The following is a 244,058-nucleotide window of genomic DNA, read 5'->3' on the forward strand; positions in this document are numbered from 1 at the left end:
TGAATTATTATCGCTTACTTTTTTTTGTTACTGTCTAAACTAAGTGGGGCAGCTACGGCTAAAGCTATCGGCGCCATCTCGGCGTTGAGACACGTTTAGCAGTGTTAGCTGTTAGTGTGTTAACTCGGAGACTGGGGTCAGTGGAGCCTGTAGGAACCTTTTACACAGAGAGTAGACCCACCAGCTTTCCACAGTCTACTTACTTATCACATCTTGTTAGACAGCAGGGTCATTAGTGCTTTAAATAGTACATAGTTGAATGTTTCATTGCTGTTTGCAGTTGATTGTTCTCTGATAACGCATAACAAGGTTGATGTTAAATAGCGAGTTTATTGAAATGGTTTTGTCTATTTCAGCAGCATTATAGATATCATACTTTCTCTGGTGTCTTCGGCAAAGCTAAAACAAGAATACATTTACATCCTTGGTTCTTTCAGCATTAATTGGAAAACTTTGAGATTTGCTGTGTGTCTCCCAAGCCATTCTTTTTTTATCCCACCTGTCAGGTATAGATGGCAATACTTTAAACAAAGTTAAATTTGTTATACCTGAAGAGAACCAATCCTGACCTAGAATGGGTGAATGAATAATTAGTTGGTAGCCAATGCCTAAGCAACTCACATAGGCCCTGGCAGACTCAATAAGTCCATCTAGGAACAGCTGCAGGAAACACCTCTTCAGTTTAGATTTAAAACATGTGCATGCTCTTTCAGGTTGATGAGGATTATGGTGTGGACTGGACAGGACAACATAATCGCCGCCCATCAAATGAGATCACCATTCCTGAGATTCAGCTCCCAGATGCACTGAATGAACAAGACCCTGCTGTGCTACCAATACTTCAGAATCACTTGTAGAAAGACATTATTACATTTAATCAGTTTCTATGTCAGGAGGATTTTTTTTTTTTTTTAAATTTCTACAGCTTTGTAGCTAATACTGACTCAAAACAGCATAACCAATTTCATTTTCAACAAAACAGTGAGTGGCTATAAAACAGGATTTGTTTTATACAGCTGTCACTTTAATGATATTCATTTCTTGGTTGGATATACAGTACATGTCAACTCTGAGCAGATTTAATACAATGAACACAGTACAGTAGTGTAACATCTTAATTCAAATAATTTTTTCTAGAAATTTTTTTTGTATCAGTAGCGAGTATAAACAAAACATATTGTGTAATTTATAATGTACAGTGAACAACTGATTTTGATATCTGAACTCTTCATCAGTTTATATTAAAAAAGCCATAAATGCACACCTGTAGTGTGTATTTTTCACTGTCAAGTGTATTAAAAAGAACTAGAACTCACTAGATTGTCCGTTTCTTTGAACACTGAGTACAGTAATGTGATGCAAGAAAGAAGAAATGGTCTAATTTTACCATGTGGTTATGGAATCAATCGTAAACCAGACCAAAACCTGAGTCAGTAGAGTTGAGACACACCTGAATGTCCATTAGAAATGACTCATAGGTACAGTAGTGTGCAGGAAGACGTAGTACTTCAAAACCGGTGGAAGACTTTGGAAGATTGCTGTTGACCACTTCCACAGTCATTTCTCGGCAAGACTTCCCATCCTGTCCAAAACTTGATGAGGGCTTTTTGTTGTGCACAAGATGCTGCAACAGAAGATTGTTTTAAACTATAATGACATCCTATATTCATTATTTTGAATCTTTTATAGAGAAATACCATAAAAGATGACCACTTACATACAGGGCACCAGACATTTTTGCCCCACTCAAATTGCTGTTGTAGCTTTTATAGATATTTTTATGTTAACAAAGCTAAAAGTAGTCTACATACAATTCTAGTGCAACTGATAATGCCACCACTTATGTATTGCATGGAGCAAATAACAAAACAAAATTATACTATAGTGTAAAACTGGGCGATAGAACGATAACGATATGTATTGCGAAATAACTTTTTCTCAATAGAAAAATTAAACTATTGTGATAGACCTCACCGCTCTTGTCCTTTTATAAAAAATATATATATATATCGTGATATGAAAAAATCTCATATCGCCCAGCTCTACTACTATTCAGATGTTAAAAGATGTGACCTGACCTTACCTCACAACAGGGAGCAGTCTCTGATTCCCTTGGTAAGAAAAGAGGAATGATGTCTGATCTTTCTGTCAGAAGCGGCCATACCATGGTTTCCTTAAGCCCTTTCCTCAGCTGCTTGACTTGACGACTTGTTTGTGTTATGACCTACAACGGTGAGACCAAACCAAAACTGAAGTTGGAGTCTGTAAAGTGACACACACTTTAAATGTTAAATATTTAAAGAACATCCACTGTACTAGTAAAAGCGTTTTCAAATTATACCCACTTACAAAATCACTACGTTGAACTAAAATTGCTTTCTTTTCTTTCACATAGATTACTTGTCTTCCATATTAGCACAGAAGATAAGCCACTTTAAAACAGTCATGAATAACTATTACCTACAACAATGTAAATAGTAATACAGACATTAACCCAGAAGACAATTATTTTCTCTTACCTAATTTATAGAATTCTTTGCTATGATAAAAAACAGTATTAAAAAAAAATCTGTGACTAAACTGTTTAAAAAGCTCATATTTGGCAGACAGACAGACTAACCAAGCAATAATAACATATCGTTACTTACCCTGAACAGCGTTTCGTGGAGTGGAGCTAGCTGTGATAGCGTTAGCATTTGCTAACGTTAACCCTGTGCGGTTGTGATGAGAACTTGGACCAGGGACCACTTCATCTCCAGTACACTGCTGCAATACTCAGACTGAGGTGAAGACGTTCAATCTAAGCGGTTAGCAAGTTCTCTGAGTAACTCAGAAACGGACTTGTTTCCTGCAGCCATGCCCTTCACAAGAATTGATACACCTGTAACGTTATTCGCGCCCAGTGTTTTGCATTTGTCGGTGCCTTAAGTTTATTTTGAGCTGCATACTGCCGCTAGCTGCATAGGAGACGCATTGCACCATTGCTGCTTGCTGACTGCTTACTTAACATGTAAAGCTTATGACACTTTCTGTGCGGCAGAGTCTCCATCGCGTGGCCATTGAATGAACTACGAAATCTGGTTAACGGGCGGCATCATTTTTTAATTTTACATAAACCCCCTGCATTGCTGTTGAACTGTGAAAACAAAGATCATCCATCTGCAGTATTTGTCATCTGTCCCTCATTCATGGAGAACAAATGTGATTAGAGTTCAGGGAGTTTTTATATATAAATGGGTGACAGGAGGGTTGTGTTCTAATGTTTCTGGCATGGCAGAGGTTCACTTGTCTCTAGAAAGAACGATCACCGTCTGGTGATTCAAATCAAAGTGATGATTTGAATCATCACTTTGATTATTTAATTACGCATTTCAATCCTGATGGGTGTGGTCTCATCCACAATCACAATGCCCCAAACCCTGGAGTATTACAGATCTTCTAACAGTCTGAGTAAATCACAAAAATTAGATAATTACATGCAATGACTTTCACAGTCACGAGAGATTTTGGACCGACATGTTTTTAAGAGTTCTCCAATGCACTCATCAAAACACCAAATGCTGGAATATGTTTTGGGAGAATGGTGTTCATACCTCCAGCAGAGTTTCAGAAACAAGCTGGCCTAACATGTTGCTAAAATACTTTTTTGTTTACTTTAATTTATCATGCTTTTGTGATGTGATGTTTGTGTAAAGTTGGTCAGAAGGTCAGAAGGTTGCTTTGTAAGTGCGCATGCGCCATTAGCGTGCTGCCTGCTGTAACCCTAATTTCCTTCGGGATTAATAAAGTATTCTGATTCTGATGATTTTGCAGAATTAATAATAATAATAATAACAATAAAACATTCTTCACTGTGCACACACGGCAATCAAAATTGTACTTGATAAAAATACCTAAGCAGTGTCTCTAAACATAATGATTTTACTTTAACATGCCGTAGTACAGTTCCATGCTGTCCATTATATACTCAGTGCCACATCATTAGTTATATCCTGTTATGACAGGGTAGGACCCCTGTTCTCCTTCAGATCTGCTTTTATTATTTGTGGTGCACATTTAACGAGGTCCTAGAAACTTTTCTCAAAGATTTTGGTTCATATTGACATGATAGCATTACAGAGTTGATGCCATCTGACATCAACAAGACATTTTTTTATCAGGTGAAGTGATGCTTACTGGATATTTTCTCCTTTTCGGCACATTCTCTGTAAACCCTATAGATGGTTGTGTGGGAAAATCCCAGCAGATCATCAGTTTCCTACTTACTCAGACCAGCTCATCTAGCACCAACAACCACACCGTGTTCAAATCTGCTTTCTCCCCTATTCTGATGCTCAGTTTGAACTTCAGCAGGTCATCTGGACTCTATATGTTTAAATGCACTGATTTGCTGCCATGTGATTGGCTGATTAGACATCTGTGCTGTAAACTTAAACAGGTGTGCCGAAAAAAACCCCATGGTTTATGCATACTGTAACATTGTGGCTCCGAATTGAATAGAAACTTCAAGCTGGAGGTCGTTTTTTTTTTTTTTTTTAAATTGCTGAATAGTTTAATGTGTAACACTAGATCATATTTTCTGAGTTTTTTTGAGAAGTTGTATGTACCTCAATATTACACTTACAGTAATGTTTAGCCTTGACAAGGTTTCCCATTAAAGATGTATGGCTATTTCAAGACAGAAGACAAACATCTCTCTGATTACGTTCTTTGTTTTGTTTTGTTTTTCTTTTCAAGCATCAAAACCAGTGACTCAGAAAGTCTGGATGACAGAGCAATAATGGTTTTTATTTGGATGCAGGAGTTTTCAACATCCAGTCAGTGGCATGATGTACGTTACATCACAGGTTTCAACCCACCAGACACTCACCAACAAACAGCATCACCAGACAAACAATTAAAGAGAAAGTAAACAGCGTGACAGCAACTCACACTCCGGTCCTCCGATGGGGCCATATTCTGTTCTCATACTGGGATTTTCTTCTTGATTAATAGCTTGCTGTCTTCTCTTGTCACCAGACTATCAGTGTAACCCATTTAAGCACACATTCCAGAAAAGAAAATGGCACTGTAACATCACATGTAGGGACTGATGAGAGTGCACCAAGTGCCTTTATAACCTCTCATGTAGAGGGTCCATATGAGTCCATCTGGCAGCGATGTTTTTTTGAAAGGGAAGGAGCAAAATGGCAAGAATTAAAGGCTCAACCACAGCACAGGCAGTTCACAGGGAAACCCCCAAAAAGTAAAGGAGATGATTCTACCGAGCTCTGCCAGTAAATTACGTATACAGTAGTTCTTATAGCTCCTGATCTTCAGGTCTCACCCAAGCACAGACGAGCAGTTCAATGATTTTATACACAATATAACACTTATGTTGGCCTGACTACTGAGTAGCAAGAGAAAATAAAGATTAAAAGAAGGCAACATCAGTTTATAATAAACATGACAACTAACCACATATCACAGTTAAAAAAGTAAAAAAGTAAAAGTTCAATAAAAATTGATGTTGTGCACAAAAGGCACTCAAATCTTCTGCTCCACTTATATTCTATAAATAAAAACAAAACAAAAAATAATAATCTACCTAAATGTAATTTATTTCCCCCCTTTTAAATTGAATTGTGTGCTTTCTTCATATTTTAATAACAGAAGCGTTTTGTAACATTAACTTCATATACTGTAGATCAACTGGTGCAAAACTAATAACCAGGTTAATAAGATGTTAAAACTAGAAGGATTCATTAAACCATTGCGATGATTCTGGATCATAATGCCCATCGAGAGCAATAGCCTCCGCTTGCTTATGCAATACCAGCAGGAACCAGCAGAGGGGGTGACAGCACTGTGTACGTTTAAATGCTATATCAACTTTATTCTGGCTGTACTAGCTCTCTGTTCTTACTAATCCTTCCACCCTGTACTTTTGTATATAGGTAAATAATTTGATAGTCGAAAAGCAAACAATACACCAACAACAAGCGAGTATTTTCATTTTACATCAGGTGTCTGCATTTGACAGGGAAACTGTGATTTCAATGCGAATAATTTTTGTTAGATTCGATGCATTTTTGTTATTTTGCTTTTGTTCAATCAGGCGTTGTTAGTTCTTGTTCACTTCTGATCTAGCAACAGTTATGAGTATCTTAATTCATCACTCTCAACCCACGTAAATACTAAGGGCAGTTACTTAGTCCAATTTTTAATTAAGTTGTGCGTTTCACCAAGCCAAGGCACCACATACCGTCGAGTCCCACATTACAGCGCAAGACATGCAGAACAGAGCAGGCTCTTTGGGATGCGGATTACAGGGTCTTTAGATTACAGCTGTCAGGATGACAAGAGGTACAGTAGATATAAATACTTAAATGTTCTTCTTTAGAGTTCTTCCAACTAAGAGTACGAGTCTACAATCTGAGTGTATCGGTAACCATAGACAATCTATCATGTAAAAGGCAGAAAGAAGGAGGCCGTTCTGATGACTGCACGTTAACACATCTAGTTCTCCAGCTTTTCTGGGTGAGCACAGCATTTTCAGTGTGAAAGAGGAACCATCAGAAGTTTCACTGTTTCTTTCATAATACTAAAAATCACCCAAATATGACTTGAACCTGAAAACCTTTTGCGAACTGAGAAGAGACTGAAAGATATGTCAATAACATACTTTGTGTTGTTTCCAGCAGCAATTAGTGGTCTATAGTTCACATGAGTACCATTTGAACAGTACTATGGTGAATGATGATCTGAACTCTTTGTTTTCTTTTCTTTTTTTTCAGTCAAAATGTTTGAACTTTACCGGAAATGATAAAAAGGTGGTTCAGAATCCTTACAAGTGCCATTCATATCAACCCTTTACGACATTTCATATTAACCTGTACACAAATAACACTTACAAATTACTAGCTATATATTATGTACAAGTTTACCACAGGATTCCTACATTAGTTGGTGCATTATTCTTCTGCATTCCATACACAGCAACTAGAAAAACAAAATAAAATATGGAAACAGCCGTGTTACGTCTGTCCGCTGTTCAACCATGCGTGATGGTAGAGGCTGACTTATTTTACTCTAGTACTGATTAATAATTTCTAAGACTTCACAGATCATCTTCATGCCAAGATGCTCCATCTTTTGCAGCGAAACCCACACGAAAAGTCAATGTATGGTGGCAAGGCATTATTTTTTTTTAATATGTGGGCATCTGAATCCTGATTTTAGTTTTTCATTCTTGTGGATCAGAGTTTAAAGTCATATGGATTTCTTAGAATTAGCAAGCTTGTTCACAGATCATTTCATTGCAAGTCTCCTTTCAGTGATGCAACTTTCCCTTATTTTCCCCAATCTGTGCATGCAGGAATAAATTTCACTGTTATGTTGCTGAAGATCCAATGTATTATAATACAAACAGAAAGGATGTTTATTTCAAGTAACTTTGTATTTACAGCCATAAGGCCTTTGCCCAAAATGGACAAACGGACATATTTTTACGCCTGAACAACTGCCGACGTGAGGCGTTTTCACATAAGAGGAGGGACTGAAAGATTGGCTGGACTGGATATGTGATGGGCAGAAAACCAAATTTCACACAAGTATTGCTTTACTTGCATTCATTGCATCTCTGAAACAAGAACATGGCCACAGACTTTTGTTAAAACTGAGGTATAACTGAAATACACGTATTCCTATACACATTTAGTCTAGTTAAATCAAGTTTCAAAGAGAGCTGAGCTTTATCACACCTCTACAGCTTCTGCCACTGCTTTATTACCATGGTAACATACTTTAGAAGCTTTAGTGGCATCCTTTATATACGAATTAAGTCAAGCAAAAAACAGACAGGAGTATATCCGTATCTGGTTTGCACACATCAACATCTGTTTCCATAAGCTTTTCTCCCACTTGGAAAGCTTCACAGGCCTCTTGCCTACAAGCTTCCACCTTTGCTACATGGTACCAGACTTATCTCCGCCATCACCGGAAATATTCACATTGGAACCCGCAGATGCATTGTTACTCGGAAACATCTTCTCAGTGGGAGTCACAGCTGGACTGCCGACCCCTGAAGAGCTGGAGCTGCTTGAGCGGTGCTGCGTTGGAGGAGGTCGGACTGGTCTCATGGGCGGGGGGCGTAACTGTGCTCCAGCCAGCCGGGCAGAGAGAGCCGGTTTAAAGGTGGTCATCATCTCAGATGTTGAGCTGCTACTGCGCCGCATGGCAGCATCTGGATCACGGATCATAATGGTGTGCAGTGGACTCCCGGGCTCTGAGCTAACCGGATTCTTCATTGGCTCCAGTGTGTCCAAGACAACATCGGGAGCCTGTTTAACGGTGTTTTGGCGCTCCAGCTCCCGCAGCTCATGAAGTGCCGTATTCATAGTCTTCTCTATGTCCTGAAGAAACGAAAAAAGCAGAGAAATCAGAAATAAAAGCCAGGACTCCACTGCGTTACCTAAAAAAGTTTTGTTTAACACGGTTTACAAAAAGCTTAGTTATCATGTCGAATATATTTATATTTCCATAAAATGGCTTAAACATACCACTGTTATTGTCCTGTTTATATTCATACTGGGTAGAAAAAAAACTCAAGATGGTGGCGCGTGCATCATGCGAGGCCCAGCATCTCTTCGGATTTTGCAAATTAGCTGTGTTGTATATACGTAGCACATCTGTATATTTGTTCACAGTACATCTGTATATCTGCCCCTCTGTATAGCAATACAGATCATCTGTATATTGGTACATGTATATACATCAGCACATCTGTACATTTGCCCATAGACCCTAATACTAATCCTAACTTTATTAGTTATTCCAAACCCTTTGAAAAACTGACCCTTCCTGAATTCTAAAGCAAGCTTATTTATGCACTGGTTAGCAAATGAAGAGAACCTGGATCAAGGCCAGCAGTGTGCTCTAGCTTCGGTTTCAGAGATACAGGTCTACCTGAGTGCAACAATATCAAACATGGATGTTGGCTACAGTGATGTCATCCATTGTGAAGTATCAGTACCTATCAGGAAGTATCAAGCTTTTCCGCCGTCGCCATCTTGCTAGCAAAAACTAGATATGATGAGGATTAGTGGGTCTGACTGTGAAACCGCATGCTAGTTGGCTAACAACTTGTGATTAACAACTCCTTAGCTTGTGGTTTCATACCACAAATAATCCTCCATTTGGAAAGATGGCATAATGAAGATTTTTTTCCCAACATGAGCCAAAGTGAGTGACTGAACTCGTAAATTCAGAAGAAAAGTGTTCACATAGGTTAGGACAGAAAGCCTTTTTCTTGTAGACTTCTATAATAGCAAACGTCTTTTTGCAATCTAAGCTATCGCCATCTGGTGGCTGTCAGACAGACACAGGTTTAATGCACTTTGGCATTGGCTTCATTTTTTCTAACCAGGTAGTTACGTCCATGTTTTATACTCTATACAGTCACATCTCCTGCTCTCAGACAAGCTTCCCTGTCAACTGTTCTCACTTGTACCCTATTAATGTTTGAGACAAGAGACATACTCTGTGAATTAAAATTTAAAACTGTTTATTTTAGTCTTACCTCTGCCAGAGCCTCAGTGTCTAGTGATTTGTGGTCCCCCAGGCTGCTGTGGCGAGTGGTCCCTGGCACTGGCCTTAGTGGGTGGCCCTCAGGATAGCCCTTCCTATCTGGATAGTTTATGCTTCCTGCACTGCCAAAGGTACCAAGGCGCCTTTTTTCTGGGCTCTCCATGCGGCCTTTGCTGATGGATACCTTGTGAGGGCTGCTAGGACAGGCTGCAGCCCGTGGTGGAGTGTCAGGCACTCTTGTTGGGCTCTGGGTGTCTGTTCGGCGACGTGGGATTGCTGCTCCATCAGATCGCAACCTGACCCTGCAGACATGGATCAGATCATATCAACTGTCAAGAAAATGTCTCAACATTACAAACACTTGAAAAATGAAAGGTGTTTATTTTTAAATGTACCTCCCCATGACTCCTCCAAAGTTGTAATCCGGTGATTGCTCGCATGGTGATGGGACATCGTTTTTGGATGAACCCTTATCTTCCAGCAACGGTCCACTGCTGGCTTCACTATCTGCTTTCTGGCTGAGGTTATCTGAGAACGCATCATCTCTGAAAGAGCAGATTCAGGTGCACTAAGAATAAGCTATGGATGCAGACTACAACAAATACAAAGGGCTTACAGTACTTAACACAAGATAAAGAACTACTAAAGCTCAGTCTGTTGGCACGTACAGGTCTTGTACTACGATGTACTGATGAGGGATGAGGCCATCCACGCCATTGTGACGGCCTTCCCACCAGTCTTCAGATGCTCTGTGATACAGAAGCAGGGAGGCTCCCTTCTTGAAGGACAGCTCCCTGGGACTGCGTCCCACATAGTCAAATTTGGCAATGGCCTCAATCTGTTCCACTTCTGAAAGAAACAAACAAGAAAGTAAGCATGAAAAAACGAATCAAAGTGGACACAGCATGATTAGTCATACCACGAGACAGACAGCACCGTGTAAGCTGTATCTCATAGCTCTTTTTTCTGTGGCAAATCCCTCAAACAGGCACGTTTCCTTTATATCAACTTTATTACTTGTGTATGTGGGCTGTAAAAATACAAACTGAAGCACATATTATGTTTTCTAACATTTCTTGGTTGCTTCAATAGTAATTGAACTGGAGAGTTTGATTTGATTTGAAAGGTGGATTTCAAAAGGCCAGTAGGGTCAGTCAGAGTTCACTGTGTGTTGAACAGGAATCATCTATGAGCCAGAAAACCTGCAAGTGTACTTTTATTTTGAAAACCCATTAGAGGTGTGTCTGAGTGTTACAGAAGAGAGCACAAGACAAAGTTGAAAAGCAGCTTTGTTCATGTTTTATTTCAACTATAAGGACACTGTCATTGCAGCGCGTGTAAGAACTATATTTTAATTTCTTAAATTAAACCTGACGCATTGCCACAGGAGACAAACTGCAAAAACACAGCACTTCACTCCCAATACTAAGGCCAGCAGGAGAATAACTTGCATCAGGAAACCAGCCTTTGGTCTTACCAAGTAAGAAAAGCACCAAAAGAGCCAACAACACAGATGAATGTCACAGATAGTTGTTGTCACCGAGAGGAGATATGATTCTCTGTTTTACCTGCGTTTTGGCTTACGTGCCTGCCCTGATTATGGATTCAAAGCTAAGAGTGGGAAATACTACACAAAGGAGAAAGTCTCAGGAGAGTTGCTGACTAATGCTGAACAAAGAACAAGCATGAGAGCAGGGGGTGGGGTGGCCAGACACACACATACGCACACACAAATAGATCAAAGAGGCAGTGCTGCATGCCAATACTCTTTACTCAACTTGCCTTCAGCTTCAAACATCACTTAAGCTGTTGTGATCAGAAGCCGCTGCAGCTCAAGCCTCGCTCACCTCTCAGTCAAAAGCACTAATAAAAAAGGTCAGGCTATATTTAAGACTTTCTGATCCACAAACAATTCTAAAATCCCACATTCTTATATGTCTTGTGTGAAATCCTTGTTATACACATGTTTAAAATGTGAATTGCTTAGCAAACGACCAGTATATCTGTTTTTAAAAATAGTTGTCTCTGGAGCAATAGAATAATAGTTAACCACAACAAGTCTAAAACTACCATCTACCACAATGTGAGAGAATGATAACGTTATGCTGAAGTTCTGAATTTAACTACAGACACAAGACCACAGTTCAGATGGCCACTAACATCAGAGCTAAATGAAAATAACAGCTCTGCCATTTATAGGTAGGTTTATACGCTGTATAGGCATAGAGGTAGCCTGACTGCTTACAGCGGTTTGCAAGTCTTCACTGGCCCTTATTTCTTTGCTTTGCTACAAAAATGGAAAAAAGGTGCAGCGATTTATTGAAAAATGCAAACATGCATGGAGATATAGTGTATAAAGCAAGAACAGAGCTTAAAGGTCAATATTTGATTTGACCACCTTTACTCTTCAGCACAGCCTGACCTCTCTTATTGTAAATTCTCTTTAGGTAATTTTCAGGAATAGTTCTCCGGGGTTCTTGATGGACATACAAAGCTCTTCTTTGGATTTTGGCTGTCTTTTGTTCTGTTCTCTGTCATGATGATCCCACAATGCTTCAATAATGTGAAGGTCCAGGCTCTGGGGAGGCCAATCTGTGACTGATGGCGTTCCACTGGTGTTTTTCTATCCAGATAGGTTTGTACTGCATTGGCAGTGTGTTTGGGATCATAACCATGCTGAAAAATTAAGCTGTTGCCAATCAGACTTTTTCCAGATGGTATTGCACGGTGGATCAAAATCTGATGGTACTTTCTAGTTTTCATAATCCCCCAACACCATCAGGTAGCCTCAAATCATGACAGAGCCTCCACCGTGTTTTACATACGGCTATAGACACTGTTGTACCTCTCTATACTGATGACAGTCTTTCTTTTTAAATGATTTTTTTGTGGATTTATCATTCCTTAAGACCCTTTGCCATTGATTTTTAGTCCAGTTCTTGTGTAATGTGGCATAGCTCAGCTTTTTCTCCGTCTTCCTTCCTTAAGAATGGCTTCTTGATAGCCTCTCTCTCACAACAATAATGCAGATGTTCAGCAGGAGGATAATTTTTTATGTTCAACACCTTAGTTTGGTATGTTGGCACACAGCAGTAAACAAAAGGCTGAAAAGGCTGATGGGTATTCTCTTAGTTATAAAGGTATTAGGTCCTAAAGCCTTTTATAGTAATTCAAGTGGTGGCCTGTTACTGTTGGTCAGTGGGAGAAAAATTATTACGAGGCCTTTAATAAAAAAAGGAAGCGACTAACCCTCATCGCTGGTGTGTGGTTCTGTCCCATTATCAGCCTCATCAATGGTTCCTGGTTCACTGTGTGGACTGTCACTAGAGAAACAAAAACAGACCAGAAAGACATTAATATGTAGATAAAAAAATATGAAAAAATCATGTTTGTACAGTGAATTTGTTAATTTACTGTCACAATTCAGCCTTAAAATCAATGCAAAACAGAGCTGAACACACTATAGTATCACATACATATTACACTGTACCACAATACCTACCAATACTCTTCGCCCCCTGTCATGCACTTCTCATAGACTGGGCCATCCAGCTCTCGTTGACTTGGAAAGATGACTTCATTGTGGCTAATTATAGTCTTGATGACTTCGTTAACATGAGCTTGACATGCTACAGGATCCTGGCCATCTGGGATGGGCATCAGAGTTGGACCAAAGCAGATAGCTAAATTGTATGGATCCATCATGTTCTCGTCACTGTACTGTGAAAGACTGACGGACGGCACAGGACAGAAGTCACAATTTTTTGTTATGTATGCAAACTGTACATCTATTTAGCTAAAACCTTATTGATAACCAAACAACATAAATATGTGCTAATCTGATTATTAAGATTCATCAGTTCATTTAGAAACGATTCAATTTCTCTTTCTATTTTGTCTATTTTGACAGAATTTGCAGTAGCAGATACGTCTCTTAGGGCGTCACTGGCTTCACCTGATTTCAGTCCTTATGTACAGTCATCACTGCAGCTTACTTGAAAAACATTTTGATCAGTCAACCTCTCCAAGGAATCAACTTACACCGCACAGCCCACTCTTAATAACGAAGTCATCGAGTCATCAAAAGGAAATCATCAAGAGGAAGCCATAATAAATGTCTACTTGAACATTGTACTTAAGCTGAGGTTGAGCAGCATCATTGCAGTTCATATGGCTCCAACAAATTTGACAATTAAATCAGCTAAATTCAGTAAAAGGAGCACAGAAAACATCTATTATCAGAAGAAAGGTTTCTTATTCCAATATGGAAACCTATAAATAACTTCTAAAACACTGATATAGTAATAAATACCATGTCTTATTTTAAATACACTTTTGTTTTGTCTATACTTTTTTCCATATTGTATGCCTATTCTGTAATTTTCATATTAGTAAAGGTGTAAGATTCAGTGTCATATCCTGGTGCTTAAGCAACCGCCGAACTCATCTTTTTACACTGTTTTGGGAGACCCAAAGCAGTGAAATGTGTGACTCACTGGTTAAGGAAAGCAAAAAGATATCTCATGACGATTATGATGGTCCGAGGAAGAGTGACAATAATCTGCTGGATGTGGTGTGCTCTCTCAGCTTCAGACTCCAGCTCTGAAAGACAGAAACAGAGACGTTTAAAGATGCTGCACTGAAAAAAAAGAGAGACACAAACTGCAGCTACAGTGCCAAGGCAAAAAGTGGTGGAGATTCTGAAAATGGTTTTTGACAATTTAATATGCCGCCTCATGCATTTCACCAGCCCAAAGCCACAGTGAGTGATCACATTATTTGAAACAGTGGAGAAATTATCCTGTGGTGAACTTGCACGTGGCACAGTTATGTGGCCTGCACCCCAAAGCAGAAAGCACTGGTGTTACTGTTAGACTGCTTCCACGTGCAGCACGGCATGACTTTCTCTAGTCCAATAAAGCTAAACATCTACCTATCACTGTGTTTTCTCTTTTCTGTGAAGGTGAGTGAAAAACGCTTGAAGCAAGGTCTGTTAACTCACTGATAGTAGAGATGAAATCCAGGAAACGCTCCTTTGGGAAGAGCGGGTTCTCGAGTCCTCTGAAGTACAGCTTCAGGACGCCTGCCACTGAGTTTATATCATGCTCATTCTGATCATCAATCAAGGGATCCTCACCTAATTAAGAAACACACGAGTGCTTTCAGCGGCAGCATTTGTTGAACTGAAAAACGTATCAAGGTAGTTCATCCCACAGATCATGTTGAAATATTGACTAACCTCTCTCAAATGAGTTTTTAATATCATTGACCTCCACCTGCGATCCTGGCACACGAAATATGCCTTGCTGCTGCAAACCTGAAAGAAATACAACCCAGAATTTACTGAATTAGAGTTACGCTAGCTGCCATTATCTCCAAAACCACTGCCAGCTTCTTTGAAAGCCCACTGGAAACACATAACACAGAGCAGGAAATGTAATCTAGTCATAAAGGGAGATGCATATTTTTCCAGCAGAGGGCCCCTCAGTGAGTCTGCACCATATGGTTCCAGTTAGAGGGTTCTAATCAGTTTTCTGTAGTTTCATTAGGTCCAGATCCAGGGGAAAGGCCTGCAGGCTAAACCAACGAGCTGAAGACAGATGTGAAAGGTAGACAGGGAGGAGTTATGGGCGGTGGGGGTGAGTTGGCTGAACTTACTAAACAAAGACCAATGGGACTTTCAAAACTCTCAGTGTGTGACCTATTGTTATGAGCCTGCGAAATCACTGGTAAGCAGCTGAGTGCTGCGGTGGCGAGCAGAGCAAGCTTCTACCAGCATCTATTTGTGAAAATAGACTGCTGATGTCTCTTCTTGTAAGTCTAAAGAAGTTTTCAAAGGACTTTACTTTACAGTTCACTCTCGTTATTTTTGCCCCATCACGCAGAAGGGCTTGATGAAAGACTTACCATATAGATTGATGTATCTGATACAGCTTTCAACAACAAGTGGAATTGGTTGACCTGAATCCTGAAAAGAAAAGAAATAAATACATTATGAATTTTTGCTTTTATACGGATCTAATAAGTGATATCTATCTATCTATCTATCTATCTATCTATCTATCTATCTATCTATCTATCTATCTATCTATCTATCTATCTATCTATCTATCTCATAGTATAATAACAAAAAAGCAAAACATGACAAGACAGAAGTAGTCTAATACCAAAAACTGCACAAACAGTTGTGAAGACTTATAGCATGCAGGTAGAGCAGAAGCAGCAGCAAATGAATGGCTACTATTAGTTCGGAAGTTTTAGTTTGTCATGTTCCCTCACTATGGCAGTACCTGAATGCGGGCGCGGGCATTCCTTCTTCCTCTGGGACAGAAAGCAGCAAAGCACAGAAGAAGAAGAGGAAGAAGGGTCAACAAAAAGGTTAGAAAAGCTCAACTGAGTCCTTTGCAAGTTAAAAGCAAATTACAGGGACTGGTCATAACACAGCCTTAGAAATGCAGTAAGGATTGGGTGCAGTGAGGGACAAAGCAGACATACTGCTGACTCCTGCCTCAGTCCAACAAAAAAAAAGAAAGAAAGAAAAAAAGCCAGAGATGGTAAATTGTTCTGGAAGGAAATAAAGAGACAGCTGACTGACGCTCTGTCTGTCTGCACCACCAGAACCGTGGAAGGAAGGAAACGGATTAGAGGTTAAACAGAGGCGTTATATCATGATCAAGGGCAGCTGGAAGAGGGAGGAACAGAAGGCTAAAGAGGAAGAGAACGAGAGCGAAGGCTCTAGCTGCCTTTCCCTCCTGCTCCACAGGGACCGCTCGGTCATACACCACCACCAGAGGGTACCTTGATGAATGCCTCCATATTGCCGTTAAACAGCTTATGGTTATACACGGAGCGTGGCCTAGGCTTCCGCATTTTCTGTGGTTTAGGGGGAAGGGTGGGGGGCCTGGAAATGACGGACAAAAGGAGAAAAACAAACAAAACAAAAGACCACATTGTGTGAAACTATAGAAAAAATATGGTTCAAAAGCAGGTATTAAAAATCTGGCTCTAAAACAGAGCTTTATCATCTGTTTGTTTGTGGTAATACAAACCAAGCGGTAGAGTAAAAAAAGGGCTTGAATGCAATTTCCATTTCATTGCTAACAGTGGATTTGGAAGACCAAGACTGGAGTATAATTTTTTTTAAATGCTTAAGTGCAAGTAAGAGAGAAGTAATTAAGTTTCCACAGTTTATAGTTAATAAAAATACAGACCTAGAAAACCAAATGTGACATGTGATTATACAACCAACTGAATGCCTTTTGCATCATCTTTAATATTATGTGAACACTAATGAAAATGACACAAATTGTTTTTGATGTCATTTTATTTAAGAACATACTAGGACAAACTAAAGGAAAATCCTGAGGCCTCAATTCCCCGAAGTGGTGAGGGATCTTTTCCTCTTGTAGGGAAGGATCACTGCAAATCAGCACAAAGCTGTTTTTGTCCTGATGGTCTCTTCCGATATTAAAGTGCACCATTCATGGGGCACGAGGGGTCACAGAAGTGTGATGAGTGTAAAAGTACAAAAGCGAGCTTCACAGTATGCAAAACCTTAACACCAATGCATCCTCTTCAAAGCACAAAATGAGGGAATATGTTTTAGCAGAGTGGTATTCTCTCTGTTGGAGTTACTGAGTGGCTGTTTAGATATTGGATTTTCCTTAAATTTCTCATCTGTCATTAAAAAAATCATCAAAATCTGTTATATCCATTCACATACATAACAAAATCATATATGGCCACAATATACCCACAGAAAGATGGAAACAACCTTTTGGGTAAGTTCAGCAAGATGCAAAGAAATATCCTTTTAATATTTATAACAATAAACAATATGTTTTAAAAAAAGCAACTTGTACCTTTTTTGCAAATGTTAAATACTTTCATGACTACATAATACACGCAAACATGTCATTTATTTTTCCGGTAGGAATTCTTTAAAAACATTTTCTTTTCCTTTCTTTTCTAAAGATGAATTAAATATCTTGAATTCTGAAAAGAGTGGAATAAGCAGGTGTTTTGTGGCAGAGAGTCAGAGATTAGAAGCAGCTTGCTTCAAGTGCAAGCTTACCTTGTTGTTCCGCACTCAGCTCTTTCCCCTGCGAAGGAAAAAGACACACACACACACACACACACACACACACACACACACACACACGCACACACACACACGCACACACGAGGGAGATGTTATATACTGGTTTCTTTCTGGTACACATTATACAGACTCCAGTCAGTGTCCAGCCTCACTAAAGGGATTCATGACAAACAACATCGCCATTGAGGGCTGGGTGAATAAAATGGTGCTAACACCATTCACTGAAAAAGCTCCTGAGCAGTCGTAGCTAAAGCCTCAGGGGAGCCAGAGGGCCCTAAAGGGTTACAGAGCAGAGAAATGAGGGTGGCAGCTGCAGTGTTTGTATGGTGGGTAGGGAGGGGTCCTTCAGTATTGAGACTGAACAATGTCTTTGCTTGCTCACTGAGCCTTTTGTTATAGGTTTTTAACCACACATGCGTATGCTTATCCTTGCATTCTGATAAACCTAAGAACAGGAGATATCATGTAAAGAATTATTTAAAAAGAGAAGGATAACAATGGCATCAATGAGAGCATTATTTATTTATTCTATATTTACTCTGACTAACAAAGGAAGAAAGAGTGAAGGCTAACTCATTGCTAGCAGGTCTTTGGAGCATTAAAGTGAGGAACCAACAGTTAGCCTGGTATGAAATCATTCCACTGAGTGATAGACCTCGCTACCTTTGAGCAACCTTGGAATTACAGAGCAAGCATTCCTCATTCAAGCATGAGCGAGAAACTCTAAATTGATTTTTGATTCCTCTGTGACATATCTATTCTAAAAAATAAAAAAAAAGTGACAAGAACAAATCATATTTTACAGAATAAGGAAATTGGTGAGTCTTTATCTGGAAAAGAAGGGCTGGCAGATGCCCCAGCACAATCTTGTCTAGTGCCAACACTTGACATTATGTTTTTATTAATACATGCAGCAAGATGTAAACGCCATGTGGCACTCACCGGTCTCATCTCGTTCCCCTCTGTCATGCTCCCACGCAAGCGCGCGTACACAAACATACACAAACATACACAAACGCGCAAGTCTTGGGTGTGAAGCAACGAGCTAATGAGCACGACTCGGCCCTGATTGATCACCTGAATAATTAAACATGGGTGGTACCTGGAGGCGCCATATGCTCTGCTCATACATTCTCTCAGCTGCGACACCACGGACATTGAATGATAATGTGATTGTTTATGGGTATAAGAGTGTGCAGATGATTGCTTGCCACATGACTTGAATGTAATCACAGGAACAATCTCAGGTCCTGAAAATATAATAAATGCTTAAATAATGAATATAACCTGAATATAAGTGTGAAAATCTATGCATGGACGACTCAAGGCCTCAGCTGGCTGCACCTTGTGTCCTTTCCTATTAGTTGAACCCCTGGTGCAGGAGCAGCTGCAGATATGGGCCTCAGTTTGGTCCTGCTGATTGATTGGGCATAAACTGTTCACAGCCGAGGTGACAAGGGGACCCTTGGGGAAGAGGGGGAGCCAAGAAAACCTCTCTCTTGCAGCCTGGAAATAGAAACCCCCCCTGCGGCTACACCATACAGAGACTAACTGGATAATATTTTAACCACTGGAGATAAATAGAAGGTGGAATGAATACCTCAAAGTGGATATGGTCTGCTCTTTCGGGTGGTACTTTTCTATCTGAATATCAGCTCTTACTCCCTCTGCTATCTTTAAAAAAAGTGTCTGGTGTCTTTGTGGACTCTGATACCTCGCTTCCTGATAGCTGCACCACTATAACCCCGAAATCAACAGTTTTCTGTGGGTCATTACTCAGCAAAACACTAGTTCATGCACATGCCATTACCAGACGCCAAAGAGAAATCAAGAGAAAGGGATTCTTACCTTCCCCCAGTGTCTGCTTCAGCAAGTCATGCTTGGCCTGCAGCTTAATGATGAGGTTACTACCATTCAGGTACTCTTTGAATTTCTAGATGGAGATGTGAAGAAACATTTCAGTACCATTGAAATCAGCTTAAATGCTTTTTCCTCTGCTCAGCTGATAACTGATGGCTTTATTTTGAAAAGGTGCTCAGAGGCCATGACTTTGGACCGAGAGATGAACTCACTGAAAAGTAGAACATTTCTGTCTCCTGCTGATTCGCTCTCCTCTTGGCTATATTGAGCTTGCTCATGTACGTCTCAGAGGCCACAGATTTGATGGATTCAGTGGAACGGCTGTGTTGAAAGGCATCTGACACGTCAAAGTCCTCCACTGTCAGCATGTCCTGCAGTGTTTGCATGGTGGCATCCAAAGTCTTCCTCACCTGGAGAGATAGCAGGGTCACCCATAAAGCATTACATCGTAACCTGTGCTGCCCATGTATTTTGTTTTGCATCAGAATATGAGTTGAGAGCAGGCTACAGGTCAAGCATACATCAGGCCTAGTCATGAAAATGAGGAGTGTCTGGCACAGATACAAACTGTTCATGAAATTATTGAGAGAGGCTTTTTGTTTAGAATTGAGATTGATAAAGCCCATTTCCCCTAATGGCATTCATTATCTTCCAGAACACAATTCACTGGGAGACAGGGAAGAAACAGAGCTGTTGGCGCTTGCAATTTAAACAGTCCCTGGTTATTATCGCTTCCATTTCCACCTTTCTGTCGGCGTTTCTTAATGAGAAAGGTCTCTTTTCATCTTTTCATCATATATAACTTCATAGAAAACACAACATTGGCAGTGTGACAATCTAAATATATTCCCAGCCCCTGCAGAGAGAGGGGTCATCGGAGAGTAATTGCAATGAGAACAGATGGTGATGTGGCCATCCTGCTCCGATGGTATGATGGCCTTGGGGAAAATGAGAGAGGGCTTTTTGTTTAAGAGGGGGAGGAGAGGGCTACTGGTGCTGGACAGACACAGCTCATAGGCCCTCACCTCCTCATTTTCAATTTTTAGTGTTGCTAAGCGAGACTGCAGTTGATGGTAGCGCATCAGAAGTTCGGTCTGAACCGGCTGCTGGGCGCTCACTTGGCACACCTGAGGGTGGAGAAAAAACAGGTTAGAAAGGAATAAAAAAAAAAATAATTAAACTGCAATATTTTCTAGCATCTCACCTCATCTCCCATGTGTGGCAGGTATTCAAAGCGCATTGGAGGACAGAACACCTGGTTATGCATATCCATGATCTTGTGCTTGTCACTGCGGGAGTCCAAGTTGTCCACTGCATTCTCCAGGATGTCCAGTCCCTCGTGGCGTGATGTCTCCAAGTTGTACTCCGCAGACAAATAGGTCCTTAGGGTGCGTGCCAAGCTAGCATGGTAGCCCAAGTCACAGCACTGCAGAGACACAATACTAGATTAATAACTCAGAAATAAACTGTAGTTGTTAGCAAAATGGTAAAAACAAAAAATTAGTGGAAAAAAGGAACCACTGCATGTGGTCTGTAACTACAACTGAGTTTTCACAGTAATGCTAAGTGAAAAGTTCCCGTCTGAAATTGGATGTAGTTAAAAGTCTGCTAACAATCACAGGCAACAGCAATGCCATGATATACTGACCATGATATACTATTTAATTGTGCTATAAATTAATACGCCAATATATGTGAAAGAATAAGAATGTAAAAGTGAAACATTCAAGTCTAATTATATTCAGTATTTTTTCAGTTATTTATTTAATGGACTAAATTCCAAATTATAACCTGATACAATAAAAAAAAAAAGTACAGTTCATAGAATTACAGCAGCTAGCACAGTAGGACATCAGGGATAATTAAAGAGCCTTATCACACAGAGCTGTAAGAAGTAACCTAATTAAGAAGAGAATAGTAGAGCAGAGGTTTAGAGGGAGCTTGAGGCAACTGACAGCTCTGTAAATCACTAAGTAGACGCTCTTTAGCACTCTTTAGTACTGAGGAAGTAGTCTCTTCAGTTTGTGTGCTTCATTGCACCACTCAGTCAAACTGGCTCAGTAGACCAAACACTCGAGGGAGTGAATTAGCTTCTTTTTAACTAAGCAAACAGAGTGAGAACACATTCACTCATATCCTTACATCCATATAAAATCTAAATAAAATGCTACAAGTACTATTAACTCCCAGTTGCACCGCACTATAATCATAGGAAGAGTACAAAGTTTCTTATGTGGTGGGCTGTGACTCTCATATGACAAACTAAGCCTTTTTTCCTCTCACTTGATTGCAGCAGACAAACCAGTGGAGCTCATGATCCCACTCCTTTTAGCCCAGCAGGATTAAGGATGACATGGACTTTTCATTTTCTAGACACTGAGTACGCAAGAGCTGCCCAGCAAAAAGGCAGCCACAGCCACAAATCGGGTTCCCAGCATGCCAAAGTACCACCATTGAGCTGCATATAGCCCAACAAAGGTTAAGCCACAAGTCATGTGTGTAATATTACAGAAATGCCACTGAAATCATGTCTTATCACAACCGTCCAGGAAAATGTGCATCCATCACTGTGGCTAATGTAGCTCCGTATGGTGAGCTGGCCTCAGGCAAAAATGTAACAAACAGGCCAGGAGCTCAGAGACACGAGGAAAACACAATGTGACCTTCAGATTTAGAATTTATATATTATATATTTATTTTTCATATATTTCAAATGTTGTTGGTCAAAAATGGTGATTAAAAGCTTCTTCATCTGCTTTCTGAGCCATAATGGGTAGCAGGTCACCCGAGGTTGAGAGGCTTGTGCCAGCCACATTAATTGTATTCATGCCTGCATAAACAGAGCCTCTGCTTTCACCAGCTGACTTTCACTGACTTCCAACCAACAGTGGTTTGTTAAACAAAGTCATCCTTTTAAATAAAGATAGTGAGACTGTCCAGCAAGGGTTTTGATTAACAATGTGAATAACTTTTAGCTTGAATTGTCAAAAACAACCACAGAAATCACATTTCGCATACTGCAGATGAGGAGAGATGGGTTTTTTATCAGTGAAAATTGAGTTTTCATTTGTAATAAGTAAAGTGCAGCTGCTTAAGCTTCAGAAAGCCTGTGTTCTACATTATGATTCATGAAAGAAAAGCTCACAGATACCAGAAGAAAATGTGCCTCTGTGTGTATGTGTCTTTGTCCTGGGCCATGTTTTTTTTCCTGGGCGACAGTTAGAGGCAGACAGTTACAAGGACATGCTGTGCTTGTCCCAGCAAAGCTCCCAAAAGCAGCATCAACAAAAACAAATGAACCACAAAAAGACTGAGGAAGAGGAGAGCAAGCAGACTGAGCAGAAATAATTCTGTCAACACTGATGGAGCCCATTGAAATCATCAGTCAAAAATGTCCTTCTGCGCTGAAGTACAGAACATTGCTAAACTAGATTTAATGTCAACAGTTAGTCAGTAGCATATCAGTGTTAGGTTTGTTATTAATAATCCCCCCCCCCCCAAAAAAAGGTGCTAAGTAGACTTTACTCGGGCCAACAGAGCAGCTTGAAAACAAGCAGCTTACAAGCTAAGAGCGAATGAGACACGCGAACAGATGGAGAGAAAAGTGACAGTGCTACGGTGTTAAATCGACATCAGAAATCCCAGCTGACAGAGGTAAACAAACACATGTGCTTAGTGCATACTTACATCAATCATATCAGAGACGTCATGGATGTAATATTTTGCAACCACAGCATTTGTTGCTGCCAGGTTCAACAAATAGTCATTCCGAGCTTTTGTGCATTTCAGCTTATTCTCTGAATACTTGGCCTGCCTCTGGGGAGATAAGAGGAGAGAGCAGACAAAGGGGAAAAAACACATCAGTGCTGTAGGGAGGATCATGAGACAGGTAGAGATGGAAGAGAAAGTTTGGAGAAACAGGCTCTAGAGAAGCTAATAATAATAATATGTATTAAGTGGCACAGCCAGGCTCACACCTAGTTATTATGGCTGTGTGCTGCAGCCAGTTTGCCTAGCTCTGCATCAAGACCAAAAAACAGCAAAAACCCGGGGCTGGAAATTTAGGCCAATGTGAAAGTAGCTTAAATGGACCTTTAGGGGTTGTTACAAAAGTGAGTCCCTCTGCACAGACTAATGTTAAAATAACAACATTTATGATACAAACAATCATATTTACATCCTGATACAAAATTATAGATTTCTTTTTTTGAAATTCACCTTTTGTAATGGTTTTAAGTCTATGGATACATATTGCTAACCAAGCATGCTAGCATTAACTAATAGCTTTACACTCCAAACATTTTCTGGCCACCACAAAAAAAAAGGTATGGCTATATAAGACTAAGGCAAAGGCTTCACAAAAAACTAAACAAAAAACTAAAGGGTGATGCTACAATGATTGCATAAATTTTATAAATCTTATAGAATCTCTAATATACAGTTTATTGTTATTATTGCGAAACAATACTAGCTTGTCTATGTAAAGGGAACAAAACTACTCATTTCTACCTCAACAAAGCACCAGTTATGATATTATTAAACCATTTCTCTATAAAAACAGACATTTTAAGATGTTAGGTATGAATATTTGTTTATATAATTGATAGCCACAAATACACGTGTTGCTTCTACCTGTTTACCATGTATACATCAAACAAACCAAACAGGCATTTTCAAATTTAGCTGACATGGTTTGCCTTTCTGTCGGCCTGTATTCCAGTGAAAATTTAAATAAATACCTGCAGTTGCACTCAGCACTTAAATAGGAGGAAAAGAAATGACACAGTGACATAATGTTCTGAAAACAGTGTTTTGTGTTTTTTCTGTTACATTATGCCGAAAATGCTGCAAAAACTTGTCTCACACCAGTAAACCAGTGATTCAGGCTCAACCCAGAAAACCACTGCTGCTGTTTGAAATGCAACAAAAGATTCACAATTATATTCTTTTTTTGTACTTTGCAGGGGCATTTTAGTTCTGATTTCACTAAGCCACTGTGATGCAAATTTTAGCAGGAAAAGACTTTAACTTTGCATTCCTTCGTCTTCCTCTTCCAAGTGTTTGCCGGTAGAATAATGAGACAAAAGTGTGGAAACCATTCACAGGAAAAAAACATAAATTCACCGCCACGTTGTGTTATAAATAGTCTGTGGCTTCCAAGCTAAGCAGCATCTCTGAGGATACCAGCCTGAGGATGGAGAAACACTGCCGTACTGACAGCCTTTTGATTTTCTGCACCTGAGAGATGATGGAAATTTCATTTGCATGAAGAAATCTGAGACGAAGATGCAGAATAAAAAATGCATAGGGGTATCTAAAGTTCAGCATGCTCCGGAGAGCCCAACATGGAGTGGAGAAGACTTTTCACAAGCTAGAAATCTGAATAAGATGGAAAGGGAGTGGGGTTATTGGCCGAAAGTACTCATCTGGCTGCAGACCTACAGTATGCTCCTGAGACTTTCTGTCTAGCTGCTGGTCTACTCATCTCTCGATATTTCCAAGTACACCTGACAAAGAAAGCTGGCTTACCATTAACTGCTTAAAGGTTTTTCCTAACCTAAATGTAAAACTGATGATTCAGGATTTAACAGCACAAACAGATCTGAATTTATGTAAACATATATATATATATATACCTTCTCCTTCATCTTCTCGATTTTCCTGACGGAGCTGCGTCTCGGCTGGCGGTCTTCATGCCGGAGGAGGTTGACGTTGAGATCTCCCGACTTGCTGAACTGTTTCTCTTCCTGCTTCTCAGCGTCTTTCAGCTTGCTCTCTGCACTGATGCTCTCAGTGTGGTACATGTGATATGTTTTCATCACCTGCAAGAAGAGTATAACAGATGATTTTATGTGGCTGAACATCACAGCCTTTTACAGTATTAGTTACGAGCTAAACGTACAGAGGTTTGTGGGTAACAAATACCTGACGATACTTTGGTTTTATGTTCCAGAGTACCCTGTATTTTCCTCTTGCAGCTGTTTTTTAAATTCACAGTGTAAACATTATTTATTACTGAGATCTGCATCACTCTCAATATTACTTTTTACTCTTCTTGAACCTCATTTTTGCTGTTTATTTTCTTCGTTTTTTGCATTCACAGTATAAGACCTTCACCATGTGCTTGTGGCACTTTTACATTAACAATGCTTTTTTTTTTTTTTTAAATTGTATTCTGTACTATTTTTATTCTTTATCATGTTCCTGTAACACAGTAATTTCCCTTGTGAGATCAATAAATCTTATCAGTGAAGGGCGGGTACACTGTGGACGGCTAACTGATCTATCGCAGGGTTAACAGAAAGAGAATGACAAACATCCACACGCACATTTACACTTATGGCCAATTTCAAATTGCTAATTAAACCTAACCTGTCTTTGGACTGTGGGAGGGTGCTGGGGTACTCAGACAGAAGCACAGGGAGAACATGCTGAGCTGTCCAGCGGATTCAAACTCTGGACCTTGTTGCTGAGAGGCAACAGTGCTGGCTACTGGTGCCATGTTATTAAACAGAGCAAATAACTCTCAGTATGAGCTATTTACCATTTAACATTAATTAATGATACAGTATTAAAATGTTAATTAACACCCTAGATAAAATAATACAGCGTGAGTAGTAATAGTATGTATTCATCTGTATTTTTAATCACATGGTAAATGGACTGGTATTTATATAGTACTTTCTGCTCCATCTGTGCCTAAGTACTTTTACCGAATTTTCACACTCACACGGATGAATCAGGGCAAACTTGGGGTTCAGCACCTTACTTCAACGCACAGTTTGGGGGAGTCAGTAAAGAAAATCTTCACTGTCTCTTTACAAAATCTGGTCTGATTTGAGCCTTTTCGTGGTGGCCAGGAGGATCAGTTTGGGTCATCAGTACAGAAGTAACACAGATGTTACTACATGTGGAATATTTTAAGTGGATCCAGAGCCCCAAAGTTGTCTGTGGTTTAGACTTGGCTGTCAAATCTCCAACTTGCCCCCTCTTCCCCTCCTCCCCTCCTCGCTGTAGCTTTCCTGGCCTGTTTCCTACAGTAATTCCTCATTACCTCATCCTTCTACATTTTCAACTCTTTGGAGAAGCAGAATGACATTTTATTCTGTCTTCCCTGGAATTAGTGTATCTCTTCACTTTGATCTCTACTTAGACACTTAAACTTTTACACCCCTCTCCCCTTGTTCAGCATGATGGGGATACGACCGCAGTGGCAGAAAACCCTCATTAGACAACGCAGGAGCACCGCTTGTCCCTCTTAACTCAACACAGATGCTTACTGAGAGTCTCTCGGAGGCCCATTCCTAATTCTCTTAATGAAACATCCATATGCCAATTGCAGCTTCAAACATTTCACCCATTAATGATTTCCTATGAACACCACAGGATGTGAAGCAGTCAGCATAAACAGTTATTTATTTGTTTCCTGCAATCAAGCAGCTCGATGCTGTGCTTAAACAGTGGGGTTCTTCTTTTCTGCGTGAGAACTGCACATCAAAAGCACATGTTTGCTGTTGGGTCACTTACAACTATAATCTTTCACTGACCTCAAATGATACTAATGTGACTAGAGAGCAGTCTGTCCATTGGAAAATTGAAAATGTAAACTTGTAAACTTAAATAGTGCATTTCTATGCTAATTGAGCAAAGTCCTTTCTTACTACAAGTCTTAACAAACACAATTGCTGTTTTTTCTATGCCTGAGTCTAGCACTGACACACTCACACGTCGACGGATGTATTGAGAAGACTGGTTTTTGAGTATTGTGTTTGCTATAGGTGTTTCAACATTTATGTTGTCGTTTAAGTAAGATTATTACTAATAGTTATTAAATATTATGAGCTCAAGCATGAAAAAGTAAGTCATTTTGCAGAAATCTGCAACATCCCTAGCACAAAGAGAGACCCACACAGGCACAGGAAGAAGACACAAACTCCACTTTGTTCTGTCAACTTCCTGCAGTGGCAGTACTATGCACTGCTCCACCACCACCACCACCACCACCATCATATTGCTTATATTAATGCATTAATGTGTAGGCACCATTTTACCACAGAAGTTGCTTATGGTAATATTATTTAATAATTTATTTAAATAGCACCGAGTGGTGAAGAGCTGTAAGGCAAACACCTAAGAAAAAATAATCCTACACTATTTTTGGAGTGTCACAGCTAGGTGTTAATTTAGATACTCACAGACAACAGAAATTAGGTTAACACTCCGTTCTTTCATATGCTGCCAAAACTATTTTCTGAACATGTGCTGCATTTCAAATTTACTTTGAAGCATCTGACTACAAGACCTGGTTTTTCCCCTATGTCTATATGTTAAAACATAGAATGGGCAAGCATACTTTCTTATAAATAGAGGAATGAAAACTAGATCCAAACCATCACCTGTGACAGAACCTCAGAACCACTGTTGTTATATTGTCAGCAACAGAATAACTGTGTGAAACTAAGGAGCAGACATCAGGCACAAGGATCAGAAAGATAAGATACACTATAGCTCTATTTATCCCCTTGGGGATATTAAGCTCGTATACCAGGAAATTAACACAGGTACAAGCAAACAAAAGTAAATTTTACAGGGCCGAGCTGCTGAAAGCAATATCAGGAAGTGCACGACTCTTTAGGACAATCAGGCCCTTTTCAACATTTTTTATTTTAGGGTTTGTTTTAATGATAAATTGCAGACAACAGGATCTTCGAGTGCTTTTTTTTACTCCCATTTCAGCATCGCACTATATTTGAAAAACAATATTTTGAACAACAGCTTCAGCCCACAGTCATACCTCTCCTCCCCTTACCTCTCACCAAGCTGCCAGAGATCCAAATGGGATTTCACAGTTTTGTTTTAGCAAAATTCGTTTTGTTGGCAACCAGCAAAAGTGTTGGAAAATACCACGAGGTAACCACCATGTGGCAACGCTATTGATTTAGCTATTTTGAACAATGAAGTAACAAAGGTCTAGTCTAAAATAGAACAAAATACTGCTGCCTGTGGATCATCAAGATGGGAAAGAGACTGCTCTGTCAGTCTTGTAACCTTTAAACTGCCTTGAAAGTGTTTGCTACAGGTTGTGGTGATAAGGAGAAACCATTTCTAACACACCACTTTTCAGCTCTGAAATAAAATTGTTCTTTTAAATAAATGGTGGCAATGCAGAATGAAAACATAGACTGTATACAATGATGGTCATGGGCTTCAAGTCCAAAAAGTGAAGCCAGTAAGAAAATGACTTTAATCTGAATCTTTTTTTAATGGCTAGCACGTCCATGATGAGAATCTCCTGTTCCACCACCTCTCAAGGGTGCTCTGTTAATTGAAATCATGTGACCGTCGAAGCCTTTTGAGTACAGTGAACTCTTTGCCATGTTCAAGAAACTAGTTTGAGATGATTTGAGCTTCGTGACATGGAAACATTTATCAGAAGATCAGTACACTGTAGCCATAAAGGGATGGACACCGCATTAATACTCAGGTTGCCTTTGCTATTTAAACGATGCTCAGTTGGGCCCAAAGTGTGTAAACTGTTACTGTTGTCTTCCTTTTATCTCAAAGCACTCTAACCATTCTCCTTTGGCATATATACCAATTCTCTTTAAAACTTGTAAACTTTAGAGTTGGCTGCATGGGAAAAACCATCTGGCACCAACAACCATGACACGTTCAAAGGAATTTAAATCACCTTTCTTCCCCATTCTGATGCTCAGTTTTAACTTCAGCAGGTTGTCTCAACCACGTCTACATGTACACATGTCTACATGTCTAAATGCGCGGAGTTGCTGCCATGCGATTGGCTGATTAGATAATTGCGATAACGAGTAATTGACCTATCAAAGGTAATACCAAAATAAAAAAGATTCATACCACCAAGGAACATTTTCCTGTTGAGTTTCTGTACTTAGTCACTAGCCTCATAAATTAATTTCAGCGATTTCTAAACTATGGTCCCATGTTGTTCCTAGAGTATTTAAAAGTAGAATGGGAGGGAGAGCCTTCAGTTTTCAGGCCCCACTTCTGTGGAACCAGCTTCCAGTTTGGATTCAGGAGACAGACACTATCTCTACTTTCAAGATTAGGCTTAAAACTTTCCTTTTTGCTAAAGCATATAGTTAGGGCTGGACCAGGTGACCCTGAATCCTCCCTTAGTTATGCTGCAATAGACATAGGCTGCCGGGGGAGTCCCATGATGCATTGAGTTTTTCCTTTCCAGTCACCTTTCTCACTCACTATGTATTAACAGACCTCTCTGCATTGAATCATATCGGTTATTAACCTCTGTCTCTCTTCCACAGCATGTCTTTTATCCTGTCTTCCTTCTCTCACCCCAACCGGTCGCAGCAGATGGCCCCGCCCCTCCCTGAGCCTGGTTCTGCCGGAGGTTTCTTCCTGTTAAAAGGGAGTTTTTCCTTCCCACTGTCGCCAAAGTGCTTGCTCATAGGGGGTCATATGATTGTTGGGTTTTTCTCTGTATCTATGAAGCGCCTTGAGGCGACTTTTGTTGTGATTTGGCGCTATATAAATAAAATTGAATTGAATTTACAGTAAATTCAATGATAAATCAGTGTTTTTGACTTCTTAGTGGGATTCACAAAGCTAAAAATATTTAAATTAAAGGTTTTAAAATGGGGAGCTCATAGCTCGACTTATTACAAACAATAATAACAGGATAATGCCTAATAAGCAGAGAATGAGAAAAAAAAACAATGTAATTAAAAGAAAACTTGACCTATAGCAGAAAGAGAGAACAGCCTTTGAGAAAATTATTATTATTTTGCTCAAAAAAATGTGCCAAAGTATGACTTTTGAGACATATTTGTGTTGCTCCAGCATTTCATTTATTTACCACCTAAGCTGTGAAATTTCACACAACTCCCACAACCTCTCTCTCGTATGTAGAAAGAATGAGGCTATACGTCAGCATCTGAGTTCTTAGCTTTCAGCCAGACTGTAGCTGAGGCCAAGTGCAGCATGAGAAGACGGATCATCTGAGTCTTATTATGCAGCCAGAAAGAGTGAGTGGGTAAAACAAATACATAGTAAAACATCTGCCACAGTGAACCTGAAGTGCACTGACACTTCGAACCAAACTGTAAATGTCTGGGAGGCAATTGCTTTTGAAAAGGGAGAATCATTTTATTTATTCAGACACAGATGACCACTTGTGCAGAAAATAGTAGTTTTGGTCTGTTTTTTAAAACATTTGACCAACAACACGGTCCTTCTGAAATTTGCATGCATGTAATTTATACATATGAACTTGTCATTACCTCACATGCGAACCCGAACACTGTGTGCTGTGTCCAAATCTACAGATAGCTTAAATAATGATGGTCGCCAGCACTGCCTTTGGGGTTTTGACTTTCATCACACTGCACATATGAATAAGTCATTTAAGGCAGCTCTGCCATCTCTTCTGTTTCACCTCAGGGTGCAGAAGAAGCTGAAGTTGCTTGGTGCTTGTCCAGTTTGGTGGACTGAATCCCTCAATAAGCGCTCAAATTAGACTAACAGCGCAGCACCAGTACCATTTGTTGCTATCCCAGACATACGTTAATCTATCAACACGGTCTCTTGCAGAAAATCCTGCCATAAGCAAAGCAGTTCGTAAGCTATTGCTAATGACTGTACAGTGAAGACAGTACAACTGCAAATGGTTGGAGAAATATTGCAGAGGAAAGTTATGATAAATCTGCCAATACACTGCAGTTAATTAGAAACATTAATCATAATATATGTAAAATGATATAGCCCATGTCTTTTATTGTTACAGCAATGCGGCATGCGTGACACCCAGGCTTTGTAGACATGCTGTTTAATTAATATCGAGATCTTATTATACTGAACTGATTTCTGACAATCAAAGTTCTCTAGAGTTGACATTTCATAGCTGAAATGAAATATTAATAATATTGGACCTTTTGAGGACAAAACTTTCAAACTATAGTTACAATTCATATCACAAAGCATCCATCAATATGACATTTCACCATTAACCTGTTTTAAATTAAAACATATGGGAAGCAGATGCAGGATATGAGAAAGCTGCTTGGTATGAAGTTAAAATGTGGTTGAACAGAAGCGAAGGGTAAAAAAAAGGAAAAAAAAAACAGCTTTTTCGAGAAAAATGGGGTAAACAACGGGCTACGGTCAAAATGAAGCAAAATGAGTGTTTCTACAAAGACAAAAATAAATAAATAAATAAGAGGCGCACTGTACCAGCAGAGAAACTGCTCATTAGAATTGCTGCATATATACAAAGTGTTGGTATCAAGCACAACAAAGCAACTGAGCTAGAATAGGTGACCCTAAACTTAATGAGCACCTCTACTCTCTGACAGATTTATGCAAACACATTTCATTAAAATGGCACACTTATGTGTCAGCAGGCAATTATTTCACAGCTCTTCACAGATGCAGTCAGTGATGTGAACCCTGAAATCAACCAGATATGTTAGTAATTTGAGCCCTGAAACGGTAAACCTTGGGGAAAAATGAAATTTTCTTTTTCTTCATTCATACCTACCACAAACGTTAATCTTGAATATTCAAACAAGTATATACAGTAAACAGAGTGCAATGAACACTCAGGGAAGACACTGACATTGACCATTTAACAATACAAGAAAAGATAAAAAAAGCTTATAAGAACATAAACTGGTTTCTTTTGATTCAGTACAACTCTAAAAGTTTCATTGATCCTGTCCAAGGCTAAAGGCAGTCCCATAATAAGGAGTGCAAAAAACTGAATCCATAAATCTGAAGGGAGAAAGGCAATTTCTCTTTTTAATAAGGAAGACAGAATGAAAGATAAAGGCTGCAAGGTCACTATAACCCTTCCATGATCACTAAAAGGAACCAATATGTTTTCAGGAACACACAAAGAAAGTAAAGACCGAAAGATGAGATCCATGCACGTGTTAATAAGAGTTTCTACTATGGTGCAGCAAAGGGAATAGAGACGAGCCATGACTGAAAGCTATTTAACTCAAAGGAATACAGAAGAACATGAAAAAACATCAGGAAGACAGTGAGGAGAAAGAACTTTGGGAGAGCTCAGTGAAGAGATGAGGTGTGAGAGATCGATCTGCAGGAGACACAGTCTATTACTTACAGTGTAGAGTTCATTCGTCACCTTCACAAGCTCCTCGTGCATCTGGATACCAATGTCCTTGCTCTGAAAACGGCAAGAAGACAGAACAGGGGTAAGAAAACAAATACTGTCTGAGCAATCAGCAGTGACCCGATGTTTCAAACTCCAGTTGTTATGCTGGCGCTGTGACTTTGGTGAGTCACAGAGAAACAACTCAAGAAATATTAGATGGATGACCACAAAGACTGGTGCAGAGGGTGTCTTTTCTCATTGAACCCCGCATACAAGTGAGAATTGGCACAACTGCACAAATATATTTCAAAATGTGCAAGCAGCGGAGTGTTTTGGAATGGGTAATTGTACTTATTACAAACAAATTTTGAGAATACAGTAACATATAAGCATTTCCACCTTTCTAGGACACCCACAACCTCTGTTGTCAGTCAACAGTGACCAAATGTAACTGCAGGAAATGCAATACTCTAATTTCCTGCAGTTAATGCACACTACACTACATATTCAGATCAATTCTATGTCCTCAACAATGCAACAGCTTGTAAAATATCTCAGTTAATTCTTCTTACAGCTTTTAATACTCTTACAACTTCAATTGACAGAACAGAACATGCCTTTTAATAGAAGGAGAAATAAATAACAGTCGATGCATTGACACCTGTTTGTGTGGTGGGGGAACAAGACTTAATATGAAGACTCTGAGGTGAGAATACAACAACAGGATATCTCAGCATGAGAAGCAGTGAGAAAGATCCTCATGCCCAGTTCCACGCCTACTGCCATTATATGCCGAACAATCGTGTCTTTGGACTATGGGATCAGAGCTACAAACCACAGGAAGAACAAGCAACAACATATTGAAAGGCTGAAGACAACTAGGTGTTTCAAACTAAGAACATTCTTGCTATGAGATAACTCACTGCACCACCGCCGGCAGAATTTGTGGGCATTTTGAGTAAGGAAGCTAAAACTCAGTAACCCATGATTCAAACAGGAACGATCACTACATGGATGTTTTAATGTCTCTAGAATAAACAGCCAAAATGAAATATGTTACCTGACCATCAAATCAAATTCAGCTACTTGTGAATTATAACAGAGGTTTTAGGGCTAAGCTCTGAGAAGTAAACTAAGCTTGAAGTTGCTGAAGGCTGAATCCTACTGTCAAAATGGAGTGGTGAAAAACAAGAGGTACATGAAGTCCCAAGGTTCCTCAGTAGAGCTGGTGTGCAAACGAGACCCAAAACAGTTCCCAGAACCTTTAAGCTGTGATACTGTGTTGTTTGACACTTGTTTTGTGTGTTGCCTGGAAGGTGTCACCTTAGCCATTAACACTGGGAACATTTCAGCTAAAAACTGCAACACAATAACATACTAATAAGCAAACATGATGTTATGATGATGATTGCTAATGAACAAAACAAGTGGTTTGCCAAATACGGCAATGACTTTGAGCAGAAAAGATTATGCATCTCCTCATGTGCACAACTTTTCTTAGACACATTTTTTAACAGTGAAAACAGCTGACTCATTTTTCTCTGGTGTATGGAAGATAATGACTCAGCAACAGTCATTTCATATTTGAACAAAGCAGATCAATAACGGATGTATTTTGCTATAATGAAACCTTGCTGCACCAATGACAAAGCATAGCTGAACGCAAAAACACACAAACACACACAGTATTTTCATCACTTCAGACAGCAAGACACTGACTTACTTTCATTGTCTTATGGGGACCTGCTCCTGCCCTTCTCTTCTGGAGACTTACTGTTACCCTTGGCATAATTACTGCTTGCTTAACTCTAAGCCTGAATCTAGACATAACTTTAACACATTTTGTTTGCCGGAGTTTATTTTTAGCTTATTTTCATACTGGGACTCCACAATATGCAATGTCCCCACAACATAGGTAAAAGAAGTACAAACACTCAACTTGAACCACATCCACCCACAGATCAGAGGCGTTCATTGATATATGAAAGGTAACCTTTTTTTGTCCACACCCTGGTCTGCTATGGTAACTGTGCTTGAAAAAACTTGCAACCCATGAGTCACAAACTAACCTAATTATAATTATAAAAGAATCTCAAAAGAAAATGTTTCTGTAACAGAAACTTGATTATAAAGTACGCTCAGAAGAGGAAAATAAACACAGCCTTGGTAATAAAGAAGGGATTTGATGTTGCAGCTTTGTTTTTATCTGGATCACAAGCAATAAGTTCTTCTCAAACAATCATTGAACTGAATGTAATGAACTGGATACACCCTGAGAGGGCTCCAGCAGCTGGTGAACGGCATCTGTATGCATCAGTGGCTCTGAGGTGAGACAGACTGCAGCGTGTACTGCAGAGGCTTGGGGGATGAGGAAGGTTTCATTGAGTGAGTAAAAACTGTGATGCAATACACTGTAAGAGCTGTGGCGCTTACAGAGCCCTTTATAGTGAACGTACATTTTTAAAATCTTCCCTCAATAAAAGGCACGAAAAAAGAAGATTATTAATGTATTCTGTTTGAAATTAAAAGTGATGTAGAACAGAGAAGACAACAGGAAAATATCGCACTCTGTACATTCATACTTGCCACACCTTTTGTAATTATATTACCACTGACTATTAGCACATTCATCAGAACACACCCTTCTAACTCTGATCAGCCCATCAACAGTAGCATAACAAACTAATATTCATATAATATCAGAGATATTACCTGTAACAAAATTCCTATTTTATTTACTACTTGAAAAACTATTTGTAAAGTTTTTACAGATTACATTTTGTCTTTGTTTGCCCCGTCTCACATTTAACCAAAGCTCATTTATTTTAGTATAAACATTCATGATTTCCTGCAGAAAACACACACACACACACACACACACACACACCATCAGAATCAAACCTCATAAGCAGAGTTAAGTTCACTACAGGAAAGCCTGCAAGGTGAAAACAACCTTCTGGTGTTTGGATAGGGCCTCAGTCATTTCTAAAATGTGCTGACAGAGAGCCAGGTGTTGCTCACACTAGTACGAGCTGTAGATTCTTAGACCAGGGAGTCTCTGCTTGTCCCCCAAGCTGCTTTTACTGCTCCGTAGGCCGTGCAAAACCTAGACATCTTACGAACTCCATGTGCACTTAATGCACTTAATCAGCAAAATGAAAGCTTAAAGGCAGAGCAGAGGTTTGGCTGCATATTGAAATCTTTTCATTGGTAACAAAGTAGGAAAAAAAGGAAGGAGATTGATGGTCTTACCTTTTTGAACAGGCGAATTACATCTTCGCTGATCTGGGCCAGGCGGACAATAACATTGTTGGTGTAGATGTCACTGAGGGTGGCATGGTCACGGCTCTCACGCCTCGTCTGGTTCAGCAACAGATACCAGCAGTTTACGGATGACAGCAAGTGCTGATCTTTCCTGGGACAATAAGAGACATAGAGGACTGTTAAAGAGCTTTTCAGAACAGAATCAGGTCTCACACAGGTGGTAACTATAAACTAAAAAAAAAAAGTTTTGCTTCAAATGTTCAGATTTATTTAGTAAAATTATAGTTTAGACACACTAAGAACAGACACTTGTACCTAAAGCTATCCACAACTCAGAGCTAGCTATGGCTTATAATAAACTATTAAGTTCAATATAGACAACATGTTTATGGTTAGCTGGGGCCTCTCTGTGTAGAGTTTGCATGTTGTTGTGCAACTAAAACTGATGGGAATTTCACCAGCCAGATACAACAAAGTTTGGCTAAAGATTAACACAAAATTATTGTTAGGATAAAAAAAAAATAATAATAAAGATTTTACCTAACTGAATGTGTTAATCCCTCTCACTATCACGTCCTTTTTGCTTTCCAAGACACTCCAAGCAATGCTATAGCTAGCAAGGCACCAAGTGGTTAAATTCATAATGCTCGTGACCATAGCGATCGAGAGAGTCACAGGCCCTGATTGCTGCATAATCAGTTTAAACTGTCTTGGCCTCGGGTGCTTTTAAACCAAGTCACATAGACACTGAACAACTGCACACACACACGCACAATCCCTTCAAACCCATACCCTTGTCTGGATTCAATCTGAGCATTAATCAATCAAGCAACCCTGAGGAAGAGACAAAGGGGGCGGGGAGGGGGGTAAGAGCATAGAAGGGAGAGAACCAGAGCACAGCAGAGGATTGGGTTTCACTGTTGAGGGGAAGAAAAAGACGAGCAGCACCAACATCAAAGACATCCCCTTCAGAGAGCTTCCATAATGCTAATCGCATCTAATGAAGCTGATATCTTGCTACTCCAGAGTTCCTCCACCATTATTTCTTTACTTAACTCTGCCTCTAAACACACTTACAAGAGGCTGACAGGATACAAACAGCAGCACATCATCTTCATAACATCCTTGTGGAGCAGAAAATAGGATAGCATTTGAAGTAAACTTGATCTGTCCATTTACTGTGCACCCTGCCTCTTCATGTTAAACTGAACATAGTGTATCCATGCCCGTTATCCAAAAGGTAGGTCAGTTCATTTAAAACCACAAAAACTGAGTAGTAAAGATCCGATATAAGCCAAGTGTTAATCAAACGTCACATTTCAGTCTTGATTGTGACAATTGAAAAGCAATAATACAATTATTCAGCAATTAACTAACTCTATTATAGTGATATGAACTCATTTGTAAGACTGTGTAAAGGACAAGTGGGACATAGCAAAACCCAACATTAGTAGGTCTAATAAAGACCATATTCTCTGTCATTCCTCTGGGATGACCTACTTTGACTGTCTCACCATCCCTCATTTTGTACCAGTTCTTCTTGACTGACCTATCTTCCCATAAGAGAAGCAGGTCCTTGGTGTATAATTGCTGTTTGTGGTTGAGAGGTTTAGGGAACAGGCACCTCTACTCACTGTTAATCCCTGAAAGTGGCCAGAGATGCTTCATCTCATCCCTAAGCACAACCAAGCTCCAATTTTAGTTCTTTTTATCCACCTCAGCTTTCCACCCAAGCCCCGAACACTTCCTACAGGCATAAATCCCAGGCCCGCCTATGATGATTTAAAGCGGTAGTGGACCTGTGGTCTATAAGTATGGTTACTTTTTCCTTTAATATCTGTTTAACTTGACTGGAGCACCAGATTCATGCCACACTGAAATAAATAGCAATTTGCAGTTTACTCAACAGACTTTAAGCACACAGCTTATAAAAAAAAACAACCAAAAAGCTGTTTTCTCGCTGTATAAACTCTGCAGAATATCGATAGACCCATGTTTTCTCACAGTTTGAACCAAAACTTTCAAGTTGGATTAATCACTTCGTAAAATCATAAGACCTGTTAATTTTCAGTACAATTCTTGTGTAATCTGGCAGATTACTCCCAATTTGCCTTTCTTAAGAATGGCTTCTGCAGGGCCTCAACATTATTGAAGCACCTTGTCAGAAAACAGAACAAAAAGCAGCCAACATCCAAAGAAGAGCTTTGATTGCTTTTCAAGAACCCTGGAGAACTATTCCTGAAGACTACTTAAAGAAATTACAAGAAAACTGTCTAAGAGAGATCAAAATATCTAGCTGGTCGTACCAAATAGACTTTAAAGCTTGTCCCAATTCTTAAAACTCAGTTTTTTTGCTTTATGTAACATCACTGCACCCAGTTCCAATGTCCTTCATTCACTGAAGGATGTTTTTTGGTGTGTGAGTGCATGAAAATGGAAGGGCACAGATTTTTAATGTTGTGGCATAAAACCTTGGCAACAAGAAAAAGAAAGCGATAACGGACACAAGATCTCCTTGTTTTATCACTGGTGCTCTATTTTCACAGAAATTAGGAGCATAAGGTCAGTAATTAGGCCTGTGTGGGAGCAGAGCCTGTTAACTCTGTACTAAATGTAGCTCCTCCACTTTTTACAGTACTGAGACACAACCTTGTTCTGTACTGGTTCTACAGAGATATCAGTCATAAAAGATATTCATTCCTCAATCTCTACGTTTTACCCACTTCTTGCCAATTTCCTGTAGAAGGATGAATATCAAGTGAGAACTTGCAGGTCAATTAATCTTGAAGGCTTCAAAAGGTTTGATTTTGAATGGCTTCATGCCCTCTGTATTTATACAAGGAATATCATTAACATGCAGAAGAAGGCAAATGATGAGCCCTGACAGTCTCTAGAGAAACAAAGAGGAAGAGGAGGAGGAGGACGAGTGCAGCTTTCTGGCATCCTGTTATATTCGTCTCATTCAGCAAAGCCCTGTCTGCCTGTCTGCATAGTTTTAGACTCTGCTCCCCGTGTAATGCAGGTACATACACTGAGCATGATCTGTGAACAATTCAAAGAGAATGAAGAAGAAGATGAGACACAGTGTCAGTGGAAGTGAATGGAGCAACAAAAAAAGAGAGCGTGTTTGGAGAGTATAGCAATAATCCTCTGATTCAAGGATAAAATGATGGCAGGCTGTCTCCTTAATATGCATACTCTGAACAAGTGAGTATTGTATAGAAGAGTGGCCGTGCTTTAGTCACGGTTGCTCTGAATGCCACCATCTAATCACCAAGAGCCTCTGATGTGTCTGAGCCAGGATTTCCAGAAGGAAGTGTGTATTTATCAAACCAGGACTCAGCTTTATAAAGGCCTTTAATCCGCTCCACACTGCTTGCCTGCTGCTTATCAATGAAACAGCCAAGGAAAAGAAGAAAGTGCCAAACAGCTTCAAAAGACAAGGGACACGTGGGCACATGCAGCTTGCTTTGCCATTTAAATTTTCTTTTGCCCCCATTTTTCAGCACAGCTTAAATATGCTACATCGCTGATTTGCACACCATTTACTTTGGGGGTTTTTTTTCGAGGAGACACACTGCCAGCACTTGATAACGCACAGCTGTACAGACAGATGGGGCAGAGCAGGGCAGAGCATGGGGCAGTGCCTGCGAAGAGGACACGGGGCTTTGACAAGATCTGAAACGCAAACTGCAAAACAGCTACTCTATTGATCCGCACACCGTGATTTGCAAAAGCGTCACACCAACTGCTGTGCACTGACTACAAGAGATACAACTCAACCTTTTACTCTTTGAACCTCAGACCACCAGAGTAGCCATACTTATAAAAACCAATGGAACTAAAGTCATTGCTCTAGGGCTGATGCTTGTCTGCCAAGCCTGCAAAGCACAATTAAAAAGGTCGTTGCATTCCTAAAATGAGACGAATCATAACCGAAGAGCATTATCATGTTTCGAGGCTTCTCAAAGAAAAGCTTGTTACGAGCACAGGCTGGATCAAAATGTGTAATGCTGAAACATGACAATATCCAGCTATACAGTTTCAAGTTGTGACATCTGAACCGTGACGTCCTTTGAATGAACAAAGGTCATTACTAAAAGGAAAGCCTGATATACACAAAGATCTCAATAAAGACATCAGACTTTTTTCCCCAGATTCCTCTCAAACCTAATGAGCATACACACAAACTTAGACGGCGCTATAACCCCAGCTTCATCTCCACAGCAAGGTTGTTATCCATATTAGTGCTGCATGATTTGCCATCCTATCTATATCACGGACATACAATATCAATCCATCCTAATTTGATGGGTTACTTTATAAAACCTGCTCATAATTTACTCGTAAACATCTGTCCCATAAATAAAATCAAGTCAGCTGTTGTCTCTAAGGATCCAATAAGCAGGGTTTTTCCTGGCTCGAAATAAAATAGGCGGTGACTCCGTACGGCACTAAGCATGATCACTTTGTACAGAAAAGGCATTAAAAGCGTTGCCCAATTTGACATCTATGCAGTTCTCTAGCATCTCGGAGTATTTCGTAAACAAAAATGCACATTGCACATGGTAAATAGAGTCCAAACACTTTAATAACAACACTGGAGGATGTGGGAGCACCCTGGTGTGAGAAAGAAAAGCACTTGCACCGTAACTGTAGCACAGAACACCTAAGTAACCTCTCAGTGTGTCTTTTCACTGAGGCAAATAGGGTAAAGCGCCAGAGCAAAATAATTCTCGGTTGGGTTGCTGCAGTGTAGCCTTAGCTGCAGTAGCTGTAAATCACAGTGGCATTCAGCTTGCTAATGAATCTGCACTGGAAGGGTTCAGCCAGCAGCTGTAGGCAGGGATCCAGGACATATGGAAGTCTGTCCTGGTCAGAATGACGCCATTTTACCGCTGTGTGGTGATGTCCACTAAGCTGCTTATGAAGCACCCCTTAGCAGTACAGCACAAGGTTTCCTGAGCATGGCTTCCTTTGCGATGAAAGATGGTCATCTAAGCGAGAGTGAAAACATTTTTTTTCCAAAAAAAAGTATAAGTGAAAGGCATAATGTACATTTCTGTGACTTTGATGTTGAATACTGCATGATTTGTGCCACCAAAGTGGGGTTTTTTTTGTCTTTTTTAAAGAAAAACACAAGTGCTCTTCTTGCCCATTTGGTGTTTTAGTGGTTCCTCATTAACTTAACTACACTAAAGTAGTAGGAAAGGCTGACTGAAGGGTGTGTCACGGCTGATTACCAGGATTTGTGGTTGCCCGCCTGCAGACTGGGAGTTCAAGGAAGAAGGTGCGGTAATGTTATAAACCTTTTTGTGTCATTATCAAAAGCTTATGAACTCACTTTGGTTGATGAATGGGACAGTTTGAATTTACTGTGGCCTGATGTGTTTCTGTCTAACACACACAAAAGTGTGTGTGGCCTGAGTGAACCTTACATCCTCCCCACCCACACTTCCTCCGTTAGTGGTTTGTGAGCGCATCAGTTCTTTCAGACAGAGTCCAGAGTATTCTCTAGCAGTTAGTCTAATAAGCTTTTAAAATGTCACGTCTGCTTAAATATCATTTTACTCTAGACCTGTTTATGTCTGTGCAGGAGATCTCTGCCCAGACACTGCACTGAAACACCTGTCGGCTCACCACAAGCAGAAAGCATAAGTAGACTGGATATCTCAGGATTATTCTTCTAACACTTGTCCATCACTGCATGGATCAGCTGTGGAGTCAAAAGGTTAAGCCACTGTCTCGAACTAGCAGTGCTGGTTTTTGTGAGGCTGTCTTCAGAGTAACATACACCCATTCATACACTCATACAGCTCAATTATGCAGCCAAATCCTCATCTGCTTTAGAAACACTGTTCAATACTGCTAAAAAAAGAACGCACACACTACACGGCCTTGTGTACACAGAGTTACACAAGTCTTCTGAAAATTAAAAACACTGGTTTTCTGGTTAAAAATTAAAAGTGGAAGTCAAGGCACGAACTTAATCATCTATCTGCAAATCTGAAGCGAGATTAATATATGTATTACTGTGTATTACATGTGACCCAATACATTGACTTTTTTTTCAAACTTTCACACTTTCAGAGGGTTAAAAAACAGGAAATCATGTACTTTTTGCACAACTACATTTTGGCTACCAAGACCAGTTATACTATCAAAACTGCTGCTTACATTTTAATGCATCAGCAACAAACAATAAATAATACATCACTAGCATAACCCTAACAGTTTTCACTTTATATAATCTGTTTAAACTTTAATTAGTGATTCTGCTATTAATTATAGACTTTTGCACTTAGTATGTCAAATACAGGATGTTTACACAATTCTCTCAAACAAGGTTTTCACATAAAAACAAAAAAATGTTTTTTTGTTAGGCATCATAATTAAAATCAGAGGTGGAGGGTTAGAATATATACTGCGTATGTTGGTGCAGATTTATGCGTCACATCTGCTGGGTTAGTGCTCCCACTACCAAACTGAACCAAGCAAGATTAATATAAATATATTATTAGTAACCCACTGAGCTGACTTGTCACCTTTTTGCACTCACACTTTCAGAGGATAAAAAAAGCAAAACAGGAAATAGTTTTAGTGCAACTACATTGCAGCTACCAAGACCAGTTATATTATTCAATTGCTGCTTACACAGTAATGCATCAATGACATGCAATAAATAATACATCAAAGCATAACCCTACCAGTATTAACTCTGTGAGATCAGTACTTTACCTACTGATTCTGTTATTACTAATAGCCTGCTGCACTTAATGTGTCAAATGCAGGATATTTACACACCTCTCTCGAAAAGGTTTTGACACCTGAACAAAATAATCAGTTTTATTTTTAAGAATCAGGCAAAACACTAATATTTCTTTATCAACTTTTGAGAATTAAACAGACCTTCTTATGGAAATATTGGAAATCCATTTGTGTTGTTCCCATTTGCAAGAATCAGAAGCTAGAATTTGACTACATACTGCGTATGTTGGTGCAGATTTATGTCTGAGATCTGCTGCCAGATCACAGCTGGGTTAGTGCTCCCATTACCAAACTGAACTAAGCTTGCCTGCTCGCCTGAGGTGCTTGATTTTGGGAGCGGCAGAACTCAATTTCATGCCCTGCGTGAGTCATGCACCAATGTGTTGTGGTAATCTCTGGCCAGACGATTCCTTATTTCCTCACTGGTATCCATTTCAGTATTTTCAGAACTTCAAATCTAAATAGGTCAAAGCTGCATGAGGTCTGATTTTGATCTGATGACATTTAGCAATATTTGCCTTTTTTGCTTTTGTACTTGGCTACAGGATTTATAATGTTCCCTCCTGTGACCCGTCTTTAAAAAACACTGGCAGTCACCAGTGCCTCCACTCCTAGTAGATGCATCTATGGTATTGATTTGAAAATCCTAGGTGACTTTTAAAAAAGTTAACCTCTGATCTTGAAGTCATGGTCACTGGGATTCAAACTCATAGATGGTATGGTGATATCAATTTAAAACTCCTACATCGCCTTGTTCTCATATTATCACATTCACAAACTCTGGTGTCCGCCTGCCCACCCAGCCAATGGGGTAACAACAATACACAATCAGGGTAAAAATGTAATGGCTTTTAATTTATTGCTACTCAGCACATTTATGCACATTTAATTTACATTTTCAATAAAAAGTTAGAAAGCTAAGTTCTCAATTATAGTGGCAAAAGTGAACTGCGTGTAGTATGTCCAACATTCAAGAGTTGAAACCTCTAATGAACTGAGCAGTCATTGTGAAGCTAGAATAATCTGACCTTTGAAGCTGTCATAAAGGCGAAGACTGTAATAAGAGACATTCCCTGACAGCACGTAAACAAATGGGAGCATTCTGTTATATAATGCTGCAATGTGATTAGCATCAAGGAAGGAAGTGTTTAGTGAGGAGAAAAAGTGACTTGACCTTCATATGATAAAGGAAATAAAGCAAGTAGGTCATGAAATGCCATTTAAATTCAAATCTAACAAGAAGCCAAAAACTTAGACAACATTAAGGAAAGAAAATATGATAGTGCACCTGCTTCCAATCAACAACACACAAAGACTCCAATGCACAGAAGAATATATATTAAACAGTACCAGCTATAAATGCTTCAACTCACTTAAACTGTTGGTGTTCTCTGGAGCTGCGGATCTTCGAGGAGAACCTCTCAGCCAGTTTCTCCAAGCTGCGGGAGTATTCCAGTTCAATCTCTGCTTTGCGACGGAAGAACTCCTGCAGATCCTGCAGGAGCTGGATACGTGATTCAGACTGTTGCTCCAGGCATTTAAACTGCTCCACCAGCTGGTTACGGATCTCTGTACAAGAAAACACCAAACAAAAAGGAGTTTGATTGACTTTTTACACACAAAATTAAGGCACAGTAATGTGAAAAATAAGATGTTCATATGACTCTAGGCAGTACTGTAAAAAACTAAGTGAACCATTACTGCTGCCATAGGAATTAATAGAGTAAGTAAACGATGCTGTTTAACTGATTATCAGCAGGAGTAACCACCTCTATAAATAATACGTTTTGGCAGTTTGTTGGTCTGGAGCATTGAGGTGTGAGTTAACACAATCTTCCCCAGAGTGGGTGTGCCAAGAAATTCACCCTAATGTCAGACAGTGCAGTGCTCAAAGAAACTGAGGAAACTAAGCGCTATATCTCATACTCTACAGACCTCAGTTAGCATGCTAAATGTTAGCATGCTAACATTTCCTGACAATACCTTTGGAGGAAGATTAAACAAGTATGTCTTGTTTATAAGGGTTTCCAGGAGAAAGCCTCTTCTCTCTAAAAAGGACATGGCAGTATAGCTTTGGTTTACAAAGTTGCATCTGAACAAACTACAGGATTTCTGGAACAATCTCCTTTGGGCAGACCAGACTAAAGTGGAGGAGTTTGGCCATAATGTGCAGCTGGACATCTGGTGAAAACCAATCACAGCACATTCAAATCAAATCAAATCAAATCACTTTTTATTGTCACATCACATGTGCAGGCACACTGGCACAGCACATGCGAGTGAAATTCTTGTGTGCGAGCCCCACAAGCAACAGAGATGTGCAAACACAACAACACAAACGAGCAAAATACAAGAATGGCCAACCTGAAACTAATAAATATATGTACAATATATAATAGTGTATGCATTTCTGGATGTGTATACTAAATATTTTCCTACGTGTGTGTGTGTGTGTGTGTGTGTGTGTGTGTGTGTGTGTGTGTGTGTGTATACACATTTTTACAAATTAAATAGTAAAAAAATAAAATAAAATAATAATAATAAAATATATAAAATATACAGAGTTGAATATGTGCAAAACAAGTGGCATTTATATACAGTGTGGAGTGCATAATGTTGAAGTTCCAGTAGTGAAGCTGAGGTGTCTATGACGTGTTCAGCAGTCTGATGGCCTGATGGAAAAAGCTGTCTCTCAGTCTGCTGGTTCGGGACCGGATGCTGCAGAACCTCCTTCCTGATGGAAGCAGTCTGAACAGTTTATGGCTGGGGTGACTGGAGTCCTTGATGATCCTCCCCGCTTTCCTCAGGCAGCGCTTCCTGTAGATGTCTTGGAGGGAGGGAAGCTCACCTCCAATTATCCGTTCAGAGCACCGCACTACTCGCTGGAGAGCTTTGCAGTTGTAGGCGGTGCTGTTGCCATACCAGGTGGTGATGCATCCAGTGAGGATGCTCTCAATGGCACAGCGATAGAAGGTCCTGAGGATGCGGGGGCTCATGCCGAATCTTTTCAGTCTCCTGAGAAAGAAGAGGCGCTGCTGCGCCTTCTTCACTGTTTTGTTTGTGTGTATTGACCACGTAAGATCCTCAGCCAGGTGTACGCCAAGGAACCGGAAGCTGCTCACTCTCTCCACAGCAGCGCCGTTGATGGTGATGGGGGTGTGTACTTCTCTGCACCTCCGGAAGTCCACTATCAACTCCTTTGTCTTTGCGACGTTGAGGGTGAGATGGTTGTCTTGACACCAGTGGGTCAGGGCGCTGACTTCCTCCCTGTAAGCCGTCTCATCACCGTTGGTGATAAGACCCACCACTGTAGTGTCGTCCGCAAACTTCACAATGATGTTGCAGTCGTAGGTGTAGAGTGAGTACAGGAGAGGGCTCAGTACACACCCCTGTGGAGCACCAGTGTTCAGTGTGATGGGGGATGAGGTGATGCTGCCCAGTCTGACCACCTGGCGTCTGTCAGACAGGAAGCTAAGGATCCAGCTGTAGAGGGAGCTGCTCAGTCCTAGATCCTGCAGTTTCCTGTCCAGCTTCGAGGGAACGATGGTATTGAATGCTGAGCTGTAATCTACAAACAGCATCCTCACATACGTGTCTCTCTTCTCCAGGTGTGACAGGGCAGTGTGTAGTGTCAGGGCTATGGCATCATCAGTGGACCTGTTGTGGCGGTATGCAAACTGTAGAGGGTCCAGTGAGTCGGGTAGTGCAGAGCAGATGAAGTCCCTGACCAGCTTCTCGAAGCATTTGCTCACGATGGGGGTCAGGGCTACAGGTCGCCAGTCGTTCAATGAGGAGATGGTGGAGGATTTGGGTACAGGGACGATGGTGGCCATTTTGAAGCAGGCTGGGACTACAGACAGAGAGAGGGAAAGGTTGAAGATGTGCGTGAACACTCCAGCCAGCTGAGCCGCGCATGACCTGAGGACGCGGCCGGGAATCCCGTCCGGACCAGTAGCTTTGCGTGCGTTCACCTTCCTGAAGCACTTCCGCACATCCTCCTCAGACACAGTGTGCGCACTGACGTCATCCGCGGTGCGCACACTGTCCGGTCTCATGGTGTTCGCTGTGTCGAATCTAGCGTAGAATATGTTTAGATCCTCACACAGAGAGGCCGTGGTCTGCGGTGTGCTGGTTTTCCCTCTAAAGTCTGTGATCGTGTTTAGTCCCTGCCACATACTCCGAGGGTTGTCAAACTGTTGTTCCACCCTGTCCCTGTACTCACGTTTGGCTGCTTTGATCGTCTTCCGGAGTTGGTAATGTGCGTGTTTGTAGTCCGATGTGTTCGCGGAGGCACAAACAAACACCTCAAACCACCCCTTGAGCACGGTGGTGGAAGGGGGATAAGTTGGGTTTGTTTTGCAGCCACAGGACCTGGGCACCATACAAACACGTCAACCACAAACTCCTCTGTACACCAAAATATTCTCCATCTAAACATGAGGCCTGTCTGATAGCTACAGCTAGGCTAAAACTAGGTTATTTTCCAGAACATCAACCTCAAGAAGAGAGAAAGATTGCAAACCTCAATGGACAGAAGCAACACTCTAAAGGAGACTGGGTGAAAATTCCTCCATAACGATGTGAGAGACTGATAAAGTACATTCATTTGTTGATGCTAAATCGGTTCTACACCTTTAGTGAATAATGAATTGTACTAAGTTTTGACAGGACTCTTTGCAGTCTTTTTCTCCTTATTGTATATGTTGAATGACTGTTTTTAAAATTATCCATCTCCACTTTTACTATAGGAATGTAACAAAGTTAAAAGCTTCTGTGACAAACATACAAATTCCCAAAAACATAACACAACCCAGTTACAACTACACAGATAACAATGCACAATAAAACCTTGACTAACCTTCAAATTAAATGAAATCAACAAAATTGAGAAATAATAATTGAAAGCAGGAGAGCAGCGATAAAGAGAGTCAGCTGCGAGAGAGAAGCCAGTAAGTTGACCTGTGTTTATGACCTCTCATGTACATCTAAATAAAACTGATTTAATGAGAAATGCTTCACTCCCCCACTTGGACTAAGTAGCAACATTTCGCCTCAAGAGGAACACGATGTTAGCGGCCAGACTACAGACCCTTCATGGGAGCCACAAGCAAAACTCAATTCCCCTTTGTAGTGCTGTCATCAGCAACAATGACGCCTCAGCTCAGGAACAGAAAAATGCCTATTCTGTAGAATAAAATTATACTGTTAAGGAAGGAGCGCAAGTAAACAGGATGAATCTCACTTGAAAAGAGGAAGAAAACACCACGAACCCATGTGAAACCTTTACTAGAAATCCCAGTTTTGTTGATGCGTCTATATTTTCAATTAACTTTATTTTTCCCTCAGTGTGATTCAAGAAGTGAGTATCAAAACATGATGAAATGACAGCTACCAGTACTGCTGCCACAGATTTTTAAGCTTTCAAGGTTTCTCTTGTGAATACTTCATCCTAACCTATAATGACTAAATAAAGCCAAGAGCCACATTGTGCTAACTTTTGGCAATTAAGATTTTCCACCAATCAAAAGGATCTTTTATTTTTTCTGCATGAAAATGTGCTAAAAGAAGAAGAAGAAGAAGAAGAAGAAGAAGAAGAAGAAGAAGAAGAAGAAGAAGAAGAAGAAGAAGAAGAAGAAGAAGAAGAAGAAGAACTTCCTAATGCAAGGCATGTCATGTTGCAACATCTCTTATTTACAATATGAGTCACTGCAAGTTATAACCTTTAAAATGAAGGCAGGATGAATCGCACACGTACAGTATCAAAGCCGTGTCAGTGACACTCTGCAGGCAGACGAACTGCCAGCTGAATGGTGAAACCACAGCAGTGACACAGACTGTGTTTTCATGCTGCTGAGGGTGTAATTTGGACAGCAAAGCCCTCATCATGGATATATGTTGGCTCTGACTGCTGGGGAAACCGTAACACTGTGCACAGGGAGCCTTTGCTCTCCCTGTGATGTCGTGCCGCCTGGCTTCAGCCTCAAGCGGCATGCTTCACTCTGTGGTTAACCATTGTCCCAGCCCTCCCCTTTATCCAGGGGGCCTCCCTCTCTCTCTCTCAGCAGGGCTTAAAGCTCTGTTTTTAGTGGGAACTGAATCAGAGCTCAGGGATATACAGTATTTTACTACTTCACTTCTGTCAGGAATGCTTTGCCAAACATTCAGTTATGTTTTTATATATATATATTACTTTCAGAAGACAGAAACAATGCAGAAGAATTCAAGGCAAGAAAAAAGAAGCCAGAGGAAAATGTGACAGCAATGTGCGTGAGTGACATGGAGGACTTTTAAAAACATTCTTTTACAGAAAGGGAACCACCAGCTGCAGCCTTGCTTTTGACAGATGAGATTGGAAAAATAGGTCACACCAGAAGTGTGCCTTTCCCTCTGAGAAACCATGAGCAATTGAAGAATTATTCCCTAAGTATTTCCAGCACACTGAGTATGGCTTGATTTGCTGTGGTTTCTTCAAAGAGAAGGACCCTTCTTTAGTTCGCTTCCGTCTGTGAGGTTGGCAAAATGCTGTGAATATGTGTGTGCAGTAAATTTAAAGATGCCTCCTTACAGTTTTAAAGACAACGCATTAATATTTTTGCTAGATAGATACATTTCTGTAATATCTGATATCCTTTGTCTTTCTACCATGTAATTGTTGAAAGACTATGGATTGCCCAGATGAAATACTCTGTGACTAGTATGGCACACAAACCCTAATGCTTTCAAGAACATTTATATACTCGAACTGTGATGGCCCTCCTGGCTTGGCTGAACCTGAGGGCTACACCATGAAGGAAGTTCAACACAACCAGACTGTGTCAGCGTTAGCTGGCTTGACAGAGTTCAAATGCTAGTTGGAGATAACAGGGATCAGATGGTGGTTCTCAGAAGTCTCTGTTAAGCCGGGCTTTCTGCTTCAGGCTCTGTGTGCTCACTCATCATGTGACTCTTCCAAACTAAATGACCCCTTCGAGTGTCACATCAGCTGAAATGTTATCAATGATGATAAAACAGTGAGAACATAAAAATATCTTTAAAGAACATTTAACCCATTCACTGCTTCACTGAGTGAATGGGTTAAATGCAGAGAGGAATTTCCCCACGAGGATCAATAAAGTTTACATTATTATTATTCTCATCATTATTAAAACTGCAGCACTGTTGCAAATAAGACAAGAGATAAATGCTGCAGAAAATCACTAATCTGGCGATCTATCCCGCAGACCTATAGTTTATTTGTAATGTGGCAGCTGCTAATTAGAACTGTGAAAAACTAAACTGGATAAATTTAAATATTAAAGGTTACTAGCCAAAAGGCAGATCAATGTGAAATGAATTTTATTGATTGAACAGATGTTCCTGGTGTGTGTTCTACCACTCCCAGCAGTGTGGAACAGACGTAGCAGCAGGTTAGAATTAAGAATAAAAACATTTACACTTTTTTTTTGTTTTTTGGATTGCCAGCTGCATTTATGCAAATTTCAGTGATGATGGGATACACAGTTTGCACTGCTGTAACTTTAGAGCTGGGTTTCAGTTGTGATAAAACATGCTGTAAATAAAGGAATTTGAGAAACTGTGGCTCTTCTTGCAAAATAAACCTCTGAACATTAACCTGCTCCTTACCAGATTATTTGTATCATAAGTTACCATGGTGATTTAGCCAGGTAAGAGGAGAGAAACGTTTGTGACATGTTTAAGTCTGACTTTAAGTTCAACATAGATCACTAACCCATTAATCTCACTTCACAGTACACCCAGTTGCCCTGTGTTCTTCCCCATTTCTCCTTCTGTGTTGTCTTGCAAGTTCCCAGTAGGTGGAGTTAATCAGTTCAAATGGGAGTGCATGGCCGGTTTCTCTGGCACATTTAAGAGCTGGTTATTTCAGACTTTGCTCATCCCATCAGCCTCCACCATGCTATTTGTTTGGCTGGCTTCACCCTGGTTACTTTAGCTTTTGTCACGGTTCATGAGTTGGACCACAACGAAACTGTCAATAAATCAAATACTTCTACAGTTGTAAAACGATTCAACAGCCACTGACTGTTATTCAGTGGCTATGAATACTATACAGCTGGGGAGTAGCTGCAGTCTGGGACTTGTTTACCTGGATATATGAGCATGTACCAAGATCCATTCATACCATAGTTGGTGTGACAAAATACAAATCCATTTTAGGTGTCCAATTATACAGTTATTTGATAGCACAGTAACAATGTATAGGAGCTAGAGATGTAACATATTTGCTAGCGCAAAATGGCAAAATAGCACTAGCTAGCTTAGCTCCGTGCCATCCACAGATTCGGTCACACATCCATGAATAGTGATAATATGACTAAAATAGCACACAAATTTCCAACTCCTTGAAACATTTTTAGTACAGTTAACTACACATCAAGTCAGGTTATTACAGATAATTTCATAAAAATGCTCCAAAAGGCACCAACACTACAAACAGTTGAGAGAGCCACTTCAATGATTCAAATGAGCTGAAGTGAAGTTAACAGATAGCTGGCTGTGTCAGCATCCACCTGTCATTAAAAATTCCTGCATGCATAAATTCACGTCTTTGCACATTTTTAGATGTTTGACATACAAAAAAATTCACCCCCGTGAAAGTTGATTCTAAAAAAATGTTGAATTCTGCTTCGGAATTAGAGATTTAACACAGGACTAAGTTACCTTTTGTAGCAGCTTCTAGCAGTCATTTGAGCAATTGTTTTGTATTTCCTAAAGTTGCTACTTGCACATAGAAGCAACAGATACTTTATGTTCCTGACTTCATGATTTTAAGTTCAGGTCCTTCAGAATAGCACCTGCTCGACACTGAAACTTGTTATACACCATTTAGGGAAGGGAACTGAAGCACAGTGAACACTCAACTCTTCACAGAACAGGAAATCTTCAAAAAACAATAGTAGGATGTTGGAGATCCCTGAACTTTGGCCCGTTACAGACAAAATCCTGTGCCGGCAGCTATGCAACAACACAGTAAGGGCATCTTTCTAGTAATCACTCTTAGCCGCACAGAAAAAATGAATCCCAAACTGACCGTCTATGAACAGAATTGTGGCATGTCTGTAAAAAGTTTGGTTCAAATAAAATGTGTATGAAATGATCTGCACCTTTCAAGCTTTTATGTCCACCGGCTTGTGCTATGGCTATATTACACAAATTTGATTTGTGACTATTTTGGGTGGCGTTTAAAGGTTCTGGTGACATAGTTCTGAGCATGACATGTATTTAAAGCCCAGATTTACATATATTTTTAATAACATCTGCATTAGAGACATCCTCTAGTTGACCCACTTGACTTCCTGTTGACTCCCTGCACACAGATTACAAAAAATCTATTCAAAGACAGCAATATGACACTTTTAAAATCACCGGCTTAGCTCTATAAAGATTCCAGTTTCTGATTTGTAGTACTCAGAAGTAAAGTAATCAATAAGGAATAATGATTTTTTTTTCAATGATTCAATAATGGGCAAATCTTGACACATAACCTGGTCACTGACTGCGGCCAGTTTATCCACATTGACTGCACATCAGTTCCAATGTGTTGTTCCAGCAGGCTTAGTTAGCCAAAACAACTGGCTGCACTGTCAAAGATTTACATTTTTATCCACAAAGTCCCTCTGATCAGAAATCATGGTTTCTGATGCAACTTAAATATGTCTGTCACCAAAACACAACTCAGTGCAAAACAATGACAAAAATGTCCTAAACATATGCATGAGTGTAAAGCTGATCCACATTTAATGGACTTTGACATTTCTTTTAAGGCATCATTCCCTCTGTATGTTAAGCTGAGAACAAGACATCACCCTTTTCCACATAAAATGAATCAATCAATAAAACCTGCATCTCTTCCCAGAACCAGTACAGGACATCAGGGGTGATGCATTGGCAGAGCATTTTACTGCAAGTCTGCCGTTTGGGAGGGCCACGTGACGCCTTGACGCAATGAAGCGGAGATAAAATAGGAGTGCAGTGAATGAGAGGGATTTTCTGCAGAGCATCCTGAGGGCAGCAGGGAAGGCTGGGCTCCACAGGGCAGCCAAGTGACTGAGGAGAAGCAGGAAAGACTGGTCATTTCCCTAAAGAGTAACATAACAACTAAAACGTAATCCCACATATAAAAAGTTTGAAAGTGAACATGTTCTATTTGTCGTTAATTACAGGCGAGTACATGAGGCAGTGGTAAAATGTCTGAGGATGCAAGAACTATGAGTCTCCTAACGTAATTTGGATAAATTATAGATTTTAATGAGCCTCAGAAGCTATTAAACGCTTTGAAAATAATGTCCCTGGGTGTTCAGATCACCATGCAGTAAAACACACACAAAAATGAGACACACACACATAGACATCACACAAAGGCAACTCTGAGCCAAATTTCTCTAATCCCCAACTCAGCGCCGCAGTATCTGGGCTCTACACAGCAGAGACAAATTTGTGTGAAAAGAACAGACAAATGCAACCCTTATACAGACCTTATTTCACTCTATCTGTCCCACACACAGAGTCTCATAATACAAGTTCCAGTCGTTGAACTAATCCCCCTTTTTTCTGTTCTGTTTTAATCCTCTAATGATTAACACAATTTTGGATTCACAAGGGCATGCTCCCAGTGTCAGCACAGGTTCTTCTCTGTATGTCTCTATCTCGTCTGATTCATCTCCGGCACAGACAAGCTGCAGCACATGTCCACAAAGATAAGACAACAGGAGCTGAGTCCAATCAATAGCTGAGGAACTGATGGTGTATCCTACAGCAAGATGTCACTTGTCAGTCATCCTTCCTGATTATCTGCTGGTTTATAGTATTTTCCACCGGATGTTTTGTCTAGTAAACTAAAAATCAATCCAGCTCTAAAGAAAAAGAATCTATCAAATTACCTCGTGTCGTGCATTTTTTTCCCACTACATTGCATTATTACAGTCAAATGCTCCACTGTGGAAATCAACATTTTCTATGCAACAATTACTAGATATAATAACTTTGTATTTGAATGGGCAGAATGTCTTTTTTAACCCTTCTGAAACTGAAGAAAACACACGATAACAATAAAAAAAAAAAAAGACTATAACTGTTGCTTTATAAAAAGAGCAAAGAAAACCATCCCTGGCTTCCTGATCGCTCTAAAGACTTCTGGAAATCATTAAAGACTTCAGGGAAACTGAAAGCTTGAGACACATGCCCTCTCAGAGTCGAGCTGTCTATCATCTGCTGTATCCATGATCCAGCTCTGCAGGACCAGGCTGAGAGGTGTCGCCATGGCAACATGGGCGTGTTCCATTCCCTGGGGAGACGCTTATTGGAAGAAAGGTGGGATCTGATGGGTGTGAATAGGTGGCAGCATTGAATGAAGAGACACGTGTGCACTGACAAGTGGAGAAAATCTGAAAATGAAGTTGATGAGGCAATTTCAAAGAGTATTTCTAAATACAGTTGAGACAATGGGCAACTTAACTGATTGGAATCTTCCAACATTACCGAGCTTTCGTTGGATGGTGTGGGCTTCTGAGGCAAACACATGAGTGTATTGCATTTCTTTACTGGCTGAAACTGAGAGTGGAAGACAAAAAAAAAAAAGGCAGAACTTGAGAGGACATGTGTCATCTAGTTTGGCCTTTAACTAGACTCTCTGGTGAGCCACAACCAAATAAGTCCCTTGTTTTTTTTGCAACTTTCAGGTCAAAGTTCTTGAGTTATTTTGGTGTTTCACTGTCAAGACATCAAACACGCTACAATCACAGAAAAACATCAAGCAATACCTGCATTTTTATTTTTTTGCTCTCTATTTGTCTAAAGTGACACAGCAAATAACAAAACCATCTTAAGACAGTTCCTGGAATAATCACACAATTTAATCACTTGATTTGAGTTCAGCACATGAATTTTCCTTGTGTTCATTATGTGTATGCATGTGAAGAAGAGCTGTCACACACTGATCAAAGCTGTAAAAGTTTCTGGTACTATCGGCGGTGAATCACCATAATTCAAATTGCAATCTGCAGCAATGTATGACTTTTTACCCTATAAATGATTATTTTCACTTTCTGTTGCGGTTTGGTTAGGTTTAGGCAACAAGAATAAGTTATCAGAATCATCTGTATTTGGCCAAGTTTGCACACACATACAAGGAATTTGACTCTGGTTCACTTTGCGGTTCTAAATACCCATATATACACAAGGAGCACATAAATATGAGGAGAAGACAAGAAATAAGAAAAATATAAGTTACAGAGAGGCCTAAGGAACTGTACAAACTATAACAAACTACAACTGGGCATGGATGACAGATTAAAACACAGAAATAATATTATATTTGCTTTAAAAATAAATTTCCAAGGTGGTCTGGGGGACTAGTCCCCTCTCAGAGGTCTCGAAACATTCATTTCATGAGAACTGAAACACATGAGTTTCATTGTCTTGCTGGCTATCATGAAAAAAATATCAATATGTGCTCATGACCTACTAAGAAATAGGTTGAAATTAGTAAGGGTCTGCACATAAAACCAAGCTCTAAACTTAATGTCTGAGTTTGGGACTGGTGGTCAAACAAAACAAACTATTTAAAGATAGTTTAGTTTAATTATACTTTAGGTTACCAGGATAATTAGTACTGGAAAAATATAATACCAGTAGTTGCAGCCACAGTTTTGTGCTTCTATTAGCACGTGAAACTGTGCCACTTATGCTGCTACACTCTGTTAGCTGGAAATAGGTGCGCTGTTTAATTATCTCAAGTCTGCTGTGGGACATGTGCTTCACCAATATGGAATAAAGTTATCTAACAGGTCCCAAACCTGCAGTGGCAAGAACCGAACTAATTACTTCATTAGTGACTTTTTCAAACTTGTTATTTTTACACAAACTTGTTTCTGCCTGTTTCTAAGGTTACTGTCTCTTGGCAGGAAGTGCATGTTGAAATTTTTCTTGTAAAGACTACTGCTATCAGCAATAACTCACCTCTGGAACAGCAATGCGAGTTTACAAAGTGACCCAAACACACTCAGTCTCAGCATTCACACCTTTCTGACTGCCTGAGTTAGACATGTGGGAATTTTTAAAATAGAAAAATAAGAGCATTGAAATTCTGCACGCAATCGTCAAAGATCTCTAAGACATGTTTGTGCCTTTCTGAAAATAGAGGACAAACTGCAACTACAGTATGCTTTTATCTCCCAAAAGCAACAGTTGTGCATTGCTGGACTCGTAATACAGTGTTAACTGAGAAATACTTCTCAGAGCTGAATCAATTGAGAAATGAAATCATGCACTGACTGGCATCACATTAACAAGGAAATTAAACCTTTTTCATGTTTAAATGGACCTTTGTCTGGTTCATCAACACCATCGTGAACTGAAAAACTGTGGGACAGCAGTGAATGATAATCTTTGCTCAGGACGTTAGGCATTTTATGAAAGGATGATTATGTCTTCCGTGAAACGGACAGAGCAAACTCTCAGCTAAACGAGTGGCAGCTGCATTCATCATACTGAGCTTATAGAGACGAGAGAAGAGTCAACAAAGAGGAAGCTCTATAGCAAAACTCTGGTGACAGCGAGTACGATAAAACTTCATTATGACATGATTATACTGTTCACTGAACGCAACACAAGTGGACAGTTTGTGCTGAATATTGTACTTCTTACTTATGGACACAAATAGAGTGAACAACCAAAATTATGCACTGATTCAAATTCACAGGGTTATATACAATTACTGACTTCAACAATCTGTCATTACAAACAGTAGACTTTTGCATTATTCTTAGTGTTGTTTGAGGTGCATATACCATCCAACACACGTATGACTGCACAGCAACTGAAATACAATGCCCGGGGTTAGAGTTCAACTGCTACAATAGCGTGTTTTATGTAAAACAGTTATTGTTTTACATTCTCACTTTCTATATTGTTTTGACACCCACAATGTGCAATAGAATCTCACAACACATAATAATCACATGCCTAACTTCATGCATTTTGCCATGATACAAATGATACTTAAATGTTACTAGCGTCATTGCCATAAGTAATGCAAAAAATAAAGAAAATCTCAGCTTTCTTTTCAGGTTTATTCAATAAAATGTTGAAAGGATAAAACACATTTCAGTCAGACGCACTATTTACAAATGATTTTGTTTCCATCTGCAGCAATTTATATATGTGGCAGCGTGGCTTTGTTCTTCCACGAGCACATGTGAAGTAGTAGGTGGATGTGGGTTGCAAAGCAGCTTGCAGGTGCACAGCAAAAGCAGCTTAAAGAGAGTGCCTTTAATGAGATAGCTCATTTAGCTAACATGGCCTGTCACTGAGATTAGCTGATTCTATAATTATTGCTAAGATTGGCTTGGTGGCCTGCCATAAAAGGATGTTGGAAGATTAGTTTAAGGAGTAGTGCAGTGTTTTGGAAATCTGTGCAGTAATTAGCACCACGCTAACTTCTCTTAGCTAAACTGTCCTCCCAAAGAATATCTGATGTGTTAATTAATGAGTAGTGACACAAGTGTGTATATTTTGTTAGTTTTGAACAGAACCAAGCTGTTTCCAGTTTATGTGCTAATCTAAACTAGCTTTATACATAGAAATAGAGAAGAGGGTACTTTCAGGTGCTCTCTCATTTCCCAAAGGGTCACCACATCACAGAGCATGGACCTGCATGTTTGATTTGGCAGACTTCCTCACATAACCTGCCCATTAAGCCAGGCTTGTGACCCACACTAGGAGCTTGTGACCTCCCTGAAGCTGGGTTTGTGATCTCCTGTTGGTCTGGGGATCTTAACACTACACCAGCATACACAGAGTTGTACAAACCATCTTATCTAACTCTAAACAAGAAAGCGAATGAGCTGTGTGTTTGACTATTCACTGCCACTCCATGAAAACAAACCAACCCTGAATGAAGTCCAAGATTTATTGGACCACACAACAAACAAGCTGTCCCACACAAATTTTATTCAGCCTTAATATCTAGTGGATGTTTTTTGCTCTGCAAATGCTCAGCAGGTTTGCCAAACAAGTGGGCAGCTGGAGGATCCTCAGCCAGTGACTCAGTGAGACCATTTCTTCATCTCCCTACATGTGTGTTTCCACCCTGCCACACTCATGCTACTCAGCAGGGTGCTGAGAGGTAACTAACCAAATCTAAGCATGATGACAATACACTCTGATCTTCAGACTGACAAAAACAATACACAAATGCAACAAATTCAGCTACAGCAACCAGAACAGTGATTTGTATCTCACTCAGCAGAGAGCTGTCTGTGGCCTGGGGCAATAACAAAAAGAGACACACCTAGTGTCTCACAGAATTCTCATCAGCGTTTAACCAAAGCAACACTTCGGGGTTCATTAGAAGGTGCTTCATAACACATGGCATACTGAAGTCTTATTTCCACACAAGCAGTGAAAACTGTTTTGTAACAGCACATGTGTTAATCTGGAAGCTAATTGTTGACCTTAAACTGCCAATAATATATCATAACACCTCACACACAATTACACACATATAGGTGTGTGATTACCTTGCCGTATACTGCAATGCAGTGCTTGATCTGTAAATGAGGCACACAGGTTTGTGCTCTGCAAAAAACACAGAAAAATATTTCATAACACATTGTGTAACAAACGATGTAGCGAATGTTGGTCAAATTCTTTTCAGGTATTCATTAGGTTCTGCTTGGGAGTCTAAACTTGACTGTGTTCAGTCAGGTAGAATGAAACTAGCAGAGGCTAGCAACAAACGGCAAAGAGAAACTTGAAGCGAGAGGTGGTAAACCATGCTTCCTTTTCAGAATCACCTGAAACGTACCGCATGAACATGAGCTGTCATACCTTGTGTACATCTGTAGACCACTAAAATTTTCCATGAGACCATGCTTGCATTAATTCCTCTGTTCATGACAAGGGAAACTAAACAACTAGAACCAAATGGTACCAGTTCCAATCTTTGGTAAGCTCCATCACATTCAAACTCTACTTCCTCTCAATAACACTTCACCATCTCAGCATTGGTGAGTGTGTCACTGTCTAAATGCCCGTTCGGTGTGTGGATGTATTGTCAGTAATGAATCGGATGCTTGTGTAAGAGCAAGGCATTAGTTACTTCTTGGAAGTGACTACCATCATACCATTAAAAGGTTAAATATGACGCTTTGGATATAAGCTACCAGACTAAGAAATCAAATGAAACTAGAATTAAAGCATCACGTTTCTTTGCCTCCGCAAACCAGTCAGGTTTCAGTTTACATTCATGCCCGTCCAGACTAACACAGCATATAAGAGAAGACACTGAAAGAACCTCATTAAAGGCAGTAAGTGAATTCATGTTTGCTCAGTGAGGCTGAAGATGGCAGAATACAAAGTTGTAGCCCCATATTACTCAACGTGCAAGTGAATCTTTTTGATAATTAATTCTTTCTCAGGTTATGACCAAAAAGGTCAAACCACCAAACTACAAATCAGTTAATCCTCGAGTGCATGAGAATATTAACCAAATTTGAAGAAAGTCCTTTAAACCATTTCAGAGACATTGTGTTCAAAACTATTTGATGGATGGACGGGCCGACCAAAAAAAAACGAACAAAAAACAATACTGTCACCATTGCAGACATTCAGAGACTGTCCATGCATGAGTTTAAGCTGTTAAATACAAGAAGACAGCATTATTTAAATGCACAGTTTGACAAATAAAGGCAACACGGTAAAATGCACTGCGAGACATCCAATTAGTGATTTATTACAGAGCTGGATTTTGGGAGACACAGGACCTGCTACAAGTCAAAGCACACACAAAAAGAAAGAGGGACAGAGAGAGGGAGAGAGAGAGGGAGAGAGAGAGAGAGTGTGTGTGTAAACACCAGACTAGTTAAATAAAAATGAGTCACGGTGAAAACAGTGCTCAGCTGTTGACTTTCAATTTTTGGCTTCAAAGCTATTTCATCACCACCAGCTAATTAACTCATGATTGTCATGACTGCAAAGCTTTTAAAACATACATGTATATAAAATAACGGTGGCTCAAAAGTGTAGTTGTTCACATGTTTGCTTAACAAGCAAAAGATCCCAGTTTCATCTTGGAAGGAGACACAAACTCTTTGGGGGTTGCCTTGGGAAGGGCGTAAAAAAAAAAAAAAAAAAAAAAGCTGCCAAATCAAAGGTGCAGAGCTATCCGCTGCAGCGACCCATTGTGAATAACGGAGCAGCCAAAAGTAGCCTTTATGTGTACATAATAACAGACGAGCATGGGTTTATCCCTAAAGCTGCCATTGTAAATGTCAAGACAGCTGCTGGTGATTTAGCCCACTTCACAAACTGCCTATAAAACTGGCAAACAGGAGGAAGAATAGCTGCAGTCCAGTAACCACACGGCAGTTAGTTACAAAAGTCCAAACTCCTCAGTAAATGCAGTGTATGAACCGTCTCTATTGACATGCTAATGCAAGATCTACCAGCTGAACAGCTTGAACAAAGTGAACCCCGTCTCACAGAGGTCCTTCAGAGGCCTCAGCTTTGGCAGCCGGCCTCAAGGGTTGTCAAGAATTCATTAATAGCAGGAGTTAAGATTTTAGCAAAGTAGTTTGTTGCACTCTAACAGATTAACTTTTGATACGACATGCCAGCTCCCTGCACCGGTCACATTTAAGCAACCCCAGTACTGAGCCACAGTGAACCTACTGATGGGGTTTCTTCTTTGTTTCTGAAGCCAAATGATCTTTTTGTCACCCATCTATAAGCCCTCATACATAATAAAGCAACCCCGCCATCGTGTTATTAACCCATCACTGACACTCTGATGATCTGGCCCCTTCTGCCATGTACACATTAGCCATTAAGCAATAACTCAGAGTAAGACAGGAGCGATTTTCAATCTGAATTTCATTACCGTGCGCTCACTGCCAGGTTCAGCTCATAACATTACCATTGTTGTGAGGCGGTGTATGTCAAGAGCAGAGCCCTCTCTGTCTGCAGGCTATGATACACACCAGCTGTGAATGAGAAACAAGCAGCATTCATCATAAATTAACATCCTTCCTTCTCACGCAGCTGAAAGGCCCCGTCTAATTCAAAGAGGCAGCAGACAGGGCCTGGATCTAAGAAACGGCAGCAATTCTGTCACAGTACTAAACTGACGCCTGAATTATCAGAAAATGTCTTGGGTAAAGAGGAAAGCAAGAGAATCAGATAAGTGCTCAGTTGTGTACAAGCAGTTTTTTTTTTCAATGATCAGCCAAGGCCACAAGACAAAAGAATAAAAAACATAATAACAGTAAAAAAAGAGTTAGAAAATGGTTGAAAGTAACAAAACAAATAAATGAATCCGCTGATCCACTTTCAACACCATGTGACAAGTGTAGATTCTCACACTTAGCATCCAGTGGTCCAGACAGGTACACGACTGAAAGGGTGATCATCAGACATTTAGCACCAGTGGAACCACAGAGAGTGAGAGTGCCAGCAGTGAGCCTACGGCCTTGAAACTGAACCCCAGAGTCAATCATGGTCAGCACCCTATGCTTGTGTGTTCAATTGATGTCTTCATTCCTCAGCTATTTGCCCTGGTTATCCTCTGATTTTTTCTTTTAAATTATTAAATCAGGATTAAATGGTACAGAACCACTCCAAAACCAGCAGAGTCCATCTGAGCCTAGGTGTCACACAGTGAGAGAAACACTGCACTGCAAATGCTAATACGCTCGTGTTATAGTGCCGGATGAGTTTTAGATAAAGGCTGGCATGCAATCAAAGAGCGTGTGTTACCCATGTTGTCAGGTGAAAGCAGTGAGTCAAACCACAGGCACCATCAAGGAATCAAAGGCAAAGCATGGGGAGGGTGAGCAGGTACTTATGTGCATTCAGTCTAAGCCACCATGTCATCATATGAGATTAGCCTATAACACACCGAATATGGATTTATAATATATAACCTACTATTCCTAAATATTAGTCTATCATCCAACCACAAACCACAACAAGCCAAACACAGGCTTCCCCCTCAAGAATCAGAAAGAATGAGGTGCAATAATAAAAGCAGTCCAACCTCCATCCTTTGCACAGGGATCATTTTACCCAGCAACAACAAAGCGTGCAGAATCTGGACCCTAACCACATGATGACAAATTAACATTCAGTTTACAGACATCCCACTGGCTGATGGTGAATTAATGACAGAAGCCTTTGCACACGGGAGAGAAGACTATAGTCTGCTGCTCTTGTCATTTACTTGACTGTCACGGTTTGCTTGTTATCTTGAGGGAGAAGTCAATCTGTGCTATAAGGTTTGCAATATAAAGGATATTGCTTTGAATTTTTTCTATTTTAAAAATACAAATAAAGGAGGAAAGGGGTGCAGGGCTCGAGCCAATTAAAACGGGCTCGAGGAGAGAACAGACAATCCGCACTGAGCGGACACAGGCATCAGATTCACACCGCACCTTTCACTTGGGTCTCATATTCCGCTATGATCTCCTTGTCCTTTCTGAATCTCGTGGATGACATGGTTCCTCGGGTTATGGGGTTGAGCCCCTGTCCGTCGACGACTTTTGGGGGGGTCTCTGCAGTTGATCTCCGACTTGCAACGTTGCAACGCGATCCTCCGTTTTTTTTTCTCCTTTGTTTTCTAGTGACCATGCATCGGTAAGGGGGAAAAACAGTAATAATGAGGCTCAGTGCTATTGTATCCCGCAGTTGTATTCCTCCAGCTTTTTAATCACCCTATCGCAGAAATGACAGTTGAGCAGCAGTCCGGTGTTGCATTCTTCTCTCTGACTGCTTTCTCTGCTGCCAGGAGTCCTCCTCCTCCTCCTGCTCAAAAACTCAAAGCCTTCAGCAGGGTGAGGGAATTAAAACACACACACAAACGGACTGAAAACTATAATAACAACATGATGAAGGGGACAAGGAGACGCCTGAAGGTTTCCAGCAGGAAAGTCCTAGTACCTCCTGTGTCCAAAATAAGCAGGCATGCGTACCAAGAGCGAAGCAGCCACACACAATTCAGACTGACAAATTGCGCTGCAGGGAAACAGGAATTTAAAAGCTTGTCACGTGAGCCCCCTTCACATTATCATCCATCCCTCCTTCCTCTTCCACCCGCCCCCTCTCTCTCGCTCTCTCTCTCTCTCACACACACACGTTTATCCACGACTTCAGGGGACACACATTGGCACACATTAATGTTCGGAAAACAAAAACTATAGTTTTAACCATTACTTATTTGCTTTAAACCATGTCTTCTCCTTAAGAAGAATGGAGCTACCCCCATAATGTGACTGTGTAGTACTGACCATAATATCAGTAATACGTGGAGCTGTGCACACACACACACACACACACACACACACACACACACACACACACACACACACACACACACACGCACAAAGCAACGTTTCCATAAATTCAAATCTTTATTTCCTGGAGACCTCACTATAACTACTTCTGCCTACTTCCAACCCTGCAACCACACAATTTGTAATCCACGCACCTTCATTTTTTTTTTACCGACAGTTATTGTTGTTCTGTTCTTATTGCTCAAACATTTGCATGCACACAGAGCATCATTATCAACACGAAAGGTGTTCCACCTTCAGGCTCCTGTTTCAGTTGTTCTCACAGCTTCAGTGCTAACCTAACCAAGCAATCGCCATTGGCATGGAAACCTCTTTTTTTTTTTTTTTTTTTTATCTCTGCACTACTTTCACCATGGCTACTGTTTAAGAGATTGTGAGAGTTAATCCTTGAAATGTGAGAAGCCTGGTCCTTAAAGAGCTCAATAACACATCAGGACGGCACTGATGTGGTACCTATAAATGAACACAAGCCATTAGCTGGTGAAAGAAAAACTGTGTTGCCAGCATGCATCCTCTTGTCCATGTTAGTCACGTTTAACCTCTTCTTTCTGATAATTAAAGATAACTTTGACAATAATGTCACAACAATATATTTAGTCTCCTACAGTAAGCCTTTGAAACATCAGTAGAAGCAAGGATAAATAAAATAGGGGAGAAGAACTGTTAATTCTCTGTAAAGGAACAAACAAATATGGTCCAAATTTATTCAGTTTCTGTTTTTAAGTAAGTAGTGCTTGTACAGATCCCTGTGCCATGTCAGTGTTGCAGCCTGTTCCTTGCATTTGTGTCATGAAGATAAGCATTGTGACAGAGACTGAGTGTGTTTCTGACAGACACTGTCATTTGGATCTGTCACTGTCTTTAACAGTTCTGGGAACTCAGATTGTTGTCACCTTAGCTATTCTCAGTTCAGAAGAACCAGGCTGCGTGACTCACATTGAAATGGCATAAAATCGGCATACTGACACACTATACACCTCTGCATTTTATTTCCATCTGCAGTTCACAGGCATCAGTATCATGAGCTGACACTTGACAGACTCCAGGTCTACGTTCTGCCACATTTCAAAACACAATCATTTGATTTTTAAGAAGAAAGAAAGAAAGACTTTTTTCCCACTGAATGTGAGATTTTTAACTTCGTTATTGCAAAATGATTCAACAGCAGATGTTATTAACCGCGTGAGGTCCAATCCAAATCTTATGCTATCAGAATATATAATGTTGTTCTGTTTAAAAACAGTTCTTCAAAGTCTTAGCAATCAGGGGAAAATAATTCTCACTGATACAGATCAAAAATATTTATTTTTCATCAAAAAACAGCTTTTTTGCCTTTTGCTTGACTCCAAACATTGGGTTTTGGTTAGAGCTCAGTGCTAGGGTTGGCGTCATCAGTGATGACTTACATCCAAGGGGTTTTACGCCCACCAAGACCTGTTTGGGGCTTAGGTTAGGTTTATTTCCACTCCTGCTCATTTACGATTTGCTGACATGAAGTTAAAGTCAAATTAAGAAATTCTTTCTAGAAATCATATAAGTGTATATATGATGCAGATACAGATATATACAAATACATATACAGGTTTGTGGAAGCAGTCTTTTACTAGCCATACAGATTACTTTTGTATGGCTGGTAAAAGACCGGAGCACTTTTTCCTCAGTCACCCAATCACACACATTCATACAAGTACTTTTCTTTCTATATCTAAGCACATTAAGAATATTTCAATTTCACACATTAACCCTCTGAGGTCTAAGTCATCATAGATGATATCCCTACCTTAAGCATGTATTTTGGAGAAAGTTGAAGCAGACTTTTATGGAAACAATATGAACAGCTCTCGATGTGTGAAGGTTGGTGATTATAATAATAATAATGATGATGGATTGCATTTATATAGCGCTTTTCAGGGTCCTGATTACAGATTACCAAGACTCTAGAGAACCAAAGATTATAAAAAATACCACTGTGAGATTTTCATAGGCTAAGGTTAGATAGTTAGTTAGGATAGTTTTAGACCTCAAAGGGTTAATGACTTATAAGTATGGTTTATTCAATCTTTTATGAACTGTGTATTAAACATTATTGAGTCCATTAGAAAGTCTGTATGCATGGCACTGTTTTTGTAAATCAATTGTTACAAATGAGCATTAAATTATCAAGACATGTAGGTTTTTCAGAATATAGCTACAAATTACTTTCATTTGACTAAAGAAATAGCATATCATTGTAAGCTAAGGACCTGCATTAGTATTCAGCCAGCAACACCAATTTAAGTACAATTTACATATTACATGGTACAAATGAGATGGAACAATTAGCTAGTCACCCAATAAGCATCTAATTGATCAATTACCGCACAGAAGATCTCTAAAGCGTTTCTCTCCCTCAAACAGTGTGCACGCAGGCTTGCTCTGCCCCGCTGCTTTCTTACCAGTTATGATTTAAGGAGTTAGGTTTGAATTCTTCGCTGGCCTTGTGATGTCAACTGATGTTTTCAGGCTGTTGAACACAGCATGCACAAGCCTCTTCACAGGAGTAAAAGGCCCAGAGGAATTTTAAATGGCCTTTGAAAGGCTGTGTGTGTATATCTACGTCTGGGTTCAGTGAGCTTGGATATGAAAAAGAAACCGTGCGTCTTCCTGTGTTGTGTGTCTTTACTGTGTAGATAACTCTGTATCTTTGTGCGGTATTTGTCAGACCCTATGCATCACCTACATGTCTGAAGAGTGAAGCCATAAGGGAGCACCTCAGTTGTGACATGTCAGGTGTGACAGAGATCAGCATTACAGGGTGGATGTTGCTTGAATTATCTGGAAATCTCTTAGACATTGCCGGTGCTTTCATAACAAGTACAATAAATTTAGATAATTAATGAAACTGTTCAGGGATTTTTTAAATTAGAGTTCATTTTTTAATCTGTCCAAAATATACGGGGGGTTTATTGTTGTTGTTTTGGGGGACTGATGGAGCCTATCCCAGCTGTCATAATGGCAAGAGGCAGGTTACACCCTGAACGCCTCACCAGTCATTCATATGGCTAACAAAGAATGAGACAGAAAACCATTCACACCTACGGCCAATTTATAATTACAAATTAACGTGATCCCATGTATGTCTTTGGACTGTGGGAGGCACTTGGCCAGAAACCACACAAGCACAGAAATAAGGTGCAATCACAATACAATCTGCAAAGTTTTAGTTAAACAACTGGAGGTGTATACTGAGGAGCATGATTGGCTAACTGGACACTGTTGTGCCACAGAAAAGTGTGTAAAACAGAACAGTGGGCTGGAAGCATAACTAACTGTGTTGTAAGACTAAACAAATGTCAAAATGAAACAGGAAGTGATTAATACATGGATGGTGCACACAACAGAGAAAGAAACAGGAAATTATGCAACAGAAACCCATCATGACACACATGACAGCATATTGTATATTTACCAAGAATGATTATCATATGATTTGCTAGGATTCCTCTTAAGGTTGAGGTCACTTTGTAATGTATTGTCCCCACTGTGTATTTAATGTGTTATTTAAATATGTAAAATATGTATCTATACAGCGTAAAGCTAATTTAAGTAGTTCAGGTGTCATAGGAAGGACTTTTTTGATGGACACAGGTACGATAGGTTTCCTGTGGTTTCCTGTGGGGCATCTGTGGTGACTGTTCAATATTGTCCGTAACTTGGACAGCATTCTCCTTTCTGACACCGCCATCTGAGAGTCAAGCTCCACACCCACAGCGCTACTGGCCTGGAGGATCAGTTTATGTTGGTTCTGCTACCCTCAGTCAACTGCTTGAGTGTGCCACGGCATCAAGGATGAGAAATGGCCATCAGACTCGGAACACATCCAGATTTCAAAGGGCCTAAGCTTCCCCAGAAAAGAGAGATGGCTTTGGTCTTTCTTGTCTTGAACTCATCTACACTTCTGACAATAGTAATTCTGAGCAAGGAATAAAAATAGTTACTGATCTTTGAGCTGGACTCAAGGCATGAAGTATCACTAAGGAATAGGTGGTAGTTGTGTTTATAGCAGCACTGAGTTGCCAGTAAGTTCTCTGCAGTCTCTGTTCGTATGCAGCACTTGCCATCTGTTGAGCAGGACTTTTCATTCCCCGAAGAGATAAAACGCCCACTTGTCTCTCAGACTTGATGCTTACTAATCAGTTGACCTGCAACAAAAAGTTGGAAAACAACTAAACATTTTCAACAAACACAGAGGATGCAGTGTGGGGAGGTGCGGGGGCATTTCTCTGTTTTAGAAGGTGATGCAAATAAGCATCTTAAATACCAGTGATTCATAAAGCGCTTATTTACACGTCACAATAATAGTACAGAAAACACTGTGAATAAATAGACATGATATTTATTGTTCTCTGCAAGTGTTTGCTTTAAAAAAACAAACATTATCTTGTACTGCTTAGAGGCTTCAGTTTTGATCACTTACCCGTGACACAGAGAAGAAGGCCATTATTCACATCTTCACCCACAGCCTCATCTCCATTAATGACAAATGATGAATGAGGACCAGAGATTGTGTTTGAGTGCACTGGCCAGTGGAAAGACTAACACTTTTCAAGAGGAGAAAAAAATCAATAGCAGTGTATTTGGGTTTACCTGTGACATGTAGCTGTACACTGTGAGAAATATGAAATCCATAAATATCAACAGACACTCCTATATGTGAAGCACGATCACAAATAAACATAGATAGCAATTCATAAAAACAGACATGTAAATCTATAAAAGAGATGATGGTTTTAAACCCTCCATCATATCTCACCTACTAGATTTTCTCTGAGCTTTTTCCATGTGTATAATTGTCCATTTTCTTCTTCATATGATAGGATACTTGAATATTTGGCTGTGTGATGATACATATGATGTCTCTTTCTTCCCATGTCTGTTTTTCTTATTTTGGCTTCTTCTTTTTCCATGTTCTATGAATGGGTTTGTGCTCATTCCCAGCTCAAAGCATTGTTCTGTAGCGCCCTCTGCCGGTCAATTTTTTAATCGGTTTGTCGTGTTCGGGTAAATGAAAGAGGATATATCCCGGTGGCAAAAAAAATTCGTTTCTTTTAGTGGATTTGTAACAGCCATAAATTCTGTTATTTAGTTGTTTTGTAGTTATTGTGACGCAAAAGGCTTATCTGAATAAGGACACAAAACGTTTTACGACAGCTCCAAAAGCGCCTCTATTTGAAAACAGTCATGCGTATTTGGATAGAAAAACAGTCCCTCCAAATTACTTAAATATTTGTGTTGCCTTCACACACTGATAAAGTGTCATGAGGACTGTGATTCAGGAGTGCATATCTAATAACCCAGTCACATGTTTTTATTTTTAATCCTTTTTTAAAGAACCTATTGGCTTTATGGGTAACAGCAATTTCGGGTCTGTGAATCAGCTCTTTTCTGTGTTTCTGTGACTTAATATCACAGCGCAAGAGATTTAAATGATCTGTACATAATTTATCTATGTGTCCATTCATGACTATTAATATCAGCTATATAAAGGATCAGGATTTGTTTCAGTCAGCTTTACCTTATGAGAGCAAAATGATCTCTGCTGGCTTCCTGACATTAGTATTATAACCTTAGTATGCAGATGCTCAGCTAACAACAACGCTCCATAACCACTGTAGCAATTTATCTGCAATAAATCATCAGTAGACAAAGCATTTGACAAAGCTTATATTTCTTTGTAATGCGGCTTATATAAAGCCTCTATGGATTGACTTTAGGTTTACATTTTGTAATACAGTAAGCTTAAACAACCCCATGTCAACATAACTTGTCAGAAGACAGTAGATTGAGTTCTCTGACTAGGGATTATGATAAATTATGTACAATGCATTGCGGCGTGACGTCAACTCCGAAGCCCTATACAAGATGATGATTATACCGCCCAGGATGTCATAATTTGTCCAAGTATTAACAAGACCTTTAACAATCAACAATCTAAGAGGCTCTCCGTGGGTCAACTCTTTTTTTTCTTTTTCTTTTTTCTGTTCACATATATGGACACCCAAATTACAATTCTCTTGGCACCCCGTAGGCGACTAGTTATATGAAAGGAACAGAAATATGTGAAATGTGTTAAATATTTAATCGATTTGCTCATTTATGTGGTTCACCAAACGCATTACAATTTTACTTTGAATGCGTACAGTCTCTGTTTCCGGTTTGCATCGCGTTTGTGTTTAAACTTTGACGTACAGGGGACAAGCGGGTGCTTCTATGCCCTGAATTATATTGTACGTTTTTGTCAAAATCCTATACGATTTCTATTATAATATTTCCAAAGCATTGTTCCTGATGATTTTTTTTCAAGTTGCACATCATTTTTTTGTTAACGTTTTGTATGTATCTAAATGTTAATTTCGAAAAAAATAAATGTGTTGCTGACTTGAAGTGACTTCATTCTTTTTTCTTTCTTTTTTTTGTTTTTTACTTCATTCTTAACCCAGTGTGGGGTTTCTGAGATTCAACCCAGGTCTAATAGCTCAAGATATGCTTTTATTTTGAAGAATGTAGACCGGAAAAAAGTGAAGCTGTTGCTGTTGTCGAGCGGAAGCAGCATGTTGTTACCTCGTGTGTGACAGGTTGGTCTTAATACATTTAGCAAACATAATACAACTTAGTCTTAAAAGGTTTTTGTGTTCAGACGGTGGGCTTGATGCATAAATACATATTTATATGGGTTAGCAGTTAAATATAAAAGCGTGTCAGCGGCTAACGCTTCGTGGCTTTGCACGCGAAACCAACTTTTAGTCATTTAAAGCTAGCGTTAGCCAGCTAACTGAAAGCTTTATTTCCCGAGAAGTAACAATAAAGGTCTTTGCTTACAGTGGTTAGGCACACAGACATTCATGCTAATTTAATGCCACTCACTATTTAAAAGACGTTTAAATAGTATAATGCTTCGTCACATATGTCTCCATCCAGGTGAGCTGCAGTGCTTGATATTGATTGTCACAGACACAAGTATATCCGTGTCTACTGAAGATTGGGCCTCATATTAAAATATGTCCTGCGAAGAAGATGGACCTTCAGAGCAGGGCCCCAATTCCGTGGGACCATGCACCTCTTCTTCCTCAGAGACGGATGCCAAAAGTGGAGACGTGATTACTGTGACCATCGGGGCGACTGTGCCCACAGGTTTTGAACACACTGCTGCAGAGGAGGTCAAGGAGAAAATTGGGGTGGAGGCACGAATTAGCAAAGATCGCGGTCGCATATACTTTCCTATAACTACTGACAAGCTTTTCCAGGTAAAAATGTTGCCATGTTGGGTTTTTATGTCTGCTTTTTTCAAGCTTACCAATATAAAATCATTGTGTCTGATTAACTTGGCGTTCCCTGCTGTAGGTTCATCTTCTGAGGTCTGTAGACAACCTGTTTGTTGTCGTTGAGGAATATGATCATTACCAGTTTAAACAATCCAAGGTAAACCAGGCCCGTCTTTATTCTCGCTGCTGATGTTAGGTGCATGTCATTGTCAGGATAACAAACACACTGGCTTCTACAGGAGGAGACATTGATGGAGCTGCAGCAGCTCGCCTCCAAACTCCCCTGGACTAATGCCCTTGAGGTTTGGAAACTAAATGGAACACTTAAAAAGAAGAAAGGCCACCGAAAAGGAGGCAGCACCACCAAAGTGAAACCTAGCAGGAACACAGCTGATGTAGCTGCTGCTGACACTGAGCAGCAGCTACATCAGGTGGTGTCTGCTGCTGAAAGCCATTTGGAGGCGGATAGCGCAGCTGACGCTGAGCCCTGCGAACAGGACTCGCAAGAGGCAGCGCCTGAGGCCAGAGTCATCAAGTTTCGCGTGACATGTAACAGGGCCGGTGACAAACACAGCTTTTCCTCTAATGAGGCAGCTCGAGACTTTGGGGGAGCTGTGCAAGAATTCTTCCAGTGGAAAGCAGACATGACAAAGTTTGACATAGAGGTAGGCACGCTTCAGCATTGATAGATGCAAAGTAAACACCATCACATTATATCACACAAAAAAAGAGTGAATATTGCGAGGCATATTAGGGAGTAACAAAGTAATTAACACTTTCCATTAAGGTAAAGTGTTTATATCATGTGACAAGATGAGAAAACTGCTTTAGCACCTTAAAGATTAAAATATTGGAGATGGTGTGTACATTTTGCAAATCAGTGTTCAATCCCCCCCCACACACCACCACCAAGAAAAACACCTGTCACACTGTGGTGAAAATCACATCTATTAATCTACTACTTTATTACACTCTCCACCACCTCTTGCCAGCTTTTTAGTTTGCTTTTATTTATATCAAACCTTCTACTAACTGTTATTTTCAATTTTTAACGACCTGCAGATCTGTTTCTCTTAATTTAGTCCATATGACAAAGTAAAACATGTCAGTTACAGAACTTTGCAATTAATTAATTTTAATCCGTTAAATAATTTCAGCACACTCACAATGATATAATATAACATATAAAAGTGCTCCAGGACACATTAGTAATCTTTCTCTCCTTATAGGTCTTACTCAACATACACAATGAGGAGATGGTGATTGGTATTGCACTAACTGAAGAGAGCCTTCATAGGAGAAACATCAGTCACTTTGGACCCACCACCCTGCGGTCCACTTTGTGCTACGGCATGCTGAGGTAAGTCTTCTAACAACAATTGCACTGTTTGAGTCCAAGAGTTGATGGGATGTGATTTCCAATAATTTATGTCACATAATGTTTTCTTGACATACTTGCTTTGAAGTGGACATGAAACACTACATGTACAAAGGCTAATTTACACCATGATGGCCTACTCTTAAAAACAAAACAAAAAAAAAACCTCATAGTTTTAACTCTGTCTGTGAAGCTGGACTTAATACATAAATGTTTAAAAGTTTTTGGAGCATGTTAAGCACCGTCTTGTGCCAGGACAGAACATGATGTCACTGGGTTTTTTGGTTGGTTGTTTGCTGCTAATAAGCTTTCATTAGTTTATGTTCGCTAACTTTTGACAGAACTGACAACTCAGTGGAAACTCGTAAGGACACTAAAACTAAAAAGCAGTTTAAGAGGGTCAGTTGTGTCCTGCCCCTGGCTGCAACAGTGAGTTTTACGTTAGGATATTCTGTCCACTTTTACTCTGTCTTAGCAGTAAAAGGCTCTACTAGCTCAAATGAAAATCCACCTGTCAGCCATAATGTTCGGGTTTGTAGAGAAAAGCCCATTTCAGTGAGTTGCACTGGTGGTTCACCGGACCAACAAGTTGGAGTCCAACAGTGTTCGCTGTCCACAAGATGTTATCAGCACCATTTTATGCAATAAAATAGTCTTTCTTTTCCCAGGCACTCCCAAACAGCTTAGAACATAAGCAGCTACTACATCTGCATCACACCACAGACATAACTAAGCTTCTTATTGAAGCATGATTAGGAATCCTGATATCTATTAGCCTGTTTATAGAAGTCTCTTTCACATAGAGTTGGACTTCACTTTTTCTTACTTCTAGTATGATGACAGTGACAATAGTGTGAGATAAGAATTTCTAAAAAAAAATGAAACCACATTAACCTGTTTTTCCTGCCAAGATGCTGATAACAAACCTAGTTATGTTTGCCAATGGACTGAGAACTCGAAAGTGCTTTTGTGCAACGTGCCTCATTCACCTGATCAAGTACTTGATTTACTTTTTCTTTCATAAGTGCTTTTTGTGTAACATTCACACTGTGATGATCGCTCTGATGGAGCAAATTGGGGTTGAGTATCTTGCCCAAAGATATTTGGCATGTACACTGTAGCAGCCAGGAATCGAACCACAAACCTTCGGATTAGTAGATGACCTGCTCTACCTCTACCTGAGCTGAGGTGGTGCGATGTTCATGTAGTAAACTGTTTGGGTGTGACTGATTTATTGCATATAATCAGTCTGATCACATCTTACAGACAGCAGCAGATTCTCTGGTAGAACCATTTATTGCTACAGAGACAGAGTGAACGTTGACAGAATATCCTTTTTTTGTCTCATTGTTTTCCAGTTAATTATCAGTTCTGTCACTAGTTAGCTAAAATAAACTAATGTAGGTCTGTTGGCAGCAACTGACCAACCAACCAATGACCCTAGTGATGTCAAGTTCTGTACTGGCACAAGATGGCGCTGCACATTGTCTAAAAGCTTTAACTTTTAAACTCTTGTTTTTTAAATCCAGCTTCACGGATAGACTTTGTTCGTTTTGTTGTTGTTAACCTGTCAGGCAACCAGAATTATGATCTGAATGCTCTGTTGTGCCAAGCACACCTGCTCTTCCAAGACGAGCTGTATACATTCTGTCTGTCTGTTGTTCATGTTTTTATTTTGCTTGCTTGTTTATTCACTTTCCTTATTATTATTTCTATTATCATATTTTTTCTATTTATTTCAACTACGTCAAAACTGAGAGATGGGAAAAATGTTTAGTCTGTTTGCCTGCAGCCTTTTAATTTCTTTATTTTGCAGATGTGTAGTAAACAGTGGTGCACGTTCACTGTTTGGCATAGTGTCCGATTCCAGTTTCATAGATATGACTGAGGCTCCAAAATCTTTCTGTTAAAAAGTGATGATTGTTGTGTTGATACTAATGAGGTTAGTGAAGGACTCCGACAGGTGGGTGGTGAGGCAGTCATTCTTGGCACCCTGTTGAAATGCAGGCATGTCCAACCATACTCTATTATACTAAGAGGAATTCCTCTGTGTTGCGATGTGTCTCCTAGTCATACGTCAGCCTTTATTTGAACGTGTAACAAAACACAATGAACTGTCCTTCTAACTCACATTTTCCTTAAAGATAAGAATGAGAGACAATAGATTCTAAATTCTTAAGCCTTTGAAACAGAGACGGTGATATTCACTTGAATATTTGGACTTCTCTTTGCATACATTTACAATTGTGTGGTTTGGACATCATCAGCATGTTGGTGACTCTTCTATTGCCAGTTAAATAAAGCATGCACACATAACATAATAATATTTGGATAAATGAATTTCAAACTGTGAACATTTACACTTCAAGTTGGGAAAAACTTGTGGTCTGGTGGCTGCTTTCACACATAAAATTATGCACATTTTAATTTCTGTTGTAAGGTTAGGTTATTGATGGTGGTTGCCATCATCGCCTCACAGCAAGATAGTCCTGGTTTTGAAACCACCGGCTACCATCCTCCACGTGGAGTCTTTCTCTCCAGCCCTGTGGTAGATTGGTGACCTGTACAGGGTGTACATCCCCTCCATGACAGCTTTGATCCAGCCCAACCGTGACCCTGAAATGGATGGGGGGGGGGGGGGGAGGAAAGAATTAATAACCACTGATCACTGTATACATAAAATAGGAAGTCTGGCAAAGCAAAATAATCTGCAAATGGCACAGTGGTATGTTATAACAAGAGCTTGTTTGTTCTTATCCCTGTGTTTTAATCCCACATTACCACCATAAAAGCACATTAGCACGTGAAATTCACAGGAATTCCTTCCTAATTTGGGAAAAGGTGAAAATCTGAGAAGCACAGGAATGTAGGGTTAGATTAGTTGTTTTGAAGGTGGGATTACATGAACACTGAACGATTTCTTTAAATATTTATCCATCATTGCTCTCGGTCCCTTTGGAAAGTATCTTGACAGTGTGTATAAAACCTTTATAACACATCACATTTCAACTGTACAAAATAATTTCTGTCAGGTTGTCCCACAGAATCAGAAAACATTGTTTATTGCAAAGCAGTGGAAATTTGTCTTGAACTTTGCTTTCAGTGTATAAAAATAAAACAAATAAGACAGCACACAGCAAGATTAAAACATCGGTTTGAAAAGGAAAATTTATAAAATTCCATTATGAGCTGTTAATAATATTATTAGCAGTTAAGATGAATGATTTCTTGGCCGTTTGGGTCCTGGATGCAGGGACCCTGTAGCAGCAGGCTGATGGAAGGAGTTAAATGAGTAGTTGTATGTGCTGACTTTATGTCTGACTGCTGAGTTGGAGCATCTGAAGCGTGTAATATTGTTACAAAAGAAGCATATGAGAGGTAAATGTGATATAAGATGAAATGCTTATGAAATACGTTGTTCGTTTCCTTGTCTGTTGACAGGCTGTGTAAACCTCAGGCATCCGATGTAATACTTGACCCTATGTGTGGGACTGGAGCTATACCACTGGAGGTGAGACACAGCTTATCGTGACCCTGATAATGACCTTCAACTACATCAGTTTTTATAAGAAAGAGTAGATAATTTTGCACTACATAGTGAAAAGTGTACAAGTCAGTGCTTCCACACAGTTAGATCAATTCTCGTGGGTACCCATAAAAGAACTGACTTGATTAAGAAACTATAGATTGCACACTTCAAATATTGTTTTTGTTTTCTGAGTCAAGTGATTTGAGCCTGCAGCAGTCTGTAACTTATCTCTTGTATATTGCCATCCAAGCACCACATTCTGCAACCTTGCTATTACTGCGATATTGATCACACAACCTGGATACTGCTAAAGGTGGAGATTAACAAATATGTCTTCCGGAGACTCTGCAGAAGGCAGAATTATTCAGCGATAGCCTCAAGATCCAAATAACAATAAACCACAGGCCACTAATTGTGTATTGCTTTTCTTCTCTTCAGGGTGCAATTGAATTCAGCAGTTCATTCTACATTGCTGGCGACAACAATGACATGGCAGTTAACCGCACAGTCAACAATATATGTCACATCCAGAAACGCAGGGCCGACAAGGGCAGGTGAGAGTGAACACAGAGAGAATGAGACTGAACGCAGTACATGTGGTTGATGATCCCCATAATGATGTAATCTCTCTGGCTTCAAACAGAATATCTGGATTGCCTATTGACACAGTGCAGTGGGATCTGTGCAGCTTACCAATAAGGACCAGCTCTGTTGATATTATCATCACTGATATGCCATTTGGCAAGAGGTACCATAACCATCAACACTAGAAAATTTGTTTCCTGTATCTAGATTTTGAATGCTATAAGTGTATGTGTGGGTTTTTTTAATGCCTTTGCTGTTCAACACTTAGAATTAGATTGAAATCAGAAATTTAGATCACAGTATAACAAAAATGCACATGGAAGATGAGGCATTAAACCCACTTTAAAGCAACGCACTAAAGTAGCTGTGTGATGGTGGTTTTTTCCTGTTTTCTTAAAAGGATGGGCTCCAAGAAGAAGAACTGGGACCTGTACCCCTTATGTCTCAGGGAAATGGCTCGTGTGTGCAGACCAGGTTCGGGAAAGGCTGTCCTCTTAACCCAGGACAAGAAGTGCTTTGCCAAGGTAGCCATGTTAATGTTGCAGATAATGCATATTTGGGTATATATTCTCATGAAAGTTTCCAAGGAAGTTGAAATCAGTACAGGAGAAAGACAAAAAAAAATCCACAGTGCCACAAGTTTTATCTTGCGTTGAACTTTCCAGTAATTCATGTCAGATGATGTTTCCACATCATATTTCCTTAAATCTTGATACAGACCTTGGTTGCTTGCTTTAATCTGCTGAATTTACTTGGAAAAAAGTCATTCAGAATGTCTTTAATTTGCATTTTGTGATGTTCCTGCTAACTAGGCTTTTATTTTTTCATTTTTCAATGGTACGGCTATTACAGTCATTTGTGTAAATCACCCCGACACAGAAGTGGCAGACACACCAGCTTAACAAATCACTGTTGTACCTATTTGCTGAATGTAGCTCAGGATCAGTTGCACCCTGAGCAACCTCTGATGCTTTGTCTCTGACGTCAGGCAGGCATGCGTTCGTAGTACTGTAGAACAATACACATAAGTCACATGCTCCACCTGAGGAAGGTTGTCCTGCGTTGCATCTACACCCATTTATTATTTATTGTTTTGCAGTGAGTTTGAGATGGAGGTGTGTCGAGGTTTAGCCAATACGTGGGGTGTTTGTAAATATGTAAGTTGTCGCCATGGTGCAGTTTTAAAATTGATGCTGTCAGATTTTACGCCTTTTCTGTTTTGAAGTTCCCAGCTAGTTGCGCAAGCCTCACAAACTAACCAGAGCCTCTTTTAATCCCATTTTCTTATTGTATTACTTGCTGTCAGATTTCTGAAAGTAAGACAGTACTTGATATTTCTGGTAAAGAGAAGGCCACATTATATTCTGAGTTTGTAAAAATAAGAGGATAAATATTGTACCAAAAACATCATCAACAGGAAATAATCCCCTAAACCTTAACACATTAAACAGTGTATGACCTTCAAACCTGAGGCCACAGCCCACACTGAAACCACAAAGTTACATGTGTGTTTTAGTATGTCCGGTGATGAAATGTGTTATTTTTATTTCATAGTAAAACTCTGTGCGGAAGAGATTTTGAGCCCAGTCTGGTTGGAGAAATATGTTCAGTTTCTCCAGGACTGCTTCAGTTACATTGACTTTTACTTCTTTAATAATATCTCTGATCTGCATAAACTTTACCTTTGTCCCAATTATAAATCATGAGTCTCCAAAGCTGTCAGAAATTATCCCAAATATCTTCTTTATGTATGTTGATGTAGATCAATAGGAGGAATTACAGGAACAAGTTAAAAATGAGTAAAAACTTGCTAAACGTAGCTACAAGGACAGTCAGGGAATATGCTCAGTACCAGGTATTTGCTCTGTGTGGAAGGGCGTAAAGTCCCTGATGGGGATGCAGTGCAGTGATCGTGGCCTAATTTGTTGGCTGATGGATTTTTTTTTTTTAACTGAACTATCACAGTGGGTGAAGGTTAATGGCATTTTAACACGTTCTTGCTTCACTATGTTGCCCTAGGGGTGCATCCTCACCATTTTTTCTTATACACTCAACACATTGATTGATTGATTGATTGGTAATTTATTTCAACATGTGAACAATATACAAGTACGTTTAGAAAAGAAATGAGAGAAAAAAAATATACTATACAAATTACATACAAAAAAACATTCTGATTAATTTACATGTTGAAAGGGAGTGGGAAGAAGTATACACTTATTTAATCCCACCCCTGTCCCATAAATTATCAGTGAATATTTAGTCAAAGCCAAAATGTGACGATTCATTATTGTCATTAGGTTTCCTTTTGACTCCGCCTCCTCAGTAGTCATGAGCCTGATCATGAGCCCACAGTGTGCAAGTCGTACTGCTTGGAATGTGTAAAAGAAAAAAAAGATTAAAATGTGATGACAGATTTTAGGAAGAATTCAGCTGTTATCTCCCTTTTGCTGAGACTTTGTTTAGCAACACTGCTATCTTTGTGTGTGTGTGTGTGTGTGTGTGTGTGTGTGTGTGTGTGTGTGTGAGACCCCAACAGAGCATGCACTTGTGTTTTCAGCAGCTTATTAAAATATTTTAGTCTAAAGCTAAAGTGGTGGACTGACTGATCATTATTATAGACCCACACTCAGGGATGGGAATTGATAAGAGTTTAGCGCTTCTGCTTCCCTTGTCGATATCACTCTATATGGATTCTCTCTCTGATTCCTATTCATTTCTCATTGGCTCCACTTGAGAGTCACCACCATCACTAAGCAGCTTATCAAAGACATTACATTTGTGCAAATTAATTGCATGCTGTGGGTCAGATGTTTGTTCATGTTGGAGGTATTTCCCCTCTTTTCTGTGATCAGCGTTGGGGTCATTAAATGGTAAATGGCCTGTATTTGTATAGCGCTTTACTCAGTCCCTAAGGACCCCAAAGCGCTTTACACTACATTCAGTCATTCACCCATTCACACATTCACACACTGGTGATGGCAAGCTACATTGTAGCCACAGCTGCCCTGGGGCAGAGGCGACAGAGGCGAGGCTGCCGGACACTGGCGCCACCGGGCCCTCTGACCACCACCAGTAGGTGGTGTTGCCCAAGGACACAACAACTGAGACTGTTGGAGCCGGGGCTCGAACCAGCAACCTTCTGATTACAAGACGAACTGCCGACTCTTGAGCCACAATCGCCCTGTCAAATAAGTAATTATTTCAAATATTATACACAACGCTATCTTAAAAGTAATGCAGTACGGTACTTAATTATTCCCAAAGGGAGAGGAATTAGTAATACTACTCATTATATTATTTTCACTTTTCTTTATAAAATGACCTGAAACGCATCGTCTCATAATTACCATTTAACAGTATAAACCTGAGTCCCACACACCAACACAAATCTTCAAAGCGATCGCCACGGAGATTCTACTTTAGAAACGTGAACAAGTAGAAATGAAGGCTTCAGCCTGACTGCTCATCGCTACTTTTCTTGAACTTTAGGGTCTGGCTGCTGGGCTGGGGTCAGCATTCACTCATCTTTAACATCACTCTGGGTTCTAGGCTAGCTTAGCGTTTGCGTGCTCACAAAGAGCCAAAGTTTGCAGCACAATGCAGATGGCCTTTTTTTGTCTAAAATGCTGTCGACCTTTTAAGATAAAGTATTATCCACACTGTATCCATATCCACCACTATTTTCCTCCTCCGGCACATGACCGGGATGAATAGGCAGTCAGAATTCCAAGGAACTAAATTACTGGGAACCGGTTCTCGCTTCCTGCACTGCTAACATGCCCTGAAAAAGTTGAATGCAGCGGGGAGAAGGTGTCGGATTTACATTGTAGGGTTGAGTTAAAACAGATGATTTTGCAATGTTTATGTATTGTGTTAACAAATCAACATTGTATGTAACAATAGATTGTTGTTAGTTGTACAGTGTAGTTTAAAAAAATCCTCCTCTCCTAAAATATCACATTTTCAAACCAAGCAGTACTGCAGTGAACTTTTTTTTTAACCTAAAAAGGTTTGAAGGGTAACAGGAATTAACCTTTCTAACGCAGTGAATAAAATAGTGTGTGGTAAGTTCCCAGCTTTACTCAATCATAAATGATTAATGCCACCAAACTGGAAAAAGCCAGTTCTGCTTGTTTGTTTCACCACTGCTATCCTTTAGCTGTTTAAAAAAAGGCTCATGTTTTATATGTTTACGCTGCTCTTCAAGTTTAAAGTATTTATGGTCGTTCTACTTAATGAATGATTTTTCCGGTTGAATTTGTCTTGAATTGATGTCTAAATAATCCCTCAGATGTTTAAGTAATGTGGGTTTAACTTTGCTCCGTCACGATAAAAAAACCCCACTTTCATTCACTGTTTGTCTATAATTTACATAAAACAAATGTCTAATTTGTTAGTTTGCCTTCATGGGATTTATGTCGTCTCCAGGCTATATCGAGGATGGGAGGGCTGTGGAGGAAGCTGCACACTGTTTGGGTCAATGTCGGGGGTTTACATGCTGGCGTTTACCTCCTCAAGCGGACCGGGGCGGTGTTTGGCCAAACTCCTGAAGATGTCCATGAGTCACGAGGAATGTGTAACACGCAGGGGGATGAAAAGGAAGACAAGGAGCTCTCCTAAGTGACACCCAGCATTTCAGTTGTGAATTTAAATTGAGCCCAGGTTAAAATGATTTTATTTATATTTAGCAATTGAATACATTTTTTTTTAAACAAGTTCTCCGCTCAAGCATGCCAAGCAATTTTACTTTGTAATTCACCAAGAAGCTGTCATGATCTGCAAGTTTGATGGTTTTTACACTGTTTTCCTAAAGGTTGTTCACCTGTCATATTACTGTTCAGAATCCTGCTGAAGGTTGAGGCTGCACCCCTCAAATTAAATGTGTCCACTAATAAAGGCTCACTCATATTATCACTTGATTTAGTCATTCTTCACACCATTTGCACCAGTTGTCTCAGTCCACTCTTATCCCAAACACAGGACAGGAAAATGTTTTTTACCCCTCAGCTGTAAAAGGCTGATTGCTGTCACTTCACCGATGAGGTGGGTGTTGTGGAAACCTACGTTTGTGAATTTGGGAACAAGGCAACAGGATTTGTAAATTGATACCATAAGTATATCTTATGCGTTTGAATCTCAGTGACCTTGACCTCAAGGTCAAAGTCAGGTCACGTTTCCTGGAAATGTTTTGAATGCATTAATTATAAAAGGAAGTCACCTAGGGTTTTCAAGTTGTTATGGTAAGTGCACCTAGTAAGCGCTCTCGATTGGGGTGTTCACCTTCCTTTCTTTATCTTTCACAGTCAACGTGCTGACCTGAGCACAACACAAGAAGAGACATGATGAAACATTACTTAAAGAAAACAACTGCATGCGTGAGTGACTCAAGGAGAGTTACAGCATTCAGCTACAGTCTGGTTCTTGCTGGCAGATTTCTGTTAACCTCCAAAGAAGTGTGTCAGACTCCAAGAAGCAGGAACTACACACACTCAAGGGATATTCCCGAGGAGGAAAAACAAACCAAGAAAAATGTTTTCAGTTCTTATGTGAACCTTAATTTAAAAAAAGAAGAAGTGAGCCTTAATGGAAACGTCACTTTCAGTGTTAAATTTCATGTGGGCCAAACAGGTTTTGGCACCTGATATGAAGCACTGCTTGCCACTTTTTCCACCTTCCCACACCTCTTACATTTTTCTTTCCATAAGTGAATAAGAAACAAAGCTTGTTCAGGCTTTTAGGGTCACCTTACTTTTTTTTTGTCTTTCTTATTATTTCTTTGGGAGTGTCTGAGAGACGTGCAAAACTTGGTCCTAACGCAAACGAGACGAATGACGTTCGAGTCCCTCGTGTCACTGGGTCACAGTTTAGACAAGAGACTTTTTTTTTTCTTTTTGTTGTGATGACGCCATCAAATATACAGTGGATAATTGCATGGGAGTTAACAATGACACTGTTATGACTGGGGTTGAGCAACGGGTTGGTATAAATGCAGTGTGAGGTCTCAGGGTGCTCCAGTGACACTCCGAGCGAGCACAGACGTAACAACGCGAGATGATCTGGACCATCCTCCTGCTCGTCCTACTCATTTTTATTCTAACAAACAGATGGAGGTAAGTAACTCATTCATCCACATGTTTTGTTTATAAATGAATGACGTGCTGTTGTGAAGTCGTGTTTTCTTTAATATCTGAATTTTAACGCGCAATCCCCGTGAAGTGTTAATAAAACCCGGCTTGAATTATTGGGGATTGATTAGGAGCGAATCTGTTTCTTAGTGGGGCTTTTCCCTGCTCCGGTTTGAGGAATGCTGTTAAGCTGTGTGCTTAAACAACTCTGAGCGTCACACCTCACGGGCTTTTGTTTTGCTTTGGTGAATTACGAGCGACAAAATCTATGATGTAGTTGTGACTTTTCAGCTAATTCCAGTTAATGCTATTTGTGCTTTTCCCCTCCATAGTAGGCTACATTCATGAGCTAAAGATCAGTTTTCGCTACAAATTCAAACGGATGTGGAAGACTAAATAAAAAAGAAAATGATGATAATAAAAAAGATTCCAGTTCACTTTGCTGTGAGGAGGAAATGAGTCAGATATAACTGTTGCAACATGCTTTTGTAAACATTAGATTGAATGCACAATTTCGTTTATTTTATTTCCTTTAGATGCAAGGGGGAACCACCTTTAGACAAAGGAGCTATCCCGTGGTTAGGTCATGCACTTGAATTTGGAAAAGATGCATCCAAGTTCATAAATCGCATGAAGATGAAGCATGGTGACGTTTTCACTGTGAGTTATATTATATGCATTTACATATTCAAGTTTAGATGCATAAGGAGCTGTGATTTTATCCTGATATAAAACGAAAATTTCATAGTTTTGTTTGTTTGTTTTAAATATACTTTTAAGTAATTTTCCATGTAGCGGGATCTTTTTACGTTGGAGTCATTCAGAGCACTTAAGGAGCACTGCCATCTGTTCAGTGCATTTTCTAAAGCATATACAGATGTTTTAAGATCCTTTACTCAGTGTCCGCTTTTGGCGCTCCAGGTGCGAGTTGCTGGCCGCTATGTGACGATGCTCCTGGATCCACACTCCTACGACACAGTCCTGGGTGACTCCGATTCCCTGGACTTCACACGTTACGCGCAGGTGCTGATGGACAGGATCTTCAGACTGCGCCTCCCGTATAGCCAGCAGGCTAAATCAAACGAAATCATGAAAAGGTACTGAAGCAATAACAAAAACCACTTTCTTTAAATTTTCAATTTCATTTTTATGTTATTTGGGAAGTGAGAATCTTCTTGGAAATTCACTGGTTAAGGTTTTATAAGTACTAACACTGAGGATATTCCTGTAGAGCAACAGCACATACTTGGAAATCTATTTTAGGTCTTAGTTTGTTATTGTGCAGAACTAACCGGCATGCACATTTTTTCATTGAAGGGTGGAGAAAATCTTTCAGCGTCATAGGTGGATTTTTGGGCACTGTGCTTCTTCAGTTTGCGTCATCCATTTTTCTAATTACCCTGCCTTTATAAATTAGCTCAATCAATTTTTGCTTTCGTTTTAAAATAATGTTTGCTACAACGATGTTTTTAACAATCAATTATTGTCAGCTGATTTGCAAGACTAACCCTCAGCAGAATGGCGTTTAACCTTTTCTTTAATGGTTTATGTCTACAGGCACTTTGTGGGAATGAACTTGGCCACTCTTAACAGCGCCATGAGCAGAAACCTGCGAGCCTTGATGAAAGCAAAGACGACCCAGAACCAGAAAGACTGGAAAGAGGAGGGACTATTTAATTTCTCTTACAGCTTGTTATTTAGGTATGAAAAAGCCTCATCCACCCACACACGCGCACTAATGCTGTTAACTATGTCAAAAGAAGAATGTCAAAAGCTTCCGACCAAACAGTTTACACACCGATCCATCCTGTGGTCATCTGTTTGTAAACCCAGCAACAAAAATGTAGGATGACCACGCTGTGTCATAAAAATGCGTGTGGGTCACTTTTCCGGTTGAACATTTTTGGCTGATGTGAGTCAAAGGTTGTTTTAAAAATGAAAGCTATGGGGATCTTTACTGTGTCATGGGGACTAAATGGAAAAGTACCATTTATAACTGTGTCATGTGCTGGTTATCTTCTCATCGCCCACACACTCACACGTTTTGTGTTTCTTCTTTCCGTGCAGGGCGGGGTACCTGACGCTGTTTGGAGGAAAGCAGAACAACAACCCCATAGACCCTTTGAGTGTCTACGAGGAGTACAAGAAGTTTGATGGTCTTCTAGTCAAAATGGCAAGGGGCACTCTCAGGCAAGGTAAAGAGATGAACTTCAAAATCAAAGGAGCACTTTTAGTTGATTGGCTGTAGAGGTGCCAGCCTTCCCGTAAGCATAATTAGATGACACTGCAGTAATCTTGCCACTCAAAAATAATTACAAACATTGTTGTAAGCTGTTTCATCTAGGAACTATTTACTGTTTACTGAGCTACACCCACGAGCAAAATAATGGTCCTTTAGTCAAGAGGGAAGCTGTAAATATGTCACAGGTAGACGTACGCTTCCTTCCACAGGCTGTAGTTCTGTAAACATAGCTCCCGCATGTGACTGCGTGCACCAAGGTTTGTGGATTTTGCTTTGGAGTAATTGAGTCATGATTGTGAGATTTTTAAATAAACCTTTATGGCATATTGGGCACCACAAGATGAGTGCTATTTAGTTCCATTATATTCAAGAGAAGGTGCACATCTCAAAATGAAACCTGGATGAAAATCTTCCAGATGGATAAAGAACGTTACTGTCTGGAGAAAAAAAAACATGTAAATTTAGTTTTGGGTAGAGTTTTGTGGTTAACTTTTACTAAATGAACACCAAAAGAAGTATGAAGTCGTGAGTCAGATGAGAGTGTTACTTGACGTCACAGTTTACATCATGTCTCGGTTAATGTGGTTTGACATCACCACTGACTGCTCCCATAGATTTGTTTTGTGGTTACCATGGTGGGGATTGCTTACTCACATGCTTACATAGTGTCTAGGAGTTTGTGTTTCTAAAGACTTCGTCATCACATATGCTGCGATGTCACTCCGCTGATAACTTACTTCATTATCACAACACAGAGCCTGTCGCCTCAGGACTTGGCCCTCGTTATTGTGTACAATTCCATCCGTTCCACCCATTACAAAAATAGCAGAAGCAGCCAGTTAAAATATTAGTGCGTACTTTTGTGCACGTATGCAATAGCATATTTTTGTCTGGCATCTTGCCCAGTGACATTTACTGTGACCTCGTCTGTGACCTGGTTCATTCACTCACTTAATGATGTTTATATGTGTGTAACAGAGGAGAAGAAGACAGCTCAGAGTGTTCAAAACAAACTCTGGGAGCTTCTGGCTCCAGCAGGTCTGACTGACGATTCGGGGTCCAGCCCTTGGTTGCATGCCTACAGGCAGTTTCTGCAGGAAGATGGAACCGATGCAGAGATGCAGAACAGGGCTATACTGATGCAACTCTGGGCCACACAGGTGAGTGAGACAACCTAGAAATGTTGACCTGTTTGTACAAACGAGGGCTTTTTTGGTGATTACACTAGAGCTCACTCAAAATTAATTAATTGTGCCCTTTGTGTCCAAAAAACTTTATTTGGGTGGGACTGAAATACTCTTCTTTGGCACATGAGGGTGCTGTTCACTACAGATTACAAGGATTAAGCACTATGAGACAGATAATGGTACAGAAGCTGAGTGCACTTTTCAGTGCTGTCGCAGTATTAGATATGACTGATTAACTGCTGAGGTTAGTTTTATTCAAGAGTCAGTATGAAAATAATTAGTGCATGTGTTTGTTATCAAGTAGCATGTACATATAAAAAAATAAATTTTCATATTTTTTAAAACAAAAAGTAAAGCTGGGCTAGTGAGCTGATCTTAACTCCTTGAAGCTGGACTTTGACTCAGAGTCTTTCTCACAGCCCCGCTGGAGAGTTTATTTCATGACAGATTTATCATATATGTGTTTTGGCCTATACAATAAGCCATTTGCTGTTTTATGTCAACCTGTTTTGTTTCTGTTTGATTCATAACACCCATGAACACATTTTCAAATGATTCAAAAAAGAAAAATCAAACACATTTGAAAAATGTGGTCAGGATTTGCTCAACAGTTAATGCAGCAACAACAAATGGTATGTTAAGAAGCCAAAACATCTTAACTTTAAACAGTGGCGTAATTTCCAGGGTGGTGTCATTAATCAGACCCAACTAATATACCCCCTCTAAAATTGAATTATATTGCATAAATAAGCTGTTGATTTTCTTTACTCATTTCAGGAATTACCTATACCTATAATACCTATACCATATTCATCTAGGAATTTGCCCAGATTTCTTTCTTTTTCTAGACAGAGATCTTGACACACACACCCCCCCACCCCTTTTGTTCAGCACAAAGTCACGCCAATGACTTTAAATATAAAGAAAATATTTGTGTCTGGGAAAGCTCTTCCACACTTAGGACTGTGATACATGGGCCAGATGTGTCCTGGCGACAAATCTTTTTAAAGGATACACAAGTGCTGTCATCAGAGATGCTTATGTTTGGTAAAGTGATCATTAATAGTCTTATTAGTGTATTTCCAATAAACTAACAGCCAATTTTATGATAATTTATTCACTATGTTATGTTTTCCCCCTAAGATAATAGCACCATAGTTTGCTATAAAACTGAATAGCTTCAGTGTCCTGTCCTTGGAAGCAAGCAGATGGCAGGGGACCTCAGGTTTCCAATGGCTTTCCTTTTTAAGTAAACCATTACTGCACTGTGCCTCTGCCAATAGTGAGACAATCCAGAGAGTGGCTCTTCTCATCCCAGACATTCTTATTTTATTATTTTCCAGCAGTGCAAATTCATTACGTTTTTTGTTTTAATGAAACTTATATTTCAATAAAAATAATGGCTTGTTATCACTTCAACAGAAGGTTGTGTAAGTACTCAGGTTGCCGTGTGATGTTTTTATTTGCCGTTACCAAATAACCACCTGCGCTGTCACTATGCAACGCCAGAGTGAGCGACCTTATCATCATCCTCCTCATCTGAGTCTTTGTTTGTTTCCAGGGTAATGTTGGTCCTGCTGCATTCTGGCTGTTGGGCTTCTTGTTGACAAATCCTGAAGCCCTGATGGCAGTAAAGAGGGAGTTTAGCCAGAACACACAGATGGAAACCACCACAGGGACTCCCCTCATGGACAGTCAAGTGAACACCCCAGTGTTTGGTAAGGGCTTTTCTCCAGCCTGTGTAAACAGTAGGTTTATCATAGTGTCAGGAACATAAACAAGATGTTTGAGTTCCTGTCCCCCTCCCTTTACGTAAACTAGCTGCCCCCACAAAAACAAAAGGTTTGAGCAGCAGGTGGATGGGACTGCTGTGTGATGACCATAATGGGGGCATTAGCTCTTGGCGGCATCATATATGTCCAAAAATAGAGAAAAAAAAACAGTCTTAAAGTGTTTAGAGCAGTCTGACCACTTTTGGCTCACATAGACAGATTTGATTATTTAAATGGTAAATGGTCTGTATTTGTATAGCACTTTACTGAATCAATAGCCATGTTTAATATGAGCATGTACCACTGTGCAGCACACAGAAAAAGAAAATAAATAAAAGCCTCATGTGCCTGCCCACTATTAACAAGCGGCCACCACAGTGGACAGAGCCACATATTTGATATACACAGGATTCTCTTCCTGACATGACCCTCTCAGGGATTTGTCTCCTCCCAGTCTTGAGCCTGAGAGCTTTAAGCATTAGGCCCATGTGTTAACCACTACACCAATGAATGGCACAATAATAGACCCCCTTTAACAGGTGCATCCATCTATTTTCTCTAACTTATTCAATTCAAGGGCAACTAGAGCTTATTTCAGCAGTGAGACGCAGGGTACACCCTGGACAGACCACCAGTTTGTCGCAGGACTAACACAGAGATAAAGACAAAATTTCACACTTGCGCCCATTTTAGAATCACTAGTTAACCTGACATTCATGTCTGTGGACTGTGGGAGGAAGCTGGTATGCCCACAGAGATCCCACAGAGGAAAACAGCAGAGAAAGTAGAACCCAGCAACTTAATGCTGTGAGGCGATGCTGCTAACCATCACACCACAATGGTGTGCTTTTAAGAGCATGACTGCAGTTTGTTAATAGCAAGATGGTAGTAGCAAAAGAAATCATATAAAGTTTAGAAATACTGCAGATACTGACCATTTCTTTAATAATAATAATAATGATAATACATTTTATTTGAAAGCGCCTTTTTCAACCCCCTCTCAGATAGTGCCTTGGAAGAAGCACTGAGACTCACCGCCGGCCCGTTCATTACAAGAGAGGTAGTGCGGGAAAAGACCCTCTGCATGGCCGATGGCCGACGGTACCTGCTGAGAAAAGGAGACAGAGTGTGTTTGTTTCCCTACGTCAGCCCTCAAATGGACCCTGAGATCTACCACGAGCCACAGGTTTGTCTTCCTGTCTGTTTCCAGTCTCTAATCCATGAAAATCTCCCTGTGCTGCCAACAGGAATAGCAGTAATTATCTTATGGACTCATTGAAGGCAGAGTTAAGTGTAATTAGCACCTGCGGTTGTTTATGTAACATGGAAACAACGCCTACACAAAGCTTACCTTGTGCTACCCAGCGAGAGGTCAAGTCCGGAGCTGTGGGCTACCGAGGGATTAGCAGAGCATGGGAACAGAAAATGAGCTGATGGGTGTGGGAAGGGCATAGCAGGGCATACTTAAGAAATAAATGTCAGACAAATGCCAATGCATTTGAGTGATTATTCTGATATTACTTGCATCTAATAGCTGCTTTGCAAAAACTGTGTTTCCTTTCCAGAAATACAAGTACGATCGCTTTCTGAGAGAAGACGGATCTGTGAAGAAGGATTTTTATAAAGGAGGGAAGCGGCTGAAATATTACACTATGCCATGGGGTGCAGGGACCAATGGCTGTGTAGGAAAGCAGTTTGCCATCAATACCATCAGACAGTGAGTGCCCTAGATTTATTTTTACTCTACAACTTTAGGGTCGTTGAGAGCCTCAAAACGTTCCACGCTAGAGTTTTACATTTCTGCTCCAATACCCTAATTCTGTGTTTTATCTGTGTTTTTCCTCGACAGGTTTGTTTACATGGTGTTGACTGACTATGATTTGGAGCTTTGTGGCCCAAATGCTCAGATGCCAGAAATAAATACCAGCCGTTATGGATTTGGGATGCTACAACCTGAAGGAGACTTGCCTGTCCGATATAAACCTCGAAATACTCACTAGGAAAATGAGCAAGAACAACAATTATATGCACATTTCAACACAAAAACTTTGTTTATATTGTCTCTATGTCCTTTGTAATTTTATATTTTCTTATTTATGTAATAAAGTTTGCATTTTTCTTTGCTATTTATCAATAAATATAAATAATATTGTAATCCTCTGCTGTCAGTCTTCTTTAGAGAGGGTGTTTTGGATGCCCATTCTACACCTACCATTTTATTTTTCAGTAAAACTTCATAAGACACTGAAAAATGCCTTCATTTAGGGGGAGGAAACAGTAAAAACGTGCGCACTCTTTTTTGTCAGCTGCAGAGACTGAGTGTAATGAAGGGACTGCCTGTACTGTAAACAGAGCCAGTCACACATCTGTCACACTAACACACGCCTGCTGTTTGCGAAGTGAAGTTTGGATTTATACGCTGTTTGGAAAGCAATGATCAGTCACTGGCAGGAGATGATAGGTCACAGATTGTAAAGCACTGTGCAGGTCTTCAAAGGACAACAATCTTGTGTGTTATATCACTTATTGCAAATGGAGGCGTGGCCATCTGCCACATCAGTTTGTGGTGAGGGGAGGAAGAGAGCCAGAGAAAAGTAATAACTAGTGATGCAGAGTGGTCTATAAACACATAGCGAGTGAGAAAAGGTGAAGCCCCCAACAGCACATGCCTATTACAGCATAACTAAGGGTGATTCCAGGTCACCTGATCCAACCTAACTATATACTCTGTCAAAAATGAAAGTTTAAAGCCTAATCTGGAAAGCAGAGAGGATGTCTGTGTCTTAAATCCAGACTGGAAAATGTTCCCGCAGACCTCACTGTAATTGTCTTTTAAATGTTAGCCCATTGTGTGAAGATTAATGAGAAACTTTTACAATACATCAGGCCAAGCCGCAAAACCCAGACTGTCAGATTGTCCTCTCCAAGAGTGAGTTAAGTAGCTGGCCAATCTTCCCTGATGTCAAATATTGTATTTTAATATTTAAGAAGCACTTAAGGATCGAAGAGGTACTTACAGCATGTCTCTTATTTATTGTGATGTGAGTGCAGAGTGCAAGTGTCGGCTTTGAATGACAAGTTGCTTGATTAATGCTAACTCCACAGATTGTCTAACCTGCATGAACTTTGTGAAAGGTTATACTTTGTCCAGTTCTGGCCAGACATGTGAGTTTTGTAGCTCTATAACACTCCAGCACGAAGCACTGATGCACTGAGCTATTACTCGCTGCCTGGGCCCGCGAGGGTTAAACTCACACAGCCTGCGCCGCTGGAGGAGCCCGAGTGAAATCAGCCCCTGCAGGATCCCGTTCACAAAGGCGCCGGCCAGCACGCACGCACACTGTCAGCAGGTGGAGGAGACACACCAGGAGCATTCCCGACTAACTCTCAGGAGCTCTACTTGTTGATTCGCTTCCGGAGCGGTGCACAGGGCAGACTGGACGTGTTGATTCCTGCAAAAAGCACTTATAGTTTTCAACATGTCGGTACGCGGCTCATGATGCCTCCATCAGCTCCCAAAAGAGAGCCGAAGAGCCGGAGAGCAGTAACAAGTTTGAACGCGTTTAGTCTCGAAATGTTGCTGATGCCGCTCCTTGAGGTGAATCGGGATATAAAGAAGACAGGTATGCGTTACGTTTATTTCTTTGTCGTGTGCGATCCTGTTTTAGTTTGTGGTTTAAGTCTTATAAGCTTTGTGATTTTGTAGCGGAGTTCGAGATGCTGTGTCCTGTTCGTTTGGCGTAGCTGGCCATCGTTACAACATGCGCGAGTTCCACTTTCAGCTCATGTGGGTTACTTTAAAATATATATATGTAAATGCAGTTTTGCTGAATGAGTCAGTAGGCATGTTTGACTAAAGGGATAAAAAAAACAACAACTTTATATCTCAATTATTCCTCTTTTGATAATAACTTGTCGTTATGTAAACCCCGGAAAACCCTGCACTACTGTGAGGACAGTCCACAGAATGGTCTTAGAGGATGATACAGTGTGTTATGAGCCCTTAATCAAAGTTGATAATCGGCATTAGCCCAGCTTAATATCACTCCAGAGAACAGTTCAACAACGTATGCTCATAACAACACCTAACACAAGTGCCTTTGGGCCGAGATTGATAGCTGAGACGTTTCAGCACCGGATTTCGTGGACAGCGAAAAGACGGCGGTCCTGGGAGTGATGGACGTTTCAGCACCGGACAGCGCTCGCAAGTGGAATCCAGTTTATCATTGACTCCGCTCCCCCACCCCGCCATCCTTGTCAGCAAGAAAAGCGGCTGTACCTCTTAAAGCTGATTAAAATATCTATTTGGTTCTCTGATGAGTGGATAAACCACCTGACATTGCTATTGTAGGACACCAGCAGTGCCCGTTCAGCAGCACCCACATTAATTTCCCCCCCTTTTCTTCTTCTTTTTGTCAGGCAAAAGAAACGAAAGGAGACCCTGATGCGGTCATCTCCAGGACCATGTTCTTTTAATCCACCATCCTGCATCTTCCAGTGTTTTCAAGTGACCCAGTGACTTGAGTGAAGATGATCAAAACAGGACCTCGGTTGGGCACCACGCTGCCGCCGGATACAATTGACATCATCCGCAGCAAGACCCACTCCCGCCGGGTGAGACTCAACGTTGGGGGTCTTCTCCACGAAGTTCTGTGGAGGACTCTGGATAGGCTGCCCCGCACACGTCTGGGCAAACTACGAGACTGCAACACCAACGACTCTATCTTGGAGATATGCGATGATTATAGCCTGGATACCAACGAGTACTTTTTCGACAGACACCCCGGCGCCTTCACCTCCATCCTCAACTTCTATCGCACTGGGAAGTTGCACATGATGGAGGAAATGTGCGCGCTCTCGTTCAGCCAAGAGCTGGACTTCTGGGGCATCGACGAGATCTACCTTGAGTCCTGCTGCCAGGCCAGGTATCACCAGAAAAAGGAGCAGATGAACGAAGAGCTCAAAAGAGAGGCCGAGAACATGAGGGAGAGGGAAGGAGAGGAGTTTACTACCACGTGTTGTTCCGAAAAGAGGAAGAAACTCTGGGACCTCTTGGAAAAGCCAAGCTCATCATTTGCTGCTAAGGTAGTGTGCCACTCAGCATTTTTTTTTTCTTACAGGTGTTCACTTTGGCACAGGAGATCAAGTGAAAGTAGTGGATACTGAGAGATTGTGGCATTAGCAAACAGCCAGCAAGGCTTCTGTCGCTTAAGTTTTAGATAATCGTTTCTCCATATTTGGATCCTGACGACGGGTTTAATTTTAGAAATCTTCTAAAGACAAAAACAACAACAAACCAAAAAAAGAGAGGACGTGAATACCAGTTTAACATCCAGAAGCTGGCGTAAATCTCTCTTTGGGACTGGTTTGATCTAATGTCTGACTTTCTTTTGACCTGAACCAGGGCTTTTAAGCTGTCACTCCCCGCAGCTGTAGCACAGAGGGCAGAAAGAATGAGCGATGGATAGAAAAAGGTGTTGTTGTGCTCAAGAGGTGAACTTCAAAGCTGTCTGCAAAGTTGCTTATTCATCACTCTCTATTCAAATAGTATAGCTGTGGAAACTAATTTTGTTAGCTGTTCTCTGATCAATAATCTAATGCCAACCAGGTGCGCTTTCCTTGGAGAAAGCGCCGGATGCTGTGTTCTCCGGTGAGTCAATTAAACCTCCTTTTGTCTTTTAGCATGAAAACATGACAACTTTCATTATTCCCCTTCACAGGTTCCACTCTAGTGTCTCCCGCGGTAATTACTGAATGTTTGTTTTAAATGGCAACAAAGAGGATGAAGAGTTTCATCGATGTCATAACTGCGAGAAGCCTCCATGTGCACATTATGTATTTTTAGACATCATCACACAACACCTCCTCCTTCCCACTGTCACCCCTCTTGGCTTTATTAGCCACCTCTGTCTCATTTCCAGTTTAGTATTCAATCTTCCAGCTCATTAACAGGCTCACAACACAGTGCAGGAACAAGAGAAGTGCGCTCCTCTGGATCGATGGATGTTGTCGTGTTAACAACTTTTTTAAGTGAACCAACTCGCCAAAGATGTGACTGAATCAGTATTCAGAGTAAATGTTAAAAACAAAACCGGTTCCATGTTAAAGTGTGGCTTTTTGTGAATTCTGCAAATTCCTGTTTAGTGTTTATTTCATTACTAAACAGGGTGAAAAGGAGGTTTTTCCAGACTGAATTTACTTCCTTTTTTGTGTCATCTCAAAATGCCTGAAATATATCTGGAAGACAGGAGAATGCCTCCCCTATGGAACAGCTCACTAAGTATTTTAGAAACAAAAGATCTCATGGCAATATCATTACTCAAAGAAATCTCAAACACCTCCTTGAAACAGGGGTTCCTGCATAATTTATGTAACTCGTCTATTCAAAGAACCTACTCTATCTCTGACCTTGAATTTCTGAAGCTCCTAATTATTTGTCTTTAATATTCAGCCACATTGCTCAAAGAAATTATGTCCCATTATGACACCACCCTCCATTTCTATGCCAGACCTTCTGTCAACACTGGAACAAGCAAGCATTCTTTGTTCTTCATGTCAAATCCCATTAACAATGCAGTTTAAACAGATCATGTTTGAAAACACAACAAAATCTTCCTATCTCCAATGAAATGTTTGTCACTGAGGGTATTATAATTTTAGTGTCTGGCCACATATTTGTGACGATGGCAAAAATCTGTAAAGATCTACCAAGTTCATTTTGATGAGTAGCAATTTCTTTCTTTCTTTATTTACAGGTGATAAATAACAGCCTTCCCCGACTCACCAGTTTAGCAGGCACTCTTTGTTAAATGTTCACATAGAAACATTTCAATATTTATTAGCACCACCCTTTACACTTATTGTTGAGACTGCAGTATTTAATTATAACTGAAAGCCATGTTAAAATATCACAACCTCAGCAACTGCAAAATCATTTTTACATTTACATTTTTACCTGTGATTACTTATTAAAATAGTTTGTTCCCATTTCTTCAGATGACTCTATGTAAAATGCCAAATATCACAGTTTGACAGGCATAAAATAGTGTATTTGCACCAACAAGGTGATTGCCAAAGAGTTATTAGCCAAAAATTTGGCATATCTCAGCACGGTGTGCAGTGTTGAGAAACCTAGACAAATGGAGGACAAAAAAAGAAGTGGCAGGGCTAAAAAAAATCGAACAAAAAAAGACCAAGAGGAGATGAAGAGTATATGAAAGTCATGTCCTTAAGAAAATATCCAGCAAAGACCTGACATAGAACCTGAAAGATGCACCTGGCCCTTCAGTTGATCATCTACTGTTCAGTGAAGCCTCATCAGAAATGTTCTCAGTGGAAGGGCAGCTGCCAAGAAGCCATTCTTAAGGAAGAGAAACAGGTAGAAAAGGCTGAGGTATGCCGCATTACACAGGACCGCACTACGGAGTAAGAAACCCAAATTTCAAATTTCATTGTACAGAGGAGGTCAGGAGAGAGAGATGTTTAACAGCAAGTGTCTACAGCCATCTGTTAAACATGGCGGGTGAAAATATAACAACTAAACTAAAAGAGCAACTCAAAGAACTAAATAAAAATTAGCTACCAGCCTTATATGTTATATTCCACACCTTGTGAATGTAAACAAATTTAACAGGTTTTATTATTATATTAATACATGGAATAATAAACTTGAGCACAGTGAGACTAAATGTGAAAATAAATGATTGAGTCTGAATAAACTGAATCAGCTTCTATTCACTGCTAGTTATAAAACAGAGATCAGAAGCATGACCAAATACTAATTGTTTACATTGCAAATTCACGCATTACAAATTCATGATAAGCTTGTGACATTGTCCACAGCACAATTATTTATGAATAATCAGTTCAATCTGGCATTCGTGTGGAATATTTGAAAACTATTATACACAGGTTTCAAAAAACATTTTGAAGCATCATTTCCAGCTCATGTATTGCCTCTAGGTTCTTTACATGCATTACTGTACTTTTCAACACTGGTACATGACCGTTTTCCACTAAGGCTGTGCCATCGTGCTTGAATTTATTACACAGCCCAATAGTTTGAAATAGGTGGATAATTTATGTCCGTCCGTGCTTATACTAGTATATAGCACTGAGGTAAACACATAAGAACTGTACATGATGAAGACTGTATATACAATTATGGGGCCCCGAAACATTTGAAGGAAAGCAGCTAGAGGGTAGTGGGTGTTGCTGAGACAAATAGAGGCTTTACCTTATGGGGTGTACAGAAAAAAAGTCCAACTGAGGCTAAATAGCAGCCATTAAATGCAATCTTGTTCCTAAAGCTTAATTGAAAAGTTGCATCAGTGAAGTGGCTAGTTCCCAAACACATACTCTGCCTCATTTATTTTTCAGTGCTGATAAATTTTTTATTGCACATTAACAATGCTTGACTTAATGCCAGAGAGACAAGGTGTGATTCAAAATGTCTATAGCCCCAGATGTCTTCATTCTGGGCCTTTTGGAGTTATAACCACCCCCGAGGTTATAACTCTTTTCCCCATTTTTCATATCAAAGCAGTGAAGGACACATGCAGCACTTCATAGTTTGCACTCATGTTTGAGAGAGTTATGAATAGTTTTGCAAACACTCAAGTCTGGATTTGTAATTGGTCCATCCTAAACATAAACTCTCCAGTAATCATTCCATCAGTAACAGATAAGCTCTTGTTGATACAGGCAAGAGTATACCGAATGTTGTAATATTTATAGTAGTGTGGCCTAGTGGCATGAAAGAGTAAGCAGCTGTGAATGAAATCAGGCTATGTAATACGGCAGATCCCAGGAGAGCTTCTGTTGCTCAGCTCTCCCCGAGGTACAGTTCAGTCTCAGAGGAATCATGGCCAATCAATAAATCACTAAGTCAGGATTTGGCATCAAGCAGGCCTTACTCTAAACCGTGAAACAGTTTTCTGAACATTTTGAGCCAAAAGTAGCTATTACCAATATAACAAGTATTTAGCTCAAGCAAATTTAATTGTTTGTTAATTAATTGAATTCTTACTAAGTAGTTAGAAATAATTAAAAAAAACATTTTAAATGCCTTATTTTTATTTGAATCTGCAAGCAACAGGCAGTATCAGAAGGCAAACATATATACTGTAAGCATAGACAGAGCTACGTTAGCTACCTAGCTTGGTTAGCTTGTGCTAATGCTAGTGCTGATCTAATTATTGCTATCAAAAACACAATAAATAATGATAGAATTTCACTACAGCAGCCTTCTTGAACTGCTTATACAGTTGGACACATAAGTCATAGGAAACCATAGCTTTTTTCTCAAATAGTTGTTTTTAAAAATGCTCCAAAAGGCACCGCCACCACAAACACGTTCAAGAGGTCAAATTTAGCAACAGTTAGCGTTTAGCTACCTACTCGTGTCAGCGTCCACTATCATTCAGTTTGGGCATTTTGATATGGGAGCAAGCTTGTAGTGGCCGTTCGAGGAACTGTACTTTCAGCCACTTTGTCAAACTCATTGTTAAGGGTACAGAGGAGGTTGTTAAATGTCGTCTTTGTGGAGGACAGAGTCAAAGGATATTTCATAAACCATAATGATTATTTTCAAACTTAATGCGAGCAGCTGCTGATAGCTGATGCCATGTTAAATTTCATTTAAAAAAAAATGGGGCACATAAAATCTTCCCAAAACAGCCTTTTTTTGACACTCGCACACTTGAAATGTAAGTCCCTGTCTTCTCAGCGCCTTTCGGTGTTGCCTCTGTACGCACTGAAGCTGTGGACCAGAACAAGATACTGAGCAATAAAAACTGACACTTCTTTCTTTTGCCTCAGCAGAGGCTATTTGAACTAATTGCATGGAAACTTCTCCTCCCAGTGAGCCAGAGACAACCATGACTAGAGGCATTTAACCGAACTTCTTAGCACACATCAGATATGCCCGACTTACTTCTCTGTAAGCACTTTGCTGTGCTGTTTGTGAAGTCTGAGATCACTCTGTGTGTCTGAGGCTATTGGCTCAGAGCACTGTGCTCTATTACCTGCTGCATATTCACCCTACACGGCTCGCCAGATGACTTTTCATACGGATGGGAGGAAATCAGTGGCAAATACATTAAGATATGAAGTATACTGAATTTATTTAAGAAACGCTCTAGGAAAGCCTAAGATGTATGACTTCCCAAGGGCCATTGTCTGCTGATACTGTTGCCCTGCATGAGGGAATTCACTCCACCTCCAGTAGTGTGTCACAGGGAGCGCAGGAGGATCGAAAGAGATGTGGCAGTACAGTAACGGTGACTCTGTTGTTGTTTTTAGCAGGAGCTTTGTAATGGAACAGAGAGCCGCCTCTGTCTCTGTGCAGCTCTTTCTCGCCCTACCTTGCTTGTGCTGTTTTTGTGTGTAAATATATGCTTAAAATCACACTTAGAGCTATAGAACCGTCTGCATTTTATGAGTTGCTTTCTGGAGTCGTTGCAGAGTGAAGCAGCTCTTCCATTGTGCTTAGGTGAGCTTTCAATAGCCATAAATCAATGGTACACAGTTTCACAGCTGCCAGGCTGATTGCAGTGCCATATAGCATTAACTGGGATAACACAGAGTCACGAGGTTCTCATCCTTGCTCTTCCATCATGCTCCCTGTCACACTCTCATTATTTAAATGCAAATAATCTGATCGGCATATAAGCAATCGTTATTGTGCAAACTATAAACAAAGATTGAAAGGATGCTATAACTGTATTACTTTTATTTGTGTAAATGGAAATAGATAATATCTCACAATCACACATTTAGGAAAATTCCTCTTAAAACTGGTGCCACAACACTAAGATAGAGTGATGTACATTTTTGTGCTCCCTTAGAAGAAATCTGGCTTGCGCTGTGTCAACTACACAGGCTCTAATTAAGCTGTGCTCTAAACTTAGGCATCAGCATTATTGATCTATAACAAGCCTTTGATGCTGTTTGATCAGCTGGCAGAAATTCACCTTAGGAAGTAATTGTCCCATCAGAGTGGCTGCTAATCTATAGAGAATATCTGCCCATCTGTGAGCCGCAGACATGTGGATTAAATTGTTTGTGTAGTGGTCGCAGTGTGTTCCATATGCATCTTCTGTGGTAAGCCTGAATGATTTAACAGAGACTTCAAAGCATTATGTTGCAAGCAGCACTTCCTCCTTGCATAAGAGCTAAGGTTTAGTTAAGGTGATTCTTGAAAGCTTTATTACTACTTTCTAGCATAACAAAGTTGAGATCTTGAAAAACTGCACTGTTCATGGAAGGAAAACCACGTTTCAAGGAGCGGAGCTTCTATAAATGGCTTCCCTCATTGATGAAGGTGCTGTGTTTCCAACATGAACACGCTGCTCAATTTGCCTGCCAGTATCTGTCTTCTCCTTCTGGACCTCTTTTATGGTTGGCTAATTATGTGACTATACAAATCACTCTATGCACAAGGCTGCTATGCATTAGCTAGTTTGTCCCATGCACTGGGTCATATATGTTTTCTATCTGAAGTAATGACATGTAAACCAGCATAATTAGTGTCACGAGCTGACAGCAGCCTAAGATTTCACACAACATGTTAATGAGTTCATTTAGAAAGTCTGGTTAATTAAACACCTCTGGCATACGCTCGGTGTCTTCCTCGGCTCTACTCATTATAAGTGTGGTTTTTTTCCCATATTTATGCATCGCATGACTGGGTGTGAATGAAAGGTTAATAATTGCTAATCAGTGCTTGCTCATTACCATCAACAGTTGCAGCTACAGCCACCTGTATTCAGTTGAAAAGCTCTAAAAGCCCATTGTACACCAGCAGCTTTTTCCTGTCAGCCAAAAATAAACACTCGGTTGGGAAACAATGAGCCAGGCGTTTGGTGAAGGGCAAATGAAGAAGAGCGAATATTAGACAGAAACACGACTTCATCGGTGTCTGCTGGGAACTGGTGGCTGAAAAGTTTCTACATTAGCTTACAAGGCATTTCATTTTCAGTAAAAGCGATTCTTGACCACATGCCATACGGCTCAGAGCGGCTGGCCCGGGCTCGAGTCCGACCCTTTGCCTCATGTCTTCCCCCCTCTCTCTTTGCCCCTGCTTTCCTGTCCTCTTCTCACTGCATCTCTCAAATAAAGCTGAAAAAGTAAAAATAATAATTTTCGTGGGATACAATAATTCAGTGAAGTGAGCAGGTAGAGTTAATACACTCAACAAAAATATAAACGCAACACCTTTGTTACTGCTCCCATTCCCCATGGGATGGACGTAGAGACCTAAAATTCATTCCAGATACACAATATAACCATCCCTCCCAAACAGTGGTCACAAATCAGTCCAAATGTGTGGTAGTGGGCACATCTGCTATATTGAGATAATCCATCCCACCTCACAGGTGTGCCACATCAGGATGCTGATCTGACATCATGAGTAGTGCACAGGTGTACCTCAGACTGCCCACAACAAAAGGCCACCCTGGAATGTGCAGTTTTTTGCGCTATTGGGGGTCTGGGGACCCAGAACCGGTCAGTATCTGGTGTGACCACCATTTGCCTCATGCAGTGCAACACATCGTCGCATGGAGTCTATCAGATTGTCAATTGTGGCCTGTGGAATGTTGGTCCACTCCACTTCAATGGCTGTGCGAGGTTGTTGGATATTCGTGGGAACTGGTACATGCTGTCGTATACGCCGGTCAAGCACATCCCGAACATGCTCAATGGGTGACATGTCCGGTGAGTATGCTGGCCATGCAAGAACTGGGACATTCTCAGCTGCCATCTGCCCTGAACAATGTGAACCATGATTCATCCGTGAAGCGCACACCTCTCCAACGTGCCAGACGCCATCGAATGTGAGCATTTGCCCACACAAGTCTGTTACGGCGACGAGCTGGAGTCAGGTCAAGACCCCGATGAGGACGACGGGCATGCAGTTGAGCGTCCCTAAGACGGTTTCTGACAGTTTGTGCAGAAATTGTTTGGTTGTGCAAACCAATTGTTCCAGCAGCTGTCTGGGTGGCTGGTCTCAGACGATCTTGGAGGTGAACCTGCTGGATGTGGAGGTCCTGGGCTGGTGTGGTTACACGAGGTCTGCGGTTGTGAGGCCGGTTGGATGTGCTGCCATATTCTCTGAACTGCCTGTGGAGACGGTTAATGGTTGAGAAATGAACATTCAATGCACGGGCGACAGATCTGGTTGACATTCCTGCTGTCAGCATGCCAATTGCACGCTCCCTCATTGCTTGTGGCATCTGTGGCATTTTGCTGTGAGACAAAACTGCACATTCCAGGGTGGCCTTTTGTTGTGGGCAGTCTGAGGTACACCTGTGCACTACTCATGATGTCAGATCAGCATCCTGATGTGGCACACCTGTGAGGTGGGATGGATTATCTCAATATAGCAGATGTGCCCACTACCACACATTTGGACTGATTTGTGACCACTGTTTGGGAGGGATGGTTATATTGTGTATCTGGAATGAATTTTAGGTCTCTACGTCCATCCCATGGGGAATGGGAGCAGTAACAAAGGTGTTGCGTTTATATTTTTGTTGAGTGTAAATATTGTATTTCAGTAAAGGAAAGAGTGCTTCCTCCTACTTTTAGGAAGAAGTAGGCAAATGAAGGCTTCTGAAAGCTTTCATTACTGGTTTCCATGGAGGGAGGTGATCTACTACGCTACATTAGCTTATCACACAAACCAGCTGGGGCTCGCACACACATGCACCACACAGTCTAACTATATAGTACGTCTTTTTGTTAGACCTACAAAAAGCCATGTTTTATTTTTAGTACAATGCCTTAGCTTATTTTTCGCATGCTCCTCGCTGATGTAACTGGGTTTGTAGCTGCAGAAGTTTTCACTGATGCTGACATTTAAAAGGTGACAGGTCAATAGCAATGGGATGGAGGCATGACTACTTTAATGCAGAACTTCATTCATTATTCAGGCAGACTTGTCAGTAAGAGAACATCACTCAAGAAGATGCAGAGTGGTGTGGGGACCTGTGATACAACAGAACTTTCCAGAGAGTTGGATGTTTGAACCCAAACTAATTTCCTGCTACAGCTTTTTTTTTTTTTTACGCTACATTTGCCAGTGAGGTTTTCATTGCTCCCTTGGCGGGCTGTGATTGAAAAGGTCAGTTTCTAGCCACCCTCTAGGAAAAGACTGGCTAATGTCATGAAATTCTGTTGTCAGTCCAGTGCATTTCTTGTTTTTTTGACAGAAGATATATATTCCTGTGGAGCTTAAACCTGTGTAATCCGTCTCTGAGGCGTTACAGACTGTTCTTTACATGACGCTCTTTGATGTTAATCCTCTGCCTTCATCCTAACTGAAGTGCTACACGTGTGTTAACTCACTCCTGTTCAGGTGGTGACAGCAGAAGATAAAAATGTTTTTTGCATTTCATCCTCAAGCACCTAGCTTTCAAACAATTGGTGAAGAAGCACAATGAAGTAACAAGGACGTTCAGGGCTCAACTGATTGGACGTCAGCATGACTTTCTGTTTTGACAGCTGCAGAATCCAGAAAATAAACCTTCCCAGTGTTGTGTTTCTAGAAACTAGCCTCAATATTAATGTGTAACTTAACCCAAGAAGTTAACATGTTGTTATTATAATGAAATTTTGGTGTGGTGGTCTTTTCCACGTAACTTGCCAAGGGACTGGAGATATAAAGCAGCTTTAAACTCTGGGACAAAATATTAAATGTCCCTTTATTCAATGAAACCAATATATTTGTTAATTAACAGCTGTAAGCATTAACATCCACAGCTAAGCCCATAAACTGTAATCTAAATTTGGTGTGGTATGCCAAGTTTAGTTATAGCCCACTGATGGCTCTAAAAATGGTTGCACATTACAAAAAACAATCACTTATGTCCTGAGGTGCATAAAAAGCTGATGATTGGTCTAGCAGTGGGCTACATTAATATGAACTCAGGACAAGATGAGGTCTCAGACTAGAAATATGCATTTTTAGTGAAAAGCCCATTGTCACAGCTTTTCATTGACAACTTATACGGTTGCTCTATGACAACAACAGGATGTGCATTTCCCGTACGAAAGCTTACTCGATGTCTTTTTTCTGGTATTAAAAAAATATGTTTATGCCTTTCATGTGTACAGTGGGGCAAAAAAGTATTTAGTCAGCCACCGATTGTGCAAGTTCCCCCACTTAAAATGATGACAGAGGTCAGTAATTTGCACCAGAGGTACACTTCAACTGTGAGAGACAGAATGTGAAAAAAAAAATCCATGAATCCACATGGTAGGATTTGTAAAGAATTTATTCGTAAATTAGGGTGGAAAATAAGTATTTGGTCACCTCAAACAAGGAAAATCTCTGGCTCTCACAGACCTGTAACGTCTTCTGTAAGAAGCTTTTCTGTCCCCCACTCGTTACCTGTATGAATGGCACCTGTTTGAACTCATCATCTGTATAAAAGACACCTGTCCACAGCCTCAAACAGTCAGACTCCAAACTCCGCCATGGCCAAGACCAAAGAGCTTTCGAAGGACACCAGGAAAAGTATTGTAGACCTGCACCAGACTGGGAAGAGTGAATCTACAATAGGCAAGCAGCTTGGTGTGAAAAAATCAACTGTGGGAGCAATCATCAGAAAATGGAAGACATACAAGACCACTGATAATCTCCCTCGATCTGGGGCTCCACGTGAGATCTCATCCCGTGGGGTCAAAATGATCATGAGAACGGTGAGCAAAGATCCCAGAACCACACGGGGGGACCTGGTGAATGACCTGCAGAGAGCTGGGACCAAAGTAACAAAGGTCACCATCAGTAACACACTACAACGCCAGGGAATCAAATCCCGCAGTGCCAGACGTGCTCCGCTGCTGAAGCCAGCGCATGTCCAGGCCCGTCTGAAGTTTGCCAGAGAGCACATGGATGATACAGCAGAGGATTGGGAGAATGTCATGTGGTCAGATGAAACCAAAGTAGAACTTTTTGGTATAAAGTCAACTCGTCGTGTTTGGAGGAAGAAGAATACTGAGTTGCATCCCAAGAACACCATACCTACTGTGAAGCATGGGGGTGGAAACATCATGCTATGGGGCTGTTTTTCTGCCAAGGGGACAGGACGACTGATCCGTGTTAAGGACAGAATGAATGGGGCCATGTATCGTGAGATTTTGAGCCAAAACCTCCTTCCATCAGTGAGAACTTTGAAGATGAAACGAGGCTGGGTCTTCCAACATGACAATGACCCAAAATACACCGCCCGGGCAACAAAGGAGTGGCTCCGTAAGAAGCATTTGAAAGTCCTGGAGTGGCCTAGCCAGTCTCCAGACCTCAACCCCATAGAAAATCTGTGGCGGGAGTTGAAAGTCCGTGTTGCTCGGCGACAGCCCCAAAACATCACTGCTCTCGAGAAGATCTGCATGGAGGAATGGGCCAAAATACCAGCTACTGTGTGTGCAAACCTGGTAAAGACCTATAGTAAACGTTTGACCTCTGTTATTGCCAACAAAGGTTATGTTACAAAGTATTGAGTTGTATTTTTGTTATTGACCAAATACTTATTTTCCACCCTGATTTACGAATAAATTCTTTACAAATCCTACCATGTGGATTCATGGATTTTTCTTTCACATTCTGTCTCTCACAGTTGAAGTGTACCTCTGGTGCAAATTACTGACCTCTGTCATCATTTTAGGTGGGGGAACTTGCACAATCGGTGGCTGACTAAATACTTTTTTGCCCCACTGTATCTACGCGTACTTTATTTTTCTGTCTCACTGTGCGCTGCTCTGGACTGTCACAGTACAAAATGAGGGCAAAATAAACCTGCGATATGCTTTCATACACTCCAAAAATATTTATGCCCAAAATGCAGACTTCAAATAATTTGTTTACATATATTCTTTTCCATGTAATTTTGTTAGCACAGTGTAAAATATTAAAAATTACGGAATCTCATCAGATTAAATATATTTGTTGGGTACAGATTCAGTTTATATCAAGCATATTTTCCTTAATGATTAATTATTTGAGTAAATAAACCATCAATTTCTTTATATTATACTTAAATTATTGCTTCATGCATATGAGGGCCTATAATTAATTTTTGTGTGTGCGTATATCTAATATTCAGTGCTGGAATAGTACAAACCCTCCTTCGTATGTTGTTTTAATCAATGTAACATTTACACTTAATGCCCTGCAGAACCTTCACTTTTGACCCACTTAGCCTGAATTTTCCTTCAGGAACAATGTCTTGATGTTGGATCTCTTGGCAAGTGTTTAATTCTTGAGAAAAAAGAACGACTCTTCCTAAATTATTTCTTCTCAGTGAAAGAGCAGACAGAGAAATGTAGTGTAATTACACTCCTGCGGTTTACTGCTGTGCTGAGCTGAGCGTACGGTATCTTTGGAGTAATGCTTATCTCCTGTAGGCTTCCTATTTAAGATGAGACAGGTCACATGATACGCAGGGGTAGACAAGGTTCAGCACACACACTCAAATCAGCTTCTTCCTTCTAGGTCCATTATCTTATTGTTGTGTGTGCCTGTCATGACAAGATATGCCGTGGAAGAAGAAAGTGTAATGTTGTGCTGAATGACAATAAAGGCTGTACTTAAAGTGTTTTCACAAAAACAAACCAGCCTCTGAAAGACAGCATGTAAAAAAATTCAAACCGCAGCAAACAACAAAGTTCACATTTCCTTGGAATAAAATGCAGTCGTGGTATTTGAAGTTCCTCATCTTTGAAGGCAGGAGTAAATCCACGTGCACACTGCTGCTCGCAGCAACTTGCAGCCTGAGAAACAGTAATTACCTGAACTTGATACAGAACACCTAAAAGCTCCATGAACAAATGGTCAACGACAGGGTTGAATTAACAAAAGATCACCTCCAGTGTCTTGCTGTGGGGCATCACTCTACTGCAGTATGCAGGCTGAGTTAAATAAACGACTCAAGTTACAGATGTGCCGAGCATATCACCTTGGATCAGCAGGTTCTTGTGCATAAAACAAACATCCTGATCCGAAATACAGTTTCTAAATGAACTGATGCACATGATAAAGCGGTGGGGGGGGGGGGACTAAGGCTTTAAACAAGATGTAATGGAGATAAAATAGCTATCGAGCGACAAGAGAGAGCAAAGTGACTAGAAAAAGCACAGCAAACACAGGAACATTTACACTTCTCATTTTACAGCTAGAGCTGTGTCCATTCGGCTTTTAAGCCAAAGCTTTTGCTCTGGTTGTCTGTCACGTGAAGACGATTCATTGAGCCCCCTCGTGAGGTGTTTGCTTGGCTTCTGAGCCTTTATATGGGAAATGTAGCTCTTCAGGTCCGACTGGTTTCAGTGGAAATGATGGAAGAGATTTTCCGCGTGGCCCTGTTGTCACAGATTAAGCCGGGAAATGGACATTATGTCTTTGTTCTGTTTTGCTTTTTTGTGTGTTTGTTGATCTCATCACCCCTCTGTCAGTTTGGACTTTAAAGGTTGCACATTAGCCTGTGCGTTGGCAAAAGTTGTGTAGCCTACTCTATCGAGAGAGAAACTGTCTTGGAGAGTTGAGTTCGATTTTTGAATCAATGCAGCCTCCTACTCCCTTTCACTCTTATGGAACAAAATAAGTCATTCAAACAGAGGGAAGGCAGAATCAAAAACCTGCCTGTATATGTTTGTTTTGGGGTGTTTTTAAAAACAAAAGCTAAAACGAAAAAAACACACAATTAATTTGCACGAGAAAGCATGACGTAGTATTTTCACACTTTTATGCCCTGAGGAGATGTGCTGTGTTGTTAATAACAGAGTTTACCCAAAGACATTTAGAAGAACACTGCAGCAGTGAATCAGTTCTTAATTTTGTGCAGGGTGTTGCCCACCCTAATGAGCCGTCGCTCGCACAAAGTTATGAAGCCACCTCAGACTGGCATCCAGCCCAGCCCCACCAGATTTCCTACCATAGCACGGTAATGACACTCTGCTCCCAAGGGGCTTCTATAAATAAATGCACTGTCACACACATGTGGACACAGACGCGCAGGTACACAAACACACATACGTACACATTTTCCCATCTTGTCACCGGCTTTCTGTTTCAGCCTGTTATTTTCACACTCATTCCCCCCGTGAAACACACACACGCTCATATCTTTAAATAGACACATTGATGTTGTAATTTAGTTGATTGTTTGTGACAGACTGGAACCCTTTTTTTCTCTTTTTTTTTTATACTGGGCAACATTGAGCTATTTGGAAGTCATCGAATTTCACCGTGAGCAGGCTGTCAGATTCAGAAGAATGCTTCATGTCTAAATCAGCAGAACGTACAGCAGAGGTGTTCTTTGATACCGAGGCGAAGACAAAAAGGGAGTGTGAGGGGAGATAAGACAGGCTGACGCTCAGCTGATTGGTGTAATAGCGCCGTGCCTGAAGACGGAAAATGGTCTGAAGGTGGTGTTTTACAGTGCTCTTTACTTGCTCACACTTTGTGTAAAGGAAAATAAGTTTAACGAAATGTAATTTTATTTGAATTTTTATATGGGGAGATATCCTTTATCGATTTTTGTTGTCATGTGATACATGAAGACTTCAAGTAGCTCCGGCAGTGCTTACCAACAAGTTTAAATTAAAAGAGAGACTGACAATTTTTGGTTATTATTCATCTTTAAAGCCACAAATTCACAATATTCACATAGCACATACAGTTGTATATGTGGTTACATTCATATATATGCATTTAAAATATGGGAACTGTCAAAACTGTGACTATAGCTATGTCCTGCTAACAGTATCCTGATCCTTTCTATATTTACAGCACCTACATCTATCAATACATGTACAGCACATGTTGATTTTATCTGGTTGTACTGATAGCATAGAGTTTTACTTTTAAACATCTTACCTTTAAAAAGTACATCTCAATCTTCTGTGCTGCTATATCTATATGGCACAGCTACCATATGTTGCTAACTACTGAAACTATTGCGAGGCTCCATGATATGACATTGTGGTTAAAAAATAAAAAAAAATTTTAAAAAAATTTAAAAAAAGGTCTATTGGCATGAATGGAGATGACGCAACTCTTCTATTCAACAGCTCTAAGTCTCCACACATGAAATATAAACAGCTAGATATTATGTAGGCTGTCTACATAGAACCAAAGCAGGTCTGAAGCAGGGGGTGTGGATACAGGATCTCTGGGTTGTCTCTGAGGGACGTTGGCAGGACATCCTTGGGTGACTGGGTTGCAGGTTTTGGAGCAGAGTCACGGTTTGGTCTCTTTGTCCCGGTCAACAAGTCATTCCTTGGCACCGGGTCTAATTGGGTGGTATACTTGGTCTGCAGCACTGTTTGGGTGACTGTTCCAACTTAGCATCCACAATAAGTCAGGACCAAAGGTTTCCCAGCAGAGCATTGTTATTCACTTCAACTGTCAGTGGTTTTAATGTAGTGGCTGTTCTGCGTCACTGTACAGCGTGTGGGTGTGTGAAGATTTTCTGGGTCAACAAAGTTGTAGCTGATTTTGCCTCTATTTTTTTAAAGGGATATAATGGTATATTTTTCCGCATGAGAGTAAGTTTTGGTTCTGCTGCCAATCATCTGTGTGCTTTATCCTCTGGGCTTCAAAGTAAAGTTGTCATCCAGTGAAGCAAATGGGAAAACAGATGCACTCCTAGGCCTGACAGTCAAATAGTGTGAGAGAGAGCAAACGTCAGTTCAAAATATGCTCAATCCAAAGTGAACACATGGTTAAGTGAAAAAGGATCAAAGGCCACATCCCTGTGGTATTTGTATGCTAATATTGATGGTAATTATGTAAGACTCCTGTGGTGCGCTGACTGAAGAGGAACTAATGCTGTAATTACATTCAAGAGTAGCGCTTCAGGTAGCAGAGTAGTGCAGACGAGCCATACGAGCCTCGGGAGAACATCATAGTGGTACATGACTGCCAGGATAACACAGAGGAGGTCTTTGGGGAGCAGCTGAAAGCAGTGCACCTCCTTGGGTAGCTCACATGAAACCCTGTAGCCACTCAGCACATCGAATTACTGGCATGCACGGGTTTCTCATTAATTTGCATCCATGCGAATTTAACTGCTGTCCTTAGCATACCGCACCGTAAGAACCAGTGAAGCTGACAGTCAATGCCGAGTGGTGGATTGTGTGAGTTTCAGTCACTATCCCACTAATCTCCAGGCAGCAGTCCCAGGAGTCCCTGTTTTCTTTAGTCCACTGCCAGAGCCACAGCCTACTCGCTGTTCTCATTTCTCGTCTCTCCACCTACCAGACACCAGTCAGAAGCACATCAGCCTACCTCTGTGTGGTGTGTGATATACATCGGCATATTGGTCTTAAGTGGGCCAAGGAGGAGAGGAGAAGATCAGCTGATGGTCTGTTACTAATACTATGTGCCAGCTGTCTCTATTTTCTCTTTTAATCTTTTGTAAAAACCTACTTTAATGGCTTCTTTTTATTCTATCAACTGTATGTAAAAGATGGAAGGAGTCCAATTATATTGAAGTCCAAGACAAAAATACCTAATTACTTACGATATATTTTGTGGAGGTGGCAGTAAGAACATTACTTACTGCATGACATGTATCTAAAGCTTCAGGTTTAAACTCCTCATCACAGGACATTCATCATCATTATTGCCTACCTCAGGCAGCTTCCTCTTCCATGTGAACAGGAGGTAAGACTGAATGGCTCCTGTGAAAACTGAGCAGCCGTGATGTAAATTGAAAGAGTTAGTGATCCGTGGGAAACATGACTCCCTTGTTGTTAACACATTTGTGGTTCTAGATGCAGCTCTCTCTGGACCCAAACACAGACTGAGCTTAGACGATTTAGAAGATCAACGTGTGAAGATCATATTAGCATGAACCCGAGGAGAGGAGCGCTAAGATGGAATTGATTTATTTTACCCTGGCCCATCTCAAGTTTTCTGTATATGCTTAGCATTATTCATTTTTTTTTAAATATGTGTTGTTTAGAGTTGGATTGCATTCAGTTCTGGACAAAACCTAATTTCTCAAGTACCTTTTATCAGCCTTTTGATAGAGTTTGATTTTGTTTAATTTTCATATAGGACTTTGTTATAGAAGTCTGCTGATTTTCTTTTTGTAGGTTTCTTTTCAAATGGCCTTTCAAACCTGTTTTCTTTCTCAGGTTTTTCCCTTTGGCATCTAAAATATCCACAAAGTCTTTTTACCTTTTGGGACTTGCTACAGTCGTCAGAGAGGCCGATCTCACTCCCAGCACCCTTTCACTGCTTTTCCACAGACAGATTTGAACAAATGTCACACAGCAGTCGGGGTCATTCTGTGAAAAGAAAATCATGGAGGACTGAGTCTGTGTGCTGCGCTGGTGGATATCTTGTGGTAGCCCCTCCCACACCTGCTCAGCGAAAAGAGGAAAACTGAGACATTCCCTTGTCAGGATGCCTATGCCTGACATACCATCCTTTTTTATGTGTACTCATTTATGTGCTGTGAATGGTCATATTTTAACTGTAAACTGACTGAGTACTGTTAGTGATTCAAGTAACCAACAAACAAGGGAAAGTGAGTGAGAACAAACACAAACAGCGGTTTCATCATTGACAGGCTTGTCTTTACAACACCGCCATCCTTCCCACCATCTTTAGTGAACTTGTTGGTTTTTCAAGCAGAGCGCTTTGCTTACAGCATTCAATATTGCCGTGGCCCGTGCACCAAATATGCCTTTTCTGGTGGCTGAGGCATTAGTCAATAAAAGTTCTAAGGCTTGAGCTACAAAAGGTTTCAATTGTCACAAGGTCTGCGTGCAGACATGCACCTGCATTTGCAGATTTGGCAACACCCACATCGCTTCAGCTTCTGTCGTTAATCATCACCGGGATTGTGCAGTTGTGACTGGTGAGTCAAATAAATAACAAGCGCCCTCATGTTTAAAGGAGTTAATATTGACAGACTTCATCCTCGGTTTTTCCCATCTGAGACAAAGTGATGCTGACAAAGACAGCATGTCCAAACTATTTATATCTTATTATGCTTATGTAATACCGTTCCTCCTGTGGTCAGTCCAGAGGGTTTTTGAGCAGGACGGGACTTTAAGAAAATGAGATGAAAAGGGCTGCTTATTAGAGCCTCTTCATCAAACCTCTACCAAGATCAAAATCAGTATTAGATGGAAATCCCAGGGCAACCTTGGCTCTTTGGATAAGGCCAACAACAGTTTTGCCAAATCTCTAAGGATTTGCCTTCTAATCTGAGTGTAATCTCACACTTCCTGAGTCTAATGCCAAAAGTGATTACGGAAATACTCGCTCGCTGTAGAACATACACTATTTAAGAGAACATAATCAAAGAGAAGGATGGTGACACATGGTGATACCGGACTGCTAACAGACATAACTTTCTGTCAAGTGAAATTTATTACAGAATTGTTTGACTGATTTTCGATATAGTACATAGTCTGGTTACGTGGTCACATGGGAGACTTGAGCTGAAATCCTGAAAGATCAGCTGAAGTGATTATTTAGGAAGTGAGCTTTTGAAGAAAGGAAAGTGGCTGTTATCTAAATGATTTAAGAGTAACCACAGAAAAATATAATTGCAATGAATTGTTTTTACCTTTAGAACTGGGAATAATTAAATTAAGAGGGATAATTGCTAGTTAAAGGGGCATAGAGAAAGTGCTGGCGCTGTTGTTTGGAGTGTCATTAAAATCTGGCTAACATTCAGCTACAGCTTTGTTGGATGGTTTCACCTAAGAGGAATTTTTATTGGCTGACAAATGAATCACCACAAAAAGGATAAATAAAAAAAAAAAAGCATGTTTGTTTTTTTCACTTGGATATTTCATTGACATCAAAGTGTGGAGTCACAGCAACACAGCCGGTTGGACGCCTGTGAAAATGCTCCAGACTCCAAAAGTAGGGGTGAGAGGAACTCTGCGACTGCCGGGAAACTCTGCATCTGCTCTTTAATAAATTAACCAAAACAGTAGTTGGTAGACAGGACAGCAGCTGTACTCGCAGCAGAAGAGGCAGATTAGTAGTGAGAAGGATAACAGCTGCAAATTAAAACAGCTCCCTGATTGATTTCTTTCATAATAGGAAGCGCTGTGACTGCCCATCGGACAGGCAATAAAGTGGTGTTTACTCAGCCCGAAGTAAAGTTTGATCAGTAAGAGCGACTGTGTGTGTGTGGCGACTTACAGGAGGTGATATCATGCAGGTAAGCTGAGAATCAGCTGATATGGGTGGTAATGGAGGTCGAACGGATCTTTTATAAGAAAGTTGTCTTGATGAGAGGGTCAGGTGCGACAGCAGAAGACTCGTTCACTGTGTTTTAATCTGAGGTCAGAATCTCCATGTATGGCAGCGACTGGCTGGGCCGGCATGCTTGACTGTCGGCCAGTTTACAGCAGGCTGGATGGATGGCAGTGTGTGGAGCATCATCCAGCAGTCTGACATGTGTTTAGCCTCTTATTCAGTGAGTGTAGCTTTCTTCTTGAGCATGATGCGTAGGAAACTAAAGTTAGGGCTCATACCTATGAGACAATAGTGTACTTTTTTTTAAAAGAATGGCATGGTTAAATTATAGCTACTCATTTCTTACAGGCTTTTCTCACTCGGTTGCTGTCCAGTATCTCCGCCCCATGATGCCAGCGATGGCACCAGCATTAAAAACATTCTTTAATTTAGAGTTTTGTTCCACTTGCAAATCATTGTCTCTGTCATTTCAACTTTATACAACTAGGATGCACAGCCCGACTGAAAATCAGCAGTCTGCTACAGTCCATGTTGGCTTGGCAGCTTTTTCTGACATTACTTATTCTTATGGGTATTTCATGAATGAGGACCTATCGTGCTAATTTTCAGCTCCATATTTTTGTTATTGGACTCAGAATTGAAAATAACCTTTATCTCATTCTGTGCCTAGGTGCGTCCACTCAGTTCACCTCTGAAATAAGCTGTTTAGCTTCTCTCCCCTTAAGCCAACTGTCCAATTAGTGTAATGGGATGGTTGCCTGCTGATTGGCTGAACATCAGGTGGGTGGAATTTCTGTGCTTCCAGAGGTGTTTGCCTGAGATTAATTTCTAAAAGATATTTTCTCTCCCTGACATCATACGGAGCCAGGAGTAGAAAAGTCTGGCTTCTGACTCACAGGGAGGACTTTTTACACTGAGCACATCATTTGAAACTTTGGTCATGTGTAATATGAGCAGCCACCAGTAAAAACTAGGGGAATGGTTAATAGATCTCCTTTAAGGCAAAAAAAAAAAAAAGAAGCTATATATTAAACATTTAAAGCTAAGTTTAACACACTAAGATAGTTTTTTGTTTTAAGAAGTGTACACACAGCCTGGGACAATTCAAAAATTGTATTAAGAATGATACATTAGTAACATATTTGTGTTAAAAGCATCTTGGCTCCCTGTGAGACGGCTTTCAGAGGAGTAAAATCAATTTTCTTCTCCACAGAGAATTTAGCATTTTTTTTTGTGCTTCCTCTAAAAGGGGTCTAAGCTTGATGCAAGTGTTTTTTTATCCTTTATTGCTAAGATAAAAGTAGCACAGTGAGGTTCTCTGAAACTGACTTGATACATGCTCAATAATCCAAGTAAGGAAATCCAAAAAGTCGAGTCTGTTCAATCTTGAAATACAGTTTTTACTGGGAAAATCTGTTCATCACTCAGCCTCTCACTGAAAATGCTGCGTCCAGATAAACAGCAGTAACTTCTTATATAAATTATTATATAAGAATGTAAGAATAAGCTAAGAATATTATTGATTAGTGTCAGCACGAGTAACTGTACACACTGAAAGACCGTAGTAGCATTCTTCTTGCTGAGCTGACACCATTATGTTTATGAATACACATTCCTCTGTGTGTGTGTGTGTGTGTGTGTGTGTGTGTGTGTGTGTGTGTGTGTGTGTGTGTGTGTGTGTGTGTGTGAATAATCTACTGATTATTATGAAAACAAACTGATTGTTAAGGTCTGTGTTGATGACTTCTGATACTTCTGCTTGTACTATTATACTACTGCTATTCTATACAGTATAATATACTGCTATAATACTGTTTCTATATCCTACGTTCAGTATGTAAACCACTGACTTGTGATAAATAATTATTTTTATTCTTCTTGGAAACTAAAAATTATACATCAAACCTGCACAATGAGAAATCTCTGAGCTGTTTTGCATTGACTGCTACATCTGTTTTATTTACAGCCTATGGCACATTTAAACAACAGAAGTTGAACCAAACTGCTTTAGAGAGAGGCACATGTATACTCCAGATCTTTAAAAAACACTTTGAAATACATGGAAAGCTGAAAGGTGTGTTTGGCTGTATTAGTTATTGTGGAAAGTGAAAATCACAGTGGTCATTAAAATGTGTTCTGAATATTTGCAGATTGATGATGATTCGTCCCATAAATCATGGCACACTGCTCTCCCCTACATAAGCTGACTTTATAAGTTCAAAGTATCGGTATGTTGGTATCTGCATACTGACCCTGTATTTACTTGGTATTGGAACCATACCAAAATTTAACAGCACTAGACATTCAGTGTAGAAATTTTTAAAACTGGAACAAAATAATGTTTTGGGTTTTTTTTATATTGCTCAACTAAATGATCCGATAATCTAATAAATTCTAATTTTCGTAGAATTCGCACAGCATGCCTGGAGCTTTTTTTTTCTAGCCGCCTACTTAAATGTCGGAAATTGAACAGAAATAAGATTTTTTTTTTACCCTCTGTAATCTAATTGGTGTAATATAAAGGATATTGGATGTGGTCTTCAGAGAATCTAGTCTTACTGGCTTCTCAAACAGCTTTACACTGTAAGCCACATTCATGCACTCATGCAAAGCTTTGTCTACCACACACACAGAAATAGAACATTGCTGGTCACAAGCCAGTGTACTCCTAGTGTCAGTCCTAAGCCCCGATAAATTGAGGGGATTGCATCAGGAAGGACCTTAGCCATTGGTGCTGGTGACCAGTGAGGCGGAGTTGGAAAGAAGAGAGAGAAGAAGAGGGCAAAGGTGCATTCAGAGTCAGGGAAAGAAGAGGAGAGGTGGGAACATGGAGGTGAGAGTAGGGACGTTGCATGTAGGGACTATGACTGGCAAAGAAGGAGAGCTGGCTGAAGAGAGGCAAGGCTAAGATAATTTGGACGTGTGCAGAGGAAGAATAGTGGATAAGTTGGACACATAATGTTAAAAATGAAGCCGCCAGGCAGAAGGAAAAGAGGAAGACCAGAGAGAAAGGTTCATGGATGTAATGAATGAGGAAGAAAGCAGAAAGTTAATGTGAATGAAGAAGATTGGATTAGCAGATGATTGGCTGTGGCAATCCTAAAAGGAGCAGCCAAAAGAAAAAGACAAATCTTGGCCATGATGATCTTTGACATGTAGTGTAGATTTCTGTACCTCTAAGCTCCTTAGATTTGATTTATAAATCATTTTGAAGTGACCGATTTGTTTTAAAAATCCTGAGTGCCAAACAAGCTCCTTTGAGCCTCCTGAACACGTCTTAATAGAAACATGTCAGTCAGTGCTGTAAATCGTACTGTAGTGTCTCCTGTTTGTTTCAGTGTGATAACCTGCCCCCTGGCCTCTGTTTTTTTCCATGTCCTCTTTTTTATGAATAGCTGCATCTGTTATGCAAATTCTTAAAAGCCTCGAGTCACCATGGAAACTATCAGCTGGGTTGTACGCTGAAGTGCTGCAGTTTCCTCATGAGGATATCTGGGTACAACTGTGCTGCTGTCAGGGCATTTGTGTTCTTATAACTATGTTATAAATACAAACAAGGCGGGGGATAATTCTGCATGTAGCAGTGATGTTTTCCCTCTTTACTGTTTGTACATGATGACTATTAATCTAATCTTTCCTTTTCCTGTGTTTTTTTTAAATAATCAGTGTCCAAATCCTGGTCCAGTGATTCAGACAGATCATATGCAGTTCCCTGCCTTTGTTTGCACTCAGCATATGCTGTGGCAGACAGCTGGCCATGCATCTCTCATTAAAATCTCTGTCCACTCCTGTTACAGCATGATTGAAAGGCCACGCAGCCCTGATGTGCAGAAATCTACCATTCTCCTATATCGCTGTAAATACAGTTGTTTTATAGCTTACTGGATGTAAGTATCCTTTGCTCCTGCCATTTTCTCCTGTTCTTTTTCAGCCTGCATTGAAAGGCTCCATCACAAAGTCAGATGTAATGAACATTTTATTTTTGTATCCCAGGCCTCTAAGCTCTGAACTAATGTTCATTTTAAAGGTTAGATCCCTCTAAACTGTTCCTATGGTAAATGTCAGGCTCTCAGTTCTTTCTTTCTTTAAGTTGCCCATTATTGCACAACTTCTTTTTAACATTTCACTGAGGTATTTACGAAAATAGGTCACTTCCAAAGTCTCTCTTCTGCCTGTTGCCTTAGGGCTCCTTAGTGCCTGTACATCTCAGCTGCATACATTATACACCATACACTGCACTTCAAACATCTTTTTTTGCTGGTTCCTTTCTACATTATGTATTTCTGACTTCATTTTACCATTTTACCACGGAGGACTAGCAGGTGCCTCGGAGTGCTGTTACCTCAGCTGGACAGAAATGAGCAGCTTGACACTGACACAGAAGCCTTACTGTATGAACACGAGACACACTGCTGAGATCGACTGTAGTCACAAAGGAAATCTCTTGGTCTGCCTTTCCACTCTTCTAAATCCTTTAGGAGGAAACACTGGCTGGTTTACAGCAGGAGTTTCATCTGTACGGAAAGGAAAATAGATGTTTTTATGATGCACTTTGCATCTGTGTAAAGTATGTAGCATGTAAGATCTTAGATCCTTATGAGGGCAGTTAATGTTATTCAACTAATAAAACACTAGGTGTTCTCCCACAGCAATAGAGGAAAAAAGCCCAAGGTGGAATCTGCCACTCACTATACTCATATACTATATTACACTCATATATGCTATATATATATTTACTGTCATATTATCAAGGTAACCATTTTTCTCTGCAAAATCCAAAGATTATATAACAACCACGATGAAAAATAGTCTAAGCTCTTGGCCCATTCTCCAAACTCCCCACACACAGATCTAATCCAAAGTCCCTTCCCTTTCACCCCTACTTGTAGATCAACCCAAAGGACTTGTCCCATTGCCAGACTCAGTAACCAAATGCAAAAGGTCTCATTCCCAGTTGAAAACAGCAGAAAAGATCCATTCTGCTTTTGTGCACCACAGTGTATTACATTTTCAGGTTGTTTTTTAAAAGTTCCATTCTGACCACCTGCACTTTTTACCTGTCCACCACAGACCTCAAACGTGCACAAAGGGCAGGGTTAAATATAGAAATTTGTACACCAACCTTACCATGATACTATGATACAGTGTTATTGAGGATCATCAGTCACAGTGTAAATGGACTGACTCTTTAAAAACACTTTTGTACTCAAACATGTCCCATTCACTCGTTCACTTAAGCACTTTTCCATGTCTAAGCGCTTTCTATCTAACATTCATATTCCCACAAACACATCTGAAGCAACTCTGGGTTCAGTAGCCAAGGGTTGCTTTGGCATGCAGACTGAATCAGTCAAGGATAAAACCACCAGCCTTCTGATTAGTAGATGATCTGCTCAACCTCCTGAGCCACAGCCACCTCCGTGTCAGGTAGATTTCCAGCTATGACTCTACGAGACAAAAACAAATGTTAATGGCCACATGCTTGCCTGTTGCCTCTTTTTCAACAGCAAGCAGGCTCTGCTTGCGGCAATCCTTCCCCTACTTACTTGATTTGTCTACCTGCACGTTCATTCTCTTCCCCAGAATGAAATTCAGGTTGATGGGTTACTGTTTCAATAGTTTTGACACTGGAGCAGACCAGTTCAGTGGTCAGAATGGGACTTCCAGGTTGTGATCTAAAAATAGCAGTCATGCTGGGAGAGCTCTAGATGTAGAAGAGGCGGTGGCCTTGATGACCTTGAAGGGTAAACTGACCTGACGCAAATCAGGTACACTAAAAGTTGTGATTTCAGCTTTTACTGCAGAAGTCATTACCTCACAACACAGACTCTTACATTAGTATTAACGATCCAAAAAAATTCATCTTCATCAGTTGCCATGGAAATTTGTGATCATACTTTTTATTAGGCAGAATGGTTTAATATTGTGGTTGAAAGGTATGTGAACCTGACAGTGTCTAATAGAGCAAAGTGCACGTTGCAGCAGGTATTAATTGTTATGTCTAACTATTTACTTACTTTCCAATGCTTTTACATTTTTACAAACCAGAAAAAAACTATATGATACACACGCACATAAACCAAGAAAGACATAAAGGAAAGGAAAAGGAACGGGAACGGAAGAAAATAGATTCTGCCAGGCATCCAGTGGCGCAGCACTTTCTATAATTGCAACCTGGTGAATTTGTTGTCATGGCTACACTGAGTAGTGGGTCTGCACACTGGGACCAGTTAAGATAATTTTAGTTTTGATGCATTAGTAGTTTCACAGGCTCGCAGACACACATATAAATGTGAGATGTTACCAGGATTTCTCTACTGCTCTACTAGATTATGTATCCAAAAATAATAATACTTTAAAATCAGCAACAGGGACATATTGTAAATAATGAACCTCTTAACATCCACCAGGGTTCAATATGACCAAGGTTACTGGACTGGAGGAGACGGGATCAATCCACTGACCTTCTGATTGGTAGATGACCTGGTCTATCACCTGAATATCAGCTGCCAATATATAGTGTGCAATTTGGGATTACAGGTTAAATGCTGTAAGATTATTATTTGGGGATGATAAATGGATGGGTAAACCTAAACTAGTCCCACAAACAGGTCACTAGTGAACCTGTGGATATTCATAACCGAATTATATAACAGATTATGCAATGTCTGGCTGAGAGTTAGAAGAGAAATACCAATCTCATATCTGTATATTCAATATAAACCATTAGCTGGTTAACTTAACTTACCATACAGAATGGAAACTAGTGAAAGCAGCTAGCCTGGTGGGGTCTAATGGTAAAATTTACCTAGAAAGGCCTCTGCGAGCTGTTAAGGAGCCAGGTTAGCTGTGTCCATCTGTAATTACTCTGTGTGATAAACAATAGACTGCATGAATTTTCAACAATCATTCAGGGCTTTGCATTTTGCTGCATTAGCATTTTGCCCGCTGCCCTTTAGTATTTAACTAATCATGAGAGTAACAGTCAAAATCTTGAACTGTTCCCTTAAGTTATTTCACAGCACCACTGCACAGTCTATCGTGAAGTCATTGATGTCCAGCACAGAAACCGAAAACTTGTTCATGTCGCCCGGTTAGCATCACAGCCACAAAAACCAGGCCTCTCCTGTTGCAGGTAGTGTTTACAGTAAATGTCACGAGTAACTATCTCCACTCAGTGCTGACACCCAATCCTGTCACAGGAACCCACTGACATTTAGTCTTTGTGGTAAACAAGGACCATTATGCAAATAGATTAAGTTGTATTTGTTTTACTATGACTGACTCTTTGATTCCTGCTTTTGCTTTGTAGTTATTCTAGTGATAACTCTCAGTTTTGAAATTCTCTGTTTTGGGTAATATTCTGTTATTAGTAGTAGTACTTTTCAGCAGTACCTCTGTGATTCCCTGACTCTGTCTTGTACTTCTGTTAGTGTCTGTCCCCCTTCCTGTCATTGTGTCTGATGTCAATCTTCTTGTGTCTGTGTTTATTATTTATCTTTTAGTTACTTCCTGTTTGAGTTTGAAGGTTAGATTTTGTTTTCTTGTGTCTCGTTTCACCCTCTGTTTTTCCCTCTTGTGTGATTGTCATCCTGGCCTACCAGTCTTCACCTGTGTTACTTACTTTCAGATGTGCTTCGTTCTCCAGCTGTCTCCTGCTGTCTTCTCATTTGTTGTCGTCAGATTTTCTGTTATGCTCACATGAGTCCAGACGCCGAGTAAGGATTTTGTGTTATCCGGGTAAACTGTTGGTTAATTCTGGGTTTTCTGTACTACAAAGGGGCTTCCTTTTTTGTCCTCGTTGTCCTACCACCATGGTAACTTGTGCTGCAAACCTAACCTGCTTCATAGCTGGTTAGGATCCAGATTAGAGATCAGCAGGTACAAAATTTACCACCTACTGACTAATTGATCCCCTGGAAAATAACGTAACCATCACTGGAAGTTCTCTCAGATGTGTATGTGTGGATAGGGGGATATCATGTCTTTGTGTTTATAGTCTTAGATGTAACTTTGTTTCTTGTTTTTTTTTTCTGCAGGCTGCAAAGAATTTTTTAACAATTTCATTATTCTCTAAGCCTCAACATATGAGCCTAAAATTATTCACCTACGCTTTACTTGCTTATGACATTTGTAACAAATTTGCACGTATAGCCTGTATTTAAATTTCTTTCTAAATTAGTCTTGCTCTCAGACCATTAGATGCCACCTGTGAGGGCTAAAACCTTAAACCGTCCTTTTAAATTTTTTTAATTTAATGAAACGCTTAATTATAATACATCAGTATTGGCAGTGATCCTTTACTATCCACTCACAGAGATTCTCAGGGATCTCCCAGGAAGGTGGTGCTATTTTCTTGGTCACGAGGCGTTGATTTCGTACCTGCCTGCTAGAGAGCAGGTTAACCACCTTCATAATACTAAAAGCCCAGTTATAAACCTGAAGTTACCTGAATAAGACAAATCTTCTCATTAAAAAGCAAGTCAAGACAGTAAAAGCCCCACCCATGTAAGTAATCACCATTCACTGCTAAATGATAGTGTCTGATGGCTGCTGAATCTCTTTAAGCAGCTCTTGATGCTGATTATCGTCTCTAATTACAGGTAAACCTGTTTTCACTGGAATATTAATTACAACAAGCTCTGGTTACTTTCTCGACTGGTACTTTTGTCTAATTAACATCACCCCAGCCTTCATAGACGATAAGCAAGAATCTCATCGCTCTTGTTATGCACTACAGCACCAAATGGTCCATTTTCACAGAGTAATGATTCAGCTGAAAAATTCTGTTCGTTTTCCATTCACCTGCCAACACTGCTGCCACTTTCATAGTGAGCAACAACCATAGCAACAAGAGACAGCTGGAGCTCCAGCCTGCAAAAAAAATAATAATTATAATTATAAGTATCGAGAACAAAGACAGATTTTGAGAACTTGTCATTTTCAGCTGGGTGTGATGTGTCTTCACTGAGAGGAGATGTGAGATGGCTGTGAGCCTTGCCAGTGTGCTGAATTTCAGCAAGCAGAAAAACGCCCACTGTCTAACAGGATTGTACATCTGAGGATCACAGACACCATACTTATTCCATTAGCAGGGCTCACCCATGCAGACTGTATTTTTTTCCCCATCCAGCTCGGAGGAAAGCTTCCCAAGCTTATTGTGGGTTACCACAGTAGGTTTATTTAAACAGGGACATGCTGTTTGAAAGCCCAGCCTGTCTCTGAGGTTCAGCAGAGAGTGCAGCCAGCATGCAGTTCATTAAAGGTTCGCAGTTCTTCAGACAAGTTTTCTCTTTTCTCTAAAGTCTTTGTGGTGACACCCGCCCACTGACTTGTCCATCAACACAATCCTAATGAAATTGGTAGAATTTATTACAAGAATCATGTGTAATTGCTGTACGTTATGAATGATTCTTACATGAGGTGGAGCAGTGTCACCTCACAGCAAAAGGATCCTGGGTTTGAATCCACTGATCGCTCTGTGTAGTTTGCATTGTGTCGCCGTGCCTAGGTGGGTTTCCTCTGAGTAATCACAGTTCAAAGTCATGCATGTTGTAGGCTGCGTTCCAGATACAGCACAGAGTGACGCCACTCCCGAGTTAATGCGTTCCAGACAAATGAGGAAAAACAGGATTTATTTCAGTTCTTTAGATAAGTAGAGTCATTCATGTTCATCACTGACAATACAGCAAAATACTTGCCTTCTGACTTTACTTCTGACAGGAGCACAGCAGTAGGTTAACCCGTGATTCTAAATTGGCCTTAGGAGTGAATGTGAGTGTGAATGGTTGTCTGACTCTCTCTGTTAGCTCTGCAATAGACTGGTGAATGTTTCGGGGGTGTAACCTGACAACTGGGATAGGCTCCACCCCCCTCTGATCCTGAATTGCATAAGTGGTTAAAAATGGGTGGAAAAAATGATCTAGAATACTGTCCACATATTTTATAGCAACACTGCAAAAAAAAAGTCCAATTTTTTTTATGTCAAAAACCAATTTTAAAAAAAAAAAGAAAGAAGAAAATGTAAAACAGGATTTAGATATGAAACTTCTGAATGGACCACTCTACGTGAGATTTGTTCTTTAAAATCTCTAAAACAGTTTATAATAAACATCTGTTTTGTAGGCCACCGTGCTAGAGATGCTTCAGTCTACATCATCTAGTGCAGGTGCTCCAGATATATCAGAACCAAGGTTTCTGTGGCCTCCGGTTGGAGTACAGATGTTTTATCAAGGAGATTGATGCTCACATGGTGACAGCAGCGCTGGTGCCTTTTGTGCTCGTCATCCATAGGGAATAATCTCATTTCACTTTCTCACTTCTCCCATATTTTGTCTTCATTTTCACCGAGCCACCTCTGTTCTTTATGCCACCTCTCACCTTTTCTCTGCCATCCTCGAAAGGCAGACGTCTTTAGCTTCTGAGAGCCTGATGATGAGCTCCTAATACAGTGAAAAATCAGATGAAATGCACTGCAGACTGTTAAATATTAGCCCAGATCAGGTCACTTTCAGTTTTTTACAACTCGTACTATAATTTCAGACATTTTGGGTGAAATGAATTTAATAGTATATCTTAAATTATACTTTACCTTTTAAATCTGAACTGGATAACCACTAAAATAATGCAAAATATTGTGCATGTTAGACTTCTAGAGGTTCACAGAAAGGCAGACAAAAAACAGAAATCTGTGAGCGCACACTTAACGCACTTCGTCCTCAGCGTTTTAGCACCACCTTCACACCTTCAAAAGGACACATCCTGTGAGTAGCCGCGAGCTCAGTAATCTATCTCCCTGTCTTCTCAGTACATAGCACAGGATATACAAAGGCTCTCTGTGGAGATGCTCAAAGTTGGGACAGAAAAGGTTGCTAGGTAAGGTGAAAAGAAGCAGGGGGGTACGCCTGTGGGACACAGAAGGTCTTGTCAATTTCGATGCTCAAGTTAGACTCGGAGTAAGTTTTTTGTTTAAAAGCTGGTTGTTGCTTTTCTGTATTATAGTACTGTAGAAGCGACTTTCATCTGTCACCTCATTCACCACAGGTCACAACAATGGGTAGCTCCACATATTTGATTTGGCAGATGCCCTTCCTGTGTTGTAAGACTCTGTATGTTCCAAAAACACATCAGGTTCCGTTTACTTGATTTTGAGGGGGCGCTCTTGTGCGCTGTTCTGCTACTATTCAACTCACCAGTATCATCATGTACATTTTATTTAATATTCTAAGGTTTGGTTTGTGTTCCAGGTTTTGGTGGTTGTTGTTATATTTCTGCTCTGTTTTATTTTCTGGTCTTAGTTTTGACATCTAGTCTGTGTGTGTGTTAGTTCCTGTTTTACTTTGATAGTCTCCATCTCGCGTGTACTATGTTTAGTTTTGCTTCCCCTGTCAGCTGTCTTCCCATCCGTGTCCTGTTCCCTCGTTATCCTGTGTATATATTCTGTGTTTCCCTCTGTTCTCTGTTGTGTTCTCCCTCATTGTAGTTGGTTGGTCTGTCTTTAAATCAATTTATGCAGTTACGACACATTTTATTATAACCTAATCCTTAAATGGATTCAATGCCGTAGAGGCCCACAGACTGGTTAAAGTCTAAAAGTCTTTTTGTAAGGTTTGTTCACAGTTGCAAAATATTAAAAAATGTAAACAATGTTGTCCCAGAAACTATAAAAGCACTATATGGGAAATAAAAGGAAGGACAGCATGTTCAGGGGTTCATCATAATTATATTATGTAAGAGCAGCAAGTGAGAGCAGTTTTTATTGCACCGCAGTCCCTTTGTGGAACTTTCCAAGAAGGTGATTGTAACCCTGGGGAGTTATAGTGTTTATAGCTGCAACAGGCCTTTTCTCCACTAAGGAGAGGACTTTCCACTTTATTTATTAGCAATGTAATACCATCCATCTGTTCCCCTGTCTCTATTAAAAAACAAAAACACTCACCCAGTGTCCCGCAGAGGAAATAACTGCAGCACCACAGCAGCCCCTGTAGGAGGACGGGCCAGTCGTTTGCATAAAGGGCAGGAAAACATTTATTGGCCAGACACAGACAAGTACAACAATAAGAGGATTAGAGATGCCATCTTGCACTCAACATGCACACATTAAATAAAATGAAGTGAATCACTGCGTGACATAATCCCCCCTATTGATTCATCTCTTGTTGCGAAAAGGGCAAATCCAGTTACAAAGAAGTGAATCATTGGTTCACGCAGCGTAACGCAGTGGAAAATCCGTTCTTGATGTCAGATTTTACATCATGGGCTACATCCAGACCACTTTGTGGCGGACCAGTGAAAACTCTCTCTCTGCCAGTGTACATAGATGAGTATATTTTTAAAAAATTATGTGCTATTTCAACAGAAAGACATCTGTAAGCATGACTCTTTGAAGTAAGAAGTAAGTGTGTAAAATTACAGAAATCTATAAATAATTACGTTGGTGTAGCATGAATGGCCATTGGGGGGGGGGGGGGGGGTCTTTATCAGTAAAATGCAAAATACTATTAAAAGTCTAAAATTTCTTTTCTCCTTCACATTTTCCAAAGTCATCCTGTGGACCAGATTGGAGTCTTTACCGGCCAATTCCGGCCCCTATGCCTCATGTTCGAAACCCCTGCCTTACTACATGTATTTCTGTATTCATATCGTCCTCAGTTGTAATAACTCTGTGATGATTACTTTTTAAGTAACAGCTCTTGAAGCCAAAATGTAAATGTGGTCAAAGGTTAGTTTCTGATTAAATGCCCCTAAAACTGATAATACTCCCATAATGCTGACTTGTACTTTGTGCTAAGTGCCAATTGGCAAATCTTAGCATGCTTAGGCTACACGTTGCTCTGAGAACATAAATATGATCTCAGAGATGCCAAGAAACTGATGGAAAGCTGATGGGTGAAATGTGCTGCAGAAGCATTTGAAAGCATTCATATTGTGATGCATTTCCTCCCCATGGAAACATCACTTCACTTTTGTAAGTAAGTGCTCTGCCTTCATAATGCACAAGTTTTATAGCATCTGTCTTGATGGAACAAGCCACAAACTTGGGCAAAGTTTGACATTCATTTTGCCTGAAAAAAAAAAAGAATCATTGTTTAGGGGCTGGCAATTTTTTTTCCTAAACAGTCACTACAACAACTTTGGCCTTGTTGCTTGTCCAAGTTAATTATTAACCATATATCTGAACTCAACACCAGCGAGAAACAAAATAACATATGTCTGATAAAATATAGAGGTGAGGACACTCGTTAAAAATAATGAAATGCTTTGTTTTTTCCATCCTGGCAAATGAGTACAACTCGGTTACACAACTGTATCAGTGTCAAGGCCCCCTTCCCTCTGTCTTCCGGTCCTGGCGGGACACTCCTTCCCTGTGGAAGCCTCCTGCCAGGTGTTAATAGACACCCTGCTTTCCTGTCCATTCCTCCCTTGATCAAGCGTGAAGTTGAACCAACCCCCGAGTGGTGAACGCAGTGTGAAAACTAGGCTACATCTCTGGTTCTGCAGTCCGCCATGGCCCACTGAGGATCCACTCATGCACACCTTTTCCAGGACAGCAAAGCTTGCACTTGAGGAGGATATTAAATATTCAGTCTCCTGCCTCTACAGGCCTGCAGGGAAAGGAGGCTTGGGGCTAAATTACTGAGCTGGAGGGGGGGAGTGTGTGTGTGTGTGTCTCTCTCTCTCAATATGTTTGTGCTTGTTAGGGGTGAGCGTGTGCCATGGTTGTGCAGAAGCAGCAACAGCCTTGATCAGATTTATCTTCCATTTATGCAAACAGGAAATGGGACGGGCTGTCCTCATGACTCCAGTGCTTGTCATTAAGAGCTAATGAGGTAACACAGCACTGACCATAACCCTCTTTAGCAGCGCATCTGCGTCTTAATGTCCCTGCTGTACTGTAATACATTTGCCCATACATATTTCACCTTTCAGTTGTGCACTGTGTCAGCTACATAAAGACACTACTGATTCATTTTAACTTTAACTTTGGAACACAATCATATTGCACCCCATGTGTCCTTACCACAGGGAGCTCATTGGTTTCTGTTGCAAAGCACAGACTGGGTTAGCCTCATTTTCCCTTCGTCACAGATTTGTCACAGCGCCGAGTGTCCTCAGCAGACATCCTTCTCTGCCTGTGTCTATCTGTATCACTGTAGCGAGCTTGCGTTCCTATAATCTCCTCTCTGGCTGACCCTAGTTGGCTCACTACCAGGGTGTGAGGAGAAAAGGTGAGCGAGGGAGATAATTTGATGGGAACTGGAGCTCATCATCCTTCAGGTGCTCTCTTTACACAACACAGCCAGGTTTCAGCGTGATACATTAAAGTGCTCTCCAGCCTGCTAGAAAAGTCCTGATCTGTTGAGCGCGGTTTCCACTGAACACTTCAGGCTCGGTCTTGAGTCCCAATCTGATGCTAAATCAGCGCGCTCCCTGCATGATTTGCTTTTCCCAAAACTCCCCTTTAGGGCTTCTGCTAAGTTGTGTGACCTCCACATTCTCGCAAAACTACTGAAAACAATGCTGCAATCTTTTACCTTTTACAGTTAAGGGTAACGTTTGTGTTTTTTATAACTTTAGCTGATTTATTCTCTTGAGTGTGATTATTTAGTTACCTGAAATCTACCTCTAACAGGCCTTATTTCAGAGTTTAATCCATCATTTTGACTCTCTTGGGACCCACACCTGGAGGCAGGCTATTTCAGGGAAAGCTCTGATAAAGTTTACATTTCGGGGTGCCCTTTAATTCCCTCTTGCTTCTAAACTCCTGTCCTCTCTTGCCTCATCCGAACAAAACTTTCACTGCTTTTAGCCCCTCTCTCTTTAAAGGCCAAGCTAGGTGTGGAAGCGCTCACCTGTCAAGATTAATTAAAGCTTATAGAGGTTGACTGGCACAAGGGAATAATCCCGCTCTCCAGTCGCCTGGGACATGGCCTCGACAGTGACCTTGTGCTGGATTTCACACTGACTCCAGGACAGGAATAATAGGTGTGGCACACTTACACAGCCACAACGGTGTAGGCTTCCTAATCCCCAGCACTATGACTAGACCCTGTTGTACTCAGCAGATTATATCATTAGTAGGTAGCTCAGTGCTTTAAAAGGTCTCCAGTAGCCTTTCAGTGGGTCTCGCTTGCTACGCATGCTGTCCTTTGCAGCAAAGTAATTCATCCGGGTTTTCTTGAAGCCCGGGGCATTGAAGGATTGTAGCAGAATGAATAGAAATGGAGACAGAGGTAGTAAAGTCTCAAAGGGTTTGTTTGTTTGTTTGTTTGTTGGGGTTTGTTTTTTTTTTCAGGAGTATCGGTACAATCAGAAACTCCCTCTCGCTCTCTTGCTTTCTTGTCTTTTGCTTACACTCTCTTCCAGTGTAGCGCAAGACACAAAAAGAAAAATGCCCCAGAGTTCACATTAGCTCCGACCCTTCTTTTGAAATGCTGACATGAAAGTAGAAAAGCTAAAGGGGCCGTGAACTAATATCATCAAAAGGATGAACCAGGGCGTTTTAGCTATTTCTGAAAAACGCAGTTAAATGCTACAAATGGAGCAACACCAGTTCTTCTCTTTGATACTGAGTTTCTCTCGGGAATGACCGTCCTTGCTGCCATACAAGACTCAAACTCTTATATCAGTTTTGATTCAGTCAAGCATCTTACCTGATCCCAGCCCTGAAGACCAGCTGTACTGTGCCAGTGCAGAGTTGGAGTGGCAGTGTTTTTCCCATTCATCAGCAGACACCCAGTCATAGACCTGACTGTCAGTTTCCATTAGCCGGCGATGCTTGAAGAAAAGCCAGAAGGTCAATTGAAGACACTGAGTGTTGTTCTGAAAGAAGCTTTTCAAACCATCTGGTCTAAAAAAATATCCCATCAAGGCTGTCATCATATCAGATTTTCTCTACATGATTAACTCAGCCAAACGATGGTTTTAGTATCTGCACTGATATTCGCTGTGAATTGCAATAAAGCAAAATGACTCCCCTGAATGTACAGCAATGTCTGATGTATCTGTGATACTTTTCCTCTTTGTTGCGAATAATAACTTTGATGAATCTGGTTTTGAAACTAAAAACTGTGGTGCGAGCTCCACATTCAGGGTAATGAGAAGGAGCCTTCCATGAATACAAAACAGATGGCTTCAGACTTGTTGCATACTCTGTGCAGTCTTTTAATCTCTAAGTGTTCATTTCTGTCTAGACGGCCATCGGTTAAGAGATATTCTGATGATCAAGCATTTGCTTCTTGTTTGTGTAAGATTATGTCATGGTCCTGGGCCATGTGGGCCCAGTATTCTTAGTTTCTTATATTTTTGTATTTCGTTCCTTATTTAGGCCATGTTTCCTAAGTTGTCCTGTTGTGTTGTTCCTTATTTGACTTCCCCTTGTGACTTTTATCCCCTGTGTGCCCCTCTATGTATCTGTGAGCCCTCATCTCCCCTCCTTTTTTCATTCCATGTTTCCCCAGCCCACTATGCCCGCGCTCTCTCTCTCCTCCTGTTTGCACCTGTGTACTTCCTGTTTTACTTTGACAGTCTCCCGTCAGTGTTGTTTACTCCTGCCATGTCTTGTTATGTTTATCTGTGTCAGCTGTGTTCCCATGTGTGGCCACTTCCCCTGATCATCCCTCTTGTGTATTTAGTCTCTGTGTTTCATGTAGTCTGTGTCGCGTCGTCTGTGTTACCACCCCCTGTGTTCCGTATCTCCAGCCATAGCTTTTTCTTAGTTTATGTCCAGTTTAGGTTTCTGTTTGAACTATTACTCTTATGCTGCCCTCACTCTGTTTTGTTCCTTTCATCAGCCAGAATAAAAGGCTCGCTTTTGTTTAACTCCACTCCTGCATCCTCGCTTGTGTTCGCTCCTGGGTCCACCACACACATTTCTGCACGGTCTGCCTCCGCAGACCGTGACAGTACGACGCGACCATGCCGGACCCAGCGACACACGAGAGGAAGATCATCCAGACGGTGGAGTCACTATGTACTAAATGGCTGCAGTGTTCCGGAGTGGAGGAACGGGAGGAGTTAGCCCGGCAAGTGGGAGCATGCGCGTCTGTATTCCCCTGGTTATGGGAGGCACTACACCCACTGATCGTTGACTTTCTCGTCACCACTCTCCAACTCCATCCGCAGCCGCAGCGGCCCGGTGTGCGTGTGCCTTCGCCAGAGCCATGCTGTTGCGATGTTACCCCGCTGCCTCATGAGCCAGTGGCAGTCAGAGTCGGAACGGTGAGGCTCACCACCGACACACCGTTGGCTCCCGCTTCATCGGCTTCCGCATCTTCGCCACCGCCTGACTGCACAGAGATGCCCGAGGCTGTTGACTTCGGTGAGGAGGAGCGGCAGCAGGTGTTGCGGGCGTATCGGGAGGACGAGCTACGCTGGAAGCCCTGGCTTATCTCCGAGGAGGAGCTCCCGCCAGCCGCCCCGCCTCGGACCGGCCTCCCGCCCTCGCCGCCTCGGTCTGACTATTTTTCTCCCGCTTATTATCTGGCGCGGATGTGGTCGGAAGACGAGGAGCCGGTCGCCACAGAGATCCATGTTTCGCCCACCACCACTTCAAAAAGGAAGCGGCGTTCACGTCGCCGTCGCTCGTCGCTACAGCATGTCTCGCCCTCCACGGTGCGACGCGAGGATGCTGTGGAGGCAGTGGATTTCGACCTCGGGGAGCGGCAGCGCGCGGCATGCGCTCGACTGGAGGAAGAGCTCCGGCGGAAGCTGTGGCTTGCTCCTGACTATGACGAGGTCTTCCGGGGAACTCGCCTGGCTCTCGTGGGTCCCCTGAGCTTCCAAGAACTCTCACCTACCGCTCCATCAGCGCCCAGTTCCCCAGCCTCTGCGACGCCCCCCGGCGCGCATGAGGCGCCCCTGCCTGGTTCATCGGACGCTGCGATCAGGAAGAAACGGCGTTCGCGTGCCCGTCGCGCTGCGCGACGACCGGAGGTGAGTGAATGCAACCTGTCATCACCAGCCTCCATTGAAGCCGTAGAAGATGAACTGGACTCAGAATTACAAAGCCACGGGTCAAAGTTAACAGAGACACATAGTGTGGCAATGGCTGACTCTGGTACTGTGAATGGTGTGGTCTGTTCGTCTGGCTTCCACGAACAGGGAGTAAGACCCACTCAGACTGTGAATTCCAACACTGGGGAGTTTCAGCCGGTGTTCTTGTCACCGCCACCCGAACAGGTGTTTGACTGTCCAGCCTCTAAGCTGACCGGGGAATCCCCTGTTTCGTGTGTTTCTGTTTGTGAAAATAAAGCCACTGTTTCGGAATTAGCCAGTGCTAACTTCAGACTGAGTAATGCTCTGCTAACCAAGCCACAGCCAAGTGAATTTGCTTCAGAGAGGCTCTTGGACAGGCCTAGTGATCGTGTAGGGACCTCTGACACTACACTTGGATTGACAGAGAGTTCCACAGGCCGTGATGTTGCTTGTGTGGGGAGTGGGGTGGAAGTGTTTTCTTCTGTGTCATTTAATGTGCCTGGGGTTCCATCAAAGACTGAAGTACCTGTGGCTAATGCCTCCCTTCCCGAGCCCGCTCCGCTCACCAACGAGCTACTTAAAGTAGGCCCCTGTGCTTCCTTAGCACATAAGGATTATTTAAAGGAGGGTCATGACGTAAAGTATAAGAGTACTGAGTGTGAGATGATGTGTAATCCTGTTTTGCATGCTGCTCCTATTCCCAATGAACTTAAAACTGAGAACGCTGATCATGAACTCACGTTGGTACTTAAAGATGACGACATGGAGTCAAATCAGGGTAACATGACCTGTGTAACATCACCCGTCTCAGCTAGGAATGCTAGCACAGCATTAGCCGTACCCATTTCACCATACACACTACATAACACCCTTGAGTTACAGTCCACCTCACACATGGTTCCTAGTCAATATAACACTTACCGCCATCATGCTGGTCAGTTCTCATCGCCCAGATTCATTCCTGAACATTTCATGTTTGCCCAGGAGCTTATCCGTGAAGGCTTAAGTCGTGTTTTTCTGGGGAATGTTGTAGTCCTTGTTTTCCCTGTGGCTGACCCGGCTTATCTGGGCCGTCAAGCTCTGTCATTGCTCAAGACTGAAGGGAGGAATATAGAAGCAGGACTTTCTGTTTTAGAGCCTGTTATGTCAGCCTACATGAGTCTTGAAGTGAATGAGCTGGTCTGTGCCTCAGGACATCTGACACCTGTTTGCTTCTGGACTGTTAACTGTAAGATGTCAGGTGAACGCGTCCAGCCTCATGTCTCGTCAGCTGGAGGGTCCGAGGGGCCCGTTCAGCCACCCGTCTCCGCTGGAGGGTCCGAGGGGCCCGTTCAGGCTCCCGTCCCCGCTGGAGGGTCCGAGGGGCCCGTTCAGCCTCCCGTCTCCGCTGGGGGGTCCGAGGAGCCCATCCAGCAGCCTTCCTCGTCTGCTGGTGGTTCCGGAGAACCACACCAGCCTCATGCCATGTCAGCTGGAGGGCCCGAGGAGCCCGTCCGGCCTCATGCCACGTCAGCTGGAGGGCCCGAGGAGCCCGTCCAGCCACCATCTGCTTCTGCTCCGCCTGGTCCGGCTTCGGCCTCAGCCCCTGCTTCGCCGTCGCCTGGTCCGGCCTCAGCCCCTGCTTCGCCGTCGCCTGGTCCAGCCTCGGCTCCTGCTTCGTCCTCGTCTGGCCCTGCCTCAGAGTCTTCGTCTGGTCCTGCTTCAGCCTGTGCTTCGTCTGGCCCTGCCTCGGAGTCTTCGTCTGGTCCTGCTTCAGCCTGTGCCTCGCCTGGTCCTGCCTCGCCTGGTCCTGCCTCGCCTGGTCCTGCCTCGCCTGGTCCTGCCTCGCCTGGTCCTGTGGCCACCGGGCCATGGCCAGCACGCCCAACACTGAAGAGCCGCCGCTGCCTTCCGCGCGGCCGGCCTCCTGAACTGCTCCGTCAACTCCTTCGCCGCTGCCGCTGCCTTCCGCGCGGCCGGCCTCCTGAACTGCTCCGTCTCCTTCGCCGACGCCGCCGCTGCCTTCCGCGCGGCCGGCCTCCTGAACTGCTCCGTCTCCTTCGCCGCCGCCTTCCGCGCGGCCGGCCTCCTGAACTGCTCCGTCGTCTCCTTCGTCGCCGCCGTTGCCTTGAGCACAGCCGGCCCCCTGAACTGTTTCCACGTCGTCGCCGTTGCCTTGTGCACGGCCGGCCCCCTGAACTGAGCTGTGCTTTCCTTTTTGTTTTCTGTTCAGAGCCCTCCGTCCTGGGCCCCCGCCGCCCGCCCTGGGTCGTTTTCTGTTTGGTTTTTGTTTTCCTGTGTTTGGGCTGTCTGGAGCCAGCCCTTGAGGGGGGGGTGATGTCATGGTCCTGGGCCATGTGGGCCCAGTATTCTTAGTTTCTTATATTTTTGTATTTCGTTCCTTATTTAGGTCATGTTTCCTAAGTTGTCCTGTTGTGTTGTTCCTTATTTGACTTCCCCTTGTGACTTTTATCCCCTGTGTGCCCCTCTATGTATCTGTGAGCCCTCATCTCCCCTCCTTGTTTCATTCCATGTTTCCCCAGCCCACTATGCCCGCGCTCTCTCTCTCCTCCTGTTTGCACCTGTGTACTTCCTGTTTTACTTTGACAGTCTCCCGTCAGTGTTGTTTACTCCTGCCATGTCTTGTTATGTTTATCTGTGTCAGCTGTGTTCCCATGTGTGGCCACTTCCCCTGATCATCCCTCTTGTGTATTTAGTCTCTGTGTTTCATGTAGTCTGTGTCGCGTCGTCTGTGTTACCACCCCCTGTGTTCCGTATCTCCAGCCATAGCTTTTTCTTAGTTTATGTCCAGTTTAGGTTTCTGTTTGAACTATTACTCTTATGCTGCCCTCACTCTGTTTTGTTCCTTTCATCAGCCAGAATAAAAGGCTCGCATTTGTTTAACTCCACTCCTGCATCCTCGCTTGTGTTCGCTCCTGGGTCCACCACACACATTTCCGCACGGTCCGCAGACCGTGACAGATTAACAAAATGGATTGGGCAATTACTCCGAAACTATCCACATTTGGCATGCATGTGCTGATCAATATCACACTTTTTGATTTGTTCAGCTCAGCTTCTGTAGTCTAAAATGTGAGGAATTTTACAAATAGCTGAATTTTAGCTAAATGTTACTAAAATAGAAGTAATTGACACTGCTAACATGCTAAAGCTCCTTGTTCCCCCTTCAGGTTTACCACAGCGATGGACTATGGAGTGCTGTTAAACTATTTCAGTGTGAACCAAAGGGGAGAACTGACTGACCTGCACTGTTCTGGGGAAATAGCAATAGATGAGTACAGAGCAGTGGAAGTTTATACCGCAGACATTTTTTTTAAACATTTTTCTCTCTGTGTTTTCCAGATCCTGGCAATCATCTCCATCCTCTTCATTGTGTTGTCCACCATTGCCTTGTCTCTGAACACACTTCCAGAGCTGCAGGACACAGATGAGTTTGATCAACCCACCGACAATCCACAACTGGCCCATGTGGAAGCCGTGTGTATCGCGTGGTTTACTATGGAGTACCTCCTTCGCTTTCTCTCTTCCCCCAGCAAATGGAAGTTCTTTAAAGGTCCTTTGAATATTATTGACCTGTTAGCCATCTTGCCCTACTATGTCACCATCTTCCTGACAGAATCCAACAAGAGCGTGCTGCAGTTTCAGAATGTCCGCCGTGTGGTTCAGATTTTTCGGATCATGAGGATCTTGCGTATTCTGAAGCTAGCCCGTCACTCCACAGGTCTTCAGTCCTTGGGCTTTACTCTCAGAAGGAGTTATAATGAGCTGGGTCTCCTTATCCTCTTCTTGGCCATGGGAATTATGATATTCTCCAGTCTGGTGTTCTTCGCTGAGAAAGATGAAGAAGACACTAAGTTTAAGAGCATCCCAGCTTCCTTCTGGTGGGCTACCATTACTATGACCACAGTGGGTTACGGAGATATTTACCCAAAAACTTTGCTGGGAAAGATAGTCGGCGGGTTGTGCTGCATTGCGGGGGTTCTGGTGATCGCCCTGCCTATCCCCATCATTGTAAATAACTTCTCTGAATTCTACAAAGAGCAAAAGAGGCAGGAGAAAGCCATCAAAAGAAGGGAGGCTCTGGAGAGAGCTAGGAGAAATGGTAGCATTGTCTCTATGAACATTAAAGACGCATTTGGCCGCAGTGTGGAGCTCATGGACGTAATGGTGGAGAAATCTGATGAAATGAAGGAGAAACTCCAGGATAACCATGTGTCTCCTAATATCCACAAAGGGACTCCGAAAAACAAGTCAAAGACCAACCCAGGCAGCCCCACCAAGACCCTTGAATCAAACTATGTAGAGCAGGCCAAGCCTTCCAGCAGCCCCCAGCACCTCAGTGCACAGAAACTGGAGGAGCTGTACAACAAGATGACCAAGGCCCAAACGCAACCCAGCCTCACCGGCAAGGAAAAGGGGCAACCGTCCAAATGTAGAGAAAGAGCTCAGCTTGAGATGGGAAGCATCCCCAATGAAGCTATCCCAAGCACACTGGAGGTTGTGACAGACATGAAGAGCACGTCCAGTATCGACAGCTTTATCAGCTGTGCCACTGACTTACCTGAGAGCTCTCGCTTTTCCCAAAGCCCCATCAGCAACATCCCGGGCAAGGTCAGTACAAACCCGAGCCTGGAGACCACCCTGGAAAATGAGCATGAAGGCGCCACAACACCCTTGACAGGCAAAGGTACAAACTCCAGAGGCACACACATCAACAACCCACTCAAAAGTCGTTCTCATAAAGTCAACTTCCGAGGCGGTGAGGATTCGGGGACGGGAGTCCTGTCAGACAGCTCGTCCGTGCATAGCCCCGAGGCATCCATCTACACGACCGCCAGCAGCAGAACACCCAGCAAGAGCCCAGAAAACTTACTGCCTAGCATGTTCACGTTCCACGATGCCTCCGTCAGTAAGTTCATTGATGCTGACACAGATGAGGAGGAGCACCCGCATGATGGTTCAGTCGCCAGCCCAGCCCAAAGACTCCTGGAGAAATCCAGCCCCAAGTTTGGCCATCGCTCCACTTTCCAGCAGGCTCCCAACCACATGGAGGGCCTCCAACGGAAGCTGGGAAACAGCACACTGCCGTTAGAGGGGCAGGAGAACCACGTGGCTCAGGAACTTCAGCCACTTCAGGGAGAGAAGAGTCACTCTAACTCTTAAAGAACCAAAAGAAAAGAGACAACAGACAGAACGTGAATAGAAAGCAAAGGAGGTGACAAGCAAATAAGAAGCGCTGGGAACCTCCCAGCGTTATGAAAGGCACGGAAAACATTTGCGGGAACATTTAAAGACTTACAAAAATACTTCTATCCCGTGAAGAAACAGTAACTGTGCACACTGGGAAAGAATTTTGTGTCCTCTTGAGCTTCTTTCTACTAATAACTCGTAAATAAATCCTTTTAGCAGAGAACTCTTAAGAGATTTTAAAAAAAGAAGCAAGGAATACATTCTGAAGAGTTTTACAATTTATACATTTCTTTTAGCCTGTCCAGTTGACTACAGTTAATCTTTTTCATAAGGCAAAAACCTACTTTCCCGGCATCCCTGGATAGCACTTTGACGCCACAATAGCAAAGGCTGTCAAATCAGTAGCAAACCACAAAGGGCATTGAAACCTGGCATATTGAGTTGTAAGGGGAATACACATTTTCTTTTACTTTCTACACAGTGTATAACCTATATTCAGCGTATACGATGAAGTGGTGGGAAAATGCGTAGTTTGTTTCCTTTAACTTCCTTCCTCGAAACTGGCCTTAGTACACGTCGTCTCCTGTGTTTTATGTTTGTACGGCAGAGCGAAAGCCAGAAATTAACAGGCAGTCAGGCAGCATGCACGTGCTTAATCATTACCTTTCATATCTACTATATTTATTCCTATGTAACGTTTGTGGTCTCTTGTCTTGAGTGTGATCTCGAGTAAGACTCAAGTGTTTCAGTCTGTTGTCGTCAAAAAAAAGTTCAGTGTCCTACTCGTTGATCTCTTTTCTTCTTTTCTTTTTTACTGCACAGGTCACATTAAACGACACAGAGACACACTGTGAGGTTATATCCGTGAATGTCCTTCCTGTTCTCGTTGTGCCAGGCTGCTGGCGAGAAAGAGAGAGAGAGCACTTTTTTATTATTAACACAGAAGAAAAAAGCGTTATCTGTGCTTGTGTACCTATTTTCTTTGTTTCTAAATGTCTTTTGCATGTCTCTTAGACTTCATGTCCGATGTGGAGGAAACTTAAACGGAAAAAAAACTGTCTGACACTGATGAAAAGTTTCTTGAAGGAGCTGAGGGGGAGTCGCCATTCCTGGTGTAGCTGATAAACTTTGCATTAAATGACACTGCTTATGAGCATCAAAACAGCTGGAAAGACAGCAGTGAAAATCCCAGAGATTTGAGCTTCCGAGTGTGAATATTGTACATTTCTAATTACGCAAGTAGAATCTGTTACAACGATACACATTTATTGTACAAGGTAAAGAATCAAAATAATTTATATTTTTAAGCTATTTTCTAAAAGAATGGATTCTTAGATAAATATATTGTGCATAATCTCATAGTTTTGCATTTCAAGTACTGCATTATTTCAATGGAGCTGCATTTATTAGACAATAATCTGCAGTGCATAGCTTTGTATTGTTTGCTACTGTCTCCCAGTAATTCTCTGTCCTTCTGTTCTTTGTGTGATGTGAAGAACCAAAGAATTGTTCTGTCTGATAACTCATGCTGATGATTTATCTCAAAGAATATTAGAAATTGAAGCATTCCTTTTCTAAACAGCAGAACGTGACATATATCAAGGGGGCATACTCGCTCATTGGGGACAAACATGTGAGCCAGAGAGAGCGTGCTGGCCCCTGAAGAAGACGACTGCTGATGGAGGATGAAATAGGAAAATGAAAAAGGAAGGCAGGAACGAAGCACTTTATTTCAGATCCATTTAGAAAGCTAATTTGATTATTTACACTCTCTGGATCCTGGCAAGTGGTTCGCTTCCAGAAATCCAAAACATTATGCTCACTTGAGTCCACATGACATCTCTTATAAACTTAAAGACACCTCGCAGCTATGTGCAGCTTGCCACTCTGATACACAAACAGCAAGGAGGTACATTAGGCCACTATAGTTCAACCAAAGGGATCCGTCATCCCGCTTTTCTGAACACACATGATCACTGGACACATGAGCGATCCGGGCGTTGATCATCCGGTGCTCTCATGCTCTTTCTTACAGAAACCAAGCAAGTATCATTTTTTTATTATTGCAACTTACAACATATCATGCAAGCCAGCTACAAGCAGTCGTTTTCAGTAGTGGACCTTAAGCTTAAAAGAGATATTCACTGCTGTGCAATGTCTGCAGTCATTAGACGTAATATGAGTTAGATAATTTGGTGCCTTTGCTTTTAAGAACGCCTACTCTGCATGCTGAATCTGTCGCTGTGCCCTGTCTAATGGAGCCTGAATGACAATAAAACAAACAGCGAATAAACACATAGAGAACTGGGTCATCATGTTGTCAGACTGATATATTAGATATCTACAGCCCTTTCTCTCATGTCTTTCCTGTGCACTTTCACTCAAAAAGCACCAAACGGGTGCACGGAAAAGGCCCGGTCCACACAAACAAACAGGTGGGGACTCGCTCGGTAGAGTGAACAACCACTGTTTCCATGGTGATGGCTGAGATGACTGAATGGCTCAGATTTGATGCAAGCAAGTAGTCGAATTTGTAGAGATGGAGTCCTTAAAGACTCAAATAGCATATTGAGAGTGCAGACAGCATTCACATTCTGTTCATTCCTCTCAGTTTGTTCCCTGCTCGCTTGTCACTCAAGTGTGGTGAAGGCTTAAAAACAAATGTGTAAACAGAAAACTGGATTATGGGCCTCTTAAAAACAGTCACATATTCCCTTTTTTTTCATAGAAACATGGACACATTTCAGCAAATTACAAGACAGCAGACAGAGTACGAACATATGCCCCCATCTATGGTGATGCAGTTAATAAAGACTTCAGCTTCCTAGCTGTGCAGTAGAACTGTTACCCTGATTATAACTGACGTTCCTCTGCTCCTTCACCTCATGACCAACAAAGACAGAAGTTAATCATTCAGAGGAGAGCATGGAAGTATTAACAAAGAAATTTCCTTTTTTCTTTCGCTCATTTTTGGGAAGAGTAAAGCGTCTCTCAGGCAAAAGAACTGCCTTGACATTCTGTCAGTAAGAAGCAGAGTTATGCAGTCAGATTATATCACTCGTATGCATTTTCCATTACAAGGCCCAGCCTTGTGCTCGAGTCTTCTGTGAAGAATGACAGTGCAAAGCAGGCAGATGAGGCAACCTTTTGAGGATGTGTTCAATTCAGTGAGTCTATAAATACAATCCTGGGCATGCACCGGAAAGGTCTGAGCCTGCAGGAAAGGCTCAGTTACAGCAGTGTGTTTGGTCAGATGGCGTCATGCAGTTTTTGAAGAACAAACTTTGCCTGCAAGTCTGGCAAAAGGGGTGGCTTGGAGGAAGCTACACAGCTACACCGCTGACTGTGTAGTTACTTTGCTTCTTTTTTTTTTCTTGCAGCCAAGCCCAATGCTGCATTGTAATAGAATAAAAATGTCAAACTGACAAATGGTCATATAACTTTGGCTGCTGAAGGTGCTAGGGACATAAGAAAAGAACAAGGAAAGGGGGGAGCATGTGTCACACGGTGAAGAATGAAGGCTCATTAGCATTCAACAGTCAGACATGCAGTAAATAATATTTTGGAAAATGAGCCTCTAATCTAGTTGACTTTCTAAACAAGCCATAGTCTATTTGAATACATTTTTTCTGTGTTGGATGAATGTTAACAATGTCCTTGTTGCTTTTTATATAATTTCCTCTTGTTTTCTGAACTGCACTTTATTTATTTTGCCTAAATTAAGCCCTCGGCTTCTCAACGAGAATAGGAATAACAACACAAAGAAAAAACTGAGAAAATACAAACTTACACATTAGTTCATACAACTCCAGAAAGCACAAGTTTTATCACTGAGTAAGCATTTCAAGCCAAATACAGACACTTCATTTGATTTCAATCCTTTTCTTCCCCCTCCTTCAGGGAAATAATCATTCTGTTCAACTCACGCAGGTCTGTACGTCGCCCCATCTGTGTCTGGGAAAATGTCTCTTTTGTAAAGTTTAGTACTTTGTACCAGTTGACTTTGTAGAATATTTGTGATTTCCCATTGTTCAGTGCATGTAGCGCTATGAAACTTTGACACACAGAACTTGTAAATATTATCTAAAAAAGAAAAGAGAATAAAAAGCTATAGGAAAATGTCTATAATGAGCAGTTTTGAAGCAGATTTCTCATTTTACTGACTGATGCTTAATAAAGACAATAATCCAGTGTTGGTCCCGCGAGTCTCACTCTTCTTGTAAGACAGTTCATTATTTAAGCACAGAATTCTTTATTTCGATGCCCGTGGCTCTTGTGGTCCTCCATACATAACAACGTGTGACAGCAAACTGCAGTGACTGCACAAGCCTGAGCTAAAGGGTCGAGGATAAACACTGCTTGTTTTATACAATAGCTCCCTCTAGTGGTATGTTTTCGTATCCATTAAGATGTGTACGGATCCGATGTCTCTGACTAAACTTTCAGGAGTGGGAGGTTAAGTTTCCCATGACGCCACATGAGAAACACGGACTGTTGTGGAGGGGTTCACCAGTAAGTTCATATAGAGAAATACTGAGCAGATTTGGTGCAACTCTCCACAGCAGTCTCAGTATGCCATTAATTTACATGGAAGAACAAACTGTATTTCCTGCATCAAACAGTACATCTAGTTTTAATGATGAGTGACCAGTGAAGTTTCCATTCTGTGCCAGCAATGACCACCAATACCAACATCAACACTTAATTACTTGTTGATTATTTTTACAGTTATTATTTTTATTGCATTTTTCAAAATCTTAAGGTGACGTGGATATCAATTCAAGGTAAAAAAAAAATATGCATCCAACTGTCCATTTTCTTCCATAATGGAGCAAACACTATTAGAACACTGGGACCAGAACAATATTTTTGCTTGACTAATGAGCCCATGCTTTGGCGAGATACTCAACCCCAAGTTTGGTCTAATGGAGCCATTGTAGTGTAAGTGTGAATGCATGAAAGCAGTATATGAACAATATGGGAAAGAGCAGAGACACAATTTAATTTAATGACATACAGTAGTGGGGTTACAAACACACTGGGTGTGCAAAGACAGGAATGGAGAAGAAGTGCATCATGGGAAGTCCCACATTCTACTTTTAGGATCTCTCTGAACCACCAGGAAGTGTGCAGTCTGAGAACGAAGTGCTCTGATTGGACAATATGGTATTATCGGGCCTTTAAGATATGATGTGGTCTGATTGTTCAAGAGTTTTATGCGAGGAGACAGGTTTTATATTCACTTCTGGATTTAACAGGGAGCCGATAAAGAGAAGTTGATATAGGAGAAATGTGATCTCATTTTCTAATCCCTTTTAATATTGTCACTGTAGAGATTTCTATGGAAGGTTCACTCTAAAAATTTTATAGTCTAACCATTTTAAAAAGAAGGTTTACAAGATCGTAGTGAGCCTTGCTATGATGTATGTTTGGAGGCGGTGGGACTGAAAAAAAGGACAGGAGGCTAAGATGGAGGTGGCAGAGTTGAAGATGCTAAGATTTTCATTGGGAGCAAGCAGACTGGACAGGATTAGAAATGAGTGTATCAGAGGGACAGCTCAGGTTGAGTGGTATGGAGTAAAGTTACAGAAGCAAGGCTGAGATGGATTGGCCATGTGCAGACGAGAGATAGTGGACAAAATGGATAAAGGATGCTGAATATGGAGCTGCCAGGCAGGAGGAAAAGAAGACGACCGCAGAGGAGGTTCAGGGATCTCTGAACCACCAGGAAGTGTGCAGTCTGAGAACGAAGTGCTCTGATTGGACAATATGGTATTATCGGGCCTTTAAGATATGATGTGGTCTGATTGTTCAAGAGTTTTATGCGAGGAGACAGGTTTTATATTCACTTCTGGATTTAACAGGAAGCCGATAAAGAGAAGTTGATATAGGAGAAATGTGATCTCATTTTCTAATCCCTTTTAATATTGTCACTGTAGAGATTTCTATGGAAGGTTCACTCTAAAAATTTTATAGTCTAACCATTTTAAAAAGAAGGTTTACAAGATCGTAGTGAGCCTTGCTATGATGTATGTTTGGAGGCGGTGGGACTGAAAAAAAGGACAGGAGGCTAAGATGGAGGTGGCAGAGTTGAAGATGCTAAGATTTTCATTGGGAGCAAGCAGAATGGACAGGATTAGAAATGAGTGTATCAGAGGGACAGCTCAGGTTGAGTGGTATGGAGTAAAGTTACAGAAGCAAGGCTGAGATGGATTGGCCATGTGCAGACGAGAGATAGTGGACAAAATGGATAAAGGATGCTGAATATGGAGCTGCCAGGCAGGAGGAAAAGAAGACGACCGCAGAGGAGGTTCAGGGATCTAGTGAAGGAGGATGTGCAGAGGGCTGGAGTGACAGAGGAAGATGCTAGTGATAGGGTGAGATGGAAGCAGATGATCCCCTAAAGGGAGCACCCAAAAGAAGAAATTGTTAAAGACTATAAGCAAACAACAAAAACTATTTTTCAGTGACTGTAAAAGTTATGTTACATCATTCTACACCATGACCGAGGTTGTGAAAAGGATTAAGCTACAGTAAACGCCAGCAACAACCTTAACTGAAGTAGTCATGTCTGTTACACGAGCACTGCAATAACACAAAAACATTAAGTGTGACCTACAGCAGATCACGAGAAAATATTCCAAGAATATGAGTTTATGAAAAACGCTACTTATTAGAGATTTGTGCGCACATGATGAACAGTTTATCAGCTTAACATTTTGTACAGAGTTGGATAATCCACCTCACATCATGGATCAGGAATAACTTCTATACTAAGATGAAAGGAGAGGAATGTATATCATAAAGTCGTTTACTGTAGTAACTGTGACACGTTTAAACTAAAGGTTATAAGTCGCACTTTGAAATAAGACCCTGTTTATTTATTATAAGGAGGACAGATTTTTTTTCTTTTACCTCAAAATGTATAATTAGAAAATAGTCATAATAATTAATACTTTTAAAATATTTTTAATAAATAAAATAAATATATATAAGTTAAACTCTTAAAATATTTCATTTAAATTAAATACAAAAATAAAATCTACACTTGAAATAATAAACATTTTGTGAACTTACAAAACTGCACAGCCTGCTTGATGAGGCTTCCGTGCACGTTTGTTGATTGGTTACGTCATGACTTCGAGGTCAGCTGTCTTCTTCGCCAAGTGTTTGCATTGTAACACCTATTCCGATGGTCATAAACGCCGACAGAAACCGTATTGTATTAAAATGACCGAAAGCAACAGTGAGACTACTAAAACGTTTATATGAGCAGATTCCCCCCGAAAACTTTTTGATTCTAAACTACGATGAAAACATGAACCCAAAACTAAAATAACAGCTCAGAAAGTAAAAGACTGCAATAACTCTGGGTCCACTGAGTGTTATCGTAATCCCTGCCTCAATCCCACAGCCGCTCTTTATGAGTGTATTCAAGCGAGTCACTCAGCTCTTCATTTATCAAACAAAAAGCTGCTCTATTGGCGGCCGCCATCAGCCGACCGTCCTATAATCCGGCACAGTTACATAAAACAAGCCTCCAACCCCAACGTCACACGGAGAGGTAACTACACTCCAAAGCGTGGCATTCTTTTTTGTGTGACTCGTTGGCTTCTCCTGGACGCAGAAGGAGCAGGTGTGTCTAAGCGTCATGATTGTGTTAGTAGACTTGTTGCTGATGCTAATCGACCTAACCGGCTCTATCCTGAGTGCCATCCTGCAGACTTTCCTTCGGCCGAGGCTTAAATGCATCGATGGGGAGCTGTGTCTGATCACGGGAGCCGGGGGGGCGCTGGGTCGGCTGTTCGCCCTGGAGTTTGCCAAAGAGGGGGCCCACCTGGTGCTGTGGGACTGCAACGCGGCTGCCAACGAGCAGACTGCCAGGCTGGTGCGAGAACTGGGCGTCCGGGTGCACACCTACACGGTGGACCTGTCCAAGCGTCGGAACATTTACGAGACAGCGAACCGGGTGAGAGCGGAGGTCGGGCATGTCTCCATAATGGTCAACAACGCAGGCGTAGTGGCTGGACGGAGGCTGCTGGACTGTCCGGATGAGCTTCTGGAGAGGACTCTGCTGGTGAACTGCCACGCGCTTTTCTGGGTGAGAGCTGATGCTTTTTTTACGCACACATTCGTGAACCACCACTTTAAAGAAAAAAAATTAATGGGCGATCCACCGGTCTCACAGGAGTTATGTAACACCCATTTAGTGTCCTCCTCGCTGGTTCCGGTTGGACTTGTGCACTGATGTGTCATAATGATGATCATAACTCATGTACACATGTAAATAAAAACACGCTACAAGCCAGCATCAAGTTAGGTACGTGATCCTGCTTTTGATCCTCCTAAAGCCTCAATCTGCTGCTCATAAAATAAGTGACAATTAGCGGATTTGCGTAAAATCGACGAGAGACAAACGGTGGGCGGCTTTTCTCTTTATTGTTATCAAATAAGCTACACCTGATCCGTCAAATGAGACTTGTTTCTCTCCTGTTTAACCACGTGTTAGCTTTTATTCCAAGTTTCACTGTTTGAATACATATTCATAGCACAAATACAGTATCAGTTAAAGTCATAAAGCTGTGAAACATCGACAACGTCCCATTTTCAGTTTTCAAAACCAAGATCCTCCAAACAATAAAACCAACCTTCATGTGCATATTCCCATATCTTCGTAGGTTTTGGGGGGTTGGTATGTAAATACACAAGCTATTTTACACTAAAGCCTACCTGGAGTCAACTATTTTTCTCTGCATGTCTAATCAAGAGTTCATTTGCCATTAATAGCCTTTCTTTGGGAATGTCCTCACTTGACTTTTTGCCCCATTAAATGGCTTTTAAAGCATTCTTAAATTGCATTTAAAAGGAGCTTCTGTGCAAGTTTGCAGCTCCATATTTTTATTGTTGGACTTTGTAATTGTCTTGTGAACTTGGCCTGATGCAGCCTGACGGTTCCTCGTCTGTCTTAAACAAGCCCTTTTAGCTCCTATATTTTTAAGTCCTCTGTCTTTTAGCATACTTTGCTCCAGAGCTGTGTGCAGGTACTGATGTCTCTCTCTCTATGATGTCACACAGAGCCAAATGCCCAAAAAAACAGTGTGAGAAAGGTAATTTATAACAGTCTGGAGTCTGAGTACTTACTTCTAAATATCATCACTGCACGAGATCAAAATAAGGAAAAGCACAATAATTCCACTTTAATTTCTGAAAAGTTGTAGACACATAAAGTATGCAAATCAGATTTTGAGCTTTAAGCAAAGGTTTATGGTTCCTGGCCCCCATGATAAGCTTTACTGCTTCACTTACTGCTGCAACCTTCCTAATTTCACCCAACAGATGACGAAAGCGTTCCTGCCACGGATGAAAGAACAAAATCACGGCCACATCGTGACCGTCGCCAGTGCACTTGGACTGTTCAGCACTGCCTGCGTTGAGGTACACTGCAAAGAACTGTTCGAGCACAAACTTAACAGAAATACTTTCCAAAGCGTATGTTAACTGACCCGACAACTCATTTAAAGGCTCCTCTCTCTGGTCTTTCTACTTCCCCCTACAGGATTACTGTGCTAGTAAATTTGGAGCTGTTGGATTCCACGAGTCACTGACACATGAGTTGATAGCAGAAGACCTGAATGGCATCAAAACCACTTTAGTATGTCCTTATATTGTAGACACAGGGATGTTCGCAGGCTGTGAAATCAGGTGAGATGCAATTATTCACAACTGGAGCTTGCTGGGTGGTAATAATGAAGTAAAGCTGCATTTCAGTATGTCCTTTAATGCCTCTGTATTGCATTTACCAGGAAAGAGCTTCGCAGCATAATTCCACCTCTTGAGCCTCTCTACACTGTGCAGCAGTCTATGAAAGCCATCCTAGCAGAACAGCAGATGATCTGCATTCCTCGTCTTATGTACATCCCCTTTCTTGCAAGAGCGTAAGTACTAAGTGGATTATATGACATGATCAGCTGCTTTTACCAAGGCTTAAATTAATATGGGGCTTTTGTTTTCCATTTCTTGATGGATGTACAATAGAGCATGTTAGCTCATATAAGTACTTGGGCATCTATATTGACACAATGTTGATGTTTTTTTGTTTTTTTTAATGTGAAAAATTGCCTCATAGGCGCAGATTGTTTGGCGTGAGCTCTAAAGTTTACTTACAGTAAAGTCAAAATCAACAATTGAGAAACAGGTAAAAATTGCCATGAAAATCATAGGAAACAAAGAACACCGGTCTCTCAAACCAAAATATGAGAAAGCTGTTGTTCATCAGGTTCAGAAAATTGTTGATGATCCATCCCATTTCCCTTTTCAAGAGTTATTTCTCTCATGGAGACTGTATAGAGCACTGATGTCAAACTTATTTTGAATGAGATGATCTAAATAGGGCGGGGCCAGTGAGGCTATCCTGTCTGCTACTGAAAACGGTTAAACTACACATTTAATCCCTGAGACGTCTAAACAATGTTCCTCAGCTTTTCTACATGATAAAGAAATGCTTCTGTAGTAAATGAAAGAAATCAGTCAGCATGACTCTTTGGGGTTAAACTGTCAGAGAAAAAAAAAATCAAACAGCTGTGGTAGCTCATTGCACACACTGTGCTATAATTTAAAAAAAAGCTGTTAAACCTATTCAAATGCATTTTAAAGGTCAGAAACTCGTGCCCTTCTTCACATTTTCCAAAGCTGCCAATAGTGGATCAGATTGGAGCCTTTGCTGGGCCGATTAAGCCCCTTGGGCCTTATGCTTGACTCCTGGTATAAAGCAACCAACTGTAAAGCAAACCGCTATAAGCACTTAGTCCTCTCAAAATCTATTGTACTTCTAAATAAAGGCTTGGAACAGTTTAAAAGGTCTGGAATTTATCACAGCATACCTGAATGTTTGCTGGCGTTGCATTACAGGAAAGAGGTTTAATTTGTTGGTTTTTATTATGTGTGCAGCCATTCAGCACTGCATACCCAAGAGGAAAAGAAATCCCAGTTTTAAAACAAAGTTCATTCTTTTTTTCCTTCTAGCTTACTACCTTGGGAGGCAAATGTTGCAACGTATCGCTTCATGGGAGGCGACAAGTGCATGCTACCATTCATCAAGAACATTGAAATGAAGACCTCCAACGGCCATACCAAATTGTGCTAACGTTTCTGATGGTGTCTTTATAATCTGTGAAAATCTGCTTACGTTCGTTTTTTCCAGGACTTCCCAAAGGCAAAATTGTATGAAGCAATTTGTCGTGAATGCTGAGCTGTTTAAGTATCCACTGCTGATGCTAAAGGGCCTCGCAAATGAAATAAAAACAATTCACAACAGTGTGGATAGAATAGCGACTGCAGTGATAACAGATCCATACAAGTGCCTCTTTTTATTCACATTAACAAACAGTGCAGAAACAACAAAGACATTAACAAATAAAGGGAAACATGCAACAGAAAAATATTAAGCTTTATGTTTGAGCCACAGACTACAGCCTCATAACCGTAAAAAGGAAGTCAAACATACAAAAGAAATGATTTAAACCCTCCTGTTTGAAATACATGTTCAGCGTCCCACACGTTCAATTTCTTTTATTTATTTTTACATCTGCTGCTGTTGCTGATGTTTTTGAAATAAACTGGTAAGTGCTTCACAACCTGACATTCAAATCCTTGTTAGCCTTTATCACATGAAAAGAAAAAGGCCCAGATATCTTAAAGTAATTCAGTTTTGGTCGTGTTCCTTTTTTCCTTTTCTTAAAAGAAAAACCTTAAAATGACTTCCATTGGAGTACACACCCTGAATTCAGGCAAAATTTACTTCTCTGGTAAATCCATTTAACTTTCAGATCTCGAGTTCAACTGAAGCAGGTCTGTCATGTGACCGAGGGGTCATTGTGGCTATTCCTGCAGGGTACTGAGATTTTGCTTTGGTTTTAAACCAGCTGCACAGTAGCCGCCTGTAAGTAGCCCTGCAGGAACTGGAGAGCTTCTGCATTCAGACTCGTGCTCAGCATTGAAGGAACCTGCACAGAGGGGGAGGGGGGTACAATGTTTATCAATATGGTTTCCAAAGTGACAATTCTTGGATTCCAAACACATTGAATCAAACCAGAAAAAGAACAAAACTGCCTGCATTTGTGAACTTACCCTTCCAGGGCAGGCAGTAGAAAGCTTGTGCAGTGACTGGGCCAGCAGGATTTTTGGATTGCCAACAGCATCTCCAATTGGGTCGTGCTCCTTCTTCCCGGCAAAGGCCAGCTGTGAGAAGGCAGTCTGATAGCCCGGTGTGTCTTCGATGTCAATGAAGTGCTCATCGTCTGGGATGCTGTCGTCTTCAGGAAGCTCAAAGAAACCGATGAGGGCCTGGAGCAGTGGGGTCCTGAAGAGATACAATAACTCGTCTTTGTTTTACTCAGGACAACAAATAAACATTGGTATCTACTAATATGTAATATTCCCAGCAGCCATCTCCCCAAGGAGGAACAGGAGGAGTGCTGTGGGTTACGTGTGCGTGTTTGTGGTCCCAAATCCTTTAGTGGGACCTTTGCTTACATCCCAGCATCATCTGGCATTTTCCAGAGAACACCTGAAGTGCAAGGAGCCCATTATTTCCCATAGCATCTTCAGACTCATGTGCTCAGTGTGAACTAGGGCTGCCACAATTTGTCGACTAGTCACGATTACGTCAACTATCAAAATCGTCAAAGATTAATTTAATAGTCATCTGAAGCTTTGTAAGATCCTGAAAGATGCAGGAATAAGTAGCAGGATTTAAGAGTGTAATAACTGACTGAAACAGAAGAAGGCAGCACTGCATGTACAAGGATGCCAGCTGCTGTTAAACCCCGAAGAAGAAAAATGAGTCTCCGGTATCGTAGCGTGTCCAAATTCAGGGGCCGCATCTTTTGGAGGCCACATTTGTTGGCCGATTACGTTACAGCAACGCAAGGAAGGCTGTCCAAATTCAAAGACTCCTCCAAATTTGTCCGTCATTTCCAGTTTCCAACAATGGTGGCAGCTACTGAGTTTTAATATTACTCTTTCTTGGTCACAAAATAAACTTTTAACTTATTTTCAGGTGAGAATGTAGCTGTGTGAACTTTAAATATCTGCTTGGTTTATTAAGACACCAGATTTTTGCACAAGTGCTCCGATGTTTTTGGAGACACCTGTTACCCACTAGCTCGATAGCTAGCTGGGGGTTCAAGCCTCACTAGAGCCGGCGAGAACAAACTCCCGGCACATTGTTTTCAGATCCCCGCTCAGATCTTCTGCTACTCAGGTTAAACACTTGGATAACTTAAAAATATTTTTGTTTGGCTTTTGTCAGTATTTTACTGAGAAAACGGTTGGCTGAGATTAAAGTTATAATTTTCACACAGCTGAATAAACAGAAAACAGAGAAGGGATTAAACAGAAGTGTGAGATGATAGAATATACTCCAGTGTCCTGTTATATTTTAGATAGCAAGGAGCAGACGGCTGAGTTTATTAAACTCCACCGAGACAATCTGCAAATTTCATTAAAGGTTTAATAAACTATCATCTTTTTAGTTAGCACAAACCTTAAACACTTTAACCTGTAAGCTAATGATAGTTACATAAGAGCAGATGCATGCTGGTGCAATAAACTTTACGTTTTATGTCCAGGGGATGCATGATCTGATTAGTCGACTATCAAAATAATTGTTTGTGGCAGCCCTAGTGTGAACCTGCTCTCTTTGCAGATGAAGTGGATTCAGAGCGGTTTATAGTTCCTAACTGGACAAGCTGACGTCCCTGAAGTTTAACTGATTTTGGGTTACTGTAATATAATGATCCACTGTCCACTTCAATCTCAGGCAGTGTAAATGAAAAGTGTGCATTGCTGCTGTGTAAAGTTTTTAAATGTTCGAGCTTCATGTTTTCTTACCAGAGTTTCGTGTACTCCGTGTCCATCATTGCAGGACACTCAGTGAGGATCTTTGTAATGCCAACAGCACAGATCTTTTTCTCGACTGGTCCAGACACCTTCTGAACCTCTGGAATAACAATTTTCTCCAGCACCATACCAAACATTCTGCAACACAAAGTCAGTGAATTTAATACACTTTCAAATCGGTCTTTGGTTTGAAATTAAATTACAGCTACTGGTAACTACTGCACTCTATAATCACACACACTTTGCAATGTCATCACTTCAGTCAACTATAGTTTTAATTTTGCCATAAGCACCAGAGCTAGTGAAGAAACTAAAAGAGGTGCATGATTAATTAAGTTTTGACATAAGTGTTACTTTTAAAATAGATCAGCAAAAATTGTGCGTCTTTGCAGTAAGTTTGAAAGCCATCAAATTAGCTTATCAACAGAACTTGTAGCTTCTTTTGTGCAACTGATGGATCAAACAAGATTTTGTTTTGGGGTTTGTTTGTTTTTTGGAACACTTACTTTGGCTGGATGCTGTCAAAAATCTCCTGAAGTGCTATAGCTCCATATTTGACACAATACAAATTGACAAACACCAGGAAACCTATGAGAGGGGAGATAAAAAGGTTCAGTCGCTGGCACTGCTAGAGCAGATTAAAGCTTGAATGTTGCTAATGGTAATGGTATACTAACTCTTGATGAACTTGGTGGTTTTGGAACCTTGTAGCCTCTGGAAGAGCAAAATGAAGATCTGTTTCCTGTACTGAATGAGTGATTCTCTGGCAAAAGAAAGGGAAAACATTAACAACAGCAAAAACCAAAAACCTAAACATTTTTTGCCAAAGACAACACTTTAGAAATGAACCACTGAGGAGAAGATTTATCAGCTTACGGGGGCATGTGCTCTATGATACTGTTGAGAAGGTAAAATCCTTGATGATCATTGGCCTTGGATGCTATAAGCTTTTGGAAAACTCCAAGCAAGCCAGGCTGAGGAAAAAAGTCGACAAACAATAAGAAAAACATGCCATCTTTTTTGCCGAGTAAGAAAACGAGAATCAGAAGAAAACTTGTATAGTTATTTTACTGATTAGCAATTAAAGTACTCGGTTGAGCTAGATTTTAAATTAGTCATCTTCTGGCCAAAAATAAATAAATATTTTAAAAAAATAACTTGTAAATATAAAATTTAAAAGTATTTGTTCGCGAAATTTCAGTGAAGGGGGAGGAGGAGGAGGTTGTGCCATACTCACTATTTTATCAGCAGCAGACCTAGCAATAGTTTCACCTCCCTTCTCCAGGTAAGCCTGAAGGAGGCGCACCAGAGGGGGGATGTTCCCTGTTCGTTCCCAAAGTACAGGCTGCAGCAAATGAGGGAATAAGGCCATATAGGAGGCGGGAATAGAGTTAGAGTGGATCTCTAGGAGGAGAGACATCACCTGGAACACATATGGAAGAAACTCTGCAAAAGAAGACGGATAAAGATGTTGAGTTGTCCCTAAAGAGGCACCAACTGTGTTTTAACACAATCTACACTTAAATAACTGACGTACCCTGAACATCGTTCTGGAGGATCTCCGTGAAGACGGGGAAGAGTGCTTCCTCAAAACTGCTGACTGTAGCGGGGTTCGCCTTGCAGGTGATGCGGACAGACAGGCACAGGGACTCAAACAGGTAGTGGTTAAAGTGAGGTTTGCTGGGATTCTGAAAGCAGACGAAACATTTTTCAATACTTGATGCGTTTCCCCTCAAAACAAATCTATCTGTATCTATAAGTACTAACAAACATTGTGTTACCTTGCTGACTTGGAGAAGCTTATGAGTGAGCTGACCAATCAGCGTAGGGATGTAGGGAACAATGGACTCCTGCAGCAGGGAGAAGCTGCGCATGATGGCTTTGAAAATGAAACAAAAAAAAATTAACATGCACAATTAGGCTATGTTATTAACTTTGGACTTCGTGTGACAGTGAGTGAGGAGCATTTAGATAACAGGCAAGTCAGGCTCACCTTTCATAATGTATTCATTTTCTGCAGAACCAGGAAAAGCCAATGCCTTGAACAAGTTGTTGAGCAGCTGTTCAGTACAGGGTGCCATCTCTGCAGCAGTGATACTGATAACACACAAAGAAGAAGACTGACTGCACTTGGAATCCTTTCATCTTGCAGTTTAATACTAAATGGATGGAGAAAACGATACTAACGGGTAATATAGCCACTACTAGGCATGAGTGCTCACAACATTACAGGATTAATACACAGTTTTCCTCTTTAATGATTGAGACAACATTCTAATGAGAATAAATGCTCTTTATTTCAAAGGAAAAAATTAAGTTAATATTAAAATTTACTTCACTAACAGGGTTTGACATACATTTGCGGCTATAACAGACCTGTAATTGTACATGTACTCTTCCTCATCACATCTGTTTTTGATACCAAGATGGTGATGGCAGAAACTCTTATTAAGGCTTCAGTACAGACTTCAGAAAACAGTGAGTATTGAGTAGTGAGCTGATAACTAGTCGCTGTAAGCTTTACCTCAGCAAACAATGATCAAAACAGTCCCTAGTTTGACGTTAGTTACCTTTAACTATCACCAAACATGATGCAACACATTAAAATCTGTTCTTTCCTGGCATTGTGCAAACTTACATCCACACCAAAGGCCATGAAAACTGATTAATCTCCCCACAGAATTAGGGTTGACATTTCCAGGATTTTCCCCAAAATGCTCCACCCTAAATGTCCATGACTTTTGCAGGCTTTTTACAACTGTAGAAACTCTGGTGTTACATTTGGGAAATGTAAACCTTCTTATATGCTGATTTTAACATGAAGCTTTATTTCATAGATCAGTCCAACTCATTAACCACTAATTTAAATTTATGTTCTGTATCACTTGTTTGTTTGTTTTTAACTCAAGAAATGGCGATGGACAAAATGGGACTATAGAGTCTTGCATTGTGTGTGCACTAAAGATGGCACTGCTTAAAAACAATTGGTGTTATAACCAATTTGCACCAACACAATTTGCAGTGCACTCTTTTCTGCTCCTTTCTCGGGTTAAAAAGCCAAAACATCCCCACAGCAGTCCTCTGACCTCCCTTTGTTCTCGGCGTTTTGAGCCTTGGGCCGTGTCTGCTGGGGTGTCTTCTTTGGTAACACCACTGCTCGAGTTTTAATCAACATTTTTTACTTTCGGTTTTTTCTATTATCCCTCTCACACTTTCAACATACTGGGGCATACAGCTACAGTAACACGTCCTGCTGCCAGATGCTTCTCCTATGCTCTGTGCTGCATGCATCAATTTAACCCAACATGGCTCTACTCCAGCCACATGACTGGTTCAGCATTATTGTCACTATAATTGGCCTTTTGTGTTGCCTATCAAAACATGGATGGAAAGAAGTTCCATTAACTTTGCCTTACATGTCTATCAAAGATGATAATTATTATTCATGTGTTACAATATTATTTGATACTTACAGTGTTGTGTTGTTGGGTCCCCTCATAGTGAACAGTCTCTCCAAAGCATGTGCAGCATAAGTGTGCTCCACTGTGCTCTCTGCCTGCAGGTGAGTTATTAGTAGAGGGACTGCCTGCAGCAGCTGCTCTTTAGGAAGCTAAAGACAAAAAAAAAAAAAAAAAAAAAAGATAGAAGCACTCTCTGTATTGGATTTTTTTTTTTCTGAAACTGAGCTGGTCATTGGGGAGGAAAAAAAGCAGGAAGTCATACCTGGCTTCTGAAGATCATGACATACTTGATGGCATCAGCCTTCAGCACTGGGAACTCATTAACTACAATGAAAATGACATGAAGAAAATTCACATTTTCGTTTGTAAATGGCAGAACATTTACACAATATCTCAAAATCTTTAGGATCTCAAAATGAATAGTATCTCTATCATCCAGCTGGTTACAGAGGAATAAATGTGAAGAAACTGCTGTATCGCACAGGCATTGGCACATTAAGATGTGAAGTATTAGCAGTTTTCTTACCATTGGGGGATTTTAAATCAGGGAGAATGTGGTTCACAAAGAACTCTGTCAGATTCACCAGTTCGTTGGCTTGTGTTATTCCATGCTGTTTGGATAAGATAAAGGATTTCACATTTAACACAAATGTTTTAGCAGTTACATATGATATACATCAAATTCAATAACTTTGGAGTGCGTATGTCAACCACACCTTTTGTGTCTGGGCTTTCGATGCCAGCGATGTGACCAAATAGATGGCAGCATCCTTGTGTTTCCAGTTCTCCCGAGGTGTCTTGGCGTACTCGGCCAGCATCGAGTTCACGTAGCCGGAGAAGATTGCTGTGACTGGTCCCTCAAAAAATTTACAAAGTCCTCTCACCAAATCACACGCAGCCCTACGGCGAGTGTCGATGTCTGAGAAAGGATGGCAAAATAGGATTATCATCAAACATTTTGATAAAATGTTTTATAACAACTATATAACATCATTATACCTTTTTAAGATCATTTTAAATTAAGTAAAAAGCAAAACTTTTTTCATTCAAATTTAATTTAAGAGATGGTGATGCATTTTTACCAGATCCCTCCAGGTCTCTTCGGATGTACTCCTCTGAGTTATCTTCAAAGGCCTCCTCATCCGCACCTAATCCGACATTAAATGTCAATCTGGTCAGTGACACTCAGCACATAAGCATGTGTGTATCCAAGCAAGCAGCGCCCTGAATCTCTAAGCACTTCCAGGTGTAATTTGATGGCTTACTTCTGAACTCCATGTTGGGCACAATGACCTTCTCACAAATGCTTGTGAGTGTATTCTGGTCCTCAAACAGATGCTTATAGTGTGGCCTTTCACAGACCGATGCCAAGAACTGGATAGCATTGCTTACGAGCTGCAACAAAGACAAGGTGAACTGTAAGTATGGGCTAAGTGAACTTCAAAAATAACAGAAACACAGTCAGGTCTCACTGTTCTCACCAGGTCATATTTGACTTCCTGGCCAGTAGAAACTAGAAGGTTCCAGATTGCAGTAACAAAGCGTGGCAGGTATGGCTGAAATTCCTCATCGTACTTCTGAGCATAAAGAGCCGCATTGTCACAGATCTGAGACTTCAGCAGCTCCAGGAGACCTGCCTCCTCCTCATCCTGGGAGACGCACACAAATGTCAGAAACACTTTTGCAATAAGTGATTAAACTATGTTGCAGTAAATGTAAAGGAGAAGATAACTCACATCTGTTTGTAAAAGTTTATTATCCAAAGTCAGTAGGCCATGGAAATTGGTCATCCAGGTTTCCATATGGTCTTCAAAAAACTCTGGAAGGTCCTGTGTGACACGGCAGAGTTTACTTGCAGTGCACATGAATAAATTCCTAAACAGACTGAAGCTAACCAGATGTTACTGGCAACATAGTAGTGCTACCTTTTTTGTAACTATCCTGACTTATCAATAATTACTATACAACTACATTAAATTTTTTTTTTTTTAAATATTATTATTTCAAAGAACTGACCTGAAAGTTAAGACTGTAGAAAAGCTTGGCGATAAGTGTGAGTGATGAGAAGAGGACCTTCAAGGCATTGACATCTGTAGCATGAGTTTGACACAGCTCGATTGTGGCCTGCAATAAAGACAGATGTATTCCTAAACCTTGTTTAAAAGTTTTATTTTGTTAGGTGTTACATAACATTTGGTTTAATTGTGATAACAAACCTTGAATAGTTCAGTCAGAGGTAGCGCAAACGTGTCCAGAACCAGTTTTATCTCAGACCAAAGCTCATTTGACTTGAACTCATGGCGATACCTTAAAAAGAAGAAAAGGTGCAGAACACATTAAATTGTTTTATGAAAACAGATTCATAAAAGATTTTAAAATCACTGAGAAGAGAGTTCTACCTCTTGAAGAGTGAATGTGCAGTGCGCAGCACACCGTTGATGATGTGGAAATCTCCACTTCTGAAGCGAGTCACCATCTCTGTTAGAAGGTCTGGCCATTTTTGTGGAAAGTCTTCACGTCCTATGATGCTGATGGCATCACTTAACTGTGAAGACAGATTGGACACATGAGTAGGAGTGAATTTATGGATATTCTTCCTTTGCTTTAAAGTACACCTTTTAGGGACAATGGCGTGTTGGGACGCACCTGTTTCTGAATCTGTTCCGGGCTGCTCAGCATCAAATTTACAATGTTTGCTTTTATTGCCGTTCGGTCAGGATCAGAGATTTTGTTGGGTTCATCTTCAACCTGTGAGTAAACAAACCACAGAATTAGGCCAGCATAAACAAACCTGCTCACAGGTGTTAAATTGTATTACACACAAACTTTTCGAGAACCTCAGCAGACACATGACAAAATCAAAACAATTATTAATGGAATAAAGAGGAAAAAAATCTTAATCTAGATCACTACAACCGATCAGCTTTATACTGTGCTGTTAAAGTGCTGAATACACTGCCTATGTAGTGCCATGCCGGTGTAAATGAATGGCAATGCATTTTTAACTGCCCCCACCCCTGGACTGCGAAGCTGAAGGGCTTATGCCACACTGCTAACACTGAGGTATTTTATGTGCATGGGAGAGACAAAGGAGACTGTTTCTTTCAGTTTAGCAAGCAGATAACAAAAGTGAACTCTAACAATTTCAAATGGACCTGGGTTCAATGATAACACAGTGTATTTCTATTCAAAGATATTAAACATGTGCAGAGAAAAACACTTTCAATCAGGCTGTTATTCAGCAAGACTCACAATTCTCCAGTTTCTCTTTATATAATTTTTGAATGTCACAGCAGCACAGACGCGGATCACGTTGTCCTGGGACTTCTCCAGCAACGTGAGAAGTAACAGTGGATAGTTCTGGTTTCCTTCTACAGATTCAAGAAACTTTTCAGCTGTAAGGGAGGAAGAAAATGTTGTAAAGGAAGTATTAGAGCAAATATTAGAGTACATGAAGTAAATAAATTATTCATAGCTCAATAAATAAGTGAACAACAACATTCATTGTAAACTCCTTTTTGATATGCAAGCTGTCATTATAGTGTATTACCAGGACGTCTGACTGTTGGATCTGGGTCGAGGGTTTTTCTTAGGAACTGAGTCAGGGTCTGTAGGTTCGCATCATTCAGCTCCATGATCAAAACTACAAGGGAGTGGAAAAAAGACTGAAAGAGTAAATTACTGAAAAACAAAAAGTGCGTTGCAAGAGACTAAATGCAGTACCTCATATAGGTTGACAACATGTAACGATCTAACTAAATCTACAACATTTTTAGCAATGCCTTAAAACCTGTGCATTGTTTCCAGCAAAATAACATAAAAGTTCCCATGTGCATACGTAATTTGACTTGGTTTGATTGAAAGCCGTTTCATTGCTCTAACAACCCAACTTAACTCTTGACTCCTAAGTTTACAGTGTGTCTGCTAGGCTAAATCATTCATGCATTCATTTTAGCCTGGTAGCAGCTAAGCACTATAGACTGCCAATGCCAGATTGAGGTAATGTAGCCATAATTTGGCACCGCTGCTGACTCCAGATCGGTTTATGCGGCGTAGCTTCTGAGCTAGCAGGCTAAAGGCTGTCTAGTCTCCTGCGAGTTTTAATATAAGCACATGGCCGTCGCAGATTCGCATGTATTGGACAGTATGCAAGGTCTTAAACCATTTCATCACTGTCCCGAACAAAGCAAAAAGGGGAAAAAAAGCATATTCAAAGCAAGATGGAAAGCAGGATCTCGATTCCAGTGAATAGACTGATCCAGCAGCCGGTCCTGTCCAAGTCATCCAGCTACAGTTAGCACTAGCTTGCTAATGTGTTTGCTGCTAACCATAAAGTTAGCTAATTTCCGAACAATATGAATTTCCTCTTAAGTTATTGAACCGTAACAAATGTCAGACACTGAATTAACTGTCACTGAATACCACAACTGTTAAAGCAGTGGGACGCCTTACCGTGATAGTTAGTTTAATTTAGGATGGGATGGAGAGCCACCACAAGTCGTACAGACGTACCGCTTCCCGAGCCAGCTTTCAAATACCTTGAGTAAAAGGAACTGCGCGGTTAGAGTACTGCGCAAGCGCAGATGTCACGCCAACGTCGTAAGGCACGCCCCTTGTCTAGGTTTAAGTGTAGCAGCACTAAACGGTTATTTACAATGTTCCTGTTGAGGTGGAAGTCGGGGTGGGTTTAAAAAAAAATCCATTTTGGCTTGAATAACGCAACATACATTCATTAAATCCTAAATCTATTTTTAAATATAAATGTATTATGCCAGAAATGCCTGAATTCCAACAACCACCAAACAGCTAAAACAACAAATAAGAGCAGGTAAACGGATTCCGCAAAAAGATATAAACACAATACGCGGACCCGACACATCAGTGAGATGTAGGCTGTCACTCGATGGCACGTAGGCTACTGACATGCCGTCGGGGTTGGAAGCCTCATTCTGATGCTCCAACAAAAGTTCACTGAATCAGAAGCAAAAGAAGATCAAAACTACGCTTCACATTTGATAAATATCGTCATTAATCCCCTCTTACTTTTGCTGTTTTGCTTCCACCACGATAAAATCACACTTCCTGCACATCTCTCTCTCTCTCTCTCTCTCTCTTGGTATACTTCAAGATATAGTTTCCCATCTCAAAGTGTCAGTACCGATAAATGAATCAGAATTATAGTATTTCTGACTGACTCAAAACTGAATCGAATCGAGTGGATTTTAGGATGGAATTGGACCTTGTGAATCGGAATCGAATCGATTATAGAAACCAGTGACAAAACCCGGCACTAATTAAATGTATGTGTTACATTTTTAAAATTTGAAAACAAATTTAAGGCCACAAACATAAGATGAAGTAGACTGAACACGATTTTTTATCAATTTGTTTAAGTAAGTCACCACTACTTTTTATTCAGAAAGCTGATGTGAGTTGTCTTAAATTTGAAAAACTAAGTTGGAAATTTTGTTTCCCAGTGGGAAGGATAAATGGTTTGAAAATGCCATGTCACTGCTTTCCTCCTCCCTCGCACAGATCAGTCTGTATGTTCATGGCGCCCACATATTTTTCTGGAATGTGTTGTGCAAACCTGGGTTCAGCTGGAGAAGCTTCAGCTGAAGAGATTATTGTTGGCATTGCTGTGATTCTTTGCGTGATACACTGATTTGCTGAGTAAATGTTTACTCTTATTCAAACTGTTTTGTGCCTTCTTTCAGTTTAACACCAGGTTTATAAACAGCTTGCTAGCTAGTGTTAGTCTAGCTTCGGCTCATGTTACTTAAAGATTAACCCCACAGCTTTAAAAACCTCATATAAAAATCCTTCCGTGAAATTTTCTATTGATTGTTTGAAATAGAAAAGTCAGCAGCTACTTGATAAGAGGGCAGACAAAGCTTTTCGGAAGGTGCAGCTGTTAGGGCTGGGGGCTTTTTTTCAATGAACTTTTATAACATATGAACTTTATATTCTTAACTCCTGTATTATTTTAATGCTTTGTGGGTGCTTTTGAACATCACTATTAATGTCAAATCTAGCCTTTCTTTAGCAACAGAAGCATACTGTTTTTACATTCAACAAACATTTCTGTTTAATTACATTTTAACCAACAACAACAACAATAATAATAATAATAGTATTTGTTTTGTTTTGTTAAAAATGTGTTTCGATACAAGTTTTGTTGTGAAAGTCCAAAGCCATAAATCAGATCAATGGCCTGTTAATTGGTTAAAGTCTAAATTGGCTTTATAGTTGAAAATAAAGTAATTTAGCTCATCCTTCCAAACAAATAATTGAATTCCACAGTTGAAACATTTTGCTGTTGCCTTTGTGCCTATAAACACTGCCATATGTTTGGTCATTGTGCTTATTAGAAACGTTATATATTAGAAGTTAGCTTTTGACAAGGATGTAATGATTATATTTAAATTAGGTGGTCTTTTTTTAAAACACATATCTCTTTAGGTCTAAACAGTGGCAATACCACACATTCAGACACAGTAGTTGATGGTGTTTTTAATATTATATGTGATTGTCTAATTTGGATGTATGAGGTCTGCATTGACCTTCTGTGTTGTAAATTATAACGGCTGCACAGCCATTAAGGATTAAATCAGCTTCTAAATAATTTTATGGTTTTTCTCCCTCTGCTTGCTTCTTACTGTCTTGGAGGGTCGGGACCAGCACTCCCCACATTACATCAAACTCTTACAAGTCTAGAAAAGGAGCTGTTGAACAGAAAGACATCAACTGAGTGGTAAAAATGTTGGTTTTCCAAAATATTCGTAATCGTCAGTGACATTTATATTAATCAGGCTGAACTTTAGTCATACTTTAGATCAGTGGTTCTCAAACTTTTTACATCATTCCCCACATGGCAGGAAGAAATGTTTTCACACCCCATGCAAACAAACGAATGACAGAAAATCCTAGTTGCATCTTTATTTAGATAGCAAACTCATTCACAATGAATTCTTCAGTAATTTTTGTTTTAAATGAACAACTTTCATTTCAAACAACTATTTGTGACTTTTGTCACTAGACTGCTTCATTAGTCTGCACCACAGAATGCACAGAATGTGAACTTTGCCAGGAACGCAAAAATAAAGTTCAGTTTTAGTCTTATTAAAAAGGAAATCCAGAAACCTGCGAACAGAGATGAAAAAATATAATTTAGTAAGAGCTTAATACTTTTCATTCTTAGTAGCTGCAGTGTGCCTGTTTTTCACTGCAGAGCTTTTCAAAACGTGGTTGCAGGCTTGATACTGCCACTCTCGAATCATGTTTAATGTTCAGCTTGGATCTATGCTTTGTTTTCAGTGAGACAACAGCAGAAAACCCCATCTCACAGAGATAGGGCATGGCAAACAGAAGCAGAATGTCCACAGCTCTGTCCTATGAGTGGAAACAAAACCAAAAACAAAGCACCAGAAGCACACCGGCCAAAAACAACAAGGGCACAAGAGTCCGAGACCCAGCTTCAGGAGGGCGACCATGAACCCGGCAGAACAGGAGCGAATGGCGAAGCGGTTCAGGCGGCCGCCCCGGAGGTCGACAGCAAAACAAAACAGAGGACAAAAGTTCGGGAGGCCGACCAGGAGGCCAACGGTCCAGCAGTCCAAAATCCCGGAGTTCCGGGGGCCGACCCGAAGGTCGAGAGCACAGCAGGTCAGAGATCAAAAGGTCAGGGGGCCGACCAGGAGGCCAACGGTCCAGCAGGCCAAAACCCATGAGTTCCGGGGGCCGACCCGGAGGCCGAGAGCACAGCAGGCCAGAGATCAAAAGTTCAGGGGGCCGACCCGGACGGCAATGATGTCCAGCAGACGGCCCGGAAAGCGGCCGGCGATCCCAAGGGGCAAAATGAGGCTTGGGCGATAGCAACACAACCGCAGAACCAGGCGAGGCTGACACAGAAACTGAGGCCGAAGCTGGACCAGGCGGAGGCGAAGCAAGAACAAAAGCCAAGGCTGGAACTGACGATAGCGACACAGGCGCCGAGGCCGAAGCCGGGTCAGGCGAAACACAGGCCGAAGCCGGACCAGACGAACCAGAAGCAGAAGCCGAGGCCGGACCAGGCGAGGCAGCAGCAGGGGCCGGACCAGGCGAGGCAGCAACTGAGACTAAGGCCGGACCAGGCGAAGCACAGGCCGAAGCTGGACCTGGCGAAGCACAGGCCGAAGCTGGCGAGGATGATGAAGCTGCGGCAGGAGAGGATGATGAAGCTGCGGCAGGAGGCTGGACGGGCTCCTTGGGCCCTCCAGCTGACGAGGCAGGAGGCTGGACGGGCTCCTTGGGCCCTCCAGCTGATGAGGCAGGAGGCTGTGTAAGTTGCAGCCACACACAGTCTATAGTGGGCGACATGAGTTTGTATGAGTTCTCAGACTGAGGTGTGGCAGAACCAGGTGAGGCGTCGTCCTCAGGTTGAGGCGCAGAAGCAGCAAGCGGTAGCGCGGCAGGTGGTGGTCCTGCAGGCGGCGGCACGGGAGCCGCAGGTGGTGGCGCTGCAACCACAGGTGATGGCTGGGCGGGCTCCTCGGGCCCCCCAGCTGACGTGGTAGGAGGTTGTGTAAATTGAAGCCACACACAGTCTAAAGTGGGTGGAATGAGTTTATACAAGTCCTCAGACTGAGGTATAGCAGAACTAGGCAAGGTGTCGTCCTCAGGCTTAGTCGCAAAAGCAGCAGGCAGTAGCGCAGCAGGTGGTGGTCCTGCAGGTGGCGATACGGCAGCCGCAAGTGATGAAGCAGAAGGTGGCCGGACGGGCCCCTTGGGCCCTCCAGCAGACGAAACATGAAGCTGGCTGGGTTCTCCCAAACCTCCAGCAAACGAGACGTGAGGCCGGACGGGCTCCCCGGGCCCTCCAGCTGACACTGAAATAGGCTGCACAAGCTGCACCTCCGTCTCCGGCTCCAAACCGGCCTGGATAGCAGTCCCACAGCAACTTAGCTGAGCCTGATGGCTAGCATTTCCAGTGAAAACAGTCTCATCATAGCCGGGCTCATGACCCGGAAAGGCAGTGTCCGTTCCAATAATCTCCGGAGAAAAAACATGAGCCAAGATATAGTCACTCACTTGTGTTCGTGGTGTGGAGCGTCGATGGCGCGCACGCCGCTTTTTCTTGAAAGTGGAAGACGGTGGTGCAATAGGCGGAAGTCCCTGGTAACTCCGAGGTCCCCCGAGAGCCAGTTGAGAACCCCGGAAAGAGGGCTCATGCTCCGGAATGAGCCATGGCTTCCACCGGAGCTCCTCCTCCAATAGAGCGCAGTATATCGACTGACGCTCGTCGTGATCTAAATCAACGGTGTCCAGCGCTTCCTCGCGCTGGACCGTGGCAGGAGTATGGCGAGACTGTGATGAGGGCGTGGAAACTGGTGAGCTGAGAGGTGGTGACGCTGTGGCGAATCTCAGCGAACCGACACGAACACACTCAGGTTCCGGAGGCAGCAATGGAGATGACTGATTGTGGGGTTGTTGTGACTGGTGGGTGCTGGAAGCCATTTCCTGACTCGACAGTCCCTGAGCCTGCAGCATCTCCTTTATCCTCGTAAAGGCAGCAACTATGGCAGGTGAGTCCGGGAGCTGGAGAAGGCGGGGATCCCTCTCCATAATAGCTTCAGCAACGTTAACCATCACCAGCTTGCTCTTCAAATCGGGCGCTGTAAAGATGCGGTCGAGGATCGCTTGGATACGAGCCGTCTCCTCCAGACACTCGACGAGAGCTGCATCCGCTGGGTCCATACTGGTCGGGTCGTTCTGTCACGGCGGGGTGCGCCGATGTGTGTGGAAACAGGACCCAAAAGCAGATGATGACGAGTAGTTGAAAGTTTGAGCAGAAAAGTGATCCTTTATTAGATGACGGCAGGAGTAAACCAGGAAACCAAAGTAAACTGACAAAACACTAAGAAACAAAACACTAAACGGTACTGAGACCAAAACCTAAACTATGACTGTGATGGAAAATAACCAGCAAATACTATGACTAAGACTAATGATGAATAACAGATGAAAACCATAACTAAGACCGAGGTCAAAATAAACAGAACCAGGCTAGAACTAGGGCAGAATAAACAGACGACCCGACAATGGCATGAAGAAAACAAAAGGCTTAAATACAGACATGAGGTGATCAGGGGAAGTGGAAACATATGGGGAAACAGCTGACAGCCATAAACCTAATGACAGGACCAGGAGAGAAAAGCTAAATACAATTAACAGAGAACACATGACATTGTCAGAATAAAACAGGAAATACTAAAACTAAACATGACAACACAACTTAACAGACCTAATACGTGATGAATAAATACCAAACCCCAAAACATAGAAAACCCAGGAACAATAACCAATAACTGCCTAAACTAAAGGCAAAATAGGAAATAACACAAAAACTAATAACATATCAAAAAATACAAAGAAAACTCAGAGTGCTGGGTCGGAGACCCAGCCTGTGACACATTAAGCTTTTTAAGTATATCGATGAGATAGGCCAGCTTCATCAGAAAGACTTCATCATTAAACTGGCTTGCAACTTCATGCATGCCTTCCTCCTATAAAATCATCAGAATTTCCTCTCTGAGCTCAAAGACTCGTGTCAACACTTTACCTCACTAAAGCCACCTTGCCTCACTGTGAAACAAAACAGCTACATGCTCAGCTCCAATGTCTTCACAAAGTACGGTAAACTGTTGTGCGCTGAGGGGTCTTGTTTTCATGAAATTCACCACAGCAACAACGTTGCTTAAAACAGTCTTGAGTTCGGGGTTAATCTGCCTCGATGCGAGGGGTTCTCTGTGTACCAGGCAGCGTGTCCATTGCGCATTTGGTGAGACTTTTTTGATAAGTGCGCGCAACCCCTTCTTTTTCCCTGCCATAGTTTGTCCACCATCCATGCAAATTCTCACACAGTTGTCCGATTGAAGGTCATGTTCTGTAAGATAACAGTCAAGAAGCTTGAAGAGCTCATCAGCTGTCACTCTACTTGAGACATACTTGCAAAAAAGCAAATCCTCACACAGAGACTCTGACATGACAAAGCACACATAAGCAATTAACAGACAGTCTTTGTTGCTGTCTGTAGCCTACTTGTAATGCAAAAAGTCTGTCCTTCAGCGCATCAATGAGTTGTTCTTCAGTGTCACATGAAATATCACATATGCGCCTTGCAACTGTGTCATTGGAGAGAGGGACAGCCTTTAATATTTGCAGCATTCATCTCATCGAGCATACTTGACACCGTATTTAAAGCTCCAGAGAGTATGAGCTCCTGGCTCAGTGCCTCTCCTGGCTTATTTTTTGGCTATTATCGGCACTTGCCTCATTTGTCTCAGATGCAACACGTTTTTCTTTTCATAACTGTCAAATATCTCTCCATTTTGACTACCATTCAAACCTGGGACAGCAGTAGATGTGCATATTATTAACGCAACTGTGGCTAATTTCTTTGTACTACCGTAAAAGTGATTCCGATGTTAAACATTAGGTCCACGTTACTTTTCTGCCAGGTAAATTGCGCCACACCGGTCATAACCCTATGCCACACAAATAAGATATGCAAAAATATGCATCAATTTCTATTTTTTAAATTTATTTTTTCCCCATTGGCCAAATTAGTCTGTGATTGGCCTTAGTGTCCCAGAAATCATATTTAGATACAACTAAACATGACTTACAAATGTGTTTTAAATGGATGATTCCTCACTTGATGACAAATCATCCATTTACATATTTGCTGAGTTCTAAATTTGATGCCAGTGAACTTATCAGTGGTTGCTTTAAAAAAACAAACAACAAAATCGCCAATGAGCAAGCACTTGGCAACAGTGGGGAGGAAAAACTCATTTTTAATGGGGAGAAACCTCCGACAGAACCAGGCTCAGGAAGGGGTGGCCACCTGTCGGGACCGAGTGGAGTTAAAATATTCAATGACATTATATAAACATTATATACACATTTTTTTTAAATAAAGCCTTTAAACTCTCAGTGCCCCCTCCTTCTGAAAGGGACTGCTTACAGAGCAGGTATGAATGGTGCCTGAGTAGACATACACAACTCACAACTTCCTGGCTCTCATGACTCCTCTGCAGAGGGTTTCCCTAAGAAGTGGTGGCCTCGTGGGGGGTGTTGGGGAACGGGGAGCTGTGCCTCACTGCCCTTCCCCTCTCAGAGAAACCCTTCTACAGAGGAGTGGACAGAGCCAGGAGCTTGTGAGCTGTGTATGTCCTGGTGAGCCTCCACCTTTTACAGGTGGGTGCAGCCTGGACTGCCTAGAGACAGACCAGACCAGCTGCACCACACAGACACTTCAAATCGCATCTGCTGACAAAAAATAGATAGATAGATCCATCCATCCATTCATCAGGAACTGCTTACAGAGCAAGTATGAGTGATGTCTGAGTGGCATCATTCAAGAGATTCTCACTCATAATGATTTTGTTCATATATAAGCTAAGACATGTAGAAAAACTTTCATATTTAGTAAAAGATATTTATTAACACTATCTAATTACCAGCATATTTTCTGAGTGTTACTCAATGTCTGTAGGCACTGGGATCTTGGTGGTTGCCTAGGGTACAAAATGTCATCTATGTTTTGTTTGTTTTAATTCAGTTTCATTTCATTTCACAGATGTTAATAGAGGTTTACTAACTCTATGATATCCAAATTGAAAAATCTGTATGGATTTAGCATAATATATTAATCATTCATTGGAATAATCCAAATATGCAAACTAAATATCACATATTTGTTTGTAAGGAGCCCTTGAATGTTTTCAAAGGTGCCTACTAAAAATTAAATGTAGGGGTGGGTTTAAAAAAATGATTTTCCGATTCAAATCGATTTTAGCTTGAATAACACAATATCGATTCATTAAATCCTGAATTGATTTTTAAATATAAATGTATTTTGCCAGAAACGTCAGAATCTCAGGTTAAAGCTCACAAAACTTTTTCAACAACCACCAAACAACTAAAACAGCAAATGAGAGCAGGTAAATGGACTGCGCACAAAGATGTAAACACAAAGCGCGGACCCGACGTCTCACGAGTCTCACAAGTGTCAGTACTGATAAATGATCAGAATTATACTATTTCTGGCTGTCTAAGTCAAAGTGTGCATCACTTTAGTTCAAAGAACCAGCCAGATTTACTGTGAAGACTGGGTGGGGGGAGGGTAACTGAGTTTATTTGGGTACCAGCACACTGGTAAGGGGGGAGGTGGAATGGCACACATGGGGCTAAACAGGTACTACAACAATGTGTGGAGGTGACACTTGGTAAAATAGGAAGAAAAAAACCTCCTAATCATGTTGAAAATGAAAAAGAAGTGGCCGCACAGTAGAACAGGGAAGATAAAGTATACAAGAGAGTAGGGCCAAGCAAGGCAACTGGAAGAAATAGAAAAAAGGAAGTCATTTTTTCTAGGCTAATAATAGGTCTGGAATAAGTTCAGCCACACGACCATTAGGAAAACATGATTCAGAGCAATGTGTAAAATGCAGGAGTGCAGCATGTGTTACTGAAATGTAATGGATACAGACAGCTGCTGTAGACCTCTCAAGTCATGGTCCTCAGACATAAACAAATACCAAATCAGTCAAGGAATGCAGCCGTGCTGAACTCTTCACATTTTAATTGTGAACGCGTGAAATCCTTCAGTACAGAATGACAGTCATTAACAATAATGCACTTTGAACAGCATATTTAAACTGTAAAACAGAAAACAGCATCAACACAGAAAGCAGCTTGTATGAATGCAAACATTTCTTTTTATTATGACAACACAAAGTAAAGACTTTTTAGTGAGCTTAACCCTCATCCTGTCTCACAGGTTTCGGAACAGAGGCTCGCAGTATGAGCATGCTACAGGTTGTGCATCTGACGGATGTTCAGGGTATCCCGCAGCATTAGGTCACGTAGTCGCCAAAGTGCATCTGCCATTGTCTTGTGGGCGCCCTTACTCTTCAGCCAGTGGGACGGCAGTCTGCTCTCTTGCTCTTTTGTCAAACGCACATCTTGTTTTTGAACTGAAATTGCAAAGACATTAAATCAAAGATGAATATGAAAAAAGTACAATTAAACAAAATATTGGTATTCATGGATAAGAAATACGCGCAGTATGTGGAGATATTTCTACTACTGTAACTACCTTTCTATGTAGGCTGAATGACTAACTATTGAAGTATAAAATGAACCTGAGAGAGCTTGGTCCCACTTGCTAACAGTTGAGGATTCTGCTGTAAGGCCCTCGATGTATCTCAGGTAAGCCTCAGAGTGGAGCACCCGCTGATTTTTGGCAGGCGGGGACACAAACACTGGGGTGGATGGCTGCTGCAGTGCAGGTTGTCCCATCTGAGCCTGACCAGGGTACGGTGGTGGAGCCTGCTGTCCTGGGCCAACCAAACCCATCTAAACATAACAATGCAAGAACTCCATTATTTCTCTGATTCAAACTATAATTCAGCTCAATTCCACTCAATTTCTTTATACAGCCCAATATCACATGTGGAGGTTGAAAGGGTTTTACAAGCAGGAAAAAAATATAAAAAGGACATTCACATTACATTTGATCATCATCAGTACTGACATGTATACAAAGCTATAAAATATTGGCAGCTGCCACTGCTACCCCTCCTAGTAGATGCATGTATGGTATAAATTTGATAAACCTAGGTGACTTCCTTCTTGAATTATTGTATTTACAAGATTTTCAGAAAGGTTGACCTCTGACCTTAAGATCAAGGTCACCAGAATTCGAACTTGTCCAAAATTATTAGTAGATATACCTGTGGTATCAATTCCAAACTCCTACGTCATCTCGTTCACGATTTAGCGGATCCACAAACTCTGAGGTGTAAAAATGCAAATGGTATAAAGGTACACTTTCTTGGAGGGAGCTAAATAAAGTGCAAACATTAAAGAAGTTTTTCAGGTACTCTGTATTGAAGTTGTTTGATGTAAACTTTAAACCAATGACCTGATGATTTCCAGGCTTATATCCAAAACACACATCTGCATCAAGGTTGCAAACTATACCTAGACACAAATCTTATATACAGTTTTAAGGGATTTCTTTTTCAGAGCCCAACTGATTACCTGAGATCCATGAACACTTCCTGCTCCAGGTCCACCTACTCCATTGATACCTGTGAAGATATTAATCCATGACAAATTGGAGCCAGCCAAGTGCTACTGGTTTATATTCCAAATACTATGTTAAAAATACAATACTAGAAATTAACCGGTGTTTTTAGCAATTTCAGAAATGCCAATCGTTAAAAAGATGATCACATGTGGATTTATTAGCATCATAATCAAGGTTATGTTAACACATTACCATCAGGTCTGTTGGTAATGAGCTGCATAAATACCCAAGTCCTTGATGAGACTATGCGCTCTCAGCTGTCTAGTCATCAACTTAAGGACCTCAGCCTATTGGTACAGGTAGCCCCTCCAGCAAGTCAGATTGGTAGACAGGAAGCAACTGCTTGACAGGTGGTGTGGCTATGACAGCACTCTTACCAAAGTATGGTATTCCAGGGAACCCAGGCATAACGCGCAGGAGATGTTGGGGAAAGACAGGCACCCCCATGTGATGTGGTGGTATGCCAGTCATACTAACCATGCCTTCAACATGTCCTTGCAGGGGCATCATAGCTGACCTATATGCACCCATCCTACCTTCTTAGGAAGGAACAGTAGTAACACAAAACAGCAACATGCATTAGTCAAACATGCATTCACTACCAGGCATGCAGTTATATGTTACTATATATAAATGAATGGAAAAGGTCACACAAATGGGAAATGTGCATGAAATCGTTTTAGTGTATGTGCAGCATGGCCAAGCATTCATTTTACCGTATAAACCCTTAAATGGTGTATACCACCCTTTCATGTGTAGGACACTCCATGACCCAATTGAAATGCAGATTCTACGATTTTTATTATGTGTCTGGGTGATGCATAATGGGTGTTATGCACAATTTAAGTTTATGAATTAGGTGAAATAATGTTAGAGGCAATATAAAAGGAAATCACAGCAAAATGAAAACAAAAAATTGAAGATGTGAGTAATTCTAGCAGTTAAGCTTCTTATTCCAGTCTTGTAGTGTGCACTGGGGATCCATCTGCATCTATGAGGGGTTACCTGACACAGGCATCATGCTGGGATTTAGCATCCCCATGGGGGTTGGGGGAGGCACCACCCCCATCAGTGCCCCTACTGGGGTACCTGCTCTAGGGGACGTCTGATGCTGGGCCCTCTCACGTTCCTGTTGCTCAGCCACTTTTGCTGCTCGCTCTGAAACACAAGAAATATAAGTATAAGGTGTTAACTTTATCATTCACAATTCGTGAGCCATAAATAAGTGGATCGATAGATTCAATCAGTCAATCCATCAATCAATCTCTATGCTATCAACTGAATAGGAATATCAAATAAAAATACTCACCTTCATACTCTGCTTTCCTGGAACTGTCCAGGTTCCTCCACTCTGTGCCAACAAGGCGGCTCAACTCCCCAAAGGAAAAGTCTGGGTGCTGAGCTTTTATCACCGCTCGCATCTCACTGCTGAACAGTATGTAACCGCTCATGTTGATCTTCCTCTTTGAGCCTTCCTTCTTTGAAAGCCCTTTTATGGACTTTGGTGTGGACTGTAACCAATCAAAGGGGAATAATCCGTAAAAATACCGCACAATTATTATTGCTCAAAATTATTTAAAATAATTACTTTCATACTAACCTGCGGAGGAGTGTAAGGCATGATATCCATGTCACTAGACATGGAAGACTGCATCTGTGGAAGAGTCTGGTCCCCTAGCTCGCCATCATCATCCCCAAGATCCTCTAGCTCTTCATCAGTCATGTCAGCAAACTTAGCTTCCAGTTCCTCAATTTTCCTATCTAACAGAGGGGATGGCTCCTTCTGGGGTACTATAAGCTTCCTGTACAAGACATTCAGTGTAATTTATTCTTCTTTTCCAAATAAATTCTTCAGTTAGGAAAAGCTTGTTAATTGATTTAAGTTCTCCTTTCAGTAACTCAAATACATACACGGATGGCAGTAGAAAATTAAAGCACACACAGAAATGAAAACCATCCAGTATGAAAAGATCAGCTGTCTCTATGCAAACTATGCCAGTCTTTAAAACAGTTTGGACCAATAAAACATTTATTACTTAGCTCTTTAACACTTAATAGCTGAGACGTCTTGATTTTTCACCAACCAACAATGATAGGCATACATAGCCTACAGACTGTTCACCTAAAATAGTAGATTTCATCTTCCAGCACCTTCCCAGAGAGTGAGAAGCGCTTCAGACCTTTGAATTTCTTCATCTGCTTCTCACTCTCAATGTAGCGGCTCTCACAGAGCAGAACATTCTCTTCAGGCACTTCAGTCGGCCGACATGACAAATAGTCTTTGAAGGACGACACGACACACTTTCCTGTGAAATGAGAACAGATTTGATTAATGCTTTTAAGGATTCTTCTGATAATGTTATCATCATAAAGTAGTACACAAAGCTGACGGTGTTCTGTTTAGGGTACCTATGATGCAGGTCATGGGACAAGTCTCCTCCAGGTTGCTGAGGAACACTTCCTTCTTATAGAACATCTTTGTGGGTTCGTGCTCTGTTTCTTCAGGATGAATAAAGATGGGACCAAAAAAGTAACCCGCTCCATCGCGCATCCACATTTTCTCAATCCTGTTCAATAAAAAATATAAACGACGCTGTTTTTTAAGCATTTGATTAACTATGATCAGCATACAAACAATAGAGTTTCAATTATTATAACTGCAGGGAAGCATGAGGCATATTCCAAATGGCAGTTTGGAAAAAGCAAAATTGAATTGTAAGCACATCTTTATAACTAAGCAAAAATATTAGTATTATAATATATTATAATACTAAGTTTTGTCTGTCATAACAGAAATGCTGACGCAACTTTCACAGGAGCAGCTACGCTACCTGCCAACTCGATGGGGCACAAGTCCATGAGAAGCGATGTAAACGAAGTCTGCTACTTTAAGCCACAGGTTGTTGTAGCAGAGTTGCTCGTAGTACTGACACCCTGGCTCCCCATTGGTCACATCCAATGGCACATCTTCCCTTTCCTGCAGACACAAATCATTTTGCTGACAGCGAGACTTATATGCACACTACCAGTTTTTATAGAAGCAGTCAAATCGCTATTTACCTTGTCTATTATACCATTTGTAATCTTGCTTTCATCTGCAATCTCTGGTGGCTTCTCCTCTTGTTTCTGGGCAAAAATGGATGCCACACGGACTACAGGAAGGGGTACCTCTCTGGGAACAAACCGGACAGAGCTCAAGGGCATCGTCCACATCTTGATCTTTTTGAAGGACTTGGACTTGGCAGAGTAACGGGACTCACAGACATAAACATCCTCCGCTCTGAAGCCTTCAGGATGAAGCTTGAAGTATTCCTTCAATGAAAAACGCATTTAAAACAATAAACAAAACAAAAAATGGCCATAAAACAAAACCTATTATTAATCTAAAAAGAACAAAAAAGCAGTGAATTACCTTCACAAACATGACCACACATTTTCCCATAATCTTGCTGACAGGAGCTTTGTTATAATAGTCACTCTTAAAAACTTCCTTCTCCAGGAATTTCCTTGTAGCCAGATGAAATGTTTCATTTGGCCTATAGAACCAGCAGCCATACAGCCACTTTTCCCCTGTGTGTATAAGCGGTAGAAAAACTTACTCAGTTTTACTGCCTGAAAATATCAATATGATTTTTTGTTTTAATGACAAAACAATTTAGTTAGTGTTAAGAGACTGACCGGTGTTGTCTTGCCAAAGACGCTCAATGTAGATTATATGGGGCTGGAGGTTAGGCTCCGCAGGCTCCACGTACACGTAGTCGCCCACATGGTACATACTGTCCTTGAAGCTGCAGTCCTGACTGTATGTGCGCTGTAGGCCCGACTGCCATGATCCTCCAACAGGATCCTCCCTCTTCTCTGCTTCTGTGAATTCACCACATATTCAGCAAAACAAGGCTATATGCACAGATGCATGGTAGTCTATGATAGCACTTTTTATGGACTTTTAGTTTTAATACATAAAGTGTTTGACATGTTTGACATAATACCGATTTTCTCCTCTTCTCTCTTAATTTTGTCTTCTTCAAACTCCTTAGGGAGCTTCTCTTTCTTCTCCTTTTCGACATCACTATGCAGATGCTTAGAAGTATAGCTGAGCGCTGGGGACATCAAGATCTCTCCGTTCTTACACAGTTCATCTCTGATACGTATGAAGAACTGCTGCAGCTCCACAGCATCTTCAAAGATCTCTGAGTCTGTCCTGTAATGAACAAATGGTGTAACACTAACTTCTGCTTCTTTTAATAATAAGCACTGATTTGGTTTTGTGTACAATGTTCAGCAATACTTTACCGATTCAGTCTTCTGGCCTTCTCCAACACTTCAAACATGTGGTCCTGAAATACATCCAACCTCTTGTAATGGCCTCGATCCACATTATTTCTGATAATCTCAAAATTGAGCGATGGCTTCTCTGGGTTAGCGGGATCAACAGCTGGGATCTCAGCGAGTGAATCGCTGTAACAACGTCCCTCATCATCTTGGTGGCCGAGCACAGAAACAAAGAGGCTGCGAATGAGTTCCTGGATGAGGCGAGGCACATCGGGGACATGGGCATCCTCTCCTCCCTCCAGGTCACGCCTCGTCTCTAACAGCACCCTGTGCAGCAATAGAGCGTCGCGGTAAATCAGAGACTCTGGCTCATTGTAAGTGCAGGCGTTGTTGAACATGAGCACCAAGTCCTCAACCAGAGCATCTACATCCTGGTACTTGTTAGCCAACATGTGGCTCCTGATCTTCTCCATGTCCACAGGTTTCTTGATGGCAATGTAATAGTCAGGCAGCTCAGCACGAGAAGGCAACCGCAGGAAGATCGTGCTGAGACGACGGCCCCGCTTATCAGTGTAGTTCTTGACAGCTTCGTACAGTTCATGCAGTTTCTGCTGTAGAGGTGTTAAATACTTTGACTTCTTTAGAGTAATGCTGTTCTTTCCTGCAACAGAAGTAGGAACATTTCTAATTCTTGACAGATAAGAAATTTACATACTTGCATATATTGTTTGATTATGTTACTTGAGTGACATACTTATTTTCAACTTTGGGGACATCATGTCATCATCATCAGTTGCTGGGCCAAGCTCTTTGCGCTTGTCTTTCATGATCTTCTCTAGGACGTCTGCATCGTTGTAAACCTACAGATACAGAAGTTCAGGGTAGACCCCCTCTAGGTTCAATCTCTGTGTCAAACAAGCCAACTTTCCTTTGATTGGCTGCCCCTTGCAAACAAAAGATTTGAAGTGGCTCCGCTGACAGAACTGCATGGCTTAGATGATGATATCAAAGATATCTGGTCTTAATAAATAAAGTCTGAGCTTCAAGCTCATAGGTGTGTGTATATGATTGATAATAATTAAAAGCTCAAAGGAGACCTTTGAGCTTTTAATTTTTGTCATACTATCTACTCTAATAGTGAAAGAAGGACTTGTCTTCAGGAACAAGAAACAAATCAGCTTCTTTAACTTTAGAAAATATAGAACAAATAACTGGGATCTCTAAAATGTATCAAAAAAAGGGAGGCGCATCAAACCTGAGAGCCTTCCTCATTGTAGTGTCGCGCATTGCGGAACATCAGCTTCATATCTTCCAGCATTGAGTCTTCGGTAAGGTACTTGTCTGAGCGGATATTGTGCTCTATGGTCCTCAGGTCCATTGGTTCCAGGATGACTTTGTAGTAGTCGGGATAGTCCTTCTTCGAAGGCTTGACCATGAAGAGGTCACACAATCTGCGACCAGTGCCAGCTTCTCGCGCCTCATTCACAGCAGCAAAGAGAGCTTTCATCCTGTTTTTCTTCGTATTCTTCTTGTGACTAGAAGCCAGAGAGAAACCACCAAAGAACTGTCACACAGGTATCCCCTTTCCAAGAAATGACCAACTTTAGAGAATTCAACAAGTACGTGACAAAGTGCACCTTTTTCTTTTTGTGCTACTGGTGTCAGAGGTGGCAGAGGAGAGCATGCTGTCGCCATCATCATCATCTCTCTGTAAAAGCTCCTTTCTCTTCATCTAGGTGAAAGGTGATAAAAACAATCCGGAGTTACAATAATTCTTTAACAAAAAAAAGCAACAAAACAAAACACCACAAAACTGGCAGAAAGGTGTAATCTTTAATAATCCATAAAGGAGCTCTTTTTTAAAGAGAATGTCCAAGCAAATCCAACATAGACGCACAACTACAAGGAACAGGCAGGCACTGACCTGCTGAATATGCTGAAGTTTTAGAGCACGCTTGTAGATGGAAGAGTGAGGAACGTTGTAGCGCTTGGCATTCTCAAACATCAATGTCAGATCTGAGTCGATGTGCTCAACACTCTCATACTCGTTGTTTTTCATCTTGTTCCTGTGGGGAATTATGGGCTCTCACATTTGGGAAGGAGGGCACAGGAAAACTGAACTGTACAGTGAGTGTGTTTGATGCCACATTTTCCCACATAAGATAAAAAAGACAGGATGCAGGTGAAAAAAAAATAAAACAAATCATTGATGAAAACATTGAAGAACAAATGAGGAACAAAACGAGCTGATATTTGCCAATATAAGAAAATGAAGTTTTCTTTCTTGATTTCTTTAAATTCTGAACTACAAATAATTTTGCCAAAAAAAAAAAAACAACAAGTTTAAGAGCATGAAAACAGCACTATGAAAACACAGTTCTGTCATACTTGATCTGATGAAGGCAGATGGGCTGACTAATCTGGTGGTAGTAGTCTGGGTAGTCTTTCCTGGACGGTAGCTGCAGGAAAGGCTCAGAAATCAGCTGGCCCTGGCTGTTCCTGGCACCGCGCACAGCTTCATACAGCTGGAAGATGGGATTACTCATGTCCATGTTAGAGGTCATACTCTCTGCCTCTGATTCTCCCTCATCATAGTGGACAGACCCTGTCAAACACAGGAGATAAATGGCTAATGGCTAATCTCTGTTACAACACCGTAAAGAGCAACTTAATCAACATCCAACAGTTTAACAATGAGATGATGATGTACCGGAGAGTATGCCTTCCTCATCACTTTCATACTGAAGAGCCATGGTGATAGCTGAGAGGCGGTCTCCCTGTGCAGATCTTCTATTCCTTGCAAAGACAGACAGAAAAATTTAAAGAGCCGAGTCAAAACCACACAGTTAACACAACTTCTCTCTACATTATTCCAGGTGTTAAGTACCTGATACGAATGCTGGACTTGATTGGCTCTCCGTGTTCTATCTCTGACTTCTTTTGTGCAAAAATCTTTTTAATGGTGTTTGCATCCTGCAAGACAACAGCAAGTCACAAGTTAGTGTCTTGGACACCAGCAATAGCCTGTATCGTGCTTTCAGATGCACCCTGACCTTAAACACCTGTGATCCAGGCTCATTGTAGGTTTTGGCATTCTTGACCAACAAGTCTATGTCCTTAGCCATGGCATTGACACTCCTGTAATGGCCCAACTAAAAGCAAAAGTATTGGTTGGACATTTCATTAAGAAAATATTTAAAAACACTAAATCAGAATTTAACAGGAAAATATAAGCGTACCTGAATCTTTTGAGCGATGATTTTCAGATCTATTGGTTCCTTAATGATGGCATAATAATCTGGGTATTGCTAAATGAAAAGGGCAAACTGCAAATCAAACTAAACAAACGTATTTTATGTTTCATTTTACAAGTCATACTCGAGGTTCTCGTACCATTTTGGAGGGAAGCTTCTGGAACAGCTCGCTGACAAGGCGACCAGTGGGCTCAGTGTACGACACCACAGCATCAAGGAGCTGCTCAAGGACTTCTTTCAAACAGGTAGGTGCACTCTGATATGCAAGTATTTACATGAGTCAAGCAGCAAAATACAGTATCATCTTTAGTCATGTCAGCTGTAGACCGTATTCTCTTTACTGACACAGTAAAAGATGGCTTTTAGATCTGTTACTGCTGGGACTGAGTTTAAAAGTCCTTAAAACAGATGAGCTAAATGTTTCACATGACAGAACTGCAACTGCAATATCTTCAGAAAAATTTAAAGTCCTATCCGGTCGCTACTTCTTCTGCTAAGATCAGTGTTAGTATCTTGGTATAAAGTTTACATAATGCATTAAAATTTAATCACACTTTCTATTAAAAAAATTTGTAATTCATGATTAATTTTCTCATTATTACTACACATAAAAGTGATCAGCTTTATTAACAAATTAACCCCTGGAGAAATCTTGCTGTTTAAAGAGCACAATGGCATTAATTGATCATTATCATTTTAACTGTAGGCTGCAGTCAGAAAACAAAGCAACGACCTGTTACTCTGTTGCTGCATTTATTGCTTAGTTTGCTTGTGTGACTCATATTTTAACACAGCAACCTCATGTTTGTAGATTTTTGGTTTTGGTCTTTTGGTGAGTTTAGCGCTGGTAAAATATTAAAAATAGCTGTGACGGTAAGTAAAGCAAATCAAATAACCTGAGTATAAACTTCAAATAGCCCAAATCAAACTTTTCTGTTTGCCAATCCCATGGAAAACTGAAAACCCAGTGAAATACTTCATACATATGCAAGTGTGGAATAGTGCAAAGAATGGGACACTCCAGTTGTTGCAGGGCTAATATGGCTAACATAATTTTTAGCTTTGATCAAAACTACACTAACTAGAGCTGTAGTAAAAATGCAACTGAGGGTTAGCTTTGCTGATTACTAACAAAATACAGAGAGATGATTCAATGCTGATTCTGGCCAGTAGATGGCTTATACTGAAGAATAACAATGTATCCCTAAAATGCACCTCATCTTCGGTAGATCCTCCAGGGTTGTCTTGTGCATCATATCCATCTTCATCATCTTCATCATATTCCCCTCGCTGAACAAACTCATTTTTGGTGCGCAGGTAAAGGTCCCACAGTTTGCAGGCTGCTCTGTATTCTGGACTGTCCGACTACATTAGGGCAAGACAAATTAATTTTATGTTCATACTCTGGACCTTACACTTCCTTTACAAATATGTTAAACCATTTAGAGTAGAAATATCTATTTGTTACCTTATAATAAGTCTTTGCATTGTTGAATAAAAGTTGAAAGTCACTAGTTAGTTGTTCAACATCATCGTACTCCTCCATCTTTAATTTTTGCTGGATCTTCATCATGTCAATAGGCTGAGACACCACGTGGTAATAGTCTGGCTGATTCCTGTAGGAAAATTAGACTTTTTTTGTAATGTTTGTATTCAACTTCACATTTTGGGATTGCTATTATAGGATTTTAATAATGTAAGTATATCTAATGATCACTCATCCCTCTCATCACCTCCTTTTCGGGGCTCTAATGAAGAGCTCACACAACATCCTCCCCTGGTCATCCTTGTAATCTCTGATTGTGTTGTATAGTTCGTGGCATACAGCGATCTGTAAGGCAAAATTTAAACACTTAAAAACACCCACACCCTTTTCATCATTAAATACTTACGGTCAGTGTGGCACTATAATTCTCACAGTTCATTTTTTAAGAAATGGTAACTGAAATTTGTAAAATTACAGGATCCACAGTAGGAATGTTTGAGGTCCTTCTCCTCTTTCTCCCAAATGAAGGCACTAACGATGAAGCCTGGCTATCGTCAAAATCTCCTCCACTCACACTGCTAGAGGGAGACGTCGCCCTTCTCCTTTTCAAGGCCATGACGAACCCCTGAGAAGACAAAGTCCAATTAAGTAACAGCATTTGGGAAATAATGCACAGAAATAACAGAGCTATACTCAGTTGTACTGTATCAGAAGCAGATGATTAGATTGTCACTCATGAAAATTATAAACTGATATTATGAAGTCAAAAGATTTGCCAGCTGTTCACGGCGGTGCTGCTGTGACTTTCCTTGGAGTCAAAAGGGATGAACATAAAATAACAATTTGACGTGTGATTTCCTATACCTACAGATAACGTGGTCTCAAAATCTCACTAAGATGATTTCATGTATTAAACATAAAGTTGCCTTAAAGTTTAGAACTGGTCTCTTCCCCTTCTTGACAGATCCTCTCATCCTTAAGCGCAACATGTACTGCAAATGGCATGAAAAGGGCAGAAAATAAACAAAGAAATCAGGCTCGAAGCATACAGTGTGGCTCTCGTTTTCTTGATTTAACAAGAAAATGCAGGTTTCTCAAGTATTCTGGATTTCTGGCATACACTTTCACTTTGAAAAACTAGCAATAAATGATGTTACTTCTCGTTATAGTAAAAGCAATTAAGTATTTAGTTAAAGGAGTCTCAGTAAAATCAAGAACGTCAGTGAAAACAATTTCCGCAAACCCTTTGTTGTACACACAACCACACTGTATGACTAATAGTTATGAAAATGATTAAAAATCTAAGCAAGTAAAGCTTAAATGAGTATGAGAATGGGGAGCATGAGAGACTCCCACTGAAATGATCCACTGTCACTCCGCGGGGGTTCAGCAATAGTTATTAGTATTAGTTACAGTAGTTCAGTTAGTAGTTACTAATCTTATTCCCAACTCAAAGTTCTTCCTCAAACCCACATTTTTTCCTTTACACATGCACTCAACAGGCACTTTATTAGGTACATCTCGCTAGTACTAGGCTGGCCTCCCTTTTGCCTTCAGAAATACAATAATTCTTTGTGACGTCGATCTAACAATGTGCTGGAAACATTCCTCTGAGATTTTGGCCCATATTGACATGATAGCATCACATAGTTGCTGCAGATTTATGGGCTGTATATCCATAATACCAATATGCCGTTCTACCACATCGCAAAGGTCCTTTATTCAATCAAGATCTGGTGACTGTGGCGACCATTTCAGTGCACTGTCATTTTCAAGAAACCGGTTTTGTGACATTGCACATTATCCTGCTGGAAGCAGGCATCAGAAGATGGATGCACTATGGTCATAAAGGGATGGACATGGTCAGAAACATTACTCAGGTAGGTTGTGGTATTTAGGCGATGCTCAGTTTAAGAAGGGGTTGAAGTGGGTCAAGAAAATATCACCGGCCTCATTACAACACCACAATCAGGCTTAACCATGAATATAAGGCATGGTGATTTGACAAGGTTCAACGTGATTTGCATTCAGAGATGATCTTCTGCATACCTTGGTTGTAATGAGTGGTTATTTGAGTTATCTTTCCCTTCCTATCAGCTCAAAGCTATTCTCCTCTACCCTCTGGCATCAACGAGGCATTTTTATCCAGAGAATTGCCCGCACTGGATATTTTTCCTTTTTCGGATCATTCTCTGTAAATCCCTAAAGATGGTTGGGTAAATCCCAGTAGATCAGCAGTTTCTGAAACAGCCAGTCTTGCACCAACAAACATACCATGTTCAAAGTAATTAAATCACCTTTTTTCACCCAATTCTGATGCACGGTTTGAACTTCAGCTGGTCATCCTGATTACATCTACTTGATCTTTGCATTATTGAATAAACTGCAGTCCCATGTGATTTGCTGATTGTATATTAGTTATATGTTATATTAGTTTTATGTAATAAAGAGGTTAGTGAGTGTATGTTCACGTAGGGTGTACTTGATACCCATCATCTAACTGACATTCACACCCATTTAAAACCAACGACTGCGTGTAGACTGTGTACCCAGAAGAAGCCCACACAGTTGCAGGCAGAACATGCAAACCAGCCTGTAGAATCCAAACCCATCTCTAAAATACCGCATCACTGTACCCCAAGTCAATATAGCCCATAGCTTACATTTTATTTAATACATACATATCCATTTAAAGTGTGGATTCTGAAATACACACATTTTGTCTTCTTATGTTTACTTTTATATTATACATGACATTTTTACATTATACAGGAGTATTCTTTAATGTACAGAAAGTGAGGATGCTCAACTGTTAATTCTTGTACCAACGCTAATGTGTAAAATGACAAAGTACCAAATGATCAGTATTATTGTTGTCATTCATTCCTCTTTGTGAAACAGCCAAAGTAGGATTTATGCAGCACCATAGGTGAACACTGGCCACTGCTCTCAGTAAATGTAATGCAGATTTTTGGCTGCTATATCCCTGTAGAAAAGCAGTAGTAGTAGAAAGCTTAGTCTGCCTCTTAAACTAACTGTACCCATTTACAGAGTAAACAGCAGTGATCCTCATACATATGTGATATCAAACAATAGGCCTAACGCAGAAATGTCAATAACTGTAATAAAAAATATACTATTGGCACTGTGTACAGTGGAAGGAGGACCAAAAAGGCACGTTGGAGCCTTAAATGATGAATTTAAAGGTATTTAACATATACTTTCGGGAGAGGAGAACTAGGAAAATGAAGGTGTTTAAAAAATAAAATAAAAATAAACAAACCCTCTGCTCTCCTAGTAGGTTTTAAGTACCTTATTTTACGTTGTTAAATGCTGCAGCTCACTGCTTTCACCTCGAATGACATTTCGCTTAGTGCGCGGCAATGATGCTGGTATGTCTGGAGGTCTGACTCGCCAAGAATGTTAACAGCTCTCCCTTAATGCTCCCCAGCAGCTGCGCACAGGCTGCCGTCCAGCGTGCACACATCAGCAGCCTAGCATGCAGAACGGCAGCTGTCCACACACCTGAGTGTCTGTCACTCAGCGTGGACAGGTACGCACCTCGGAGCAGCTAGCCTTAGCTACAGTTAACGGTTAGCCTTAACGTTACCTGGTGGGTTAAAGCCTAGACAAAGGCATCACTGTAACGACGACTAACGTTACAAAGCTACCGTTATGTGCACCGACGACACTTGTATAAGGAGAGAAAAAACATACACACACGTTTTACAACTTGACATGGCTGTGTGCTTACCTTTTGTGAACACGACAGCACTACACCCACAAAATCTTAACCATCAAGTAAGCCAATCACTTATCGATTTTAGGTAGGGGGACAGAACTGTAACGTTCTCGCCAATGTAACCTTTATTTCCGTTTGCTTACCTTCACAATAAAAGCGCAGATGAATTTGACGTAGTTATACATGCGCATTTACATTATTGTAATTTCTTTTCTTCTCTTGTCACTTTACTGTGGGGTTTGTTCGATAAGGAGTTGACATAAAAGGGACTACTTTAGTATATATAAACTGTCCCATGCCAGAATTATAAATAAAAAGGGTCAAACTGGACTTGAAAAGGAGCGCAAATGGACTTCCGGTTAGTTCAAAATGATTTTACTAACTTTTACTGCGCCATTAAAACCTCATTGTTGTTAGTCAAAAAACCTATTGAGCTGTCAGACTTACCTAAACTGTAACTCCAGTTACATTAAGCAGTAACTTTCCACGTATTAGCCCATGTTTGTGCCATATTCACACAAACTCATTTTGCCACATTCAGTCAAGAAAAACAATGGTAAATGGACTGGTTCTTATATAGCGCTTTTCTACTCTACCTGAGCACTCAAGCTCTTTATACAACATTCCTCATTTACCTATTCATAAATTTTTTTCTATGCTTTCTTTCTTTCTTTCTTTCTTTCTTTCAATCATTCATTCATTCATTTATTTATTTATTTATACTCCAATGGATGGATCGGATAAGAACTTGGAGTTAGAATCTGGCCGCGGATATTTGGCATGCAGACTGGAGCAGCCAGTTAAACCATTGAACCACAAACCTTCTGATTAGTAGATGACCGGCTCTACCTCCAATGGATATTACATCCATAATGTTATGTCATGGCTTTTTCTTCTTCGTTTACTTTTTTTTTTGCAGTATTTGCACATGAAGTTTAAAAATGCTTTAAAATATATCAACAATGTTTTCTTCCTCTTTTGGCTGCAACCAGTGGTCACCACAGTGAATCATCAGCCTCCACCCTCACCCTATCCCTAGCGTTCTCTTTGACAACCAACCCTCTGAATGTCCTCCATCACTAAATCCATGAATGGCATGTTAAATGGCATATTTAACATCTTTTGTCCAATATCTCCACCGTCCCCGGTGAGAACGTCCAAGCCTTCTCAGTCTTGCCTCTCTACCTTTCTCTCCAAACTGCTCAGCCTGAGCTGACAGTTGTGGTCACTCCCGATAAAAGTCTTAGCATCTTCAGCTTTTCCACCTCCAGCTCAGCCTCCTGTTTGATAAGAGATGGCAAAAAACAATAGGATCTTGGAGGACATGGGAATTATGTGAAATAGCAGAAGGGGGTCTGATGTCCTCCCAATCCTGAAGACCTGAAAAAAAGGGAAAATATATGTAACATAATTTATACATCAAATTAAGTTCTGAATGTAGCTGGCCAAATAGTCATGCCATAGTCACATATGACTTGTGGCACAGAATTTATCTTCTAAAGCCCCAGAAAACAGGACAATATCAGATTTCTTGGGCAATAAGAGGGCACTGGGGAAACCTGTCACCCAGCTTGAAATCCTTTTATTGAAAGATTCACTAATATGAACATTGATCTTGTTGTGTGACAATGAAGTAGTTATTCTCAATTCTTCTACTGTGATATTTAGAAAGAGGAATCTCAACTATTGGATAGATTGTGGTAGACAGATACCCCTTCAAGATAAGTTTGTGGTCCTCTGTCTTTGCATCTCGTTCCATCATTAGGTGAATATTTTAATAGAATTGCTAATGATGAAATAGCTGTGTTACTAGACGATATTAGGATGGCAGACATTCACATTTTTTTGATGGTTTAAATGTAATGTTTAAACTTGCTTTATTTTTCAAAGAGCTAATAGTGCTACACTCATATTAACTGGAAAAAACAATGCTAATCCTGTAATAAATTATAAAACAGTAAATATGCTGTAAATAATAATAATAATAATAATAATAATAATAATACCTTAAGTTATTGTAGAAATTCCAAGTTTTACAGTGAACAATGAACCTATCAGCAGATACAATGCCATCTACAAAAGGCAGTGATCAGGTTTATTTTATCTTTATGATCAAAACCAGATGGCGTGATGAAAAGCTGAAGAGCTTTAAAGCAGTTCAGTTAGCTTTGATGTTCCTGTGCACGAGCATTACAAAAGTGAAATAAACATCAAAATAGGCTATCTGCCGAATTGCGAATCTAGAAGTTCGTATCTGTAGCTAGCTGTATCAGCCTGGGAATGAAAAAATGTAATAAAAGAAAAGATTAACTCACGGACTGATTTGTCTGTAACTAACATACTAACTAACTGACATGGGAGTTCACATCAAAGTACAGGCTGGAATTATGTCTTATTTTTCGGAAGAAAGAAGCTACAACAAAAACTTGTTTCTGCCACAGGGAGAAAAAAGGCATCAGCATTATTTGCCATCCATAAGTTATAAATATGAGTTATCATCAAAAAAAAAATTCTAACACTGAAACGAATAAAAACTCAAAGTAAATGAGCAAACGCACTCCGAAAATTAACTGAAACTAAACAGCGTTCAAAACAAAAAGTTAAAACGAAATAAATAAAAACATAAAAACATGATATAGAAATACAAAACTATAGTAACTGCAGGTGGCAGTGCTGTATTACGTTACAGCATTAAACCTTTGAAGAGGCCGCATAAGCCTAATAATACTGCAGAGGGCAGTAACATGTCTGGAACTGTGCATGCGGCCAAAAAGAAGAAGAAGAAGAAGAAGAAGAAGAAGGAAAAAGCTACACCAGACAGGAAGTGTTTGCTAATAGTCCCATGTGTTGCGCTTCTCCCGGTCATTCATTCGCGAAACGAAAAAATTACGGACTCGTTTTTCATGCATTCAGGCTTAATCGTGTTTTTAGGAACCGACTGTGTACTATTAATGATAGTAATAATATTTTCCAAATAAACTAAAGACAAAGCCTGCAGCATTTCTGCAGTAGCATTAGCTAGCTAACGCAGGAGTTGTGTTGTAGAAGTTTAGGAAATCTCATCAACATTTAAAGTGCGGTTTCTGGATGAATAGTTCCGTGGATACTAGCATGACCAAGGAAAACCGGTGGGACATACCCCCCAATGCTCCAGCGTGCATGGAGAGGCACCTGTGCGCGGCACAATACAGAGCAGGTAGGGAAAAGGAGCGCTAGCTGAAGGTTAACGTGTAAACACGTGGAGCCGCTAGTTGGTTATTATTAGTGTGTTTACATTTGTGCTAAACTGTTCAAGTCCTACGTTGGAAATGTTAAATAAATAACATTTTATGTTGAATACTAGTCAGAGTAATCTTAACTGGCAGGCGATGAATGAAAATATAGATATTTGAAGGGTTTTCTCGTTGGGTTTTCTCCACAGATGGCACCCTGCTACTTGGTGCCTCCAGCCTCTCTGGCAGAAGCTGGCAGGGATCTGTTTGGATCTACAGCGACCCTGACCAGGCCCCCAGTGAGGGATTCTGCAAAGCTGGTGTGCAGACTGAGGCTGGTGTCACAGATGTCAAATGGGTGTCAGAGAAGGGAATTATTGTTGCGTCAGATTCAGGTAATGAAATGTTTTTTATGGCAGATGAATCAAGCACACACTTGAGGCTTGTATGAAACTGGCCTCATTTTTCTGTGCAGGTGCCTTGGAGCTCTGGGAACTAGCAGAGGATGAATGTCTACTGGTTAATCGCTTTACCAAGCATGATCATGACCATATTGTCACCACAGTAAGCCCCGTGGTTGGAGCAACCGCTGCAGTCACTGGCAGCATGGACTGCAGGTTAGACTTGTTTTACATGAACATACATACACCATTCCACCTGTCACAACAGAGCAGAAGCAATGTTAATTGCTTTTGTTTCAAACTTTGGCTTAATTAATTTTTGAGTTGTCATCCCTTAAAGTGCATCTTTGCTTATTATTACAGAATTAAAGTCTGGGATCTAAGTCAGGAAACGGTTGTCACTACCTACAATGGTAAGCATCATCTTAACAGTTCTTCATACAGAAATGCACAAAACTTACAAAAATGCTTTTTTCCCCTCAATGTGGAAAAATAAAAGCAAAGAATGTTTATTTTTGGTAGCATTCCTGTATGTATAGATTTTAGATTAATTAATTTACCAAGGGTTTTTTTTCTATTGCTGACATTACCAGACTATCCCAGTGTCATATTCCTATTGACTCTTTGGAACGATTAATTGCTGAAGGAAAGTTTTATATTAAAATGGTTTTAAAAAGCCAAAAATGTCATAAATGTCATTGATGTGAAAAGTTTAACTCAACAGTTCTTGGGTTTTTTCTTCCGCCAGTGCACACACAGCCAGTCACTTGTGTTGCCTGCAGTCCTACAGATGAGTCTCTGTTTCTCTCCTGTAGCCAAGTAAGATACTAATCAGCATGTTGTTTGCATTTTTGTCAGTGAGGTTTATTTTTTGGACCACAGAGCTGCAATCATTCAGATAAACTAAACTACTTCTTCTTCTCACCCCTTCTTTAGGACGGCCGTGTGTTGTTGTGGGACAGGAGGAAGCCCAACAAACCTGCATCAAGAATAGGTAAGCTACGTCACCAAGCTTTGATAACCACTTTTGCCAAACACTACTGCAAGAATAGTCGAGATTTGGAAGAGCTCCACAGGAAATGAAGTATGACAGAGAGTAAAATTTGTTCCAAAACAAACAGTTATGTTTACATATTTATGCCAGTACACACACTATGCAGCAGTCATTCACTCTGCAAATGTATATGTGCTAAAATAGGAGTATATACTAATACCTAGCAGGTAGAGACTATTGCACCTGCAATGGAGTTGATTCCTCCAAATACGCAGCCATTACCAAAGTAATCAATCCAAATCCAGAGCCTTAACTTTTCCCCCACATTTGGAGACTTTATCTGTCCTCCGAATGATGGATTTTGACACCTCCAAACCCATAAAGATGTGATTTCAGGACCATTATAGTAGTTTTCAGGTTTGTCCAGGAGTGGCTGCATAGGCAGAAACCACCCTCACTAACTTTAGATCCAGATCCCATCATTTAGTACTGTAAGCAGGCCTGAAATATGACAGAAACCTCTCAGTTCACAAAAGAGCTTTAAGGGTTACTTTCAAGGGGTAAAGAGTTATATAGAGTGCCTAATTACCTAATTAGCTACCTAGTGTTTGATTTTTGTCTGGATGATTAAAGAAGGAATTTGTCTTATTGTTCCTGGAATCTGTTTATAGGCTCTCTTGGAAATATGTCAGTGTCTATGCTGTACAGGATGTCCTGTGTAAGTAATGACAGATGGCAAGCGCATTCTCAGTTTCTGTTTTTGTTTTGCCTCAGATGTAGAGTCACCTAGCTGCTCCCCTACTTCTCTAGCTTGGCACCCTCACCACAGAAGCACCATTGCTTTTGGTAAGACGCTGCACTTGGTCACATTTGATTAAAAGCTGAGTTTAATTGAGAAAAAGTTGATTTCCTTTTTTTCTTTCACTCTCATCGTGTCTCAGGCGATGAGCTCGGCAGGGTGACTGTGAAAGATTTCCTGGGATCGGAGCCGTCTCAGGTGGAGAACATTCACAGCCGTAGAGTTAATGGGCTGGCCTTCTCCACACACAGGTAAATGTAAAGTGTGTCACGATCTCACCTTTGGCTTTATTGCTCTTTTACAAAATTCTGACGTCTTCCTTTTCTTCCCAGCACACCCTTGCTAGCCTCTGTTAGTGATGACTGTAGCGTTGCTGTTATGGACTCTGAACTGCGAGAAATGTGAGTGCTTGTACTTCATGCTGAAAGCATTTAGTTTGTTGTATTATTAAAAACACTAATCACATATTTGTTTGTAGACTCCGAGACCGGCGGCACCAGGACTATGTCAAAGGTGTGAGCTGGCTTCACAATGGCTCCTCCACCCTCACAACAGTAGGCTGGGATCATCTTGTGCTTCACCATAAAGTGGGTCCAGCTGATGGCATTCCCAGTTCCTCTTCTTAGACCGATCAGTTGGAAATGCACTGAAGGAAAGCACTGTTTTCCCCTCACTACTCTCCCCTCATTCCTGAGGTGTCATTTTGCAGAAATGAAAATCTATTGAAAGCTCTCACCTTAATTTAGCCCCCAAAAACCGCACAATATTGGGAATTCTGCTCTCCTAGTCATGGTTTTTGTGCATTACTAACATAGAGAGCATAAAATGGACCTAGTTACATAGTGATGAGCGTTTCTGCTGTCCCCATCTTGGTTGTAAAAAATGGACATTCTACAGAGGGGCAGGTCTGATCTAAAATGCTTAGTCATTGGCTAGTGACGCGATTGACACGTCGTTAGCCACTAAGTGAGCTATTGAAGGGTATAGGAGGAATTCTGTAGGAGAGTCTTTTTGCAACTGCAGCTTTCGCCCTTAGGTGGTCTTCACATCAAATGTAGGCTTATAGCACTTTGACTTCATTTGATTAATTTTTCTGACCAGATAGCTGCGTCCATATTTTTATTCTCTCTATGACTACTAATCACAGCCTCACTATCCACTTCTTTCATACTGTATAGTTTGTCTTTGTGTAACTGCATCAAAGCAGCACATTTGTATTGCAGAATTTTACATTAAAGGTAACTTAATGTTATCAGTGGCATCATTTGGTGTGTTCTTTGTGTTTACTGAGATCAGATATGATAAACTGTTACTACTGTGAGGTAGTGGGAATAAGAGGAGTTTTCAAGGATACACAAAGTGCAGTCAATAAGTTCCTCTTCCCCGAAAAGCCATAAACCTCAACCCCCTCCTTCAAGGTCATGTCCTTATGCACCTCTGCACTGCTTCCAGCACTGCAGCTATTTTGGAGTTGATACTTGGAATTCCTGTTAGGCTTTTAACTTGGAAATTCATTTTGTGGAAAAGGACAATAGTAGAAGGAAATACAACTTGGTTGTGAGTGAAAGTTTTTTATTTGAAAAGAATGCTTACCCAGGATGTTACAGTACAACTGTGCACTGACAGTGATGGTGTTTTACCCAGTAAATATAGGGGGGGGGGAAAAAAACAGGACAAAAATGCTCGACCTCAGACCAACCACTCTTAAATCTTCCAGATTCAGAATGGTTCACTTTGACGCAGAAGACATTTCAACACATGGGGTGGGACTTCAGTGAAGCCATCTAAAAATAAAAATAAATAGCAGAAGCAATGGCAGCCCCGGAGAAGCGATGAAGGAAACCATCTTGAGTAGCATAGTAGCTAAATTGAGTATGTTTCTTATTTTATTGGTGGAACTTTTTGATCACATGCCCTGTAAATATAAACCACTGTGTTGGTAAGGATGTGGCTGACGCAGACCCCAGTCATTCACTAACAGTGTCAATGTGAGGTCTGATGTAGATAATAATGATCTATAACTTTTGGTACATTTAAGGCCTTTCATGGAGGTCTGTTGAATTACATGTGCTTTGATGTGTTTTGGTTATTTGCGTCAACAACCACAAAAAACGCCTAATAATTAAATCTAAATTTCTTCGTTAGCAGAATCTTGGAATTATTTGGAATTAATTGCGTGATGCTATTTGGGACAATTCTTAGGAGGGAAAAAAAAACTTAAACCAGTTCTTCAGCTAGCTTATATCTTACTTTAATACAAAAAAATCTGTTTGCACACAAGCTCCTACATGATCTGGAGTTGGCACACAGGTTCTTCATGGGGCCCTGACGATTCTTGTTTATATAAAATATTATGAGGTCATCATGTTGCCTAGCAGCCACCTGACAGTGTGGCACAATGACACATTTGTAGCTTTTATGCACCTACAAGAGCCTTATAAAAGTATTGTATCATTTTAATTTCACAACAGTAACACATAATTTATATCCCAAAAACTAAGCATGACATATTACGATGATGTCACACTGTCTAGCAACCACCTAACAACAAACTAAAGCCACAAACTAAACAATACTGCACCCTGGGAATTTACCAGTATATTAAATCTGCACTTACATTCTGAGCCACAGCTAAAAGCTTTAATTACTAGGATGATGCAAATCACTGCAGTGTTTTTACATACAATTGAGTACACATGCAAGCCATGTGTACTCAGCAATTTGTTACATTTATTTCCTACTTAGAGTTGAATGTCTTAATTTGATAACTTTCTATATACAACTTTAACATGTACATATAACTACATCTTGCAATGTCCAAATGTGATTTTCATATTATACAAATTGATATCTCCATGAATAACAATGTATACGTAACTAGATTAACACTCTTTATCGTAGTGGTATAGAAAATCCAATACAAACCATAAAGGATTTTTTGGGATAAATGTGAGAATCACACTAGACCCCTACTACTCTGCGCCATAAGACTTTCATAATCGAGATGTAACAGTGAAAGAACATTTCCCATTATTTGGCAGGTAATTACAGCATGAAATAATAACAGTTATGCTCCAAATTACTATATTTTACAATTAAATTTTCTCATTGTTTTATAAAAGACTTTTAAAAAACTTTTACCTTTTTTTATTTGAATATTAATGGAGTTTTCCTATACAATAACATTACCCAAAGCTATGGTTAAAAAGTCAACATATAGCAAAATATAGCTTAAGACTAAATAATTAGCAGCAACTACACAAATGTTTAAAACGTTCTTTCTGACTGTGACACAATGGAAAAGAAAACACCATTTGACAGTGACTGTGTCGTGTTTGTCTTTATGATTCGGCAGTCCTTTGTCAACAGGCAGTCTTAACATATTTGCTACCCAGTGTGTAAATAACCTGTGTGAAGCCTTCTTTTTCAGCTGTGGTCCACACTGCTGCTGATAAAAGTGTAGTTTCACACACGTTGTGTCCCATAGTCTGTGTTGAAGGTCTCAACATGTCCAAGAATCGAAAGACCCTTAATAATCCCCGCTACTCATGATAAGTAATAGGATTTTTGGTTCCAGGCCGAACTGTGAAAGTCATACCATGTTGATATTTAGACTTCGGCCCATTGCTGAAAAGAAGAACATTTTATGTATGAATATATTAGCCAACCAGTGAGTTTTGGCATCTTAAAAAGTCAATGTGTGACATTTGAGCATGACAGTCTTACCTGGTCAAAGCTTTTGTTGGCGAGTTATCTGGATATTTTTTGTTCACTTGACGCTGCAGCTCCCTCATGTCCAGAGTTGCTGCTTTCTGGTGATATTTGGTAGTTGGTGATTTGAGCTGGTCATTGGACTCCCATTCATCAGAGGAAGGCTCTACATCTTCCTTTTGGTGGGAAATTTTGGGGGCCATTTCCTCCAGCTTCTTTTTTAGGATGCACTGGAGATCAAAATGTCTTTGTTCCAGAGTGCGTGCTGGCTGAGTGGAGTCTGGCTTGGGTTTTGTCTGGACTTGTGTCTTTGGTTGGACATTAGGAGGTGGGTGGTTCAGAGGAGGAGGAGGTGGAATTGAAGCTGGAGGTGCTGTATTCAGAGGAGGAGGTGGAACTGAAGCTGGAGGTGCTGTCTTCAGAGGAGGAGGTGGAATTGAAGCTGTAGGTGCTGTCTTCAGAGGAGGAGGTGGAATTGAAGCTGTAGGTGCTGTCTTCAGAGGAGGAGGTGGAATTGAAGAGGGAGGTGCTGTCTTCAGAGGAGGAGGTGGAATTGAAGAGGGAGGTGCTGTATTCAGAGAAGGAGGTGGAATTGAAGCTGAAGGTGCTGTCTTCAGAGGAGGAGGTGGAACTGAAGAGGGAGGACTTGCAGAGGGTTGTGTCTTATTCAAAGGATACTGAACTGAGGCAGGGGAAAGAGAGGTTACAGGTGGTGACGGTGCCTTTTTTGTGGGAGGGTCCGGTGGAATGATGGAAGGTGGCAGGTCCATAATCTTGCTTAAATCATCAAACTCTGGTGGTGGAGGCAGTAATGGCATGCTGAACCCATCTTTATTGCCCTCAGGTTGTGGAGTCTGAGACAGTGAGCTGCTTTGATATGCCTTTTGTCTCTCCTCTGCTTTTTTGCTAACAGCAGGGGTTTCTATGATCCTGTTGAGAGCTGGACTGGTAGATGGTGCCTGACCATTGACCAGGGCATGACTGCTTGAAGTTTCAGGAGCATCATTTGTTTGTGGACGGTCTACTGGACTGAAGGATTTTGGAGTCTCTGGTAATATTTTTTCTGTCAGTTTTACAGCTGAAGAGCCAGAACTTGAAAGGTCACTTGAGTGAATACTTGGCTGCTCATTGTTCTTTCCACTGTTTTCCTGTGAAACAGAGTGCGTCGTTCTGTTTTTCTCTCTTTCTTTAGCTGCCTTTAGAAGAGCCAGCGGAGAAGCTGCATTCCCGTCTCGTGCTCCATGGGTTTCACTTCCTTTCAGGTTACGTAGTTTGTGATCCAATATCGGACTGTATTTCTGGTTTGGATTTTGATACCGTACAGGTTTGACTGGGGCTGGACTTTGGTACTCTCCAGGTTTGACTGGGGTTGGACTTTGGTACTCTCCAGGTTTGACTGGGGCTGGACTTTGGTACTCTCTAGGATTTTCTGCTTTTGGACTTTCTGCTTTTGGACCTTGGTTCTCTCCAAGTTTGTCCTTGCTTGTCTCTAAATTAATCTGAGTATTGTCAACTTTATCAAGCTGTAGAGACTTCTGAGGCGGTGGCTGTACTGGTTTGGTTATTTCTGGTTGCACTGAAATTGTCTCTGTTTTAGCCTTTGTCTTAGTCTCTGTCTTAGTCACTGTCTTTTGCTCAAATAGGGTAGATTCAGAAGGTTGGGCAACTTGTAAATTCTCCTCCAGCTCCTTTACAATGGGAACTGGTTTAGATAGTGTAGGCACTTTGGGAGCATTACCGTCCACCTTGACGAGAACAGGGCCAGAGCTGGAAGACCCGGAATCTTCCAGGAGTAACATGTGCTTAGGTTTTTTGTCACGGTCTTCAAACACATTGAGAAATGAGGTCTTAGGAGCAGTGTTAACCTTTGCTGTGTTTTGGGGATTGAAAGTGGACAATGTGGGTGTCTGCACAGGGGGTGGTGGTGCAGGAGTCTGTGGGGGGGAGTCAGAGTTGGAGACTGAGGAAATTCTAATGGGCTTTGGAGGAGGTTTCTTCTGAGTCTTCTGTTGCCTTTCAGTAGGGGGCTGTGGGGCGGCAAATTTTGGATGCTCTGGAACTTGAGCTGATGGTGGACTAGAGATGGGTATGGATGATGGAGAGCCAGTAGAAGTGGTAGATGGAGGCTTTGGTGGAGCCATTGGTGGTGGTTTTAGGAAGGATAAATCCTTTGGTTCTACTGAAGGAGGGTTTGGTGCGGGCATGGAAGGAGGCTGTATGGTTGCTAGGTCTAGAGTGTTTAAGTCACCCAGGAAGTCTGGTGGAGGTGGAATCCATTCACTTGGAGGTGGTGGAGGTGCTACAGAAGGAGGAGGAGGAACAAATATTTCCCCTTTATCAAGGTTAGGCACTGAAGTAATGGAGCCATTGGACAATGGATCCCAACCAACTGTGGATGAGAAGACAGGACAAATGAGAAAGGTTTTTGCAGAAACAGACACAGTATTCAAATATGCAAACTTGCTGCATAAATAAGAGACTAAAATTGAAATCCGTCTGTTTCATTTAAAGAGTGCAATTCATTTGTGCATATAATATGCAATAATAAGAATATTATTAAAGAGGCAGAAACGATTATAAAGAATAAGAAAATTCTTTATAAAGCTTTAAATTCAGCTTTCTTACATAAATTTAGAATTGTTAAAAAAGGAAATAAAAGAAGTAAATGGTTTCCACTTATTATTGAGAATGCTAACACTCCCATTATGTAAATATATTTGGCATCTGGTATGACCGTTTGGACATTTTCAGGGGGAGTTATTGAGCAATGCCCGAGCAAACATTAACCTGCCCTCCTTTTTTTCCTCTTTATTTTGATTGCTGTGATCCATCAACCGAGTCTGAGCAAAAGCCCCACAAGTTATGTGGACTTTTTAGGGTCTAATTAATGGGATTCTTGCCTTTTAGTCAAGTTAAACCTAAAGTACATATTGGAAGGTAGCTAGATGCTCACCTGAACCGTTGGTCTTTGGACCATTGACAGGGGGCAGGAGAGGGACTTTCGGCATTGGGACAGCAAAGCCTTGGAAACTCTCAGACAAGGACTGCGAGGGAAGAAAATTAAACACCATCAGACTTGATTTTTCAAACCTCTTAACACAAGAGACAAAGATCAACAGTAAAATTGCGATAAGGCTATATACTGTAGCCTGTATGTACAGAGGTTTTTGTCTGGCAAGTATTTGGTCTTGAGGTGCACAAACCAGTTCTCAACTATATCAGCTCTCAGTGTTCCTTGAAAACAGGTTGGCCTGTCCAATGCTTGCAGCATTTTTAGCGTCAGCAGAACTGAAGTAGCTGCCAAAATCATTTCAATGTGCTGTTACGTGAAAATTCTATGATGGTGGTTTACGGTGCCTTATGTTCACAAAATTAAGTACTAAATATGTCAGACTGCTTTGCAGCAACTTAGGTACATGTCTAACCTTTAGGCTTCTTCAACATAAAACAGCTAGAGGTTTAAAAAAAATAAAAGAAAACACGTTTGCATACTTGAGTGATGAGAAATATTTGGTGAATCAGAGGATACACCTATTATTCATCACATTGTCTAAGATGGGCCTGGCTGAGAAAACTGCGTGTTACTTAGATACATGGGTGTTTTATGTTGTAGGCAAGAGGGGCAAAATAGAGGAAGAGTTATGGAAAGTACGTTGCTGTTCTCTCTACGACACCAAATAAATAGAGACTGTGTTGACACAATACAAATCTAAGAAACTTGGAAAGTTATATGTCCTTCAAATGGGCAGATATTCAGTCCAGGAATACATAATAGCTGTATCCTTTTGATCTTAGTCTGCTGCAGACCATTTGAGGAGGAAAGCAACAAGGAAATTTTTAACTGGACTCAATTTATGCCCTAAGAGCTCCCCTTATACCACGTTTCAGCCATGCTGATTGTATGCAGTAATGAATTAAATCAGCATCAATAGATAAGAATAAAAATCTTCAGTTTCAGGCAGCTGCTGTCCTAAAAGATATATCACACCTTGAATAACACCCTCTTTTGCTAATAATCCCAGTTGCGTAGCTATTTGGAAAGGTATGAAAACTGCATCACGGAGCGAGGGCGTGCCATTAAAGACAGCGTATGATCCAGTTTGATTCCATCTCGCCTTTTCTCCGCGCTATGACTCACGTTCATCTGTCGCAGCGCTCAGAGCTGTCCTGCCCATGTGCTGCAGGGTGTGCCGCATCCACATGCCACAGACACATTCACAGAACACTCCCAGAAAACACTGAGCTGAGGTGTGTGAACCAAGTGCTCAGATGAGCTTTGCATTTTTGTCTGCAACATGACAATGCAATGGGAGACTTTAAGTGCAAGACTAAATTGTAATTGACTTGCTCTAATGTCTTATGGCAACTTTGGCAGCTGTAGCTTTTGTGCGCAGCGTGATGTGACCTGCAGAAGATCATTGATCATGTTTTCTGCAAATTACCTGTTGAGACAGCATCGCTGTGAGATATGTCGTTTTTTTATAGTCATATTTCATGTCATTCTAAAAAAAGAAATGAGCATTATCACTCCCACATGAGATACTGGAAGAAAATAAGTCGTGATCTCTCTGTGGAGACTTTTACTGTGCGGACCACGTCACACATCAGATTGCACGAGTAAATAAACTCTTTAAACACTAAACTGTCAGCTATCAGTTCATTTGCATCTGCAGGCGCAGGGTTTGAGACTGAATAAAATGGTGGAGCTGTTCACATGCAAATCTTATTCATTAAATTCCATTTTATGTAGTGTCAAATCACAACAGTTGCCCCAAAGGGCTTTACATTGTAAGGTAAAGACCCGACAATAATACAGGGAAAACCCCAGTAATCAGATGACCCCCTATTAGCAAGTAGTTGGTGTCAGTGGGAAGGAAAAACTCCCTTTTAACAGGAAGAAGCCTCTGGCAGGCTCTGAGAGAGGCAGCCATCTGCTGTGACTGATTATGGTGAGGGTAGAGAGACAGGAGACACGTAAAACATGTCATTTCAATTTCAGAAACTGGGTAATGAACGTAAAAATTGATGTGAACCACATGGTTTCACAGAGATACTCACAGCACCATGCTTCACTGTGGGTCTAGCTCGCACACTCGCAGTCCCTGACTCATGAGTTGCAGATGACCCCAGGACCAACTCTACATTGTCTGTGAAAAAGAAAAAAGTAGATCATTAATATCCAGCAAAGCAAGTTCTGGTAGCAAAGCAAGTTCAATTGAATTGATTCAGCTATTAAATTACTAATCAAATCTCCATCATTAATCTGCCAGTCAAGGCCAAAACAATGATGTTGTACACTTGCAGTGTGCAGGTAATGAGATACTGTGTGCATCCAAGTGTCCTCTAAGTAGCTGTCAGTCAGCCTAATAATCTGCTGTGTGGCCGTTGGTTGTTGACAACAAAATAGCTATGCACAACTGAGCCGATGATTGCAGTCTTTATTTAAAGTCCACCATTGTGTTTAAGGGAAAACAGTTATGGTGCCAACTGAAATCCATTGCACCACCTTCTGCTTGCTGTACAACACCACAATGTTTATCATATAGCCAGACGTAAATAGTTTATCTGTCGCAAAGCCTGGAAGAATGAATTCAAGGTTTATTCTTGGGGGAAAAACTCGCTTTAACTGTGTTCACTCTTTGAGAGGAGCTTCATAACATGCAGCCAATGTTGCTGCTTTTATGTTGCATAACCCTTTGTTCTTTAAACAAACAGTGCCACACAATGATCGTCCATTCTTAAGTCAAAGTGGTTAAGAGACCAGTCGCATTTGTCTTTCATGTCAGTGGAAAAGCCTGGTTTTTCTGTATGTATCTAAGTCACGGGATGACACAAGACACTCAATGATGACTTAAAAGTGCACCGAGGAAGAGACCCGAAACATGACCATAGTCATTTTCAGATGTGGAAGACAAGCAATAACATTCCTGGGAAACTGATGATTTGAGAACGTAAACCTAGAAGTCACACCTTTGTTCCAGTATGACACTGACTGCTGAAAGACACTTGCCACTTGAAGATTCTTACTCTATGTGTTCATTTAGCTTTCTATTACAAAAGCAGACACAAGAAGCAGCGTGACAGAGGAGCCTGTCATAATAGACAAGGAAAGGGAACTGTTTTCCCACCTATTCCCAGTAGTCACAGGGTGTAGGTCCTCATAGCTTTTATGCACTTCTGTGTCATTTCAGAAAAATGTGGGAACTACAGAATGAATTGGCTGCGGTATTAAACCAGTCTAAGCAAATGATTCGTTTTTCTTATTGCGCCCCTTTCTGATTTAAATAGGCAAATGATCTCTCCTGTGTTGCAGCTTTGCATAGAAATTGCCCTCTCCTTTTCTGCTTTCACTAGTCAAATTCCACTAATGTCACTTAGAGCTTATCAGTAAACTGATATCAGTGTGTGAAAGTAATATTTTTATTATTAAGCTATTAACTTGTGTTTCCTTTTTTTAAGGCTTTAAACTGCATCACACACTCTTGCTCAGCAGATGGAGCTTGCCCAGCTGTTGTACTATGGAAATATGCTGTTATGCATTGTTGTGGCCAGAAGAGTGAATTTGTTTGTGTCAGGTAAATAAAAGTACCGGTAACAGATTTCTGTTTTCATCTATAACACCGTGGATTGTATGTCTAAGAGTAGCTGACTCATATGAAATACACCCAAGGTACACATTTAGCTATTCTAGATGAAAACTTCAGTTTTGTCTGAGAAATCTTAACTTGGATCAAAGTGAACACAGTCTGAAGAGGACCCAGACTCTTGGATTTAAAATATGGATTTACTTTTGTTAAAAACACCGAACAAAATTCATAGATGACACCTGCTGCTACTTGTTTAAAGCACCTGAAGGATTCACTCCTGTCAGCACGTCTAAAGTTTGGAGCTTGGTGGAAACATATGTGTCCTATTGCAACACCAAGTCCAAAGGTCGTGCTGCTCTTCGCTGTAGGCGTAGATACCTGCTCTTATAAACAGACCGCACTAGACTCTACTCACCCATCTCCTGCATTTTGACATTGGTGTCGAATAGAGAATGATTCTTTCGACCCAGAAAATTCAGCGACCCCTTCTTCATTGTTATTGATTAGTTGATGCGTAGCTACGATTCTCGGCTTCAGCGGATCATTGGCGCATTCTCGCCGGCAGGTAAATCCGGGATAAACCGCAAACGTGCTGCTCTGAATGACGGCGTTTCTCCAGGTACACCTGACTCCAGTGATTTGGTGCAAACTTCTCAGACAGACAGAGAAAATGGAGCAAACCCCGCCCACTCGCCTTTCATTGTGCCTCCCTGTTTCTGACTGTACAGCAGCAGCAGGTGAGGCCCTCGGCTCTCCTTACATTCCAGCGCAAACCTCACCTGTGGAAAGAATCAGGTCCTTTAATCACAGGTTTGCTTACGTTAATGGCCTGTACTCTCACTGTTTGATGAGTCAGCCATCCGCATCCGAGCTTTAGCGCACTGGTCTACCTGTATCTCTAAATCTGGGACGAAGTGATCACATTAAAATGCTCAGGAACGCGGGTGAACTTTAATAGCATCTTAATCAAAAAAGACAACAGGGGTTTATTGCATGTAGGTCACTGCTATTATGGTCATAAATGTAAACAAAGAGTAAAATAATACAAAGCATGTGAACACGTCGAAACATTTTAGTATCCTATTTTTATTTTATTTTATTTTATTTTTTGCTTATGCTTAAAAATTTGATCCAAGAAATGTATAAACCTAATAATGAGATTGTAAAGTGTGCTTGATTAAATCATTCAAAATGAATTAAAAGCCACAACATTAAATAAACTGGTTCTCTTTAAGGATGTAGACTAATACTGAAAGGGCTCCTTCTATCTCCCGGTGATTTTACATTTAATAGAGTACATTTTGCTGATTGCACTTGTCACGGTTCTGGGTCAGTTTCGACCCAGTATTTTGAGTTTTAATTGATTAGTTTATTTTTGAATGTTTATTGTAGTTTTGGGCGCTATGAGTATTATTATTATAATGATTATTATTATTAGAATTCTATGTTTCTGTTTATTCATGTTTAAGGATTTGTTCTCGGTTGTATCTCACGTTTAGTTTTGTTCAAGTTCCATGTGTCATTCTGTCTGTCTCTCAGTGTCAGGTCTGCGTCTTGGTGTAGTGTTCTCGTTTCCTGTTTTATTGTGAAGGCCTGCGTCTTGTGTGAGTGTGTTCAGTTTTACCTCTGTCTCGTCTTGTTGATTATTCCCAGCTGTGTCCACCACCTGTGTGTGATTCCCCTGTGTTTCTCTGTGTGTATTTAAGTCGTGTCCTCTGTCATTATAGTTGCTGGTCCGTCTGTGTATTCCACCATGTTTCATCCGTGTGTTCCCTGCCGTCACCATCTTGTACCGTCGTCCACCTTGCTTTATGTTCGTGTTCATGCTCTGTAGTTTAGTTGTCTCAGTATAGTTTAGTTCTCCGTTTTGTCGTTTGCCTCTCTATATTTTTGTGTCAATAAATCACCTTCAGACCGTCACGACTGCCTGCGCTTGGATCCTCTTTTTCCTTTTTTTCACACGGCTCTTCTCACTCGCCGTGACAGCACTTTTGCTTGAGTACCATTTCACCTGCAACGGGGTATTTTATAGTGTGCTGTTGCTGCTTTTATGTACATGATTAATTATTTCCCTATCTGTGTGTCTTGCATGTGCACCTAAAACAATTGTTATGACATATGAATATAGTTTAAAGTCTGAAAAATAAAATCAATTATCAAAGTAAAACCATTTTTTATGGTAACCTTCCTTTTTAGATCAAAAATTCTAGAAGAGCAGCTATTAAAAAGTTAGGCCTAACTGACTGTTTACAAAGGAATGGTTTATTTGAAGAGTTTCACAGAAACGGCACTAGTGAAGGTTACAAATGATCTTTTTACAGCCTTTTATAATGGACTCATCTCTGTGCTTGCCCTGGTAGATCTCAGTGCAGTGTTCAGTACCAGTACTGACCATAAAACGCTACTACTGAGATTAGAACACACACTTGGTATTAAAGGAACTGCGCTGCAGTGGCCTGAATTATATCTGACTGATAGATAACTATATACGTTTTCATGGCTATGCAGATGATATCCAGCTTTATCTATGCATGAAGTTTCGTCTTGATGCATTCTCAATCATCCGGGAAAGTAAATCTCCAAAAAGTTGATTCTGTTCATCTGGACGTAGTGTTTTGTGGGAGAAACATTTTGTCACTCATCCAAGTGACTTCTTCAGTCTCAGCTGACTGCAGGTTTCCCCAATCTTATAAACAGTACAATTGCATAATGACTGAAACCAGCCAACTGAAGGAACAATGGGATGGATGGTCATTCCTTAATCTTAATTATGCAAATTCTCATGACCATTGATCAACAACCACTGACCAAAACCCACTGATCAATGGCCATGAGATGAAACGTTTGTCCCACAAAACGCTACGTCCAGATGAACAGAATCAACTTTTTGGAGATATGCATGAAGTTGATACACGTCAACTAATTAAACTTCAGGCCTGTCTTGAAAACATAAAAACCTTGATAGCCTATAATTTCCTGCTTCTAAATTTAAACAAAATTGAGGTCGCTGTACTCTGCCTTACTTTAAAAAATATTACCTTTGCCTTCAATACCACTGTGAGGAATCTTGGAGTAATTTATGACCAGGATATTTGGTTCAGTGAGCACATTATACAAATATGTAGAACTGCCTTCATTCTTTTGCGCAGTATGTCTAAAATGAGAAACATCCTGTCTCAGAGTGATGCTGAAAAACTAGTTTATGTATTTATTACTGGTAGGCTGCACAATTGTTGATTATTCTCCCATATTGACTTAACTTCACTACTGGATTTCTCTTACATTCAGAATCAAATTTAGAATCCTTGTCTTCAGATACAAATTCTTGAATGATCAGGCGCCATCATATCTTAAAGACCTCACAGTAGCTTATTATCCTCTGGCTGTCCCTCTCTGATCCTGGTAAAAGGGTTTTTTTTCTCCCCACTGTCACCAAGTGCTTGCTCATAGGGGCTTGTCTAATTGCTCTGTTAGCAGGGGTGTCAAAATCATTTTACATTGTAGGCCACATACAGCACATGATGATCTCATGTGAGCCGGACCAGTGAAACTCCTCTTTCTGCCAGTGTACAGAAATTTAAGCAGATATCTTAAAATTAAAAAGAAGTCCTATTTCAATAGTATCTCTTCCTTTTTCCTTCCTTCCATTTTTTTCAAGATTCAAAGATTCAAAGTGTTTATTGTCATGTGTGCAGAAGAAATAGCATTTCTCTGTGCAATGAAATTCTTTCTTTGCTGTCCATACACAAATGCCAAGTTAGGTAGGGTTGAAGGAACAACATAAATGAGGATAAAAAAAAAAGACAAGATATTAAGATAAATAAGGTAAAAAAGGATAAAAAAAATAGTGAAAGATAAATAAGTAAATGAAGACAAGTGAGTTAAGCAGTTGTTAATGTCAAAGGATATACAAAGGAGCTTAATGTGCAAAGTGAACTTAGTGTGCAAATTGTCCTGATGTGCAAATTGCAGTTGAGGTAGGTCAGCTGTTCAGGAGTCTGATAGCAGTTGGGAAGAAGGAGTAAATAAAATAAATCTGTCAGCACAATGTTTTGGACTTAAATTGTAAGAATAACTTTTACTACATAAATAAAACCAAACTGCACTGAACTGAAATCATAAAAAAAAAATTTCTTCATTCCTGTTTCAGTCACATTGGTGATCCAGTCAGAGAGTGACTGAAGAAAGACATTTGTCACTTAAAGATTCTTACTCTATGTGTTCATTCAGCTTTCTGTTAGACAAGCTGAGACAGGAACCAGAGTGACAGATGAGCCTGCCATAAAAAAACAAGGAAAGAAAAACATATTTCCATCACAAGGTATAGGCATCATAATGTCCTCATAGTTTCCACTTTGAAGCAAAAATGTGTCACATGTGATTTACAGGTAGACCTAAAATACATTTCTGACATAGAAATATAAAACAAACATTATTAAAGAACAACATAAATCACAGTAATTGAAGTTTTAAAAATGCTATGGTGTGTGGAAGCTAAAATAAAGTCTAATATAGATAAAGCAAAGATATGATGACACTATAACGTGTTGTAAAAGTAATCAACTTTTTCTCTCCATTAATGTATGCAAGGTGCTTGAACAAAACAAATCACAAGAGTTATATTCAACCCTCTGGATAATTGTTCAGTTAGCTATTAGCTCACGTTGGAACATTACATTTGTGTGATAAATGCATGTTTTTAATCTTAAATAAATCTTTGATATTACTGAAGGAAAACCTTCATTCCTTGGTGTGACTTTCTTGAGGATAGTGAAGGATGAGAAACGTGGAAGCAGGATACTCATAAATTTGATTTTGGCTAAAAGGGGTCAAAAGTCTTAAACAGATGAGCTAACCCCTTAAAGTAACCTGTAACAGCATTTTATCTACTCTGCATCACAGTTTAACAACCTGTGGGTATTTGGGGTTGATTACAGCTGGTAGCAGAGTAATAATTTGTAGAAGTATGTTTCCTTTACACTGATATTCAGTTTTATAAAACACTTTATACTTTTTACTTTGTATTTCATAACATTTTAGAAGGATTTAATTTGTGGTGCTCATATAGTCAATTCAAAGCTGCAGTTACTCGTTGTTATTAATATACACTGTTATCAGTATATTGGTACCACTTTACAATAAGGCTCCCCTTATAGATGCTAATAAATAGTTTATAGCTATATTATTAATTAATTTGTAAATGCTTTATAAACCATTATTAATGGTTTATTATGCATTAGTTAAGGGTGAGAAAGAGGAAAAAAACTGACCGGTTTCTTGCCAAATAGTGAGCCAAATGTGTTCACCTATATATTTCATCTAGAGTTGCTATATTAAACATTTCAGACTAAGTTACTATCCTGTAAGCACAATCAGCATTTGTAAACATATTTTTTATCATATAAAATTGTACTTCAGAAATACATTATAAATATCCACAACTATCAATCGGAGCTTTGTTGTAAAGTGTAAAGCATAAAACCATTTATTAATGAATAATAAATATTTATAAATGCCAAATGGGAGCCTTATTGTAAAGTGTAAAGCATAACACCATTTATTTATGACTAATAAACATTTATAAATGCCAAATGGGAGCCTTATTGTAAAGTGTAAAGCATAACACCATTTATTAATCACTAATAAACATTTATAAATGACAAAAGATAGCTTTGTCGTAAAGTTTAAAACATGTCAACATTTATTAATCACTAATAAACATTTATAAATGCCAAAAGTGAGTCTTAAATGTATAATGTCACCATTTATAACACTTAGACCTAAATTACAATCAGTGCTTGAAATAACATTTAACTACTGTCAAAAATGGCAATGTATTGTAAGAGTAACACATGTAAAATTAAATGTGTTTTTTAAAACACCAAACAGTCACCCACTCCAAAAAAAGTTCATGCCAGACTGGTTCAAACTGGAAATATTTTTTGTATGTCCTTAAATAAGCGTCCCAGTGGTCCATCAGGGTGTCGCGAACCAAGCCAAGATGACCACTCAAGAACCATCAGGTGTTCCTCCAGCAACTTCTCAGTGCGATTTCCTCTTAGTCTACGGACATGTCCTTTGATGGTCATCCAAGCCCTTTCGATATGCTGTGTATGACTGCCAGATTGAGGATCTACAAACCACCTGCTGTGATTTACAGTGTAATGTCTGTACCCTATGTTTGTCAAAACATTCTTGTAGGCTCTCCACTCATCACTGATAATGGCACTACCCAACTTAACATGCTGTCTGATCAGAGGAACAAGGTGGCGCCTTGATCGTTTTTCAACAAGTTTTAACACGAGCCTTCGCCTTTTGTCTTTAATTCCCATCATTCCAAATACCCATTTCTTCCTTTTCCATGCATTTCCAAAGCGTCCACGTGCATACTGAAAACAAAAAGAATAAAATTAAACAGAATTAAAATGAAAAAGAATAAAATTAAATATCTACAAAGAAACATTCAAAAAGATGGTTGCTTCTACTAATTTTTTTTACTTATGGTAAAGGTTTCCATGTTTAGAGGACACAGTCAGATCTGCATTGATTCTAACAAACCTGTCTGAGAGTTTACCAACCTTTCGCTGATGACCTTAGACAGCTTTCATCTATAACCACAAATTCTCTGTCACCACCAAGACGGTGTCCATTGTTTATTCTGTGTCTTTTAATTGCACGTATACAAACATGTCGAATGTGTCTTGCCATGCTACCTAGTGTTCTGGAGCTGCCAGCCACTTCATCATCGATCATATCTACTTGTCTGAGCCTGAGCCCTTGTGAAAATCTGTGATAGAAATTGAGGCAATTATTACTTACTGAGGCCCTAATTTTATTTCACAAGTCTCGTATTGGTGTTCAATTATGAAAGGTGCATTGCTATTAATGTCTACATCTACATATACCTGTAAATGAACTTCATCCAACTGAAAAGAGATGTTTTTGATTTCTCAAAGAGGGAGCCAGTTCTAATTGTTCTGGAAACTTTCCTATGACTTGCTCTTTTGCAGCACCTGAGAACATATCAATGAGTTAAGTAAAGAAATGGACCCTTAAACAAGAGCATTAATTGAAAAGATAATCACAAAATTAAGTATGAAGAAAATAATAATGAAAAGAGGTTAATGCTCCCTCTTGCATTGATATCCGAAATATTTTGTTATATTTACTACATGCACTACATTATCATGCATTATACATACCACATATATTGGTCTTTCTTCACCACGGAAATCATTTTCATCTTATGGTGACAAACAGGACATCTAAGCTTCTTTTTTAGCAGGTGTTTCTTCTGCAGCCATTTAATGAGCCTTAGTGCCTAGTTTGTTTTCCTTCTATTCTGGCGCGCAATCTCATTCCCAAAGACATTCTGGTGGAAAAAAAATGAGTAATTAATTTTATTATCACCTCGAAACACCGTAAAATACTCTATGGGAGTCTAGTGCAAATCGGTTCAGAGTTAAAGAACTTCACATGCTATATAAAACAAGCCCTATAATCAAAAATAGTCCCACGCAAAAAAGAGGATTGTCTCACCTGTTATAATGTATCTCCGACTTTGTTATGTAGATCTAACCCGCTGGATTCATGCTAAAAAAATATGTTCTGCTGCCAAAGGGAGGGAAAACAAATTTAATTTAAATGCAGAGGAGCTTATACAACCATCCAATCACAGTTAACTTTATTAAGGAAAGCCCCTCCTCTCAGAGCGCGACAAGCAGTGGAGCGCTCTGGAAGGTCACGCCAAAGGGGCACGAACAGACACACTGAAGGCGCTCGTTCAAGTTGCTGCGCCATGGATGGAGCAGAAGATAAAAATTTGTGTGCGTCTGCGACTTACACAGTTAGCACACGTTCGAAGAGATACAAAAAGCAGAGACTGGATGATCTAGATTGCACTAAGCCAACGACGTCAGCAGTTAGACATGAAGGTGAGTATAATGCTAGCTAGCTAGCTACCGAGCCATTTGGCTGCTAGCTACAGTGGCTAACTAACATCACATAACATGTGAATAGCTCTATTACTATTGGTTATTCCAAACGATTGATATCACTTAGTTGTATATTTTTAGTTTTGTTTATGTGCATCATTAAATTTATATTAAACACCCTGGTAAGGCAGTACACATAAGAATTATTTGCCTTGTTTTAGAAATGTCTGAACCACCACATGTGTATATAACATAATTTTTACAAAGTGGCTTTTTATAAATTCAAGTTGTAACCGTTTTTAATCAATATTTTATTTGAGTTTCCCATGTTTAGATTATAAATTATTTTAGTATTGTAATTTAATAATTGTTTGTTCTTTAGATTCTTCTTCTAATCCTGCCCCTACTGCAACTGCCCTTCTTAACAAGGAGCGAGAGAAACTGACTTTTCTTAAGGAGGAACTGGAGCGCGACACCCTGATGGACCACTGGGACGCTTATTTAAGGACATACAAAAAATATTTCCAGTTTGAACCAGTCTGGCATGAACTTTTTTTGGAGTGGGTGACTGTTTGGTGTTTTAAAAAACACATTTAATTTTACATGTGTTACTCTTACAATACATTGCCATTTTTGACAGTAGTTAAATGTTATTTCAAGCACTGATTGTAATTTAGGTCTAAGTGTTATAAATGGTGACATTATACATTTAAGACTCACTTTTGGCAATGTTTAATATAGCAACTCTAGATGAAATATATAGGTGAACACATTTGGCTCACTATTTGGCAAGAAACCGGTCAGTTTTTTTCCTCTTTCTCACCCTTAACTAATGCATAATAAACCATTAATAATGGTTTATAAAGCATTTACAAATTAATTAATAATATAGCTATAAACTATTTATTAGCATCTATAAGGGGAGCCTTATTGTAAAGTGGTACCAGTATATTAATAATGTACTTGATTGGTCTAAAGTGCATTATAGTAAACTCACTCCAGTAAGCTTAAAAATGGAGAAATTATAATGAGTAAACATAAAATTCTTGATAAAAATATTCTGATTTTCTGACAATAGTGTTGAGATAAAGTTTAGGCCTTCAGTTTGTCCGAGCATTACAATAACTAAGTACATGATGTGGTTTAAAATTGACATTTTATTTTCATGTCATCCAGCAACAGACACAGTTAGATACATTAATTTTTGGACAATGATACATTTTTCGGTGCACCACCACAGTGGATTTTAGACCAGATAATCAATATCTAATTGGAGTGCCGACTTTCAGCTTTAATTCAGTGGGTTTAAATTTCTGAGTTAACTATTGGAGATACATCGTTCTCAGAAGTACTCGGACAATTAAGTGATAAACTGTTTCAAGGTCAAGTAAAGCCTGCTTACTTGTTATTTCAAACTAACTAATCAGATAAAAGATCTGGAGTTGATTTCAGGTCTTGAACTTTCATTTGCTATTGTTAACTGGAATTCTAAACATGCGGTCCAAAGACATGTCCATGTAAGTAAAGAAAGCCATCATTAGGCTGAACAATCAAAATAAACCAGTCCGAGAAACAGAAAAAGGAGTGGCCAAATCAGCAGTCATGTACACTCTTAAATGGAACCAGTGGAGCAAGGTCATTAGCGTTTATTAATCATGTGACTGCTGATAGACGTAGCAGGGTGGATTGTGAAGTATACAGGGTTATACTCTCTGCTCAAATTCAGCCAAATGCCGCAAAACAGTTTACACAGTATTTCACAGTGTGAGTGAATGATGACACAAAAGGAAAAAAAGAAATAGTTTCTCAGGGCAAAAAAATGGGATATTCTTCAGTGGCCAAGTCGGCTATCTGATTCCAGCCCCAAAGAGCGTGCTTTTTATTTATTAGATTCAAAACTGAATGCAGCAGCTGAAGGTAGCTGCAGTAAAAGGCCCAACAGAGCATCTCAGTGAAGGAAACACAGCACTTGGTAATGTCCATGGGTTCTACACTTCAAACTGTCCCACAGACCTTACATTTAAAACTACTTCAGGTTGTTCACATCATTTTGTGCTTCTAAAAACAGGAGACTGTATATGATAATAGAGTCCAACACTTAGCTGTGTTTTGTTGTTGCTGATTCCTTTCACTATTTGATATGTTTTCTGGTGTTTTTGTGTTAAGATTTAGCTGCTGAAACAGATGAACTGATTGATGCCTCGGTGCTCATCTTCAAGGTTCTCTCTTTCAAATGTTAAATTTAAAGAAAGGTTTCAATAGATATCCAACAACAGCTACGATCTAGAGAGGTACAACTAACACAATAACTTAGATCCCTGTCACCCAACATATAGAGCTCTTACCTTAAAGACCTCATAGTACTCTTACCACATACTGACTGTTTCCAGCACTCGCCTGCAGCCTGTGAAAATATTTTACACTTTTTTATTGTGAAGGTCTCCTCCACAGGTCTCAAATCTCTCCTTCATGACCCCTCGGTCTCTACTTCCTGCGCTGCTGTCTTTGACAGGTTTGAGCCCGTGACTCTCTTCTCTTTAAAGGAGATTTTTGGTCGTTTTAAGCCTGCAGGGTCTCCAAGGATGTCCCTCCTCGACTCTTAAAAGAGGTGTTACCAGCAGTTGGACCTTTGGTTCTTGAGCTGGTAAAACACAGTCTGATGTTAGTTTGATGCCCTAAAGATTTTAAACATGCTCTAGTCAAACCCCTGATTAAAAAACCTGCTCTTGATCCTGCAATTTTTGCAAATTACAAGCCTATCTCCAAACTACCTTTTCTTTCCAGAATTCTTGAAAAGATAGCTCACAGCTAATTAATGACATTCCTGGAAAATGATTTAGACGTTTTCCAATTTCCAAGTTTTTAATGACATATTTTTAGCTACTGACGCTGGGAACTGTGTTGTTCATGTGCTTTTAGATTTGATGGCTGCGTTTGATACAGTGGATTGTGCCATTTTACTCTCTTGTTTGGAGCACCGGGTGGGCATTAGGGGCACAGCACTGGAGTGGTTCAGGTTCTGCTTGGCTGGGTGAACTTTTTGTGTCTGTCTCTGTGACCATGTGTCGTCCTCCGCTCCTCTCTTGTGTGGTGTCCCACAGGGCTCAGTTCTAGAGCCCCTCCTCTTTTCTTTGTATCTGGTCCCTCTTGGTTCTATACTGAGAAAACATGGCATTGCATTTCATCTCTATGCTGATGACTGTCAGATCTATGTCCCTCTAAAGAAAAAAGGCACATATTCCATACAGCCATTACTTCAGTGTCTTGATGACATTAGGGTTGGATGTCTCTTAACCTTTAAAATTTTAATGACAAAAAGACTGAGGTGATGGTTTTTGGTAGCCCCACTGAGACCCCCAATGTGTTTTTAGGTACCTTGGCCCAGTATAATAAGCCAACTGTCACAAACCTGGGGGTCAAAGTGGACTCTGAACTGAAGCTTGACAGTTGGATTAAAGCTTCTTTCATCTTAGGCAGCTGGTTAAAATAAAGCCAGTTCTTTCACAGCAGCACTTTGAGACAGTTATCCACGCCTTTGTTAGCACCTGATCTGGATTACTGTAATGCACTTTATATAGGGGTCAGTACTTCATACATTACTCATTTACAGAGATGCAAAATGCTGCAGCTCATCTTTTAACTGGCACTCAAAGGTTTGAGAACATTTCCCCTATTTCAGCTTCACTGGCTGTCCACTCCTTTTAGGGTTCATTTTAAAATTCTCTTATTGGCTTTTAAAGCCCTCCATGGCCTAGCCCCATCTTATCTCTCTGAGCTGCGCCTTAAACGCCCACCTGCTCTCTCAGGTCAGCTGATCAGCTGAATGTATCCAGGACTGAGACTAAACTTAGAGATCGTGCTTTTGCTGTAGCAGCTCCCAAACTGTGGAACGATCTGCCTTTAGAGATTAGACAGGCCTGTTTTTTTAAATCACTCCTGAAAACCCATTTCTTCACCCTGGCCTTTGACACTTTGTGAGATGTTGGTTTTAGTTTATTTTCATTTTGGTTGTTTTAGTTTATTCTATGCTGTTTTATCTTGTTTTTAAATATAGGGCTGTTTTAATTTTTGTGTATTATGTGTTTTATTTTCTACTGTTTTGTTTTATTCTATTGTTCTTAATTTATTTACTGTACAGCACTTTGTCCTGTGCTGGGTATTTTAAAGTGCTTTATAAATAAAGTTGGATTGGATTGGATTGGATTCACTCTGTGAATCACTTTTCCAGCGCTGATGTACTTTTACATGAAATAAACTCAGGCATATTAACTAAATTTAACTTAAGATTTCACAGAACTCACTTCATTTTGCACACTAAGCTCTGGCAACTTATGCTTTAAGTAAGTATCTCTGCTTAATGTAACTGTTGCACAAACATAAGTTGTTTTTTTTCCTCTGAGGCATGCTTGAGTTGCTTTTTTTTTGGTAAACATAAGATATGAAATGAGATTTAAATCTCAATGAGACTTTTCACCTGGATAAATAAAGGATAATAAGGTAGCTTTCACATAGTGTAGGGCCAGATTTAACTTAAGTATATTTTTTATAAATGACAGGATGAGGAATATACGCATTAAAATATAGAATGTAGTTATGTAAGCGCAGTTTTGGCACAATGCTTTAATTGATTGTTTTTATTTTATTGCTGTCCAGAAAACCAGTCCGTCCTTTAAAAAAAAAAAAAAAAAAGTCTGTCTGTAGCAGCAGGTCGTCGTGGAGACAAGCTGGTCCATCCAGTTCCTCTGTACTCGATGGAAGGTGATCGTGGCCATGATTTTCATTGAAATGTGAGGAATGTGTGGTGTGAATGCGCTTTTAATGGTTTACCTGCTTGACAGCACTGGACTTACTGCCCAGGATGAGACAGCAGTAACAGAGAGTTACTCACAGCATGAGCGTCATTCACTTAGTTACCAATTATCACAAATAAGCAATGGAAGTGTTGCTGTTTTTTATTTAACTGAGCTTCTTCCTTTTTTCCACTTGCTTCCACTGCAACTTTAGCTATGAATCATGAAAAGACAGACAGCTTACAGGCACTGAAGTAAAAGGAAATGAAGACCTAAAAAACACAAATATTTTTTGCATTCCATTATGATGTGGTGTAAACTGGCTGGAAGTGGAAATGAAAGCACTGATGAGATCTTAAAATTTACTGAATCAAAGAATGTGTGCAACGAAGCAGTTTCGGTGCATGGCAGCATCGTAGACCCACACTGTAGCTTTCATTTTCATTATTACTGCGAAAAGTGTTCACAGGAAGATCTGCGGCTTCTCCCGACGAATGAAGGCACTGTTGGTGTGAATCCTGATGCTGGGTTTTAGTTCAAGTCTTTGTTGTTCACCACTGTGTGTCGTCAGGGGGCTGTTATATATATACCTCTTTCTCCATTTGTTACTGTCCTTTCATTCTATTGTTTGAGAATAGTGACTTTTGTGTATTTATGTATGAGTTTCTTTTAATTCATGAAAGCTCACTTTGTCTACTCTGCAGTCCTTTGAAATTTTTCAAAACCTGTTTCAGTGTAATGAGGTATGTCAAAGAAAGTTGGTGCTTCTTGTGGCTAATTTGATTATTAGTGTATCATTCTCCTTGTTAAAGAAACCTTCTCTGGTGACAGAAGCAGTAGTCTAATGAAACCAAAACTATATGCATACCTGCTGCTAAGTGAGAGCTTAGAACACGGTGTACCACCTTTAATTCAGCGTATCACTGTTACATGTGGTATTATTTTGGATAGTAGCGCAGTACGGGAGACCGGGGATAGTTGTAACGTGGGTCAGTTGTAACACTTCCAATTTCTCCAATCAGGGCTAAGTTTCAAATGATGTGACTCATCCTGTGCATGCCCAATTCAGTTCTGCTATCACATGTGAAAAATCAGCACATTTCGTCAAACACAGACAATTTAACATGAAAAAAAGTAATTTGTATGCCAAAAAGTAAGTATTTCTACTTTATTTCAATTTCTAATAGCATTATCTGATTTGCAGTTAAACTCATCTAACTTAAATTATGTTATTTGTATGTCTATGGGGATATATTCTGTGTAGGTCTTTAGTGCTAATGTTTTAGCCATTGGCTGTAATGTTAGCTAGTTCATGGCTATAGGAGTCTGGGTCAGTTGTAACAGCAACAGTCTGGGTTAGTTGTAACAATAATGCAGATGTTACAACTTACCACACTATTACTTTAACTTATATTAAACAAGTTGGGGCAACGACATCAGCAGAGAGAGGTTCACTGGTCGCATTTGTACAGTGGGGCAAAAAAGTATTTAGTCAGCCACCGATTGTGCAAGTTCCCCCACCTAAAATGATGACAGAGGTCAGTAATTTGCACCAGAGGTACACTTCAACTGTGAGAGACAGAATGTGAAAAAAAAATCCATGAATCCACATGGTAGGATTTGTAAAGAATTTATTCGTAAATCAGGGTGGAAAATAAGTATTTGGTCAATAACAAAAATACAACTCAATACTTTGTAACATAACCTTTGTTGGCAATAACAGAGGTCAAACGTTTACTATAGGTCTTTACCAGGTTTGCACACACAGTAGCTGGTATTTTGGCCCATTCCTCCATGCAGATCTTCTCGAGAGCAGTGATGTTTTGGGGCTGTCGCCGAGCAACACGGACTTTCAACTCCCGCCACAGATTTTCTATGGGGTTGAGGTCTGGAGACTGGCTAGGCCACTCCAGGACTTTCAAATGCTTCTTACGGAGCCACTCCTTTGTTGCCCGGGCGGTGTGTTTTGGATCATTGTCATGTTGGAAGACCCAGCCTCGTTTCATCTTCAAAGTTCTCACTGATGGAAGGAGGTTTTGGCTCAAAATCTCACGATACATGGCCCCATTCATTCTGTCCTTAACACGGATCAGTCGTCCTGTCCCCTTGGCAGAAAAACAGCCCCATAGCATGATGTTTCCACCCCCATGCTTCACAGTAGGTATGGTGTTCTTGGGATGCAACTCAGTATTCTTCTTCCTCCAAACACGACGAGTTGAGTTTATACCAAAAAGTTCTACTTTGGTTTCATCTGACCACATGACATTCTCCCAATCCTCTGCTGTATCATCCATGTGCTCTCTGGCAAACTTCAGACGGGCCTGGACATGCACTGGCTTCAGCAGCGGAACACGTCTGGCACTGCGGGATTTGATTCCCTGCCGTTGTAGTGTGTTACTGATGGTGACCTTTGTTACTTTGGTCCCAGCTCTCTGCAGGTCATTCACCAGGTCCCCCCGTGTGGTTCTGGGATCTTTGCTCACCGTTCTCATGATCATTTTGACCCCACGGGATGAGATCTTGCGTGGAGCCCCAGATCGAGGGAGATTATCAGTGGTCTTGTATGTCTTCCATTTTCTGATGATTGCTCCCACAGTTGATTTCTTCACACCAAGCTGCTTGCCTATTGTAGATTCACTCTTCCCAGTCTGGTGCAGGTCTACAATACTTTTCCTGGTGTCCTTCGAGAGCTCTTTGGTCTTGGCCATGGCGGAGTTTGGAGTCTGACTGTTTGAGGCTGTGGACAGGTGTCTTTTATACAGATGATGAGTTCAAACAGGTGCCATTCATACAGGTAACGAGTGGGGGACAGAAAAGCTTCTTACAGAAGACGTTACAGGTCTGTGAGAGCCAGAGATTTTCCTTGTTTGAGGTAACCAAATACTTATTTTCCACCCTAATTTACGAATAAATTCTTTACAAATCCTACCATGTGGATTCATGGATTTTTTTTTTCACATTCTGTCTCTCACAGTTGAAGTGTACATCTGGTGCAAATTACTGACCTCTGTCATCATTTTAAGTGGGGGAACTTGCACAATCGGTGGCTGACTAAATACTTTTTTGCCCCACTGTATATGCAGTTAATGCCATTGGCAACACAATTCCTCCACTGTTTGTGTTCCCACACATACATTATGCAGACCTCTGTGTCAGAGATGGACCAGTAGGAAGTATTGATAGTGGAAATAAGTCAGGATGGGTGCAAGAAACAGATTTCCTCATCTTTCTGAAGCACTTTGCAAACCACACCAAGGTAAGCCATGATAAAAAGTAATGGAATTGCGATGCTGGTGAACAACTACATTTTTTCAGCTTCATTGTTATGTTCAAAATTGGTGCAAGAGTTGTAGGTTATAATGCCCACTGAGCCAATGAGGCCAAACTCAAGGAAGACCAACCAAAATTAATGAAATATTCAGTTGCAGAAAATTCCATAATTTGTCTTTTTTGGGGGGTTGGAATATGTTCAAAAGCTAGATTTCTGCATTCTGTCACACACACACAGCTACATAAATGGCTCTAAGTGCATTCATGTGTTGAATAAACAAAGATTACATGTTAATGTTTTGTTAGTACCCTTATTTCATTGTGTTACATTTCACCCCAGGATATGTTACAACTAACCCAGACTATGGGGTTAATTGTAACATTTCACTCTTCGTGTTTGAGACCATACCATGCAATGGGTAATTGTGCTGCAGAGAAAATAGCTGCACTATTTAATAGCAGAGACATGTAAATACTTTGCATTACATTTTGAATCCACTACCTTCAACGAGCTCCAATTTACAGACAGAAATGTCAAAAATGTTACAACTGTCCCCGGTCTCCCCTAAATGGGTAAGTTGAGAGATCACAGAGATAAGACTGGAGAAAAGACATGTGTTATTATAGGGAAATATTCTGAGTGCTTCTTGAATGTAGTTCTTATCAACATCTGCATAAAAACAGAAGCTGCAGAAGACTCCCTGTGTTGGCTGAGGGACTTCAGGCCAGCTGATTTCACCTGTGGGACAGTGACAGGACTACAACCCGAGGAAGAAGATTATCCACGCGTACTCAGTCCTGATTTATAGTTTATGCTGCTGTTTTATCAACATAAAATTATATGAAGTTTTTCACTCTTTCAACCATTCGAGTAGGAATTACAACATCGACTCTTCCAAACTGAACTATCTCAACAACTTCTGGATATTTTGCTTATTTGTTCCGATTATTTATGAGCGATTTGTGAACCATGATTAAATTTTTCAGCTTTGATGTTACAATAATTTTGCTTGTTTTTTTTTAGCACAGACATATTGAAGAAAAAAGGAAAAGAAGGAGGAATGCATTAGCTTTGAGTAATCATAAAGAGTTGCATAAATCCACACCCTTTTTGATAAATAATATTTATCAATACCTATCAATAACAACCAAAAAGCTCAATAATGCCTACAGAGGGAGAATTATATAAAGCAGCGATAACTGACACTAAGCTGACACCTGCTGGTTGACAAATGTAACAATGAAGCAGTCAGTTTGAGTCACTTGTTAACCCGGATCTCCTGTGTCATATTTATTCACCGTAATTCCAGGAAGTCAGAAGAAGACAACATGACCGATGTGTGAAATGAAACAAAATGTCACAACTGCAGCGACTGCATCCCAGGTTGTGGTGATATCTTCATGAAGCAAAAAGAGTACACAGAGAAACCGATTTCTAGCTGCACTATTTTACTACTAGATTGTTATTAACTGAGCCAAGCAGGTTATGTTTTTGCAACCGTTTGTGAGTGCGTGCCATAATTTTGTCTGTGAACTTTAGAGCTTGAAGAGTTGTGAATGAATTTTGATAAAACCTTGTAGGAGAGTGGAGTCATGTAAACAATTAACACTGAGGTGTATGCAAGCCAAAGTGTACCCAAAGACTTATAAGTGTGGTGTATAGTGTTAACATGTTGAAAGATTTAAAATCTCCTGTCATATTTAACCTTTGACCTCTCCTTCAAGGTCAATAGATTGATCTGAAGGGCAAAGTGCTAATAAAGGGACATAGAATTAATTCATTGCTTTTTGCCATTGTTTGCATTGGCAACATACAGACAATCAAATATTGGGATACTAAATATCACATTACTTTATTGTGGCTTGTTATTTCGATTACAGTAACAGGTTATAACCAGGGACGTGCAGAGGGGGGGGGGGGCTAGAGGGGCTTGAGCACCCGCCCCTTTCCTGATGAGTGCCCAAAGTGCCCTTTTGTTGAGGCAACTTTTAAATTTTTTTTATTTATTCATTTATTTATTTTATGTGTGTGTGCGTGCGGAGTCCTGTCTGTGCCCCTCAACAATAATATTTAACTATTAATCACAGTTTTGCTAAATAAAAGGATCTGGCTTGCATCAGTCACATGATCACATTTAACCAATGATCGCCCTCGACGGCAGAACGCGCTGGTTACGAGCCGGGAACGAGCTCACAAAGAGCACGCGCATTTTTTGCGGTCCGGAGCTGTAGGAGAAACACAAGTTAACTCAGAGACACAGACTGATGCGACAAAACCAGTAAGTAGGTGTACAGCGCACACTGTAGTGTGTAGCACCCAGGAGTATTAGCTTATTACGTACACGTTGGTAAGCTGTCTTGTTGCAACTGACTAACTGAAACAAACGAGCGTGCTGTGTGTGCAACAGCGCGACAAACATTACCTGTCCTTTTATTAACTGCACAAGTAGTGCTGGTCATAGCTGCTGGCTACCTGTGTGAGGCTGTCATGGGTCTGTAGCTCTGTCACCGTTTTAGGGAACATATTTAGTTTTAAAGTAAGTTTCTGGGCATTTCCTGCCTTTCTGGAGGGATTATATTTCACTAAAAAACGATCTAATATGAATGTCCACATAATAATTATTATAATTATAATATATTAAAAAACACACGCTGTATTTTAAAGAACATACATTAAGAAGCAGATTATATTAGATTTATATTTTAAATAAGAAAAAAGTTGGATTTTACAGCAGTAAAATGATTGTATCTCTACAGTTTAAAAATGTAATAAGCTTTGCCCTGCACAGAGTGGATAGTGAAACAAATGGAATCATCATAAATACATTATTTCATATTTATTACTTCCCCCTCCTCATTGCTTTATTATTGTAGCTCTAGTAATAAATAATAATGTAAGGATTCTGGATCAGCACCATGATGCCCATAGTATATACAGTATTCTGAAGAAGGTCTAAAATGTCACTGTGTGTGCATGTGTGTGTTTTATTTAGCTGGATTTAAAAAAAATATTACTCATGATATAACATTGTGCAGACATGGCTGGTAAGGACATGAGGAGGAAACAGTAGGAGCTGTATGAGGCTACTAAAGGCAGTGCTATAACATTTTTCTGTCATCATTTTATTATAGATTAAGTGCAAGAGTTGTTAGGTGTGGATAATTAGATTATAGTTTATTGCAATAGCAAGTTGTGCCTTGTTCTCAGATAGACAGCAAGTGGAGAGTGATATATGAAATGATGGGAAGGAAGGAAGAAGAGAAGCAAAGAGTGATTCACAGGCAGAGCTGAGTTTATGTCACAGTTTTTCGTTGCCTTATGGTTCCAAGCGCTGTCACCAATCTTTGCATTTTGTTATTATCTCATGACACTTGTTTAATCAGCTACCATCTCTCCTGTGGACTTTTTAATGTCTACAGTCTCAGATCAACACAGCCCTGCCCTTCCCATATTAGATTCTTGATGAATGTGTGTTGTTGTTATTCAGCCTGGTTCAATGTGCCCCTTTTTAACTTTGAGCACCCGCCCCTTTAAACCTCTCTGCACGTCCCTGGTTATAACTGTTTACAATAAGAAAAGTAAAGTATTGTATTTGAAAAAAACCAAAATAAACTTGTGATCAAAATCTTTTTTCACATGATATTTTTGTTACAAACGTTTAAATGAATTTTACTAAAGAATGAATTGAATGCTACATGTGTGCTATCCATCATCCATCAATCCTCTTCCACTTATCATAAGTCAACAGTTAAAAGTAATATTTTCAAATATAAAAAATACAAAAGTAAATAGTGCCCAGGCAGTGAGCTGCCTTGACGAAGGTCTGCAGAATGCTCAAAGTGCTTCATATTACTGTCCACTCTTAGATTTTAGTTCAGACTTTTTAAAAAATTATTTATTTATTTATTTATTTATTTATATGAGAGAGTGTTTGGACATGAGAGACATTGTTCAAGAATCCAAGAAAAATCAGAACAAATGATCTGAAAGTGAATTTTTGTGTGTATAAGCTATCTACTGATACCACTGTTTTAAGCCGTAGAGGCTTGCTTTAGTGGGACACCATTTCAGTCTTCAGATTCACTGTCTGCCAATTCCTTTATGACTTCTATCCAGTGTTTATTATGCATTAAAAACTTTGCAGTATTGTTTGACACATCAGAGGTAGAAGGGATGGTGCAATGGTGTGAGAGCCACAACCTAATGCTAAATGTTAGTGAAACTAAAGAAACTGTTTTGATATTAGATGTAAAAGAGATCATAGTTTGGTCTTAATAGGTGGACAGAAGGTTGGGCAGGTAACAATATTTAAGTAGACGTTAACTTACAGTTTGTCAGTTATAGCAGGCCTCTCTCTCTGGTAAGACCAAAGGTGGAGGTGTCTGCTTCTACATTAATAGTGGCTGGTGCACAGATGTGACAGTGATTGCTCAGCACTGCTCTTCCTCTCTGGAATATCTTTTTATTCACTGCAAACCGTTTTATTCTCCGCGGGAGTTCGCTTCATTCATCCTGGCCGCTGTTTACATCCCGCCAGACGCGGATGCGCAGGCAGCTCAGTGCGCACTCGTGGAGCAGATACTCCACATGGAGCGGACATTCCCGGACTCTCTCATCATTGCTCTTGGGGACTTTAACAAAGCCAATCTGAGCCATGAGCTTCTGAAATATAAGCAGTATATTAAATGCCCGACCAGAGAGGAGAGGACATTAGACCACTGCTACAGCACAATCAGCGGGGCCTATCGCGCGGTGTCCCGCGCTTCACTCGGACTTTCTGACCACGTCATGATCCACCTAATCCCCGCGTACAGACAGAGGCTGAAGCTCTCCAAACCTGTCGTGAGGACAAAAAAACTGTGGAGCAACGAGCCTGTGGAGGAGCTTCGCACGTGTTTTGAGTCTACAGACTGGGACACAATGAAGGCTGCTTCTAACAGCTTGGACGAGTTTACGGACACTGTCACCTCCTATATCCACTTCTGTGAGGACAGCATTGTGCCATCACGCACCAGGGTGAGTTATAACAATGACAAACCCTGGTTTACTCCTAAACTCAAAAAGCTGTGGCTGGAAAAGAGAAAGGCGTTCAGAAGCGGAGACAGGGACTGCTACAGAGAGGCCAAGTACAGGTTCACTAAAGAAGTGGACATTGCTAAACATCAGCACTCTGAGAAGATGCAGCAGCAGATCTCAGAGAATGACTCGGCCTCTGTGCGGAAAGGTTTTAGGAATATCACAAACTACAAGCCTAAAACCTCCCACTCCACTGATGACTTGCTCTTAGCCAACACCCTTAACAACTTCTACTGCCGTTTTGACGAGCCATCAGGCAGCCTTCACACCTCCAACGGCCCCAACAATAGAGGCACTTTGGACACTAATTCCCCCACCTCTCCCCCCTCCACAGAGCCATCACCACCTTCAAACTGTTCACCTACAACACCCGCCCCCTCACCCCACACAAAAGAGGATTTCACACCACCTCCTCCCACCACAACTCTTCATATTCATGAAGCAGATGTGAGGAAGCAGTTTAAGAGGCTGAATGCTCGAAAAGCTCCCGGCCCAGACGGTGTGTCTCCTGCCACCCTCAGACACTGTGCAAACGAGCTGGCCCCAGTGTTTTCTGGCATTTTCAACTCCTCACTGCAGGCATGTCATGTGCCTGCCTGCTTCAAGTCCTCTACCATAATCCCTGTCCCCAAGAAACCTAGGATCACTGGACTAAACGACTACAGACCCGTGGCTCTGACATCTGTGGTCATGAAGTCATTTGAGCGCCTAGTTCTCTCCCATCTCAAGACCCTCACGGCCCCCCTCCTGGACCCCCTGCAGTTTGCATACAGAGCCAACAGGTCTGTAGATGACGCCATCAACATGGCCCTACACTTCATCCTGCAGCATCTGGACTCCCCAGGAACCTACGCCAGGATCCTGTTTGTGGACTTCAGCTCTGCCTTCAACACCATCCTTCCAGACCATCTCCGAGACAAGCTTTCCCAGATGAATGTGCCTGATCCCATCTGCCGGTGGATCACTGACTTCCTGACGGACAGGAAGCAGCATGTGAGGCTGGGAAAGAATGTCTCGGACTCCCGGACCATCAGCACCGGCTCCCCTCAGGGCTGTGTTCTTTCTCCTCTGCTCTTCTCCCTGTATACTAACTGCTGCACCTCCACCCACCAGTCTGTCAAGCTAATCAAGTTTGCAGATGACACCACCGTTATTGGGCTCATCTCGGACGGGGATGAGTCTGCCTACAGGAGGGAGGTTGAACGTCTGGTGTCTTGGTGCAGCCACAACAACCTGGTGCTGAATGCCCAGAAGACAGTGGAGATTATTGTGGACTTCAGGAAGCACACAGCCCCACTCCCCCCCATCATCCTGACTGACACCCCCATCACCTCTGTGGACTCATTCCGCTTCCTGGGTACCACCATCACTCAGGACCTGAAGTGGGAGCCCACCATCATCTCCGTCATCAAGAAAGCTCAGCAGAGGATGTACTTCCTGAAGAAATTCAACCTGCCAACACGGACGATGATGCAATTCTACACCGCAATCATCGAGTCCATCCTCACCTCCTCCATCACCGTGTGGTACGCTGGAGCCACCATCAGGGACAAACAGAGACTGCAGCGTGTTGTGCGCTCTGCTGAGAAGGTGATTGGCTGTAGACTCCCATCTCTGCAGGACCTGTACACCTCCAGGACACTGCTGCATGCAGCTCGGATCTCAGCTGACCCTTCTCACCCTGGATACAGTCTGTTTGACCTGCTCCCCTCAGGCAGGAGGCTCCGGTCCATTCGCACCAAAACCTCTCGCCATAAGAACAGTTTCTTCCCCTCTGCTGTTGGACACATGAAGGATAACCGTATGACTGTTCCCACCACTAACACATGACCCTACGCTGTGTTCACTGCATCATTCCATGTTTTGGCACTGATCACCACCTGCACTCATGTATATATCTTTCTACGTAGCACTTTTAATTCTTATTCTTACTTTTATTTTTTCATGTCTATTTAAGCGCAATTTATGACAGTATGTTTGCACTGAAGCACCGCAGCAATTTCCTAATGTTGTAAACCTGCTCAACATTTGGCAATAAAACCCTTTCTGATTCTGATTCATCATGTGAATCCAAAATGCTGACTTTATCTAATTTGCAGTAATTACATGCAACTTTTCCATGTAATTTTGAACAGTTTTTAAATGTTCATTTTAATGGAATCCGGTAGAATGAAATACTTGATTGGTACATTCAGTTTATACCAAGCAGGATGTCCTTAATGATTATTTATGTGAATGAATAAACATTTTATTTAATATATTTCCATTGCATTTTACTCACACATACTCCGGCCAGTGTTTTTGTTAAATCTATTATCCGACATGCAGAAAAATGCAGCATTTCATTGAAACGTGCAAACATACATTGTAAAAACAGTATCTAAGGCAAAAATGAATTTGGACAGTTCTCTGAAGCTTGGAAGTCAGTATTTGGCAGGATGATTTTCATATGAACACCCTCTCTTACGCAAGCTGTTTTGTAATTTTTAACTAGTCTTCAGAACTGTTGTACCTTTCTCCTAACACCATACCCACACTCAACATGATTTGAACCAAGAATTTCAAATTTGGATTCCTCACATCATAACAGCTGTTGCCACTGACTTTCACTGAATTCCAGTTCTTGTGTAATTTGGATTTCAGTGAACAGGAGACGGATCAACTGAAGAGTCAAATTCATCCCTCCGTCATGTCTTTTTTTTTTTTTTTTTAACTTATTTCTTGTGGACATGACTTTCAGGTACTGTTCATCTGATGTAGATAGTTGTTGTTGTTTTTTTATTGTTGGCATTTTTTATAGATTCAACTAAAGAAATTGGAACAAATTATGTGTTTTTGCAGCAGGCTGCTAGTAACTAAGTAGCTAAAGGTACAATTTAGAACACATTGCTGCATCTATTCCCAATTTCCACTTCTACATATAAAGAAATGAGTGATTGCGCAGGACTTTTGCTTGTATCTCAGTTCTTGGAGTGCCTCCCACTATTTTATCTATGAAATCGTCTATTAAACCCTTTGCAGCCCCTGGGGTCACATTTATGTTGGGAGAAACTGGAAACATCTGTTAACCGCACTGGATCAGACAGATCGTGGTGATACTGCAGGCAGTTGGCAGTAAACTGACCCTATCGCCCCAAGCAAAAGAAAAAAAAAAAAAAACACCCACAATTAGCATCACACAGGAAGCAACAAGCACATGATGTATGCTGTGCCAACACCGGGAAAAATCACAATAGCGGGCCAAGTGACACGCTTTCTGCAGTCCATGAGCAGTTTCAGGGAGTGGTTTGATATTGTCGGCCTGTTTTTGGCTCCTAATGGTGATAGGATCATCATCAACCGTCCACTTGTCTGGAGCAAACTCATTGTGTGCATTGTTTTGTTTTGTTTTTTTCGTCGAAACGCCTCCTTTTCCTGCCAGCTGAGTCATGTCACACCGGTCGCGCTTTTCTTAGCTAAACAAAGCAAGTGTGTGAGTATAAAAAATAAGCATGTAAAGCTGACAGGACACAATTAGTTTAAGTGTTCTCAAAAAGGCCAGCTTTACCCCCCGCCAAAAAAGCTCTTAATATTAATTGTCCCAAAAAGCACGGTGTATCTCGTTCTATTTATTTATTGACATATTATAAATAAATATCAAAAGGAATGTAGAGTATCCAAATTACGAATCTGATCAAATAAATTCCTAAAGGACAAAAATAAAAAATGTCGTTCTCGTCGAGATAAGCTGAGATATTCGTGGAAAAATAAAGTGCCCCGTCCACATGCTTGGTGAAAAACGATCACCCAGCTGCTCAGAAAAGGTGTGCCGCCGGTGTGACGTCACACTCCTACCTGAGTTTCGGTGTGGAAAGGGAAGGACCAAAGGAGTGAGGAACATCAGCCATTCTGAGCTCCAGCTCTCCGCCTGTCGTTGTTATTAGTCGCCTTTCGTCGAACCGGTAATCGGTGAGTTCGCTTCGAGGGGAGATTGGTGGAGAGTTTGGACCCACCGAAGCGCTGTTATTTCCAGCTGCTGGTTAACAGGCCGACGAGATCTCCAACTTCCTGCTTTGCCCACAGGTATGTGTGTCGTCTTTTGTTTTCGTGTTTGCTTGCGTCGGGTGTTTGATTTTTGGACTGGATTGGACTGACACACAGATACTGCACTTCACATATTATTTAAACACACCGTGCAAAATCGTCATACGAGGCCTAGTCTGTAAGTAATCTGGCAAACAACTGAAAGGTCGCTCCGTCTGCCAGAGCTGAAGTCCAGCAGCTCTAAAATGTTTGTTTCCCCCTGATAAGTGCTGCAGCGTAGTTTGCCGTGGGGTGCACTAAAGATCGTGGGGGGGGGGTTATTAAGACTTCTGAGGGTGGACTGATTTCACTTGGGTTTTCTCGGCAGTGAGGATGGCAGTCACCCCTCGGCGTGTCCGCCTGAAGCCCTGGCTGGTCGCGCAGGTGGAAAGCGGGCGCTACCCGGGATTGACGTGGCTTGACCGTGAGAACATGCGCTTCAGGATCCCATGGAAACACGCCACACGGCACACACCCCAGCACGAGGATGAGGACACCATCTTTAAGGTAAAGATTCACTAAAAGAGGGGTGTCTGCCTGTGTGTGTGACTTTATTCCTTATACATGATCAGAACTTGTACTTCTGCAGAGACAGTGAGGAGGTTTAAGCAGGGGTTATGCTAATTCATTCCTGGTTAATATCCTTTTAAAAAATACCCTCTAATAATAATAATAATAAGTAGGACTTTTAATAAAACGTCTGGCTTTGCAGCCCAGTTCTATTTTGTTTCTCTGGGTCATGTTGAATGAAACTTTATGTAGGTGTTTTATTTTATTGTTCTTCTGTAAACCTACCAAATTAAACAGGAGAGGCATAAAGGGAAAAGGTTGTGGCTCATGAGGTTGTTTTCTTTTCTTAAAAAAAATAAATAAGTAAACTTTTTTTAAAGAAAAGAAAACAGAATTTGATCAGCATAAACTTTGTTGTGACGAGGTGTGTGTACCTCGTGAAAAATTGAGCCTCTGGGCTTGAGTCTTTTCATTCTGACATAGCTGTGAATACATTATACAGCTGTTTCCTGACAAACATGCTGACCCAGCATCACTCAGTAAATAAAGAACACTGGTTTTATTTTTATTTTTTTAAAGTGAGTGCATACTGTGCATAAATAGAAATTAAAATAACTGTGTGATACTGATCCCTTCATTTGGTCTAAATATTCCCCCAGGCATGGGCTGTGGAGACCGGAAAGTTCCAGGAGGGAGTTGACGAACCTGATCCTGCAAAGTGGAAAGCTCAGCTTCGATGTGCCCTGAACAAAAGCAGAGAATTCAACCTCATCTATGACGGCACCAAAGAGATCCCCATGAATCCTTGGAAGATATATGATGTCTGTGACATCCCTCAGCCCCTCAGCAACCACGGTAAATGAGAGCTCTTTAATGCGGCTCGCTCTCGTCTTTCTTCGTTCATCTTTAATTTTGCAGTATTTGCCACCTCCCTCACTCCGCAGGCTCTTCAGATGCTGGCCCCTGGACACCCGGGGATGATGATGGTCTTGAGGAAGATATTCCAGATACTCCAGAGTCTCTGCCTCCATACCCATCTAATGGTGAATGGCTTTGTCTAAAAACATTACACCTGTTTCTGCAATGTCCAGTTTGATTGCTTATTAACAGTAAATGAATTATTTTCTTCGTGTAGGCACCCCCTCTCCTCTCATTATGTGGTCTCCGATGGGTTCTGAGTCATCCATGCAGCCTCCCAGCTGTCCCCCATCAAACGAGGTCTGGCCCAAAGAGGAGCCTGTTAAACCCTGGCCTAAAGAGGAGCCCGTGGATGTGGAGATGCAGCAAACGACACACGACATGCCCCCAGTTACTCTGCCCGATCCGTCTTTGCAGCCCCCTCCCCTGCCCGACGGCTTGTTTGCCTCTCCCGAAATGTGGATCAGTTCCCTTCCAAGTGAGTGTGAACTGTTGCACCTGCTTGCTTGGCAGACTTCAACTTAAAATAATAATTTGAGCTTTTTGTTGTGGCAGGCTGAGGTGTAGGGGATACCTGCTGTAGCTCCCCAAGTGCAGTTGAACTTCATGACATTTGATTGGTTTAAATTAGGAAAATATAACATCAGAAAACCTCTTCTCTAGACAGCAATACTTGCTGGTTTTATAAAAAGATAGTTTCAACTCCTCTGCTTTAAGCTTGAAGATGTCACTATTCCTGTTGTTGTTTTTAAATAAACAGAACTTTTTATTAATTAATTGAGAATATGTGTCCAGTATGTGCACCATGGTCGTAAAATTGAAGTTTCTGCTCTTCTGTGACCTCTCCTTTTTCAAAAATTAAGCTTAGTTCTTTTTCTGTTTTTACCTAAAATATAGTTTTATTGCATTTTCCTTTTTAACACGCTTCCACCTTCATCTCTGACCCAGTGACAGACCTGGAGGTGCAGTTTCTTTACAGAGGGAAGGAGATGTGTCCTCCAGCGACAGTCAGCAACCCGCTAGGCTGCAGGCTGTTCTACGGAGACCTCGGGCCCATGGTCAATCAGGAAGAGCTGTTCGGCCCAGTGAACCTGGAACAGCTACGCTTTCCGACCACGGAGCACATCACCAATGACAAGCAGAGGGTCTTCACTAACCGCCTTCTGGACGTGATGGACAGAGGTCTGATCCTGGAGGTCAGCGGCCACGATATCTACGCAGTCCGTCTCTGTCAGTGCAAGGTGTACTGGTCTGGCCCCTGCGCTCCAAATCCAGCTGCTCCGAATCTCATAGAGCGGCAGAGGAAGGTCAAACTGTTCTGTCTTGAGTCTTTTCTCGCTGGTATGTATTAATGTCACTTCTTTTTAATAAATGAGATACAATGTGTAGTTAAGCATCTTTACACTGACAAAAATAGGAGTTTCAGCGGTTTGGCCCATGCCTTAAGATCAAGGTGGGCAGGTGTGGCCTGCAATGTAAAATGAGTTTGAGCACCTGTGGAAAAGCATTTTTTTTATAAATATATCTTTTTTGTTTGCTGTGCAGGTGTGATAGCTCAACAGCGTGGCCAGGCACCAATCACTCCTGACTATGAGATCAATCTGTGTTTCGGGGAGGAGTGGCCAGATGGAAGACCCAAGGAGAGGAAACTTATCATGGTCCAGGTAAAGAAATGTGTAACATAATTTAATGGTCATCAAAGGACGATGGAGTCGTGTCATCGCATCACGCAGAAATAATTTTTGAGTCTTTTTGCCTATAAAATGTCACTAAGTCATACAAAATGACAGCCAAAAGTTTAAAGAATCTTAAGAAACCAAAGATGATAAGTGTTCTATCTTGAAATTTTTAAACAAAGAAGATTGCGAAGTGTCTTTTCCCAACACTTAACGGCCCTCTTTCACCCTGCAGGTCATTCCAGTGGTGGCCCGAATGATAAGCGAGATGTTTTCTAGTGACAACACGCGATCACTTGACAGCGGCAGCATCCGCCTCCAGATTTCCATCCCAGACATCAAGGATAACATTGTGACCCACCTAAAGCAGCTTTACTGCCTGCTACAGACCCACCAGAGCCCGGAAAACTGGGCGTTGCCACCTGGCTCAGCCCTGAACATCCCCCCAGCACTGCAGACTCAGTGAAACGCGTAAACCTGTGAACTAATAATCACCGATCAGCCACAACATTAAAACCACATGCCTTATGTACAGTGTAGGTCTCTGTTGTGCTGCGTAAACAGCTCTTGCTCGTTGGGAAATGTACAGGCGATGTCTGGGTGTGTCCTGGGATGTTGGAACTGCGTTCTTTGTGTCCTGTGTCAACTCCATGGGCTCTTTAATTAAAGTTACTCGAGTGGTTTTTAAGCACTTTCCACCGAGTCATTGCCAAAGTAATGTAGTATTGTGTATAGAACAACCTTTAGGGGGGAGGTACACGTCAAAGTAAGATGAACGGGCTGAATGATTCCCAGCAGACTGTTGCATTGTAGCAATGATGTCATTCACATCAGCTGTCAGTGGTTTTAATGTTGTGTCTCATCGGTGTTTATCTACACTTCATCTGACGGTTACCTACTGTAAGCAGGGAACTGCTTACAATCATATTCAGAAGTGTACTCAATACTGTAGGATTTATACCCTTTTCAAATTTTCTCTAGTATAAATGTGCCGTGTTTGTGCTTTTCTCTATATAAAAGTTGTGCCTTGAAGCCTGCATTACTCAATATCTGCAGAAACCACAGACTGATGCTGTGGTTTCACTGGCCAAAGTCCTGCTTGTTGCAAGGCAACATTTAACAGAGTTAATGAGTTACAGATATCACGCTGTGCCTTATTTATCCTGAAAGGGTCCTAGAGCCTGCTATTCATGAGGGGCAGAATGCTTTTTATCGTTTTCAGTTTAAATATTTTGAAGCTACGTGTTTAGCACGAGATTTATAGATTTTGGAAAAATAGATAAATGTGAAGTAAAGTTTGGATTAATAGATTTTTCTACAGTTCATGCATGACTACAGTTCAGTGGTGCCCAGCTACTTGAGATCGGTGTGGAAAAAAAAAAAACAACAACTTTGTTTTCTTTTTATATGTATGAGTTTCGTGGTCAGCTGGCCCATACACAGCAAAATCTCCAGTGTTAAATAAACACTAGAGAGTGTCTATATGGGTCCACACCTGAGTGTTAAATTAACACTCAACAGAAATGCTGCAGTATACGGTCATATGTTTTAGTGACACCCAAATGACCTGACTGTCAGATTTACAGTTAACAAACAGTCAGGTGAATAAACAACAATGAGACACTTGTGTAGGTTAACGTGCTGCACGGGTGAAAAGCTCAGAGCAAATCACACCGAACTGCAGTATTCGTTTATTTTTATAGGTTACATCGTCAATATGCAAATATAATCACATTTCCTGTCCCGCAGGTCCTGGTGTGTGTGTGTGTGTGTGTGTGTCACAGAGTATGTGTGTTGCAGGTCAATTTCTAAGAATAATGTAATGCAAGTCAACTTCTGCGGATATGTATTTCTGTGCTGGTCTCTTGTCAGTGTCACAGGGTCAGCTTCCTGTCAAAACAGAAAACTGGTGAAATATGTATAACATAACTTTTGAAGCATAAGCAAATAAAACAAAAACTCCCTAACACTGACCATGCATGATCATGTGCTAACTGTAGCACATGCCACCGCAGACTTGTCGGAACCACCATCTGCCGCACTGCGCTCCAGTCTTCTCCAGGCCTTGGGGTCCACTTGCGCATCAATAAACCTTCCCAAACGAAAAATGTCTGCTTCTTGCTCCCCTCACCACCCTTATCCTGAGCTGCAGCAGTAAAACACTTAACTAATGAAGGGTCTTCTTTCTGAGCCTTCACAAGTGCTTCCCGGGTGAGCAGAAAAGGAGCTCCAGACTCAGGAGCTGGCTCAACCACACTTTGAGCTGCCTCTAAGGCTCCATTATCTCCCTCATCAGTACAGGGCATCACATCCTTCTCTAGAATAGAGCCAATCACTGATTCTGACAAATCAACCCCCCCACCTTGTTGCTGGGCACGTGAACGAGTCAGAACGCTCACCGGGAACACATCCGGGTGCTGCAGGCTGAGGGCATCTAACACAGGCTCTATAACAGGATTGTTGGTCACCTCAGGGGTAGGATAAACTTTCCCACCCACGATATCATTTCCCATTATAAAATCCACCCCATTAATCGGGAAAGAAGGCCGCACACCCACTGAGAAGAAACCACTCACCAGCTCACTCTGTACCCAAATACGATGGAGGGGAGCAGGCACAAAACTCATCCCAACACCTCTTACAATGATGCTAGAGTCACAGTCAGACTTCTCATTAAATTCAAGCACACTAGCTAGTATGAGGGACTGTGAGCCACCAGTATCACGCAGAATGGTCACTTCACGCTTATCCTTGGTCTTACCAGAAAGCGAAACTGTCCCCTTAAAAATGAAGAGCTTAAAACACTCATCCGGGGTCTCAGGGGAGGGGGGCCTACTGACAGGAGGCATGGTTTTAATCAGCCCGACCCCTTTTGGTTTACGTGAAGTCGAGACTGATTGTGAAGCTTATAAACTGAAACAATCTGCGATCAGGTGGCCAGACTTAAAACAGAAAAAACACTTTCGGTCTGCCTTGGGACGAAACACAAGTACCTCACTCTTTGGGTGCTGTGCAACTGGCACCTCGCTAGCCTTCACTGGGGCATCGCGCCGGTCATACCTACTGACACTGGTTTTATGGACGAGCGCAAACTCATCAGCCAGCGTCGCAGCCTGCTGTAGCGAGGAAACCTTCTGTTCATTAATATATACTGCGATGCGCTCAGCAATGCAGTTCTTAAATTCCTCTATGAGCATTAGTTCCCGGATCGAAGCCAGGTCAGTGGCTTTGCAGGCCGCACACCACCGATTGAAAAGAACACCTTTTTCCCTGGCGAAATCAAGATAAGACTGACCCTGTCCCCTTTTCAACCCCCGGAAACGCTGCCTATAGGCTTCTGGGACCAGTTCATAAGCCAGCAGGATAGCACTTTTCAGCTTGTCATAGTCCAAGCTGTCCTCAGCCGACAACGAGGAACAAACTTCTTGAGCCTTACCTGCCAGCTTACATTGGAGCAAAATGGCCCACGAATCCCGTGGCCAGTGCAAGGCCGTGGCTATTCGTTCAAACGACTCGAAGCAGCTGTCGACCTCAGTGTCACGGAACATCGGAACCAGACAACTGTTTTTCCCTACATCAAACTGTGTGTCTGCCTGACGAATGGAGGCAGTCGGAGGAAGGGAAGCCTGCCGGAGTTCCAGCTGTCGCAACTTAACAGCTGTCTCTGCCTCCACCTCCACCTTTTTTAATTCGACCTCCCTGGCTCTAGCAAGCTCTGCGTCTAAACGCCTAAGCTCCAACTCTTTCTTTAGCTGGAACTCCCTCTCATGATCCTCCTTTTCCAACTGGAGACGAGCCAGGCGTACACGGAGCTTAGCATCCTGCTTCGAGCCTACACTTGATTCAATGGAGAGAGGTTCGAAGCGAGGCAATGTCATGGGTTTGTCCTCAGGCAGCCCCTGAGCAACAGGTGTCGACACCAATGGACCTACAGCTTGAGCTGGCACCTGCGGAACAGGCTGAGACACTGCACCATGCTCAAGTGGACTGGCAGACACTGGCAAGGCCACTATCCCTTTCTCCACCAAGCCAGACACAAGAGCAGCTTTCAGCTCAGCCTTACGCAGAGCTGTGGAGACAGAAATGCTATAAAATGTTGCCACCTCATGCAAATCCCTCTTCCTACAGGCGTCCAGTTGGACAAGCGAGGGGTTTTCCTTAAACACGGCAATATCAAAGGTAGCCATTAACTCTAAAACAAAAACTACCTGAGGCTAACAATAACAACAAAGAAGCACCACCTCCAATACACAAATGAAAAACAGGCGGGAAATGTGTGGCCACAGGTTAACCAATAAATAAAAATACCGCCGACCCTCTCCCCAGACCTGCCTACTAAAATCTTAGCCTAGTTAGCTTCTGGAGTGTACCAGGCTCGAGGCAACTTTAAAGGCTAAGCATCAAGTGCACAAAGCACCGACAAGCCTACCCCCGACAGGGAACTAATCCCCACCCGGGATTACTCCGAAAATAATAAAGGAAAAATAAAAGATGAGTGCCTGAAGGAGGAGCTTACGCTCAGCTAGACACTCCCCTTTTGCTAACTGGAGAGAGTGCAGCAGATACAATACAACTAACCAGGCCACCGGCAAACAACCCACTAAAACTCAATTGCTGTTCCTTCCATTCATATCCCGGACGAGCCCCCACATTGTTACGTTCCCCCCGAAGGGGTCTAGGCATGTGAGTGAGGGGACCAGTAACAAATGAGTCCGGAATCAGAATGAAAAGGAAAACAGACAGAGTTGTTCTGTATTAATATAGCTTTATTACGAATGGTACAGGTGTATTACAAACGACATTAACTTAAAGAGCCGGCAACGCCATTTTACCAACAATGCCAAAGAAACAAAGGAAACACTCGCAGCAACAAAAGGCAAGAAGACTACTAAACAAAAAAGGGAGGCACTTCCCACCCTACTCCTCACAACGGGGAGACACTCTCAGGGCCCACAAGCCCATCTACTCACTAGTCAGAAGGAGGCTGTCTGTCCAAAACCTAGCACAAAAACATGTAGCGCCACAGAGGGAAAAAAAACCACCCTGCTCACAGCTCACCCCCAGTTTAAATAGCCTCAGAGGTGATTGCTGACTGGAGTCAGGTGGCAAACGAGGCTAATCAGAAGCAGCTGTGTCCTGGGGAGAGGAGAGTGAGAGAGACAGAGGGGGTAGGAGTGGCAAGAGAGGAGGAGGCGGGTAGAGCGGGCAAACACCCCACCCACACACTCCCACAGCCTCACAGGACGTAATATTGGAAAACATTAGAAAAACTTCAAGCAAAGATATGATTGCGCTATAACGTGTTGTAAAAGTAATCAACTCTTTCTCTCCATTAATGTATGCAAGGTGCTTGAACAAAACAAATCACAAGAGTTATATTCAACCCTCTGGATAATTGTTCAGTTAGCTATTAGCTCACATTGGAACATTACATTTGTGTGATAAATGCATGTTTTTAATCTTAAATAAATCTTTGATATTACTGAAGGAAAACCTTCATTCCTTGGTGTGACTTTCTTAAGGATAGTGAAGGATGAGAAACGTGGAAGCAGGATACTCATAAATTTGATTTTGGCTAAAAGGGGTCAAAAGTCTTAAACAGATGAGCTAACCCCTTAAAGTAACCTGTAACAGCATTTTATCTACTCTGCATCACAGTTTAACAACCTGTGGGTATTTGGGGTTGATTACAGCTGGTAGCAGAGTAATAATTTGTAGAAGTATGTTTCCTTTACACTGATATTCAGTTTTATAAAACACTTTATACTTTTTACTTTGTATTTCATAACATTTTAGAAGGATTTAATTTGTGATGCTCATATAGTCAATTCAAAGCTGCAGTTACTCGTTGTTATTAATATACACTGTTATCAGTATATTAATAATGTACTTGATTGGTCTAAAGTGCATTATAGTAAACTCACTCCAGTAAGCTTAAAAATGGAGAAATTATAATGAGTAAACATAAAATTCTTGATAAAAATATTCTGATTTTTTGACAATAGTGTTGAGATAAAGTTTAGGCCTTCAGTTTGTCTGAGCATTACAATAACTAAGTACATGATGTGGTTTAAAATTTACATTTTATTTTCATGTCATCCAGCAACAGACACAGTTAGATACATTAATTTTTGGACAATGATACATTTTTCGGTGCACCACCACAGTGGATTTTAGACCAGATAATCAATATCTAATTGGAGTGCCGACTTTCAGCTTTAATTCAGTGGGTTTAAATTTCTGAGTTAACTATTGGAGATACATCGTTCTCAGAAGTACTTGGACAATTAAGTGATAAACTGTTTCAAGGTCAAGTAAAGCCTGCTTACTTGTTATTTCAAACTAACTAATCAGATAAAAGATCTGGAGTTGATTTCAGGTCTTGAACTTTCATTTGCTATTGTTAACTGGAATTCTAAACATGTGGTCCAAAGACATGTCCATGTAAGTAAAGAAAGCCATCATTAGGCTGAACAATCAAAATAAACCAGTCCGAGAAACAGAAAAAGGAGTGGCCAAATCAGCAGTCATGTACACTCTTAAATGGAACCAGTGGAGCAAGGTCATTAGCGTTTATTAATCATGTGACTGCTGATAGACGTAGCAGGGTGGATTGTGAAGTATACAGGGTTATACTCTCTGCTCAAATTCAGCCAAATGCCGCAAAACTGTGCACACAGTATTTCACAGTGTGAGTGAATGATGACACAAAAGGAAAAAAAGAAATAGTTTCTCAGGGCAAAGAAATGGGATATTCTTCAGTGGCCAAGTCGGCTATCTGATTCCAGCCCCAAAGAGCGTGCTTTTTATTTATTAGATTCAAAACTGAATGCAGCAGCTGAAGGTAGCTGCAGTAAAAGGCCTAACGGAGCATCTCAGTGAAGGAAACACAGCACTTGGTAATGTCCATGGGTTCTACACTTCAAACTGTCCCACAGACCTTACATTTAAAACTACTTCAGGTTGTTCACATCATTTTGTGCTTCTAAAAACAGGAGACTGTATATGATAATAGAGTCCAACACTTAGCTGTGTTTTGTTGTTGCTGATTCCTTTCACTATTTGATATGTTTTCTGGTGTTTTTGTGTTAAGATTTAGCTGCTGAAACAGATGAACTGATTGATGCCTCGGTGCTCATCTTCAAGGTTCTCTCTTTCAAATGTTAAATTTAAAGAAAGGTTTTAATAGATATCCAACAACAGCTACGATCTAGAGAGGTACAACTAACACAATAACTTAGATCCCTGTCACCCAACATATAGAGCTCTTACCTTAAAGACCTCATAGTACTCTTACCACATACTGACTGTTTCCAGCACTCGCCTGCAGCCTGTGAAAATATTTTACACTTTTTTATTGTGAAGGTCTCCTCCACAGGTCTCAAATCTCTCCTTCATGACCCCTCAGTCTCTACTTCCTGCGCTGCTGTCTTTGACAGGTTTGAGCCCGTGACTCTCTTCTCTTTAAAGGAGATTTTTGGTCGTTTTAAGCCTGCAGGGTCTCCAAGGATGTCCCTCCTCGACTCTTAAAAGAGGTGTGACCAGCAGTTGGACCTTTGGTTCTTGAGCTGGTAAAACACAGTCTGATGTTAGTTTGATGCCCTAAAGATTTTAAACATGCTCTAGTCAAACCCCTGATTAAAAAACCTGCTCTTGATCCTGCAATTTTTGCAAATTACAAGCCTATCTCCAAACTACCTTTTCTTTCCAGAATTCTTGAAAAGATAGCTCACAGCTAATTAATGACATTCCTGGAAAATGATTTAGACGTTTTCCAATCTGGTTTTAAACCCTCACATAGCACTGAATCAGCCCTTTTAAAAGTTTTTAATGACATATTTTTAGCTACTGACGCTGGGAACTGTTGTTCATGTGCTTTTAGATTTGACGGCTGCGTTTGATACAGTGGATTGTGCCATTTTACTCTCTTGTTTGGAGCACCGGGTGGGCATTGGGGCACAGCACTGGAGTGGTTCAGGTCCTGCTTGGCTGGGTGAACTTTTTGTGTCTGTCTCTGTGACCATGTGTCGTCCTCCGCTCCTCTCTTGTGTGGTGTCCCACAGGGCTCAGTTCTAGAGCCCCTCCTCTTTTCTTTGTATCTGGTCCCTCTTGGTTCTATACTGAGAAAACATGGCATTGCATTTCATCTCTATGCTGATGACTGTCAGATCTATGTCCCTCTAAAGAAAAAAGGCACATATTCCATACAGCCATTACTTCAGTGTCTTGATGACATTAGGGTTGGATGTCTCTTAACCTTTAAAAATGTAATGACAAAAAGACTGAGGTGATGGTTTTTGGTAGCCCCACTGAGACCCCCAATGTGTTTTTAGATACCTTGGCCCAGTATAATAAGCCATCTGTCACAAACCTGGGGGTCAAAGTGGACTCTGAACTGAAGCTTGACAGTTGGATTAAAGCTTCTTTCATCTTAGGCAGCTGGTCTGCCTTTAGAGATTAGACAGGCCTGTTTTTTAAATCACTCCTGAAAACCCATCTCTTCACCCTGGCCTTTGACACTTTTTGAGATGTTGGTTTTAGTTTATTTTCATTTTGGTTGTTTTAGTTTATTCTATGCTGTTTTATCTTGTTTTTAAATATAGGGCTGTTTTAATTTTTGTGTATTATGTATTTTATTTTCTACTGTTTTGTTTTATTCTATTGTTCTTAATTTATTTACTGTACCGCACTTTGTCCTGTGCTGGGCATTTTAAAGTGCTTTATAAATAAAGTTGGATTGGATTGGATTTTAAAATATACAACGTAGGCCTCTGTGAATCACTTTTCCAGCGCTGATGTACTTTTACATGAAATAAACTCAGACATATTAACTGAATTTAACTTAAGATTTCACAGAACTCACTTCATTTTGCACACTAAGCTCTGGCAACTTATGCTTTAAGTAAGTATCTCTGCTTAATGTAACTGTTGCACAAACATAAGTTGCTTTTTTTCTCTGAGGCATGCTTGAGTTGCTTTTTTTTTGGTAAACATAAGATATGAAATGAGATTTAAATCTCAATGAGACTTTTCACCTGGATAAATAAAGGATAATAAGGTAGCTTTCACATAGTGTAGGGCCAGATTTAACTTAAGTATATTTTTTATAAATTACAGGATGAGGAATATACGCATTAAAATATAGAATGTAGTTATGTAAGCGCAGTTTTGGCACAATGCTTTAATTGATTGTTTTTATTTTATTGCTGTCCAGAAAACCAGTCCGTCCTTTAAAAAAAGAAAAAAAGTCTGTCTGTAGCACCAGGTCGTCATGGAGACAAGCTGGTCCATCCAGTTCCTCTGTAGTTGATGGAAGGTGATCGTGGCCATGATTTTCATTGAAATGTGAGGAATGTGTGGTGTGAATGCGCTTTTAATGGTTTACCTGCTTGACAGCACTGGACTTACTGCCCAGGATGAGACGGCAGTAACAGAAAGAGTTACCCATAGCATGAGCGTCATTCACTTAGTTACCAATTACCACAAATTGCTGTTTTTTATTTAACTGAGCTTCTTCCTTTTTTCCACTTGCTTCCACTGCAACTTTAGCTATGAATCATGAAAAGACAGACAGCTTACAGGCACTGAAGTAAAAGGAAATGAAGACCTAAAAAACACAAATATTTTTTGCATTCCATTATGATGTGGTGTAAACTGGCTGGAAGTGGAAATGAAAGCACTGATGAGATCTTAAAATTTACTGAATCAAAGAATGTGTGCAACGAAGCAGTTTCGGTGCATGGCAGCATCGTAGACCCACACTGTAGCTTTCATTTTCATTATTACTGCGAAAAGTGTTCACAGGAAGATCTGCGGCTTCTCCCGACGAATGAAGGCACTGTTGGTGTGAATCCTGATGCTGAGTTTTAGTTCAAATCTTTGTTGTTCACCACTGTGTGTCGTCAGGGGGCTGTTATATATATACCTCTATCTCCATTTGTTACTGTCCTTTCATTCTATTGTTTGAGAATAGTGACTTTTGTGTATTTATGTATGAGTTTCTTTTAATTCATGAAAGCTCACTTTGTCTACTCTGCATTCCTATGAAGTTTTTCAAAACCTGTTTCAGTGTAATGAGGTATGTCAAAGAAAGTTGGTGCTTCTTGTGGCTAATTTGATTATTAGTGTATCATTCTCCTTGTTAAAGAAACCTTCTCTGGTGACAGAAGCAGTAGTCTAATGAAACCAAAACTATATGCATACCTGCTGCTAAGTGAGAGCTTAGAACACGGTGTACCGCCTTTAATACAGCGTATCACTGTTACATGTGGTATTATTTTGGATAGTAGCGCAGTAAATGGGTAAGCTGAGAGATCACAGAGAGAAGACTGGAGAAAGGACATGTGTTATTATAGGGAAATATTCTGAGTGCTTCTTGAATGTAGTTCTTATCAACATCTGCATAAAAACAGAAGCAGCAGAAGACTCACTGTGTTGGCTGAGGGACTTCAGGCCAGCTGATTTCACCTGTGGGACAGTGACAGGACTACAACCCGAGGAAGAAGATTATCCACGCGTACTCATTCCTGATTTATAGTTTATGCTGCTGTTTTATCAACATAAAATTAAATGAAGTTTTTCACTCTTTCAACCATTCGAGTAGGAATTACAACATCGCCTCTTCCAAACTGAACTATCTCAACAACTTCTGGATATTTTGCTAATTTGTTCCGATTATTTGTTTTTTCTCGTGAACCATGATTAAATTTTTCAGCTTTGATGTTACAATTATTTTGCTTTTTTTTTTTAGCACAGACATATTGAAGAAAAAAGGAAAAGAAGGAGGAATGCATTAGCTTTGAGTAAACATAAAGAGTTGCATAAATCCACACCCTTTTTGATAAATAATACTTCCTATCAATAACAACCAAAATGCTCAATAATGCCTACAGAGGGAGAATTATATAAAGCAGCGATAACTGACACTAAGCTGACACCTGCTGGTTGACAAATGTAACAATGAAGCAGTCAGTTTGAGTCACTTGTTAACCCGGATCTCCTGTGTCATATTTATTCACCGTAATTCCAGGAAGTCAGAAGAAGACAACATGACCGATGTGTGAAATGAAACAAAATGTCACAACTGCAGCGACTGCATCCCAGGTTGTGGTGATATCTTCATGAAGCAAAAAGAGTACACAGAGAAACCGATTTCTAGCTGCACTATTTTACCACTAGATTGTTATTAACTGAGCCAAGCAGGTTATGTTTTTGCAACCGTTTGTGAGTGCATGCCATAATTTTGTCTGTGAACTTTAGAGCTTGAAGAGTTGTGAATGAATTCTGATAAAACCTTGTAGGAGAGTGGAGTCATGTAAACAATTAACACTGAGGTGTATGCAAGCCAAAGTGTACCCAAAGACTTATAAGTGTGGTGTGTAGTGTTAACATGTTGAAAGATTTAAAATCTCCTGTCATATTTAACCTTTGACCTCTCCTTCAAGGTCAATAGATTGATCTGAAGGGCAAAGTGCTAATAAAGGGACATAGAATTAATTCATTGCTTTTTGCCATTGTTTGCATTGGCAACATACAGATAATAAAATATTGGGATACTAAATATCACATTACTTTATTGTGGCTTGTTATTTCGATTACAGTAACAGGTTATAACTGTTTACAATAAGAAAAGTAAAGTATTGTATTTAAAAAAACAAAATAAACTTGTGATCAAAATCTTTTTTCACATGATATTTTTGTTACAAACCTTTAAATGAATTTTACTAAAGAATGAATTGAATGCTACATGTGTGCTATCCATCATCCATCAATCCTCTTCCACTTATCATAAGTCAACAGTTAAAAGTAATATTTTCAAATATAAAAAATACAAAAGTAAATACTGCCCAGGCAGTGAGCTGCCTTGACGAAGGTCTGCAGAATGCTCAAAGTGCTTCATATTACTGTCCACTCTTAGATTTTAGTTCAGACTTTTTAAAAAATTATTTATTTATTTATTTGTATGAGGGAGTGTTTGGACATGAGAGACATTGTTCAAGAATCCAAGAAAATCAGAACAAATGATCTGAAAGTGAATTTTTGTGTGTATAAGCTATCTACTGATACCACTGTTTTAAGCCGTAGAGGCTTGCTTTAGTGGGACACCATTTCAGTCTTCAGATTCACTGTCTGCCAATTCCTGTATGACTTCTATCCAGTGTTTATTATGCATTACAAACTTGGCAGTATTGTTTGACACATCAGAGGTAGAAGGGATGGTGCAATGGTGTGAGAGCCACAACCTAATGCTAAATGTTAGTGAAACTAAAGAAACTGTTTTGATATTAGATGTAAAAGAGATCATAGTTTGGTCTTAATTGGTGAACAGAAGGTTGGGCAGGTAACAATATTTAAGTAGACGTTAACTTACAGTTTGTCAGTTATAGTAGTTTCATCATGTGAATCCAAAATGCTGACTTTATCTAATTTGCAGTAATTACATGCAACTTTTCCATGTAATTTTGAACAGTTTTTAAATTTTCATTTTAATGGAATCCGGTAGAATGAAATACTTGATTGGTACATTCAGTTTATACCAAGCAGGATGTCCTTAATGATTATTTATGTGAATGAATAAACATTTTATTTAATATATTTCCATTGCATTTTACTCACACATACTCCGGCCAGTGTTTTTGTTAAATCTATTATCCGACATGCAGAAAAATGCAGCATTTCATTGAAACGTGCAAACATACATTGGAAAAACAGTATCTAAGGCAAAAATGAATTTGGACAGTTCTCTGAAGCTTGGAAGTCAGTATTTGGCAGGATGATTTTCATATGAACACCCTCTCTTACGCAAACTGTTTTGTAATTTTTAACTAGTCTTCAGAACTGTTGTATCTCTCTCCTAACACCATACCCACACTCAACATGATTTGAACCAAGAATTTCAAATTTGGATTCCTCACATCATAACAGCTGTTGCCACTGACTTTCACTGAATTCCAGTTCTTGTGTAATTTGGATTTCAGTGAACAGGAGACGGATCAACTGAAGAGTCAAATTCATCCCTCCGTCATGTCTTTTTTTTTTTAAACTTATTTCTTGTGGACATGACTTTCAGGTACTGTTCATCTGATGTAGATAGTTGTTGTTGTTTTTTTATTGTTGGCATTTTTTATAGATTCAACTAAAGAAATTGGAACAAATTATGTGTTTTTGCAGCAGGCTGCTAGTAACTAAGTAGCTAAAGGTACAATTTAGAACACATTGCTGCATCTATTCCCAATTTCCACTTCTACATATAAAGAAATGAGTGATTGCGCAGGACTTTTGCTTGTATCTCAGTTCTTGGAGTGCCTCCCACTATTTTATCTATGAAATCATCTATTAAACCCTTTGCAGCCCCTAAGGTCACATTTATGTTGGGAGAAACTGGAAACATCTGTTAACCGCACTGGATCAGACAGATCGTGGTGATACTGCAGGCAGTTGGCAGTAAACTGACCCTATCGCCCCAAGCAAAAGAAAAAAAAAAAACAACAACAACCCACAATTAGCATCACACAGGAAGCAACAAGCACATGATGTATGCTGTGCCAACACCGGGAAAAATCACAAAAGCGGGCCAATTGACACGCTTTCTGCAGTCCATGAGCAGTTTCAGGGAGTGGTTTGATATTGTCGGCCTGTTTTTGGCTCCTAATGGTGATTAGGATCATCATCAACCGTCCAGACAAACTCATTGTGTGCATTGTTTTGTTTTTTTCGTCGAAACTCCTGCCAGCTGGGGGGGCGGGGGGGGGTATTAAGGTATTAAGACTTCTGAGGGTGGACTGATTTCACTTGGATTTTCTCGGCAGTGAGGATGGCAGTCACCCCTCGGCGTGTCCGCCTGAAGCCCTGGCTGGTCGCGCAGGTGGAAAGCGGGCGATACCCGGGATTGACGTGGCTTGACCGTGAGAACATGCGCTTCAGGATCCCATGGAAACACGCCACACGGCACACACCCCAGCACGAGGATGAGGACACCATCTTTAAGGTAAAGATTCACTAAAAGAGGGGTGTCTGCCTGTGTGTGTGACTTTATTCCTTATGCCTGATCAGAACTTGTACTTCTGCAGAGACAGTGAGGAGGTTTAAGCAGGGGTTATGCTAATTCATTCCTGGTTAATATCCTTTTAAAAAATACCCTCTAATAATAATAATAATAAGTAGGACTTTTAATAAAACGTCTGGCTTTGCAGCCCAGTTCTATTTTGTTTCTCTGGGTCATGTTGAATGAAACTTTATGTAGGTGTTTTATTTTATTGTTCTTCTGTAAACCTACCAAATTAAACAGGAGAGGCATAAAGGGAAAAGGTTGTGGCTCATGAGGTTGTTTTCTTTTCTTAAAAAAAATAAATAAGTAAACTTTTTTTAAAGAAAAGAAAACAGAATTTGATCAGCATAAACTTTGTTGTGACGAGGTGTGTGTACCTCGTGAAAAATTGAGCCTCTGGGCTTGAGTCTTTTCATTCTGACAGCTGTGAATACATTATACAGCTGTTTCCTGACAAACATGCTGACCCAGCATCACTCAGTAAATAAAGAACACTGGTTTTATTTATTTTTTGTGAGTGCATACTGTGCATAAATAGAAATTAAAATAACTGTGTGATACTGATCCCTTCATTTGGTCTAAATATTCCCCCAGGCATGGGCTGTGGAGACCGGAAAGTTCCAGGAGGGAGTTGACGAACCTGATCCTGCAAAGTGGAAAGCTCAGCTTCGATGTGCCCTGAACAAAAGCAGAGAATTCAACCTCATCTATGACGGCACCAAAGAGATCCCCATGAATCCTTGGAAGATATATGATGTCTGTGACATCCCTCAGCCCCTCAGCAACCACGGTAAATGAGAGCTCTTTAATGCGGCTCGCTCTCGTCTTTCTTCGTTCATCTTTAATTTTTTCTGCAATGTCCAGTTTGATTGCTTATTAACAGTAAATGAATTATTTTCTTCGTGTAGGCACCCCCTCTCCTCTCATTATGTGGTCTCCGATGGGTTCTGAGTCATCCATGCAGCCTCCCAGCTGTCCCCCATCAAACGAGGTCTGGTCCAAAGAGGAGCCTGTTAAACCCTGGCCTAAAGAGGAGCCCGTGGATGTGGAGATGCAGCAAACGACACACGACATGCCCCCAGTTACTCTGCCCGATCCGTCTTTGCAGCCCCCTCCCCTGCCCGACGGCTTGTTTGCCTCTCCCAAAATGTGGATCAGTTCCCTTCCAAGTGAGTGTGAACTGTTGCTAAGACACGAGTCTTGCACCTGCTTGCTTGGCAGACTTCAACTTAAAATAATAATTTGAGCTTTTTGTTGTGGCAGGCTGAGGTGTAGGGGATACCTGCTGTAGCTCCCCAAGTGCAGTTGAACTTCATGACATTTGATTGGTTTAAATTAGGAAAATATAACATCAGAAAACCTCTTCTCTAGACAGCAATACTTGCTGGTTTTATAAAAAGATAGTTTCAACTCCTCTGCTTTAAGCTTGAAGATGTCACTATTCCTGTTGTTGTTTTTAAATAAACAGAACTCTTTATTAATTAATTGAGAATATGTGTCCAGTATGTGCACCATGGTCGTAAAATTGAAGTTTCTGCTCTTCTGTGACCTCTCCTTTTTCAAAAATTAAGCTTAGTTCTTTTTCTGTTTTTACCTAAAATATAGTTTTATTGCATTTTCCTTTTTAACACGCTTCCACCTTCATCTCTGACCCAGTGACAGACCTGGAGGTGCAGTTTCTTTACAGAGGGAAGGAGATGTGTCCTCCAGCGACAGTCAGCAACCCGCTAGGCTGCAGGCTGTTCTACGGAGACCTCGGGCCCATGGTCAATCAGGAAGAGCTGTTCGGCCCAGTGAACCTGGAACAGCTACGCTTTCCGACCACGGAGCACATCACCAATGACAAGCAGAGGGTCTTCACTAACCGCCTTCTGGACGTGATGGACAGAGGTCTGATCCTGGAGGTCAGCGGCCACGATATCTACGCAGTCCGTCTCTGTCAGTGCAAGGTGTACTGGTCTGGCCCCTGCGCTCCAAATCCAGCTGCTCCGAATCTCATAGAGCGGCAGAGGAAGGTCAAACTGTTCTGTCTTGAGTCTTTTCTCGCTGGTATGTATTAATGTCACTTCTTTTTAATAAATGAGATACAATGTGTAGTTAAGCATCTTTACACTGACAAAAATGGGAGTTTCAGCGGTTTGGCCCATGCCTTAAGATCAAGGTGGGCAGGTGTGGCCTGCAATGTAAAATGAGTTTGAGCACCTGTGGAAAAGCATTTTTTTTATAAATATATATATTTTTGTTTGCTGTGCAGGTGTGATAGCTCAACAGCGTGGCCAGGCACCAAGCACTCCTGACTATGAGATCAATCTGTGTTTCGGGGAGGAGTGGCCAGATGGAAGACCCAAGGAGAGGAAACTTATCATGGTCCAGGTAAAGAAATGTGTAACATAATTTAAGTGGTCTATCTTGAAATTTTTAAACAAATAAGCTTGCGAAGTGTCTTTTCCCAACACTTAACGGCCCTCTTTCACCCTGCAGGTCATTCCAGTGGTGGCCAGAATGATAAGTGAGCTGTTTTCTAGTGACGACAACACGCGATCACTTGACAGCGGCAGCATCCGCCTCCAGATTTCAATGGAAGACATCAAGGACAACATTGTGACCCACCTAAAGCAGCTTTACTGCCTGCTACAGACCCTGGTGGGTCTGTAGCAGGCAGTAAAGTAATGGGTTTGTTCTGAAATGGATGCTGCTGCTGCACTTTGGGTCTGAATTGTTTTATGGCTTGTTGAACGTAACTGTATTTAGCCTGTGATCGCATGTTTATTTTATCAATAAAAGCGTGACTGTGAATTTGTGTGAAATCCTTTCAAAAATACAAATCATGCTCGTCTTTGAGCCATAAGAGTAAAATGCACTTTATTAGTTCCATGATGTCATCACTCGGCTGCTGCAGATGTGTCAGCTGCACATCAACGATATGGATCTCCTGCTCTGTCACATCCCAACCGTGCTCTGTTGGATTTGGATCTGTGGACTGTGAGTACAGTGAGCATAGATCCTCACAGACCTCTGAAGAGGTCATGCATATGTACTCAGTACTTTGTTTGGGCCCCTTTTGCATGAATTACTGCATCAATGCAGCATGGCATGGATGCTATCAGCCTGTGGTACTGCTGAGGTGTTATGGAAGACCAGGATGCTTCAATAGCGGCCGTCAGCTCTTCTGCATTGTTCAGTCTCATGTCTCTCATCTTTCTCTTGGCAGTGCCCCTATAGGGTTCAGGTCAGATGAGTTTGCTGGCCAATCAAGCATAGTAATCCAGTGGTCATTGAACCAGGTTTTGGTACTTTTGGCAGTGTGGGCAGGTGCCAAGTCCTGGTGGAAAATTAAGTCAGCATCTCCATAAAGCTCGTCTGCGGAAGGAAGCATGAAGTACTCCAAAATGTCCTGGTAGACGGCTGCGTTGACTCTGGACTTAATAAATCACAGTGGATCAGCACCAGCCAGATGACAGGGCTCCCCAAATCAACACAGACTGGAAAATACAGACTGGATTGTGTGCCTCTCCATTCTTCCTCCAGACTCTGGGACCTTGGTTTCCAAATGAGATGCAAAATTTGCTCTCATCAGAAAAGAGGCCTTTGGACCACTGAGCAACAGACCAGCTCTTTTTTTCTTTATCCCAGGTAAGATGCTTTTGATATTTGTTGTTCAGTTCTTCCACACTTTTCCCTTCCACATAACTTTCTATTAATGTGCTTTGATACAACACTTTGGAAACATCCAGCTTCTCTTGCAATTACCTTTTGGGGCTTTCCCTTCTCATGGAGGGTGTCAATGATGGTTTTTCTGGTCAGCAGTCTTCCCACTGAATCAGACTGAGAGACCATTTAAAGCAGGGGTGTCCAATCCCAGTCCTCGAGAGCTACCGTCCTGCAGGTTTTAGATGCATCCTTGTTTTGACACACCTGAATCAAATGAATGGCTTGTTATCAGGCCTTTGCCAAACTTGATGGATGGCATGCTGAAGAGGTACTCAAACCATTAGGGATGCATAAAAACAGGACAGGACAGTAGCTCTCGAGGACTAGGATTGGGCACCCCTGATTTAAAGGCTCAGGAACCCTTTGCAGGTGTTTTGGATTAATTAGCTAATTAGAGTGTGACACTTTGAGCCTACAATATTGAACCTTTTCACAATATTTACATTTTCTGAGCTTTTGAATTTGGAGTTTTCATAAGCTGTAAGCCATAGTCATCAAAATCATAACAAATAAAGGCTTGAAATATCTCTCTTTGCCAATCGATATCATATTTTCGTTCACCTTTTAAGTTGAGTTACTGAAATAAATGAAGTTTTGCATGATATTCAAATTTTTCAAATTGCATCTGTATAGTGTTCACAGTATATACATACATATCTATTAAATCACCTTTTTCAACCTATTCTGATATTCAGTGTGAACTTCAGCATGTTATCGTGATCATGTGTAAATATCTCGTAGACGTAGGCTGCCGGGGGATTCCCATGATGCATTGAGTTTTCCCTTTCCAGTCACCTTTCTCACTCACTATGTATTAACAGACCTCTCTGCATTGAATCATATCTGTTATTAACCTCTGTCTCTCTTCCACAGCATGTCTTTTATCCTGTCTTCCTTCTCTCACCCCAACCGGTCGCAGCAGATGGCCCCGCCCCTCCCTGAGCCTGGTTCTGCCGGAGGTTTCTTCCTGTTAAAAGGGAGTTTTTCCTTCCCACTGTCGCCAAAGTGCTTGCTCATAGGGGGTCATATGATTGTTGGGTTTTTCTCTGTATCTATGAAGCGCCTTGAGGCGACTTTTGTTGTGATTTGGCGCTATATAAATAAAATTGAATTGAATTGAATCTCATTGCATGGGGTGTCCGCCATGTGATGTGCTGATTACATGTTAATGTTAACAAGAAGATGAACAGGTGTCTCCAGTGAACTGGCTGGTATGTGAATGTCTGCTCATAAAAAAACAGACTTTGTTAAAACATTGTTTATTTTTGCTGTTGATTCTGGAGGTTGAGAGATTTGAGTTAATTGCAAATCAGCTCCCCAGAAATGATAAATGTGCTCAATGAAACACAGCTGACCTCCAGTGGTTTAGTTAAACAACAGCAAGCATGAGATCAGCACAACATACTGTAGTGTTGAAGTCACAGAGCAGGCACTGAACGTGTGTCTGTTGAGTCACTTACACTTAGAAACCTTTAAAAAATTATGTCAAATTTAATGTATCACAAATCTATGTGACAGTGATGAGTTAAACTGTTAATCTGACAAACATCTGTTCCTCCAGCCAGAGCCTCTGAGCAGTGTATCCTCTTTATTTTGGAGGTGGTCAATTTCCAGCGCTCATTTTTTTATTTCTTCGACTGAGAAAATGTTGATATTCGTCAGAAAAAAGCGTTCAACTAAAAATCATACAAAATAAATGACTTGCTCATCAAACATGTATTATTATTTTTATGTCTGTCTAACAGACAAAGAAAGAGAAGCATGTTTGCTTTAAAATCCTTTCTTTCCTGGACACATCCCTATTTGAATCTTTTGAATACAAGAGATTTTATTATATATAGTCCCCTGCATTGTGTTAAACTACGCACTGTAAATGATTCCGACCCAACACACCGTCTTTCAGTTTTGTTTAGCTTTTATTGCACACTCCTGGCTTGGCACACATGGCAGCCAACTTTCCAGTCAGCTGTGCCCTCTCCTGCCCTCTGCTGTCCAACATCACTAAAAAAAGGGAAATCCTCATCAGCACAATCACATCCACCTGTCCCTCCAACCTCTCTGGCACCCTTGAGCTCACTGCACCGCCCCTCCCCTGCAGCTGAGTCAGGGTTCACACCTCAGCCACACTTATCATTTCTTTATATTTTGTGACAAAGATGGGAAATAGATTTATTGAAACGTGCAATTATACACAGAAATACAGCACAGAAGGAAAAACTAAAGTCTAAACAACTGGAATGAGCTTGAAAGCTAATATTTGGTTTGACCACCTCTATTCTTCAGCACCGTTTGAACTCTGTTAGTCAAGATTTCCTGTCATTTCTTTGAGTAGTCTTCAGGAATAGTTCTCCAGGCTTCCTGAAGGACATTCAAAGCTCTTATTTGGATGTTGATAGCCTTTTGTTCTGTTCTCTGTCAACAGGATCCCACATTGCTTCAATAATGTTTAGCTCCAATCCATGACCAATTGTGAGCCACTCAGCATTTTCCATGTCTGCTTTTTTAATGCCATTTTTGTTGTTTGAAGTCTGTCAGCACTTGGAGGCATTTCACTG

The 244,058-nt window shown here is 40.9% G+C and overlaps 11 protein-coding genes, 1 long non-coding RNA gene and 1 pseudogene across 15 annotated transcripts; 7 read left to right on the forward strand and 6 right to left on the reverse strand.

Annotated features, from left to right (window-relative positions):
- Nucleotides 1-1,005: 1,005 nt before the first annotated feature.
- LOC146574387 (uncharacterized) lies at nucleotides 1,006-2,917 on the reverse strand. Its single transcript, XR_014892568.1, has 3 exons — nucleotides 2,649-2,917; nucleotides 2,084-2,224; nucleotides 1,006-1,624 (listed from the first exon to the last, which is right to left on the reverse strand). It is a non-coding gene; the product is annotated as an uncharacterized LOC146574387 (long non-coding RNA).
- Nucleotides 2,918-4,767: 1,850 nt separating this feature from the next.
- On the reverse strand, nucleotides 4,768-62,702 carry srgap3 (SLIT-ROBO Rho GTPase activating protein 3). Of its 2 annotated transcripts, none has more exons than XM_085273999.1 (22): nucleotides 62,117-62,702; nucleotides 44,045-44,240; nucleotides 35,892-36,054; nucleotides 32,649-32,711; nucleotides 25,165-25,350; nucleotides 23,216-23,344; nucleotides 20,733-20,954; nucleotides 20,554-20,655; nucleotides 19,741-19,938; nucleotides 19,517-19,601; nucleotides 17,642-17,669; nucleotides 15,858-15,888; nucleotides 15,475-15,535; nucleotides 14,807-14,884; nucleotides 14,570-14,704; nucleotides 14,064-14,169; nucleotides 13,070-13,297; nucleotides 12,817-12,890; nucleotides 10,236-10,416; nucleotides 9,963-10,112; nucleotides 9,560-9,869; nucleotides 4,768-8,393 (listed from the first exon to the last, which is right to left on the reverse strand). In XM_085273999.1, exons 1-22 carry the CDS (start codon nucleotides 62,310-62,312, stop codon nucleotides 7,947-7,949), a joined length of 3,369 nt encoding a protein of 1,122 aa, XP_085130125.1. In that variant the 5' UTR covers nucleotides 62,313-62,702; the 3' UTR covers nucleotides 4,768-7,946. The 2 variants fall into 2 exon arrangements, with proteins under 2 accessions (XP_085130125.1, XP_085130123.1); XM_085273997.1 differs by lacking the exon at nucleotides 15,858-15,888 and adding an exon at nucleotides 16,366-16,468.
- A 6,858-nt stretch (nucleotides 62,703-69,560) lies between these two features.
- Nucleotides 69,561-80,762, forward strand: thumpd3 (THUMP domain containing 3). The gene is made up of 10 exons (XM_085274000.1): nucleotides 69,561-69,648; nucleotides 69,992-70,317; nucleotides 70,415-70,492; nucleotides 70,575-71,000; nucleotides 71,565-71,695; nucleotides 75,155-75,224; nucleotides 75,681-75,796; nucleotides 75,886-75,990; nucleotides 76,228-76,351; nucleotides 80,259-80,762. Exons 2-10 carry the CDS (start codon nucleotides 70,072-70,074, stop codon nucleotides 80,448-80,450), a joined length of 1,488 nt encoding a protein of 495 aa, XP_085130126.1. The 5' UTR covers nucleotides 69,561-69,648; nucleotides 69,992-70,071; the 3' UTR covers nucleotides 80,451-80,762.
- Nucleotides 80,763-81,574: 812 nt separating this feature from the next.
- Nucleotides 81,575-89,284, forward strand: LOC146574390 (prostacyclin synthase-like). The gene is made up of 10 exons (XM_085274001.1): nucleotides 81,575-81,940; nucleotides 82,492-82,615; nucleotides 82,877-83,052; nucleotides 83,513-83,656; nucleotides 84,023-84,150; nucleotides 85,176-85,357; nucleotides 86,946-87,102; nucleotides 88,161-88,342; nucleotides 88,722-88,873; nucleotides 89,006-89,284. Exons 1-10 carry the CDS (start codon nucleotides 81,882-81,884, stop codon nucleotides 89,154-89,156), a joined length of 1,455 nt encoding a protein of 484 aa, XP_085130127.1. The 5' UTR covers nucleotides 81,575-81,881; the 3' UTR covers nucleotides 89,157-89,284.
- A 1,184-nt stretch (nucleotides 89,285-90,468) lies between these two features.
- LOC146574391 (potassium voltage-gated channel subfamily B member 1-like) lies at nucleotides 90,469-138,742 on the forward strand. The gene is made up of 3 exons (XM_085274002.1): nucleotides 90,469-90,779; nucleotides 91,576-92,241; nucleotides 132,704-138,742. The coding sequence occupies exons 2-3, from the start codon at nucleotides 91,687-91,689 to the stop codon at nucleotides 134,522-134,524; spliced, it is 2,376 nt and encodes a 791-aa protein (XP_085130128.1). The 5' UTR covers nucleotides 90,469-90,779; nucleotides 91,576-91,686; the 3' UTR covers nucleotides 134,525-138,742.
- Nucleotides 138,743-141,736: 2,994 nt separating this feature from the next.
- On the forward strand, nucleotides 141,737-145,894 carry LOC146574392 (retinol dehydrogenase 10-B-like). Its single transcript, XM_085274004.1, has 5 exons — nucleotides 141,737-142,652; nucleotides 143,888-143,986; nucleotides 144,108-144,253; nucleotides 144,355-144,486; nucleotides 145,574-145,894. The coding sequence occupies exons 1-5, from the start codon at nucleotides 142,203-142,205 to the stop codon at nucleotides 145,692-145,694; spliced, it is 948 nt and encodes a 315-aa protein (XP_085130130.1). The 5' UTR covers nucleotides 141,737-142,202; the 3' UTR covers nucleotides 145,695-145,894.
- Nucleotides 145,895-145,898: 4 nt separating this feature from the next.
- Nucleotides 145,899-156,520, reverse strand: cse1l (CSE1 chromosome segregation 1-like (yeast)). The gene is made up of 25 exons (XM_085274003.1): nucleotides 156,364-156,520; nucleotides 155,462-155,554; nucleotides 155,164-155,306; nucleotides 154,558-154,659; nucleotides 154,311-154,456; nucleotides 154,128-154,218; nucleotides 153,928-154,035; nucleotides 153,648-153,740; nucleotides 153,393-153,560; nucleotides 153,177-153,306; nucleotides 152,994-153,059; nucleotides 152,628-152,830; nucleotides 152,438-152,522; nucleotides 152,174-152,235; nucleotides 151,924-152,060; nucleotides 150,444-150,547; nucleotides 150,232-150,329; nucleotides 149,988-150,138; nucleotides 149,688-149,896; nucleotides 149,327-149,424; nucleotides 149,128-149,213; nucleotides 148,957-149,038; nucleotides 148,442-148,588; nucleotides 146,678-146,909; nucleotides 145,899-146,553 (listed from the first exon to the last, which is right to left on the reverse strand). Exons 2-25 carry the CDS (start codon nucleotides 155,544-155,546, stop codon nucleotides 146,464-146,466), a joined length of 2,916 nt encoding a protein of 971 aa, XP_085130129.1. The 5' UTR covers nucleotides 155,547-155,554; nucleotides 156,364-156,520; the 3' UTR covers nucleotides 145,899-146,463.
- A 9,001-nt stretch (nucleotides 156,521-165,521) lies between these two features.
- On the reverse strand, nucleotides 165,522-179,934 carry LOC146574394 (protein polybromo-1-like). 2 transcript variants are annotated; one of them, XM_085274007.1, is made up of 30 exons: nucleotides 179,817-179,934; nucleotides 176,538-176,687; nucleotides 176,310-176,407; nucleotides 176,045-176,192; nucleotides 175,792-175,941; nucleotides 174,716-174,832; nucleotides 174,562-174,630; nucleotides 174,376-174,474; nucleotides 174,210-174,295; nucleotides 174,033-174,118; nucleotides 173,711-173,927; nucleotides 173,247-173,388; nucleotides 172,960-173,054; nucleotides 172,578-172,857; nucleotides 172,077-172,182; nucleotides 171,344-171,983; nucleotides 171,040-171,251; nucleotides 170,729-170,914; nucleotides 170,463-170,620; nucleotides 170,111-170,362; nucleotides 169,882-170,027; nucleotides 169,460-169,617; nucleotides 169,173-169,356; nucleotides 168,651-168,852; nucleotides 168,360-168,561; nucleotides 168,056-168,208; nucleotides 167,428-167,586; nucleotides 167,002-167,051; nucleotides 166,101-166,314; nucleotides 165,522-165,932 (listed from the first exon to the last, which is right to left on the reverse strand). In XM_085274007.1, exons 2-30 carry the CDS (start codon nucleotides 176,676-176,678, stop codon nucleotides 165,769-165,771), a joined length of 4,914 nt encoding a protein of 1,637 aa, XP_085130133.1. In that variant the 5' UTR covers nucleotides 176,679-176,687; nucleotides 179,817-179,934; the 3' UTR covers nucleotides 165,522-165,768. The 2 variants fall into 2 exon arrangements, with proteins under 2 accessions (XP_085130133.1, XP_085130131.1); XM_085274005.1 differs by having other exon boundaries at nucleotides 167,428-167,589.
- Nucleotides 179,935-182,590: 2,656 nt separating this feature from the next.
- On the forward strand, nucleotides 182,591-186,471 carry wdr77 (WD repeat domain 77). The gene is made up of 10 exons (XM_085274008.1): nucleotides 182,591-183,000; nucleotides 183,226-183,411; nucleotides 183,492-183,633; nucleotides 183,781-183,830; nucleotides 184,166-184,236; nucleotides 184,354-184,411; nucleotides 185,186-185,257; nucleotides 185,353-185,461; nucleotides 185,543-185,611; nucleotides 185,689-186,471. Exons 1-10 carry the CDS (start codon nucleotides 182,892-182,894, stop codon nucleotides 185,834-185,836), a joined length of 1,014 nt encoding a protein of 337 aa, XP_085130134.1. The 5' UTR covers nucleotides 182,591-182,891; the 3' UTR covers nucleotides 185,837-186,471.
- Nucleotides 186,472-186,771: 300 nt separating this feature from the next.
- LOC146574396 (uncharacterized) lies at nucleotides 186,772-196,220 on the reverse strand. Its single transcript, XM_085274009.1, has 5 exons — nucleotides 195,924-196,220; nucleotides 193,980-194,068; nucleotides 191,875-191,965; nucleotides 188,937-191,310; nucleotides 186,772-188,837 (listed from the first exon to the last, which is right to left on the reverse strand). Exons 1-5 carry the CDS (start codon nucleotides 196,000-196,002, stop codon nucleotides 188,753-188,755), a joined length of 2,718 nt encoding a protein of 905 aa, XP_085130135.1. The 5' UTR covers nucleotides 196,003-196,220; the 3' UTR covers nucleotides 186,772-188,752.
- A 5,051-nt stretch (nucleotides 196,221-201,271) lies between these two features.
- Nucleotides 201,272-220,621, reverse strand: LOC146574397 (uncharacterized; annotated as a pseudogene). Its single transcript, XR_014892544.1, has 6 exons — nucleotides 220,414-220,621; nucleotides 203,048-203,119; nucleotides 202,711-202,880; nucleotides 202,414-202,521; nucleotides 202,222-202,295; nucleotides 201,272-201,992 (listed from the first exon to the last, which is right to left on the reverse strand). The product of XR_014892544.1 is annotated as an uncharacterized LOC146574397 (transcript).
- Nucleotides 220,380-224,777, forward strand: LOC146574398 (interferon regulatory factor 6-like). Its single transcript, XM_085274010.1, has 8 exons — nucleotides 220,380-220,641; nucleotides 220,970-221,148; nucleotides 221,811-222,006; nucleotides 222,096-222,194; nucleotides 222,287-222,547; nucleotides 223,018-223,410; nucleotides 223,615-223,733; nucleotides 223,981-224,777. The coding sequence occupies exons 2-8, from the start codon at nucleotides 220,975-220,977 to the stop codon at nucleotides 224,209-224,211; spliced, it is 1,473 nt and encodes a 490-aa protein (XP_085130136.1). The 5' UTR covers nucleotides 220,380-220,641; nucleotides 220,970-220,974; the 3' UTR covers nucleotides 224,212-224,777.
- Nucleotides 224,778-237,558: 12,781 nt separating this feature from the next.
- Nucleotides 237,559-240,523, forward strand: LOC146574399 (interferon regulatory factor 6-like). The gene is made up of 6 exons (XM_085275560.1): nucleotides 237,559-237,732; nucleotides 238,387-238,582; nucleotides 238,701-238,961; nucleotides 239,449-239,841; nucleotides 240,047-240,165; nucleotides 240,274-240,523. The coding sequence occupies exons 1-6, from the start codon at nucleotides 237,559-237,561 to the stop codon at nucleotides 240,445-240,447; spliced, it is 1,317 nt and encodes a 438-aa protein (XP_085131686.1). The 3' UTR covers nucleotides 240,448-240,523.
- Nucleotides 240,524-244,058: the final 3,535 nt, after the last annotated feature.

The sequence above is a fragment of the Mchenga conophoros genome, linkage group LG5, assembly GCF_057382185.1.
Source record: "Mchenga conophoros isolate Kocher_MC1m ecotype Shallow Benthic linkage group LG5, M_conophoros_male_GT1.1, whole genome shotgun sequence".
In the NCBI taxonomy this organism is placed as follows: Eukaryota; Metazoa; Chordata; class Actinopteri; order Cichliformes; family Cichlidae; genus Mchenga; species Mchenga conophoros.

What these genes read in the sequence shown, in the direction of transcription:
- srgap3 (XM_085273997.1), bottom strand. Translation starts at nt 62,312, where the DNA reads ATGGTCACTAGAAAACAAAGGAGAAAAAAAAACGGAGGATCGCGTTGC. An exon ending in GGATTTCATCTCTACTATCA is followed by an intron (nt 14,170 to 14,569) that starts GTGAGTTAACAG and finishes TCTGTCTTTCAG; the next exon opens with AGCTGGAGTCTGAAGCTGAG. An exon ending in TACATCGTAGTACAAGACCT is followed by an intron (nt 10,113 to 10,235) that starts GTACGTGCCAAC and finishes CTGCTCTTTCAG; the next exon opens with AGATGATGCGTTCTCAGATA.
- thumpd3 (XM_085274000.1), top strand. Translation starts at nt 70,072, where the DNA reads ATGTCCTGCGAAGAAGATGGACCTTCAGAGCAGGGCCCCAATTCCGTG. An exon ending in CTACTGACAAGCTTTTCCAG is followed by an intron (nt 70,318 to 70,414) that starts GTAAAAATGTTG and finishes TCCCTGCTGTAG; the next exon opens with GTTCATCTTCTGAGGTCTGT. An exon ending in ACAAGAAGTGCTTTGCCAAG is followed by an intron (nt 76,352 to 80,258) that starts GTAGCCATGTTA and finishes TGTCGTCTCCAG; the next exon opens with GCTATATCGAGGATGGGAGG.
- LOC146574390 (XM_085274001.1), top strand. Translation starts at nt 81,882, where the DNA reads ATGATCTGGACCATCCTCCTGCTCGTCCTACTCATTTTTATTCTAACA. An exon ending in TCAAACGAAATCATGAAAAG is followed by an intron (nt 83,053 to 83,512) that starts GTACTGAAGCAA and finishes TTATGTCTACAG; the next exon opens with GCACTTTGTGGGAATGAACT. An exon ending in TGCAACTCTGGGCCACACAG is followed by an intron (nt 85,358 to 86,945) that starts GTGAGTGAGACA and finishes GTTTGTTTCCAG; the next exon opens with GGTAATGTTGGTCCTGCTGC.
- LOC146574391 (XM_085274002.1), top strand. Translation starts at nt 91,687, where the DNA reads ATGATCAAAACAGGACCTCGGTTGGGCACCACGCTGCCGCCGGATACA. An exon ending in GCTCATCATTTGCTGCTAAG is followed by an intron (nt 92,242 to 132,703) that starts GTAGTGTGCCAC and finishes TGTGTTTTCCAG; the next exon opens with ATCCTGGCAATCATCTCCAT.
- LOC146574392 (XM_085274004.1), top strand. Translation starts at nt 142,203, where the DNA reads ATGATTGTGTTAGTAGACTTGTTGCTGATGCTAATCGACCTAACCGGC. An exon ending in TTCGCAGGCTGTGAAATCAG is followed by an intron (nt 144,254 to 144,354) that starts GTGAGATGCAAT and finishes TGCATTTACCAG; the next exon opens with GAAAGAGCTTCGCAGCATAA. An exon ending in ATCCCCTTTCTTGCAAGAGC is followed by an intron (nt 144,487 to 145,573) that starts GTAAGTACTAAG and finishes TTTTCCTTCTAG; the next exon opens with CTTACTACCTTGGGAGGCAA.
- cse1l (XM_085274003.1), bottom strand. Translation starts at nt 155,546, where the DNA reads ATGGAGCTGAATGATGCGAACCTACAGACCCTGACTCAGTTCCTAAGA. An exon ending in GCACATTCACTCTTCAAGAG is followed by an intron (nt 154,219 to 154,310) that starts GTAGAACTCTCT and finishes CTTCTTTTTAAG; the next exon opens with GTATCGCCATGAGTTCAAGT. An exon ending in CTCTGACTGAACTATTCAAG is followed by an intron (nt 154,036 to 154,127) that starts GTTTGTTATCAC and finishes TCTTTATTGCAG; the next exon opens with GCCACAATCGAGCTGTGTCA.
- LOC146574394 (XM_085274005.1), bottom strand. Translation starts at nt 176,678, where the DNA reads ATGGCCTTGAAAAGGAGAAGGGCGACGTCTCCCTCTAGCAGTGTGAGT. An exon ending in ATTAGAGCCCCGAAAAGGAG is followed by an intron (nt 176,193 to 176,309) that starts GTGATGAGAGGG and finishes ATTTTCCTACAG; the next exon opens with GAATCAGCCAGACTATTACC. An exon ending in TCTTTGGCAAGACAACACCG is followed by an intron (nt 170,621 to 170,728) that starts GTCAGTCTCTTA and finishes TTATACACACAG; the next exon opens with GGGAAAAGTGGCTGTATGGC.
- wdr77 (XM_085274008.1), top strand. Translation starts at nt 182,892, where the DNA reads ATGAATAGTTCCGTGGATACTAGCATGACCAAGGAAAACCGGTGGGAC. An exon ending in CGCGGCACAATACAGAGCAG is followed by an intron (nt 183,001 to 183,225) that starts GTAGGGAAAAGG and finishes TTTTCTCCACAG; the next exon opens with ATGGCACCCTGCTACTTGGT. An exon ending in ACTGGCAGCATGGACTGCAG is followed by an intron (nt 183,634 to 183,780) that starts GTTAGACTTGTT and finishes TTATTATTACAG; the next exon opens with AATTAAAGTCTGGGATCTAA.
- LOC146574396 (XM_085274009.1), bottom strand. Translation starts at nt 196,002, where the DNA reads ATGAAGAAGGGGTCGCTGAATTTTCTGGGTCGAAAGAATCATTCTCTA. An exon ending in TCCAAAGACCAACGGTTCAG is followed by an intron (nt 191,311 to 191,874) that starts GTGAGCATCTAG and finishes TCTCATCCACAG; the next exon opens with TTGGTTGGGATCCATTGTCC. An exon ending in CCAACAAAAGCTTTGACCAG is followed by an intron (nt 188,838 to 188,936) that starts GTAAGACTGTCA and finishes TCTTCTTTTCAG; the next exon opens with CAATGGGCCGAAGTCTAAAT.
- LOC146574398 (XM_085274010.1), top strand. Translation starts at nt 220,975, where the DNA reads ATGGCAGTCACCCCTCGGCGTGTCCGCCTGAAGCCCTGGCTGGTCGCG. An exon ending in TCTTGAGTCTTTTCTCGCTG is followed by an intron (nt 223,411 to 223,614) that starts GTATGTATTAAT and finishes TTTGCTGTGCAG; the next exon opens with GTGTGATAGCTCAACAGCGT. An exon ending in GGAAACTTATCATGGTCCAG is followed by an intron (nt 223,734 to 223,980) that starts GTAAAGAAATGT and finishes TTCACCCTGCAG; the next exon opens with GTCATTCCAGTGGTGGCCCG.
- LOC146574399 (XM_085275560.1), top strand. Translation starts at nt 237,559, where the DNA reads ATGGCAGTCACCCCTCGGCGTGTCCGCCTGAAGCCCTGGCTGGTCGCG. An exon ending in GTGGATCAGTTCCCTTCCAA is followed by an intron (nt 238,962 to 239,448) that starts GTGAGTGTGAAC and finishes TCTCTGACCCAG; the next exon opens with TGACAGACCTGGAGGTGCAG. An exon ending in TCTTGAGTCTTTTCTCGCTG is followed by an intron (nt 239,842 to 240,046) that starts GTATGTATTAAT and finishes TTTGCTGTGCAG; the next exon opens with GTGTGATAGCTCAACAGCGT.